The following is a 258438-nucleotide window of genomic DNA, read 5'->3' as shown; positions in this document are numbered from 1 at the left end:
CTCAATAAACATGGAAATGATCAAACCTGTCATTCTCCTCCCCTCCCCCTCCTTCCTGTTCCCCTCCCCCTCCCCCTCCTTCCTGCTCCCATCCCCCTCCTCCTCCTCCTCCCCTCCCCTCCCCATCCCCTGTGGTCAGTTTCACCTATCCTAAGCATGATTGCAGGGGAGTAAATCCCACTGAACTCAATAAGCATGCCAATGATCAATCCATTCTCAGCAAGCTTACAAAGGATCCCATTTTTACCTCCAATTAAAAAGCAGAGAAATTCACTAATAGGCAAAAAACCTTGCAGTTTAAGAATGTACCTATAGCCAACAGATATTTCTGTCAAACATTAAAAAGCAGGGAAATTGGGCAGCTATAGTGAATCCACCAGGGGAGCAGGAGACCTGAACTCCTCTCTGAGATATTGTACTACCCTACACATTTGTCAAAATGCAAACACCATTTGGGTTGGTCTTTCACAGTCTAATCCACTTGCTGTGTAGCTTGGAAGAATTTTGTAACATGTGCCTCTGAGCATATGGTGAGTAGTAGCAACACCTGCAATCAGCCCAAATAATAGAAACAAGACATGTGTTGTGCTGATCTTGTTTTAGCAGGGAGGAAGCAACATTATAAACGTTGTTGTTGTTGTTATCTTTATTTATACCCTGCCCTTTTTCCAAACTGGAACTCAAGGCGGCTTCCAGATAAAAATTACACATAATTAAGAACATACAAAAATCTGCATTAAAATATAATTAAACAATTGAAATATTAGTTGACATAGTTGACATAGTTCAGATAGTCACTTTAAATATGTCTGATTTACTTTGCAATTTTAGTTTCCTATAGGAAATCATTTTCATTTGGTTCTATTTCTGTGAATTTGTGAAGTAGAGCAACACTTTGCAAAATTAACACTAAAAAAAAGTCCAAAAATACGTGTGGAGTAATGGCACTGACTATTCTGCAGAATAGCCTCCAGTGGACATCAGGAGTGTCTCAGTTGAAGGTGAAATACATTCTAGCAAAATTCTAGGTGTGCTCTATGTTTTTAATTGACTGTGCCCACCTTGCCTTAAATGAAGTGGTTTAAACATGCATCTTGGGCAGGCTAAAATTGTTTTTTCCCAACAGCTAGGGTCATTGCTGAAGTAGCAACATATTGTAATCAGTCTGATTTTACATCAAACTGCAGTTTCAGATTCAACTGTTAATGCACTCAAAATAGAAATAGAACATAACCAACAATTTGAAACACAAAAGGCTGTCTTCACCATCATATGACATTGACCAATAAAAAGACTTTGAAATTAATAAAAATAAATTTGACACTGATTTCTAGGATGAATAAGGAGGGAAATAAAATTTTCTAGTTTAGATTCTCTGTAGAAACATTAGTAACACAGGAAAGAAGCAAAGTAAGAACACCAACAAACATACAAAACTATAACTCTCCATCTTTGGAGGTGGCAGGTATTGCTACCGCTCACCATATGCTCAGAGGCACGTGTTACCAAATTCTTCCAAGCTACACAGGAAGTGGATTGGACTGTGAAAGACCAACCCAAATGGTGTTTGCTTTTTGACAAATTTAGGGCAGTCCAATATCTCAGAGATGAGATCATGTCTACACTGACTGGCAGGGGCTTTCCAAGGTTTCAGGCAGGGGATATTCCAGCCCTCCCTGGAGATGCCAGGGACTGAACCTGGGATCTTCTGCACGCAAAGGGGCTGCTCTGCCACTGAGCTACAGCCTTTCTCCAACTCTAATATACTGAAATATAACTGAAATATACATATGCAATCTGATGATCTCCCCTCAGGAAAATATTGTGTTAAGTAGTCTCCCTCCTTCGGTCAAGTTACGATTTGTGTCTTGAAGTCTTCTGTGCTGGATGTTACTGCTGTGCAGTGCGCTTTATTTTAATGTAGAAGTTCAAGTGTGGGTTTTTTGCTTAGTGTTGATATACTAGACTGCCCTCTACTGTTCAGATTATGGAGAAGATTTTTTATCTGCTGCAATTGATTGAACAAAAGACTTATATTTTAGGAGGCTGATAAAAACTGTAAAAAGACTTTCTCCACTGCAAACAGATCAGAAAGGGAAAACATTGTCCCATGTAGGATTTAGACTGGAATTGGATTCAGTCCAAAGGGTCGCCCTGTTGAAGAATTAAAGCTGAGAGCTGTATTTATAGACATCACTGTATTTCAAGATTTTAAAAAATCATTCTAATTCCCTCTTCAAATACACACAGACATGCTCACTTCTTAAGGTAAGTGGGAGAGTACACATTGTAAATAACATATTTTTCCTGGTAAGCTCGAAATCATCCCAAAGACCTGAGACTGAGCAAATATTTGCATTTTGATAAATGCAATTGTACCAGGGCAATAATAAAAAATATATCTGGGGCTGTGCAGAATAAGGACACAGCAGAATAAAGGAATGCATTGGGAAGTTGCTATATATTGTTTCTCAATGGTTTTGAACTTTGGGGAAGACTAATAGCTTCTCAGTAGGCTTATCAAAGTTTGAGTTTGCACACTTCTTACCCACTAACAGATCAGGATGTGACACAAACTATCAAACACAGCAAATGTTATAATACGGCTGCGCACACTAGGGTTGCCAGGCTCAGGGCCTGAGACTGATCCTGTATCTTTAGGAGAAGAGAAAGTCAGCCAAGTGCAGGTGTTCTTGCAACACTGTAATGGGAAAAACCACAAGGTAGAATTCTCCCTTCCCCTGCACAACTTTTAAAGACACAGAAGTCCTCTTTGTTGCCAGGCCCGGCCTCCAAGCTCCAGCGAGGGAGTCTGATCAAGCGAAAAGAAGAGGAGGAGATCAGCTGTGGCACTCTACAGCTAATCTTCCCCTCCTCCATCGAGATCAGCTGGAGCACAGGGTAGCTCCAGCCCCCCCTTCAGCTGATTACCCAGCTGGCGCCTTATTAACGGAACGCCAAAAAGTGGGGTGCCAAGAAGCGGGGCGCTAGTGTATGTCCTCACCATGAAGAATGTGGGGGGTTTCTGAATCCAGCTTTTGCAATCTTCCTTTAAATAAAGAGCCGGAGCTTCTTCTTACTCCAAATGTTAAACCCTTTAATTTTTCAGCTTGAGTGATTTCAGTTGCTAAGTCTGTCTCTGCTTGTAACGTCCCTTCTGATGTTTCATAAGTTTCAAGTCTTCTGATGTTTCATAAGTTTCAAGACGCCATCAACAGTCCAATTGAGGACGCCGGTATGAGTGCTAATTACTTCCTTTTTCTTGCCTTCATTTATTGAAGGAAAATAAGATGAAATCTTTGCTTGTTGTTTCCTTTTCCTTTGAGGAGGTTCAAGGACAGGGAAGGGGAGAACCCCCAGGCTCTTACACCCCGCCTTGTGAAAAACATTCTGGTATATCCAGTCCCAAAGCTTAGTTAATTGAGTGAAACGGAGACAGTTGGAGACTTTCCTAGAGAGCTCCTATCAAATAAGCATAATAAGGAGCTTCACAAGTATATGACTGCAGATCCAGATAACAACTGCTGGCGAAGATGCCCGTTTGCTCTATTAGTAAAAATTGCAGCTCTTGGGAAGGAATTGAAAATTTTTACTTTAGCCCAAAGTAATCTTGCTGTTTGCTTACAGTTCCCTTGCTGGTTTTTGAAATATTTTCTAGCTTAGATATTTTAATAAGTCTACAACAGAGACAGTGGCTAAGTTCCTCTTCTCTGCCCAAAAGAGTCGCAAGAGGATTCTTCTTTCTTAACTGTTATTTTTTATGTTGTACTTTTATATTCCTGTATCTCAACTATTCTGATGTTTTATTGACTATTTTATTTGAATGGGTCTGTGACTGTATATTAATAATAAAACAAAATAAACACTAAGAGTCTATAAGATAATCTCTCTTTGTCACTCAAAGGCATTTTATTTTCTCTTTGTCACTGCATTTAGATCCAAAAACACACACCTCAATTTGACAGCCAACCCAATTCCATTGTGTAATAACTGACAGAGAGAAAACACACATGGGTTGGTCTACCTGCACAGGCAATAGATTGGGAACAACAGCAATTGCAGTCACACTTCCCACTATGTGAATTCTCTTTTATCATTATTGGATGAGAAACAAACTATCATGCAAATAACAAGGTGCATCATCAATGGGTTTAAGGGGGTTGAGCCGAGCGCATGGAACCACTGTTGTTTCTTCTGTGGATGTAAGCGAGTAAGGTCAGAGATCAATGAAATACAAACAGAGAAAGGGAAAAAAAGACAGTGATTATTTCCTAAATGCAATACCATACCAACCACAAGATTCTTATGAGTAAGGCAGAAAACTCAGCATCCCAAAACTAGGCAGGGTTCCTAACCAAAACTAAAAAAATCCTTGCAGCCAGTCTGCCAAATCATAGAAATCCCCATGCAGCACAACCTGAACCAGGGGCTGCAGTTAGTGCAGAATGCTGTGGCACGATTGCTGACGTGAGTGAGACCCTATCAGCACATAACACCTTTGCTCTGAAATCTGTACTGGTTGCTGATTTGCTACCAGACCAAGTTCAAGGTGTGGTTTCCATGTTACAGCTGCCACATAGTACTTGTTCTGCTCTGGTAAGAAATCAATCCTTTAGTGAGGCAGCACCTACACTTTGGAACTCCCTGCTTATTGACATTAGGCAGGCTCCTTCACTGTATGCTTTTCAGCAGCTGCTAAAAACATTTTTCTTTAGGCAAGCCTACCCAGGCATGTAGAAGCTACTATTTTTGTATCTGTTTTTAACTCATTGTTGGTTTTATTATTTTGAATGTTTTTAATTACCTGTCTGTAACTATTTTTGCCAATAATTTCATTGTTTTAATTCCTTCTGTAAAATGCATTGAGATTTTTTTTACAGTAAAATAGTATATAAATGTCACAGACCTTGGCTCTCTTTCCACTTTTAGGAACAAAGGAATATGCCTTATACTGAATCAGGCCATTTGGTACCATCTAGCTCAGTACTAGACATGGACAAGCATTGGCTCTCCAGGATTCCAGGCAATAGCCTTTTCCAGAGATTGGATTTTGAACCTTTGCATACAAAGCATGTGCCCTACCACTGAGCTACAGCTCTTCCCCTGTTTGAAAAAGTATCTTTTAAAATTGTTCTTTTCATTTCACTAATGAATGCACAGCATACCTAGAGCAGTTCCACACCATTAATTTAAAGCACATCCAATGCACACATGAAGAACCACAGATCATGGGAACTGTAGGTTGTTAAGGGTGGTGAGATCTATAACTGTGAGTGGGAAACTACACTTCCCAGGATTCTTTAGGGGAAGGCATGCACTTTAAATGCAAGTAGGACATGCTTGAAATGTATTGTGTAGATCTACTTCATAAAGTTTGCCTGCATGTAAATCATTTAAATTGTTTTTTTAATGGAAATCAGCTACAAAGTTTACTGGGTGACCATGGGCTACTCACCATTTCTCAGCCTAATCTGCCCCTCAGAGTGGGAAAAAACAGAGGGGACCATGGCCACCCCAAGGAAGAAGGACTCACATAAAATGTATAGGAAATAATAATGTACAACCATAGTGTGAAATCAGATACTTGTTGGGACATAGTATGAAAAATATTTAGGTAAGCATGACTGTCAAAGATGTTTATTTACACATCCTGTAAAAATATTTATAGTGCAATCCTATGCATATTTACTCAGAACCAAGTTCCAATGTATTCAATGGGTCTTATTCAAACAGGGAAGCATGCACAGAACTGCAGCCTCAAATGATAAGGAACTGCACTCACCCAACCCAAAATTCAGAATCATGCCACTTTAAGCTGTTTTGCAACTGTTTTATATTTGTTTTATGGTTATTGGATTTTAAAGGGATTTATTTCTTGTTGTGAGCTGCCTTAGTTTCCAACCCTATTTCACAGGGTTGTTGGAAAGAGTCCATATATACACACACTGGAGATGTAAAAGTACATACACCCCATATAATAGTTTATTTCCAAAACTAGTTGGTCATTGCTGAACTTTTTTAAAAAAAAATCAGTAAGTTTCCTACAAAATAAAAGCAGTGACACCTAAGTAAGCCCCGCCTAATGGTTTTAAAAATAGGATTGGAGGGAGAGAAAGATTTACAACACAACACAATCCTTTGCTGTGTTGCACTCAAAAGTCCCATTGATTTACAGCACAATCCTAACCATGTCTACTCAAAAGTAAATCCTATAGAATTCAATGGAGTTTACTTCCGGTATGTGGGATTATCATTGCAGGTTTCCAAGAAAAGTGAATACTGGAGTAAACCTTCATATTTGGAAGATTTTCAAAACAGGCTATGAATTAGAAAAATAAACTGCCCTCTTCAACAGCCCAGAAAAATTTAAACTTGTTTGACATCCCATAATTAGATGTATACTTCTTTTAAATTTCTGTTTGAAAAATTATTTGAAAGATGAAATGTATAATATGCTATTTTTGCAAGTAATTTAAAAAACATTGCATGTACTTATAAACATAACTGAAATTGTTTACAGTAAACAATTGCCTACCAAGTTCCTGCTGTGATTTTCCTACCCAGATCCTGCTACGATTGTTCTACATCTTCTGACCTGTACACATCCCGTGCAGGGACTTTTGCTACTACTGAAAGCTATAAACTTATTCAGTTTATGAGGTTTACAGACAAGCAGGAAAAGACAACAGTTTTCTGGTCTTGCAATGGGTTCTAGCTATTGTTTGGAGGTCAACAAATCCCTTGCCAACCACATCCCTGACTTCACTTATTGGCTACAAGCCTGAAATGGCAGGGTTAGAGCAGCCAGCTATGGACTCATTTAACAGAAGTTGTGGGGGCAGTGGCTGACATTTTGGTGTATATCTCTTGAACCAGAGCACCTAGAAACTTAATTGTTTTTTTTAATGAAAGCTGAGAGTATTGAGATTGGGGTGACTCACCCAGAGACCCAGAGACAACCCCAAAAATCCAGAGACTCCAGGCAAAAACCAGAGCCATGGCAACCCTAGAATGTAGCCTTTTGTACAAAGGTAAGGCTGACATCTATTGCTTTGCCCACTTTTGCCTCTGCCCCTCCCGCTATACATGCCCCAGAACGTTGTCCACAAGGGTCAAAAAAGTTTCCTACCTTGATCTAAAGGACCAAGTTGCTATGGCACAGTACAGAGAGTGACTTCCCTGAATCCATTGGGTGGATATTCTGTGCTTAAAATGAGACAAACAGCTTCAGCCATCTTAAAATTAACACAAGGCTGCTCTTGGTTTTCTTTAAAATGTGTGAGGCTTTTAAAAAAAAATTAGCCTTAAATGACTGATGTTTCGATAATGATGGTCTAAAGGCAACGGAAATACCTGAAGGAAGGCACAGATGCATCTCCAAGACTGGGAATACAACAAATGATATCCCTTAGGCAAAAGAGACTTTGTGTTAGAAAAACAAGGAAAAACCCAAATGGCAAATAAGTGGCAGAATGACAACCTGCTTATAATACTGCCATTGGGTCTGCCAAACAGAACATCTTTTGCATGTCACTCAAGGAGGAAGAACCTCTCGAAATCTCAGAGCTTCAAAACTTCTCATCCCATTGATATCAGCAGGAGGTTCCCAGCCCACTGAAATTGATTGGACGCTCAAGCTAGGCATTAAGGACTTACTCATTTTGAGATATACAATTAAACTGAATGTATCTTTCTGATACAATAATTTATATACTGAAAATATTGAGATGTTGCTGAGAAAGAGATTGCCCCTGAAAAATGCTTCTTGTGAAACTGGTTTCATTCTAAAAATCTCATTGCAAATTAATTCTGCACTAGGCTAGAATGTGTCCATTTGAAAACAGATGTCAGCAGTCCTGGAAATAGGGGGGTGTATCCATACCTGCCCAATGATGTTGTGAGTGGGCATATACCAAGATTGCAATTACCTTTTCTTCATTCACCTGGAGCACGTACAGGTGTTTGTAGAAACCTCTGCCTTTTGCAAGTTAGGAATGTAGCCTACCGTACAAAGGTAAGGCTCACATTTATTGCTCTGCCCACTTTTGCATCTGGCCCCATCCACCACTGGTATACAGGCCCCGGAATACATTCCCCTATGAGGGAATGCAGCTCTCAGGCTGAAAAGGATTCCCCACTCCAATCTAAAGGATCCTGGGCAGTTGCTACAGCACCACACAGAGAGTGGTTTCCCTGAATCCATTAGGTGGATTAACTAATCAAGGGAAGGATTTTCAAACGAGTATCAAGTAACCATATCCACCCCTGTGGACAGCAGGATCTAGAATCTATCTAGATTGAAAGCAGCATGTTGAGGATGGGCATGAATGATTTCAGACTGAGCAAAGCTACATTTTTGTGCTACAAACAGGTTGGTATGTAGGCAGCCAAAACATATTAGAAGTAGGAAGTGCAGCTCTTCAATTTATTCTTTCTTTTACCAACTGCTATTTTTCTGACAGCAAACAATTCAGTTGCCAAAGACTGAGGGATCAGAATCCCGTTCCGTGCCTGGTACTGCCAGGCAAAGGGGTGAGTTTGCGGCTGCAGCCGAAGCACAGGCCGCCATCAGGGGTGTGTGTGTGTGTGTACGCAGCGCACCGGCGCGCCGGCGTGACATGCAGAAAGGAGGCGGGGCGGCTGTAGGCCATTTAAGGCCACTCCACCAGCCTATGTCAACGGTCACTTGTGGCAAAGAAGTGCGGGAAAAGGTTTAAAGGGAAAGGGCAGCTAGGTGACACCTTTAGGCACTTTTGGGGGCGATTGGCGGTCCGGGGACCTGCAGCTCAGGGCTATACGGCCCGGAGGGCAGAACACGGGCCGCCTTTGGGGCCAACGTGCCTCATCCGCTCGGAGTTTCAGGGCTCTGGGGGGGGGCGGTGATGCGGGTTGGACCCCCTACACATCTTCAGGGTGTGGCCTGAGCTGGGGTCTGGCACAGGGCAGCCCCGGGCTCAGGCAAGGTTTAGTCGCCCTATGGCTGCAAGCAGGCTTTGCCTGGATCATCAGAATGCTCCCGCACTTGATTTCCCCTCTGCAGGTTTATTATTCTAATTGATTCCGTTTAATAAAGTGGCCCATGATTTAACCCAATGAATGGTGTTTGTGTTTTATTTCGGCAATAGGCCGCAAAGAATGGCTCTAGCAATTGGGTCTTCTTTCACTTGTGTAGATTTGGTAGTTGTATTTTGAACCAGCTTTATTCCCTCTCCAAGTGGGTCAATATGTGAATTGTTTGGAGGGAATGTTGTTTAGTGCCTGGCATTTTGTTACCCACAGAGGTGCTGGTAAGAATGTGACAAGGAAGAGCAGTAACGGCATTTCATTTGAGGCAATAAAATAAAAAGAAGGAACTAACTCCTGCAGAGAACATTTGCTTTGACCTTCAGTAAAGAGTCTTGGCATTTGAAGGAAGAATTAGCACTCCACTCAGGATGATTTTCAGTTTCAGAATGTTAACTCTAGGAATGTTGACTGTCAAGTCTGGCTTCAGGGGTCGACAGTGCTGGGTAGTTGTCATTTGCCTGAGCTGACAATGTCTGGCAACAGTCATGCTTGATTGCAAGGTAATCTTTTCTAGCTTCTGCTGTGCCCACCTGCCTCTGCCCAAGTAGGGTAAGAGGGTGCCACCACTGCCAAGTCCTCTACAAACATGCCAGCGGTTCTATTAATTAGCTCCAGGCTCCTAATCCCTGTGTCACTGTGATAGTAATTGACAGGTAGGACTGACCATCCAGTAGTGTCATCTAGGAACTGGGGGTATAATCTTCTAAGACAAGAAAGAATGTGGAGGGCCCAGAAAAAAATAGCATACTCTTGAGTAAACTGACCGCATTGTACTAGAATAAGGCAGATGGAGACCCTTTGCCCTGGTTGAAGGCCTATGGTCAAAATGCATTGGACATTCTTCATGAATAAATTTCTGCTTTCTAGTACCAATCCTCTTATTGATGTGAGCTTGCAGAAACGGCCTGGTGAAAACAGAGCTCTTATGGCACCTGGAAGCAACAACATCTTTCATCTTACTGAGGTATGGCAGTTTCAGTGCTCATTCGTTATCTAGTTGAGGTTATCAATAGGGGTGTAAGAGAATTCACAAGAAGCCAAACAGGGCTGAAATAATGATGGTTGCCAAGGACAGATAGAATTCAGATGGACTCTACAGGAAAATGTTCCTGATGACTGATTTACAATACAGATACAGGATGGGAAGGAGCAAGTGTTTCCCATTACATGCATGTTGCAGTGCATGCACTGAAACCCTACAACAGGAGTAGCCAGTGTGGTGCCCTTGGCATGTTGTTGGACTACAACTGGCCCAGCCAACATGGCCAATGGTCAGGGATGACGGGAGCTGTAGTCCAACATCTGGAGGGTACCACCTTGACTGTTCTAAAGCATGGAACATGGATATATTTTTTATTTACAAAATCCAGCCATTTCCATTAATTGTGAGAATCTCTCTTCTCCTTCCACTTAGGGTGACAGCAGAATTTTGCAAGTAGGCTAGGATTAGGCAACAGGGTGACTTGTACAAAAGCATGAATTGTAAGCAAGTGCCAGAATCTGAATTTTAAAAATTAAACACTACATCGAGAACTCTGTGTGTCACAGTTCTCCAACAGTGGGATGATCATCTTGTGCTACACTGTCACTGATCTCTGACAGCTACTGTATGTAGGGCAGAAATGAACCAACATGGATTGAACACACACACACCATTTTTGCTGGAAGACTATATCTGATGCCCTAAATTAGAGGTATATAGATGGGCCGTCATGAGGCCACAAATATATGCTTCATCCATGATAGATTGCCCATCATTTATTCAGAGCTGAGCATCAAGAAAGGTGGCACAATTTGTCCATGCTTGCTTCTTTTGTAGAATTCAGCAACAAAGCCAACACATTACTTCAATAGACTGAGATATTTACCCTGGTTTTCAGCAAAGAAATGAAATTAAAAACCTGTTGTTGTTTTTTAAAAAAAGCAAGCACCATGGTTTAAAGATTTTCCCGACAGAGAGCCTTCATATCAGTTTTTTGGCAGTCAGTGGCATTCCACAACAGTCCCATCTGTTAAGAGATTGTTGTGCCAGCTCTGTAAGGTGATCACGCAGATGGTGCTCTACCAACCATAAGGCATGTGTGAAATGTGCAAGTCACATCTTTCTAACAAACACTAGTTTTATAGTCATGTGATCAATCTCAAATAGTTGTCATAATGACAGATTAAAAATTCAAACAGATCAGGTCATACTTAGCCGTCATAAAATACTTTTCATAAACACCAAATCCAAACATTGTCATTGTTGGCCTAAAGGGACACAACTGGTTTGGAACAAAGTAGTCATGGGGAAAGCTGGTGCATGATGGGATTTCATGGCAGGGCCGGCCCTGTCATTAGATAGGGTAGGATTTTGGAAGTCATGAAAGGGCAGCAAATTGCAAATTATTTAATATAAACAGTGTTGTATATTTTTACTTCTAGGGCAGGGGAAAAGTTCTTGTAGGACTTTTTTTTTTTTGCCTCAAAATAACTTCAGAAGAGACCTGCTGAATCAGACCAAAGGCCTATTTAGTCCAGGATTCTGTTCCCATGGTGGCCAGTAAGTTGCCTCTGGGAAGCCCACATGCAGCACATGAGAGCAATGGCACTTGTGTTCTCCAGAAACTGGCATTCAGTGGCATACTGCCTCCAATACAGGACGTAACTTCCCTGGCTTTGGGTGCTATATAGCTTGCCTTTATAAGAGGAGTGGGGAACCTGTGGCCCTCCCAATGTTGCTAACCTACAGCTCCCATCATCCCTGATCCTTGTCCATGTTGTCTGGGGCTGATGGGGATTGGGAGTCCAATACCATCTGAAGAGACACAGATTCCCCATCTCAGATTTAGAAGGAGAGGGCAACAAATGTCTTGGGGCCATTTTGGCCATGAGCACCCACCATCACGTGCAGGAGGCAGCTTTCAGCATACACCAAGAAGCACCGACATGTATAGAACCAGACTCCTGAATGCAGACACAGCTGCACACGACAGGATTGGCTGGAGGATATTATATCCAGTCTTTCCAAGTGAGGACTGTACAACAGATGGGCATGTGAATAAGTACTGAGAAATAAGTTTGACCATTTGGTGAGAAATGACCCAGTAACAAATTCAAGTCAGTCTTATGATGCTGCCTGTAGCTCCACAAGCTGCAGTGAAATCAATCACCTTTGCTGTTCAGTAATCAAGGGAAGACGGGATAATGCAACATGTCCTTCCCATTTCCCCCTGGAATGAGTTGCTTAGGAAGTTGGTATAAAATCCTCAGTAGACATCTCAGACTTGAAAGCAGAGAGCATAATCTCAAAAAGTCCCCAAATCGTTTTAAGTAGCCCCCTGAGGAAAGTACAAAATTGGAAGCTTTCTGAAGTTACACACAATTTTAGCAGCAGTTGATGTGCCTAATGAACTTACTATATTAGTCTCTCAGGCATTTGCTCTGTGCTTGTGTTCATTTATCTCTAGTTCTGTTTCAAGAGCCAACACAGCAGAGGTCACCAACGTGGGCCCTGCTAGTGTGCCTATCAGTACCTCCTAGAGTGCTCACAAAAGGTCTCGATAAATACCCCCTCAAAAAGCCAATGTATGAGAGATTGCTCTTCTTATTCAGTTCCTGTTTGCACTGGCTCAAACTCTCGTACACTGAGCATGCCTTCTCAGACATGCCCACATTTCATTGGATGCCAAGACTGGCTACCCGCCGCACTTCTGTTCTGAACAGAGAAGAGGTACAAAGAGCTTCTCTCTCTGTGAGCGAGCACAGTAGTGGCTGAAGTCAGTGCATTTTTATTCCATTGATGGGGGAGTAGGGAACTTGCCTGAACCTCTTTGTGGTCCTTTTTCTGCTCTTTTAGAAGCAACAACCACTTTATGTTATACCACAACCTCACAGAAGTAATTTTGTGTTATGCCATACTGGCCATGGCACTTACTCATGTGACCAAATGTGCCCACTGGCCACAAAAGGTAGGTGTTATGATTCCCCACCTCATTCCCATTGATAAAGGTCCCAAGGATCTTATACCCCAAATGGTCTCCAGTTCAGAGACATCCTGGTGGGCCCCTTACTCAGGGAGCTTGAATGCTCATGTCATCATTGGACCCTTTTATATGTTTGTGTCATTTTCTCCCTCACACTCCACTCGCTGCTTCTCCTCACCACTCTTCAAGTTTGCCTCTGGAGCTAACAGCCCCAGACCTTTTCCTGTTTCCAATCCTTTTGTCTTTCCCTCAGCCTGTTTCCTTTGGGACAATGCAACCCCCTCCTGGGTCCTCCCTATTCCCCCATCCCTGCATTCTGTTTTCTTCTGCTTTCCCCCCACTTGCTCCATTCACCCCTCTATGCTCTGCCTCCCAGCCCAGGATCCATAAGCAGTAGTGTAGTGTCAAATGCAGAAGTGCAGGGCCCCTTTATGAGTCACACACACCCTCACAACCATGCCCTTTCCCACTTTCTGTCATCTCCCTTTCATCTTGTGAATCCAGACTCCACTACACAAGATGTCCCTAGGAGCCAATGAAAAGGAAGGCTGTGCTGGCTACTGAGAAGAGTCTTCTCAGTAGCTGACTCACCTCCTTTCACTCTGATTGACTACAATCAGCATGAAAGGACAAGAAATTTTTTTCAATGGCTAACATGCTCTCTTCATGCTGATTGGCTCACACATAGGGACCTGACTGGGACCCTGTTCCCAAAGAAGTCCCAGGTCTGCAAGACCCCTGGCCACAAGAGGTAGTGATGGCCACTAGTTTGGATTGCTTTAACAGAGGGTTAAACAAATCCATGGAGGATAAAGCTATAAATGGCTACTAGCCATGATGGCTATGCTCTGCCTCCACAGTCGGAGGCAGTATGTTTCTGAATACCAGTTGCTGGAAGCCTCAGGAAGTAAGAGTGCTTCTGATTGGCCACTATGAGAACAGGATGCTCAGCTGGATGGGCCATTGGCCTTATCCAGCAGGCTTAACTTATGTTCTTATGACCCAGCAAGGATGCTTCCCCAGTAGGGTTGCCAGGTTCAATCCCTGAGACTGAGGGCTCATCCAGATGACTGTAAAATGTGTGACATGATCGCTTTGTGTTTTCATTATTTTTCGGTCGTCCATATGATGCTGCGCGCTTTTGCACATTTTCACGCGGTTAAATCTGCTCCTGCAATACTGCAAATCATGCGATTTGCTTTTTTAAACCGGGAATCATCCGTTGTACCTTCAGGCGCTCGGATGCAATACAGCGGACTTTACAGCTGTGGGCGTTTGATGGGCGGTTCTTGGGCGGTTCCCCATATCCCTTCCCTCATTCTCAGCCAATCATGTATTTCCACTGTTGCGCATGTGCGCGAATGTCCAAGGAAAGCCTGGGAAAAAGGAACCTATCAGAGCAATGGTGTGGTGTGTGTGGGGCCCCTTCAACTTCTACTGCGCAGATACAAAAAAGCGCATTTGCGCAGAAGCAGCAACAGCGGTTAATTTTTAGCCAGCCTGCAAACTGGGCAGCCGCTCAGGGTGAGATCTGCAATTGTGGTTGTTTGTAAACTTTCTCAAGGGAGAAAATATTTATCTTTGCCTAACCTCCACCTCCCACCCCTCACCCCCCCGCATCAAATGCCCTTCTTGAACGCATTGGTCTTTGTTTCCAGGCATCCAGAGTTGATGGGGGGGGGAGAAGAGAAATAGAGGCTTTCCTCTTGGATTACAGACACTCACGCACCCTTAGTCAATTTCGCTTTCCTGCCTGCAAGGCTACTCTCTTTGAGTCTTGTCAATTTCAACCACAGCCTGCAGGTTCCCCCAGCCCAGCTGAGCTGAAAAGCATACAGTCGCTTTTGCAAAATATCGCAAATACAAGCAAAAAAAACCCCACAGGAATTATAGGCATATAAGTGGTTTGCATGTTTCTTTTATCAGAGGGAACACTGCAAAGCCTGTGCTGGTCACTTCAGCGCTAATTGCCTGCATTCCCTGCCTGAGCCAAGAGCGGCCACCCATGGGGGGGCTGTTTGCTTCCCTCAGGGGCAGCATTCCTGCAGCCGAGCCGCATAGTGGTCCAGGGCTGAACCCTGCAGTGAATGAGCCCAAGGATTATGGGGGGATTCACCCGGCGATTACAAGCGCTGATCCCTTGCACTGCCCACAATCCCCCTGGATGGTCAGGGGCACCTGGAGACACACACCCCGTCCAGCACTGTTCCAGAGTGATGAGCAACAAGGAACTCCATTACAGCCACTACTACCAAACCATCAGGAAATTCAAACTTTCACGCTCGTACGTTCAAGCGCATGCACCTTGTTGTGCTTTGTTGCAAAGGGGGAGAGGAGCATACGTCATATTTTTGTGGACCAATTGGCTGATAGGGGGGAGTGTTATGGGTGGAGCTGGGAAAAAGCGAGAAGAAGTACGGATCCTCTCACTGCGAGTGTGGGCACAAAAAAAGCGGTTTTTTTATTGGGAAAGAGCGAACTAACACGCAAAGTGAGGACTGTCAGTTGACAAACTGGATATGGAAAACATGGATTATCCCGCTCCGTTTGGATGAGTCCTCAGACTGTATCTTTAGGAGAAGAGTCAGCCAAGTGCAGGTGTTCTTGCAACCCTGTAATGGACAAAACCACAAGGTGGAATTATCCCTTCCCTCTGCACAACTTTTAAACATACAAAAGACCTCTTGGAGGCTGGGCCTGGCAACCAAGAGGTCTTTTGTATCTTTAAAAGTTGTGCAGGGGGAAAGGAGGATTCCACCTTGTGGTTTTTCCTGTTACAGTGTTGCAAGAACACCTGCACTTGGCTGACTTTCTCTTCTCCTAAAGATACAGGATCTTTCTCAGGGATTGAACCTGGCAACCCTATTCCCCAGCCAGTTTTTTATACTGCCTGTGGCAGCATCATGAGGCTTCAAACACTGTAGTATCTCCCAGCAGCTTCATTTCTGACTCTGCATTGGGTTTGACAGTCCAGGAAGCTGCACTCTCCACAAGCTCCCAAACAGTTGGCAACCCCTGCACTACAGGGTCTTATGTTGTGCAGATAGGTATTGTATTGAGAGCAGAACGACATGTGAGGCGCAACATAGGGCTGCTGCCAAAATGGTATCTCCTTGTAAAGATCTCCCCCATGCATCCCCATCCTTGTGACTCCTCCCCCATCAGGGTTTATGGAAGGAAATGAAACCCTTTTACTCCTTTCACAAAAAGCCTCTGGATCTATTTGCTTGCAATTCGGCAGGCTTAAGGTTCCACATTATAGTGAGCTGAATTATAGATCAAAGCAGAATGTGCAGTGCAACTCAGAAATTCAGAAGAGAGCAACCAGAAGAGGGCAACCAGAATGATCAAGGGGATGGAGCAACTCCCTTATGAGGAAAGGTTGCAGCATTTGGGGCTTTTTAGTTTAGAGAAAAGGCGGGTCAGAGGAGACATGATAGAAGTGTATAAAATTATGCATGGCATTCAGAAAGTGGATAAAGAAAAGTTTTTCTCCCCCTCTCATAATACTAGAACTCGTGGGCATTCAAAGAAGCTGAATGTTGGAAGATTCAGGACAGACAAAAGGAAGTACTTCTTTACTCAGCGCATAGTTAAACTATGGAATTTGCTCCCACAAGATGCAGTAATGGCCACCAGCTTGGATGGCTTTAAAAGATTAGACAAATTCATGGAGGACAGGGCTATCAATGGCTATTAGCCATGATGGCTGTGCTCTGCCACCCTAGTCAGAGGCAGCATGCTTCTGAAAACCAGTTGCCGGAAGCCTCAGGAGGGGAGAGTGTTCTTGCACTCGGGTCCTGCTTGCGGGCTTCCCCCAGGCACCTAGTTGGCCACTGTGAGAACAGGATGCTGGACTAGATGGGCCACTGGCCTGATCCAGCAGGCTCTTCTTATGTTCTTATGTTCTTAAATAGATTGGAATTATTTAAAAATGCAAAGATACAGACAGAAACTGTGGATTTTGGGGGCCGCTCACACCCCATTAACTTTTAAGGCAGGGGTGGGGCAGCTGTGGCTCTTTAGATGTTGATGGATTCCAATGTCCATCAGGCCCAGGTAGCATGGCCAACGGTCAGTGATGATGGGAGCTGCAATCCAGCAACATCTAGAGAGCATCAGGTTCCCCATCACTATTGGTCAGGATGTCTGAGTAAGAAGTGTAAGTGTATTTTCCCTTTCCTTTTTTTTTGGTGGAGGAGGCGTGGAGAGAATATATTCACATGATTCTTCTCTTTGCCTTTGGACCACTAAACATGATTAAATTTTAACTAACGTCAAGGTACTTGGGAAACCAATTCAAAAAAGATAAATGATTAAGTGAGCTGTTTTTCAGAGCTGAAGCAGAAAAACCAGACAAGATATGGACGAATACAGAGAGCTCTTTGGGTCTTTTACCTCCTTTCTTCAAGAAAAACAGAGAAAAATCGTAAAACAGCCTTGTATCCACCATCTTGTTTGTGTGTTACACGTGCAGCAGTATGACAAATTATGTTGACACTACCATGAGATTTTAGACATTAGATATTTGATGTGACCAAATGATCCAAGAGCTATGCATATATCAGTACTTACATATGCAAGACCATTTTAGAGGAAATGACTAAACTGGGCCACAATGTGACTTGGAAAAGTAATACTAGTAACCATGAGCGGATGGAGTAGTGGAGCATTGTCCCTTTGGTCACTGGACTTTTGGTTGAATGCATCACTGCTGCTTACTGGGAGGTACAGGGGGAGGGGAAAAGCAGTGGTGAGGTTGGCGTAGTGAATATGCACCTGCAGAAACACCAGATTGGCTCCACCAGTGTGCTTGCACCATGCTGCCACTTTGCCCCTCCCCCTCTACCTCCCGGTAAGCAGCACTGTGACTGACTGACCAGAGATCTGTTGAGTGGCGATGCTCTACCACACCATCCACTACCGGTTACTAGTGTGCAAAGGACAATTTCTTCTCTAAGCCAAACCAAATAATGCTTGTTTTTCAAGCAGCTAGACAATATACTTCTCACTACTGCCTATATAGATCATCCGTAGATTTTCTGATATGCAAAGAGACGATTTCCAAGGATACCACAATTTGTGATACATTTGAATGTTTGTGTATTAGATTTCATGTAATAAAATGGCAACAACAGTGACCTTTGTTGATGATTTGTACATTATAACATTATTTGGAAGACAGGAGGGGAAGTAATGTGATTTGAAGTGCATGTGTGCACTCATCCACCAAGCACTGAATGTGCAACCATAACCCTTTAAATCAGTGTATTGGGTGGGTTTACTGTATAGTACTGTTTTTTAACCTTGGGTCCCCCTATGTTGTTGGACTAGAACTCCCTTCATCCTTGGCCATTTGCTAAGCTGGCTGGGTTTGATGGGAGTTATAGTCTGCAGGTCTGCAGTTTGGGAGTTCTTCTGGATCCTGCCCTGCTGCTGGAATATCAGGTGGCTGCGGTAGCCAGGAGTGCTTTTGGCCATCTCAAAATGGTCTACCAGCTGCATCCATTCCTGGAAGCAGCTGACTTGGTCACAGTGACACATACATTGGTGACATCGAGGCTTGGTTGCTGTAACACACTATGTGGGGCTGTCTTTCAAAATGATTTGGAAACTACAGTTGGTCCAAAATGCAGCAGCCAGAATGTTAACGGGAGCACGGCGCAGGGAGCATATCACCCCTTTGCTTTATCAACTCCACTGGCTCCCAATTTCTTTCTGAGCCCAATTCAAAGTGCTGGTTTTGACCTTTAAAGCCTTAAACAGCTTTGGACTAGTGTACTTAAGGGACCGTTTACATCCATATGTTCTTACTCTGGATTTAAGATAATCTGCTTCTTGTCTCCTCTGAGTACCTGGAGTGAAAGAAGTTAGATTGACAGGCATGAGGGAGAGAGCCTTTTCAATCGTGGCTCCCGGACTTTGGAATTCCCTGCCCCAAGAAGCCCACTTTGCTCCCTCCCTGATGGTCTTCCGGAAACTTGTAAAAACTATTTTGTTCTGGAGAGCCTTTGGTTGGACTGATGGGTCAGCCTGACACTGTTTAAAGTTTTTTATCTTTTATTTTGATCTTTTAAGTTCTTTTTTTCTCACTCTCTTATATGTGTATGCACATATATACATATATGTATGTATGTGTGTGTATGCATAATGCATTTTATGTATTTTAATTGTATGTTATGCATTTTAATTTAGTGTAATGTTGTGTTTTTATTGTGTATTTTATTATGTATGTGTGCTGTTTTATTGTAGCCGCCCTGAGTGCCCTACTGTAGGGCAGAAGGGCGGGATAGAAATATTTTAAATAAAATAAAATAAATAAATAAATAGTCCAATAACATCTGGGGACCCAAGGTTGAAGAACGCTGCTGTATAGCATGTTCAAAATAGAAGTGTAGGCCAAATTAGTGGAAGGGGGAATTGTAGATTCACTTATCCACAGAGAAAGTCTTTCTTTCTAGCCCAGTGACATGATTTCTGTGTGCTGATAAAACTCAAACATTGGTGCAGTTTATTCTATGTTAAGTATAAATGGTGCTATGAAAAAAGGAAAGTTATGCAGTGCTGTAATGCAAATTCACATAACACAAGAGTAGCCCAATGTGGTGCCCTCCAGATGATGTGGACTACAATTCCCATTATCCCTGACCATTAGCCACGCGGGCTGGGGCTGATGGAAGTTGCAGTACAACAATATGTTCAGGGCATATGTCGGTGACCACTGACATAACAAATACTGATTCTGTGGGTCAGTGTTTGGGGTGTTCATTATCCTGACCAAATGCAAGTGTAGAGGTGGCATGGTGCACATACTTCTATCATAGTTGCTTTTTCAGTATGATTACAAGCCACTGAAGAATTTGGTTTGACTAATCCTCAAACCACTAATTTCTTCTAAATGTTCACATTTCCTTTAAATCAATAAAGTCTGATAATTATGAGCTGCAATAAGGGTTAATACCCCCTGTACATATTTAAGAGGATGCTACCCACGAGGCACTGCTGCTACTTTCAATAGGGCTGGCCCAAAAACTTCAATGAAGGCCTTTTAAAATTAACTAGATGACTGTGATATATGAGTAGCTTAAAAGCTCATCATAATGCAGTTTTGAAATGCTGTGTGCAGAAGTAGATTCATCTGTTAATCAACAGCTTCAGTCTAGAGTCCTAAATCCTGGCACCCTTCTCCCTGATTTCTTTCATCTCTTTAAATAATCAAAATTCTTATATTCTTCAATGACTTTCTTTCTCACTTTCATTACATTTCCCTTATTAGTATTATTTTGCTAACGAACACCCAACTATTGTAGTTGAAATCCTTCCAGAAGCAATTTGATATTTGCCATTTTCCTGTTGGGGATAGATCTTCCTTCCCTTTCTCCTCTCAAGCACTTGACTATGGCACTTCCTTGTTTTTCTTTAGCTCTGTCTCCAGTAGCCCTGATCATCTCTGCCATCCTCGCCTCTGGGGGCAGATCTGCATTTTAAATAGTCCTGGAATCAACTTCCTTCCCATATTTTCAAAGGGAATATACCTTGTCCATGGAAGAAAGGAGATAAAGAATAAATGTGGTAGCTGGAAAGTTTAGAATCATGGAAGGAGGGAAGGACCCTGCCATTCTGATGCAATATTAAAGCACGGCTACAATATCTATTTGCAGGACACGATATGGATGCTGTTAGTCTATCCAGTTTTTCTCAATGCTTTCCCCACATTCAAACTCTATCATGAGAAAGAGAAATATTTGTCTGAGTGAAATCTACCTTTCCTTCACCAGGCTTTTACAGCCCTGGTTTTCCAGACAACAAAATCCAGTTTCTTGGAAGGGAGAACTAAGATGATCCCTAGATGATCCTCTGCATCAGTGGCAGCCAGTGGATAGAAAGCACCATACATTTATTTTATACTGTAAATTGTATGAAACACCTAGGCAAAAATACTTCGAGAAACATTTAGGGATGGTTCCTAATCTCAATTATATGGATAAGATCAAATACTTGCTGTCCAGTGTGGACAAATTTGTAATGTATTATACGGTCAATTGTGCAGAGAAGGCTGACCAACTTAGACAAGTAAAGAATTCTAACAGCCCAGGTATTTGCTTTGTGTACCAACTGAACTGAGCTCATACTCCTTCTAATCTAATCCTGGTTACTCCGGACTCCATTTCAGCAATATAATTCAGGGCAGGGTGGTGGTGGAGGAGAATCAGGTTGTGGGTGCTATTGTTAAAGAATTGGGAGTCAGAAATGAAATTCTTGCTAATTCCTGCAAATCATCTAGAGATCTGCTTTCTGTTCTACTTTACAAGCCTATTTCTGCTGAAATGCTCATAATTCCAGGAATAATTCTTTATGTTGCCTAATTATCCATCCAGCCAAGGTCCCCACAAACATATCTGCAACTTTCTTGTTTAGCAATCATTCACAATATTTGAGAAAGACTGCCTTACTATCCCACTAGAATGTTTATTCCATTTTTTTTAGAAAATGCAGATAAGATATTTGCTATTGTGTTAGACACAGCAAATCATTTTATATACATTTTTGTATTTCGGATGTCAGATCATCTTTTAAGTGGTTCTCACTGTTAAAAAAGGACTGTTTTTTATTTTCAGTAAATACACATTTATATGCACTGCATTCTTTCTTTTTTTGCAAACCAAGTCATAAAGGGAGAATCCACTTCATATAGGGATAATATACTACCTCAAATGAAATCAATTTAAAACCACAGAGCACAAAGAACCATCACTATCTGCTTTTGATGTGTGCTGCCTGCATCTCATCCAGGACATTTCTGATGGATTCTACACAAACTTCTCCTCTGTGATCTTTCAGGCAGGCCTGCCTCCACACTTCATCAAAACTTTCATCCGAAAGGCTCACGCCAATGTTGCGCAAAATGCGTGCAATCTATGAAAAAATATGCAATGTGATTGATATAATTAATCTCCAGCTGAAATAGATAGAAGGAGCAAACACATGTGTAGAACTTATAACTATCTTCAGATAAATTCTTTATTGCAGATTTGTGAGATTTCAGACAACGGACTAAATAGGCCACTAAAGATGGGGATATTAACTAAATCTGGAGTAAGCCAGCCTCCTCCAACCTGGTGCCCTCCAGATGTTTGCTGGATTACAACTCCCATCAGCCCCAGCTAGCATGGGCAATTGTCAGGGATGCTGGGAGCTGATGTTCATTTGGAAGGCACCAACTTGGGGAAGGCTGGAGTAAGCCCATCAGGTTTACAGTCAGACTTGACTGTGGGCCCTGCAGTTGCCAGTGTCACAGTCCTACTCTACTTCCTCCCTTTAATTTCTTCACTAAATTTCAAATTTGTCAGCTGGTAGATGGGTGTACATTGTGCATTTATTAAGAAAAAGAATTAGGCCCACAATTCTGGAAGGCAGGAGCAGGTATTATAAGGAATGTACAAAATTAGAACCAGGACAATGCAGAAACTTCACTTCTCATGAAAGTTGGCAAGGCTGAGATCTGTGAGCCCCTAGCTTAAGTAATGTGAGCAAATGACTCCAGGAAGAGAGAAAAGCCCAAGGACAGGTCAACAATTCTAAACATCCAGAGTCCAGTCCCTAGAACAGTTCCTTCTTCCATAACACATTAATCACATTTTCCATGTGGATAATACACTATCCTAACAGACGTGGGGACCACAAGAAAAGGGTGATGTGTATTTTCACCCCCTAACAGGAGTCTCTGGCTTAGGGCTCCAGCCTGCCCCAAACAGGAGTGCTGTAGCTCTGCTTGGGGCTTGTGTGTACGTAGGGAGGTTTGGGCAAGAAGGATAGGAAAGTTTACATCTTTTTTTCTTTCCCACCCTCCTAAAACCTCCCACTGAGTTACAGAGCCTCCTTTTTTAAAATTTCCACATGGGGAAAAAAGGTTTTTTAACCACATTTCATGCTTTTCCTTAACCCTAATTCCCTGTTAGGTGCTTACGCTAGTGAATTCTACACACACACACTCAGTTTCCTATTTTCCTCATTATGACCTCAAAATTTTGTGGCTCAAGTGCCCTAAACATTCTGTAGGTCCTGGAACCCACTGAGCATAAGTGCTCATCTGGTCTATACGTTTCGTTTTTAAAACTTATCTTTCAATTTACAAACTAATATACTTCTATGCACCTGGGGAATCCCTAAAGTTTGCAGAAACTGATGGCTTAGGAGGGGGGCAGTGCTGGAGGAATCATCTCAATTTGCTTCTCAACCAATAGGCATGGGATAACCTGACAGTGAAGATCATATGGGAAGCACACTCTGGCTTCTGCCATCAGCCAACAGACTAAGGGCTACTGGAAGTTTGCCCCTCCTGCCTCTCAGGAAAATGCATCACAGCAGGGGGACGACTATCCTAGTTCTATTCATCAGCCACAGCAGAAGCATATGCAGGGAGTTTATTCTCACCCCTTCCTCTTGCCAGAAAGAACACTTTGCTCCAACTGTCAGTTGCCCTGAAGGTGCTAAAGGAAGCACCTTCTGGTCTTTGCCATTAGTGAGGGAACCAAGGGTCACTGGCAGGCTGTATCCCTGCCTCCCACGAAAAACATACTGGCAAGGGGAAGACCAATCTGACCCCATCAATTAGCCAGAGAAGTATCAGTTGTTCTACTGCTTAATTTCATTTTCCTTCCCCATACATTTTTCCTTTTGTATTATGTCTCAGCAGCTTATGACTCTATGTGCAGGGACTGCCTTATCATTTAATCTGTCTATCACTTAGAAAAGGTTAGACACCTATTTGGATTTGGTACCGAATTTTCCATTAATTTGCTTAGTCTCTATCATTGTGGATCGGATTTTTATATACGATTTTTTGTAGCTATTTTTGAAAACAGATTTTTTTAAAAAAAATCTGCCTCTAAAATATTAAGTTAATTTTATTGACATTTCCTTTCTGTTATCTATATTTCCTTTCAAAATATCAATATCTCCTTTCAAAACAGCGATATTAATAGCAATACTTTTTGCAAGGAAAAAAACAGATTGGTAAAAGCAGTGGCTAACAGTCAAATTGATACTGGACTGTCAGGTCGAGAGAATACTTTCGAACTGGCACTAGCCAACAGATCCCATCCCTAATCACCACCCAAAGTTAGTATTAAAGAGAATGATGATGATTTCTCCCAGCGTTCAAGTGCATGCCAGATCATTTGCTTCGCTGACCCATTCCACAGATATGAATGAATGCTCAGGACACAAGCATCTAAATTAATGCACTCTACCTCTTCTTTTGATCTTATCTTGAAGAAGTCTTTCTCATACACTCCTTTATTACTATAGATAGAGGGGTATAACAGTGCATAAGTAGAGGCTTGATCGCCATAATTGGTGTTGTCACTGATGCGGCGAAATCGAGGGGCAGGAATGTCTGCACGAACACTTGGAACACCAAATAGTGGGTAATCTGTGGGAAAGCAGAAGGCAAAGAAAGAAAACAAGGAAAGTAATATGTTGGAAAAGTAGGTCACATAGAACTGGGTCACACCATATACCCAATACCAACATGTTCTTTTAAAACGCTGAGTTTCCGACCCAAAGTCTTCCTTTCAAAACTCCATACAATCATCTGTTCTCTTAACACATCTGAGTTTTATGCTACTATGTTAAGCCTCAACTGGGGGCACAAATACAGAAGATGTAGTGAAAAGAGACATTTCTCTTACTCTGGGCTCAATCCAGCCAAAATTAAACACTTTTTATTGATGTCTAGGGATAAAAGTGAAACTCTTGCTTAATTTTCCTATTAAAATCAAGACTTAAAAGCTCTTAACGTTGCCTGGATCCTGAGCTAAATTTGCAACCCAGCCACAATCAGACTTATATGAATACTATCTGTATTTCTGGAGATTTGTATAGGATGTGCGTAACCAAAGATGAACTAAGAATTCTTTAGGATGGCATTTGGCTTGATGCACTGAAAGGACACCTACAGAACTCTGACTCAAGAGTATCAAGATGCTGGTTTTGCATATCTGGTCCCTACAGAGAACATATACAGGATGTTTTAACCTCCTATCTACATAAGGCTTATGGAAAAGTCTGTGAGACTATTTGCAAGATATGCAAGTTGCTTAACAAATTGAACATGGGGATGTTGCAGGGGGTATATATCTTTTCATATAATGCTTTCCACACACCCAGTTGCAAACTACAATGCCCCAACTGGAAGCATAAACAACCACTGTCTGGAATACCTTTATGGAGAATATGCTTAATGACTAATTTGGCAGGGGCATCTGCCAACATTTTAAATAATGTGGCAAAGAAAATTACATCTCCTTGCACGTACATGCTGAGGGAATGCCTCCTACAACTGCATTATATTGAGAAGAGGTTGTGCGGTAGTCAGAAAATACACGATCTGTTTGTCTTGAAAGTGTTCTGGGTGTCTTTTCTGTGCTTCCCGGTTCCTTTAGTACTATGTCTTGCTTCTTCAGCACAGCCTCTTCATCCGCTTTGGCTTCTGCACCTTCTGGTGGAATGAGGTCAAAGGGACCTAGCCTTTTACCTGTAAAAAAGAAATGAAACCAAATGGAAAGTATTTTTTACTTCCACAGTGAGTGGCAAAATGCTAAGCCAGGTGTAACCATTCTGGTTCTTTCAGGTGCTGTTGGGCTACAACTCCAATCAGCCTCAGCCAGCGTGGCTAATGGTCAGGAATTATGGGAGTTGTAGTCCAGTAACATCTGGAGATTGGCTGTCTCTGCCTTAAGCAACATTTCAAGCCCAAAGCAATGTCTCAAGAAAAAAGGGCCACAACAAAAATAGATATATCTCCAACACAGAAATTGCTTCTGTGAGATCAGCAGCTTTAGGGAATTTCCACACCAGCTATTTGGAGTCGAATTGCCACTCTTTCTTCAATCACTTTTTACATGGCATCTTGTGGTTTGGCATGTGTGATGAAGCTCTCTTATCACAACTCTTTGCTTCTATTCTGGCCACACTTTTAGTGTTACCTTTCTAGCTAGCACCATTGTCGTTGTATATTTTTTAAAAAATTACATTTGCACAAAAAATGCCTTTCCACTTAAAAAAAAAAAAAAGCAATAGGGCTTCATTGTAATTGATCTGTTGTTACATGTGCAAAATAATTTTTTAAAAGATAAAAAAATACTGAGATTAAGTGAAGGAAACAAGCAATTAAAGGGTGGGCAGGTAGAGGAAGCCATTTCAGTAAATGATTAAGTAAGGGCCAATTTAAGTCATATTGTTTTTTTTTTTTTTACAATAATTTTTATTCAAATTTTCATAAAACATAGAAAACAAAATCATAAAACATTCAAAGACAAAAAACAAAACAAAACAAAAATAATTAAACAAAAAAATAAAATATTGACTTCCCATTTGTCACAGATCAAATCAGTTATAGGTCTACAATATATAACAATCCTGTCTCTTAAATCATATTATAAAATCACTTTCCTCCAGTAGTTATCTTAATTAATCATCAAATCTCATAAACATTACTTTATTCTTTCCACAAAAAGTCAAAGAGAGGTTTCAATTCTTTAAGAAATATATCTATCAATTTTTCTCCAAATAAACATGTCAATTAATCCATCTCGTTAATAATTATAATAATCTTATTGTCATAACCATAGTCCAAATAAACATTTCGATTAATCCATCTCATCAAAATCTGTTAGGTTCAATAATTTCAATAGCCATTATTCCATTATCCCTATTAGTTCCATCTTCCATCTTCAATAGTCCTGTTAAGTCCAGTAATTTCAGTGTCCAATCTTCCATTATCAGTATTCCATAATAATCTTGCTGTCGTAGCCATAGTCATATAATAAGAGTCTGATGGGAATTTCCTCTATCCCAAATATTTTCTTGCCATCCATTCTGAATAAGTTGCTGAAATACTGTTGTAAAGTCATATCTCTGTTCTTCTTTTTTACAAAATGCACTGGCTCATCTCTTGAGAGTTTTTCCATTGTCACATGGCTGCAGTTAATTCCATAGATTTTCTCTATATCAAACTCCATCACGTCATTCCAGTCCAGAAGATTATCCAAGCCATTGATAACTTTATCTCTAATATCTTCATTAATTTCTTCAGAGATAACGTTAAATTCCAAACAGTAGATTTTATTTCTAAAATCCATAAACTCCAGATCTTTTTCCAATTCCACATTTGTTCCAATCTCCAGGGCTTGTATCTTCCCTTTATTTTTTCTTTTCTCATCTCTGATCTCATTCTCCTCTCTCACAGGATCCCCTATTTCTTTAAGCTCCTGCGTCATTTTGCTCAGTTCAATTTTCAGCTCCTTACTACCCTGTCGCAGGGTTTGTTTCGTTATCTCAATCTCATCCATTATTTTCTGAAACATAGTTACTTCCAGATTCTCAGCCACTTTCTTGATTGCCATTTTTAAAACCACGAAAACAAAGCAAAACAAAAATAAAGAAGAACCACTTCTTATTTCAGCAACAATTGGGTTAATATTCCAGGCTTGATGACATCACAGTATAAACAGAGCAGCCTGCCTTATCTCTCTATGTTCAAGAATGCAAAACAAATTTAGTTCCCAGCATCAAAACAGCTAGTGGCGTCGTGAAGAAGCAGATTCGTCAAAATAAAATAGACCAAAAAGAGAATAGTCCCAGACAATATAATATTCCTCGGAATAGAAATCAGGAATAGAAATCCCTCTTCTGTTTATATCTTTAGAATGCACTTCCAGGACAGCTTTTTGCGACAGAAACAGAGATAAGCTGTTAATTTCGTGAATAACAGAGAAGAGTTATAGCTCACCCAGGAGTTGTCCAAAGCCGATCAATCTGACAAATCTCCTTTGGCTGCAACAATTTAAACCAAGTAAAAAAAATAATAGAAAGAAGGGTGCTTGCCTGTTAGTCCGTTCTCTCTTTAAAGAAAAGATAAACGTATCGCTTAAACAGATAGAGCTTGTTCGGAAGTCCGTCCGGCATTGTTGGCTGGACCTTATCTCATAAATTAATGAAATCCAGTCCTCCCAACAAAAACAGGCTTTTGAGGTTGATCTCTACGTTTCTCCCTGCCCGGGAGAAATTTCATCAGTCAAAAAAAAAATGTTCTGACTGATTTATATCTGAATAAGCTTCTTTTGAGGCGGGAGCCCGTCCCAAAAGCAGGCACAAGCGAAGTCACCCTTCCCGGAAGTCCAATTTAAGTCATATTGGAAGAAGCAGGAGCCACATTAAACTGCAGGTGGATACAACTGAAATTGTATCAAAAAGAGAAAATGGCTATTCAGCTTAACCACTGATTCCAAATCCTCAATATACATTAGGCAACACTTGCTGAATCAAATAACATGTTCAAATCAGGCCTACGGTTTAAATCCTAACTAACTCTTTGCCACATACCTTTTGTGATTATTTTTTCTTCATACTCTCGAACAGACATTTTGTCTTTCCAGTTAAGGAAGTTCACAAACTCCAGATAGTTTATAAAACCATCTTTATCCAAATCACAGTAATTAAATAAAGCATCCAGGAGCTCTTCATCCAAGTCCAGATTAAACTGAAAGCAGGCCTTTTTCAAGTCATCTCTGCTTATTTTCCGATCACCATCCTAGTTAAATAGCACAATGTGTTTAATAAAAATGTGGACAGCCTGTTCTAATTGAACTATGAACCTTGTACCCAAGCCCAGCCCTGTCAATAGGCACAATGGCAGATGCTGGGAGGCAGCAGAAGCAGCCCCCTGACCATTCCTCCTGAGCTATCCAGCCATTCCCCATTTGGAGGAAAGAGCTGTGTATGCCACATGGCCTGTCCTGAACCCCCTAACCTGGCCTACTGCCTCAGATGGTTGTGGAAGATGTTATCCTATCACTAGCGTTGAAGCAAGATTTAGCTATCATTCTGGTTGGCTTTTATAATGAAATAGGGAGGATGTACAATCTCTGCAACAGACAACAAAATATCTTGGGCCGGCCCTCTTTGTACCCCCATTTTTCTAGATGTTGCCAAACATTTTAAAAAGATTGTTATAAAGAGCTAATGCACTTTGTACAGACAGCAGTGCAGTAAAAAAACAGGTGACAAAGGGAAATGACTTGTTTCAGATGAGGCAATAACAGAGGAACCATTGCATATCAATTTAAAGATGCACAAAATTATTACTGATATTCAGTGTAGGCAAGGATTTGTATTTGTGGGTGGAATTCGTAACCACAAATCTCTAATCATAGTATCACACAGTGATATAAAACAAAAGCTGTGCCCTGTTCTTCATATAGAAGAACTTATGTATAGCTGCAATATTTGTATTATTCAAGTACAACACTGACAACCGAGAATAAATATTTCATACAGCTTTCACCTGACATCTTGGCACAATGCTAACCTTATCATAATGCCTGAATGCTTGCAATAATGTGTCAAAGTTGTGGTAATTAGCTTTCTTCAAATGCTGACGAATTGCAGTGAAGACGGCCCGCTCTCTGTCTTTACCACGGAGGAATTCACTAGGAAGTCTATAGTGAAGAAGGTCCCCAGCACCTGCACAAGAAAGAAAGTCAACCAAAGCTTGGCATGGCCATATTTTAGCTGTTGCGTAATACTTCTTCAATCCTCTTCTCAACCCCAACTGCACCACAGCCCTGTAGGCAACAGAGGCAGAGGATACGCCAGCTGCTAAGGATAGCTATGCTGTGGAGTTTCTGTTTGTTTATTCTAAACATTTATACACCACTTTCCCATCATTGGATGCCCAAGGAAACTTATGTAAAAACTGAACCAGTTATAACAGTACATTTACAGAGGTCTTGAGTTTTTTAAAAAATAATAATAGCAGATAGAAATAGCAGAAATAAAAACACAGCTTCAGCATGAAAAAAGAAAACATACAACTCGGCCTAAAACCTTAACAGATAAACCCTTTAAACACGTGGGAAAATAAAAACGTCCTTGCCTGGTGCAGAAAATACATCAGAATAGAGGCAAGGCAAGCCTCCCAGGAAGGCACAATCAGGGGGTGGGGGGTGGGGGGCCATTTGGCCTGGTCTCAAGCTCAAAGTGGGCCTAAAATTTAGATACTTGCAAATGTTCTGGCATTTCAGAAGTTTTGCAACTTGCTTTTATGTACATCAGACCACAACATGACACACCCTCTCAGCTTAGAGGTGCACATTTCAGCAATAAGAGATGAAATTCCGTAAAATAATTTTAAGTTATATAGATTTTATCATATTAAAGAGTTAAGGTTTTCATAAATATTATTAAAAATATATTGGTTCTGATGGCACAAAACTAGACAGTTATGAATGTGTTCTCTCAGATCAGCTGATTATATAAACAAACCACTCCCTCTTTTTTTGGTGCCTCGTTTTGTTTTCATGTATTGTCATTTTTTATTTTTATGAATGGCTAGAGGTCTCAAAAGCTGGACGTGGCCTGGGCCTCTCTGGACCTCTGAGAGAGCCAAGGTCATCACTGTCCAAAAGGCCTTCTCCCTGGTTGTGTCCTGATTAAACTCTGGAGGCAGGGACTGAGAGAAGAAACTCATGGTGAACTTAACTTGTGAGCAAGTCCAGGTGGAGGTAGGCACCCCTTCAAGGCTTTACAGGTAAGTACCTGCAACCAATGGCTTTGCTCTATGACTGGTAAGATCAGTTCCCGCTGTCTACTCCCAGTTGGCAATATTGCAGCTGTGTTATGGACCAACTGAATTTCCAAACAATTTTTCAAAGCAGCCTCATGTATAGAGCAGCCTCTATACAATGTACATACATTGTATGTATAGAGCAGCCTCTTTTCAAGGGAGCCTCATGTATAAAGCATTACCATAGATTAATCTGGAGGTTACAAGAGTGGATAACTGAGGCCAGGTTGTCCCTTTTATAATTTAAATTGGCTAGATGTATCAATCTAGCACAGGAGGGAAGCAGGGAGAGAGGCTGTAAGACGGGAGTGCGGAATAAAATGTTGTCAGATGTGGGAGGGAAAAAACAGGGAGGCCACATAAACTTGCCGTATTCTTCAGGACGAACAAGCACTCCAAATGTATGGTCTGGAGGAACATTGAGAGTATCTGCTATGCTACAAATGAAAAGAATCTGTTAGATAAATGTTTGATTTTTTCACCCAAGCATAATCTTTGCTTTAGACATGAAAGATATATCTGTCTGTCAGTTCACCTTTTGTACTGTAAGTAAAGGTTAAAGACAACTGATGAAGACATTTGGTAAGAGTTCACCTGAAATGTGTTCACTGGGGCTTTCCTACATGAATCAAAGCCACTACCACTGATAATCCTTTTTCTTTTACAACCTCTTTCCTTTTAGCACAAAGTAATAACTGTCAAAAATATTTGCACAGTAGGTGATAAATATATTTGATCTTGCTGCATATATTTCTTGAGAAAGCAAGAGGGACCCGACAGTCTAAATAAGCTATTTTCTTATTTAACAGATATAAATGTGTGTATGGAGTCTTTTTCATGTATCTGTCAGAAAAAGAAAAAAGGGGTTTTATAGCACACTAAACAAATATGGCAGCTTAAAAGAATCGGATGTAAAAAAAAAAAGCTAGAAATGCAATAGAAAGGTTTTCAGATTATGGCTTTGTTTGAGCTACTTGTCTGAATGAATGCTTTCATTTCTACAATCACTGGAAAAAAACAAACAATTAACATTTACGCCTGTCATGTTGTTTGGGGTTTTTTAAAACATCAGAATCTCCTTGGACTAGCTGAAAAAGATTGCGTTACCCAATTCAGCCCTAAATTAATCTGCACAAATCCCTTTCCTTATTTTCCTGATTCAAGTCCAAACTATATATTACCATGAGCCCATGGCTGGTGCCTCCCATGTCTCCTCCTGAATACCTTTGGTAACATTTAAAGAAGGTGCGTGGTATTGCACCATCACACTCTGTGTTCTCTGCTGACAAAATAATGGAGGGGAGAAAGGAAACACTGAGTACGATGATGTCCTATCATACATCTTATTTATGTAAGCAGGGATGGATAACCTCAGCTCTTGGACCCAAATGCAGCCTTCTAGGCTTCTCTGTCTGGCCCTCAGGACTCAATCCAGGCCACGCTCCTTCCCCAGTCACATTCCCTCTCCCCAGGCCACACCCCTTCATTGTCCTGCTTTGCACTCTCCTTGGCTGGAATGTGTCCTTTAAATTGGATCATTCTTCTGGCTTGCCTGGATGGAGGATAGAGAGAGTTGCGCAAGTATGTGTAGAAACTAGCCTACTGTACAAATGTAAAATTCACATTCGTTGCTCTGCCCACTTTTGCCTCTGGCCCTGCATACCACTGGCATGTGGGCCTGGGAAGGTTGCCCACAAGGAAATGAGGCCCTCGGGCTGAAAAAGATTCCCCACCTCTGGACTAAAGAATAAGATGTGAGGTGACAACATCTAGTCTGGGTCTCTGGCTTTCAGACTCAACTAGGACAAATATCATCTGGCTTGCTTTTTTTAAGCAATCATATGGCCAATGTTGAAACTTATTTCTCCAACTACAGATTCTGCAGCTATAGGGCAGCCTCTTAGTGGTTGCATTTGTAGGAAGAAAATAAAATTTTAAATCATCTCATGTTCTCCCTGCAGGATTTATTTACTCTATGAAATTGGGTATTTGGGGTCTTCAATGCTCCTATGTTCTACTTCGTTCCAGATTCTCCTACACTGGCAGAACACCATCGCTGCTCAGTTGACTCGCAGACACAGTAGCAGTGGTGGAATATATTCTTAGGGCAAGTTTTCACATTGTATTAATCACACAGAAACTGTAGAAGTAATCTGAAACAGCTAGATCAGTCACTTTGTGGCAAAGCTTCATAGAGTTCTGACAGCTATTATCTCAGCCTCTTAGTGCCTGAGGGAATATCTCAAAATGGCAGCCAAGGCATTATGAGGGTTTGTGGGTTATTACATGATAACAGATGCTAGTAATCTGGATTTGCCAAGTCATTCACAGCCCCCAGACGAGAAGACACAGGAAAGGAACCTTGATCACACACAAGCAACTAAATTCTCATGGAGGGTCCATTGTGAAGGCTGCCTCTTAATTCACTTACGGATCAAGGACTTTTCCAAGCTGGGGCTGAAATTTTTCCTTGAAATCATCACTGATCTTAGACACTATTTTTGCTGATTTCTTCCTAAACCAAAACAATAATTGCAAAATATCTAACTTACAACAGCATATTATTCATACAATATTATTTATCATCTCCATTTCTAAACCACCCATCATCATTTAAGATCCCAGAGTGGTTTACAACATACACATTAAAACCATAACATTCAATAAAACATTAAAACAATAATTAAAATCCAAATTATATCAATAGATGGACCTCACCAATTATGCCTGGCTTCATGAAATCAGTTTCTAGTCTAATCTAAGAAGATTAAAAGTCTTTCATAAAACTAAATTCTAAAAATGCAAGTAATAATGTGGTAATGTAGTATAAACTACTGCTAGGCCTTTTAAAGCCAAATAAAACATTTATTATTAAGATTAGTTAAAGTTCATTTTCAGATTCTTTGCCCATTGAGTCATACTACACTCAATGTGTACAAACAGAATTGATTTAAAGTAGTACTGACAGGATACTCCTAGAGGACAGCCCTAGTAGACTGAATTAACAATCCATCGCCACAGAGAACCTGAGAGCTCCATTAAGCACTGTTTTTAGTGAGCTGGAGAATAGCGTTCCATTCATGTTAGGTTACTCTGATCTGGGAACTTCTTACTGAAAAGCATGTGCTCATTTTCAATGCATTGAGCTTTATAATTCACTGCCAGCTAAACACGATGATTGTCCATTCATCATCACAAGACCTTATCCCTTTTCAAGTGTTATACAAATCCAGAAATACAACACACAAGTAGGGAGAGTGGAATTGAGTGTGCTAGTTCTGTCTCCTGTCACCCTCCATGCGCTCAAGGGCAACTGTTTGATGCAGGGATTTTGCTTCTACTTGTGCAGGCTCCCTGTCTGATACAGGACCCTGATTTTCATCTTGTGGAGGATGGCAGGGACAGTGACAGGGAAGCAGAGCTAGTGTGCTCATCCCTATTCACATGTTGCATTTCAGGATTTGTATAACACTTGAATAAGGGTATATACATGCAATGGAATATGCAGGGGGGAAATTAAAATATGGATAGCCTGCTCAGCATGGGGATTGTTATATGATGTGCAGCTCAACATTAGAGCCTTGACATGGCATCTTACTCACTGTGCCACCAAGAAGGCACTAAGGACATTCTAGACTGCAGGCAAAAGTCTCTGGGTAGAATCATTCTAGCTAGAGAGTCAGATGATCAAGAGGAATCAGTTATTATATTGAAATCACATCACTTTCCAACATATTCCGCTCTCAGAGAACACATCACATAAAAGGGATGACAACCGGATGGTACAAGAGAAGATATCAACTCTCATAGCGGCAATACCCTAACGATGTCTCATGCATTGTCATCTTGAAATATTATTGGAATGTATACCTATCACATTCAACATGATGACTTGTGTGTCTTATGGGGCAACATCATCACAGACATCTGATGTCTACTATTTGAGAGAAAATGTGTCATCAGAAAGCAGTAACTGGAAAACCCAAGCATCATCAGCCGGTATCACAACTCACATCTGTAGATCATGGAGCCAGCGTAAAGTTCTAGCTACATTTCGTCCATCATTGAAGTGTGGTGTTTCCTTTCCATAAAGATTTAATCTGCTGAATGTAGATGGGTTATATTTTCTATTCATTGGCTCCCCTGTGGGGGGAAAAGCGGGTCTTCATTTATTATGTACAATTATGCATTAACAAAAGCAAGTATCAATACTATGACTTCTAGCTTCTGGGCATTATGAGACATATCTAGGATCATCTCAAAGTGATAGGGGAAGAGGGTGAATTGTTGCCAGGTACCAATATATGATCTTTATCGAACAGCCTATAATGGTAATATAACAGAATTCTAATTCCACTACACAGTTTTAAAGGAAAATGTCATTTTTTTGTTATATTGTGTAGCAGAATGAATACAGGTATGCAAAATGGCAATAATTTATAGTCCTTTTTATATCTTCAACTTTTACTTAATATCACTTCTCCTTTTCACTCACCAACATGATAATCATTGTGCGTTACAACATATAATTCATGTCCTTGTTCTGCATCCCTTTGGACTTCATCAAACGTCTTTGGTGGGTTTATAACCTCTCCACCAGGACCCTCTGAAAGTCAACCAATACATGTAATGAAATTACAATACATTACAATACATGCAATGAAATAATAAAACAACATTTTAAAACTCTTTACAAATGCAGACTAAATGTATTCACAGATCATTCACATATTTAATTCCAGAAACTGTTACAAGCAGGACTTGGAGGCCACATGGATGCGTAAGAGTCATTCATATATTGATATATAGATCCTATCATAAGATAGTAGGATTCAATGGTAATGTGCCATATGCCTTATTACAAACACAGGATGAGATCCAATGTAGTGCAAGTGGACATCTGCTCATACCATGGAACCTCTCCTTCCCCTCCACCTTGTGTACCTGTGCACCCCTCACATGGATTGGGGGACCCTCCAGAGTAGAATTTATTTGGGGGGAAGGGCTGGAAGGGGGAGAAGAGAAACAGAAAGTCCTGTTGCACAAGCTGATTTCCATTGCTCAACTGAGTGGACATCATTGGATGTTGCCCATAGTACTTGAAAAATTATAAAACATTATGTTTTTTAAATGTATAAAATAAACTCCTATGCACTTGTTATGGAATCCCCAATGCAATTAACAATGTGTTTTAGTACTATTTTTTCTACCTCTGAGGGTTGTTACTCCAAATCGAGTGTTAGTCACATCCAGGCCTTTGGGTAATCTTAATGACTGATCATGGGATCTCCCAAGAGGTATTTCACGAGTGCTTAAGTAAATAGATTCTTTCTTCTCTTTAAGTTTCTGCTGAAAGCAGGTTTTCGGAGGTGGATTTGCCAGGGATGCTACCTGTAGAAATTTCACACCACATGAATTGATCAGTTTGGCACTTCTGAATGATCTCTTACTACATTATTTAATTAATGTTATGGGATATTAAGACTTATTAATTTAATTTAAAAACAAATCTTATGCTTAATGCCACCTTTCTGGAACCTAACATTACAAAGTTGCTTATACATTCTCATCACTTAACTGTTATTTCTAAAAGTGCATCATTCCGAATGTACATCTGACATACGTTGGTATGTACAATTCAACCACTGAGGGACTTTAATAACCAAAATGTAATTGGCATGCTAACTATAGCTGTAATGTTTGTTTTTTTAAATTCGGCAACAAATAAAATTATACAAAAGAAAAATACATACCCAATAACCCACACAAACACAATTTCTTATAATAAAGTAAACAAAATTTGTTGATGCACATTGTCTTTAAATTTGTTGTTCCAGTACATCAAGAAGATAGTCCATCGCTCCCTAAACCAATTTGCCTATCCATGTTGCTCTTTCTTATAGTAAGGCCACATTCACACCACACATTTATTCCACTTTAAACAGCCATGGCTTCCCCCATAGAATCTAGGGAAGTATAATTTATGAAGGGTGCTGAGAGCTGTTCAGAGACTGCTTTTCCCCTCACAGAGCTACAGTTCTTAGAGTTCTCTGGGAAGAGGGACTGATTGTTAAACTACTTGGGGAACTGTAGCTCTGTAAGGAGAATAGAAGTCTCCTAACAACTCTCAGGACCCTTCATAAATGACACTTCCCAGGATTCTTTTGGGGAAGCCATGCCTGTTTAAAGTGAAATAATAGTGGAATAAATATATGGTGTGAATGTGGCCTAAGTCAACTTAGTGTAACAATGTTCCAGACCCTCTCATCCCTCTCAAAGATGGGAAGCAATGTTTTCTGTTTTCACGATTTTGCAATGTTTATTTGGGCAGCAGTCAAAAGCTATAATGTTTCTAGTGAAAGTAATCTTATTAACATTTTTATTCATCACAGTCGAGTGATGAAAATAATCTACAAGCCCACCCACATCCCACCCTTTTAAGAAAATGGTCTGGGGAAAGTATAAGTCCCTGAATTCACCAAAATGTCATTTCCCGACGCAGAGGATACAATCTAACCGATTTACATCCAGCCTTTCAGATTTTTTTTTCTTTCCTAACAGGTTGTTAAGAAGAAAGAATCCTTCCCATCCATTGATGGCAGATGCTCTAAGCAGGATCCGTGTGGAAGCCATGAACAAGTGATGAGTGATAAGCGAGGGAGTGGGTGGAGAGGAAAGAGATGACCCAGCCCAGCTTATTTTTCATCCTGCTTCTTTGCTTATTTTCTTTCCTTGCTGCTTTTCATGGTGCCTAAAGGGAGCAACCCTTCCATAGGCAAATACAGCAGACAAGGTCTACAGAAATCTATTCTTGCCACTATTTCAAATAGCTTAGATCAGAGTCACCAGCATGGCACCCACAGGCACCAATGTGCTTGCCAGTACCTCCTATGGCTCCCCTGAAAGGTCTCAGTAAATATCCCCTCAATAATGCACAATTCACAAGAGAGCGTTTGCTCTCCCTACTCACTTCCTGTTTGTATGGGCTCCGCCTCTCCTACAGGGAAGCCATTATGTCCTACCCCATGACAGCCATTTTCTGTCATGCCACACCCCCACAGCAGGCATTTTGTGATATGTCTTTGCCTCCATGGAAGTCATTTTGTGATATGCCATGCTCCCACAGCAGCCATTTTGTGATTGGCGTCCATAGCTCTTCCTCAAAATTCCAGATGTGTCCATTAGTTCAAAAAGATTACAAGCTGGGACCTGGATCACTAGACATATATTGTATAACTATAAACGGTAATGGGGGAGGCAAATCCCTGTTTCTGTCAATCAAATGCCAATCAGGATTGTGTTTCACCTCCATAAAAATGGACACACACACAAAAGATTTAAAATTATTACAGAGTGTGACTTGATGGATTTTATCCCATGTGTCAAATGTGATACAATATCAGGATCATTTGCTCGGCCATAAAATATTCTTTCCCCACCAGTAGGAGGATTGCTGGTGTCTCGAAACTTTTTTACAACAAGTGGAGTAATTGGCTGTAAGACAAAATGAAAACAGTGTTAGAATACATATTCTTGCAGATATCATCTTCATCATACATAGCTGTGTTGGTCCATAAGGAAAATCAAATCCCATATCTCCAGAAAGGTAAGTAACACCTTCATTCAGATCAACAAAAAGTCACAAATTCATGAGCAAGTTTTCAAGTACTCCAAAACTCTTCCTTGGGCTGAATGTTGAGCAAACCTGAGAAGGTAACTGGGAAATTACTGGCATGAAGTTGTTGCCTCAGAGTCTGCAATGTATTACAGTCTTAAGATGTGATACAGGTATGCCTCACTGGGTGCCAGACAGATATTAGATTGCACATAGGTTACTGGGACAGAAAAAGGAACTGAAGAAAAATGGCTCCCCCCTCCATATTTTTTAAAATTATACAGCCACGAGAATGGCTGTATAATATAGTCAGCATGGATTTTTCGCATTCCGCAATGTTAAATCAAAAATACACCCCCATGCCATTCTGATGCTTCCCATAAGCTCATTTCAAAACAAAGCCTTACAAAACGTATACTCCTGAACTCAGAAATGCTTCCTTAAAAACCCTCTAGATTGTCATGGAAATACACAAAACAGTCAGAGAGAATCGAGAGTTCAGTGTAAAAACAGGAAAAACCCAGACCTCTTTTGGACTTTTTTCTATAAGAGTTCTCATAATCTGTTGAAATTAATTAAAAATCAGCCATGTTCACAGAGAAGCTGTAATCCTATTACTGACCTTGCCCCATACTATGGCCTTCATCTTCTGCAGTTTAAAAGTTTTTTTAAAGAAATGCCTGGCTGATTTTTAATTAATTTAAATTTTTTGCATTGAACTGAATGATAGTGTCGGGCATGCTCAGTAAGAACCAACTGTCAGTGTTCTAAAAGCCAGACTCACAGCTGCTTGCCTTGACTAATCAGGGGGCCACACCCACACCAGACTTTGATTTCACATGAGATAGACCTGGCTTCCTGCAAAGAATCCTGGGAAGTGTAGTTTGTGAAGGGTGCTGAGGGGAGACTCCTATTCCTCTGACAGAGCTCCAGCGGCCAGAGTGGTTGAACAACAGCAACTCTGATTGAAGCTCTGTGAGGGGAACAGGGCATCTCGTAGCAACTCTCAGCACCCTTCACTAACTACACTTCCCAGGATTCTTTGGGAGTAGCCATGACTGTCCAAAGTGAAATAAAGGCCTGGTGTGGATGTGGCCAGGGACAGCTTTGGTTTCAATTTGGGTGGGAGGCTGCATGTGCCTGCTGTAGAATAAAAAGGTGGGGGAAACCCTGAAAAAGAATGATACTGTTCACAGTGTTTTCCTTTTGGAAAGGAAAGGGTCTTCCCTTCTGCCCAGTGCCCACACACCCAATCTCCTCGCCTCCCCTCCTCTTCCTGCCCTCCTCCTCCCCCTCCCTCTCCCAGGTCTGTTTCACCTATCCTAAGCATGATTGCACAGGAATAAATCCCACTGAACTCAAAAAGCATGCAAATTATCAAACCTGTCCTCCCCTCCTCCTCCCTTCTATCCCCTCCCTCTTGCCCCTTCCCTCCCCTCCCCCTTCCTTCCTCCCTCCATCCTCCTCACCCATCTCATTCCCCTCCTATATGGTGAACATATGGTGAGTGGTGGCAACACCTGCAATCAGCCCAAATAACAGAAATAAGACATATGTTATGCTGATCTTGTTTTAACAGGGAGGAAGCAACAATATTAAAACAGTTGATATCGTTCAGATAGTCACTTTAAATATGTTTGCAATTTTAGTGGAGTTTCCTATAGTAAATCACTGTCTTTTGCTACTGTTTCTGTGAATATGTGAAGTACAGTAACCCTCTGCAACACTAAAAAAAAGCTCCAAAACAATTGTGGAATAATAGCACTGACTGCTCTGCAGAATAGTTTCCAATAGACATGAGGAGTGTCTCAGTTTGCACAAGATAAAACAGTGGGAGGTGAAATATAGTCTAGCAAAATTCTAGGTGTGCTCTATGTTTTTAATTGACCATGCCCACCTTTCCTTAAGTGGAGTAGTTTAAACATAGCAGGCTGAAAACATGCATCTTGGGTAGGCCAAGTTTGTTTTTTCCAACAGCTACAGTCATTGCTGAAGTAGTAACATATTGTAATCAGTCTGATTTTACATCAAACTGCAGTTTCAGATTCAACTGTTAATGCACCCAAAATAGAAATAGAACATAACCTCCAATTTGAAACACAAAAGGCTGTCTTCACCGTCATATGACACTGACCAAACAAAGGCTTTGAAATTAATAAAAATAAATTTGACACAGATTTCTAGGATGAATAATGAGGGAAATAAAATTTTCTAGGTTAGATTCTCTGTAGAAACAATAGTAACACAGAAAAGAAGCAAAGTAAGAACACCAACAAACATACAAAAATGTAATTCTCCATCTTTGGAGATGGCAGATATTGCCACCACTCACCATATGCTCAGAGGCACATGTTACCAAATTCATTGAAGCTACACAGGAAGTGGATTGGACTGTGAAAGACCAACCCAAATGGTGTTTGCATTTTGACAAATTTGTAGGGCAGTCCAATATCTCAGAGAGGAGGTCAGGTCTCCTGCTCCCCTGATGCATTCACTATAGCTGCCCAATTTCCCTGCTTTTTAAAGTTTGATAGAAATATCTGTTGGCTATAGGTACGTTCTTAAACAGTAAGTGTTTTTGCCTGTTAGTGAATATAAAATCTAGTTACAGGTTCAACAAGCTTTTTAGAAACAAACATAATGGTCTTTATATTAGCAAAATCAGAGTCAATAGAAACCAGTTTGCAGTCAACAGAAACCAGTCACTAGCATTTGTATGGGAGCAATCCATCTGCTGGGCAGCCGGCGGAGTAGGGGCCAGTGGAAAGCTCTGTAGGGGCCAGTGGAAAGCTCTGTAGGATCCTCCTCCCATTCGGGAGCCGCTGCTCTGGCTTAATGCCAGCTCCATCGGGACAGATGGACAGATAAAAGAAATAGAGCACTTACCCGATAAGTTTCAGTGAGACAACCACCAACTGTTTCTCCAACTGATATCAGCTTTCCAGCCTGCAAACACAAACCAACATAGTAAGAGGCCATACGAAAGAAAAGGCTCACATCACAGATAGGTGTCTGTCTATGTACATGAGTGATTTTTATTTTGCATTTGCACATATCTTTTAAGGTCCATGGCAAAAGTTTTTTTAAGCTATAACATAATCAGAATGTTCACCATTCCTCCTTCTATCCAGATCTCCCTATCATTTCTTTAACTTCAACTCTTCAATCCAATAAACACAGAACGTCCTAGAGAAGCTGTGAAGCTCAGATGCAGAATCCATCACAGCTTGGACTTGGCAAATTAAGTGCATCTGAAATGCACAGAATGCTTTTTCTTCTTTGCTATACCCTCACACAGTAGCAGCACAAGAAAAAAAATTTCAGGGGGCAGAGACAGAAGGGGCAAATTATATTCCTAGACGGGCAAAATATACTAGGGAGGGGAGCTCCTTTTTTGGTGGTGTGCCTGCCCCCTTTGGTGCAGCCCCCGCTCACACATTTAGAATTAGTGATTTAGAGCAAAAAGAGCAGGCAATGAAGCCACCACAGCCCACTACAGCTTGACTGCCATTTCCCCTTCCTTTCATTTCAGTGCCAACTACCATCAACTATCCTGTGGGAAGGGTCCCAGGAAAGGAAGGGAGGGAGGCAAAGAAGACACCAAGAGCCTGCTCTTGTTCCAACTGGACTGTCCTTCTCACCCCCCAAAGGACCAGCTGTCACCAGCTGTCCTGTGAGAAGGATCCTGGTGACATCATATGTTGCTTTGTTTACTGAGTTTTTTTTTAAAGTGCATGGAAGTTACTTGTAAGCCACCTTGAAACGATTTGCATCCTGAAAGGCAGGATAGAGACAATTTGAATAGTAGTCATTAAGTTCATCATCACCATTATTTTTTTCAATTTCTTCTTCTTCTTCCTTTGAGGTTAGGGTCTGATATTTCCTCTACTATATGTGTGCACTCCAGAACAAATGAAGCTGCCTTACACCAGGTCAGATTATTGGTCCGTCTTGCCGATACTATCTACTCTGTGTTGGATCCTTACCTCAGAGTAAGCTCCACTGAATTCAATAGGACTTCCTTCCGAATCAGGCTTGCACAGTTCAGCTGCAACCTTAACCCCACTTCCCTGGGAATAAATCCCATTGAATTCGATAGGACTTACTTCTGAGCACGCATATTTAGGATTACACATGACTAAGCCTTCTGACCAGCAGTAGTTCGCCAAGGTTTCACAGAGTGCTACCCAAACGAGCCGTCCTTGTCCATGCCGGCGTCTGGAGTTGTTTGAGGAATCGGAGGAAAGGCAGTGGAAGGGACGAGCGACTGTCAATGAGGCATCTTTATAAAGCGTAGTGGGTGTGGGGAAGAGGGAGAGATGGCAAGTTTTGTGTGCGCTAAGAAAACTCACTGTCGGGAGCTCGGGAAATCGGTCGACAAACTTTCCCGGATAAGCTTGCCTGACGATCCCCTTGGCTGGGATCCCTCCCACCATCCTGGCGGGAGGGACCCGCTGGCGAAGGAAGGTAGCGGAGAGGTCAGCCGCTTCAGGAAAGTGGATGTTTTCGCGGGTAGCCTAGCAACGGGGAAGGAATGGCCACTCAAGGTTTCCCCCCCTCCAGGCCGAGATCGGGAAAAGCAGCCTCCTCGCCGCCCTTATAAATAGAGCGGCTCACTTGTCGGCTCGCTCGATAACTCCGAGGGGTTAAAGTAGAAAGAGATGCTGGCCGCGGAACTTACCTTAAATCAGGGATGGGGAACCTGTGACCCTCCAGATGGTGTTGGACTACAACTTCCCCCAGCTCTGACCATTGGCCATGCGGGCTAGGGCTGATGGGAACTGGAGTCCAACAACACCAGGAAGGCCACAGACGACCCATCCCTGCCTTAAGTACAGCATACACCCGGAGCATAGGTGACTTGCGGCGGGAGAAGGGGGCGGGGAGAAGGAGTGAGGAGGGGGCAGAAACAGTGAAAAGGGGGCAGGAAGAAAAAGGGAATAGCCCTGTTTACTTCAGGGTTTATTCTTAGTTTTTTCCCCTACTGCACAAGCAGGCAGCATACTGCTTCTCCCCAAACTAGTCAAGTAATTAGTCCAATAATAAACTATTAATATAAAGTTATGAAGATTTTAAAGGAACCAATTATTTGTCTTCATTTTAGATTTTTTATCTTTTCTCATTGATGCTTATTATATCTCATATGCCCGACTGCACAAGAACTTATTTCATACTGCACACATTTTTGACACTGCACCCAGTGTGTCTAACTGCACATTGGAATAAACCCTGATCTCCTTTGGACTCCAGCTCTGCCCACCTCTGGCTTTGTCCTCACTCACCACTGGCAAGTGGCCCTTGACAGATTAATCTGGAGGGAATGTGGATCTCAACTGCCCTTCAAAACCAATTAACTGACTCATTGCGTGGATAGCATCATTATGTACTTCAATCATTAGATGGCATTAGTCTTAGTTGTATCTGGGCAGAGCCAGGTGTTTCTTGCTGTTCCTGTTCTTCTTGGAGAGAGACAATAAAGTGCTGCCTAGCTTCCTGTCCTCCAAGCCTTTCATGGTAGTAATCGCTTGTCCCATTGATCTGAGGCTAATGTATGAAGCACTTCCTCTAGATCAGTGTTCTTCAACTTTGAGCTCCCAGATGTTGATGGGCGACAGCTCCCATCATCCCTGACCATTGATCATGCTGTCTGGGATGATGGGAGTTGTAGTCCCAACAACATCTAGGGACCCAGGGTTGAAGAACAGTGCTCTAGATTTAACCCAGTGCATTCCCATCATTCTGTTATCAGTTGAGCCACAGAGTAGCAGAGGTGGAGGACATATTTTTTACACAACTCAACAGTATATCTATATGCAATCCCTTCCTTTTCCCCATGGGAGTAAAACTATGTCATTTATGGGAGAGTGCTGGTGAGGTGGCGACTATATGTTCTAGATCTAAATCAGATCAGGAAACCTGTAATCCTCTACATGTTGTTGGACTACAATTCCTTCCATCTCTGACCATTGGATATGCTGGCTGGGGCCAATTGGAAATGGAGCACCAAAACACCTGGAGTGCCACAGATTCCCCATCCCTGCTGTAAGTTGTGGTTGCAGTCTCCAGCTCAGAAGTCAGGAATCAAACCTGGAATTTCTAAATGTAAATGTACTGCCTTCAAGTCGATTCCGACTTATGGAGGCCCTATGAATAGGGTTTTCATGAGGTTGAGAGGCAGTGACTGGCCCAAGGTCACCCAGTGAGCTTCATGGCTATGTGGAGATTCGAACCCTGGTCTCCCAGGTCATAGTCCAACACCTTAACCACTACACCACACTGGCTCTCACCTGGAATTTCTAGATCAAGACTATCATTTCAGCTTTTATTTTTCCCACTAGAGGGCCTCCTGTCCTGCAGACCTGCCATGATGAAGTTCAAGTGGAAAGAAATGCTGAAATAAACAGAAATAAATCAGTGTGTTGAAGGGGAGGTTCTGGTTGGGACTATGGATATGAACTGGACAAGACAATTAAAGTATAAGGCACTCCTGGTTTAATTTTTAGAATGGAATTTAACAGATACCAACTTGATCATAGTTGGCATAACCCCAAATAATTCATGTTCTATTCAGTTCTGCATGGCTCTTACTCTATTTTGCTACATTGTCCTAATAGCATAAAAATAAATAAAACAATAAAACAATAAGATTATTAAGATAGTGCTACAAATCTTTGCGATCATTCTGTGATATTTTCAGTCTTGTTACCATTTACAAAATTCCTTCCCAACAACTTCAGGACCTGCCTTTTCCTCTCTGTGCCTGTCACTAAGTGCCAAATTACATGTGGTAGCTACTGGCCCATGTTCTGAAATTCAGGTTTGCTCAGGTCATGTGCAAAACAATAGGTGGGGTATAGTTTGAAATGCAAAAGGGATGCTAACCCTTTCCATAGCCCATATTACAGCCCCCAGGAGTCCATTCCTCTACATAATTTTCCTCCAACAGGCTCTGACATTGGGTATGAGTATAACTGGGAGAAACGCTACACGGGTGGGGAAGTGGTGGCTATGGGAAAGCTACAGAATCTCATCTCTTCAGAGCAGCCTTTCTGTGCTTTGAATTATGCAACCCTGTTGATTTTCCTGAACCTCTACATAGTACACCAGTTTTGATTCCATCAGTCATGGTATCCTTCAGGGCCACAAGTCTGGGCTGGGGAGGGTGTGACGCCCTTCCCTGGCTGTCCCTGTCAGGTTCCTACCTGCTCGTGGTTACTGCCTGTCACTAGGCACCACCAGGGACTCCACCAGTCCGGACTGTCCTTTTTTATGGTTTCTCACCCCGCTCTAGCACAGATCTCAACAGATCCCCCTGCTAGGCAGCACCACCAGTCACGTCCTATAACCAGTAGTCCCAGAGACTCTGCCTGAGTCTCTCTATCTGGTTACCTCTGTGACTGAGTGCTAAAGCTGTCCCAATCCCTTTGATTTACTCAGACTGCTTATAATTCTGGTTTGCTCTGAATACTTGTGGTGTTATATTCTTCCCTTCACCCGCTGCCACCATTTGCTACAGTTCAGCCTTGGTATTTACCTTACCCTCCCTTCTGGTCTGTGAAACCCCAGCCAAGGATCAGGCCTTTGGTAAACCAAATTAAGTATTTATTGAATAACAAAGATAACAAAGATAACAAGATTACTTCATAAGGCACATAAGCATATGGTTTTATCTAATACTAATCCGAACTCCACCCCCCTCCTTCTCCACGCTCTCCTGACAAACCACTCTCTCAAACCCACCAAAACAACCCACTCACTTTCATCAGCCCCCAGATTCCACTGTCATTCTTCCTTTTATACTGTCAGCCATTTTAAACATTCAGCCAATCATCCAGCATTCTACTGCCCATTCACTCCCCCTTCCTCTTTCATTCTACTTACCATGTATCTCCTATACAAACAGCACTTACCCTATTTACACTAATACAGGAACATCACTGAGGGATGCACAGTGCTCCTTTGCTCTACTCCTGTCTGGCTAGTAGGCTCCCAGAAATGGTGCTGGGGGATATTAGCTCCTCACCATGGCATCTACTTTGAAGCACTGCAAATAATAGCTGTTGTCCCCCATGCTATTTAGCCTCCACATGAAATGTGGGGCAGGGGTGAAACAGTTTGGAGATGTGGAATGAAGGGTCATCAGCATGCCAACAGCATTCAGAAGTCTCCATCTGATTCAGATGGTGCAGGTGAAGTGCTAAACAGGGACCTGGAGTCTGTAATGGGCAGGATGAAGGCTAATAAACTCATGTTTACTCCAGCAAGATGGAGGTGCTGTTGACGGTTCGTTTAACTGATCAAGGTGGTGGGGATGTATCCTTGAGGATCCCGTTTACAGTTTGGAGACACTATTTGATCTGTGTTTTTCACTTAATAATCCTCTGAAGGTGTATGTTGCTTGTGGCAACTTCAATCAACTTAGGTTAGTATGTCAGCTATGGCCTCTTCTGGAAAGAGCTGTCCATGTCCTGACCACATTTATCCATGCCCAGCCTCCAAGTTAAATTGTGGTGATGTCTTATGTTGGGCTGGCTTTTAAAACTATTCAGAAACTTCAGCTAGTTCAGACTACAGCAGCCAGATTGTTAACTAGGCCTTGTTGATTTGAACATATTTTATTAGTACCAAAAGATCTTAACTGGCTTTGTTTTGGGGCATAATTTCAAAATACTGATTTTGATCCACAGAGGGCTTGCAACCAAGGTGTCTGAAAGACTGCCTTCTCTCATATGAACCTGTCCTATTGGGAAGGACCCTAGCTCAATGGTAAAGCATTTGATTTGCATGCAGAAGGTCTCAGGTTCAATTCCCAGCATCTCCAATTAAAGTTAGGAATGTATCCTGGCTGAGACCCTAGAGAGCCACTGCCAGTCAGTGTCAACAATACTTAGCTGGATGGAATAGTCTGACTCATTTGTTCCTGTGTTCCCTTCCTTACAATCTAAAGCCCTGCTCCATGTTCTGCCTTCAGAAATCAGACAGATCATGACCAGAGAAAGGGCTTTTTATGTGGAGGTGCCTTGTTTGTGGCACACCTTCCCCAAAACACTCCCTGGGGAGCACCAACTCTGTTATCCTTTGACACTGGCTAGACTTAAACCTGTTTTTCACCTGAGTATTTTATAGTTTATGTTGGTACTATTTTAGTTGGCTTGGGGGCGAGGTATTTATCTTTTGAAATGACTTGTTTCCTATTTTGTGATGCTGTGAGCTGCCTTGGATAGTGGAAACAATAAAATAGGAAACAGTACATTAAAAAAAGGCACACCCATTATTTAACTCTCCTGTTGGAACAGTCCCTGCCTCTGTTGTCCTCACACTGGATCCCCGCCATGCTTTGCCTGAACTGCCAGCTTTTTCTTTTAAGGCTGTCTAACTGCCTGTCTCTCTCCCTCAACTATATTTCCACCCTCACTTTTGTGGTCCCTTCCATTCCAAATGAGCTCATTTAATATGCTACTCACCTGTTCCTTCTGCAGTCTCTATTTATTTATTTATTTATTTATTTATTTATTTATTAAACTTGTATACCATCCCATAGCCGAAGCTCTCTGGGTGGTTTACAATAACTAAAAACAAATACAATTTAAAATACATCTTTTAAAAAACAATTTAAAACACAATTTAAAAATTTAAAACAATATAGAACACATGCTAAAATGCCTGGGAGAAAAGTCTTGACCTGGCGCCGAAAAGATAACAGTGTTGGCACCAGGCACACCTCCTCAGGGAGACCATTCCATAATTTGGGGGCCACCACTGTGAAGGCCCTTTCCCTTGTTGCCATTCTCCAAGCTTCCTTTGGAATAGGCACCCGGAGGAGGGCCTTTGATCTTGAACGTAGTATACGGGTGGGTTCGTATTGGGAGAGGCGTTCCATCAGGTATTTTGGTCCCAAGCCATGTAAGGCTTTAAAGGTCAATACCAGCACCTTGAATCGAGCTCGGAAACATAAAGGCAGCCAGTGCAAGCGGGCCAGAATTGGTTTTATATATACGGACCGTCTGGTCCCTGTTACCAATCTGGCTGCTGCATTTTGCACAAGCTGCAGTTTCCGAACCGTCTTCAAAGGCAGCCCCACGTAGAGTGCATTGCAGTAATCTAATTTAGAGGTTACCAGAGCATGGACAACTGAAGCCAGGTTATCCCTGTCCAGATAGGGATGTAGTTGGGCCACCAACCGAAGTTGGTAGAAGGCACTCCGTGTCACTGAGGCTACCTGAGCCTCAAGTGGCAGAGATGGTTCTGGAGAACCCCCAAGCTACGAACCTGCTCCTTCAGGAGGAGTGCAACCCCATCCAGGACAGGTTGGACATCCACCATCCGGTCTGAAGAACCACCCACTAGCAGCATCTCAGTCTTGTCTGGATTGAGCCTCAGTTTATTAGCCCTCATCCAGTCCATTGTCGCAGCCAGGCACCGGTTCAGCACATTGACAGCCTCACCTGAAGAAGATGAAAAGGAGAAATAGAGCTGCGTGTCATCAGCATACTGATGGCAACGCACTCCAAAGCTCCGGATGACCGCACCCAACGGTTTCATGTAGATGTTGAACAGCATGGGGGACAGAACTGACCCCTGTGGAACCCCATACTGAAGAATCCAGGGTGCCGAACTATCCTCACAGAACATAAGAAGAGCCTGCTGGATCAGGCCAGTGGCCCATCTAGTCCAGCATCCTGTTCTCACAGTGGCCAACCCGATGCCCATGGGAAGCCTGCAAGCAGGACCTGAGTGCATGAGCACTCTTCCCTCCTGCAATTTCCAGCAACTGGTATTCAGAAGCATACTGCCTCTGACTATGGAGGCAGAGCATAGCCATCGTGGCTAGTAGCTAATGATAGCCTTATCCTCATGAATTTGTCTAATCCCCTTTTGAAGCCATCCATGTTGGTGGCCACCACTCATGTCTGATCTCTCTTCTTTGCCAGCTGACTATTCCTTATCCATCCCATACTTACCACTCTGTGATGAACCATGCACCATGTCTTGTCCTCTGCACATGAACCATGATTGTCCTGGGTTCTGTGTAGAGCGTATTTTTTAATTATTGAAGAATACTTATATCCTGCTTTATAGCTCTGAGATGCTGACAAAGAGGCTTAGAAAAGATTTTCACAATAAAAATTGCATTCAGGTCTGGAATTCGAAAAAGGAATAAATTGTATCCCTACCAATAGTGCTGCTAGCCATGGTGGCTATTTATTACCAGTTTCAGAGGCAGTATGAAAACCAGTTGCTAGGAATTGCAAGACAAGTGCTGTTGCACACATGACTTGCCTGCAGGCTTCTCATGGCCATCTGGTTGGCCAACGTGAGGACAGGATGCTGGACAAGATGGTCTGACTCAACAGAGCTCTTTGTATGTTCTTATAGTTCCAGGATTATTCAGGTGGCTTTCCCTGCCCTCACCCTAGATCTACTCTGGTGTTCTTCTTCAGCCTCTCCTAGTCAACAATTCCCACTGATGTCCTCTAAGAGGATGGAGGCAAGTGCTATTGGTACTAAATAACAACAAAATATATGGTAATATATTCTCAAGTACAATTTTTAAAGGTTTGAGAACAGCATTGTCTCATCAAGTAACTGTGATGCCAATAGCTTTCTTCATAGCTTACTTTATGAGCAAAATGTGTTTTTTTAATGTTTTTAACCCTTTTTTAAAAGATGTTTTTAAAGCTTTTTAAAAAAAATGTTTTTAACGTTTTAATGTATTTTAAGATATGTTTTTATGATGTTTTAAAGTGTTTTTAGCATTTCTGTTTGCTGCCCTGGGCTCCTGCTGGGAGAAAAGGCGGGATATAAATCAAATAAATAAATAACTTCTGCTTCTTCCTGTTTGCTCTCTCCATTGTTTCCATTCATATTAAAATGCTTAAAAACGTCACTCCACAGTGTCAAGCATGTCACTCTTGTTTCTCTTAGAGTCCTACTCCCACAACCTTTGCCAGTTTCTGGTCTATTGTTCAGGTCATTATCTCTTGCACTTAATTGTTAGCTTTTCCTTCCGTCTTGATACATCTTGATTAATATATCTGCATTCGCTTCAGTGCCAAACTGGTATAAAGTCACCTTCAGTTAAGAGACTTAAAATGTTAATATGTTAATATTAAGCTTCACTTGAGAGTCTTAAAATGTTGATAGGTGTATTTTTGTATTATCATTATATCAATATTATTGCTATTATTTTAGAAATATACATAGGGTGAATTCCAAACTACAGTTATTACAGGCTACCTGTCACTGTGTCACTATTAACTGCTTACAGGAAGTGTTTAATTATGGCTTGTAGATTACATGTTTGTTTCATTTCTTCATCTCCAGTAGAGCCAGTTTTGTACATTTATTATGTTGACTTTAACTAAACGCTACAGATGCTAGCTTGTTGAATGAATATTTAAAACCAAGAACACATTTGTTATCAGAAAACATTATGGGTATATTTTTTGAGAGACAATACAAATGGTTTTATAGGGAAATAATGCTTTTAGAGATAAAATAGTTGCAATTAAGATGATATTAGACTGGATGGAAGATTGCATTGAAGAAAAAAAAAGATTTTTGGTGTATAAATTCCACTAAATTGAATGAATTCTTTTTCTTCTTGAAGCCTAAAACCACCTTCTCACAAGAGTGATTTATACTGAAATACTCAAAAGACGGTGCAACTTTTCAAAAGCAAAGGAAGATTAGGGTAGCTTTACAAATGTCAATGCAAGGGTGTGCTGTCCATAATCACAGAGTCAACAGTGTCTAGATTCAGAATGCTTTCACATCACATGGTACCAGTATTCTATTGAATATTGCAATACTGCAAATATTGACATTTTTTTTGCCCTGTCTCTATACTTATAGGGACAGGGAATACGGGGAGCATAGAATTTGCATTACTGTTACACAGTATAACTTGATATTTTAAATGTTCCATGGATTTGTCCAATCTTTTTCCAAACTCATGGCTGATATGACATTCAGTGCTCGATATTTCCACTGGTCAGGAAAGTACTTTCCCTTGTTTGTTTGAAACCTATTGCATTGTTGGGTGTTCCCTGTTCAAACTCCTTTAAAAAATGTAATTTCTCTTGCTTTTTTCTAGTCAGATAATGATTGTCTTATTTAAGTGATATCAGCTTAGCAGTCATTTTAAGCAGTTTTTTCCCCCTAACCTTATATTAAGGGGTTGGGGGCCTTCCCTGGCCCAAGGGCCAGATCCTTATTTCCCTACCTCTGGAGGACTACATTTGACCAGTGAGTGAGCCCTGTCAGATAACACTGCACTTTAAAGTCCCGACTGTTGGGACTTCAAAGCACAGAATGAGGCTGTTTGAAACACCTTTTGCAATGTACACAGCCAACACATAATCAAATCCCACCCACCCCCGCTAACATCATCCCCCATTGGAGTAATGTCAGATGATTGGCATGGTCTCATAGGCCAAATCTGACTCTCTGGTTCATGGGCCAGAGGTTCTCCACACATTATAAAGCATAGAGTTTGTATCCTGCTAAGTCATACTCAGAGTAGATCACTTGAAATCAATAGACACAATATTTTAGTCCCTGTTAATCCATTATCTCCTTGTGTGAGAAGTTTACTGTAGGATGTACTAGATGTACTATAGGATGTCTAGAACTGGTCACATGGCTGAGCCATACAATAATGTAGCATACAGTGTAATCCTCTGCATAGTAATATTACTAAATTCTGTGATATTTACTCAAAAAAACCCCGTATATACGATTGCAGTCATAGAAGTTTGTAATCAATCTAGTCACTGCGGCCTTGCTGGGACTTTTATTTTTTTGTAGTGTAAAAAGAGGATACTACATACATTTTCTGAATCTATAACCATTTTAGGAAGGCACAACTGGAACAGTACAGCAACACAACATTACTTGCAGTTTTAATCTTGCTTTTTTATATTGCTTTTGTTGTTTCTGTGGCTTTTAGCTTATTATATTTCAAGAGATATTTACATTTTAATTGTTTACTTTTTCCTTCTAATCTGCTCTGGGAATATGACTGAAGAGTGGTATAAAAATGCTTATAAAAATAAGGTATACATTCCCAACTTATAATTACAAAGTATTGCTCATGAAACTAGGGCTGTACAAACACTTCTAAAAGTAGTTTGACAACTTATCCAATTTTACATTCAGCTGGAAATGTGGCAAGAAGAACTATATTCTTTTAGTTGGAGTGACGTTTTGCAATATGTTTAGTAGGTGTTCTGGTATGACCTGGATCCTGACAAGGAGCTACATCATTTCTATCTCAATGAAACTTTTCTACTCATCTACACAGGGAACGCCATCTTTCAACTAAGCTGGGGGTTATGTGTATGAGTGCATTCTTCAACTAAACATTTACTGACCAGTCTTTATGAACACAATTTTGTGGTTCTCCCAGCTGTATGGTACAGCTCTCCCTGTTGAATTTCTGCCTTTCATACAAGAACCTCTACCAGAAAATAAGATGGCAACCTTATAGTATAGCTTTCATACTTCACATAAAGCTTTTCAATTCATTCTAAAAGACAAAATGACAACTCACCTTTTATCTGTTCCTATTATCTCACCGTATGTACCATGTATGGTAAACTATATACAATTTTCTTTTAAATTTTTTAATTCAGCTGGTAACCATTTTAGTTTATATTATGTATTGATCTTCACACACACCACTTGCTAAAACTATAATGAAAATTCAAAAACCTGTACATTCAGATTTTTTAATTTTTTTTGGTTATTTTCCAGAAACCACCTAAACTTTAGGTTCTAAACGTATTGGCTCCAAAACGTAGAGAGAGAAAGTTACGTGGAGTGTATGTTCCAATTCTTAGCCCATCCCCCACCCCCAAACAATCATGCAACTACAGACAGGACGCTTTGTACCACTAGCATTTTGCTTGCATTAAAAGCTATGCAAATTGGTGTGATTACGTTTACGTTGAAAGGCGGAAGAGTAAAGTCTCCTTAATGTCAACCAGCAGCATACACGCTCTTAACGCACGGTAGTTTAGGTAGGGTATTCGGGCTCTTTAAGTAAGGACTGGCTCGGAAAAGTCCATGGGGGTAGGGGAGAAGGAAAGGCCCGAGGTTCAAACACACACCAGCTTCATAAGTCACGTGCATTGCTTTCACAGAACTGTAGTTAGAGCAAGAATCGGTTGCTCAATGGTCCTCCCCTGTATCGCCCACAATCCCTAGCGCGAGGCGGATGCTCCGCAGAGAAAGCCCTTAGCTAAGACCTTCTTCGGCAACAACAGCCCGGCAGCCACGTGACAGCGCAAAGCGGAAGTGATATAAGGGTGGGCGTGGTGACGTGGCAAGAGGCGGTGGCAGCGGCGCGGGAAGTTGCGTATTTGTGTTTTGGTCCAGGAGGAGGAGGAGGGAAAGACGGAAGTTGGAGGCCGCTTCCCCCCTCCCCCCGACCGTGCGACACGGCAGAATCCCAAACCCTCACGACCCCCCTGTACCCCAACCGGTAGCAACAGGCGCGTGCCGGCTTTCTTTCAGTCACACGCTCGCGGAAGTGGCGAAGAGGCCGCAACTTCCCGTCAAAGCCAGGTAACGACTCAGGGCCCGGGTGGGGGAGGGGAGTCGGCTGGGTCCTTCGCGAAACGGGCAGGCGCGCGCCTCGAGCTTCCTCCTCTCCTCCCCTCCCCAGTGGCGTCCGCGGTGCCTCGAATCCGGCAGTGGGGCGGGAGACACGGCGGGGTTCAAATCAGCCGGATTCTCCTTTCCACCCTCAAAATGGCGCCCCCAATTCTCCCACTTCCTCTTATTCCCGTGTCAACGAGTGTGGCGGGGCCGCTGGAAGAGTTGGTTGGAGGAATGTATGGAGAGAACGGATAGTTCGTGGAACTACTGAAAGGTTGGATTTCGCAGTACATCATCCAGAAGGGAACCAAACGTGGAAGGAAGGGGAAAGGTTAATGGTTTCTTTAGAAAAGAGTGAAAGGGGGCTATATTTCTGTCTACAGAGTGATCAAGGGGGAGAGTATTGTATGGCTTTCAGGTTTCTTGAATTTGCGGCGGGATAAATGAAGTAAGCAGGGTGTTATGCAAAGGAATATAGGTGGAGGTGGAAGGAGAAGGTCGTTAATTTTATATTGTCATACACGTTACAATCTTGCTGTTCTAGTTATCCTGTAATGGCAATGTGAGGATCGGTATGAAAAGCTAATAAGATGTTTTTAAACAAAATAAATAAAATTAAACCCCAACAATTTCTCACTGACAAATTCCAGATGTACCTTAGGAACATTTAAACTCTTCTTAAGATATGTAGATAGAGAATTGTAGGTATTAGATTGGCTTCTTTATCTTTCAAAACAATTTTTAAGATTTAAGGCCCAAACAATTGAATTTACACGTAATCAGTTAAAATACAATTATTTCCGTTTCAAATCACTTGTTGCTTGTTATCTATCAGTTATTGGTTGAGTTAGAGGCCATTCATTAAACTCAAGCATTTCAGCATTAGCGTTTGTCATCCACTTTTTCAGTTTATTGTGGTTGATCCATTAAAAACCTGAAGGTAGTGCTGTTGAAAACAGTTCACTTGGAAATCCCCTTATTTTAAATTGTTTCAAATAACTTATGCTGTTAATCTGTTAACTTGTGCCTGTGTAATAAGGATGTTATTGAAAATGTGTAATGTGAATAGTCAGCTGACAAACGTATAATATATTTATGCAAAAGTATTGAGTAGTTGATTGTTTTGCTATCAGACTTTGGTTTGCTATACAAATTTATTTTGTAAGAATGGAGTAAAATTTACCAGAAATAATGAAATGAGGGACTACTTCATTTAATAAAGTACAGCATTTCTTTGAGAGTTAAAATATTGAGAAATAAATTGGTGCATATGCAAAGCATGGAAATTACCAAATTACAGCTTCGTATCTCACTGTACCATTCCATATATCAAACTACAAAAGATATGCTCCCAAACTTCCAAAAGCAGCACATTTCTTAAAACTAATATCTGAATAAAAATACATAAGATTGGGTTGCACACCATCAGTGTTCAGCAATTTTGGAGTTACAGCATTTTTTTCCTCATCTCCAACCAGTTTATAGGTTTATATCCTGTTTATATCTCTTCTCTTACACATACAAACCCCATTGTTCTTCATCCCTTGCTGAAATGAGATATTCTCCTCTTAGTATTTTATGACATAGTTTATTGGTTGATTGGTGTTAAAAGTTGCAAAGAATTAAGGAGTATTCATTCTGTATTAAAGTTAAAGGTGATTATCTTAAGAGTTACAGCAGCTTTGTATTTAACTACTTTTGAGATACTCCATTCAGAGTGAGTGGACTGATAGAGGTGGGATGGTCTGTTCTATCCTTCCTCTGCTATTTGCTTGGTCTCCATGCTGGCCCTGAAGAAAGTGCCTTCCTCCCTAGCTAGCACGGAACAGGCTAGTGGAGAAGGGACAGGGATTGCCATGTCCCTTATTTGCCAGCTCGCTTGGCTTCCATGTTAGTTGAGGAAGAAGTGAATTCTCTTCCTCCCCTTGTAGCACAGAAACTGAGTGAGCAGGTAAAAGTATGACCGTTACCCATTCCTCCTCCGCCAGTCCTCCACATGTCCAGCATGGAAATGATGAGGGCTGGTGAAGGAGGCCGGGAGCATTCTAAAACTGCCAAAGATTTTACTAGCCTCATTCTTTTCACCCATAAGAAAGGTTTGTACAGGAGAGAGTGCTCCATCCTCCACCAGCCTCTCATGAATAAATAAGCAGATGAGTAGAAAATCTATAGAATACAACAATCAATACATCTGACAATTGTATTGTAATTGTTTTGTTCCTAAATGATCATGATAAAATTAGAAAAATAACTTACCTTCCTAAAATGTAGAGAAAGTTTTGCATTCATAATTTATGAGTGCCAAGTTTTATATTTTGTCACTTTTTGTGACATTAGTATCCTAGACAATTAGCATAAATTATGAAGTTAAAATATATTGCTGTATATTTAATGACAGTATAGTAGGGCCCCACTCATACGGCGGGTTACGTTCCAGACCCCCGCCTAAAAGCAAAACCTGCCGAAAAGTGGTACTCCAATAAAATTGTGCCTGACGCCCGAAAAATGCCATAAAAGCAGAACAAGTGCCGTATGAGTGGGGCCTTACTCTAATTTTAGCCGCTGTATTAGCGGAACACCGAAAAGCGGGGCCCTACTATACTGTACAGACTATATGAGCAATCTTTTTCTTTGACTTTTAGATTCTCAGCATTACTTTAAAGTAGATTTACATTGTTGTGAACAGGAATGAAACATCAGATGTGGAACTGGGATATTTAATAATGGGATTTGAATAATTCTAAGTGGTTGTTCAGTGATTTGATGAAACTGCAGTATTTTATAACATGGTGTAATGTTTGTAAAGATATACTAAGATTAGGCAGCTACTTTATCAGGAACGTCCAGAAATACCTGTAGTTGTAATAAACAAATGAGAAGTTGGCACACTTTTTCTTGGTTGACATTTTGCCTTCAGGAGTTGAAAAATAGAGAGAGCAAGAGGTTTACCCATTGTTTAATATTTATCTTATGTCTACTTTAGGACTTAAATATTTTTCTTAGAGGAGCCACATAAAGGAAAGTAAGCATATATACAGTCTTATTAAAGTTAGAGCAATATATAATTTAGATACACAAATTTACTTAGCACTTTTAATTTTATTAATATTAGGAGTTAAAATATTTAACATTTTGGAGCTACTTGTACAGATGAAAAAAACATAATTATTTCTTTGTGAGAAGTGCCTAATAGACTCTTATAACAGATTGAAATAGCATACCAAACCCCTCATTTAAATGTAATAAATGGTCTGGGAGCCAAAGAGCTGATCACATACTGCCTTTGCAGTTCCCCTCAGTTTTAAAAGCTACTTGTCATGTGACATTGTAGGTGGGGTCTGGTCTAAAGTCCTACTAGGCTCACTAGCTGCATGATTCTTTGTATCCTAATAATGGTTTACACCCAAAGAGGCTTGAAGTGAAGCAACAATTTTATGGAAACAGTTGTTAGCAAGAAATTGTCAAATATTTAGAATAGTAAATGTTATCTTTTAAAATGTTTCAAAAATAACCAGTCACCAGATTAAACAGTTTTATAGGGGATCCAGAATATGTGCAAACCTGAGCTTTGGAGCTTGGGTCAAAGGTTTCCATTTACTGTGAATGATACCGGTGTGTACTATTCTGAATAGTTTTCTGGATGTTGTGCTTAAGCTAAGTTTGTGATCAGGCAAAGGGGAGAAGGGAGTCTTCAGGAGAGTTAGGATTCAAGCATTTTAAAAAAAAATCAGAACAAGCACCTTGAATTGTGTCTAGAACATATGATAGGTGTGTGTGCAGATGATTAACTATGGGGTAATTTACCCTCATCAATTTGTTTTACAGTATCTGAATAGTCTAAGGACAGTGTTATGTAAAACATGCTACTGTGGTCAATCCCCAAGGTTATAAAGACATTATAACATTTTAATTTCAGCTTCTCACAAGGAGCTTATGGTGGCATACGTGGTTGCCATTCTCGCCCCTTATATCTTCTAATTTACCCAATTTAAGTTCATGTGGTGGTGACTGAAACAAAGTTTTCTCGGTGCTAGTCCAATATTAGGAACATAGGAAGCTATTTTATACTGAATTAGACCATTGGTTCATATTGCTCAGTATAGCCTACACTGACTGGCAGCAGCTTTCCAGGATTTCAGGCAGGGAATCTTTCCCAGCTGTACCTGGAATGCTGGGGATTGAATCTGGGACCTTCTGCATGCAAGGCAGATGTGCAACCACTGAGCTGTGGCTGTTCTCCAGCCTTGAGGATTGACCACCGTAGCATGTTCTAATGAAACTGCCCTCAAAGACTCTATCCACTACACCAGATTAGTCACAGATGAATTGTTAGCTAGTCCAGGTGTGGGAAACATTTGGCCCTCCAGATGTTGCTGAACTGATAGGAGTTGTAGTTCAGCAACATCTAGAGGGCCAAAGGTTCCCTACACCTGGGCTGGTCCATATCTTAGACAGGCAATCGCAGTCATCTCCAAGCAGATTTGGTAAAAGTCTGTCTGTGCAGTCTGGATATCGTGGTGTATTGATGGATCCCAGAACATTCACAGCTGACAAACTATGTAACTAGAAGGACCGAATGCAATCAGTTATAAATGTTGTTCCTTAAGTTGAAGTACTTGCTGATCATTACTTTTGCCAAGTACAGTAGGGCCCCACTCATACGGCGGGTTATGTTCCAGACCCCTGCCGAAAAGTGGAACTCATTCAATATAATGGTGCCCAATGCCCGAAAAATGCTGTAAAAGCGGAACAAGCGCCGTATGAGTGGGGCCTTACTCTAATTGAAAGCTGCCATATTAGCAGAATGCTGCAAAGCAGGCCGCCGAAAAGCAGGGCCCTACTGTATGTTTTGAGCATTTGGAAAGAAGGAATGAATCCGTCAACACAAATCGTTAGGTGTAACACCTGCAACAATCTTAATTAAAATCCATAAGCGCAAGCAACGTATCTTTAGAGCAGTAGTTTTTAACCTTTTTTGGATCACGGACCCCTTTGAGAATCTGATGAAACCTATGGACCCCATAAATAAATAAATACAAATTATTTTATTGCATTGAAAAATGATTTTGTTTATGCCCAGTTCACAGACCCACTGAAGCCCATCCATGGACCCCGTAGGACCACAGGTTAAGAACCTCTTGAGGGGTTGCCAGAGGTTTTTCTAGTCCTGTTCCCAGTGTTGGAGTAGTTAACTATCTCTAGCAGTTCTTGAAATTATTATTAGCACTAGCAAGCACTAGCATAGACATTTGTACTATGATCAGACTGTAGAATAAAAACCAGATGGAAAAATGCCTAGCTATCAATACTGTTACTGGGAAACTTCTATTATGTAGGAATTGAATAGATACTTCTCAGGTTACGTGGGTTTTTGTTAACCTGCTCAACAAGGATGAAGCTATATAAAGGAAAATGTTGTTTGGGGTGAGGAAACCATTTCATTCTTCCAGAGTTACAAGTAGCCTTACGATAAGTGGAGAACCAATCAGACTCTTATTATACCTGTGCTTGCAGTATAGTATCAATTTCATTTTTGCCCAGGATGTAGAAAGGTGGTGCTGAGCTGAGTAAGAACTGATTAATCCTGAACAGGATATGAAATAGTTGATGATCCAGTGAAATAATTCTGAGGAAATTCTGACTCTTAAGCAGCTAAACAGGATTTGCTATGCAATATATATGTCAACTCGGAAATAGGTCGCACTGTGTTAAAAACGTAAAAGGTAAATGTGTCTTTTAAATGGTAAATTTGCCACCAGAGGCTGTGGGAAACAGCAGCAGCAGCCCCATGAGGTAACCCTGGTTGTGATGGCCCTAACATCTGGTTACTTAGGTAGCCACTTCTGGACCAAGAATATTTCCTAGGAGACCAGTTGTGGCCCAGAGTTTCAGCAACAGAGTAGCAATTAGAACATCTGAGGACTGCAGGATGCTTGTAACACTTTTTGTCTCTTGCGCGTCATGCATTTACCACCAGAGACAAGCTGTGCGAGACAGAAGCAGGAGTCCTATGATGAAGCTCTGGCTATGAGAGGCTTAATACCTGCCTGCTTCAGCAGCCAGGAGATTCAGCCAACAGAGCGACAGTTGGAACATAAGAGAACTGGAGAGAAACTTACATACACCTTTGCCTCACCCTAGTCCCTCTTGTTTCTTTTATTTTAAATATGTTGTAAGTTATTTAAAGAACTTTAGTTAGTAAGCAGGATTTAAATACCCCACATAAATAAATAAATAAATGGGGCATCCTCATTAGTAAGTACGTTTAGAATTTTAAATCCACACATTGCATTAAATTTTGACCACCGTTTTATCTATGTTTTTTAAAAGGTAGCCAGAGGGTGACGAGTCTATGTGCCAGAACATACCACAGTCCAAATGAAAAATAGGGCAAATAGTAGCTGGGGGTGGAGAAAGATGATGACAGTGCAATAAGGAAGGGTTAATCTTTCATGGTCTTGATGCTGGTCAGCACACCCCATGGTTGCTATTTTCAAAAATGGCAAAGACATTAAATGTGATCATTTTCTCTCTTCCGAATGATACTAAAGTATAACCCTATGTAGTAGTGTTCTCATGCAGTCAAGGAGCTTTAATCATAGCTAGCTTCACCACCTCTTTTTCATATCCCTGTTGCCCTCCACATGTTGGAGGACAAATGTCTGCAGCAGGCATTCTTCTCTAGTTGTAGGACTCCCCACACAACTTAGAACCTTGACCTGGATTATGTTCTGACTGCTATGCAGGGTTGCTATACCTACATGACATCTAGTATGCTTTCCATCACATCAGTGGTAGCCCCACACAGTTCATGTTGCCACCACTCCCCATATGCTCAAAGGCATGTTACTAAATTGTTTCAAGCTACACAGGAAGTTGATTGGACTGTGAAAGACCAACCCAAATTGTGTTTGCATTTTTACAAATTTGTAGGGGAGTGCAATATCTCAAAGAGGAGATCAGGTCTCCTGCTCCACTTGTGCATTCACTGTTGCTGCCTAATTTCCCTCCTTTTTTAAGCTTGATAGAAATATATGTTGGCTATAGGTACGTTCTGAAACCGCAAGGGTTCCCCCCCCCTCCTCTTAGTGAATTTCTCTGCTTTTTTAATCCAGGAGGTAAGAAATGGGATCCTGGGAAAGAGAATGGATTGCATGCTTGAATTCAATGGGATTTACTCCCCTGCAGTCATGTTTAGGATAGGTGAAATTGAGCATGGGTAAGGAAGAGGGAGGGGAGGAGGAGGACAGGTTTGATTAATTGCATGCTTATTGAGTTCAATGGGATTTATTCTGGTGCAATCATGCTTAGGATAGGTGAGACTGACCACGGGGAGGAGGAGAAGGGGGAGAGGGGAAGGGGAGGAAGAGATGGAGGGGAAAGGCAGGTTTTTGATCACTTGCATGCTTATTGAGTTCAATGGAATTTACTCCCATGCAGTGATGCTTAGGATAGGTGAAGCTGACCTGGTGTCAGGCCCAGGATGTGACTCAGGAACCAGACCAGCAGTTGTAGTTAATTCGTGTTTTATTAGGGTAATGTCCAAACAAAGACTGCGTTTTCTCATGAAGCAATACAGGGATACAGGTCCTGCGGCATTGGGAGAAAGTTGACAGAGCAAGGGACTTCTTCCCGCCTGTTCTTTAAGAAGGGGCCAAACGGGCGCGCAATCTTTCGCTCCTCCTTAACTGCCCCTCAGGTACTGCCCACCTTCCCCCCTTCTCTCCTGTCTTTTCAGCTGTCTGCGCGTGCGCGGTGAGGGGGGAAGCATCACCCCCTCCTCTTCTGAAGTTTCCGATTCCAGGATGGGGGATAGGGGAGGGGCTGATGGTAAACTGCCTCCCCACTTTTCTGCTGTGAGCAGCCCTCCCTCTTCCCCCTCTTGCTCTGAGCCTGAAAGAGGGGGAGGCGTGAGAATGTCCAGGGAGGGCTCAGGCTCCCCGTTGCTAAGCGACCTTATCACTGGCAGTTCCTCTGTTTCATCTTCGCTCCAAAGGGGGGAAGTTCCTCCCCCTTCCCTCTGCCATCCATCCGAATACTCTTCTCCCAACTTTCCGGGATCCAGCTCCCCAGGATTGGGACCCCAGCTCTGCCTTCCGACACCTGGGGAAGGAAGGGAGGAGTGAGAAGATTGGATGGGTGGGTTGGCATTGGGCAGAGGGAAAGCCCCTTTCCAAAAGAAAGCATTGTTAACAGTATCATTATTTTTCAGGGTTTCTCCCACCTCTTTATTCTACAGCAAACACAGGTAGTCTTCCACCAAAGCTGTCCCTGGCCACATCCACACCAGAACTTTATTTCACTTTAGACACTCATGGCTTCCCCCAAAGAATCTTGAGAATTGTAGTTAGTGAAGGGTGCTGAGAGTTGCTAAGAGACACCCTATACCCCTCACAGAGCTACAGTCACCAGAATTCTCTGGGAAGAGGGGCTGACTGTTAAACCACGTTGTCCACTGTTGCTCTGTGAGGGCATTGGAGTCTTCTAACAAAACCTACACTTCCCAGGATTCTTTGGGGGAAGCCATGACTGTTTAAAGTGGAATAAATGTCTGGTGTGGGTGTGGCTCCCTGATTAGCCAAGCCAAACAGCTGTGGGTCTGGCTTTTAGAACACTGACAGTTGATTCTTGCTGAGCATACCCCTTATCATAGACTTCAGTAATAATTTTCTTAAATTATTCAGCCACAAGAGTGGCTGTATATTATACAATAGGGCCCCGCTTATACGGCGGGTTAGGGATCAGGCCCCCGCCATAAAGTGGAAATCGCCATAAAGCGGAACCCATTGACTATAATGGGTCGCTTCGCGCGAAAATGCCGCAAAATCGGCTTTAAAACGGGGGATTTCCTCTAATTGAAAGCCACCGCATCAGCGGAACGCCGTAAAGCGGAATGCTGTAAAGTGGGGCCCTACTGTAGTCAGCATGGATTTTTTGCATTCCGCAATGTTAAATCGAAAATAACCCCCATGCCATTCTGATGCTTCCCATAAGCTCATTTCAAAACAAAACCTTACAAAACTTATAGTCCTGAACTCAGAAACACTTGCTTAACAACACTCTACATTTTCATGGTGATACATAAAACAGTCAGAGAATTGACAGTTCACAGTGTAAAAAGAGAGAGAAAAAACCCAGTTCCCTTTTGGACTGTTTTCTGTCAGAGTTCTCATAATCTGTTGAAATTCATTTAAAAAATCAGCCATGTTCACAGAGTACCTGTAATCCTATAACTGACTTTGCCGTATACTCTGACCCTCATCATCTTCAGTTTAAAAGTTAAATAAATGCCTGACTGATTAATTTAAGAAATTTAGTATTGAACTGAATGATAATGTCAGGCATGCTCAGTAAGAACCAACTGTCAGTATTCTAAAAGCCAGACTCACAGCTGCTTGGCTTGCCTAATCAGGGGGCCGGGGCCACACCAGACCTTTATTTCACTTTATACAGTCATGGCTTCCCCCAAAGAATCTTGGGAAACGTAGTTTGTGAAGGGTGCTGGGAGGACGCTTCTTTTCTCCTGACAGAGCTCCAGCGGCCAGAGTAGTTTAACAGTCAGCCGCTCTGATTAAAGGTCTGTGAGGGGAACAGGGCATCTCCTAGCAGCTCTCAGCACCCTTCACTAACTACACTTCCCAGGATTCTTTGGGGGAAGCCATGACTGTGTAAAGTGAAATAAAGATCTGGTGTGGATGTGGCCAGGGACAGCTTTGGTTTAAATTTGGGTGGGAGGCTATGTGTGCCTGCTGTAGAATAAAAAGGTGGGGGAAACCCTGACAAAGAATAATACTGTTCACAAAGTTTTCCTTTTGGAAAGGAAAGGGCCTTCCCCTCTGCCCAATGCTCACCCATCCAATCTCCTCCTCTCCCCCTCCCCTCCCTGCCCTCTTCCTCCCCTCCCTGCCCCTCCCACAGGTCAGTTTCACCTATCCTAAGCATGATTGTATCAGAGTAAATCCCACTGAACTCAAAAAGCATGCAAATGATCAAACCTCCCCTCCTCCTCCCTCCTATCCCCTCCCCATCCCCCCCAATCCCCTCTTCCTCCTTCCCTTACTCAGAGGCACATGTTACCAATTTTTTCCAAGCTACACAGGAAATGGATTGGACTGTGAAAGACCAACCCAAATTGTGTTTGCATTTTGACAAATTTGTCAAAACAAGTCCTACAGGAGTCTGGATTTTTTTCTCTCGTTTCACTCTTTTAACTCTTGATTCTCTTAGTGTTTTGTGTATTGCCTTGAAAACGTAGAGGATTGTTAAGCAAGTATTTCTGAGTTCAGGGCTATAAGTTTGGTAAGATTTTTGTTTTGAAATGAGCTTATGGGAAGCAGCAGAATAGCATGAGGGATATTTTCAATTAAACATTGCAGAATGTGAAAAATTGATGATGGCTATAGTATACAGCCACTCGTGGCTGTATAATACCAGCGAGTAGGCAGTGACAGTTGATTTAGGAGAATGAGTGAGCCCAAAAATCTGTAGTGATTGCTATGTAGAGCAAGTAAAATTCAGTTGTGGTTATTGTAGAACAGCAAGTGGACACATGCAGGGGGTGGAGGAGGTGTGGTCAATGAAAGTCTTACCATTCCTCTTAACCAAAGTCTTTCCCCAGTTGTCTCCAGCAGGGCTGTCTGTGAGTAAACATAGACCCTGTGGTTGCTGTGACTGCTCAGACTGATCTCTGGAGCATAAAATTGGCTTGTCGCAGGAACGGCTAAGCCCCTGCACAAACCAGCTCTAATGGGGCAACTTGCAAGGAGAACCGACCGTTCCTGCTGCATAGCAACTAAGGTTGAGCTGTTTTTTTGGAGGGGTGGAGGGTTTATGGACAAATCATCCATTTTCTCCTGGTTCCAGCTTAAATATTATTTGTCCTCTGCAAGTATCCTGCCTTGGAATACCTCTTATACAGTTGATTTATTTGAAGTTCATGGTCAGTTGACTAAAGCCTGTCAAAAAGATGACACTACCAGACCAACTCCCAGATTCTTTGCCTCCTTGCTGAGTTCTTTTCCTAGTACATATACCTCTGTTACTGGGAAAGTTGCACTAGGTGATACTAGAACACATGTGTTAGATAAAAAGACTGTTCTTTAGCTACTGTATATACACTAGTCTCAATGGTAGGAGAGTATGTGGAATCTGCTAGATATACACCACAGCTATCCACAAAGACATCCAGGGTCTGCCTTAGTGTGCCTAAAGCTCTTATTTTTTTAATGTGAATTTAATAGTTCACTGGGTCATAAGAGTTTCCTTAGTTATGAGGTTGCTGGTTGGCACACCAAGTGTGATTATATGATGAACCTTAATTATGTCTACAACTAAGTGTACAATGTCCAGCATAATTGATAATTGAGCTAGTCTGTCTAAGCTTGGTGAAATACTCTTCTGAGGAATGCTTAAAATTGACCTTCAGTTTGTGATATTGTTACGAACACAATAGAAGTATTTAATTTAAATGGCTATATTTTATTGCACAAAAGAAGTTTAGGCTAATGAATCTGTAAGATGTAGGTTATTGTAAGTAGAAGTTAAAGCTTTTTGTTGGCAGTGGTATTTGCATGAAGGGCTGACAAACACAAGGACCAAAAACAAATGCCCACATTATCTTTTCAGCTGTAGAGCTGAAAAGGGTGGTCTACTTTGGCCATTGTCTTCTTGTGACACCTGGAACAGTCTGGTAATGTAGGGCCAAACTAACATGCTCCATCATCCTTTCCAGCTTCTGACCTTGCATAGATGTACAGTGGGGCATCAGGACAAGAGGAGGAGTAAGATCATGGTGACCATATGCTGGTTGGTCTTGTTACTTTAGCCAGCCCAAAAATCGTGGGCTCCTGACTGCAAGTGTTATGACTAGAAATGTTAAAAGGTCTTCACAATGCAGTCTTGTGAAATAAATTAATACATGGCAGGTAAATTATTTGACAGAGGGAAGGAGATGCTATAGCAATGTAGGTGATGGCTGCTGAAACAAGAGGAAAGGGGGCTTACATAGGTCCTTCAGTTCTATATCTGAATCACTGTTTAAACAAAGACATTTTCAAATGCTTCTGTTTGCTTTCCATTGTTAATGCCACCACTTTTATAGCGGAAAGCCAACATAACCAGATTATGGTCAGAAGGCATACCTGCTATGTATGTGGCGTTATTGTACAGACATGACACCTAGTATCTGCTGTGGAATGTGGCAGTATTACAATCGCTAGTGCTCATTGTTTGGGGAAGTACATAGAAATGAGGAATTTCAGTGCCCTTTGTAGGTCTTGGACCCTATCCCATAGATGAACTAGGAGGACTTGCTCCAGTTCTGTTCCATGAATACTTTATAGGCCTGACTCAAGCTCTTAGCAAAGCTGTGATGTGATCAGAGACTGATAGTCTAAGAAATAACATGTTCTGAGTGCCTCAAACTATTCTTTTAATTGGGTCCAAGGTTTCCAGTTAAGCATCCGTACAGTGAAAACTAGGTACTGATACTCTAAATCAGTGGTTCCCAACCTTTATGAGCACAGGACCCCCTTTATAAGCTGATTTTTTTTGGTGACCCCCTCCCCCCAGGGAGGCAGGCTGACTGCCAGGAAGGAAGGGGCAAAGCAGCCTTGCTTTGCAGCCTTTCTTCTTTTTGCTTCACAAAAAACCCTCTCCTCTCATTCTAAGTAAGGGTGTTGTCAGTAGCGGCAGTGCAAAGAGACAGGAATCAGTGATAGTAATCCCCTCTTCTTCCTGGTAGCTCCATCCTCAGCCTCCTTTGGCATCTGCCATGTATTTTATAGGCAGATGCCTGCCCTTAGTGCGCCTGAAAGACGCTCTGGCGCTTCAGCAAAAGGCCTCCCCTCTCGTTTGGAGCAAGGGGGAGGTGTCATCTGCAGCGCCAGTGGAAAGCAGACAGTGTCGAGGGAGTGAAGTTTTTTTTTTTAAAAAAAAATAATTCATTTCTTTACTGTTCACGGCCCCCTCTGGATTACTTCGCGGCCCCCCTGGGGGTCCCAGCCCCCAGGTTGGGAACCACTGCTCTAAATCCTTAAAGCCCTGTGGAAATGACAATTCAGTTAAATAACAATATGAGATTATACAGATGTGTACTTATATTATCGTGTACAATATGTACACTGAGCATAGAAATAGGTATGGACTTTTGAAAACCAGCTCTAGTAAATAAAGATAACTCTTTTTTTAAAAAAAATAGCATATCCTGCCTCTAATTCCTGAATACTATTTTGTGAAACAGGTTCTTTGAGCTGAAGGCACATCGGGATTCATATCCTGGAATCTTCTTTTTAAGAATCTGGAAAAAAAGGACTCCTTTCTTGTTTGGACATGGCCAACCGAGGAGCAACTAGACCCAATGGGCCCAATGCTGGAAATAAAATATGTCAATTCAAGTTAGTTCTTCTGGGGGAATCTGCAGTTGGCAAATCAAGTCTGGTGCTTCGTTTTGTAAAAGGCCAGTTTCATGAGTTTCAAGAGAGTACAATTGGAGGTGAGAAAATGTTATGTCTATGAATGCTGCTATGTATTTATAAGTTATTGCTGTCAGTACAAATTTCATTGGGCAATAACCAATGTCACACAAGCAAACTTCTCTTTCTATGGTGGAAATTCACCTTCTCGCCCATCTAGATCCCCCCACCCCACTAAATCTCTTGAAAGTCTACCAAGCCTCCAAAGTAGATTTAAGGGGGAAGGACTCTCTTCCACCAATGGTATCTGTTTTGCTGGTGGGTGGACCCGTTAGATTTTATCCATTGGGTTTATTTTTATTTTTTGAATTTGTATCATATTTTTGTTAAGCTTGGAATATTGCATATTCTTTTATGTTTCTGTTGATTATGTACTGCTTATAAAAAGACAGATGACAAATTTTAATTTTATTTAAGCTTCTGCCATAAGCTTGAATTGAATTGAAGACCGTAGCTATTTAGTGCAATCTGTGACTTTTCTTTGATTCAAAATATTGATATTGTCCTGAACGTTGCAATTTTGTTGGTAAACAAGTTTTTGTTTGTTTTCCCCTGCAAATACTAAATTGCAAAAATAAAAAGTTGAAATGTTACTCCTTGACTAATCTCTATATCTTATGTATCAATTCAGCTTGCTTTTCAGGATTGAGAAACAGCCTGGGCATTTCACTTGCAAATTAAATGTTGTTATAAACTTGAAATAAATGCAGGATGTAACATTGAATTTGAATGGAAAAGTCTAGTGATAGGTACTTATTTGCAGTTTTGGAATTATTTACCATTCCATCAAGCTGGCCTCAAAGCAGACTCTTGCTTCCTTTTTAATAAAAAGGATATAGTTCCCTTTCTACCTTCACTTTATATAATACATCTTTAACACTGAATTGTTCCATTTTCTCATCATCTGAGTGACTAACAGTTAGTTCTCACTCTTCATAACTGATTACCAAGGAATTACATTCCTGAGTGAGAAAGCTAGTGATATCTTTATTGCCCAGCCTTAGCAATGCATGTCTGGTTTCCGTTATGCGCTGTCCACATTTAATTGATTAAATTTAATCCATTGATTTGTATATTTAAACTCACAGTGACGTTGTCAATCCCCCCCCCCATTATATCTCTGGAGTTCCATCATTTCTGGCACATCGAAAATATGACACCTGCTGGAAGGAGAAAATCAGCCTATGTGATAAGGCTTTCTGAAAAAGGTGCTGCCTATTATTGTGGATTGGATCACAATTTACGTGTCCAAAACTTGCAATTGCCTAAAACATACCAGCTGCCACCAAAAGAAATGTTTTTTATTCTAACCAGCAACGGAGTATATGGTGCAGCTTTGTGTTGGTCATTGGTGGCTTCTACAAGCTTACCAGTTTACCCTGCTATGGTTTTTGGAGCCATTGTGCAATCAGTGTTATAGACTTAGCATCCTCCATAATCCTCCCTCTGGCCACAGTGGAAGCTGAAATGGAGGGGGAACTCTGGTCACTGAAGACTAGGAGACAAGTAGGGCTGCATCTGTACAGTTGCCTCAAGTGCAGATATGAATGCTTGCTACTGCTGGGGCCTACTGCCAAACAAAGTGACAGAAGGCTCCTTTTAAGTCCTTTGTCACTGGCAAGAAGAGCCTATCCCACCCTGACATGTGACCTAGAGCAGTGGTTCTCAAACTTTTTTGGTTCGCGGCACACTGTAAAACATATAAAAGTTTTCTGGCGCACTTCGTGTACAAAATTTTAAAAATAATATCTTTTAAACTATGAATAAAAATAACAAACTATAGAAAACTATTACCCTATACAAATGGGTTTCTTCTCATTTTTAAAATATACTTTCATAATATGTGAGGCACACCTAGCCACCTCTTAGGGCCATATTTGGATTCAGACAACGCTGGCTAGGGATAAGCTGATGCATAAAGATTGTGAAAGTTGTCGAAAGATAAGAGTAAATGGTTTTTAATAGCTCACTTATAGTTGGTCAGATAGACAGTTTCCTAATAAAGCGTGGAGTGGTAGGCTGTATGCCAAATGTATTATTGTGCTCTAGCAACACTTTCTTTTAAAAGGTGTTACCCCATTAGTGAGGAACTGGAGCTCCTGCACAGTAATCTGTGCTTGCTATGGCAAAGGCGTTTGATAACACAGCTACCATAATTTATGTTCAGCGTTTAAAGTAGATCATAGAATCATAGAATAGTAGAGTTGGAAGGGGCCTACAAGGCCATCGAGTCCAACCCCCTGTTCAATGCAGGAATCCAAATCAAAGCATTCCCAACAGATGGCTGTCCAGCTGCCTCTTGAATACCTCCAGTGTCGGAGAGCCCACTACCTCTCCAGGTAATTGGTTCCATTGTCGCATGGCTCTAACAGTTAGGAAGTTTTTCCTGATGTCCAGTCGAAATCTGGCTTCCTGCAACTTGAGCCCATTATTCCGTGTCCTGCACTCTGGGATGATGGAGAAGAGATCCCGGCCCTCCTCTATGTGACAACCTTTCATGTACTTGAAGAGTGCTATCATGCTGCACAACACATATATTCACATAGTAATCACAAGGGCTAGAAACAACATGTGTATTGTATAATTGCTAGTTGGCATACTCAGCTTATGAACAGAAATCAATTTATGTAGGTCATGTGATATTTGTCTACTTAGTGGTTTCTGATAATGATTTTAGAGCAGAAGGCATTGCTGACTAAGTTTTATTTGGTACATTAAACCACTAATGCTATAGGTGTTTAATTAGTGGGAGTTGATTGTGATGATTGGAGCTGAAGGCTTTTAGCTATTTGTAAATAAATAAAATAGCTAAGTTTTGTTTTACTGTTGTGTTCATGTAACAAAGAATACTAATCTTCTACAAATAAGTGGTAGCTTTTGTTAAACTTCCCTCAAAAATCTCAAAAACGGGCATGTACCAAATGTAATTCCCAATGTAATTGATAAAATACAAATGAACTAACTCTGTGTATATGATGATGATTTAGTTGGCAGTGTGATCAAAGCCCACCAGTCACTTACTGTGTCAAGGGTTTACCCTCTGTATACTGTGGATCATGTTCCTGTAAGTCTGGAAGTCCAGTTGTGCTGGTCTATGGATATCAACCACTATATATACAACAGCATTATTTATTTATTGAATTTATATCCCGCCCTTCCTCCTGAAGGAGCTCAGGGTGTCAAACAAACAAAACAATTTAAAAAGAAGAAAATCACACTAAAAACAGTTAAAAACATTCCAAAACACAGTTACAATTAAAAGCATTCTAAAACAGCTTAAAAACATTATTTCATCAGTGATCTACAGGTTGCCAGGAACAGTCCTTTTCACCCATCAAATGCCTGGGTAAACAGGAATGTTTTCAAATACTTCCTGAAAGTTAATAGTGAAGGAGGCAGACACACCTCACCATGAAGGACATTCCACAAACAGGGAGCTATCACTGAAAAGGCCCTGTCACAGGTCAGTGCTAACTGAGCAGTGCTCAGTGATGGCACCACCAGCTAGACTTTCCTTGCCAATTGTAGGGTACTGTCCCAAGAAATATAAACCCTGCAAGAAGGACTTATCTGTTTCAAGAACCCATGGTACATCTCAGAATTAGGGCTTGTTCTGTATCATATGTGTGACTTCTCTTTCCTGGTAACACAATTGTCTTATTAGAACAACTATAGCCTCTTTGTTTGTTCTTGGTTCACTTGTTTCTAATCCTGGACTATCATGTAACCAGTTCATAGTGAAATTTTAGCTTACTGTCTTCTGCACTAACAAATCTTCTTGATTTGTAATTTGGACAGTTAACAAATTATGTAACAAAATGGGAAAATATAGCATAATTTAATTTTGGAAACCCAGTCACAGCAGTGTTTCACTTGTGAAGTATAGTTTGAACTTAAATCACCTTTCCTTTGCAATAAACGATTATTAAATAAACAAATTGCTTAACTGCCAGTTTGCCATATTTGAAATAGTCTTTGTGTGTGCTTGTCAACTATCTTAACATAGATTGAAATATTATTAAGTTTTGGGGGGATTTTCCCCAGTTGCTCTTGTTCAGCTTTTTAAATGTTATATCTGTAATACATTTAAAGGGGGAGAAATTAGATGTTACTAACTGTAAATCAGGAATGGGGAATTGGAGCCCTCCAGGTGGTATTGGACTCCCATTAGCACTAGCCAACATGGTCAATGTCAGGAATGATGCGAGTTACTCTGACAGCATCTGAGAGCCACAGGTTTCTACCCCTGTTTTCCCCAATTTACCCTTCCCTGCAGCCCCCAGTGCCCCCTGAAAATCTGTTCCAGAGCGTCCTGAACTGAGTTTGAGTAGCACTGATTTGGAGGAAGGGAAAATGGCGGGTGAGAATCTGTGGCTGTCCAGATGTTGCCACTACCATCCCTGACCATTGCTAATATTCACTGGAGCTGATGGTAGCTGGGAATCCAACAGCATCAGGATTCCACCCAATATATTCATCACCTGGCAGAAGATAATATTCTGAATATGAAAACATTTTATTTTGCCCAGACCTTTCTTGATGCCTAAGGTTGGATTTTCTTTATTCTTTGTACTTCTGCTGTTGTATTTTTGTTTTCTGTTTTTATGATTTGTTCAATCATAAAAGGTGTAGGTGAAGAGTATATGCAGAATCATAATTCCTGTTGCTTTCTGTTCTGTTCTCTTTAGCTGCTTTTCTAACGCAGACTGTATGTCTTGATGACACAACAGTAAAATTTGAAATTTGGGATACAGCTGGTCAAGAACGATATCACAGTTTGGCACCAATGTATTACAGAGGAGCACAGGCTGCTATAGTTGTATATGATATTACTAATGAGGTAAGTGAAATTAGTCACAATATAATAGATGGAGCCTGGGTTTAAAATGCAGCATGTTTAAAATGTATTTAATTACGAATTTTGATAAGCTGCTTATTTTCCCTTATGTGTCAGTGGAGCACAGGAAGCTCTCTGGGTTTTATGATAATTGTTCAAGGAAAAAGCTGGCTTGTATATTTCCCAGCAAATTACTATGGCACAACATAGATGCCACTCTTCTCCACTCTCCCACCCCGTGCCAAATTCTATAAGTATTATCAAGAATGTTGAAAATGTGGCACATTGAAGGAAATCAGTTTATGGGACGTATGGTGCCCACTTTTTCCATGGGCAAAAAGTTGTTGCCTTTCAGTTATGAAAACAGTTTGTGTTTATCATTTGTTCTCCTTGTTTGGCAATACAATGTGTGATTTCCCATCCCCTTTGCTGCCTATATTTCAGGATGGAGTATTAAAATGCATTCTTCTATATTGGGGGAAAGCACAAAAAGTTCCATACTACAATGTATTAAAATTGTTCCATTTTTAGTTTAAGCAATATCAAGTATATAAAAAAAATCTTAATATGCTTGCTACTAGGATGCAGTGCAAAATATTTTCTTTCAAAAAAAACCCTCTGCTTGTTAAAAATGTATTGGAACAATCTCAGTGATACTTCTACAACTTTTCTGTTTTTCCACTATTTTTTTAAGTCAGTGCAGCTGTTTTTGACTTTCGGCGCAATTCAACTTGTATTTACACTGAGCTGAGGGGAGTTGGATGTGGAGGACCCCCGGCTAAGCCCCTCGCCCCAGCTCAGCTGCAGCTTCCCCAGGACCCTGCAGGCTCAGTTGGGTCTGCCGGGGAAGCCCAGCCTGGTGGAAGCTGCGGGAAGGCCTGAAAAAGGGGCTCAAACAACAACCAAAAATTCTTAGACTAAATGTTAAGAAGAGCACTGCAGCTTGAAGAATGATGGCACATGATTGCAGATTTGCCGGGGTGTGTGGTGAGATTCCGGGAGGGCTTTAAGCAGGGCTGTGGAGTTAGAGTCGTGGAGTCGGAGTCAGAAGCAATTTTGGGTGGAGTCGGAGTCGGTAGAAATGTACCAACTCCGACTTCGGCTTCAAAATAAATTTTGATTGACACTTTTTTAAAATATAAATTCAAAATGTCAAAGAAGCTTCCCATGAAGTCGGCTGTAGTTGAGCATTTCACCATAACTCAAGATGGAAACCATTCTGTGTGTCAGTGTATGACACAGGACCCAGATGAAGACAAATGCTGTGATGCCAAGATCAGTGCATATTCAGGCAGCGATAAAAATGCTCCTATGAGAGGTTCCAATTTAAAAAGACGTTTACAGCGCTTTCCAGGGCTATGGAGACGGAGTTGGAGTCATGGAGTCGGAAGCAATTTTGGGTGGAGTCTGAGTTGGACAGTACAAAAATAGAGAAGTCGGAGTCGAAGGTTTGGCGTACCGACTCCACAGCCCTGGCTTTAAGTGCAAATAAGACACGATTAATTCAGGTGCAGTCGATACTTGAGGTGGGAGAATTGACTGGTGAATCTTGGTTAACCCTTTAACAAGAGTAGATTGAGTTAGGTCTTTTTTGAAGGGGATTGCTAGAACATTTCAAAAGCTGAAAAACTTAAAACCCTTTCTGTATCCTGAAAAATATGCAAAATCTTCAAATTCTATCATTAGTTTGTGGATAAAATACTAATATTGGCAATCAAAACTATTGGATAATAAAAAGTTGGTTTTTGGAGTTCTACAGCAAAATGTTTTTGCTGCTTAGGGGATGCTTTATGAATAATTACTCTGGTGTAATTACAGTACAGTAGTTTTGGGGGCGAATTGCATGAATGGGCTTCCACAGGATTAGCCATTCATGTAGAGGTTTTTGCTCATGTGACAGGTTTATCTGCATAGTGGGTGATGGGGTTTAGATTATTTAGAGGGTGTTCTTGGTCATAGGAACCAGTCTCTAGAAGCCCCTATGCTGCACACCCACCAACCACATTTTAGATAGCAGTGGAACGCAGAGCAAGACCTCCCTGGGAGATCAGTAGATAGGCAGTATTGTGTGGGAGCTGGCAGTCTTGACTCAAATTCCTTAGAATTCAGAAAATGAGAGTTGAGACTTTGAATTGGGTTCAAACACAGAAGCCAATAAAAATGATACAGCAATGGAGTCAGATGCTCAAAATAAAGGCCGCCATCAGCAGACTGTCAACAACATTTTATACTAGTTGCAGATTTTTGAACACTCTTCAAATGAAGCTCCACATAATCTTTGTCATAGTAACTATGGCTTGTCACTACAGGAACAAGCCTAGGGATTGCAATTTTAACATTGCATTTGTTCTTGGACAAGCCATGCTTAGTCTAAACTGTGGTCTTTTGAAACAAGCCACCTTTATAAACTAAAGTTTCAAGTTTGCATGTTTCAGTAAGCCATAGTTTAAATAACCATAATTTGGATATTGAGCGCTAAATTAAAAATGGAAGCAAAAGCTTCCAATCTCCTCTTTGTGGCCATGAAGAGGAGGAGGGGTGCTCCTGAGACTAATCTAGACTTTTAAATCTGAATGCAAGCACAGTCACATTCCTTCTCCACTTTGCTATTTTAGTGCAAGCTAAAGGTGAACTCAGTGAATTTGGCCACTTTTTCATCTTTGCATTTGTTATTGGGGCACTCATGGATTGTTTTTAAGAGGGCAAAATAATAAATAGTCCCATTTTTATGTCCTAAATTCAAGTTATGGCCAAATTCTGGCTGACTAATTTTTCTTCTTGGACCAGCTATACTTTGGGTATACCTTTCATAATATAGGTAGATTCTTTAGGAGAGTTTCATGGATTGTTCTAAAATTTGTATTTTATTTTAAATTTATGGGACAGCAGCTGACGTTCTCCATTTTGTTCCTTTAAAAATGTTAAGAATAATTCCTACTAACTTCTTAAAGAAGGGGCACACATCCAGCATTCAAGGAGTGAAGCATATACTGATGATATTTGTTTGCAAATGCTCAGTCAACAACACATGGAACCTTATGATCGGATGTATTTGGTGATCCTTAGTCGCCATATAAATTTGGCCAGTTTTACAGAAAGAGTGTTGACAAGCTCTGAAATTATAGGAAGAATATTTGTAGTTGTACATGTTCATTGAATCTCATCTTGGTTTTATATGAAGAAAAAAACCATTTTTAAAGGCTACATGATGAAGACCCAAGTCTAAATATTCATCTTCAATTTCAATGATGTGAGAAGAATTTTGTTTCAAAAAAAGACACTTAAAATTTAAGGGATTTGTGTAATAAAAGGGGCAAGGAGAGGAGGGATAACATTAGAACATCTTTTGGAGTAATGGGTGCCCAGTCATTGCCCTTTTTTATAAAGTCTTGATTATGGTATAAATGATTGAAGTTGAAAAAAGAATAAGTGAGCTTTATTTTCTCTTTAAATGATTGACAGGAATCCTTTGCGAGAGCAAAAAATTGGGTAAAAGAACTCCAGAGGCAAGCAAGTCCTAACATTGTAATAGCTTTAGCAGGAAATAAAGCTGATCTAGCTAACAAAAGGGCTGTAGATTTTCAGGTAAGTTTTGACTCTTATATTTGATCAGAAATTCGAGCTTTGCTGGCGTATTATACAGAACTTTAAAGCTCCCTCAGTTATGTTTTTTTTTTGTAGGACTTTGACATAACTGATTTTTATTTTGTAGCTTGTGTTGTGTGAACTTTGCTTTAAAACCACATTAACAAAATAAAATGAAACCTGGGGGTGCAAGACGATTAGAAAGCATGCCATCTTAAGGATTTATTCTACCAGATAATATATATGTTATGTTATAAGTAGAATTGAGCAGTTTACCCACCATCTTGACCAACATAGTCATATTACCTGCAAATGTTATCTGCAATAAAATGTGAACTTTTAGATGATATTGAGCAGCACAGCCTTCTGTCATGTGATGAAACCACCACATAATTCCACAGGCAGATCTGAAGAGTATAGTGTTCTCCTCAGACATTGCCAGAAGTGATGGCAGTAAATAAGTTGCCTGCACAGTTATGCAGCATGGTAACTTGCCTTAGTGAAGCAATGAGCAATTGTGATTTAGTGGATAAAATGTTGGATTTCTACCAGGAAGGTTTGGATTTAAGTTCCCATTCATTTGTGAAGCATACCATGACTGACCTTGGGCCAGTTTCAACCTCGCAGCCTACCTAACTAGGTTATTGCAAACATGAAATAGGGAGAAAACACATGTATGCTATCTTTTTAATATAGATATAAATGCAGTATGTTTAGTAGTAATAATAACAATAATTAAGACGGGGTCAATCAATAGCGATCAGGGGATGCAGCATCAGAGGCCCTAAAATTACTGATTGACCCCATTCTCTATTGTTATCGCTACTAAACATACTGCATTTATATCTAAAAGATAGCATATTTATATTAAAAAGATAGCATACATATCAGTAAAGCAGTCCAGTTACTCAGGAACAAATGAAGCTGCCTTATACTGAGTCAGATTATTGATCCATCTAGCTATTATATACACAATCTACAGTAGTAGTGTATAAGCTAGCTAATTGTAGCTTTCCACGGTTTCAGATGGGTCTTCCCTGGCCCTACCTGGAGATGCCAGGGATTGAACCTGGAACCTTCTGCATGCAGGGCAGATGCTCTACCACTGAGCTACAGGCCTTAATTTGGGAACTTTCAAACAGCATCTGATACAACAGGATGGGGCTAGAAGTAAAATCCAGGAAAGTCTCTCTGCACTCAAAGTACTTTTTGTGGGTGCACAGCCCTCTTTCAATCCTGTCATAAGTATTTATATTGTACTTTCTCTTAACTGGTTTATAGGAAGGATGGGCAATTTATTACCAAGGGAAGTATCAACATTAGATTGAAATATGCAAGGTGACTGCTAATTTCAATATTTGCCCAATATGTAACATCAATAACTTGTACATTTTCATTAAGTTAGCAAATGACAAACTTGCTAATAGTGAGATTGTGTTCATTCTATAATATTCTTTTCTAAAATTAGAATTATTAAAATGTAAACTTTCTGTGTTGCCAAATGTTTATATGTAGAGAACAGTTATTTTTGGCTTTGTCTCTTTCGAGGCTTTAAGTCTCCTTTCCAAACCTTATATCTGCAGCCATGATTGTTCGGAACATGACATCAGAAGACCTAAAGGCTGCATAAGTGTCTTTGGAGCTGAAGATATTCATGGCTGCTGTGTTATATTAAGCTGGTTTCTCTCACATTGTATTTCACTGAAGGCCCACTTAGCCCTCAGCAGAGTGAATTGAAAATTTAGAGATCAGTTCAGAGCCACAAAACTAACTTTAAACTAAATTATATGTGCACCTACTAATGCAATAGGACTTCTCCTTTCTCTGGAGGGTTGAGGGGGGACCCTCTGTAGCAGATTTTGGTAGTATTGGAGGGTGGAGGAGAGAAACATGAAGTTCTGTTGCACAAGTGGACTTCTATTGCGCACGCAGGCAGACATCAGAAGATGTCATCCTATACAGGCAGTACGTACTTACACCCATCTTTTAAAGTTGCTGTTGTCAGGACATGCCTTCTCCATAGTAAAAACAGTAGTGTGCAAGAGACGTACATTATGGTTTTTTACACTCATAAGAAGCTTATTTTCTGCTGCAATTTTAAGATTTCTGAAAAGCTGACATTGACCTTGATCTTACTGCATAGTTCTAGAGTCCAGCATTAAGCTGATGAGCTTTTCTGGAGGCTGAGAAAAGTTATCTTGTTAGCCAGTTTTTTAAGGTTAAACTTGTATTCTTACTTTTAGTTTCTGCAATTGCTTTCTTACTCCCTAATCCTTTTTAATTATACCAGAACCTTATAGATTTATCATTTGTAATATATTGTGCTTCTACAGATTTATGCAAGAGCCTTTTCAAACCCCAAAGAAGGCTCACTTTTTTTTGAGGAGCAGGGAAGAAGACTCATCAAATGTGGCATGTTAACATTTAGCCTTTGAAAAAACAGTAGTCCCTCAGCTGGCAGTAATAAAGTGCTGTATGATCCACAACTGCATGAAGAAAACTAAATTGGCATGCTTAACTTACAGGAAGCACAGTGTTATGCGGATGACAACAGTTTATTGTTCATGGAGACATCAGCTAAAACATCAATGAATGTAAATGAAATATTCATGGCAATTGGTAAGTAAAGCTTCAATGGAAGCTGCATTTTAAAAACAGATTTGTATCTGGCTCATTCAAGAGTGTGGAACTTAACAGCATTCAGCAAACAAGTTATCTGAAAATAGTGGTAAATGGACCAATTGCTTCTGAGCACTTATTTGTTTAGTCTGTAAGCTTTTGCCATTCTAAATCAATGATTGGTTGCACTTTTACAATGAACAAATGAGAACTGACATTGTTGAGCAAAATTGGAATATTGCCCATGTGTGTGCAAATCTATCAATTCTTGGTTAATAGTATCTGTGGAATGCAGAATATTAAAAAGAAATGTAGATTAACAAAGATTACGGACCTCAGGGGTATGACTTCATTTGTCTCTGCTCCTTAACTCCTTTGATTCTCTCAGAAAACAATAGATTTTATATTATCTACATAATGAAGTATATGTTTAATTGTCATATTGTGAATCTTGTGCTAAACTATGGCTTGGATCCAATTTGCCCCTTGTATGTGGAAGGTATCTCTGTTTTTGCATTTGGGATGGAAGGTGCTAATTTTCCCTTACATGGTTACAGCTACCTAGGCTACATTGAGTGCTTGTTTTGTGGGTTCTCCAGACCCTCATGAATAGCTTTTTATGGAACACTTAGGGCTGCTTTGGAAAGTGGGGTGAGAAAGCCTATTTCATGGGTGAGACATCACACATTTTTCTTTAGAGCCAAACTTATATACATTTAGTGATAAGCACCGTGTTCGTTTATTGGGACTGAGTGTTTGAACACAAGTTTCATTTAAAATAGAATCAAAGAACTGTATCCAACATTCTGTGTCAGCTAGTTCAAGGGCTCCTGTGCAGATGCATTTTAATGTTGTGCAACAGAGGAATCCAATGCAACAGGTGCACTAGTGGAAACTTCTTGAACAACAGATTTTGCAATCTTTTACACCAGTGGAACAAGTATACTGCTAAATGATATTAACTTAGTACTACATGGGTTACAATCCCAAAATTGCGTTGTCAGCATTGGGGTAATAAGCCAGGAGTACGGGTTGTGTTTTTTTTGCCAATTGGAGTTTGTGAATGCCGGTCACCTAAATCCTGTTTTCAATTTTACTCTGTCCTCATTTTCTTTGATTCCTTCAAGTAGGCGGGTCTCTTGATACAAAGTATAGTAGCAAAGTGCTTCCTTTAAAATTAAATACATTGCTAAAATCTGTTGCTCTTACTACTGTTTAAGTTCTGGTTGAAAGCAAAGCATGGAAAGCAGTCTCACTTAATCTTTGCATTGGGATTTAAGGAAGAGAGCATGAGCTCATAGCGCAGCCTTTTCTGAAGGTCAAAAAAGAGAAGTATGGAATGGACATAATGTTATGTGCCAGTTAGCACTATTTTCAATTGAACAGGTTAAATCGAACATAAATTTGTCTTACGATGACCTATCCTTTTTATTGCTATTAGCACTGTTTTATTGCATTTTTATGCCATCATTCTTCTAAGTTGCTTAGAGCCGTTTACAGTCCTCTCCATCCATTTTATCTCCTGTGAAGTACGCTAGACCCAAGCCCATTCAGTCATATCTATGGCTGAGTAGGGATTTCTGGTTTTGGTTCATTGCTCTAAACCAGCCTTTTTCAACTAGTGGGCCACCAGATGTTGTTGGACCACAATTCCCATATTTCCTGACCATTGGCAATGCTGGCTGAGGCTGATGGGAGTTGTGGTCCAACAACACCTGTTGGCCCACTAGTTGGGAAAGGCTGTTCTAAACACTGCAGTGCACCACTTGCCTTTTGTTAATTACTGTAAGTATTTTCTATTAGTGTTTTCTGAAGAGATCCATTCTGATGAGAACCCAATTAATACAGCATATTCTTGAGGACTATTCTGTGGACCACATAACCAGGCTATTCAATCCTACAAATTGTAGGGCCTGAGAGACTAAACGTGGGAAGATTAGCCAGAAGAATGAGAAAAATCAGTCTGAGTGTGCACTGACCGGGAAGTTCAGTTCAGATACCAATTCAACACTTTAGAAAACAACCAGTTCTATTCAGACTGATTCCGAGGCTAGTCAGTTCTGTTTGGGCCCAAATCAGGATCCCTATTCAGGAAACATGACTTCCCATTCATTACCGAAGGGAAATGGCTATAACTTTCTTTTTGAGACAACTGGCTGAAATTTGCAGATAATGTACCGGTAAATGTTTTTATCTTACATGGATAAAACCTGATAAATTTCAGAACCATAGCTGTAAAGGTTTTCCTGGAAGGACTAATTTTATAGTAAAAGGATTTGCTTAATTTCCCCTATTTTGTGAGCAATTTGTATGAAAATAGCAGGCATCAGAGAGGTGTCCCTACATAAAGAAATCTGCCACATTTCAGAAGAATGGATGCAGAAGGTTTTGTGCTAGGGATCTTTAAAGTTGACCTTGTTGGAGGAGGTGAGCATGCTTCCCTCCCTGTGGTTTTGTGGTTAACAATTCATTTTAGTATGAAAAATGGTATATAACATAAAGGTGCCCCTCAGAAAGTAACGTGCAAATAGGTGCAGGAATTAGAGAGTTATGGTAGATTGTGTTCTGGTCAATTAGCACCAAAAGTAACATAAATGAAGTGCAAACCTGATTTTACAGGTGTGGATTTGGGCATATTGCATGGAGGCAGAAGAACCTGAATCTCTAGAATTTTCTAAGCAAGCACTACTAGCAGAACTAGCAAAGAGTATAGAAAAGACAAGAGCAAGATCATATTACATCCCTCCCCCAAACCCCTGGTAAAATCATTCCCTCTGATGAGAAGCTACACTTGTCAATCGCAAAAGACCTCTCCCTCACACCACATGGTGTTTTCCTTACATGGCAAGGTTTGAGAGAAATGGGTTGTGTTTGATTTCTCTTTTCCCCCACGTCCCCAAATTCTGCTCCAGAGGGTCCCCCAGATGTTGAGGTTGCATTGGGGAGGGCTGCAGGGAAAGGAGAGGAAGGGGAAGTTTCATTGGGCAAGTGGAATGTGTACATTTTGTACATCACCCCAATTTTTCAATTTTTGCAGTTTTTAAACTTCAGGTGACTTCTGGTCCCTGATCAGTTTGGGGTGATTCAGAGGGGTCCTGCTACAAATCTTTCCAAATTGGTGTGATCTTGCTTGGGATCCAATGCATACCATTGGTAATATGTATAAAAGTGTGTGATCTGTTAGCTGTGAATGTGCATAGGAAACACTTTCAAAAAGTTTTAATGCAAGTTTTTTAAACTACCTTTTCTTGTAGCTAAAAAGTTGCCAAAGAATGAACAACAGAATGCAGGGGCCAACTCTGTCAGAGGAAGAGGAGTAGATCTTACTGAACCAACACAACCAACTAAGAGTCAATGCTGTAGTAACTAAACCTTCAGCTGCTTTAAACTGTCTTGAATATTCTTCTGCTTCCTAACTTGTTAATAACAAAGGAATTTGGAGTGTTTAACCTGGCCCAATACAGCTTCCAAAATTGAAGAGACTTATGAAATAATCATTCTGTATTAGAAATGACTTTGTCCTAATTTTTAATAACATGCATGTATCACTGGCTGTTACGTTTCAGCAAAAGAGAGGGGAAATGGAAGTTGGATAGACTTGCTTCAGTTGAAAGGTTTATAAAGTGTATCACATCTCATTAGGGATAGACTGAACTACTCCATGGGTCTGCAGCTAACCAGTTAGTTCCTCAAGCTTTGGATATCGGTTACTGTTAGAGAATAGAATTGGGATTCTCCATTTTGTGGTGTGGGGGGAAAAAAAACCCTAACTATAACACACCTTCTGAAGATCCTATAAGCTTATTCACAGTATTTATGCAAAATGTTGTTTATGTGGGTATCTACCATTTAAATATACATTCCACATTTTCATAATGTAACTGCAAAATACATGCAGCACTAACAATTTTATGAATCCTGTGCTTGCAGAACAATCGGTTTTTATTTGTTAAACTATATGTAAATGTGTTGACCCAGTTTAAAGTAAAAAAATCAAGTTTAATTCATTTTTTTCCTGCTTATACAATGACACAACCAGTGAATTCAACCTCTAATGCAAAATTTCCCTCTTTACCAAACTATTGAGACCTGTCCAGCAAAAACTAGGTACCTGATTTTGGTTTTAATCACTGTTGACCATTACACAGTTATCTTTCCCCTAAGGATAAAATCAGTCAGTGCACTAACAATTATGTACATTCAACTTGATTTTAAATTGGGATATTAATGTACTGTAAATAGGGTACTGCATTGTAGTCTACATCTGTTTAATACTCTGTACTATTTAAGAGTTGCTTAAAAGTATACAATTTGTACAGTTACTTTCAAGAGCTAACATTTCTTTTCCCCATATATCAAGGGGATTAAGTTCTTCCTTAATGGCTAGAACAGTAATAAATGATGCTCCTGTACCTGTAACATAAGTACTACTGTCTGTCTGTAATGAAATCTGCAACTTTGTTTTCCAAAGTCCATTTTATTTTGATCTGTCCAGTATATTGCACTAATTCTTTAGTTATTTTCATTATATGAAATCTACCAAGTGTCAGAAAAGATGATTTAATCTATTTAAATGTTGAACTGCTAGCAGAAACTTACATGTGCAGATTGTAAATTTGCAGTAATTTGGGCTTAGCAAGGAAATGACAGTTCACCAGTGTTTAGTTTTATATTGAGGTGCTCAGGTTTGAATAAAGTGGTATAAAAAAGGACATAATTGTCATCAATTTTTTAACATAGTGTTAATTTTTGTTTATTATGACACAGTTTCTTTTATCTTTTATCATAAAATGGATTCACTGTAGCAGCAGTTTTCTACCTTCAGAAGGACACTATTCATGCTAAATATAAGTGGGTATTTTATCACATCCATTTAAGAGTGCTACCAAAACAGTAATATTATCTCTAGAACCTGCTTTTAGTGCCGCTTTTACAAGGTGCTTACTAATATACTTAGCTGCAAGGGTATAAAATGTCCTAGAATTCATTTCTGAATAGTCTGATGTTTGTGAAGATTCAGGACTTCCAGGTACAGTTTCTTCTGCATTTTTCTCACACACTTGACTTTTCTTTTGATCTTCTTGGGTGGGAGATCCTAGTGGGGGAGTTTCTCTGTCTTCATAAGATGTATCGTCACTAAACTCCCATGATCCAGGAACTTCTAAAGAGCTTTCTGATTCTTCCTCTGATGAGCCTGACTGAATTATCTCTTCCTCTTTTATGCCACTATTTCTTGAGGACCTTAAATTGTTTAAGTCTGTCTCTGTAAAAAGTTCTAGATTTAAATACCATGAATAGAATTCATCTTCCAAATTGCCCAAAGGTAACTTTGAACATTTGGACATGCAGCTTTTCTTCAGCTGGGCATGTTGATACTTTTGCAAATAAGCAGAAAACATAATTAATGTTAATCGTACTACTTCACTTTTATCCAGAACTTCCCAGAGTCCATTAGAAGCTAAAATAAGAAATTGACATGAATCATCAACAGGAAGGGAGATTGTATGTGGTACAGGAATAACGGTATTTTTCAAGTTTGGATTTCCATGGTGGCCAAGGCCACGAGTACTTTTGATAAGTCCTTCTATCAGTCCTTTGGGCTCATTACTGCTGATACATCCACCATTCTGAATAACACGCATTCTTTCTTCTCTACAGTAAGTGCTGTGTTCTTTAGTAAGCCAATAGCTTTTCCCATTTTTGCATAAAACAGCATGGACGTTACCTACAATTTAAAAAAAATCACTGTATCATGTAACTGGAATTGTCTCATTTGCAAACACTTTGTCCTAGCAGACTTAAACTTCAACCATTGCTTTTCCTTCTAGTAGTTATGTTGCCTAATTTTGCAGATTCTATGACAATAGCCTTTTGCACAATTCATATTATTTTTCATAATTCGTGGAGATAGCAATTAAGGTGTATATCTATCTGATGCTAAACTTTTGTGCTCTGTATAGCTTACTTATCCTTCTCCCACAATTCCAAGTCGTGCTCCTTTCTACATGCCTAGTAATGTGCTTTCCATAGGTTGAAACTAGACACTATGATAGCTACAGGGCTGCTGCTGCTGCAAATAGCAAGTCTTGGGCTATCATCCCTTCATTCTTAGCATTGCTAGTAATGGCAAACTTGGGTGGCTGAATGCCAATATGTTTGGATACAAAACAGGGCCACTAAGAAGCAATGAAGGAGGTATCAGCATGCTTGGAAGAGCCCTAAAGTATCCAGAAATGTGTCATTTTTTTACAAAACAAAACCAAGATTTGAGTATGCTCACAGAATGAGAGAGATGAATTGGAAAAGAAAAAAAAACAATGGGGGAGGAAGAGAGTGAATTTTCCTGATTGAGCCCTTTGAACAGCTTGTAGTATCCTGTAAAACATGGCTAGAACTCTGGAAAAGAGCATCTGTCTTACGGGTGACAATACACTACAACATTCTGTTGTAGGTTTCACTTGTCATGCCATAGTACAGCCTTCTCTCTTCCAGATTCTTTATGCAACAACTCCCATTTGTCCCAGGCAGTATGGCCTAATAATCAGGATGATGGGAGCTGTAGTGCACATCACCTGGAGGGCACTAGGATGGATGGGGAAGCCTGTTTTATTACAAAATATGTAATAAAATTATTACAAAATATGTTATAATTGTACTGAGATTCTCTGTCCAATGAGGTGGGACGAATGTGCAGTATAGTGACACTGCAACGTGTTTTGTATAACCAGACAGATATGGAAAAGGAGATAATTAGGGCTGCTGCTTTCAGTGTCTGCTATACAGCTGCTGTCACATATATAACTGGACACCTTCCAGATCCCGGTCATTGACAAAGAAACGTCAAATTTGTTGCACAAATACAAGTATGCATGTGAAAAATACTGAAAACCTGTTGAATCTTACAGAGCGACTCAAATGTTTCATCTCTTCAGAGCAGAGGTTATGTCAGTAAAGCATTGCAGCAGTAAATCAATAACAGCTCCAAGAGAGTGTTAGAATGCTGAGACATGAAGTGTTCCAAAGAGAGCATGGATAGGGTTAAAGTAAGCACACTCTGGGGCTCAAGGACAGAGAGCAGACCGAAGGCTGCAGGTGGCTGGGCAGGAAAGCTGCCAAGGCTATATAACGCCATAGAAACAGCTCAGGGTGTGGGGGTCGCATTTGATGTATGTGAAGGAGAGAGCTTGTGTATCTGTGTATCTGTAAGCTATTGAATCAGTAAAAGATTGATCTTCACCACTTCTAGCGTTCTGTCTCTATTCACTCTATTCATTCCTGTTATACGCAGTGGCATTGTCCTGACAGGCAAGCCGCAATTCCAACAAGGGTTATGGGCCCAGAGACAGGAAAGGAATAGAGCATAAGCAGAGTGCAGTGAAGCAAAAGAGGCAGCAGAGCTGAGCCGACGGTCGAAGGAAGCACGAACAGTGACAGGAGCCAGTGGAAGCCTGTGCCGATCGTAAAAAGAGGCCTGGAGTGTAAAGAAATCAGATACGGTGAAGCTGTAAAAAGAGAAGTTTCGTTTCTCCAAAGTGACGCAAGGAAACTGAAAAATGGCAGTTTCACTTTCGCAAGGGATGCCGCTGGAGCGTCTGAACGAAACTAATTACTTGAATTGGAGACTGAGAATGCAGGCGTTTCTAACAAAGGAAGACTTATGGACTGTTGTAACAGAGGATCCCCCATCTGATCCCCCACTGGCACAGTGGATAAGGCTGGATAAACATGCGAGATCGTATATTATCCTGGCAGTAAGTGACTCTCAATTCCTATACGTGCAGGATAAAGAAACAGCTAAATTAACTTGGCAAGCTCTGAATGAGGTCCATGTTCGGAAAACAGTGAGCAGCAGAATAAGTTTAGCCAGAAGATTGTACCAGCTCAAGTACACAGATAACGTCACAATGTCTGAACATTTGTTTAAAGTTTCAAAGCTGTTTGCTGAGTTACAAGAAAGAAATGTGATATATCCGGACTCACAACACATATATATAATCCTGGCAACATTAAATTCATCATGGGACAATCTTATTAGTTCACTCGAAGCGCTCCCTGAAGAGGATTTATCGCTCCCTTACGTGACAGGCAAGTTGATACAGTAGTGGGAGAGACGTCAGGAGGCTTCTGAACAGGAGAAGGAAAGTCGGAAGGAAAAAGTGAAAAGACTGAGATTAATGGCAGGTCGTTTGGCAGGTCGTTTGGAACAAAGGCATGCTATCGTTGTGGGTCATTAACTCATCTTCAAAGAGACTGTGAGTTGCGGCAGAGAAAACAGAGAAGGAAGTGCAGCTAGTGAAAGCTGAAGAGAAAGACAGAGACAGAGACTATAAAATTAAAGGAACCTGGACAATTGATAATCTAATAAAAGACAAGTCTATGTTCAGGACTATGGTTCCAGCGACTTCACACATGGTACTAGCTGATGGGACTCAAAAACAGGTACAAGCTATGGGTACTGTGCATTTAAGTGCTTTAAATACGATAATTACTGATGTTTTGTACGTGCCAGACATTCAATGTAACATTTTATCTGTATCTAAACTATGTGCGATGGGATTTACGGTTTCATTTAGAAACAGAACATGTGAGATAGTGAAGGGAAACAAGACATGTTTGAAAGGTTTCATTAAGCAGGCTTTGTTTCAAGTGACACTCACTGCAGTTACAGGTACTCAAGTAGTGGAGGAAAAAGTGCAAGCACTGCCACAAATAAAAGCCTCGTTAGCGTTGTGCGAGGAACGTCCCTCGTGGATTGAGGGAGGCACAAAGAGAGATCCAGGGGATATAAATGAGATTAAACAAATGTCTCCGGATGAGCAAGCCAAATGGCAAAAGGCCATGCAGGATGAATTAAGAGGCAATGGATAGCAATAAAACGTGGACATTGGAGCCATTGCCTCCTGGCAAGTCAATGATAGGGTGCAAGTGGGTATTTAAACATAAAAGAACAAACACAGGTGAAATACATAGAGCACGTCTGGTTGCCAAAGGGTTCTTACAGAAACAGGGCACAGATTATGATGTCGTCTTTGCACCGGTAATCAGACATGAGTCTGTTCGACTCCTATTGAAGGTGGCAGCTGTAAGAGGCTTAAAGGCATATCATTATGATATCAAGACTGCATTTCTCTATGGAGATTTAACAGAAGAGATCTATATGCAGCCTCCACCAGGGTGTGTAACACCACCAGGAATGGCATGCAGGTTACACAAATCTATATATGGCCTGAAACAAAGTGCACGATGTTGGAACATCAAGTTGGATGAGGTGTTAAAGGCCATGGGGTTTCAACGTTGCGTAGCAGATCCATGTGTCTATCTTAAACAAGGAAAAGAAATCTTATTGTCCTGTTTATGTAGATGATATCCTATATATGCATAACAATGAGAAGGAGGAACAGGAATTTGCCTCTGGTTTGAAACGATACATGTAAACAAAATGCTTAGGGCCCGTACAAGAGTATCTGGGTATGCATGTAATACATGATAATAATGGTGGTTTCATCCTACATCAAGGAAGCAAAATAGAGCAGCTGTTAGCTGACAGTAAGATGGCAGATTGCTATGGAACGAAAACACCCATGTCGGTGTCATTTCAAAACGAAACAGAAGGTGACTACTTTACTGACCCAGACTTGTATAGACAAATCATAGGTAAACTACAGTATTTAGCCAAAGTGACACGCCCGGATATAGCTAATGCTGTTAGCATACTGTGTCGAAAAGTAGACAAGCCCACTGAGAAAGATTGGCGTGGGGTTAAACGTGTAGTTAGATATCTCAAGGGTACAGTAAATTATGGACTCGCTCTATCTGCTGTAGCAACAGGAAATCTAGCATGTTATGTAGATGCAGACCATGCTGGAGACAAAAATAACCGTAAATCAACAGCGGGTGTGTTGATTATGTTTCATGGGTCTACAATAGACTGGTTCAGCAGAAAGCAAACGCTTGTGCCAACATCTAGTACTGAAGCAGAATACATCAGCCTGTCCATGGCATGTCACGAATTGAATTGGTATGAACTCTTAATGGAGGAAGCACAGATAGAAATCCAAAAGCCAATAAGAGTATATGAGGATAATCAGTCGTGCATACGTTTGGCTGAATCAGAAACCAACAATAGGCGCACTAAACACGTGAGTGTGCGGTTTCACCACGTTAGAGACTGTGTACAAAGCAAATTGATTGAATTGAGCTATGTGAACACTAAAGAAATGCTTGCTGATGTATTAACAAAACCATTGACTGAAGAAATGCATGACAAGTTAATAAACAAAATGGGCTTGTGTATAGTAAAAGATTAACAATGTATGAAATGTAACAATAAAGCAAGAAACAGAGAAATGGAAACTGTAAAACTGAAAATAACTGAATTGTAATTGTGACATGTGTAAGATGAAAAAAAACTGTAAAATGTAAAAAGTATGAAAGCCATGTCTGTTTGGAAGGTGGGGGCTTGTTAGAATGCTGAGACATGAAGTGTTCCAAACAGAGCATGGATAGGGTTAAAGTAAGCATACTCTGGGGCTCAAGGACAGAGAACAGACCGAAGGCTGCAGGTGGCTGGGCAGGAAAGCTGCCAAGGCTATATAACGCCATAGAAACAGCTCAGGGTGTGGGGGGCGCATTTGATGTATGTGAAGGAGAGAGCTCGTGTATCTGTAAGCTATTGAATCAGTAAAAGATTCATCTTCACCACTTCTAGCGTTCTGTCTCTATTCACTCTATTCATTCCTGTTATACGCAGTGGCATTGTCCTGACAGGCAAGCCGCAATTCCAACAGAGAGAGCCTTGACTCAGGCCAAAACCCTTGTCTAATTCAGCATCCTGTTCTCAGTGGCCAATCTAGATGCCTATGGAAAGCCCACAAGTGGAGCATAAGTGTAACAGCAGCTCTGTCTCCACATGTCCTCCCCAATAACTGATACTCAGAGGCATTCTGCTTCTGGTACTGGGAGGTAGTACACAATTGTAACAGCTAGTAGCCATCAGTCGTCTTATCCTCCATGAATTTGTTTAAACTTCTTTTAAAGCTGTCCAACTTAGGAGGCTGCAACTACGTCTTGTGGGAGTGAATTGCGTAAATTCAACTATGCACTGTGAAGAAGTACCTCCTTTTGTCAGTCCTGAATCTTTTGACATTCATCTTCAATAGATGACCCTCTCTCCACTTTCTTCACATCATGCATAACCTTATACACCTCTATCATGTCATCCCCTCCTCCCCCGCATACTTGCCTTGTCTCTAAAAAGCCCTAGCTGTTCTCTTTCCTTACTTGGGAGTTGCTTCATCTCCGTGATCATTTTAGTTGCCTGTTTTAGGTGTGACCAGAACTGTATTCAATATTCCAAGCGCAGTCTTACCACATTTGTATAATGTCCTTAAGATATTGGCAGTTTTATTTCAGTCCCTTTCCTCATGACCCCTAACATTGAATTCACTGTGTTTATAACTGCAAATTATGAACAAAGTTGTGAAGTAAAAGCAAAAGCATGAAGCAATTATGTGAAATGGACATGTTCCTAGTGGCATCTGACTTAAATGGTTTATGAGAGCTCCAAAGTACAACATTTGAGGTAGGTGCGTTGCATGTAATTTTCCTACCATAGACTTACCTCAGTATTTCTACTTAGAAGGTTTCAGCTAAGCAGGTTTCTATGCAATGCATGTGGTAGGGTTTTACCCATCTGTCTTCCCTTTTTCAACAAGTCACAACCCATTTCACGTATCACCTTGAGTCTGTGTGTTCCCCCTCTTTAGTGCCACTGTTAGAAAGGTTGGATGCTTCTGCTTTGGAGATTTAAGCCAATGGCACTGTCATGGCTATTTCTACTCCCCATATGTGAGTGGTCAGTCCTCTGGTTCCTGAACAACCTGATGATTCTATGATTGAGGCTGTTTTTGTCATGGGGAAAAAGGAAAATCTTAACAGAGGAGATGGCCTGAAGCGACATATGAGCTAACCCAGCCAATGAGCTTGTTTAGTCTGCCCAATAAACACCTTGCTTGTCCTAGGCACACATATAGACACACACATGCACACAAACTATTTTCACATACCCAATCCATAACAAGTTTGCTGCATTTGAACTAGGACCTCACTCTGTTTAGTTGGACATAATAAAGTACCAGACCTATGACAAAAATATTTGGGAGGAGAAGCCTGTTAATTAGGAGAACTAACACTGTTCCTATTTCGGTTCAGGGTCTGGGTGAGAACAAATCCCATTGAACAAAATACATATTCTAAATTAGTGTATACTATATTGAATTGCCCCCCCACGCTCTTTATTTTTTAGTGCTGAGGTACTTTCAAAAGTATTTCATCTTGAAAATTTTGGCTTGGATCCTAACTAAGGTTCCGCTGGTAGAATATTCTGAGTGGAGTTCTGCTAATGGGATGCTCCCACTAGTGGAAGGTGTCACTTTTTTTTTTAGCAATCTCCCCTCCCCTCCTGCAGTCCCTTTGGTGAAAGAGAGAAAGAGAGAGAGCTGCTCTGGAGAGCAGGGGGAAGGGGAGATCAACAAGAAAAAATGTCATCCCTGTACTCAAGCAAAATCTGCTGGATCCCTGTTTGTCTGCAAATGAAAGGAACCCTTCTGTTTATGAAGGGCTAGTTATGATCCAAGGCTCTGCAGTATTGAAATAAATTGTAGACACTTATCTCTGAAAACTGATAGGCCAAAAATTGTAAAAATGAGTAGATTAGTGGGAGATAGTACCTGCATTTCATACATACCAATATTAGCAATATGCATTAGTCCAATATTTTCTTCTGCCCGCACAGAACTATCTTTGTCAAGCTGTCCCTCTTTCTGGATCCAGTCTATGTTGTCTGCAATTATCTGCTCATTGTCTCCTGGCTCTCTGATGCCATCATTTGCTCTTTGGAGTGGCTCTCCTTGCTGCTGTTCTGTGTTTTCAAGCAGACCTTCTTCCTGGCTCCCATCTATATTATCTGCAATTATCTGCTCATTGTCTCCTGGCTCTCTGATGCCATCATTTGCTCTTTGGAGTGGCTCTCCTTGCTGCTGTTCTGTGTTTTCAAGCAGACCTTCTTCCTGGCTCCCATCTATATTATCTGCAATTATCTGCTCATCGTCTCCTGGCTCTATGATGTGATCATTTGCTCTTTCGAGTGGCCGTCCTTGCTGCTGTTCTGTGTCTTGAAGCAGATCCTCCTGAATGTCATCTTTATTATTTGCAGTCTGCTCATTGTTTTCTGGCTCTGCCGTGCTGTTTTCCTGTTTGTCATTTGTTCTTTCAAGCGGCTCCTCTGGTGGCCGTTCCATGACACTGCCTGTTTCTTTATAACCTATACGCAGAGCTGCCCCTTGTTCTGTGTCACTTCTTTTCTTTGCTCTGTTTATCCTTTCAGGCAGCTCATCCTCTTGCAGAATGTTTTCCTCTTCTTTATCAATTATCTTTTCAAGTGTTTTCTTCTTTTCTTGATACTGTGGGTTTTGCTTTTTCTGGCTTATCTTTTCTACTAAACAGGTAGCAGCTGTACAACTACTCCAGCAAACTCTGGAAACTTCATTTCTTCCAAGTCGTAAAAGCCTGTCCATTCGCCAAAAAGACATGGCATGTGCTCTGTGAATCCATTCACACTCACTTGGCCAAGATTTCTTGTTTTTGCCACCCTTATCAGTGAAAATGTCCTCCCTTGCTCTATAATCTGCCCTAAAGATGGTGCAAAATGAATCAAGCACTTTTTTTCCAGCTTCACTCATTTGGTAGGAGGGATCTCCACGAGAAAGATGATCGAGTAGTAAAAGGGGAAGTTCAGCTGAAGTTGTCTCTGCAGCTGAAATCCCATTACTTCCATCAAAGAGTCCAAGAAAGCATGTTCCTGCCCTATTTCCATAATTGTCTAATACAACAAATACATCTTCCAAGCTTGTATGCCAAACAGCATTTTTGTCTTGACAAATTGCAATGGCTTTTATCAATGGATTGGTTATTTCTTTAGCATGCACAGAACTTTGAGCAATACTGTTGATGCAAAAATAGGGAGCAATCTTCAGGCTTTCCTTAAGGAGCTCAAATGAATAACCAATCTTTTCTTTCTTTCGTTCAATGTACTTAATAGTCCTTCTCATTCTTAAAATTAGTTGCTTTCTCTGAACAGCTATTTTGTTTATATCTATTGGTTCCACCCATGGCCACTGATAATCCAGTACAGCTTGAGCCTGATGAACTTTTTTATGATAAAAAAGTTGGCTAATGTGTACCTTTTGTTGACATATGGAACAAAGTACTGTAATGTCAAGATGGTCAACTTTCTTGAAATCAATCTTGGATACCTTTGTTGAATCTCCCACACCTTTGGGCAATTTAGAGTGCTGAGATTGTGTCTCACATGTCATTCTACAAAAACAAAGCAAAGAAAAAGTCAAATGTGTTTTAATTAGCCTTGTCAAAAAAATCTAAGTGATACTTCCAAATAGCTTTGCAATTAGTTCTGTATGCCAAATGGAGCTTTAAGGCTTGTCTCTCTCTAATAGCCTTCACACCATATGGCCAACAGCTTGTGAAGAGTTCAAAGCAGTCTAATATGGCATAGGGCAGGAAAGAAATCTTTTTCAAAGAAAAAAGTAATAGAGTATTTATCTTGTCACTAGGTGATCTTGAATCTGTTGACACATTCACTCAGGCTTAAACCACCATACATGGCTGTTATAGCCCACATGTATGCCACCCTGAGCTCCTTGGAGGAAGGGTGAGTTCACCTTGTCATTCTGTGATGTTTAGGATAAATGACTGGGGAATGGTGAGGTACAATCTACTTTTGAAAAAGATACATGGACATTTTGATAAGTCTATGCTGGTATAGCACAGTGGGGAGGAGAGCCTGGCTGGGAGTCCAGAGTCTGTGAGTTCAAATCCCTGCTCGTGTCTCCTGGGTGGAAAGGGCCAGCTAAAGATCACCCCCACAATGAGGGTTACTTGCCCTGCAACCTGTGCAGCCGTGGGCAAGCTGCATAGTCCCAAGCAGCCCAGTTGCTCCCCAGCTGGCAGTTGCAGACAAGGAAGGGGCTGGCTTGTGCGGCTGTGGCAAGCTGAGCAGGCCCTAGCCAGCTGGGGAGGACTAGCCTCAGAGGGAGGCAATGGTAAACCCCCTCTGAATACCGCTTACCATGAAAACCCTATTCATAGGGTAGCCATAAATTGGAATCGACTTGAAGGCAGTCCATTTCCATTTTTCATGTAACAAAACGGTCTTCTGGTTTTAATTTTTACATCTTAGAAAGAGTTTTTAAAAACAAGCACTTTGTGTAAGCTATCAGAAGAACAGAGAGTTCTTGCTAGTAGATGAAATATCCATCTTGCCTAGTATTCTGTTTCTAACCGTAGCCAAGACACTAGTCAGATGCCTTTGGGAAGGCCACAGACAGGTCTTTCCTCACTGTTGCTCCCTCCTTAGCATCTGGTATTCAGTGATACACTACCTCTGAACCTGGTAAATCCATATGGCCATCTCGGCTAAACACTATTGAGAGATCCACACTCCATGAATTTGTGTAATCCCCCTTTACAGCCTTCTTACTTAGTTCATTATCACCATATTGGGGCTACAAATTCAATAAGTTAATTATGCATTGTGTGAAGTACATTATTTTGTCTGTCCTAAATCAACTGTCAATCAATTTCAAGTGTTTACATTCTAGTATAGTAAGAGAGGAAGCCCCGCCATCACTGTCCATATTTATAAATGTCTTTCCCCACTTAGTTAAATTTTTATAAACTTAAAAGTTCCAGACCTATCACTTTTCCTTATGAGCAGTGGGGTGATATTTTGTCTTCCTGAGATGATGATGATGATCTATATTACAAAAAATAATCTCAAACTGATTTACAATTTTTAAAAAGCACCCAGTATAAAATTTAAAATAAAGATGAAAGAACATTAGTAACTAATCATCCTACAATATCAGAAAAAGTACACATCCTACCCCACCCAGCTAAACGATGAATACCAGTTAGGAGCAAAATGTCTGGGTGAATAAAAATGTCATCACCTGGTGCCTAACACTGATAGCAATGGTGTCAGGTGCAGCTTTCTAAGGAGAGTATTCCATAGCAGGGGAGCCATTATTAAAAAGGCCTGATCTTGTGTTGCCACCCTCCGCCAACTCCCTCAGAGGGGCACACCGAGGACTTCAGATGATGAACACAGAGTCTTGGGTAGGTTCGTGTGGGGAGAAGTGGTCCCTGAGGTATTGGGGTCCTGAGTCACATAAGGCTTTATAGGTCAAAACCAGCACTTTGAATTGAGCCTGGAAAATAATTGGTAGCCAATAAAGTCGGGCCGGGATCAATGTTATATGATCAAACTTCCTATCTCCAGTCAACAATCTGGCCACTAAGTTCTGCACTTGCTGCAGTTTCCAAACTGTCTTCCAAGGCGGCCACATGTATAACACATTGCGGTAATCTAACCTAGAGATTCCCAGAGTGAAGATGACAAGCTAGGCTATCCTTGTACAGACAGGGTCACAGCCAAAGCTGATGGAAGGCATTCCACACCATCGAGGCCATTTGTGCCTCCAGTGACAATAATGGATCCAGAAGTACCCCCAAATTGCACATCTGCTCCTTTAGGAGGAGTGCAACCCCATCCAGAACTGGTTGAACCCCAGCTATCTGGTGTCTCTCCCGACAAAGGCCATCATATAAGGCAACCAAAGACAGGATAGCTTAATCACAGTTGTCCGTGCATTGGTAACCTCAAGGATGGATTACTGCAATGCACTCTATGTGGGGCTACCCATGAGGTTGATCTGGAGGCTACAGTTGGAGGAGAATGCATTGGCTAGGTTGTTTGTGGGAGTAAACTACCAGCGGCATATAACACCTTGTTTGCAGTATTTGTATTGGCTGCTGTGACAGCCCTTCCCTGGCTCTCCCTGTCAGGTTCCTACCTGCGCGTGGCTACTGCCTGTCACTAGACACCACCAGGGACTCCACCAGTCCGGACTGTCTTTTTTTATTGTTTCTCTCCCCGCTCTAGCACAGATCTCAACAAATCCCCCTGCTAGGCAACCACCAGTCACGGCCTAATACTAGCATTCCCAGAGACTCTGAATACTGGTATTGTTATTCTCTTCACCGCTGCCACCATTTGTTACAGTTCCCCTTCAGCCTTGGTCATTACCTTACCCTCCCTTCTGGTCTGTGAAACCCCAGCCAAGGATCAGGCCTTTGGTAAACCAAATTAAGTATTTATTAAAGATAACAAAGCTAACAAGATTAACAAGATTTCTTCTTAAGGCACATAAGCATATGGTTTTACTCAATACTAATCCGAACTCCACCTCCCTCCTGGCAAACAACTCTCTAAACCCCACCAAGCAACCCACTCAGTTCTCTTCTCCCCCCCAGATTCCACTCTCACTCTTCCTTTTATACATTCAGCCATTTTAAACACTCAGCCAATCATCTCGCATTCTACTGCCCATTCACTCCCCCTCTTTCACTCCACTTACCATGTATCTTCTAAACAACCAACACTTACCATATATACATTAATATAGGAACATCACATTTCCCCCCCCTTAAACAACAGCAGAGTATTATTCCTGTTCCAGGATTTATACGTCGTGTTAACAAATAAAAGTCTCTATGGGGAAAATGTCTTTCTTTGTTCCTCTGTCTTGTCACGTCACTGCAGTCCTAGCCACTTGCCTGGAAAGTCCATCGGCCAGTACATTGTCCTTGCCTTTGATGAACTGGAAGTCCACTTGATAGTCCTGTAGGGCCCAGGACCACCTCTGCAGCATAGTGTTATGGTTTTTCATAGTCTGCAACCATAACAAGGCCCGATGATCCGTAGTCACTGTGAATCTTCGTCCCCACACATATGGGCGCAACTTGTTCAGTCCCCACACGACCGCTAGGCACTCCTTCTGGACCGACGAATAGTTTTTCTCCCTCGGCGTCAGCTTGCGACTCAGGTACGCCACTGGATGTCTGGTGCCTTCTCTCTCCTGTAGCAAGACGACTCCCAGCGCGAGGTCCGACGCATCTGTAGCCACGATGAATGGTTTCTCATAGTCTGGTGCTATTAATATGGGTCCTTGGCACAAGGCTTGCTTCAACAGATCAAAAGCCTTCTGACATTCATCCGTCCATACCACATGCTCAGAACACTTCTTCTTTGTTAATTCATGCAAGGGGGTTGCTATTTCCCCAAAATTTCTCACAAACTTCCTATAAAATCCAGCCACACCCAGAAATGCCCTTACTTGTTTTTTGGTTAAGGGGATTGGCCACGCTTGTATTGCCTCCACCTTGCTCCATAAGGGGGTGATTTTCCCACTCCCCACCTTATGTCCTAAATAGATTACTTCCTTTAGTCCAAACTGGCATTTCTTAGCTTTTATTGTGAGGCCTGCTTTTCTTAAGGCCTCCAATACTTTTGTCAGGTGTTGGACATGCTCAGGCACCGACTTGCTAAAAATGGCCACGTCATCGATATAGGCCACTGCAAAATCTGACATGCCTCGCAACACAGTATTGATTAGCCTCTGAAATGAACTTGGTGAGTTCCTTAGTCCCATGGGTAACGTCACAAACTCATATAACCCATCTGGTGTACTGAAGGCAGTTTTGGCTCTGGATTGCTCGTCTAGTTCCATTTGCCAAAATCCTTTACAGAGGTCTAACGTAGAGATAATGGTTGCTGCCCCCAATAACTCTAACATTGCGTCTACCCTGGGCATAGGATACGCATCTGGGACAGTAATTTTATTGATTAGCCGATAATCAATGCAAAACCTTGTCGTTCCATCTTGTTTCGGAACCAGGACAATACTTGAGGCCCAGGGACTGATGGATTCCCTGATCACTCCTAATTCCAGCATATCTTCCACCTCCCTTTTGATCTCATTCAAAACTTTCCCATTCACACGGTACGGAACGGATCTGATTGGGGCATGATCTCCAGTATCAATGGAATGTATAACTATACTGGTTCGGCCAGGTTTGTTGCTAAAGAGATTCCTATAGGTTTTCAAAACTCTCAGAATCTCTTCTTTTACTTCCTCCTTCGCCTCCTCTGACCATTCCACTTGATCTACCCCTCCTTTGTCTTTGCTTTCCTGTAATTTGTCATGTTTCCTGGGTATGAACGCCATAACCATATCTCCCACATCATACACACGTTCCCTGGCTGTTCTGTCATACCAGTAACTTTGCTTCTGCTGAGCTTGACTGAGATTCTCTTTCACCACTTCCATCATTGATGTTAATTTATTGCGGAATTCCAATACAAAATCTACTACAGATGTTTTGTACTCTCCCAGGGTTCCTTCCCATGAATTTTTTAATAGTTCCAAAGGTCCCCTCACTTTTCTAGTGAACATGAGTTCAAAGGGACTTCTCTATATGCAAATAAGAAGCATCCCAAACGTTCATCCCAGTCTTGTGGGTGATCTTGAACATAGCTTCTTATCATGCCCTTCAAAACGCCATTGAATCTCTCTGTTAACCCATTAGTGGCGGGATGGTAAGTAGTGGTCTTTAGATGTTTTAGACCACAACATTTCCACATACATTGCATCACTTCTCCCATGAATACACTGCCTTGATCCGTCAGCACTTCATGAGGGAAACCCAGCCTCATAAAGATTTTTAATAAAGCCTCTGCCACTATAGGGGCTTCCACGGATCTTAGTGCTTCTGCGTCTGGGTACCTGGTGGCAAAATCCACCACCACCAATAGATATTTCTTGCCATGCCTTGTGGGTTTGGAAAAAGGGCCCACCAAATCTATTCCCACTCTATAAAAGGGTTGTCCAATTATAGGAAGGGGCTTTAAGGGTGCCTTAGTCTTTACTCCACTTTTTCCCACCTTTTGGCATATTCCACAAGATAGACAATGTTGTTTTACATCCTTGGAGATGTTTGGCCAAAAATAGTGTGCAGCCAATCTCCTCTTGGTCTTTTTTATTCCCAGATGTCCTGCACATGGGACATCGTGAGCTACCTCTAGCAATCTGGTTCTGTATTTGCTAGGTACTATCAATTGCTTCACTGGTTCACATTCATCCTTTCTCTCAGCAGGCATCCACAGTCTATATAAAATCCCATTTTCACACACAACTTGATTCCTCAGTTTGTCAGTGAAAGGAATCTGTTGGGTCAGAGCTTGTTCCTTTATCTGCTTCAAACTTATATCTTTTTGTAGCACTTCCCTGAATTGATCTGCCTCATCATTATCAGAGACCACTTGATACAGTTTGTCTCCTTCAGCAGGCCTGCTAGTGGTTGCTATGGTGACCTGAGGCTGGTTAACAGATTCCACCCTGTTTGTTTCAGCCCCCCTTAATATGGCTTCTTTTTCTCTGCCAATTTGCTGTCTGGTCACTACATAGATCTTTCCTTGGGCTCCCATTACATCTCTTCCCAGTATTACTGGTTCTTGTTGCTGGGCATTAATGCCTACTTTATATTGGCCCTCTCGGCCTCTCCAAGTCATATCCACCAGGGCCACAGGCAAACTTTCTGGTTGACCCCTCACTCCTTGGATAGTCACAGTTTCCTGAGGTAATATTACCTCATATTTTATTAAATCTGGCCTCAGTAATGTCTGAGCGGCACCAGTATCAAGCAATGCCCAATAATTTGCCCCTTGTACACTCACTTCCTCTCTCAGACTTGAATCAAGGTCTGTTACTTCTGTCCAGTTTATGTGGCAGAACTGAACCTTTTTCGCTGTTTCTAAAGCCTTGGGCTCTGTTTTCACTGCCCTTGTCTGAGCAGGATTACTAATGGGGTTGGCAACCTCACATTGAAAACGTAGGTGCCCTGGTCTACCACATTTGTAGCATAATTTCTCCTCACTTTTAGGGTACACAGATCCACTCTGGGGTGTCCTGTGCCCTTCAGATTTTACTGGAGGACTCACTCTCTGTGGTACCACATCCCTTCTGCCAGCGTTATATGGTCTGGGTTTAAAATCTCTTGATGTTTTCCCCACCCAGCCAGTTCTGTTGGAGGCGAAGTGATCCGCCATCTCTGCGGCCTCCTGCACCGATGTAGGGGAACGGTCTTTGACCAGGAGCCTTATTTCTGGTGGTAACTGATGGTATAATTGATCCAATATCATGAGGTTTTTCACCTCCTCCACAGACTGAGGTTTTGCACTTGTCAGCCATTTCCCAAATATGTCCATCAGTTTTGCTCCCAGTGCCACAAAAGACCTCCCTGTCTGTATCTGGCAGTTTCTGAAAAGCTTTCTAAAATAATCAGGCCCCAGTCTGAATCTTTTAAACACCGCTTCTTTGAATTCAGCATAGGTGACGGGCCTGTCTGAGGGGAAATATTGGTATACCTCAGCCAATTCCCCTTTAATCAGGTTTGATAAATACTGCATGTATTTATCTTCAGGTAGCCCCCACAACTGAGCTGCTTTTTCAAAGGTGCTGAGGTAAATTTGAGGATCTTGACCAGGCTCATAGACAGCAAAGTCCTTTGGAGTAATTTTTATTTTTGCTCCATCTCTGTCTTTCCTTGTCTCCTCAGAGTGAAATTTCTTTCTATCAAATTTTAACTTTTCTACTTGTAATTCAGCATCCAATGCTCGTTGCTTCTCCCTCTCCTCAAACCCCATTCTCAACTTCTCAGTTTCCAACTCCCTCTGTTTGTCTTTTTCCTCAGCCTCAAAGACCCACTGTTTGTCTTTTTCCTCAGCCTCCCTCCTCAATCTCTCAGTTTCCAACTCATGCTCCCATCTTAACTTCTCTCTCAAGTACTCTATATAAGCGGGATTGCTTGAGTATCCTTCTGTGGTCTCTTCCCTGACAGGTTGTTTTTGCTGGGCAGTTGCAAATCCTATAAGTGCTACCCTCAATTCATCTACCCCTTTACCCTCGTGAGGTAAATTGAATGTTATGCACTTCTCCACCAGCTCTTCTCTTTTCATTTTTATATATTCAGTCATGGTGTTTGAGTTCACTCACTCTTTGCCACACACTCTTTGCCAGTCACTCTCACAAGAAATCTTGTTTTGTTATTTCTGTTTGCCACACCACTGTTCTGGATTCTCTAGTATTCGTATCTGGATTCTCTGTTGTTCGTATCCCACCGCTACTGCCACCACATGTGACAGCCCTTCCCTGGCTCTCCCTGTCAGGTTCCTACCTGCGCGTGGCTACTGCCTGTCACTAGACACCACCAGGGACTCCACCAGTCCGGACTGTCTTTTTTTATTGTTTCTCTCCCCGCTCTAGCACAGATCTCAACAGATCCCCCTGCTAGGCAACCACCAGTCACGTCCTAATACTAGTATTCCCAGAGACTCTGAATACTGGTATTGTTATTCTCTTCACCGCTGCCACCATTTGTTACAGTTCCCCTTCAGCCTTGGTCATTACCTTACCCTCCCTTCTGGTCTGTGAAACCCCAGCCAAGGATCAGGCCTTTGGTAAACCAAATTAAGTATTTATTAAAGATAACAAAGCTAACAAGATTAACAAGATTTCTTCTTAAGGCACATAAGCATATGGTTTTACTCAATACTAATCCGAACTCCACCTCCCTCCTGGCAAACAACTCTCTAAACCCCACCAAGCAACCCACTCAGTTCTCTTCTCCCCCCCAGATTCCACTCTCACTCTTCCTTTTATACATTCAGACATTTTAAACACTCAGCCAATCATCTCGCATTCTACTGCCCATTCACTCCCCCTCTTTCACTCCACTTACCATGTATCTTCTAAACAACCAACACTTACCATATATACATTAATATAGGAACATCACAGCTGCCAAGCTCTAAGTTTTAGTATTGACAAGCCTGCACCCAAAGTTGTTGAACTGACTTTGTTGTTAGTCGTCTTTCTTGTCTGTTTATTGCATGATCACATTCTACATTGCAACAAGGAGAGGATAGTTGTGTCAACAGATCATGGATTTTTTTTTAAAAAAAGAAGTAGTACAATTTAAACACCCTAAATATATTTACTTGGAAGTGAGGCTGCAATCTATGCGGTCATGAGTCCTCCTGAATCCAATGGATATTATTTCTGAGACACAGGATTGCATGGTTAAGTCACCTGCCTTTCAGTGGACATGCTTCCAAGTAAGTTTGTTTAGGATCACAGCTTGAACTGATGCATGTTGACTCAAAAGACCCACTCTAAAGTTCAGTTAGACATATCCCATGGTAAGTATGCATAGATGCACATTACCTTTGTCTTTTCTTCCTCTTTGTAATTTTCCTAATCTCTAACAATTGCATTGTCTTTAGTGCATCTTTTGCAATGCAATCCAAGGGATATTTATTAAATTTATTAGTCACCTTTCTTCATAAAAATGAACCCACAGTGACATACAATAAAAAGATTAAAACCAATATAAAACTAACACAAACAAAAAGTTTAAAAAAGAACACAATACATGGAAAAGATGGTGGAACAACTACCCACTAAAAGAGGCTACATCAAAAGCCCTCCAAAAAATTAAGAGATGAATGCCTCGGAGAAGAAGAATGTTTTGCCTGGTGTCTAAATATAGATAATGATGGTGCAAGGTGTGTGACTCTGAGAAGAGCATACCATGAGCAGGGGGCCACCACTGAAAAGGCCCTTTCTTGTGTTGCCATCCTAGGCACTTCCCTCTGGGGAGGCACACAAAGAAGGGCCTCAGATGCTGAATGCAGGGTCCCAGTTGGTTCATGTGGGGCAAGGTGGTCCTTGTGGTACTGGGGTCCTGAGCCGTATAAGCCTTTATCGGTCAAAACCAGCACTTTGAATTGAGCCCAGACAGTAACTGGTAACCAGTGCCGTTTATTATTTATTTATTTATTATTTGATTTATATCCTGCCCTTCTTCCCAGCAGGAGCCCAGGGCGGCAAACAGAAATGCTAAAAACACTTCAAAGCATCATAAACAGACCTTAACATACATTAAAACAAAACAATGTTAAAAACATTTTTAAAAGCTTTAAAAACAGCTTTAAAAACAACAAAAAAGTTAAAAACATTATTAAAGAAAACATATTAAAAGCAATTCTAACACAGACGCAGACTGAGATAGGTCTCAACTTAAAAGACTTGCTGAAAGAGGAAAGTCTTCAAAAGGCACCAAAAAGATAGCAGAGATGGTGCCTGCCTAATATTTAAGGGGAGGGAATTCCACAGGGTAGGTGCCACCACACTAAAGTTCCGTTTCCTATATTGTGCAGAATGAACCTCCTGATAAGATGGTATCTGCAGGAGGCCCTCACCTGCAGAGCGCAGTGATCAACTGGGTATGTAAGGGGTAAGACAGTCTTTCAGGTATCCTGGTCCCAAGCTGTATAGGGCTTTGTACACCACAACTAGAACCTTGAACTTGGCCCAGTAGCAAATGGGCAGTTGTGACAGAGTTGGTGTTATGTGCTCAGACTATCTTGTCCCAGTGAGCAATCTGGCTGCTGAATTGTGCACCACAAGTCACAATTAGGATCACAGCTTCCGAACTGTCCCCCACATATAACGCATTATAGTAAGAGGTTACCAGAGAGTAGACAACAGATGTCAGGCTATTCCTGTCCAGATAGAGTTGTAACTGGGCCACCAGCTGAAGCTTATGGAAGGCACTCCTTGTCACTGAGGCCACTTGAGCCTCAAGTGAAAGTAATAGATCTAGAAGTATCCCCAAGCTACCCCCTGCTCCTTCAGAGGGAGTGTAACCCAATCAAGAGCAGGCCACATCCCCTTCATCTGGTCTAAGGAACCACCCACTAGCAGTGCCTCAGTCTCGTCTGGATTGAGCTTCAGTTTATTGGCTCTCATCCAGTCCATTACCAAGGTAAGAAATCAGTCTAGCACATCCACTGATGTACCTGGAGATTTAAAGGAGAGTTGTGGGTCATCAGCATATTGCTGACAAGGTACTCCACATCTCCAGATGACCCCACTCAGCAGTTTCATGTAGATGTTAAATAGCATGGGGGATAAAACTGAACCCTGAGGAACTCCACACTGAAGGCTCCATGGAGTTGTACAATACTCCCCAAGCACCACCCTCTCAGTGTGACCACCCAAGTAGGACTGGAACCACTGCAAAGCAGTGCCAACTACCCCCAACTTGGACAGCTGCTCCAGAAGCATACCATGGTCGATGGTGTCAAAAGCTGCCAAGAGATCAAGGAGGATTAATAGGGACACAATCCCCCTATCTCCTGACATAGGTAATCATACAGGGCGACCAAGACAGTCTCTGTGCCAAATCCAGGTCTAAACCCTGATTGAAATGGATCTAGAAAATCAGTTTCATCCAAGAGAGCCTGGATCTGGCCTGTGACAACGTGCTCCAGAACCTTGCTCAAGAAGGGAATATTAGCAACTGGATGATAATTATCCAGATTTTCTGGATCCAGGGAGGGTTTCTTAAGGAGCGATCTTACCACCACCAGGCAGGCAGGGATCACCCCCTCTCGCAAGGAGGCATTAATTACCTCCCTGCCCCAGCCAGCCATCCCTTCCTTGCTAGTTTTTATCAACCATGAAGGATAATAATATAATATAATAATAAAATTTTATTTGTTAGTCGCCTATCTGTCCGAGTTATCGGACACTCTAGGTGACTTACAACAACATATGAAAATACAATAAACAATCAAAACACAATTATCAATTAATCTAACATCAGAAAACATCCAATAATATATCAAAAAGCTAATCCACCCCACAATTCCTATAGGCCTGCCTGAATAGCCAGGTCTTAAGAGCTCGGCGAAAACCCACCAGGGAGGAGGCATGTCGGAGATCATAAGGGAGAGAGTTCCAGAGGGTGGGGGCCACAACCAAGAATGCCCTCTCCCTGGTCCGCACCAGTCTAGCTGTTTTGACCGGTGGGACCGAGAGGAGGTCCTGTGTGGCTGATCTTGTAAGGTGGCCTGATTGGTGATACTGGAGGCGGTCCTTCAGATATACTGGGCCGAAACCATATAGGGTTTTAAAGGTCAACACCAACACCTTGAATTGGGCCTGGTAAACAGCTGGTAACCAGTGTAGGTCTATTAACACCGGGGTGATGTGATCCCGGCGGCAGCTATGCTTAATTAAGCGTGCCGCCGCATTCTGTACCAGCTGCAATTTCCGGATCATTTTCAAGGGTAACCCCACGTAGAGCGCATTACAGTAGTCTAAGTGAGAAGAGACCAGGGCATGTATCACTCGTGGGAGCAGATGTGTAGGAAGGTAGGGTCGCAGTCTCTGTATCAGATGTAATTGATACCAAGCTGCCCGGCTCACTGCTGAAATTTGAGCTTCCATGGACAGCTGGGAGTCAAGAATGACTCCTAGACTGCGGACCTGGTCTTTCAGGGGTAATCTCACCCCATTAAGCACCAAGTCGATGTCTCCCAACCTTCCTTTGTCACCCACGAGCAATACCTCAGTCTTGTCGGGATTTAGTTTCAGCCTATTCTTGCCCATCCATCCACTTACAGACTCCAGGCACTTGGACATGGTCTGAATAGCCAACTCTGGTGAGGACTTAAATGAGAGATAGAGCTGAGTGTCATCCGCATATTGGTGACACTGCAGCCCCAAACTCCTGATGATAGCTCCCAGTGGCTTCATATAGATGTTAAATAGCATGGGGGAGAGGATAGAACCCTGTGGCACTCCACAATTAAGAGGCCAAGGGTCTGAAACCTCATCCCCCAATGCCACCCGTTGGTACCTGCCTGAAAGATAGGAATGGGACCACCGTAAAACAGTGCCCCCCATTCCTAATCTCTCTAGGCGAGTCAACAAGATACCGTGGTCAACAGTATCAAAAGCCGCAGAGAGATCCAGGAGGACGAGGAAGGTACATTCTCCCCTATCCAACACCCTCCTCATATCATCCACCAGAGCGACCAAGGCTGTTTCCATTCCATGCCCAGTCCTGAAGCCCGATTGGAATGGATCTAAATAATCTGCTTCCTCCAAGTGTGTCTGTAACTGTTTAGCCACCACACGCTCTATCACCTTGCCCAAAAATGGTAAATTTGAGACAGGGTGAAAGTTAGCCAACTCTTGGGGATCCAAGGAGGGCTTTTTCAAGATGGGCTTTATCACTGCCTCCTTGAGGGCTAGTGGCATTGCACCCTCTTCCAAGGATGCATTTACCACCGCCTTGATCCCTACGCCCAGTCTCTCTTTACAGCTCATAAGGAGCCAAGAAGGGCAAGGATCAAGCAGACAGGTGGTTGGCTTCACAGTCGAGAGCACCTTGTCCACGTCCTCAGCGAGGAGAGGCTGAAACTGATCCCACCGGACTGGAATGCAACTGGCCAATTCTGGCCCACTTTCTGTATCCACGGCGTACGGAATCATGCTCTTCAGACGCTCGATTTTGTCGGCAAAAGGTCAAGGGCACAAATGGTTGCCTGAACTGAGCCAAGCTCCATGTCCTTGAGCCCTACCAACTGAAACTCATCCAATACAATGAGACTAGACTGTGCTCTGGACACCTCACGAGATTCATCTCTACTAATAGTGGAATCAAGGTCCCAGTGGATGCAAACAATTTTATCTTCAAAGTGTTTTGCCAACAAGTCACAGCGACCCACCAGAGGTTCCATTCATATTCACTCAGAAGGAATTGCACTGAATTCAAGGCTTACTTCCTATTAGTAAGTGTCTTTGGATTGCAGCCTTAATGTAAATTATCTAGGCCTTCTGGTCTGGATTTAGACCTAGATTCAGGACTGAATCAGCCTAGGTCCCTCTGATGGATGACCTGTATTGGGAGAATGACAGGAGGAATATAGTAACAGAAGAAGAATCAGTGCAATCCCAGCACACAGCCATGAAGCTCACTGGGTGACCTTGGGCCACTCACTGCCTCTCAGCCTCAGAGGAAGGCAATGGTAAACCCCTCTGAATACCGTTTACCATGAAAACCATATTCATAGGGTCGCCATAAGTTGGAATCGACGTGAAGGCAGTCCATTTCCTTTTTCAATTAATTGGTCTTACTCTCAGTTAATTGCAGCCTATGGGTGGATGGAACTTACTTCAGGGTAGACATCAATTTCAAACTTAAATTCATTCCCCTTTGTGAGGAAAACATAGATAAATCTTATGCTTGCTACTCACACCATACACAGATATTTCTACAGTGTATAGTTTCCACGGTAGGAAAATTAGTAAAGATTATCAGTATTGTCAAAGAGGACCTAAATTTGAACAAAGCGAGTTACACATAATTCCATTGTCAACAAAGCTGGAAACAAGAAAGTTTTCAGTGTGTATAGATTTTTAGCAGTAGCACAATGTCAGCAGTTTTATCAGGGCCTGGTTTAGGCATAAGGTAACTGCCCAACCTTGGCAAGAGCTAGTCAGTACCTGTGCTGACAGAAAGTAAAATGTCCAGTCCTTGGGAACTGAAGACAAGACAGGAAGTTAGTTGTTTTACTGTCAGGAAAAAGAAGGCACAGGATGGTGGCAACACAGGAACTGGATTACATTCTGGTAAGGGAAAACCTAGCTATGTTTGCTAGAGCCAGGTTAGCAGTCTCATTCCCTGCCCCATACTTTTATCGACACATGCATATACAGCACATGTAGTATGATACATTTTCCATACAAGAAGGACAGCTGTTATTATTCATAGATTTTTTAAAAAGTTGGAACAGAGAGACGTTTTTGGAGAGAGTGCACTAATCCAAAAGAAATTGCCCACGAAATGGTGGGTTATTGCTGTCTTCACTGTTAAAAAATATTTTTCTTCTTATGTATCTTTATTGTTTGATAATTTGATATTGTTTGATAATTCTGTATTCTTGCATCTGTTTATTCTTGATATGTGTGTATATTTTACAGATTTCTTTGGATATCGTTATATTCAATTTTTGTTGAAGTCATATTAGCAATTCCTTTGGTTATCGCATTATATTCAATTTCTGTTCAAAGTCATATCAGTAGTATGTATATTTTATATTATATTTCCATCTTTCAAAAAAACATTTCATATTTTTATAAAAAAGACAAAAATATATTGTATTATGTATTTGTTTAATTTCAGGCCATTGAAAAAGACAACTGTCGAAATGCGTCTGGCTGGACTTTTTTAACAAAAAATATATTTCTCTTTTCTCTATAAAAGAAATGGACCATTTGAACAAAATTTGTACACGTCAGATACATTCTTCATGATGTATATTGTTTTAGTTACATACTTTTGAAAATCATAGTATCATGTTTGTCATTGTTTGACTTTTGTATGTTATACCTTTTATATTCCTTTTTATTGTATTTTTTATATGTTTTATTAAATTTACACTGAGTATTCTCATAACTATATCAACCTTAATTTCTTAGTCCTGCCTCAAGACCACCCCATACAGAATACAAATACCTGGTAGAGGCTGCTTAAAGGTATACCTGCTCTGTGCAGTGAGCTGCCTCGTGTGTATTTGCTCCTCATTTGGATAATTTCTTTGATGGCAACTTAACCTGGGACTGAGGACAGAATATGGAGCATGTACTGACCTCTGTGGTGAAACAGAAGATGGAAAATAGCTCACCTCAAGAAGAAGAAGCTCTGCAGAGGCGGTATTTTGGCAGCCTCTGCTTGGAGACTATGTTGAATAGCCTCACGTTTACTGTACCTGTTTTTGGTGTCTCAAATGGTGGCAAGTATAACAATAACTTACTCCTAAAGCAACAGTGGCAGACTGATAATCCTTGAAATATACATCTGGTAAAATAAAGTAGTAAATAAAGGCAGAAACTAGGGTTGTAACCCAGTTGACTTTGTATATATCTGCATATAAAGGGGGGAGCTATCATTTTGAAGGGGAAAAAACTTACTTTTCTTGTTCTTAGTTGATGCACGTGTACATTGCAGCAGGCTTCACCTTGGAAGACATTCTCCTGTGTCAGAAAGGAGAAGTGACTCTTTAAAATAAATATTTGTATTTAATTTCCCCCCCAAAAAATCTACTGTGGATTAACTGTGGCACTTTTAATTAATCAAAAGTTTTGTTTTTGTTTTTTTAAAAAAGATTGATTAAACAGACTAACTGATTGAACCAATTAATTGATTAAACTCTACTATCCTAGAAGAAATTATTAGCAAATTATAGGAAAGTGAACAAGAAATTAACAAAATATCAGTATGAGATGAAGATTTTTTTTAAAAAAAGAGATACCAGCACTACTTTTGAAAGGCACAAACTGTGTGTGTGCACATGCGTATGCATGCAGACACCTAAATCTCTGAGTAGTGAGAGACTTCAGGGGTGCTGGTGCTTACCTCAGGTTAAATTTCCTTGGCATGAACATCACTAAAGACTGTGGTGTCTGATATATGGTTTTGTTTACACATACTGTAATACCTCAGTTAACAAAGTAGACATTACTTTAACAGAAACTTGGTACCTGAGGTAGGAATAACATGGAAAGAATAGGGAAAGGTTTCTACACTCACTCATAGATGGTGGCGGCAGCTTCAACAAGGGCTTTAAAGGATGCCTACTCAGCATCCACCCACTCCCACTCCTTCTCCTTCTCTGAATCTTATTGGATCCTTCCCTCCCCAGTCCTGTGAGAAAGCAAGAGATCACTTTAATACAAAGCAAATACACTTTCACCCTTGTAGCTAAGCAAAGACACAGGCTTAAAAGTTTGTCCACAGCAAAGCAAACACACATGCTGGTCAGTTTCATCTTAAAGCAAAGGCATAGGCATGTCAGTTTATTGATAGTAAAGCAAAGACACAAGCTAGTCAGTTTCACCTTAAAGCAAAGACACAGGCCTGAAATCCATAGCAAAGCAAAGCTGATCAGTTTCACCTTAAAAAAAAGCTTTCCTTGAAAAGAGCTTCATTCCTGGAGGATTCATTAACTGAAGTATTACTGTATAGACAACCTGAGTAGAAGATGGAAGAGCTCATAGTATTAACAGTCCAACAGATCTTGCACCCCCATTAGGTTTCCAGAGTGTTCTGTCCCAAACCCATAGCTTTGGTTTGAGCACACAGAGCAACTCAAGCCTCTGTCTTCCCAATTCCAGATAAGACTAGCTCAGACTAGCCCCTGGCCTATTGCTTTCCTGTGTTGCCTGGCCAGGGGAGGGGAGGAGAGGGGAGGGGGAAGGCTTCTGGAGTAGGGTTGCCAGATCCATGGCCTGAGCCTGTATCTTTATGAGAAGAGAAGGTCAGCCAAGTGCAGGTGTTCTTGCAACTCTGTAATGGGAAAAACCACAAGGTGGAATTCTCCCTCCCCCTTCCACAACTTTTAAAGATACAGAAGACCTCTTGGAGGCTGGGCCTGGCAGCCAGATCGGTACACAATAAGACCAGACTCATCCATGATTTGATCATGGATGAAGGTGCCGATTTGATGTGCATTACTGAGACCGGGTGGGTGAACTAGGAGTTGATCTGACCCAGCTTTGCCCACCTGGATCCTCAGTGCAACACCAGCACAGGCTGCAGGGGAAGAGGAGTTGCTGTGGTCTCTAGAACTTCCATCTCTATCACCAGGAAATCACTCTGTCTTGGAGCTGGCTGTGAGGGCCTGCTCCTGGTGTCAGGCCAAGGAGACAGTAAACTAGGGTTGCTGCTGGTGTACCATCCGGCAGCTTCTCTGACCGAGCTGGCAGAGGCCTTCTCGTCTGTGGTATTGGAGAAGCCCAGAATGATAGTCCTTGGTGATTTCAACATCCATGCTGAGGCTGCCTCTAGTGTTCCGGCTCAGGACTTCATGGCCTCCATGATGACCATGGGGTGTCTCAAGTTATCACTGCCCTGACACATAGTGCAGGGCACACCCTCGACTTGGTTTTTGCTCCAGATGGAGGAAGGAGTGGTCTGGAGATGGGGGTCATTACCCCATTGTCATGGTCAGACCACTTCCTGGTGAAGTTTAGACTTACAGCTCCAATCCTCCTCTGCAGTGGATCCCCCCCCCCAGAAGACTAATGGAATCCACAGCATTCCTAAATGCCCTGGGGAAGTTCCCAGTAGATAGAGCAGGTGACCCTGTTGAAGCCCTTGTCATGCTGTGGAACAGTGAGGTATGTTAGGCTCTTGACATGGTTGCACCCAATGGCCTTTCCGGCATTGTGGAGCCCGATTTGCACCTTGGTACACCAGTGAGCTAAGGGCAATGAAACAGGCTGGACGATGGCTAGAGGGCAAGTGGCAAAAGATGTACTATGAGGCTGATTGGGCACAAGTGAAACATCATAACCATCCTACTGTGAGGTGGTGAGAGTGGCAAAGAAGGCCCACTTCTCTGACACCATTGCATCCTCCAGTAGCCATCCAGTGGAGCTTTTCCATATTGTCAGGGGTCTGTTGACATCAACTCCAGGAAATGGAGTTTTAGACCCTTCAGAGGTCCACTGTGAATTGTTTGCAAGGCACTTTGAAGGTAAAGTGGCTCACCTCCGTAGCAACCTTGATGTCCCATCCACATCTACGGTAGTCCCCAATGAGGTGTCCAGTGCAACATCTGCTGCAGCTTCTTGAGATTGGTGTCTGTTGATGCAGCCTGGTGATGTGGACAAGGTGCTTGCAACAATGCAGCCAGCAAAGTGTCCTCTCATCCCTTTCCCTTCTTGGCTTATTAAAGCTTGCTGAGAGGGTTTGACTGAGTGGATCCAGGGTGTGGTTAGTGCATCATTGTGGTAGGGAGTGGTTCCAGCAACCCTGAAAGAGGTGGTAATTTGACTGCTCCTGAAAAATCTTATCCTGAACCCATTGGTTTGTGACAACTACCACCTGGTCACAAATACCCCCTTTTTAGGGAAGGAGATTGAGAGGGTTGTGGCGCAGCAATTGCAAGTACTCTTGGATGAAACAAATTATCTTGACCCATTCCAGTCTAAGGTCAGGCCTGGTTATGGGACTGAATTGGCCTTGGTTGCCCTGATGGATGACCTTTATCGAGAGAAGGGCAGGGGGAGTGCAACACTGTTATTCTTACTTGATCTTTTGGTGGCTTTTGATACCATTGACCATGGCATCCTTCTGGGCTGACTTGGTGAGATGGGTTTCAGAGGCACTGTTTTACAGTGGTTTCGATCCTATCTCCAGGGTTCTTTTCAGAAAATAGCATTGGGTGATTGTCTTTTGGGCCCCTGGCAGTTGTGCTGTGGGGTGCCGCAGGGTACCATCTTGTCCCCTTAGGAGCCCTTAGGAGCGGTCATCAGGAGATTTGGGGCAAGGTGTCAGTAGTACACCAACAATACCCAGCTCTATTTCTCTGTAACATATGAATTGGTAGAGGCTGTGCAAGCCCTGGATTGCTGCCTGGACTCGGTGGTGGGCTGGATAAGGGCCAATAAACTGAGTCTGAATCCTAGCAAGACAGAGATGCTGTGGGTTAGTGGTTCCCGAATCTGGATAATTCGTCAGTTGCCTGCTTTGGATGGGGTCATACTCCCTCTGAAAGAGCATGTCCATAGGCTGGGGGTGCTCCTGGATCCATCTTTGTCACTATGGCCCAGGTGACCTCAGTGGCTAGGAGTGCCTTTTACCAGCTTTGGCTGGTAATATACCTGTGGCCATTTCTGGGCTAGGATAGGCTGACCAATGTTGTCCATGCACTGGTAACCTCCAGGCTGGATTACTGTAATGCACTGTATGTGGGGCTACCCTTGAGGTTGGTCCAGAAGCTGCAGCTGGTGCAAAATGTGGCAGTATGACTGCTCATGAGGGCCAGGTATGGCCAACATGTCACCCTGCCGCTGAAATAATTGCATTGGCTGCCCATTCACTACCGGGCCAAGTTCAAGGTGCAGGTGTTGGTGTACAAAGCTCTGTATAGCTTGGAACCAGGATACCTAAAAGATGGTCTTACCCCCTATATACCCAGTCGATCACTATGCTCTGCAGGTGAGGGCCTCCTTCAGATACCATCTTATCAGGAGGTTGGCCCAGAAGCTGCAGCTGATGCAAAATGCAGTGGCGAGACTACTTACTGGGGTAGGGTATCACCAACATGCCACCCTGCTGCTGAAAGAGTTGCACTTTAAAAAGCAGGGAAATTGCGCAGCTATAGTGAATGCACCAGGGGAGCAGGAGACCTGACCTTCTCTCTGACATATTGTACTGCCCTACAAATTTGTCAAAATGCCAACACAATTTGGGTTGGTCTTTCACAGTCCAATTCACTTCCTGTGTAGCTTGGAAGAATTTGGTAACATGTGCCTCTGAGCATATGGTGAGTGGTGCTTCAGTAGACACATGCCTTCGTCTCCCTGCCCCCCATGCATACCCTTTGCTGCTGAGGGTCCCCTTTTTGAAGCAGTTGGGGGACAGGGTGAAGGAAAGAAAGCAGAAGCCCTGTCTGCATGAGCAGAACTCTGTTGAACGCTGTTGGATGTCACCCAATCACTGCTATCAAATAACACCATGATCTTATGTTTAATGTTGTGAAGAGAAGTTTATAAAAGATACGCTATTGCAATGAAAACAAACTGTTTCATTTATTTATTTCTCACATTCATATCCCACCTTTCTTCCAAGGAATTCAGGGTGGCATACGTGAGGATTACAACAGCTTCCCAACAGCCCTATAAGGTGGTTTAACCTGAGTGTGTGTTGACCGATTCAAGATCACCTAATGAGCTTCATGGTAAATGGGCATTCAAACCCAGGTCTCCCCAATTCAAGTCTAACAGTCTTCGGAAGACCTTTGGGCAAGACTGCATGGACTCTCCACCCTTCATTGAATCTGTCTCTTTATTGCAGCAGGTCCAGTAAACTCTTGTCAGTGGGCCTCCTGATGCGATGTGGGCCCTCGGCAGATGCCTGACCCTTGATGCCAGTTCTGCCAACAATCTAACCTCTATAACAAGTCAATTTCAGTTGTCCATTTAATTATATTATGGAAGCAGCACTTTTCATCTTTCACATATAGGCCCCAAAGTTAATTCGCCCTGTGACAATACCCATAAGGTACTACTTAGTGCAATCCTATACATGTCTACTAGCGTTGCCAGGCCCAGGGCCTGAGAATGATTCTTTATCTTTAAGAGAAAATTCAGCCAAGTGCAGGTTTTCTTGCAACACTCTAATGGGAAAAACCACAAGGTGAAATTCTCCCTTCCCCCTGCACAACTTTTAAAGATACAGAAGACCTCTTGATTGCCAGGCCCAGCCTCCAAGAGATCTTCTGTATCTTTAAAAGTTGTGCAGGGGAAAGGAGAATTTCACCTTGTGGTTTTTCTCATTATAGTGTTGCAAGAAAGCCTTCACTTGGCTGAATTTTCTCTTCTCTTAAAGATACAGAATCATTCTCAGGCCCTGGGCCCGGCAACCCTAATGTCTACTCAGAAGAAAATCCCACTAAGTTCAATGGAGCCTATTCCCAGGTAAATGGGTACAGATGATTGCAGCCTTCTATACACTTACTAGGAAGCAAGTTACAATGGAAGTTGCTTTAGACTAGACATACACAAGGCTGCACTTTTAGAAGTTTAATAAAACCATTTACTTTTATAACATACAATTCAGTTCTTAATCTTGATATACAGATTTTTGGGAAATCTGAAAGCCTTTATTGTAGAAAACTAATTTCTCATGGTTCGTATTGCCTGCTGCTATTGGGATGAGCACTCTTCCTGTTGGCTTGTTTAGAGGCACTCTATTAAAGACACTGATAACATTTCCACAGTCTTCCTATTCCATATTCAATAATGATTTGTGGATCCTCATTGAGGCTTTTGTGTTAAGGTATATTCAGTACTCAGCCGAGATTCTGCTTGCTTAGCATGTGCTAAATCATAACTTTCTGCACATTCCTTATTTTTTACTCAGCAAAATTCTGCAAAAAGCATACCTTTAACTTCTAGGAAGTGATGGGTTCTTTGTGAGCCATTTCTCTCTGTTGCTGTTGGAACACTAGCATGAGATTGGTAGTGCATTTCCAGTGTTTACAGTTATTACTATAGTAACTGTATCCATAGCCACTAAGATAATGTTCTGATTGGTCAAAGAAGCAAGGTTAAAAGGTGTGGGTGGTGCAACAGAGCTTCTATAATTTCCAAGGAATGTGATAAAGAAATATCAATTCTCCCCCTAAAAACTTTTAAAACAGGTCCTGGGTCATGCTGAGTGCAGGATGATACAAAGACATTAACACCACCCAGAAGTGCAGCTGTCATCACAGTCCTCAGCATAAGTTGATTATAATAATCACCACATGATGAGGTGGCCATGTCAGTTCAGTTTCTCTGCTATATTGTACTTTTTGTTGGAACATTAATGGAACTCACATTTCCTTTCACGCTGTTAGAAGTAATGCCGCTTATGAATAATTGTATGTCAGTTTTTCCTTCTGTTTCCTACTGATTAAACCAATCACATGGATTAATTTACTATAGGTGTGAGAGTGAAGACTTCGGAAATTGCAATTGCCTCAGAGTAAGTGCTATGTTAAAAAGTGAGACTGAACATATTGTTTCAGTGCTTTAAGAACTTCAGTAGCTCTCAATCCATTCCCAAGGGCGATTTAAAATGCTGGTGCTTACTTTTAATGCCCTCTACTGGTAGCTGAAGGAATGGTTACTTATCAACCTGACCATGTATTGAGGCTCTTCTGGAGCTCCCATCATGTGAGATAAGGTGGGTCAGAGGCCGATCTGAGTTGTGGTATCCCATATATTGAATTCCTTCCCCATAGTTCATTTGGCACCATTACTATCTTTTCAGTGCCCGGCAAAGGATTTACAGTGCAATCATTAGAAGTCTATTGATTTCAATGGACTTTACTCTTATGAAAGTGTGCATGTGACTGCAGCTTTACATATTATTTTTTTTAAATTGTGATTTATTCTCTTCTGATTTTTGCATTTTATCGTGTTTTTGTAAACCATCCTGTGTACCAATGATTGCAGCAATAACAGTTATTCTAAAATGTTATGATTTATTGTCCCATTTCAATTTTTGTATTTTATCATGTTTTTGTAAACTGCCCCAGAACCATTTATTTATTTATTGGATTTCTTAGTCACCCATCTGGCTGGCTAACCAGTCACTCTGGGCGACGTCCATTGCTGAAGGGAGGTATATATTTTTAAATAAATCAGTCACAGGACACTTCACCATACTGTATTACAGCCAGTCCATCCCATTCTATGTTTATTTTGTACCAATTCATGCTCAGAGCATTGAGTATGTCTCTGTATGTACACTGGCTGGACATGTAGTTATTTTTATCAGATTTCTAGCTCCTTAACTCAGCTCATCCTACTCTGCATACTGTTTTGTCTGTGGAGATTGATTTGTGTCTTCTTAAATCCTTTTTGATTTATTCAGAATGCTACATTTCTCAAGAGATAACTGCATATATTGTTTAACATGCTTGGGCAAAATAGTTACTCCCAAATGCACCTTCTGTAACGACAAACTGCACAAAGGCACCTGGGCAGGTCTACGGCAAGAATTCCTTGGGGGGACTACTTCTAAAGAGACAGAATGGGCTCATAACAAGGGCATCATCTACACCATACACTTAAGGTAGTGTCATACTACTTTAAACAGTTGTGGGTTCCCCGAAAAGTATCCTGGAAACTGTAGTTTGTTAGGGCTGCTGAGAGTTGTTAGGAGACCCCCGTTCCCCTCACAGAGCTACAAATTATCTGGAAAGAGGGATTGAAACCACTTTGGAAACTGTACCTCTGCCCTGTCACTGGCGTGTTTATCCCTAAAAAAAAGGTGCAAGGCAGCTTTGCATTTTTTGACTGGCACCTTAAAAAAAGGTCCTGGGACTCCTGGTGGCAGGAGGAGTTTGTCTTCCCTTCTCAACATGAAGCAAATCTAATCTGTGGGCACACACTGACAGAGAAGCTTCTTGGTTACTTTTGGGAAGCCTAGTAAGTAAATTCCTCAGGGAATCACTGGCAGCCCCTTAAAACAAACAAGATTATCTGTTGGAGTGTGGCTGGTTGTCCCTGGAGCTGGGGAGGCTCATTTGACCATCAACATAAAATCAAGCCTTCAGTGTTATTGGCCCACTCCTGTGGAATACTCTTCCAAGAGATTCAGCAGACACCTCCTATATTAACCCTTTAACATTTGCTGAAAACTTTCTGGGCTGCCAGGCTTACGCAATTACGAAAAACACTTTCCATAATAGCTGGCGACCCGTTTTAATTTTTGTGTGGCTTTTGCTGTATTAAACTTGTAGTAAACAGCGCACAATTGCTTTTTAGAAATAAATTAAGACGCATGCCCGAACAAGCGTTCTGTTGCACCTTAAAGCCTAACAGATTTATTGTGGTATACACTTGTGTCGCAATAGTCTTTTAAGGTCCCAGCGGACTCCTCCCCCCCTTTCTTGAGACAACTACTTCCCCTGAGGGGCACTGAAGCGGGACAACTAATTGTTATAATAACATCCTCTGGATAGAAGTTGAATTCCCCAGCAAGCACATTCCGGCCACCAACGGAAGCCACGGCAATTGGAAATGCCCCAGGCTGCCAAATGTGGGCGACAGGGGTAATGGCGCGCTTTATGGCGGCTGTCCTCTTAGGGTAGGACTGTTGGGGACGCCACTGCGTTGCTGCTTCGCTTCTTTGGCGGGGAAGGAGGGCCAGGCCGTGTGGCCGCCGGGGTCTCTTCCTTCGCCGCTGCCTGGCAGCAACAACCAAGCCAGGCTCTCGACATCAACATGTCCGTCGTCTTTTCCTCCCTGCTGGCTTCTTAGCGGACGCCTCCTCCTTTCCCCGGCAGGACCCGCCCGCGGTGCGGCCTGTTCCCTCCCTCCTGGGGGAGCAGCCGGCGGCAGCAGAGCGGGAAAAGGGGAGGGTCCAGAGCGCTCGACGGGCGCACTAAGCCGGGCACCGAGCGAGCCTGGCGGCGGCCGCAACGTACCGAAAGAGCCTCCTGCCGGCTAGGCTGCGGCATGTCTGAGCCTGGCGCGGCCGGGCCGGGAGGCACCGCTACGTCCGCTACAGCAGCCGCAGTAGGGAGTAGCGGCGGCGCCGGAGGGCTGCAACAGGGGTCCCCGGCCGCCGGAGGCTTGGCCGCTTGCGGACCTGCCCGCGCTGTTATCGCTGCAGCCGCCGCTGCTACTGCTGACAGCCCAGCAGCAGCGGGAGGAGGAGGCGGTGGCGGTAGTGGCGGCGGGGCCCCTGGCTCGGCTCGCATCGTGGGGAAGAAAGCGCAGCTCCGCTCCGCACCCCGCGCCAAGAAGCTAGAGAAGCTGGGCGTCTACTCTGCCTGCAAGGTACCCGCCCGGTGCAGGGGTGGGGGATGAAATAATAATACAGTAATAATAATAGACTCAGCGGCGATGCCTATCCGTACTCTTAGCCCTCTTCGCTCTGGCCCCTAGAGGGCGCCCAGAGTTGCCGCTGCTGCTGTGGCGGTCAGAAGGGGTGGCGCGAGAGTGGTCGGCTGGGCTACTCCCGGCTCCTTTGGAAAGCGGAGCAAATAGGCTTGCCTTAACGTGGAACGACGGGGCTGGTGTGTGTGTATGTGCGCACGCGCAACCGGGTATTTTTTTGCCTGTCTTCCCACAGTTAGCCTGGCAACAGGTTGCTCACAAGGGAAGTAGCGATTTGCTTCATTTCTTTCTGACCTTGTCTATGTTTTTGTTGCGTGCGTTCAAGATCACTAAATTCGGATTAGTTCTCTCATAATTCCTGTCAGGATTGTTTTAAGAAATGGATTTTCCACGCTTCCAAACTGTGTTGTTGCCTTTCCCTAACTAGACCAGCGATGTGTCTAAGCCATATGGAACTAGGGGTGGTAGTTATTCTGGAGTTATTGGCTCAGAATGCAAAGTAGTATATTGTTACATACACCCCAATCTCTGAGAGACTAAAGGAGTGCTGGCACTTACCTACGGTTCAGTTTCCTTGGCATGAATGTCACTGGATACTGTATGATGTCTTTTTGATATATAGTTTTATTTAAACCTATAATTGAGTATAAGATGGAAGAGCTCACAGCATTAACACACCAATAGATCATGTTCTCCTATTAGGTTTCCAAGGAGCCCCCTCAAAGCCATAGCTGTGTGCAAGTCAAGCCTCTGGGTTGTATGCACTCAGAGTAGACTCATTGAACCTAAGTTTGCCATGTCTATTAACTTCAATGGATCTACTCTGAGTAGGACCAGCATTGAATACCACCGTCTGTCTTACCAGTTCAAGAAGACTAGTCCCTGGCCTGTTGCTCCCCTGTGCTTCCCAGCCAGGTGTGTGTGGGGGACAAGGCTTATTTCCTCATTCTAGGCACCACTAGCTAGGTATTTCTATGGCAACACATCTGTACTTGCCTAACTCTTTAGACATGTAAAATGGGTGCTTAAAAGGCTCTGCTAGGGCTATTGACTTAACAAAGAAACTGGTTTGACCACTTCTGCAGAGTCCCATTTTACATATCAAAACCACAGGCTTGGAGGGGATATCTTGGATGCTATTACCTTGGATGTTTTTATCCATATTGTAGAACAGGTTGTGGTTACTTAATGATGTATGTGTGTGTGAGCACTTTGTACATGCTTAGTGCTGCTCTGTTCTTCACTAATGTGCTGTATCTCTCAGCCTTGGCTTTAAAAACAAAGTTTAGAGCTGACTGAAATCCAATCTTTACTGTCACAAATTACCACTTCCATTCCTATATGATAATTTCTACTTGACTGCCCAATGTCACGTCCTTCCTAAAAACCCCGGCCCTTCTCAAGTTTTATCAAGAACCTGGAGAGGACTGAAGTCTTGCAAAGTGGGGGGAGGGGGAAGTGGAAGATATTCTGCTGCCATTCTCTGCACAAGGAGGAAAAGAAACAAATTTGTAAGCCATTGTAAAGCATCACAGGATTGAGACTGCATGTCAGCAAAGCAGGATGTCAGTGCATCTTTTGGAGAAAGCGATACTTAGAGAGAGTGAGGGAACAGGGAGAACATTGTGTTTTCAGAAGACAAGAAAACTCAGGCCCAGCAGGATATGCCAGCCATTGTTTTGACTATACTGTTGGTTTGGTACAATGGTACAATGGTGCTGCAGCTGCTTGTCATGTAAACACAGGATTCAGCCCTGAGACAAACTCCTTTAAGGGCCTGCTGTGTGTGTCTGTTTGAAGAGATAAACAATCTCCCCCTTTTTTTGTTTGCGCAAGAAAGCCATTCCAGCTCTCCATAGCCAGTTGTGTGCAGTGCTAGTGTACTTGAGGAAGGAGAGCACAGAAGGAGAAGCTTGGATTGGGTGCGTGGAGCTCTGACTCCTCCCCCTCTCCCCCTCCCTCTTTCGTTCTGCCTGATCTTGGCAACAGAGCCTTTATTTTGACAGGATGACAGCTGAAGGAGGCGAGGACAGTGGCTTTTTCTTTCTGCAGCCTGTAGCTGCCCCCAAAATTGGAGTATTATGTGTGAAAGTCAGAGCTTAGCAGCCAGGAAGCACATCCCAAGAATCCTTTTCTCCTTCTTACAATAAAAAGAAGCTGGATTCAGTAATTAGAACCAAGAATAATTGGAAATTATTTATATTTTTTTAATCTTGTTCTCTCTCCAGTAATCTAGTCCTTCTCCTTGCCTATTTCATCCTTATGACAACCTTGTGCAGTAGGTGCCTGGCCCCATGTCACCTTCTGTGAGTTTCATGGGTGAGGGGGCTCTCAAACACTTAGCAATGAGTACTTCACACATTAAAATGATGGGCCGCTTCACATATTATGGTTCCAGATGCACAACTAAGATTACATGTACTCCCAACCATTTAATGTGTGAGTGAAACGGGCATGTTTGGAGCAGGGCTGTGGAGTTGGAGTCGTGGAGTCGGAGTTGGGAGCAATTTTGGGTGGAGTCGGAGTTGGAGTCAGTAGAAATGTACCGACCCCGACTTCCAAATAAATTTTGATTGACAAGAAGCAATTTTGGGTCGGAGTTGGACAGTAGAAAAATAGAGGAGTCGGAGTTGGACAGTAGAAAAATAGAGGAGTTGGAGTCGGAGTCAAAGTTTTGGCGTACCGACTCCACAGCCCTGGTTTGGAGACACAGTATACAGTATATTCTTTAGAAAGAGAGAAGAATGGCAGGAGCTTCTTGCTATTTACCGCTCCAAAGTGACTCAGTCAAACTACACCAGCCTTCCCCAATTTAGTGCCTTCCAGATGTTTTGAGCTACAACTCCTATCAGCCTCAGCCAGTATGTCCAGTGGTTAATGATTATGGGAGTTGTAGTCCAACGCATCTGAAAGGCACCAGACTTGGGAAGGCTGAACTACATATTATGTTAAATATGTAGCTGTAACTAAACATGTAAATATACTGTCTTCAAGTCAATTCCAACTTATGGGAACCCTATGAATAGGGTTTTCATGAGGCTGAGATGACCCAAGGTCACCCAGAGAGCTTCATGGCTATGTGGGGATTCAAACCCTGGTCTCCCAGATCCAACACCTTAACCAGCTGTAACTAGGTTTGGTTTTTAAAATAATTAATACTAAGTGTGGCCCCATCCCCCACTGTAATCTGGAGGTGAGGTGAAAGTCTTTTATCTCTCCAGCAATCCTTATGACACTCGTCATCTAACTAGATTTTGAAAAAAAATCCCCATTGACAGCTTTTCCCCAAAAAAGATAATTACCATGGGGGAGAAAAGAATGTTGTTAAAATGTGTGTGTGTGTGGGGGGGAATGGTTTAATCTTCTCTCCCTGTCTCTTGCATTCTGGATTACAGTCAGCACCCCCGATACACACACATTTAGTATTAATTTAAATAATAACTGCACACCACATATTTAATGTATAGTTTGACCCTCAGAATTTTAAATTTATATAATGAATGCTATTTAGTGCTCTTAAGTTTCTCAAAATGTAAATGTTTATTCTTTGGCTGGAATTGTGTTTAATGCTGATAACATGCAATGTGACCTGCTTGATATAAATAGCCAAATCAGCATGAGATTAGGCAGAATTGGAAATCTACTTTCCAATGGATGCTAGCATTACAGAAAACTCCATTAGAAGTGGCTGCCTGATCAATGTGCTCTGCAAAAGAAAAGTATCAAATGAAGAGTTAATCTCTTCAAGTTTTTTTCCAAACCTGCAATATAAAGGGTAGTGATCATGACACTGAGACATTAGCAGCTATTTAAACTGGCATAATAACACCGTATAAACTGTATGTACATTTGTTTGTTTGTTTATTAGGTTTCTATCCTGCCCTTCCTCCCAGTAGGAGCCCAGGGCGTCATGCCATCAGGGTGCATTGTCTGTACATAGGACTGGTCTCTGCACCAAATAGCTTACAATCTAAAATTCCACCCAGAGGAAACAACAGAGATAGGGGTAAACAGGAAACTATTTCAGTTATACTTAGGCTTATACTTAGTTACAGGCTTAGTTACAATAGGGCATAGGAATTTAAATAATTTGGTTTTGACCTCATACATTCCAAAAGTGGAAATAATAGTTCAAAAGATGCCAGTTCCTGCTTGAACATTCCAATTGTCATTTCAATAACCTATATTATGCAATAATAGTCTGAAGGTAATAATATAACTTAATATATTTACAAAAGATGACCCAGCACTATTTGCAGTAGTCACATTCAATTAGATGGGATGTGAGACTTAGATCTAGGCTCAAATTTGTATTGTGTCATGAATTCATAGGGCAATTTTGGGCATCACAGTCTGTCATGAGAATTCACTGTCCTGTAAGAGGACAAGAATACTGAGATATCTTATTGTGTTGTTGTAAGATTGAATAAAGTAAGGTATACTGAAAACGTTATATACTTTTAACCTGATTCTAAACAATTTATGCTGAATTGACCAGGAATTTCTCTCTGCAGTGTGCACTTACAAGTAAGGGAGGGTTGGCATGGCCAGTAGTCAGGGATTATGGGAGTTGTAGTCCACAACATCTGGAGTGCACTATGTTGGCTATCTGAGCTAAAACCTTTAATGTTAGGTAGTAAATGTATTGGAGTACTGAGATGCTCCTGAATTTGGGAAACGATACCTCCAGTGACTTGATTACACAATGGAGTTCATTCCTCTTGGATTTGAGTGCTTCAATTTAAAATGTCTGTTGCTCTTGTTAATATTTTGCTCATGCTCAAGGATAAATGTCAAGTCAGAAAATCCCTTTGAACTGTAACTCTATAAGATAACAAGAAAAAGTAATGGGTGTTGTTTCTGTTTTTAAATAGCTGGTATGCATTTGTAGGTTTCCGTGTAATGCCTGCAAGAGATTTGGAAATGAAAATATCCTTCATTGGGTTGTATCTAACTTTGTCATACTCAAGAATAGATCCATTGGAACTGATGAACTTAAGTTAGTCACAACTAACTCAAGTCCATTGATTTCAGTGGGTCTACTCTTGAGAGTATAACCAAGTGGCTCCTTTTTGGACTGATTTAGAACGTTCTCAGATATGAGAGTTTATTTCATTCATGCATTAAGCATCAACCATGTTGTAAATGAAAGCAGATTGTTTTTGGGGTTACATTTGTAGTTAAACACTTGAGGGGGGGTGGCAGGGACAAGCACACTAGTCCTGCACCGTTGCTGTTCCTGTCACCCTTCAGCTCCTGGAGGGTGGCTTCCTAAAAAAGAGAGCTTCTTATTCTCATGGACCATGGTTTTTCAGGGTTCTAAAATATGTGAAGGGAGCTTCTATCCATACAGAAGGCTTCCCACGTCAGAAGATTATCTCTCACAAGTTTTAGGGCATCCAGAACTAGGACATCCAGAGTGGCAATGTCGGTGGAGCTAGCACTCTCATTCCTGCTTTCTTCCCAAGTCCCAAGTAAATGTAATGCCTGTCTGTCTATCTCTCTAACCTTGTATCTTGTGTTTGATGTCTTATTGTCCCCCTCATGTGACACAGCTTAACATGAATCTGCTTCTCTCCCTCTTGTCCACATATCTCATCCCTCTTTGTCTGACAGCAGCCATGAGGTTGAAATGTATTAGGAATTCATCTGTGTAACTTTGTAACTTGCTTACTCTCACAAGATGGAACCATCAGTTAGGACTTTGAAGAGACAGGACAATATGGGAGGAACTGGGGTAGCTGGCAAATGGTTGGAGCCTGTCCCAAGAAGTAGTGAGATCCCTCAAAGACAGAATGTTTACTTTTGGAAAGTGTTTTTAAAAACAACAAAAATCCATTCCTGATTCTGTTCTGGCTTCTCTTTAGTACATGGAAAGCGCAGAGCTTGGAAAAACACCCACAGGTGATCTTGAAAACAGGCACACACAACTTGTAACTCTTGGTTACAGCTTATAGTTTGAGAACAAACCTTGGCTACAGGGTTAAGGAGGAGCCTGGGTTTGGACAGCACACTAAGCTAAACCTTAGCTTAGCTGCCATACCACATTGAGCTAAAAGTGTTGGGGAGGAGCAAAATGCCTGCAGTCTGCTCCCTGAGAGCCTGAGCATCAGCGTGGCCAAACACAACAAAATTAGTCAGGAGTGTGTTCCTGAACAAAAAGAACTGTCTGCAAAATATGGTAAATGCAGTGTAAAAATATATTTGGCCCAGTTCATGTGGAGAATCTCACCTTCATCTTTTTCCTGATCCTGAGAAAAAATGACTCTCCTCGCAGTTTTTATGCATTAGCATTGGATGCACATTTTCATGGATATAAATCTCTGTAAACAAACAAGCAATGGGAGACTTTACTTGTCCAGGAGGCGACCAAAAAGCAAAGGCCAGTGGTTTGAATAGCACCAGAAAGGGGAGGCCAGTAGAGGAAGTGAATGGTTATGCTGGCAAACGCTAGTAAAAATCACCATGCATAACAGTACCTCAGCTGCTTTTCCCAGAGCTCTTTCTGTTAATTGTAATTGCATTCCATTAGTTTTGTAAGTACAATACAAAGAGCATTCACGAAAAGTTGACAGTTTTAATAAATATGAAAAGAATAAATGCAGCAACACTGGCATATTTACAGCGTGTTATATGGGCACCGGTCGTATACATTTGCATGAGCGTACAGATCTTTTTAATTTTGCTCAGCGTGGCATACCACAAAAGACTTCAGGCTTGGAGTGCTTGCATAGAAAAAATAGTGCTCCACAATTAACACTTAATCAAGCTTTTAATAAAAATGTAGGAGGACCCCCTCCCAACATTTCTCCACATTTGTGTTATAAGGCTATAAGACTTCTCAGAATCAAAAATTTAAATACAACAGTAATTAAGATACACAGAATAAAGCCAAATTGATTGATTTCAGTGGGTCTGCTCGGATTATGACTTAATTGGATATATCCCATAATATTTATACAGTACTTCCTTAAGTGCTAAAAACACTTGCCATATATTCAGGACTTTTTTCACACATTATGTGGTAACATGGAGGCCTAGTTCTGACAATCATGTAAGCCATTGTTTAGATTATCCTGAGTGAGCCACAGTGAGCCTCTAGCTTGCATGCTCCTCCTTGCGTCTTCATGCATGAAAGGAGGAAAGTAAAAGCTCCTTTCATTTTTTACTGAAGCACAATTTCTCATTGGCCCATTTTGCATGTAACGCTAAACCAGGGAGAGCCAACATGATATCGTCCAGGTGCTGCTGGACTACAACTCCCATTGTTTCTGACTGCTGGCTAGTTTGGCTGGGGATAATGGAGTTGTAGTCCAACAACATGTTGATGGCATCACTTTGGCCACCCCTGAGCTAAACCATGGTTTGAGCAGGAATTAACCTCAGCAAGCCTCATGCTCATGGCTTCCTCTCCTCCTGTGGTGTGCCTTTGAGGAGAATGGAAGCTTTGATTTCCACATTTACATTAACCACAATTCCCATTTATATCTGATTTTGGGAGAACTCGGGTTCCGATAACAAGCCAAAATCAAACAAGGACTAGGAAGTTAGGAAGCTGCCTTATAGGGAGTCAGAGCACTGGTCCATCTAGCGGATTGTTTGCACTGATTGACAGTGGCTTTCCAGCAGGGCTGTGGAGTCGGTACGCCAAACCTTCGACTCCGACTCCAACTCCTCTATTTTTCTACTGTCCGACTCCGACTCCACCCAAAATTGTTTCCAACTCCACAGCCCTGGAAAGGGCTGTAAATGTCTTTTTAAATTGGAAGCTCTCATAGGAGCATTTTTATCGCTGCCTGAATATGCGCTGATCTTGGCATCACAGCATTTGTCTTCATCTGGGTCCTGTGTCATACACGGACACACAAAATGTTTTCCATCTTAAGTTATGGTGAAATGCTCAACTACAGCCGACTTCATGGGAAGCTTCTTCGACATTTTGAATTTATATTTTAAAAAAATTGTCAATCAAAATTTATTTTGAAGTGGGAGCCACCCAAAATTGCTTCCTACTCCACGACTCCGACTCCACAGCCCTGCTTTCCAGGGTTTCAGCCAAGAGACTTTCCCATCCCTGCCTGGAGATGCCAGGGACTATACCTCTGTTCTTTTGCTTGTAGAACGTGTGCTCTACCACTAAGCTGCAGCTCTTCCCTGATTGTAGCTTTTAAACAAAGCATAGTTTACGAAAGAGAGTTCTCTGAGGTCAGATGTGATTAATTTTAAAAGAAGAGGAACATAAGAACTGTGGTTTCTTCTAGCTCTTCATTAAATTAAACTAGGATTAAATGTCTTTGTCATACCCTGGCTTGTTAGCCAACTATATTTAGGATAAACCACATTTCCCTGAGTTCAAATATAATGGGACATTGTGGTTTAGTGAACAGTGAAAAACTGAAGAGTTGTCTCTTACGTGCAAGGGAAGAAGAACAGGGAATAGGAGTGCTGGTGGTGGGGAAGTTCCCATTGATGCCAATGGTAGCTAATTGCAATGTGATTTTTATCAAGAACATGATAGGTGGGTAACCTCAGGCCTTGGGGCCAAATGCGACCCCTCAAGCCTCTCCATCCAGCCCTTGGGACTCTCCTTATGTCACATCCCTCTCCCCATGTCTCAGCCCTCCTCAGTCCTACTTTCAACCTTTTCCCCTGGCTGAAATACTTTCTTGAATTCTGATAATGCCCTTTGTTTGCCTGAATGGAGGACAGAGTGGACTGTGTAAGTGTGTGTAGAAACTAGCCTATTATACAAAGATAAAATTCACATTTGTTGCTCCAACCACTTTTGCCTCTGGCCCCACCCACTCCTGGTTTGTGGCCCCCAGAGTTTACCCAGAAGGCAATGTGGCTGATAAAGGTTCCCCATCCTAGGATACATGCTTCCCACCTACGCCTAGGATTCATTTGTAGTTTGGTCCTCGGATTTGAACTGGGGACTTATTGCATGTAGCTTACGAGCTTTGGTACAGGAGCTCTCAGAAGTGAAAGATAGCTATTTCATATGCCTGTTCTCTGTCTTGTTATTTGTATATCTATCCCAGTGGAAACTAAAGATCCTAGTTATCATAAATATCTGCAACATCTGGGCCTTATTCACAGACATTGGATGCTTGAAGAGAGACATCCCTTATAGAGATTGAACCTGAGAGTTCTTTTGGGGAAGCTCATTTCACCACTTAAACCTCACGTTGGTGCAGCAGCATCGACTCATTCTGAAACTCCCTTGGTTTCAAGAGCAGCCTCTCAGGTAGTAAATATAGCCCTTCTGTGCGTAAAGAACTAGATTCACAGCTCTCTGGACCAGAGCCAAAACATTATTACATTAATCATCCTAATTATTAGCACTTCATTGTTTACTATATACTAGAAGAAAGGAGAGTAGATAACATTAGATGTGTGGCAAATATATGGATTAATTACAGTGGTCTTTGAGAGTGATGTATATAATCTGCAATCTATATCTTGTGCCAAAACGTATCATTAGAAATATGTTCATCATAAAACAAATCCATAGTAATTTATTTTCCAATGTGGGCTACTCATGAGAGCCAGGACTCCTCATTGATTAGAGTTTCAGTTTAGGGAAAGTAATAATGCAAAGTTACATAGTGATCCAGAAATTAATTACTAAATTATAGAAAGCAACAACACACTCAGCCTAATACTTTGACTTGACCGCTTTTGTAGACTGAATGCTGAGGACTGAACTACATGTTACACTTCATATAGGACTGCAACTCCAAAATGGCATCCTCTTGCAGAGTTTCCTGCAACCTTGTGGGATCACTTTATCCTGTCCCGCTGTCGTGATCATGTTCTGCATTTGCCTGCCATCGGGACAGAATTTAACAACGTGATGACATCAGAGCATGATCATTGCACATGTTATGAGAGAATGGCAGGGGTTGAGGGAGCGACTTGATGCAGGGATGCCATTTTCAGCAGCAGTTCCATATTGTAATTTCCCCTTAGCTTGAGCATAGCTAATTTTACTTTGTTAAAAGTATGATGATCACTATATAATAATAAATAAAATTTTATTTAGCAGACGCCCATCTGTCTGACTGAACGGACACTCTGGGCGACGTACAATATACAATACAATATAAAATACAATCTCCTCATATACATAATCATTACATTATTAATATCATAACATCTCATCTAAAGACCATCTTGCACTAATACAGTGTAAAACCTAACCCACCCCAGAGATCCCATAGGCCTGCCTGAAGAGCCAGGTCTTCAAGGCTCGGCGAAAAGTCAACAGGGAGGGGGCATGCCGAAGGTCAAAGGGAAGTAAGTTCCAGAGGGTGGGGGCCACGATCGAAAAAGCCCTCTCCCTGGTCCGCACCAACCTAGCTGTCTTAGTCGGTGGGACCGAGAGAAGGTCCTGTGAGGCTGATCTTGTTTGGCGGCATATTTGGTGATACTGGAGGCGCTCCTTCAGATAAACTGGGCCGGAACCTTATAGGGTTTTAAAGGTTAAAACCAACACCTTGAATTGGGCCCGGTATACAACTGGCAACCAGTGTAATTCAATAAACACTGGGGTGATATGATCGCGGCGGCGGGTCTGCTTTATTAAGCGTGCCGCCGCGTTTTGTACCAGCTGGAGTTTCCGGACTGTCTTCAAGGGTAACCCCACGTAGAGCGCATTACAGTAGTCTAATCGAGAGGAGATCAGGGCATGTATCACTCGTGGGAGCAGATGTATGGGAAGATAGGGTCGCAGCCTCTGTACTAGCTGAAGTTGGTACCAAGCTGCCCGGCTCACTGCAGAAACCTGAGCCTCCATAGACAGCTGGTAGTCCAAGATGACCCCGAGACTGCGGACCTGGTCCTTCAGGGGCAAACTCACCCCATTAAGTATCAGGTCAAAATCACCCAACCTTCCCTTGTCCCCTACTAGTAATATCTCGGTCTTATCGGGGTTCAGCTTCAGCCTGTTCTCTCCCATCCATCCACTTACGGACTCCAGGCACTTGGACAAGGTATCCACAGCCAACTCTGGTGAAGATTTAAATGAGAGATAGAGCTGCATGTCATCCGCATATTGGTGAGACTGCAGCCCAAAACTCCTGATGATGGCTCCCAGCGGTTTCATATAAATGTTAAATAGCATGGGAGAGAGGATAGAACCCTGTGGCACACCACAGTTGAGGGGCCAAGGGTCTGAAACCTCATCCCCCAACACTACCCGTTGATATCTACCGGAGAGATAGGAATGGAACCACTGTAAAACAGTGCCTCCTATTCCCAGTCCCTCCAGGCGACTCAACAGGATACTGTGGTCGATGGTATCGAAAGCCGCTGAGAGGTCCAGGAGTACGAGGAAGGTATGTTCTCCCCTATCCAACGCCCTCCTCATATCATCCACCAGAGCAACCAAGGCTGTTTCAGTTCCGTGTCCAGTCCTGAAGCCCGACTGGAAAGGATCTAAATAATCTGCTTCCTCCAAGTGTGTCTGTAGCTGCTTTGCTACCACACGCTCAATCACCTTGCCCAAGAACGGTAAATTGGAGACTGGGCGAAAGTTGTTTAAATCTTGGGGATCCAAAGAGGGCTTTTTCAGAATAGGTCTTATCACTGCCTCCTTGAGGGGTAATGGCATTACACCCTCCTCCAAGGATGTATTTACCATTGCCTTGATCCCATTGCCCAGTCTCTCTTTACAGCTCATAACGAGCCATGAAGGGCAAGGATCAAGTAAGCAAGTGGTTGGTTTTACAGTAGAGAGCACCTTGTCCACTTCATCAGAGAGAAGAGGCTGAAACCGATCCCAGCAGACCGGATTGCAACTGGCCGCCTCTGGACCACTACTTGTAACCACGATGTACGGAATCTTGTCCTTTAGGTGCTCGATTTTATCGGCAAAGTGTTTAACAAATGTGTCACAGGAGGCTTTTGATTATTCCATAGGTTCCTGCGCTACTGGACCGACCAGGCTTCGGACCACTTGGAACAACCTCCTGGGACAGCACTCTGCCGACGCAATAGAGGCAGCAAAGAATTGCCTCTTTGCTGCCTTTGTTGCCTGCTGGTAGGCCGCTATTGCCGCTCTAACCAGTGTCCGATCACCTTCAGTGCACGATTTCCGCCATCGGCGCTCTAGTCGTCTCACTTCCTGTCTCAGACTGCGTAACCGTGGTGTATACCCACATTGAGTGAAGTCTGTGGAATACAAGCAACTATAAAGCAGAGGTAGCCAATGCAGTGCCCTCCAGATGTTGCTGGACCTCAGCTCTCATCAGCCCCAGACAACATGGCCAATGGTCAGAGATGATGGGAGCTGGAGTCCAGCTACATCTGCAGTGCACCACATTGGCTACCCCACTATAAAGCATCTGCGTCCTTCGTTCTTTCATCTCGTGTAATTGGTACAATGTTTTATAATGTTGGCTCATCAGAGAAACCAAATATTTTAGTTGCTTTCTCCAACTCCTTCCCAACACTCTCATGTTCTCAAAATAGGTAATTTCACGCAGTCTTTCCTATTGAAAAGCAGAGGAGTGACATTTCATTGAGTTGCATGAGAGAACTGGAGAAAACATTGCAAAACAGTCAAAAGCTACCCAACAGGGTGTAATTTAAGCTTCTTAGGAATGCTACACTCACCATTGAGGGCAAAATATTTTCACTGCTGGGGTCAAGAACAGAAGGCATATGGCTCAGCAAGAATGTTGGATCTGAATGCTATTTGCTGCCTTTGAAGATGGTTCAGAAACAAAATGCAGCTGCTTTTTTAGTAGCCACTGGGAGTATAAGAGCACCTGCGCTGAAAGACCAATACCAGTTTCCAACTTGTTTCCTAGCGCAATTCAAAGTGCTCATTTTAATTTTTAAAGCCCCTGGTGGCCTGGATACAGGATACTGTCTAGGCCCGGTGCCAATGGGCGGTCAGATTGGGCACTGGCCCAAGGGCCCAGGAGCTCACAGAGGCCTCTCACCACTGGGCCTGGTTACCTTTTCCCATCTTTGTTGCTGCAGGGGCCCGTTGGCACTGCTACCTCCTCCTCGTCAGTGCTCGTCCATCTCTTCAGTGGCAGCAGGCTCCAGGCGCCTCCACTGCTAGCCCTTCCACAGCCACTACTGCCAGAAGCACATCAGGCCCCACCCCGCAGAAGCAGCCTCCATGGCACGGGAAACATTGCCTTGTGGATACCGCTGTGTTGGAAGTTTCCTATGCCATGGAGGCCCAGCGTGTTTCTGGCAGTGGTAGCTGCGGAAGGGCTTGCAGCAGAGCACCTGCAGCCTCCAGCTGCTGAATGGATGTGCGGACACTGAGGAGGAGGAGGAGGAGGAGGAGGTGATAGCAGCGCCAGCAGGTCCCTGCAGCAACAACATGGGCTGCAGGAGGAGATGAGCAGGCCCAGCGCTGGTGGTGGCACTGCACCCAAGGGCCCCCAGAAACCTGGAACTGGCCCTGATACCATCAGAAGTGTATGAGCTTCCCCGTGTCCTGAGGCTGGCAGAGGAGGTTTTGCTCCAAATCCCTTCCTTTTCTGAACCTAAGATTGGTTGTTTAACAAGAATTAGTTAGAAATAAAGCTGAGAGTTGCAAAAATGCCTGCCATTAAAACAAAACACTTTTTCTCTGTTCCTGTAGGAGGGTTGGTATTAATTCCTGGCACTGCCGACTGCAATACTGCTACATCTGTTTGTTTGCGTCTCTGATGCTAATTATTGTGCAACACTACATTTTTGTGTAGATACTCAGGATTTTAGGCTCTGTGATAATTATGGTACAATATGCTGGAATCAAGTCCTTGTTCATATCCGGGAGAACCTTGTGTGTGTGCGTGTGTCTGGCAGATGTTTTTATGAATTAATTTTTCTGATAGTTGTGATTTGTAGATCTACAACAGTAAGCTTACTATTTACCAACATAGGCTGTAATCTTCTCCCGATGTTTTTCTTACAAATAGCAGAGCTTGGAAAAGTTACTTTTTTTAAACTACAACTCCCATCAGCCCCAGCCAGCATGGCCACTGGATTGGGCTGATGGGAGTTGTAGTTCAAAAAAGTAACTTTTCCAAGCTCTGACAAATAGGCATATTTAATGAAATAAATCAATCAATCCAATAATAATAATAATAATAATAAATTTATTGTACTAGCCAAAGGCCATGAAAAAGATTAATATATGCAAGTGTACAGAAAGTAATATTTCAAAGATTACAAAGTAATACAGGTAAATTACCATAGGCAAACCCAGCTTCAACTGAAACCCTGAACATCCAAGACAATTTATGACAATTTTGTCTAATACTCTCTTCCTGATTTTTTTTTGTTGCCACTTGATGTGTCACACAGCTGTATTTATGCCAACACAGAGTTTACACCAAGGGCAGATAAATGTGTGAACACATTGTGATGTTCAGCAAATTTGTCATGGTGCATATGCAAGGGAAAGAAAACAAACCATTGTCGGAAAGAGTTGTTTTAGCACAGTTTTCAGGTATGTTCTATTCTGGCACGTGAAAAGTTGCCGCTTTTACTGGTCCTGCTGTTAGAACTTTTAAACTGGGTGATAAGAAAAGTCGAACGTGGTGGGGCAGGGAGAGAAAACCTTGATTTCTTGAAAGATGAAAGACTGCATCATAACAGGGGTTTTTGTGGCATCTGCAGATTGCTGTAATATAAACAGTATATGCAAAAGCACATTATTCGCTGTAGCAAAATTAATGGGGAATTTTGCAGTAATGTGTCACTGACACTTTGGCATTGCGATGTGTGAATTGCTTCAGTAGCAATGCCAGGTTTTCTCAGTATGTTATGTTTGAGATACAAGGAATCATGATGGGCCTCAGAAAAAATTGTAGGGTTTAATGTTATGTTTGTGGAAGTTTGCATTAAAATGTATGGGGAATTCCCAGTAGAATTGAACAGTATTTCTGATGTGTGTAATCATTCAAAGGTAAGAAAACTTTAACACTGTAAATGAAAGGTTAGATGCATCATATCACATGCCAAGATCTGCAGCGTAGTGTTTGATTCATTAATGACTGAAGAACTAGTCTACTTTTTTTTCAGCCAATACTTTTTCCACAGCTATTGTTTATCAATCCCGTGAGAGTTGGTTGCTTTACATTTTATATATAAAATATACTGTATATAATCTTTATATAGTGGCTTGGATCCAGAGTCACTCTTTTGTGAACAGAAGGGGCTGTGATCCAGCAGAGGCTCCCCATTCATGGAAAATGGAGGGGGAGCAGTTTTCACTTAGTCTCTGTCCAGCCATGCTGTACGGAGGGCCCTCTAACTCTTCAGAGCAGATGCTCATGGGATGCCTATGACTTCAGGGGGAACTGGGGGACTATCACCCCCCTCCTCTTCCATAAGCAGAAGATAAGGTTATCAGTGGCTGATAGCATGATGGCTATGTTATCCCTCCATTGTCAGAAACAGTGTGCTGTGAATGCCGGTTGCTGGGAATCCTGCTTGTCGGCTTCCCATAGGCATTTAATCGGCTACTGTGGGCCACTTCTAGATTGCCACTATCTTCAGGTGGGATCCCCTCACATACCAGCAAATTCCTATTGTGCAATTAAAGCTGATTTGGAGCTTGCAAAATTAACCCACTTTCCCCAAAGACTGGACTTTTTGCGATAAGGCAAGTGACTGGAAAACGCAATGGAAAGTGTGGGATAACACTTGCTTTGACACAGTGTCATCTAGGCTTCCTGCAAGCAAATAAGAGTAAAGTTCATTAAATTGTCAACGCAGTCTAATCTCTCCACGAACAAATCAGAATGAATGCACAGTGAACAGATTGTCTAGAGCAACCTGTGAGAACTGGATGCTGGACTAGATGGGCCTTTGGTCTGATCCAGCAGGGCTTTTCTTGTGTTGTTAATCTGTGTTTGTGTATATACACAAGCACATCTTACAAAAAGTAAGAAAATAGCTATGTTGTAGCAACGTAAAAGCTCTCCTTAACTCTACTAGCAATATGCAAAACATTTACACTATCCAAACTCATGCGATTTCTTTGTGTTTGTGTTTGTGCCTGACTTTTTCTCCCTACCCACTGCTTTTTAAAAATTACAGGCTGAGGAATCTTGTAAATGTAATGGCTGGAAAAACCCCAATCCACCTCCCACTCCACCCAGGGCAGATCTGCAGCAGGCAGTTGTGAGTCTTATCGAACCGTGCCGTAGCTGTAATCATGCACTAGGTAGGTTTTATAGCATTTTTCTTCTGGGATTTCTTTGTATTTGTTTGAAGTTCATAGCCTGCCCAATGCCAAAGGCTCAGGGAAGGTCCCAGTAAATCAAAGCAAACAAACAGAGATAAATATACCAAATTCAAAATACGCATGTGCTTATTTTCATGATTAGCAATGCGAGTGATGTAGCCGAAAGTATGTCACAGCTGAGAACAGTATGAGAACAGAAGACAGGATGTTCAGTAATTCTGCAGGGGCCCAAAACTGTATAACAGGACATAGTTTAATTATTAGAAGCCTCCACCCTCCAATAGATATGTATCAACCTAAAGGATGATATGTTTTTCAAAACTCTCAAGTTTTGGTTCTCATTTTAGTTATAATTCATTTCTATTGTTTTTGTTATCGTATGTGTAATAATCCTATTTTTGTTCTTGTTGCACATATGTATACTTGTTAGGAAGTCATGTGTGATTCTGCAGCATATGTATATATAGCCTCCCCCCTTTATTCAGGAACATGAAATACCTGAGTCATGTAGCACTTTAAAATTCTTTGTAATAACCAAAAAAGGAAAAAAGCACTATAAAGAAGTGTATGCTATGGGTGAGTTTCCAAAGTTACTTTCAAGGCTAGAGTATGAAAGCTTAAAGCAGAAACTGCTGACTTTATTAGCCAAGAAGTCAAATCACATCTACACATATATTCATTTTTCAAGTGTAGTGGTTTCTATGGACATTTACGAGCTTTACCATGGTGAAAGCTACGTTCAGATAATAAGAGCCATTGCTGCTTGTTTTGCTACATATACCAACCTGGATTTGGGTAAGGATTTTGTGTGCATGAGATAGCCTTCCCGGATCAAGCTCTTTGAACAGCGTTTTCCTGTCATGTCACACAAATGTGAACAAAATAAATTTAAATCCAAGACATGTTCAACTGCAAAAATAAAACAGAATGATCTGAAGGCTATATACATACCTGTGTGAGTCAGCCAAGTGTGGATAACCAGAAGTAACAAAGGGAGAAGCATCACAAGATTCCAACAGAGAATATAATTTCATTCTGCTCTTGCTTGTTAGCAGGTTCTTCAGCAATTTTAGATGGACAGTTTGCACCAAAAACTGACAGCCAGAAGTACGCAAGCAAGATGCAAAAATGTACAAACCAAGCTAAAACTCAGTACTGTCATGTCTGAAACACAAATATTTTAAAATTGAAAATAGCTTGCCATGATTTGCCTGCTAATGATTGTGGAATATCTGTGTAATAAGGCATTATCTAATATTCCCTTTACTTGTGAGGAATAGAGGTAGCATTAAATACCATAGAGCTGAAGGCAGAATGGCTTTTTTTATAACAGCATAGGGCCACTGAAACAATGGATTTGGATATATTTAGTTAGATTTACAGGGACAAAAAGACCTGGAGTCTGAACAGGCTCAGAAATGTCTGACTCCTTCTTCTCCACTTTGCAGAGAATAGATAATCTATTGAGAATAGGAGTTGATGACAGAAGTGTCTTTACAGTTCAAAAGTGCTGTCATTAAAATGACAGTGTAACTAATTTCCCAATTAGCTTCCTGCTGCTAGATGGTTATAACCACCATTTATTAAGCTTTTAAGACATAAAAGCATTTGCTTTTCTTAAGTTCTCAGGAACATGTTGCTTGTAGGCTAGGAAAGAATTTTGTTCCAAGTTATTAACATATAGCACCTGTGCATTCTTAGCGCAACCTGATGATATTTGGGAGAATTAATTTGTTCCGATAAACAAAGTTGCTCCTGAGATCTTGCAAATAATCTTTTGCATATGCCTGAGATGTATATGTATCATAGGAAGAAATCAGTAAGAAATCTCAGTTTGACAATACCATTCAGGATAAGTTTAAGGGCTCCTCACATTTCTAAACTGTAGCCAAATCACATGCAGACATCTTTCACATACGAATTTGTCAGGAACATTCACACAGTAAAGATGTGGGTACAGCCTTTGTGTCATACAGTAAAAGATCAATATGTTCTCAGCTATGGAGCATTTTAATGGCACACTGTAGAGAACAGGAGAAACATCAAGGAATAAATCTGACAGTAACTGTTTTGAAGTGGAACATACTTGATTTGTTCGTGACTTTTGTTTTCTTCCCGGTGAAACCTTTGGCAAATTTTGTAGGCATATAGACTTTCTGTCTATATTTGGAAAAGATTTTTCATGGGCCAGATCTGGCTTATGTGTGTCAGTTGCCAATTCCTGAGACAGGCCAGTTTAATGACATTTAACAAAAAATGGATAAATGCTTCCATTTGCTCAAACCTTCTCTTGTAAGCTTTAGATTTACTTGTTTGTTTAGCGGCTCACGTTTCCCATTTGGAGAATGTCTCAGAAGAAGAAATGAACAGGCTGTTGGGGATTGTGCTGGATGTTGAGTATCTCTTCACCTGTGTTCACAAAGAAGAAGATGCAGACACCAAGCAAGTCTACTTCTACTTGTTCAAGGCAAGTTGTCCTTTTTGTTTGTCAAAATAAATTCAGTGCTGCAGCCTTGCATAAAACATACAAAGAAATTGTTCAGTGTTTCCCTATCAATGTATTGGTTAGTGTTTCTGTATCAATATTATCATCTAATAGTGCACTGTATTTGGCTTAGATCCAGTATAACAATAATTCTGGACTTGATCCTTCTATCGTAGAAGACATAGTGTCTTCACTGTAGATTATAGAATCTGCAGGTAATGTTGTTATAGGTTGTATCCAACGAAGTCATCCTGTTCTCACAGGGCCATCCATTTGAGCAATGGAATTTCTGCTCCCCCTGCTCATCCCTCAGGCCCCCTGGAGGAAACCACCAGAACAGATTGGTGGGATGCAGGGAGGAGAGGGAGGGGAAGTTCAATTGTGCAAATGGAAGTCCCTGCGACAACAGGATGACTTTGTTGGATGCAACTCTGTGATCCCAAATCAATCCTATTTTGCTAGCAATTTTTTTAGTACTATTCACACAGTCTTTGCAACCATAGAGATTCTTATCTTACACAGAATTGAGGAAAGCGGAAGCGTGAATAATGTGTGCTTCTGTTGTGAAGTGGGAACTCATGATTTGACCCATATGAGATCAGTCAGCCTCAGATGGCTTTCAATTTCAAAAGTGATTTTGCTGAAATGGCCCTTACTTAGTTATTTTTGTTTTCTGTGTATTCCAGTAGCCTACATAATAAACAGTGGTCGGTGTAAGAGTATTTTATATACAAAGTAATTCAGGGTAGTGTAATTGTAGTATTGGACTAGAACTGGGAAGAATTTTTTTTTAAAATTTGAAATCCAAGGCTGTATGAGCGTTTATCAAGTAAGTTGTCTTTGATGTGGAAAGTGGTTGGCTGGGATTTTGTACTGAGGGTTGTGAATGGGTGTGTAATTGTGCATTTATTGGTTGGATAGTATGATTTTTTTTAGGATTTTTTTAGAATTTGTTAACATATAGTGTTGTATTTGATTTCAGTTTTGTACCTCGCTTTGAGGTTTGTTTGAGTATTAAGCAATTAAGGAATGTTCTAAGTAAATAATATATAAAATACCCCACCCCCACCAAGAAGCTCACTGGGTGATTTCGGGCTCTCACTATCTCTCAGTCTAACCTACCTCTTTGAGTTGATGTAAGGATAAAATAGGGTGAGGGAAACCATGTAAGCCACCCTGAGCTGCTTAGAGAAACAGTGGGATAAAAATGTAATAAGCAAACTCATTTCATTGACTATCACATTTTTATTTAAAGTCATTAATCTTTTTTATTATGATTATCTTTACAAAACCCTATTTTCAACAGCTTTTGAGGAAGTGTATATTACAGATGGGAAAACCTGTTGTAGAAGGATCTTTGGAAAGCCCCCCGTTTGAGAAGCCTAGTATTGAACAGGTAAAGTACATATAGAGGCATCTCCTATCTGCTTTTATCTAGCATTTTAAAACAGAGATATTAGGGCCCCTGGCGATATAGGAATATAATAATTTCCTTATGTTGTCAGAAAATACACTTGAATATTTAATTTCTAGGAGGATGGCTATATTTGTCTGTTGTAGCAAAAACAGCAAAAAGACTTGGGGCACTGTAAACAGACTAACACATTTATTTTAGCATTAGTTTTCATGGACCATAGTGCGCTTCATCAGATGTGTGAAACGTATTCCTGAATTGGGACACATGCTTTCCAGTTCAGGATTACACTTCCTGCATCTGATGAAGTGGACTGTGGTCGTTGAAAACTAATGCTATAATAAATGCGTTGGTCTGTTTATGGTGCCACAAGACACTTTCTTGTTTATGAACGTGTTAGGTTCATATTAAAATAGTCTCCTCCTTTTTTTGTGTGCCTGTAGACATCATAGATCAGTTCATGTATTTCAGATTTCAACTTTTATTTGTAATTATTATCTTTAGTTTAAGCAGCAATCTTAGTATTCTTTTGTACATGTCTGCAGAGAGACCTTTGTTCTATAGTTCAGTGCCCCTGGCAATTGAATGGAAAAGGCATCTTCTAAATTAGAAAATCCACCATTAACAATAAAAAGAGGGTAGCAATTTGTATCACTATAAGACCCTAGGAAGGTTGCTGATATCTTTAGAAACTAAGGTCCTGAACAAGTTCTAGGAATATTGGTGTTGTTACAGATCAAGTACACAGTTGCAATTCCAGTGAAAAACAAAAAAACTAAAGTTTACAGACTAACTATGCCATGTTATTTTGACTCGCGTTAGCCTGGCTCTTGCAGATTGGATTTATGCAAAAGTGTTATTGGTTATGAACAGGGAACACTCACTTAGCTGAGCCTGCTGTGAGTAGCAGTGGTAGCCCCATGCACATATGAACTTATGGATTGCAGTTGCTGGGTGAGATACAGCCCTGCCCCCTTCCACACATTTGCGGGTGCATTTCTTCCAGTAGCAGTCCATTGTACCTTAAAGGTACTGCTTTGAATGATTTTCCTGACTTTGGGAAGATATTTTTGGGAGTTGCCAAGGATGGAGGGTAGGCTGCTGCTTCAACAGGGAAGCTTAAAACTCTGTGTACAAGCTGAGCAGCTGTGCATGCCTCTCTGAATGCCAGCCATGGTCTTCAGGTGTACTAAATCGGGTTTTATATGTGGAATTTTGACAGAGAGCCATGTGCACCACCCCTTCTGATTACATCTCTCCTCCAAGTCACTCCTGCGCCCGAACAGATAGACAGAGAGAAAGCTTGTGTGCACACACACACACTTAGCTTTTCTATAGGGTCTGAGTAAAAGTCAGATCCAGTAGAATTAAAGTAGATCATCTTGAACTGAAGTTCACATGCCCCCCTCCAATCATCAGGTTAAAGTTTGCACTGGTAGACTGCAAAGTAAAAAATAACAAATCTGGTGCTTGCCAGCACTTCAAAAACATGAATCTGAGGCATGGACCTCATAGGTTTTCATGATTTTTACATAGGTTAACAACAAAACCATCAGCAAATCACAGAACAGATTGTTGGACACAGAAGTGATCTATGATTAGATGTGGTATTGAGGGGACACCTTGTAAAAATTATGAGGCTCAATAAAGATCTGTGCTTCAGGTCCATGTTTGTGTGCCATGACAGTCCTGGAATACATTGTATCCATGGTTTTTATTGTTCATTTAATGGAGACAGATGTGATCTATGATTTAATGGTGGTGGTCAATGTGTGGTCAGTATCAATCTGAAAGGAGGCACTGCTAAGGGAATGGGAACCCTAAAAAGGACTCGTGTGCTGTAAAATGGAATGAGAGTGTGATTTGAGCCTACTGCCTTTAGAGATACTTTCAGATGCCTTAAGAATAACTGCAAAATACTGTCTATTACATGGGAATTTCCTTCCTGGTCATTGTTCTCTGATCCATTCCCTAAAATAAAAATAAAAGTAGTTAAATAGTTGTCATGGGTCAGAAATTAATTTCTAATCATAGATTGTTAGTCAAATAATCTGTGACAGCCAATGGCATGATCATTAGCCAAATGACATCTGTGGGGATGTCTGTGAGGAAAAAGTCAGTTCTTTCCTCTTCTGTAAGAGGCTGTTTTGGTCTCTCTTCTAAATATTATTGACCCAAGCCACCATGCTGCTTGGATTTCCAAAAACAAATGTAAACAAGAGCTTAGCTAGCCACTAGAGAGAACACAAATTTTAAATAGGAAATATGCATTTGGAGTCTAATCCTCTACAAATAAGACAACTAGTAAGCCAAGATAATATCTTAAATCTGTCCTCATTTTCTATCTCTTTAAGGGAGTTAATAATTTTGTGCAGTACAAATTTAGCCACCTACCATCAAAAGAGAGACAAACAATAGTAGAGCTGGCTAAAATGTTTCTAAATCGCATCAACTACTGGCACCTGGAGACACCTTCCCAGCGAAGACAGAGGTCACCTAATGATGACATTGCTAGCTATAAAGTGAACTACACAAGGTAATAAAATCTCGCTTCAGGTTTTTACTTGCCTCTTGTAGGATCAGGTCCTGTAAATAGTAGCTCTTCTTATATATATACAGTATAAAGCATTCATTTGAAATGTGGTGTTGGAGGAGAGCTTTGCGCATACTATGGACCTCGAAAAAGACAAATTGGGTGTTAGAACAAATTAAACCAGAACTATCACTAGAAGCTAAAATGATGAAACTGAGGTTATCATACTTTGGACACATAATGAGAAAACATGATTCACTAGAAAAGGCAATAATGCTGGGAAAAACAGAAGGGAGTAGAAAAAGAGGAAGACCAAACAAGAAATGGATTGATTCCATAAAGGAAGCTACAGACCTGAACTTACAAGATCTGAACAGGGTGGTTCATGACAGATGCTACTGGAGGTCGCTGATTCATAGAGTCGCCATAAGTTGTAATCGACTTGAAGGCACATAACAACAACAATAAAAGGCACATTGGAACAAACATGCTTAATTTTGTATTTATTTATTTACTGGGTTTAAAACAGATCAAGTAAATATGTGGAGAACAAGTCTGCTAGTAGGTACAAGCTGTAGTAGCCAAAAGCACAACCTATAAGTTCCAGTGCAATATACCTATGATGATCAAAAGCTAGAGAATGGCAGCAGGGCTAGGCTATTGCCATAATTCCTACCTTGTGACATTTGGTTAGTCACCATCAGAAGATGGTGGAGACCAGTAGTTTACTTTTGATCCAGTTTGGCAGTTCTGCTATGACTTGAACCTACTAGAAAGTTTCTAGGGTATATGCATCTACAGAATTTAAATTTGCCTTCTAACTGGGTTTATTGCAGTATATGATGTAAAAATTTAGGATATTTGTTAAATATACTGCTGCCAAGATGATTCAATAAATTGTTCTATTAAGTGAATCAATATAAAGCGAATAGTCAGCTGGTTTTCAAATGATACATTTTTCATACTAGTTTAGGTCAGTTGCGTGGATTTATTGTATCTTAATATTTTTCTCTTTGCAGGTGGTTGTGTTACTGCAATGTCCCCCAGTTTTGTGACAGTCTACCTCGATATGAAACCACACAGGTTTTTGGGAGAACACTGCTGCGTTCAGTCTTTACCGTCATGAGAAGGCAACTTCTAGAACATGCAAGACAGGAAAAAGACAAACTTCCTCCTGAGAAACGGACGCTAATCCTCACACATTTTCCAAAGTAATTTTTTTTTAGTTGTGAACTTCCTCATTAACTTGAAATTGACATGCTCCTCTTTAAATATGATCATTGCCAGTTATAACTGTTTCCAAGGGGAAAAAAGAGGAATACCATTGCCTCTTTTTTAGCACTAAGTCTGAAGAAAAATGTATCAGGTTTTACTTCACATGTAGGGTTGGATTCAGAGGAGTATCCAGCAGAGGTAGCCTGTCATGATCCAACTAACAGTAATTTAATCCTTTTGTCTTGCTAGGTATAAAGGGTGCAGTCCACAAATACTTGCACATGAGCACCACAAATAGCTAAGCATTTGCCAGCCCATACCTGCGGTCTGCAACTGTGCATGGTTTGGCTTAGTGTTGCATGTGAAATGGGCCATTATACATCGTTTTGTTTGCATGGACAGAAACGCAGGAAAAATGCATTGAAATAAATATTTTCAAAAACAGTGAAATCTGTCCATTAAGTGATGTTAATATATATATATAATTTATACATTATGTGATAAACATTGGCTTGGAACCTAAGTTTTGACAGGGTGGATAGAGAGAGCTTCTGTCCAAGGGGCAAAAATGTAGGATTTAAGCCAGACATTTCTGAGATGACGTGCAGTGAAAATTGATGAATTTCACAAATCAAGATAAATTCTACAATATTATGACTTGATCAAATTTTTCTGTTTCTGTTCAAGACTCAAAATGAGCTTCACGGTTCCAAAACTTCATAGGTTGACTGTAACTGGCCAGTTTTCCATGTCATATTGAACCATAGCTAAACATTTGCTGAAGATCCTCTGTGACGCAGAGTGGTAAGCGGTGGTAACGCAGCCGAAAGCTCTGCTCACGGCCGGAGTTCGATTTCAACGGAAGGAGGAAGTCGAATCTCTGGTAAAAGGGATCGAGGTCCACTCAGCCTTCCATCCATCCGTGGTCAGTAAAATGAGTACCTGGCATATGCTGGGGGGGTAAAGAAAGGCCAGGGAAGGAACTGGCAAGCCCACCCCATATACACGGTCTGCCTAGTAAACGTCTTCCCCCAGGCACCTGGTTGGCCACTGTGAGAACAGGATGCTGGACTAGATGGGCCACTGGCCTGATCCAGCAGGCTCTTCTTATGTTCTTTTGTCACCCTAAGAGTCGGAAACGACTCGCACTACAAGTGCGGGGACACCTTTACCTTTTAAACATTTGCTATGATTTAACGTATACAAAGCAAATTCACTTTAGGCTTGAACAGGCTGTATTTTGTTACATATTTTTTTTACATATTTTGTGTTTTTCAAAAGACTGCCATTTAATATAAATATTTCATATCGTATTAGTTTATGGTAGGTTTTGAGGATGGACTTTTTGTACACTAATAAGTAAAAATATTTACTGTTTCCCTTGGTTGCATTTTCACTAATTAGCAGAAGCTACTAACTAGCCTGTTCTTTTAGAGCTAATTCATATCAACATATTCCACTGTGACTTAATTGTTGTGTGTCTTGCTGTGCAGCTTGGTGGTAAAGCCATGAAGATGTCAGTTTACATAATAATTGTACTGTAATAGGAGTAATTTATTCATGACTGCTTGCATGTCAAACACATTAGTGGAACAATAGCAAAAGGTATGTAATTACTTTTTTCAACGCTGCTGGTTTAGCAAAGAAGAAATCATTCAGCAGCAAGACACTGCTTTTTAATAGTGACTGTTTCATCATGGAGAAGCATTAGCAAGATGATGTCTCTAATGAGACAAGTTAAATGCGTAATGTTGCAAGCTTCCACACACTTGGGTCTTTCAGAGAGAAAAGGGATAAGGATAAAACAGATGTTGATGCCTGTGTATCTGGGGTTGCATGAGAATGAAGCAAACTCAGAATCATCATTATTAGTACAGCCCTTTGTCACTGTTGATGAGATAGAAAAAAATAGCTATCTCATGGAACAGTTTCTTCCATTTTCAGAATTTGTTCATATTCCACTTGTCCTTTTTCTTGAGCTGACAAAACCTATTTGCAAAAGCCACTCGCTGCTGTCACCATGCCCTGTTGTGTGTGCATGTGTATATGCTTGAAAAGCTGGTTTTCTCCTTAGTATGAGATGGGGATAGACTTCCCCAACCTGGTGCCCTCCAGATGTTTTGGTCTACAGCTCCCACCATCTGTGACCATTGGCCTTGCTGGCTGGAACAGATGGGAGTTAGAGTCCAAATCATCTGGGGGGCACAAGTTTGGGGATGGCTGGACTAGGGGCTGATCAGGATACACCTGAGTCTGAGCACAGTGACATAATCACAGCAAATGTCATCTGTCTATCCCACTGAAGGCAATTATAAGACTAACACATCTTGAAGTATGCTACAAATCAACCTGATTGAGAGTGTCATAATGTTGTTTTAGGCAGGCTGTTAATATATTGGTGTGTCAATCCTTACTAATGAATAATCCATTTTTGTTGTTTTGCATGAAAGAGAAATTCACTCAATCAATCACTGAAGGTTTCATAAACCATGGTTTATGAAGCTGCAAATGAGCATCGGGGCCAAGCATACCTCCCCTGCTGGCTTTGGTATGGAGAGCCTGACTTGTGTTAAGCTAGAGTTGCCTGTTGCATCTGAACCATGTGATCCTGGCTTATTTTCCTCTCTTTTTAAAAAAAATCAAAATTTGTCCAGAGTTCTCTAACCCAGGTGTAATGAGAAACTCTAAACATAAGAGCTGTACTGGATCAGATCAAAGACCTATTTTTGTTCAGCATCCACAATTGCCAACCAGATGCCTATGGGAAGGCCACAGGTAGGACTTGAGGTAAATAGCATTCTCCCACTGTCATTCCCAGGATCTTTTCACGGTAGTCAATATGCAATGGGAGAAGCCCTTGGCCCCGATGATTGTTCTTGGCTTCATAAACCATGGTTTACTTTACTATAATTTTATACAATGTCTAATTAGAAATAAGTCCCATTGAGTTTGATGGGGCTTACTCCTAGGGAAATGCCTGTTGGATTGTAGCCTTACACAAAGCCTTACCATTTTTGATATTCATCCTTGCTGTGAGCAATGTTTTCATTCTGTAGCCATAGCCTATTAACCAAATGTCTGACTCAGCTGGTCAAACTGCAGTTTAGAATTCTGAGTGGGTTCTTTTTTTTTCAAAGCAGGATTCTCAACAGACTTCAAGGAAAGGTTTAAGCAGGCGTATCTTAAATAGTATGAAGGTTTCCTTCTATTGCTTTATTGTTATCTTAATGTATATCCTGGTCAAATATTTTGATATTTCAAAGGAAGCCCTGTGGTGTTATTCCCAAAATGTGATTGGTTGCCTGACAGGACCTATAATATCAGTATAAATATGTTGTCAGTGCTTGTTTACATTTCTTAGAGATAAGAATGTTGTATTACAGGGTTAAATAGTAAAAGCTTTCCAGTGTTTGTTAACATGTGTTGCTAGGGAGTTTAGTTGTTTGCTTGTTACCTTCCAGGCAACAGCTCTATGTAGGAAGGGTCCCAGGCTGTGGAGAAGGACAAAACAGGAGATAAAAGTCACCCTTAATAGTTCTAAACCAGGGATGAGAAACTGGTGGCCCTTCAGGGGCTGCTGGACTATAGTTCCTACCATCCTTGAGTATTTATTATTAATTATTACATTTATATCCCAATTTTCTTCCTCACAGCTACCCTGTGAGGTAGGTTAGGCTTGGAGACAGTGATTGGCCCAAAGTCACCCAATGAACTTCATGGCTGAGTGTGGATTTGAACCCTGTTCTCCCTGTTCACAGTCCAACACTGTAACCACTAAACACTGGCCATGCTGGCTGAGGCTAATGGGAGTTGTAGTCCAACATCACCTGGAGAGCCAGATTCTTCATTCTTGGTATAGGAAATAGGCCAGAACTGAGCTGCTAAGGCTATAGTCCCACTTACCTGGGAGTCAGCCTTATTGAACTTACAGGGACTTACTTCTGAGTAGACATGTATAGGATCGTACCATAAATGACTTTATACAATGCAGAGAAGGGGAAAAAACAAGAATAGTGGTGACAAATATCGCTGGCAGTTGTGATGAGTAACAATGACTGGAGTAACTCCAAAAATTTTATAAGCGTTTAAGAAATGCATTAAAACACCTAAGCAAATTATTTCACACCAGTACTATAATTTTTCTGTCACTTGTTTTTATGTGTCATCATAAATTTGGAATGGGCCATTTTGCTAATAGTGTTTTATGTTGCTGAATTTGTTCCTGTTTCTGAAATTATTGCTATGATGAAACAAGATGTGTTTTCTTGGTAGAGATTACCAAGAATATATTCATATATTAATTTTGCTTCAACTTCTGTGTTAAGGTTCCTATCCATGCTTGAGGAAGAGGTGTATAGTCAAAGTTCTCCTATCTGGGATTCAGATTTCATAACCACCTCTTCTCGAAGTGGCCAGCTAGGCATCGAGACAGGTAAATGTAACATCATGTAGGGCAGGATAAGGGTCAGACTAGACATGAATGCACTTAACATATGGGGAAAGCCTGAGCAGCCTTGAGAATGTGTGGGTTAGGGCGGGAAATTTAACTCTTTCTCTTCCAGACAACCCCCCCCCCCCCTGAAGCTGCTATTTGCATTTTCAGGAAAGCTCCCATTAGCACAAATGGAGGATTCCCTGAAAATGCAAATAACTTCAAAGAGGGGATTTTGACAGGAATCTGTTAGGGTAAGAAAGACTTAAACCTCCCCCCTCCATAGCACCCCCCTTTCCATAACAAACAACAAAGCGTCTGTTAATCATGTCTAGTTGACCCTAATAGTAGAGATGAGTGGACTGGGTTGCACCACAGATAAGCACAGTTTCTTAAATACAGGTGATTATTATTTATCCAGGCCATTCCAGTTGTGATTCTTGTAGTGCTGTTACTTCAATATACTTACTACAATGCTGTAGTAAGTTTACTGTTTCTTGATCAGGAAATCCCCATTCGGAAGAATGTGTAGTGATTGCAGCTGCCAGTCAGAGAGTAGCGGGCTAGATGGACCAGGGGAAGGGAAGGGGAAGGGCCAGAGCTCAGGGATGGAGCATCTGCCTCACATGCAGAAGGTCCTTGGTTCAATCCCCAGTATCTCCAGGTAGGGCTTGGAGAGACTCCTGCCTGAAACCCTGGAGAGCCACTGTAGGCAGTACTAAGCTAGATGAAACATTGGTCTGACCTTATAAGGCGTTTCGTGTCCCTTTCTGTGGGTGGGTAGGCACAACAACGTTTGGGTTAAGACAGCCTCTTATCTCATATGATTGTTGTAATAGTAAGTCTTTGAAATAGAGCTGATTTCTCAGAAGGTATTTTTCTGAGAAATTTCCTGAGATTGCTCCAGCCAGCCAGCAGAAATATTTCTGGACTGATCTATGCGCACAATTGACAGAGGGGTAGTTGGTCCCATGGACCACTTGAAAATTGTTTGTGGTCTTGGTGAGTCACTTAAAAATGGTTTCTGCCTGTTGTAATAATTGTAATGCACTGTGGTAGATGGCTGTATGAAAGATCCTCCGTGGCGCAGAGTGGTATGCGGTGATAACGCAGCCGAAGCTCTTCTCACGGACGGAGTTCGATTCCAACGAAAGGAGGAAGTCGAATCTCCGGTAAAAGGGGTCGAGGTCCACTCAGCCTTCCATCCATCCGTGGTCGGTAAAATGAGTGCCCGGCATATGTTGGGGAGGGGTAAAGAAAGGCCGGGGAAGGAACTGGCAATCCCACCCCATATATATGGTCTGCCTAGTAAACGTCGCAAGACGTCACCCTAAGAGTCGGAAACGACTCGCACTACAAGTGCGGGGACACCTTTACCTTTTTTAGATGGCTGTATGATTTTAATTGTATTGTTATTGCTTAAAATACAATATAAGAAATAAAAGAAGCAATAAAAATACAATTAAAAATCAGTATGGATATTTAATGTGTTGTAGACCACCTGAATGAAGCTTGCGAACCACAGTTTGAGAACCCCTGCCCTAGAAAAAGGCCACTTTTGTAGAGTTTTCTTCACCCTTTCTTTATGGTGACCAACGTTCCTCCTCCCTCACTGGGGCATTGTGGAGAATGCAAAATGGTGACCAGGATGTCAACACAGTTGCTGCTGCTGCTGCTGGCACCTCCACTTGCAGTGGCAGCAACAACAACAAAAGCAGGAAAAAATAAAACCTCTGCTACTGCCACTGGATGAGCCCTGAGAAATTATTGGAGAATGTTTCCTTTTCCTGGAGAAATTTGGTGAAATGCCCCCCCCCCCAGTTCCTGTCCACAAATAGAGTAGAGAATTTCAAAAGGTCGTTTGTTCACAGTTCTACTTTGAGTGCACTTAGTGCCGATCATTAATACGTTGTTTTCTTTCTGTCTGATTGTAGCTATTAGCCGTCCTCCTGTGGTAAGGTCTGTTTCATGTAGTGCAAGCCCCTCATCTCTAGAGCAATCCAGTGTTGGAAGTATGAGTCCTGCTTGCAAGACTGCTTCTGGACTGGACCCAAACCTAGGTAACATAATCAGCAATAGACTTTTAGCTATTTTCTGCATGGAATTCCTTCTGAGCAAGTTCCACTAAAGTGAATGAGAGTTCAGAAAGAGTAGAGCTGTGAATGATGTCCCCATGTAGATATGTTATGCCACAAAAAAGGTTCTGGTCATTGTACTGCAGTATTAATGGCTGTTGTTCATTAGTTTTGCTTCAAGTTATTTAGAGCGCTTGATTTCAACCAGGGTTGATCAGAATCCAGTCCTGGAATGCATTTTCTATTACCAGAGCTCAGCCCTCAAACATATGAAGCAACGAAGTGAGTGTGTGCATAGCTACTTTCCCTCAGCAGAGATAAACCACAATCAGCCCCCATACCTTTGGAATACATGTTGGAGATAAGAGACAGAGGAGGCCCTTCCCAGCCCAAGCACATTTGAGGCCTACAATCTCTAATGACATTCTTAAGAAGGCTTCCTATGAGGTAGTCCATTGAACTTTGTGAAACAAGGATTGGGCTATAGGAATTCAACTGGCATTGCCTTCAGGGAGCAGGGGATACCTAATGCTTCCCAAAATTATCTGACTACACAAGCACATGTTTCAAGCGCAGAGATGTGAAGGCCCAGGAAAAAAAAGTTTCCCCCCCAGTTTTTCCCCAAAGCCTTTTTATGTTTTCCCCCCCAGAGCGTTTGGGCTATGACATGTAAAAGGGTATAGAAGCTTATTTCAAGCTAGGTAAACCTTCAGTTTTTCAAAGTCCATGATAAATAGGATGACCAATATGAAGAAGCTCAGAAAATGAGACTAATTAAATTTCATGTAATATTCATTGAGTCTTGTTTCTCCCCCGCTTTTTCTCAGCTCTTTCTATGGAAATGGATGATTTATGTCTGCTTGATGCTGTGGAGGACTGGAGGAGACATAATAATTTTCAGAATACACAATCTCTTTTTTTAGTGTAATCTTGATGGTTTCTCCTGTTTTTATTGTTTTTCGCCTGCTCCTCCTAAATTGACAAAATGAAAAAGATGCTAGGTTTCCTTCAGTTCAGCTGCTTGTAGCTCCAAATGTAACAAATATTTTAAAAAGTAAATTAAATTTGTAATTATTGTCTCAATAACCTGTACTTTTAATATACCAAACATGATAATATAATAGCAAACCAACTTTTGTACAGTACATTTTGTGTTCCCAAAGTAACAACATGACTTTTGATGCCAGAAAAAATTATTGCATATTTTTAATTTCCTTCAAAGCTTCTAATTTCCCCCCCCCAAAATTCCCCTCAATTCCATCCCCATGGCTTCAAAATTTCCAGAAAACTTACATCTCTGTTCATGTGCCACCAATAAGTAGTGATCCATGTTAAAACCCCAGTACAGAGAAGGCCATACATCTACATTTTCTTTGACTCACAGACACTAAGCCACCTAAAGGAAGAACAGACCCTGATATGAGTGTTTCACCTCCCCCTACTGCACCACTTCTTAACTGAAGCCCAGGTTTTGTTCAAGTGCAACTATGGAAATTCGACCTAGTCTGAAATCTTCTATTCTGAGCTGATAAAGTATTTTCCCTCTCAAGTTATCTGATTCTACAACATCCCCCTGCCCAGCAGTTAATGAAGTGAAAATATGACTGTTTTTAGCTGATCTTGGCCCTAAAGTGCCAAGCTGTTTCCTTGCAGCTTTAAATGCCATATGTGCAAAATGTTCTACAATGAAAGCTTCCCTTCCATATTTGTTGATTCATGAGCCAGAAAAGGCATCTATCTTATCTATTCTTAACATAGTCTTAGTATCTTTTCCCCAGAATGGATAAATACAGCTGCAAGGAGATAGAGTCATTTTCAGTGAGAAAGCAGTGCAAGGGGATAGGGGTTCAGGAGTTTTTCTTCCCCCACACTCGTCTTCCATCTCAGCAGCTTTCCTGTATGCGGGGGAGGGGACTAAAAAAGAATTGGAGAACCACACACAGTTCTGCTTGTAGTTTTCTGATGTCACAGAGGATCAAGGCATCAGAATGCTAAGATGGGCTTTGGAGACAAGCAACTGTTGTTAAATTGAAACAAATGGGAATTGTCTGCACAAACCTTGGGACAAGCACTTAGCTTGTGCACATTAGTTGAATGGTTTTGAGCATTTTGAAGTAAAGCTGGTGATCGCAGACACTTTCTGCTCACAGCCATGTGAACATTGTTGTATAACATAATGTTTATATATCATTAAAAAGCAAAACTATCATTTGTTTATATTTACTGTATTAGTGTTATATTCCACTTTGAATGATTCTCAAGGCAGCTTACAATAGATTGTAATAATGCACACACATATATGCAAACCCCAAACCCACACAATGTAGCAACTCTTAATCCCCTTGTTGAATGGGGCCAGAATTCCTTTCCCTTGCTTCTGCAATCCAGGGCAACTGGCAGTTAGAGCTGAACGCTCTTTTGGTGTGTGCAGGGGGAGCAAACTCCTTCTTTGGTTAGTGGATCTGGCCAGGCTGGTCTTCCCACTGCCAAGATGTTCTTCTTGGTATCATAACCTGATACCAAGTTTATGGTATCATAAACCATTTTTATTTCCATGGTTTGGGCTTCTTTCAAAGCTTTTTCATGTATAATCCAAGACATCATTAAAGTATTTATAGGTTATAGAGATAATCCTGCCTCTGGATTTTAGGACCCAACCAGAGCCTTTTGCTTTCCCATTTGTCGAACTACTGGCTTGTTTCCACTTGGGCATTGGAGTGTGCACCTGGAATTTTGAGACATGACCTGGGGAAAGGCAAGGCGGATGCTTTCCCCGCTCATTGTGGAAACTCAGCCATACAGCTTGCATGGCCTTTGCTGGTCTTGAGCCAGTCCCTTTTGATGCAGATTTATGGGAAAGCTGCAGGGGCTGACATGCTTTGCCCATTTCAGCTGGAGGACCAGTAGCCCTTGGAAACAACACAGCTTGTGGCCAGAGTTGTAAGCATCTGCATCTACGCTCTGCACAGCATAATTCAAATCCTAATGTCTGTTGTGTAGTAAATCATTTAGCTGGTATCTGCCTTCTGTTATATAGCTGATCTGAACAGTGTTGCTTTTGCAAGAGTCTCTCTCTCAGTCAGGAGACAGCTCTCTCACTCCTACCTTAGGGTCATTTTCTCATGGTATGAAGCAGCTGGCTTAAATTTCTAGGCTACACCTAAAAGAAGCCTTTTGTCTCCACGTGAGAGACCATTCACATTTATTAGTCGATTGTCTGAAGGACTGTTCTGCACCATGCAAGATGCCTTCAAAAATGTTTGATGGTGGATTGGAGACAAATCATATGGTTAGGGCTGATCTGTGACAAGGTGGTACACACATCTGGCTCCCTGAAAAAGGCACTATCAGAGCAGGCCTTTGGGGCAGAAATCAAGCAAACAACTCAGAATGAGCAGGAAGTAATGCACGTTGCCATCTAAAGAGAGGGCCCCTGTCAGACCGTTAAGTTCAGGGCCTAAATTTTAGACTCTAAATTAATCTAACTGCTCCATAGGGAGGGCAACAGCCACATGACAGTCCTCCTGATGAAGCTATATCATAAGAAGCATCTGCTGGATGGAATCCGGTTGCTATTTAAATTCATAGTGTGCACTTGTGTTGAGTTGTGTTGCTCAACAACTACCAGTTATTCACAGCTATGAGTAACATAATTTGATATTTTCCATTCTGATAACTTTGAACGTCTGCCTTTTGACAGAATGTCTGTTTTTGTCATGACAGCTTCTTTAATTGTTAAAGTAATTATTTCATTTGCTGCGGCTATATTACCCAGGAGAGAAGAGAAAAATCAATGAGCCCTATTCTGTGGAGGATGCTAAGAAGCCAAAAGTTGTAGGAGACATTCCTATTGAACTAATCAATGAAGTGATGTCAACCATTACTGATCCAGCTGCAATGCTTGGTCCAGAGGTGAGAAATGTAGCTGTGGCAGAATAATTCATGCCAATTTTGAACACAGATAATCTGTGACAATTAAGAAATGCTTTAAGTTAGAAGATTTCTGTTACAGAATAGGTGGTGTGACAACAGTGTATTTCCTATGGTAAAACCTTTAAGTGTAAATTCAAATCTTAATTAGGGCTTATTAAAAAAAACTTGCTAATACTTAGAAAGGGAGCTAATTTGTCCACCTTTATTCAAATTGCTCTTTTTATTCAAGAGAATACACTGGATGACACCATGTCTCCAATCACATGGAGAAAGATCTGGTAAAAATGAGTCCCATTGCAATCAAATTCTGTTGCTTTTCAGTGGAATGTAGAATGTTTACTAGGCTGTGCCTGTCTTTTGGCTCATAGAGTAGATTTGCCAATGGGCCAGATAGCGGATTCATAGTGGATACCAAATTATGTCCTCCACCTCCTCAATATGGCCTGTGGAGCTTTTCCCCTCGTCTCCATCTTAATTCATTCTTCTTCTGTTCACCTCAACTCATCATGTTTTGTTCACTTCCATTTCTGGTTGCCCCACTGATTGTTGCTGAAAGCCAGCTGTATAATTGTGGATTATAGAGGAAGAAGAGAAATGTGAAGATATGTAGAGACAATGGCTGGATACTTTTCTACTGCTTCTAGGCAAGCAGGAAGAAGCAGGAAAAAGATGAGGCCACTTGTCTCTGCCTTCCCTTCCATACTTCCATTTACCAGTTGCTAAATCTCTAAGCTCCAAGTGGCCTGCAAGCAGTAGCAGCAAGACAAACTGAGTTGGAAGAAAAGAACTTTGCAGGTTTGGCACTTTGGCCTGAGGGCTGCCAGCTGACAGCTGAGTTGTCAAACAAAACACAGTGTGGATTGCACTGCTCCGTCTTTCCACGTTTCGATCCTTTGCATCCTGTGGTAATAATTGTGACATGATTCATAGTTCCTGGAAACCAAGCAGCCAGTTGTTCTGGAAAGCAAACAGTGCATAGGAAAGAGAAACATTTGATGCATGCCTATGTAATACTCACTAAAGTTGTACATTTGAGGAGATTGCACACACCTAAAATTTTGAATTCAGCCCTTTGTTTGCTTTCTGAATGAATATGAAATATGGCTGTCATATCTTGACTTTGTGCCATGTGACTGTGGGTGTCTTTCTTATTGAGGCTTTAAAAAAAGAAATGTACAGAAACATTCCTCCTATAGCAACAGTTCACAATGGCTTCTCTTGGTCTCTCACAATCTTTTTTATATAGTAAAAACCTAGCTAAATGCTAAAAATTTGGTCAGATTCTAAAATGTTTTTTCAAAGCACATAGTCTTACCCAGTTGATAGCCATGTTCACCGCCCAGAGAGCTATTGCTAGTCGGGCGGTATATAAATTTAATAAATAAAATAAATAAATAAATAACAGCAGTCCTAATCACACTTAGAAATGTGTTCCATCGAAACAAATGGGACAGACTTCCAAGTATACAGTATGTTTGACTGTATGTGAAAACAAAGTAGCAAAGCCTCTCAGATGTATACTAAACTGATTTTTGCTCCTTCCTTTCATGAAGCAGACTAATTTTCTATCAGCACACTCAGCCCGGGATGAAGCAGCAAGGCTGGAAGAGCGCAGGGGAGTGATTGAATTTCACGTAGTTGGAAATTCCCTAAATCAAAAGCCAAATAAGAAAATTATGATGTGGCTGGTTGGCTTACAGAACGTATTCTCACATCAGCTACCCAGAATGCCAAAAGAGTATATCACACGTCTAGTTTTTGATCCGTAAGTATTTTCTTCCTCTCCATGGAAAAATTAGAAGAAAGATGGTATCTTTTATTGGATGAATAGGTTTCTGTAAATTGAAAGCACGCTTTCAGACTTTACATGGTGGATAGATTCAGTATTTAGAGTTAAAAAAAAAACAGAAAAAGATGAACAATAAAAGCAAACCAAGCAGTTCTCAACTTGGCAAAGCGCTGTTTTAGGTCTCAGTCATCCATTTTGATTTATGATATAATGAAATATGTAGGAAGTGAGCAAAGAAAGCTTCATGTATCAGCTGGCTGCTGCCAATATAAAGATTGAAGAAACCTGTGGCAAAGTGGGCCAATCCCACAAAGCTTGGCTAGATTGAAAGGTGAAGCTTAAGCACCAGTATTTACACTTAATTGGCTGTGTTTGCATGTAACACTAAGCCATAGTTTGTTTTAACCATGGTTTGTTCAGCAAACCATGAGTAATCCCATAAAGCTTGGTTTGTTTTCTAGCTGCTCTTGCCTTATGCCTCTGTAGCTTGGAGACTGCCTGGGGTGAGGTAGCCAGACAAACCATGGTTAAACAAGACTGTTTGGTTCAGGCATAATGCCAAACCATAGTACAAAGAATCCACGGTTCATAAGCCAACAGTAAACCATGGCTCCACACTGTAGATGCAAAAACAAAAAAAGAAAACATTTTGGATTAGGTGCAGACATTCAGACATACCACACTTTGGCTAGAAAAACCATCTCTAGCATTATGTGCAAACTAGGCCATTGATTCAAAGAATTAAATCTGTGTCTGTTTTAGAGATTACTGCATTCTAAATAATGGTTCTCCAACATGATCAGCCAATAAAAATGTATCCTGAGCTGTTCTTAGAAAGCTTCTTTCCACCCTGTTAATGGCATCTGTATTTGTTTATTACTTTTGGAATTAAATATTTTCATCAAACTTTGGTGCCAAAGAACCAGCTCATTGCTAATTTTTTAATGAAAACATTCTTTAAAAAAAAAAAATGAGACAAACCCCCTCAATTCCTTTGTAGTTTAGACAACGATGAGGAGTTCTGCACATAGCTATCTGCTAATAACTGCATAGAGCAAAGAAACCAAGCAAATGTTTGCCTCTCATGTTTCAAAAGCTTTGCTAACTGAAACATGTTAAGCAACAATTACCTATGCAGTTACGAAAAATTAATATTTTTTCCCATTGATTTCTCTCTGGAAGAGTATGCTTGTTTTTATGTGTGCATCGGTGGTCTTACATGTAATAAGATAGCGTAGTATTGGAAACTGAAAGATATTCCCCATTTTGAAAACAAGTAATTCTTCAATATAATCTAGAAAACATGATGGGATATTTAGTACTCATTTGGGAGGGGGTTGGAAAACGCAGTAAGAACATCTTGCGTTAAAAAGTTGACCAAATTTTCTGGGCACCTTCACTTTTTTAATGAATCAGAAGCATTATTAATCTCTGATATAGTATCTTGCTAAAACCTTGTATTTACTGTCTGTGCAGAGCATGAACTTGACATCAGATCCTTGCGTAAAATGTAATTATTACTGCTATAGCTACGGATGTAATATATGTTAGTGTATATATCAATCATGTGATCTCTATATACTAACTGTGAAATAAGACTGATATAAATGTATATAACTACAGGAAACACAAGACCCTTGCATTAATAAAAGATGGCCGTGTGATTGGTGGCATCTGTTTCCGGATGTTCCCGTCTCAAGGATTCACAGAAATAGTTTTCTGTGCTGTGACTTCTAATGAACAAGTCAAGGTAAACACAGTGTTAATGGCAATGAAAGGCATGAATTCATTATATAATATGCAAGCATAATTGGATTCTGTAGAGCCACATCCCACTTCATTAGAGCAAAGCCTTTCCCCTGCCTTTGAGCCAACAGAAACAACAGCACATCCTGCCAAAATGCAGCGAGCATGCTTCCACAGCAAGCTCACCACAACAGTTGCCTGGATGTAGAACTGAATGCCAGCTGTTGCAGTTGTAGACAGATTGTCAAATTAAAAAGTCTGAAAATGTTGCTTGTTAAAAAGAAAATGTGTTGCATTTTTGTTGCCACCATTATGCCATTCTCCGAAATGCAGCCTGGTTTTCATAAAAGAGCTGAAACCATAAATCAACACCTACCTAAGAGATGTTCACTTGTGCCTCTTATCACATAAAATGAACAACGCAGGAGGAAGTCAAAGCTCACTTTTTCTGGAAAGCCTTTGAATTATTCCCCTAGTTAGTCCTCATTGTAACTAAGCCTCGTCTCCATTTTCTTCTTCATCTGATATTTACTTGTGTATATTTTAGAATGCAAGCCCCTTTGGGCAGGGACTGTTCATACCTGTTTTGTGAAGTGCTGTGTACATAGATGGTGTTATAGAAGTAAATAAATAACTTTCCATGTTAGTCACTAGATAGTATAGCATCTGTGGAAATATATATCCTATTTCTAGCTCAGTCATTGTGCGGATTACATGGGGAGTGGTGGTGTGTGTTTTTGTATGTTTGTTATTAGGCAGGAAAATAACATGCACAATTAGAATGATTTGTTTCTTGGTTACTTTTAGCTGAGATATACCCAAAGCACTGGAAGTGTTCAATATACATCCCAATTCCAAAAAAAGGGGATCCCAGGGAATGCAGTAATTATTGAACTATTGCCTTAATATCCCATGCAAGTAAAGTAATGCTTAAGATTCTACAACAAAGGCTCTTATGGAGCGAGAAATGCCAGATGTCCAAGCTGGATTTAGAAAGGGAAGAGACACAAGAGATCATATCACAAACATACGTTGGATAATGGAACGGACCAAGGAATTTCAGAAGAAAATCACCCTGTGATTTATAGATTACAGTAAAGCCTTTGATTGTGTAGATCATGAAAGACTATGGAATGCTTTAAAAGAAATGGGGGTGCCACAGCATCTGATTGTCCTGATGTGCAACCTATACTCTGCACAAGAGGCTACTGTAAGGACAGAATATGGAGAAACCGATTGGTTCCCCATCGGAAAGGGTGTGAGACGGGTGTATTTTATCACCCTGTTTATTTAATCTATATGCAGAACATATCATACAGAAAGCGGGACTGGACCAAGATGAAGGAGGTGTGAAAACTGGAGGGAGAAATATCTATAATTTAAGATATGCAGACGATACCATACTACTAGCAGAAACCAATAATGATTTGAAATGAATGCTGATGAAAGTTAAAGAGGAAAGCACAAAAGCAGGACTACAGCTGAACGTTAAGAAGACTAAAGTAATGACATCAGAAGATTTATTTAACTTCAAAATTGACGAGGACATGGAACTTGTCAAGGATTATCAATACTTTGGCACAGTCATTAACCAAAATGGAGACATAGTCAAGAAATTAGAAGAAGGCTAGGACTGGGGAGGGCAGCTATGAGAGAACTAGAAAAGGTCCTGAAATGCAAAGATGTATCACTGAACACTAAAGTCAGGATCATTCAGGCCATGGTATTCCTGATCTCTATGTATGAATGTGAAAGTTGGACAGTGAAAAACGGATAAGAGAAAAATAAACTCATTTGAATTGGGGCATTGTAGGAGAACTTTGTGCATACCACGGACTGTGAAAAAGACATAGAATTGGGTGTTGGAACAAATTAAACGAGAACTGTCATTAGAAGCTAAAGTGATGAAATTGAGGTTATCATACTTTGGACACATAATGAGAAGCCATGATTCACTTGAAAAGACAATAATGCTGGGAAAAACAGAAGGGAGTAGAAAAAGAGGAAGGCCAAACAAGAGATGGATTGATTCCATAAAGGAAGCCACAGACCTAAACTTACAAGATCTGAACAGGGTGGTTCATGACAGATGCTCTTGGAGGTCACTGATTCATAGGGTCGCCATAAGTCGTAATCGACTTGAAGGCACATAACAACAACAATACCCAAAGTCACAAACCCCTTTAAATAGGACATATTTTACTGAGAATTATGTTGCCAGAGGGAGAGACTCCATAATAGTATAAGCTGCAAAGCTGGAAAATCCATAGCTGAAACCTCACTTCAGTCATGAAATCACTGTTCTGTCAGTCTCAGCCTCTACCTGTAATATGGGGCTACTAAAGCTGCTTTTTTTTATCTAAGATGTTGAAATGATCATGGAAATATATGCAGTGTACTTTGAACACTTAGGGAAAGTGCTATACAATTAGTCTGAGACCCAAAGGACCATGTGCAGACTGCAGACTTGTGAACACAGTGGATTTTTTCTAGCTCCCCTTCCTACTGCAGGCCCTGATATCCTCCATTCCAAAGCTGCTTTGAAGGCTGATCTCTGGAACAGAATTCAATGTGGCATGTGCAGTTGCAAAAGGGACACCGTCATCCTCTCTCTGCCTCTGAGCAGATGCATTTTATGCTCTGTGACACAGCTTTCCTGGTGTCCTAGACTGTTCCTTTGATTAAAGTTATTTTCTTACCCAGTTCTAAAATATCAGCTTCAAGCTTTTAATATGTTACATTTCTCAGAAGATAAATTGTCAAAATAATTTCTTTACAGGGATATGGAACTCACCTAATGAATCATCTGAAAGAGTATCATATTAAGCATAATATTCTCAACTTCCTTACATATGCGGATGAATATGCAATTGGCTACTTCAAGAAACAAGTGAGTAGTCTTAAGACGATGCTTTAAAGACTCTTCATGGAACCAATTTTTTTAAAATGGTTAGCTAATGTGGGGATGAATTTTAGGTGGTTGCTGAGCAGAGGGCTGAGCAGAAAACGGTATTATCCCTTGAATCTGAAGAGCACTGTATGTAAGTCCATGGTCTCTCTGCTTCCTTGTGGTGACATTTCACTCCTGTGCTGTATTGTATTGTCTAGTGGTTATCATGTGACTCCTCTGCATTGGATGAAGTTGTCTCACCAGCCCTATACTCCCAGCAGGATATCAACCACTGGTAGGAAGCAGTCAGAGCTTGGAAAAGTTACTTTTTTGAACTACAACTCCCATCAGCCCAATCCAGTGGCCATGTTGGCTGGGGCTGATGGGAGTTGTAGTTCAAAAAAGTAACTTTTCCAAGCTCTGGAAGCAGTCATATAGTAACCAGTACTAAGACAGCAGAGCGGGATGGAAGTGGAAAGTCATCACAAAGAAATCACTAGTGTGGAGGTAGTGTCATGGGTGGAGCGGCCTTACAGTTTTCTCCAACAGCCAAACCTAGGATTGGGTTGCCCTCTCTAGGGAAGTTATCTGCCTTCAAGAAGTATGCATTCACCTGCTTGTGACAAGATAACTGAAAGGAAGAAATTCTTGTTCCCCCATGTATTTGGGAGTTAACTGGAGATTTTACCATTGCTTTTGCATAGTTAAACATTTAGCATTTTATACTGTTTTAATTGGATCATTTTATTCTTGTTTTTAATATTTTGTAAATCATCTTGTAAACATTTTTGTCAAAAGTCGGAATAGAATTTTTGTTAATAAATTTTCCTAGGAATGACAGAAACAGTAGCTTTATTCATAGTGTACTATATTTTGAAGCAAATTTCCAATAAAACTTTGACTTACAATCCTATTCATATCTACTTAGAAGTAAATTCCATTGTGTTCAATGGAACTGACTCCCAGGTAAGTATGTACAGGATTCTAGCATTTGACCAAAATTACTAACAAGCAGACTCCACCTCCCCATTTGTGGGCTTTTTACATTTTTAAAATTGATTTTATACTCCCACGTTTGCAATGGGTGACCTGTCACCAAACCGAACTTTCCTGTGGAAATGGCACCCTATTTTGAAAAAATGTGTTGTGTGATCACTCTCCTTCCTCTGAATAGGGAGTGGCTACATGCTCTTAATTCTTCAAAGCAGCAATGCTACTTTCAAGAATATGCACATGAGAGCAGCAGTAAATGCAATTAATTTCAAAAGATCAAGGAGGGTAGCTGAGCCACTGGTGGAGCTGCCTCTCTGCTTTTTGGTGTTGAACCTACTTGCCCATCCCTTCCTAGTAGAACTGACCCATACTATTGAAGCTTCATGGGAGGTTTCTTCCTTTAATTTCATTGACATTTTTTTAAAAAAATATTTACATGCCATTGGGGTTTTGTTGTTGCTTTTGTTTGGGTCTTTACTTTTTGAGGTCTCACTAACAGTTGTGCATCAGTAGGAACTCTACTGAGTACCTATGTAGATTGGAGGGTGACTTTGAAAACAGGATTTAGATAATGAACTGTATCTAAAAGAGGTATATAGTATGACTGTAGGTACGTGTGTAATTCAGTAGTATGTAGGTTGATGAATTATACATCAGTCTGTGCTAATCTGACTGCAGAATTGTTGCCTGAAAGCACATGAGGCAAAAGGTCACTGTGCTTTCAGGAAAAACCACAGTGACTCCAGAAAGCTGCTGGAAAGCAAGCAAGCAAAGTACATTGACCTTTCTTTCCTTAGGGATTTTCTAAAGATATAAAAGTACCCAAAGCAAAATATGTTGGCTATATCAAGGATTACGAAGGAGCAACTTTAATGGGATGTGAATTAAATCCAAGGATTCCTTACACTGAATTCTCAGTCATCATTAAGAAGCAGAAAGAGGTAAAAAGTGATCTTTTATGTTAATCAAAAATATTTTTTTAAAAAACCCAAAGCACTGGAACCTGCAAATATTTCTCAGGGATAAGGTTTATTGCACAACTCTGACAGAATAGCTTGTTCTGAGTAGCTTTGGACATTTCCCCCCTTTTCTTCCAGCCACACAGTATTGGTATATGGAACAATTTCTGTTATAAATAGAAAGCAGTGAAATATTAATTTGTCAGTTTGATACACAAAGATATAAGGAGGGTGGGAGGTTCCATTGTATTACAAGCTAAACTTACTTGTCAGATCTGCAATTTTTGGTAGTAAATATTTACTAAGAAGACTATATAAACCACACCTCCATTCAAAAGTGGATTTCAGGGTGATACGTGTCAGGATAAAAATTCACGATACAATATTAAAACAAAATAGCTCAAGTATACAAAAATACAGCAAATTTATTTCTTAAATTATAACCCATCCTTCCTCCCTGAAGAGTGCCCAACACCTTGAAATGAACCCAGGAGCTCACTGTCAGCCAGCCAATGCAGCGGTCTCAAAACTGGAGTGATGAAATATGAAAGGAGTAAACTATTCAGCCAGATAAAAATAGTGATTCAAAATTCATGGACAGATAAAAAGGTTTTAACAGAATTTTTGACACTGATACCACAACAGCAGGTGAAGAGTTGCTATTTAAGGCTGCAATCCTATGTACCCTTTCCTGGGAGTCAGTTCCATTGAGCACAGTGGGACTTAATGTCTGAGTAAACATGCATAGGATTGCTTTGCCTCTGTATAGCATATAATGTAGTGCAGGGCTGGCTGGCCTTTCTGGGCATTGTCTTCTGGTGATCTCTCGGCCATATACCAGTGACCCAAGAAGTATGTGTGGCAAAAAAGTGTCTACTTATACTCTGGCAAGTGTATACACACACAGTGATGGGGTAGGTGGGATTTGAACCCATGGCCCCCAAAAATATCAGGACAATTTTCCATGACTGTACACAATTTCTCCACATCCTCTTCCTTGCCCCCCCCTTTATAAACCTTTGGCAGGTACTCCATCACATGACAGCAGAGCCCCAGTGCTCTGTGTGTGCATGTTTTCGGCCAATGCTGATACCAAATGCTCAAGAATCTTGGGGTGGGGGTCATAAGAAATTGCTTGTGAGGCCAGAGGGTAGCTACCTCTGATATTAGAGGCTCCAAGCACCAAGTTACCCTAAAACCAAGGGCTGCCTCGGCTCTCTCAGCAATAAATCAAAAGCAACTTTTTAAATAAAAAGTAAAACATTCTGCTGTGTTTTTATCCAAGAAAACAACCTGTTTTTACAGTGAAGGAAAGTACAAAATTCTCTAATGCCATAGTTCCAGAGCATGGTCTGAGGGCACAGATGCAGCAACCTTGCTGAAGCTCAGCAGGTGTGGGGCTGGGCAGTTCCTGGATGGGAGGCAATCTGGGAACTTCATGCATGCCACCTTGAGTTCATGATGGAAGAAAGTCAATATATAAAAATGTAATTAAAATAAATAGTCCATCTTTAGTTATAGGCAACTGATCTTGGTGGTCCCGAGCATCACCGCTCAGATATGTTGCATTCAGCAGAGCTCGGATAAGCATCACACTGCTGATGGTGATATGATTAAAATCTGCTTTTGTGTGTGGAGGTCGTTTACATGCATGGATATCTTAGGCACCTGTCATGCCCTTACTCATATGTCTGGAGACTCAGTATCTACTTTCCTTTACTCTAAAATTCTAATCTCTGTGCTACTTTTGTTGCAGATTATTAAAAAGTTGATTGAAAGGAAGCAAGCTCAAATTCGGAAAGTTTATCCTGGCCTTTCTTGCTTCAAAGATGGTGTACGGCAAATTCCCATAGAAAGCATTCCTGGAATTAGTATGTACCATTGTTTATCAATTATTGTTTGATTATTTTTAAAAAATATAAGGTTACTATAACTTTTGAGTATATTTTTGGTTAATTTAACTTTAAGAGCACTGGATTTTCTTCTATTGATGTGCTTCTAGTTATTATAAATGTACAATTTTATACCACTTTTAAAATAATGCATGAAGCAGTTAATTATATTTCAGTTTGAGGCTCTGCAATACTATATGCATACATTGATTTATTGTTATAACCACAGGAGGTTTTTATGCTTTCCTGTACAATCGGTGCCTTCTCTGACAGATGTATTGTGCTTTATTGGGTACATAGATTTTAAATGCAATCTTAAACATGTTTACGTAGACATAAGTCCCAAAGAGTGCAGTTCAACTTAGTAAAGAAAATATCCATGGGATTGTTGCCAAGTATCCAAAGTTACACAAGGAGAGTTCTGCTTGTGCAGTGAGGCAGGCAGTTCCTCTCCTCTGCAGTCCTGTATACTCCCCCACAAACCTCTCCTGAAGGTTGAGAAAGCCTCAGGAAAGATCTAGAAATAGGCCCAGGGGTTGCAAGAGGAGCAAAATCATCAAAATTGGGGAGCGGGGAGGGCTGCCTTATGCAAGTGTAAGGGACTTTGTGACTGTGCAAAACACCAGTGGATGCTCTCCTGTGGGATTTGCTTCTGAATGAATTAGTGCAATGAAGCTCACTCACATATATTTGCGTAGGATTACAGCCTTAGTCTTGTTAAGCATAAACATTTGAGCCCTCAAAACACTGTGCCAGTGTTTTCTTCTTTGAACAGCAGAACTCTATGCCATACCCCAAACTGTATTTGAAAGTCCTGTTTCAAAAGTAGTTTGTCACATAGCCTGGGAAGGGGCAAACTTGGGATGTAGATTAGGGGATGATTTTTAGTAAGGTAGGGCGAGTAGATAAATAAGTTGCATTTTAAGTTTTCATTGTTTATTCTGTTTAGAAGTACTGGGCCATATAATTGTGTATTGGGAGTGTTGTATAAAGCAAACTAGATGGACTTGAAATGACTAGCTATTTTTTATTGGTCTTTAGAAAGGATGCAATATAATTTTAAGATAGGTTCATATTAACTCAGTTACTTTTTATCTTAATGTACTTCCTTCTTAAATGCTTTACTTTTGTTTGCTATATAGGAGAGACTGGTTGGAAACCAAGCAGTAAAGAGAAAGGGTAAGTGTTTGGCCAAGGGAATGAGGAACCCGTTCTAGGCTGCCTGTGAAATATTTATATTTGTTGCACAACTGATAAGTAACCAAAGTGCATTTTAAATTTCTGGGCTGTTGCTTTTTATTTCACAGCATTACAAAAAGAAACATATAATACATTTTGATTTTGTCTATTTTTTTTTTCAAGTAAAGAACCCAAAGATCCAGATCAGCTTTACAGCACACTAAAAAACATTCTGCAGCAGGTCAAGGTGAGTATTAATTTTCAGTAAATATTTTGAAACCTTTTCTGCTTTGAAGAATTGATTCATGCTTATATGCTTTCTTTACCAAGAGCCATCAAAGCGCTTGGCCATTCATGGAACCAGTGAAGAGAACAGAAGCTCCAGGATACTATGAAGTTATAAGGTTTCCAATGGGTAATGCCATTAACTTTTTAAAAAGTAGAAATGTAAATGAATCACAAAGGGTCTTTAAATTAAATACATAGACTTTGATCCCTCTCACCATGAGTAGAAGGAAAAATGTATTAATACTGCTCCATGAAGTCTTGCACACATACCTGCAGCGGGTAACTTCTTGCAACACACTGCAGCAGATCTTGAATTATAGTTGTGCCGAGTCTTGTGGAAGAGTTTGCACAAACAGAAGATAATCTCCAGATTTGGGGTCACTTTTCTCCCACAACACTCTTATGCTAGAATGATTGGAAATAGCCCTTTTGGATTTTCCACTTGCAGGAAGGTGCTTTTAAATCTGGTTATAATTACCTATATTAACAGGACCTTTGGCAGAAAAGTGCTTTACATAGTGCTACAATTCCACACCACCACAGGACAAAATACAGGTTTGGCCTATTGAGATATTTTCATCCCCCCCCCCTCAATATAATTTTAGGGGATGTGAAGGCCAACACAGCACCAGCCACCCTGTTTCCCCATCTCTCATAATTCATGTTTCCTGGGCTACTAACTGAAATCTAGTCACCACCTTGAAACAGGAACTTTTCACTAAGGTGCAGGGGACAACATGTCAAACCCAGGATATATTAATACTATAGGACTAAGATTCTATTTGTGTTCTTAAACAGATCTGAAAACTATGAGTGAGCGACTTAAGAACAGGTACTACGTGTCTAAGAAGTTATTCATGGCAGATTTGCAGCGAGTCTTTACTAACTGCAGAGAGTACAACCCTCCTGAAAGTGAATACTACAAGTGTGCCAATATACTGGAGAAATTCTTCTACACAAAAATTAAGGAAGCTGGGTTAATTGACAAGTAATCAGTCTTTCTGTCATGCAATCAAGATGCCTAATTTAAGAGCAGAATATGCAGTTGATCTTTCAATGAAATTGGAACATGTGTTTTATTTTTTTTATTTACTAGCACTTTTAAATCATGTAATATAGAAGAGTTTATTTTATTAAAGTCTTTTTAAATGTACACTTGCATGCCCTTTTGCAGTGTATTCAATAATACATTTTTATTAGAGGTATTGCACAAACTGTTTGGAGATTTAGAAAGGGAAATTTTCCGAGCAGTGAATGTTTAAGCTTAATGTAATGCAGTATAAAATTGTAAAATAGCTTTTTATTTTTTACAACAGATGCTAATGAAGGGGAAAATGAGTTTTATATATATTTTAATGAAACACTCAACTAAGAAGGTGCTATGAAAGGATGAGAAAGAACTTCTCTAAGCTATGAAAATACCTAAATAGGTTCAAACTTCCTCTATGAATTTGGTTTTTAATATAAGTATTTGCAAAGAAAATCTGACTAAATATGTAGCATCATCTGACTTTTTCTATGTAGGTCATGTTTCCAAAATACCTGTGGTAGTCACAGACCATTCTTTTTAGTCTTTTGTAGAACCAACCAAAACATACTTCAAATGAACCATCATCTTTTCTACCATTACTCCCCAATCCAAAAATTGCATTGTCTGCTTAAGGTTTTTATCTACCATTATCCCTGAAAAGCCACTCTGCCCTCAAAGTCACACTTGGTGCTGCAATGCGTGGGTGAAAAGGATCCGTCCCACTTTTCACATACATAGGCTAGCATGAGATGGCATAAGTAACATGATTGATACACATCTGAAACAAATGCGCATGCAATTTACATGTGCATTTAACCAGCACATATGACCTTTTACTGTCCCTACACAATGGTAATTCCTCTCCAGGTGCTAGTACAAACAACTTTCTTCTGAGTGATCATTTTTTGTGGTGTGCAGCACTCTCTGGATCAGAACTGTAGGTGATACCTGCAAAGGTTTTATGAAACTTCATAAAAGTAGTGTTGAGCACACCCTTCTCTCTGTGTGTTAAATAGGGACTTCTGTTTTATACACTATTACATTAAACTAGATTTTCATCCAAAGTTTTGTAACAAAAACACTTATTGGAACATTACTAATCATTACATCCGTATTTCGGCTCCTTACACTATACATTGGGAGTTACACTTTCACTCATGTAAGTGGTGGTAGATGTGAGGGGAAGAAAATGCTCACCAGCCACTCAGTTCTGTTATAACATGAGCTGGCAGCAACTATCTTACAACACAGGGAAGAAGAAGAAAATGTTTTAATATTTTATTTCTTTCCCCTAATTTATTCAGTGGCATTAGAGAACTAGTTTCATTGTTTTTATATGTGCTGAAATATATCACTAGTAAAACTGATGTAGAAAAACAGCAAACGGAATTACAACAAATTAATTTTCTTCCCAAAATAGTGTTTGTTCTAAGATTAGATTATCCTTGGTAGAAGGTAATGGTACAAAAGATAGTCAGAATGGTAACATAGAAATGCCTTAGTGCTTTAATATAAAAATCTGATTTATTTAGCTTTGTATTTAAGGTACAATGATGCAACTGTGTGTTAGAGTATTTAAGTAGTAATTTTCAAGTATTTTGTAAACTGGGCCAACAGAATCACCTCTTAAGCTTGATATCCTGTGAAAGTGTTATTTTCAAAGATTCTTATTGTCTTGAAATTAGAGTCTCTTCTATACTGAGAACATTTGGTTTCTAATTTAAAGATTATTTTCATAGATATTGTGCAATAAAGCTATATAGTACGACGTGTTTTAAAAATACTTTAAATGAAATTCTACATTTGTAAAATTATTTATTGTTCTGGTATAAAATAGTTTTAAATTATATGTATAAAATTAATCTTGTGTGCTATTTCGTACTTTGCATATAAAAAAACCCTGAAATATTATTTTGTGTGAGCAGACTTTCATATTACTTTTGGATATATTACATAATCTGGCAATTGTACCATCACCTTCAGATGGTAAGAAGTGGTATTCACCACCAAAAAAACACTATGCAATTTCATGTGGTCAGTCCGTTTTCCTGTGGGCTATGATGTCTCTGTAGGGTTTGTATAATATTTATGGCAAGTGCTGGTTTTGTAGGTTAAATATGGTAAGTAGAGTGAATTGGAAGTGGGGAGTACATGTGATGGAATGAGGGATGTTGTGTTGTGAGCGTCTGGGTGGTTGAATGTATATATGGGAGAATGACAGTTGGTCAGGGGTTTGGTTCCGGTTTGGGGTTGAAGAGAGGGGTGGATGTGTATTTAGACGGTAGTGAGGCAGGTTTAGGAAAAGTATAATGAAGTAAGAGAAACTATAATATGTTGAAGATCATTTATATGTAACTACATGCATGACAACTGAATTTGGAACCAGTATCTATGGTGGCAGTGGTGAATGGTTAGTGCATCGGCAGGAATCCAAAGGCAACCCAGGGCTATAGTCTTTAAAGACAGAAAGATACAGGGGGGTTGTGGCCTGAAAGTGTACCTAGACACTTAATAGCAATCTGTTAAAGGAGGAGACTAAGACAAAGTCTCAAGGCAGCATTGCTCTCCAGTGTGTCAGGTAGTGATGCCTAGTGGTGGGATCGTAAGAGATCTGTGCCAGGGCCAGCGCAAGGAGTCTGATGGGCCAATTCAGTTTTTTAGAATTGATCTGAATGATGAAAAGGAATGCAACTATTCCCACAAGAAACCAGCTTCTACATACATGAAGTGGACAAATAAAAATGTTTCCAATTCACCCCTCAGAACCTATGTCAAGATGGAATGAGGATAGCTTTACAGGGCAAGCTTTTAACCCAGAAAAGAAGTCCTGCTGTGTTCAGTAACCACGCATACAAATGCACCTAAGAATATTTATAAGAGCTGTGCTATAGTCCTTATGCAACTAGACTGAAACATCAGAACTGCAAATGGAGTCATGATGGAATAGTACTAGGTAACAAACTAAAACAATTACCTTTTTCAAAATTATTAAAACATTTTATTTCAATATATGTAGTCATTTAGAAAACTACAAAGATGTTCAACAGTTACATATGTAATTGGATAATCTACTATTAAAATGATCTGTGTTTGGCAATAAGTAGGATTCCATAAAACCTAATTTGAAACAAAAAATATCCCTATTGATAAGAAATGAGACAAAGCCGCTATATATGCCTACCAATTCAAAGTGTTAATGTTCACAATTTTTAATCTATAATCTGGAAGTTACATAGAATGTAATTGTATGGGTGTCGTGGCAGGTCAGGATGTGTGTGTGTGGCTAAATATTAAAATCTAAACACTAACTAAACAGCTGAATGTACAAATATACAGTTAAAATTTTCCAGCAACATAATGTTGGCAAATACACTTACGGCATTAAGAATACTGAAATTTACAAGTCAAGTTAATGGTTTTGCTTGAAAAATCTGTTCCAAGACAACCAATACAACTCATTGTATCTGGACAGTTATTTCTTTTCAACAGACTTGCGCTTGCTGCTCTTTTTCTGTTTAAAAATGGGAGAATTCAGAAAACCAGTATCTGTAAAACGGTCTCCTCTTCTGAGCTTCCTATCGAAACAAAATATTAACATTATTAATATTTGAAAGTATTGCCTTACCTCATAATTAAATTAATGAAAAATGTTAAAGTTGATTTTATCTTCAAAATTAAATTTCTAAACCAAATTACACAACCAATTTATGAAAGAAATTGGGGTACAATCCCTTAAAAACAGATACTAACACACTGATACTTGGTTCCTTATAGCTCACACAAAGAGTACATCTGCGTTTCTGCTGAGACATATCTTTTGCTTTGTCACTGATCAGCGGGTGAGAAACTCTAGTTTGGGTGGAGGTGGAGGTTGATGCAAAGTTGGTAATATCACCAAGGCAGGGACGACCTTTTTCAAGAGTCCCAAATGCGTTATCTGCTTGAAAAAAAAAGTTTAATTGGTATTGAGAGCAATAAATAAGCTTTAAACAACCTCCATTCCATTGCTGCAGACAGTACCTTAATATTAGTAAAGTTCTATACATAAATTCAGCAGAAGTGAAAATTATTTAGTTTTTTAAAGCTAAGATGACAAAACTTGGCTCTTTCTAGAAAACAATCACTGCCATAGTTAGGCAACAAAATGTGCAGCAAACTTTTAACACATGGCTCTGTCTTGCCTAAATCTATCCTTTGTGTCAGTACCAAGATCTGCTTAAAAATAGGATTGGACTATAACAATTTGGCCCAGGATGCCATTTTCACCAAACCATACCCGCCTATTCCATCCCAGCTGTCATATGTGATGTCACGTGTGGGACAGGTAAGGATGCAGCTATAAAGTAACAATGGGAAACTTAGTGAGCTCCCCATTGTTACTGTGAGCCCCAGATGTACACAATTTAAGCGTACTTTCTTTTAGTCATTTTTAGGTTATGAGGAACAAATCAATCAATCTGGAAAACACAAGACTGGCTGCACTTTCTCCCTCTGGAAGGGTCCAAGAAAGAAAACATGGAGTTCCAGCTGTCTCAACCCTCAAAAATTGTAGAGGAGAAATGGCGGCACAGTGGAACCCATAAGCGAAAGGCAAAAGGATGTCCACTACCACATATCTCCCACAGTGAAAGAGTGCTCTTTATTGGGAGACAAAATGTAAGGACATCAGCAAATCTGTATCTAGTCAGCCCCCTTCTTGGCAATTCTGGAGTAAGACTTAAAAAAACCCAATGGGGAATATTCAACTGCGGGGTCCCTCTTGTGCAAATGTCCTGCAGCAGAGGGAAGGGAAATCCTATCATGCCTGCTGGAATTTAATTTGTAATATTCTACAAGTTAGTTGTAGATACCCGTTTATTCATATACAGATAGCATTTTTCAAAATGTAGTAACTTACTTGCCACAGTTTCCTTATCTGTAGAATTCTCAGTTTTAGTACTCCTGTTTCCCCCCTCAGTATTTCTATCATGTTGTTCATACACAGCCTTCTTTGATTGAGGTCTTGTATGTACTGGGCTTACATCAGTCCTGCATCCCAAGCTTTTCCTAGATTTCGATTTTTTGATGTAAGGTATGTACAGACTATCGTCAGAGTCCTCGGAAACAAATGATTCACTGCTAGATGTTTCTGCTTCTATGTAATTTTTATCACTGATGTTATTCTCTTCATCCTTGTTTTGTCGAAAAGGTGTAATATGGACACTCTCCTCAAAAGTAAAATCATAAGCATCACTGGAACCAAGTGATGTATCTGTTTTTTCTTTGGCACAGCGCTGTTTATTATAGTTTCTTTCTTTTTTGGATCTTGTTCTGGAGGAATTTTTTATTGTTTCCAGTTTTCTTTTTTGGCCTCGCTCTTTTAGCATTTGAGAACCTCCAATGGTATTAAAATCAGTTTGTTCTGAGATTACTGCTAAGATATTTGATTCAGTTAACATATTAGATTGTCCCAAAGTTTTATCTGTGTTGATGTCATGTTTGTACCCTTGAGAAACATATGTTTCTTCCTGTTCTTTATCGTTTTTCTCTAAACATGACTCAGGTCCATATTCATCTTGCTGGCAACATTCTTTTATCTGCTCAATTACTTCTGGATTGCTACCTTCAGATACACACTGTTCATTCTGGGTTTTGAGCCTACGGTAGCGACAACGGGTAGATACCGTTTTTGGTAAGGAATTACCAAATTGCCTATCTTCTTCATTTCTGCTTTCATGCCATACATGATCTTCACAGGAACTACTTTGCAAGCCTGATAATTTACAATAATATGCATCAATGCCCACTAGTATTGGACCTAAAGGGAACTAATTTGACAGTCATTTCTGTAGAGAAGCTAAAAAATGCACACCACGTTTCCAAAAACATACATTTCCACAATTATTCATAAGAGTTACTAGAATACCACAGAAAAAATATTAGGAGATGATAAATATGATTAATAAGTTCTGACACAATGGTCCATCAGAAAGCAGTTATAATGAACAAAATACTGATACAGAAAAAATAAATACAATTCACCAACAATGCCTGTGCATAGAGAATTCCACAAGAGATCAATCAACCCTGTTTTCTCAGCTTGTTCCATTTCCACAAGCATAAGCAATTGTATCAAGTCATTTTTACCTCAATATAACCTCGCGTTGCATGGGTTGTGCAAGTGCACAATCCTAAGCTGTGGAAGGTGGGAAAGAGAACAGGGCTGACTGAGCCCTATGAGAACCTTCTGTGTAAGGATTATGCCCAGTACAATGTAACAGCTTTTACATTTGTACGTACAATGTATTTACATTTGTGTCCAGCCATCTGTGCCTGAGCAGTCAAAGCAGCAAGTTTGACTTAAAAGGAGATTTAATAAAAAAAATCTTATGGTAGTTAGCCAGTTGGTGGCTCTCTCGTGACAGAAGAATCTTAGATCCAGCAGAGACTTCTGTCAGCCCAACAAGTATTGAGGCAATCTTCAATTAATCTCTTCTTGCAACTCCCCCAAATCTGCTCTGTAGGGAAGGGGAACCCTTCAGTTTGGGGTGGGGGCTGCAGGAGGAAATCACAGAAAAATGCCTTGATCCTTGTTTCAGACAGAAGGCTTTGCTGGGTTAGTGAGCCTTCTGTCATCAGAGGGCCACCAACTCGATATAAACCTTTGTAAAAACAACTGCAGGTATGGCAAGGCACAAGGAAATGGCCTTGCATATGTAGATTATGATTCGGTTTGAGAAACAGAAACTCAAAGCCTAAGACTGCAGTTCTATATCCACTTATCTGGGAACTAGCATCTCTAAACTCTATGGGCTATATTTCTGAGAAAACAGGCACAATATTGCAATAAAAGGTATGCAGAATCAGCTGAAGTTCTTTTGATCCCAGTCAATGTTCTTCAATAGTTAAATTTTTCATCCAAGCATTCGAATGTTAAATGTGGAATTACCTACCTATATTTATCTGTGGTGGTGTGGCTGATGATGTATTTTCAACACCTTGCCTGCAATCAGATACAAAATATCCATATTATCCTTTATTTCAGTTATAAATGTTTTATCTTGCTTACTTAAATCTACAGCAAGGAAATGCCTTAGATGTGCCCTAAGAAAAAAAATGGTAATGCATTGAAATATTTTAAGAGTGAAGATTCTCTGACAGCCATTTTGATATACATACCCCAAATTAAGGCTGTTTCCATATTTTTCAAATCTTGTTTCCTAAATTAAAATTGAATGAGCACTTCAACTCATGTTAACAAAGTTATCAATCAGGAATTTGCCTTTAAGAGAATGAAATACAAAGCAACTTGGTAATTAGTTCATTCTCAACTTCAGTTTGTTTTTGGATAGGAAAAGAACTATTAATTAAAAACTGTATGAGAACATGCTTTTTAAAAGACATTCCCAAGTTCAAGTGTTATGTACAGTTGTAAAGTACGTGTCGTTCCCAGGAACCAATTGATAGACTTCTTGCACTACTGTCAGGAACTGCTGTCGACTGCCTAATGTGAGATTTATAATTGCATCTTCTGGAACTAGACTGGCTTTACTCGCATAGGCTGGCCACTGGTTCTTTCTGGGCAGGAAGGACTTCCTGTCTCAGTGGTGCTTTGTTTGAGAGTATCTCGTGTTTCTGGTCTTGCTCTTCAATCCTGCCTCCTGGCTTTCCTCCAATTGCTCTGGTCCTGAGTCACTCAAGACTCCTGTTCACAGACCAGCCCTGATAATTACTTCGGGAGAAAAATACGATTTCAGTATATAGTCAGATTCATTGCATTTCCTCAAATTATAATTTCAGATCTATGAGAATATTTTTGAGCTTGGCATTGTTAAATTGTTACTTGGTAGATTCTAATAATTCTATTTCAATATTGGAAGTCTAAGGGAGAACTTTTTACACGTCCTTCTTTCACCTCTTTTGTGGTTGGCACCATCACCCTTTTTGAGTCAGTGCTCTAATATAATGGACTATAATTCTTAGTACATATATTCATGGTATAGTTTCCATGAACTAAGAATATAGCTTGTTAAGAGAAGGAATCTTGAAATTTAATAAGAACTACCAGTCAACATGAAAATACCATTTTTCTATCCTGCACTCCCGTTTCGGGGGGTGTTAACAGTAACCACTTTCAGTCATATGCCTACTTCTAAATACAGGTATTATAATATAAAATGTATTTTATCTATATAAGTTTCTTGATTTTTGTTTGAGAGGAAAAAACAACAGGCTAGAGAAAAATGTAAATATATTAAGTACACTTACAGAGAATCTTGTTTTCTTAAACTACTAGAATCACATTCTTCAATGTCTGAGGCACACAGAGTCTGGTTCTGTAGAAATGAAAGATATCAAGCTGAAAATCTTATCGAATGCACCTAACATGAAGTACACAATGAAATCAGGTGTCTGAAAATGTTGTTCCCAGAGGCAGCTCACGAGGCCGTTTGTTGGAAGGTAACAGTCTCCTACAGATGAGCTGTTGTCAAGGGGTAACTCAATGCCCTTACTGGAGAACTTTGTAAGGCAGCAGTATGGAAGATGCCAGCTAACCAACATGTAGGTGCACAGTTAAGGGAGGGGCTTAGTTGACTGTCTTAAGGGTGGTGGTTCACCCCCTGCTTAAGAGGCCCTCCCCAGTCCCTGAGTTATTGGACTACTACTACCAGGCTGGAATGTCCCTTTTTGGGGCAAGGTGATTGAAAGGGTAATGCCAGTCAGCTCCAGGTGTACCTGGAGGAACTGGATTATCAGTGGTTGCCAACTCAGTGCCTGCAGGTACCAAGGCCTTCAGTGTTGCCCCCAGGCAGGGCCTCCACATTCTGTGGAAGTAATCAGACTGGCTGCTCCTACCTATCAGCCAATGAGCAAAGTCAGAGATGTAATTGATAAGTAAGTTGTTTGGACACCAGATAATAGGAATCTCTGGGGTCCTATAGAGCTGCTGTTTTATCCTCCCCATTAGTGCTACTTTCCTATTTTCTATTTGCTTCTGTCTTATTTTCTAGAAGTCCCTGGAATCTCCATAGTTTGCCTTTCTTTTTTCCTATCCACCAGGATGCATCTTTCCTATGGTGAGTTTGTCTGAGATAACGTAGTCCCTATAAGTTATTTTTTAAAAATACTACTACACAATAAGTGCAGGTGGATGTTAAAAGAACTGCCTCCCTAAAAAGCAAATGCAACATATGAAAACTTTGCAAAGAGGCTTAAGCATGTCTCCTGCTGTGCAGAAGCTAAAGATGAGGCACTCGTTAAGAATTCACTGTATAGTCAACTTATTGATTGATATCCCACCCTTCCTCTCAGCAGGAGCCCATGGCGGCAAACAAAAGCACTAAAAACTTTAAAACATCATAAACTTTAAAACACATTAAAACAAAACATATTTAAAAACGTTTCTTAAAAAAGCTTTCAAAACATCTAAGATTAAAAACATTTTTTATAAGGTTTAAGAACATATTAAAAAGCAATTCCAACACAGATGCAGACTTACAGTACAAAGGTATGTCTACTCAAAAGTCTCTTTGTGCTTAATGGGGCTTATTTCCAGGTAAGTGAGTACAGGATAGCAGCTTATGCTTTGGTTTAGGATTGGCATTGGGGAAAAAAGGTTCTTGCGCCTTTGATAGCTGTATCTCCATAATTGGAACCAGCAGCACATAGATGACTTCCCATAGTAAGCATGAGGTTGTCTAGGAGCGAGTGGGAGCAGCAATGACTCTATACTCTCTCATTTTGTGTTATGCCATGTCCCCATTTTGTGACTGATGCTGTCCCCCCCAAAAAGATTGCTCAAAATTCATTTGTGTCCACTGGTCCAAAAAGGTTGGCAACCTGATGTAGACCCATTTCGAGATGGCTTCAGGCCTGGTTTTGGCATTGAAACAATCTTGGTCATTCCAATTTATAACCTTTATTGGGAATCAGGGGGAGTCCAACCTGCTGATTCTCCTCACTCTTATGGCATACTTCTGGAACTCCTCTGTGAATTGAGAGTTGGTGGTGTGGTGTTATGGTGGCTCCACTCCTATCTGCAGGAGTGATACCAGACAGTAGCACTGGGTATCTTCTGCTTAGCCCCTTGACAGTTACACTGAAGGTTCCCACCAGGTTCCATTCTTTTCACAATGCTATTTAACATCTATATGAAGCCACTGAGAAAAGTCATCCAGGCATTTGGAATATGGTGCTATCATAAGTTTTTAAAACTGCTTAGAGGTTTCTACAATCAATATAAATTTTGGTAAATAAAAATAAATAAATATGCAACATGACACCCAGTTTTCTTTCTTCATCCCATCTGAATCAGGCAAAGCTGTTCAGATGTTGAACCAGCATTAATGGGCTGGATGAGGGCCAAATAACTGAAGCTGAATCCTGACAAGATGGAGGCACTGATGGTGGCAGTCCCCAGGTTTGTGAGTAGGTGACCTGTTCTAGATGGAATTACACATCACCTGAAAGAGCAGGTTTGTAGTCTGGAAATGGTCCTTGAATCAACACTATCATTTGAGGGGCAAATAGCCTTGATGATGAGGGATACTCCAGCTACAGCTTGCAACAGAATAGCCTTACAACAGTAGTACATGCTCTGGTAACCTTCTGTTTAGCCTATTCCAATGTGATCTATGTGGAGTTGCCCTTGAAGGCAGTCCAGCAATTGCAGTTGGTGCAAAACACAGGTGGCAAAGCTAGGTGGGACCATGTCACATAGCTCATGAAAGTATTGTACCGACTGTCTATTTGCAAACAGGCCCAATTTAAGGTAACTTGCCTTGATATTAAGCCTCATACAACTTGCAACCTCTTGCATTGCTTCCTAACCCATGCCTTAAGATCTGTTGGAGAGGCCCTGGTGATATGGCACTGGCTTTCCCATCTCCTTGATATTACCTTCCTGCATACCATCTCACAATCCACCACTAGTAGTTCCTTTTTTTTAATCTTAACACCCTGTTCTGAAACTTATATATGATGTTGTGACATTAGACAGTGAAAGATATGCAAAATAGACCCTATATAATCAGAATCTACTGTTAGTAAAAACACTTGGGTTATGCAGATAACAAAGATGGTGTAGATAGAATCATGAGAGAGGATGGCAGAAAAAGATTTCTGCTTAGGGTCCAACAGGATTTAAGCAATTTCTAAGTAAAACAACATTTTGTTTTGGGCAACAACTGACTTGACTATTAATAAAATATTTACATGGATGCAGAGCTGATACAGTCTACAATCACAAATGAAAATACAAATACATGGAAGGGGGAAAAAACTTACAAAAACAGTGGTATGCAGATCTTTTTCAGGACCAAGAAGATTTGTCACATTGAGTAGGTTTTGAACAACTTTAGAAATAATCTTCAAGGCAATTAGTCTAGTCTAACCAAAACAAAAAGTTAATTGTAGCTACAATACAACACAGCAACACAACTCATTCCACTAACATTCTTACATTCAGTGGACTTGCTCAGATATAAAAGCAAACAGGAAATAGCAGTTTCTGTTTCTTGTTTACTGTATAACATATTTGCTACTGCAGGTCACATTCTCAAGAACCACCCTTCCCCATACGAACCTAAGTGGACCATAAGGCCCCTCCAAAAGATGTTCCTAGGCTGGCAACAAGAGAACAGGTCTTTTCTGCGACAGTCCCCCAATTATGGAAAGCTCTCCTCAGGGAAGCTTGCCTGGTACTAACAGTCATATTTTCAGTGCCAGACAAAGACTTTTTATTTTTCCAGGCATCTGGACAGCACTAATGATCCAGCTTTTAGTGTTTTTGTGTATTCGTTTGTGTGTTCAGCAGAAGTGGATATTTTGTGTTTTTAGGTGATTTTTTGGATGAACAATCTGTATTGTTTTAAGGGATATATATTGTATTTTCTTGTTCTTGTAAGTCGCATCAGAACTCCTTCTGGTTGTCTAAAGCGAGAAATAAATCTAACCAACTAAGATAAAATTTTGCCAACTATTATTGTCTACTTTACAGCTTACTGGAAAATCTGAAGGGAATACATCATGCATCTTAGAAACCAACTACTTGCTTTAACACCTGTAACAGTCATTCCGTTGAAGAAACTATTGGGAACTCATGTGTTGTTTCTATAAGACTTAACTCCTGAAAAGAATTACAAATAGCATTACAAGACAAATTGTGCAATCCTATACATAGCTACTCAGACGTAAGTTTCACTTAGTTTATTGGGACTTATTCCCAGCTCAGTGTGTATAGGACTGCACCCTTAATCAACAGATCAGTCAACTAGAGCATTCCCAATTTTGCATCTCTAGATGCTGGGGAAGGCTATACAAAAGCTTTAAGAAATTAATTTACTACTCAATCTAAAGCTTTAAGTAGATTTAATCGGTAAACACCAATTTCACTGGCAGGGATAGACCCGGACCTGCTTGTTTACTTTTTGAGGTTACCATGGTATTGTGTTTACAATAGATCAGATAATCTCCCAGTGTTCTTTTCTGAAACATCTTCCAGGGTTTCAATCAGTAGCCATTCCTATTTTGTATAGTATATAAGGGAGTTCATTGGAAAAGATCATACTGAAGAATGTTGCTAGCTATTACCAATATGACAACAATACAAAATAGCCTCCTTTTCATCTCGAACAGGTCATACAATCTCTCTGCTTATTCAGTGTCTCACCTTAGTTTGAGATTGGCAAAAACCAAGTTTAATGACTTCATCACAAAGCTTCTCAATTGGGATACTATCATGTGTGCTTGGTTTTTCTGCAATGAAATTTAACTATATTATAATAGAACATGCATATATTTAAATGAAATGTTAAAAGAAATACCTCAGCATGTTCTTTTCCTTGTTGTGACACCAGCTTTCTTTGCAAAGCAAACATCTGAAATTTCAGACACTGATATTCTTTCTTTAAATTAAGAATTGTATCTTGTGCTTCTCTCATTTTGCTCTTCTCCTCTTCTAAAGCAAGAGCTAATGCTCGATTGTTTGCCTGGAAGCTTTTCATCTGTGTAAAAGAGTTGTCTGGAAGAAATTGGAGATATTCAATTCCTAAAATTTCTATTTCTAGAAAAGCTTGAGTACAATATTTTTTAAAAATTACCTGCAATTTTGCCCTTGACAGATAAGACTTGGTTGCTTTTGCCCAACTTTGCCCATTTTTTATTTTTCTTTTCTTTCATTCGTTCTTTTATATCTTCCAGACTGTCCTTAAATGACTTCTTCAAGCATCTTTCTTTAGCCATATTCCACCTTAAAAAATACAACTGATTATGGTTCATCATATATTCATGTAAAAGTCTTTCTTACCGCTGCAAAAATGAACTCTTTGTCACACATTCTATTACAAAAATAAAATTTACAGCTACTTGAGAAACATTTTGGCATCATAAAATGGTACTGAAAAGATAAACAATTAATTAATTAATGTAACAGACTCCTACTGAAAGTTATAATTTGAAGGAAGATGCTTAGTTAATTTGAACCAGTAGTCTTAAGACGCCAACTACAGCTTATTAAAGCTGCTGGTGAAAACAAGATAGTCAAAATAAGGCTTTCTACTTTATTTATTAATAAAATCTCTTATCCACCCTTCACCATAAGGTCCAAGGGGAGGTTTCAACAATGTAATATACACTTATAAAAACAGATTAAAACAATTCCAGTATTGGAACCAACATGATGAATATATCCATTTCAGGTTGGTAAACGGATGTTAGCTTTAAGTGTGAGACACCAATCTCACCACCATCAGAGTGTAGGTTAAATACAGTAGTGTTGTCTCTCCATTTTGTTTTTTGAATGCACATGTCTATCCCACATTTTCCCTTCTATTATTTTTGAGATGTGATTTGTTAATTATTGTATGTTAAACAATGATTACATGTTAAAACTTATATATTATAGGCACGTGAAAAACATGAAAATAAGTGAGTTCCAACAACAAGCATACAATAGGGTTGTTCAAGCAATATAGAAAGCTACTTTTAAATATGTGTTTTTTAATCTATATGGCTCTTTCCTTTTGTTTACAAATTCAAAACCTAGTTTTAGATATTTTTCCTACACATATCATTCATATCTGCTATTGAATCTATCAAGCTAAAATTCATTAGATGCAGGCATAAATGCAAAAGCATGTAAAGCACCAAACCCTAAGTTTGGTGATTATAGTCATGAGAGCTATATTTTGAATATGATATACCTCCTAGTTGATGGCATTCAGCTTATATGAGATAAATGAAAACACACATAGTTATCATCCCCCAAAGTAACAGAAACTTTCTTGCAAAAAGGTTTACTAATTGTATGAATGTTTCAACTGCACTGTGGCTGGCTACAAGGGACGGTAGGTGTGGGAGCACATCACTACAACAGAACTAGGTAGAGTGCTATAAACCCTGTGCCTTCAGGGTCTCTTGCATGCAAAACCTTTAGAGGTTTGCTTTCACCAGGGCTGTGGAGTTGGTATGTCAAACCTTCGACTCCGACTCCTCTATTTTTCTACTTTCCGACTCCTCTATTTTTCTACGTCCAACTCAGATTCTTTCATAAATGGCAAATGGTATATTAATGTATCAATATTAATAAATTAATATTAATATTAAAATATTAATTTTATTTTGAAGTCGGAGTCAGTACATTTCTACCGACTCCACCCAAAATTGCTTCCGACTCCAACTCCACCCAAAATTGCTTCCTACTCCTATTCTATACCCTGGCTTTCACTGTTTTAAAAAATAAAACACGCCTTTGAATAATGCAAGCTCTAAAGCTTCAAGGCACTGAAGTCAATCCCAAAGGAAGGTCCCCAGCATTTCTACAACTGATTCATATTTAACTCCCAAGTGGGATTTTGATCTCAGGTATCTGTTTCACATTTACCAATGGGTCTAACATAAGACAGGGTGTACATTCTGAGCTGCATTTATTTAAAACTAATTTCCTACTTTGGACATAGCAGGGAATTCTTATTTAAAACAAACTAGGATTTCTGTGCCAAAGCTAGTGCATGAGGTAAGGAAAAAATACACTCTTCATAAACCATGGAATGTACATCAATTCTTTTACAAGTTGCAGTGTTTTCTTTTGAATTTTGGGGCAGCAGTTGATGATGGTCTAGCATGTCAATCTCCAAAACATATCTTCATTCTACAGCTTTTTAATAAACATAATAGTATTATTAAATTATTATTATTAAATTTTATTTGTTAGTCGCCTATCTGTCCGAGTTAACGGACACTCTAGGTGACTTACAGCAAACATAATAAAACAATATACACTCAAAAAAGGCACAGGTAATCTAAAACATCCATTAATACATTACAAAAACTCATCCACCCCGAGGCTTCTGTAGGCCTGCCTGAATAGCCAGGTTTTTAAGGCTCGGTGAAAACCCAACAGGGAGAAGGCATGTCGGAGATCCAAAGGGAGAGAATTCCAGAGAGTGGGGGCCACCACCGAAAAAGCCCTCTCTCTGGTCCGCACCAGCCTAGCTGTTTTGACTGGTGGGACCGAGAGAAGGTCCTGTGTGGCTGATCTTGTTAGGCGGCCTACTTGGTGATGCTGGAGGCGTTCCTTCAGATAGACTGGGCCGAAACTGTATAGGGTTTTAAAGGTCAAGACCAACACCTTGAATTGGGCCTGGTAAGCAACTGGTATCCAGTGTAGATCTCTTAACACTGGGGTGATATGATCCCAGCGGCGACAGTGTGCAATCAAACGTGCCACCACATTCTGTACCAGTTGCAACTTCCGGACCGTTTTCATGGGTAACCCCACATAGAGCGCATTACAGTAGTCTAAGCGAGAGGAAACCAGGGCAGGTATCACTCGTGGGAGCAGATGCACAGGAAGGTAGGGTTGCAGCCTCCATATCAGATGCAATTGATACCAAGCTGCCCGGCTCACTGCCGAAACCTGAGCCTCCATGGACAGCTGGGAGTCAAATGACCCCTAGGCTGCGGACCTGGTCCTTCAGGGGTAATCTCACCCCATCCAGCACCAGGTCGATATCTCCCAACCTTCTTTTGTCACCCACGAGCAACACCTCGGTCTTATCCAGGTTCAGCTTCAGTCTGTTCTCGCCCATCCATCCACTCACGGCCTCCAGGCACTTGGACATGGTGTTCACAGCCAACTCTGGTGAGGACTTAAATGAGAGATAGAGCTGAGTGTCATCCGTGTACTGGTGGCACTGCAGCCCAAAACTCCTGATGTTGGCACCCAGCGGCTTCATTATAATATAATGATAATATAAAACATTATAATATAAAAAATAAAGAAGTTCATATCATCTATCCTTTTATAATACCCTCCTCCCTCGTATTAATAAAATAATTAAGGGAGGGTGTAAAGAAGTAGATCCAAAGCGTTCATGCATAAATTCTGTACAAATACTTAAGAAATAGTTCATATTTACACATGCTTCAGTTGCCACCATCTCCTCTGGCTTTCCAACCCTCCTTCCCCCATAAAATGTCAAAAATGTTCTTACCCTTCATAAGCCCCCATTTAGCCTTTGAAGGTATTAGAATTTTAGTATCCAGAACATCTTTGATCAAAAATTCAAATAAATTAGATTAATAACCAAATCAGACAAACACAATAAACAAACAGCAGGGAAAGATTAACCCCCAAAATTAATTTAATTAGGCAGCAGTAGAAATCACAAAAGATTTCTTTTTCTTTTTCCATCACAGAAGATGGAGAAGTTCTATACTTTCTGCAAAAACAAGAGCAGGATCATGAACAGGTCGTATAAAAAATCAGAGTAAAGCTAAAGAAGAACAAAGCAATCATAACGCCAAAATACAATTTAAAAAAACATCCCAGAAGAATATAAAGGTCAAATAAAGAACAGTTTTGAGGCTTTAAACTTAGTTGACAGAGAACCAGAAGAACTATGGAGTGAACTCAGAGACATTATCAGAGAAGAATGCAAAAAGACAATACCTTCTAGTTAAAAAGAGAGAAAGACCTCAAATGGATGGCTAAAGAAATTCTTAAAGTGGTTAAAGAGAAAAGGAAAGCAAAAGGAGATAGAAACACAGTTAGAACCCTAAATGCAACTATACAGCGACCGGTACGTCGGAACAAAGAGAACTATTGCAATAGTTATTGTACAGAAATAGAAGAGGACAACAAAAAGGGTAGAACAAGAGCCCTATCCCAAAAGATTTAGAAAAATGAAAGGGAAATTTAAAGCAAGAGTAAGGATGTTGAATAAACCACAGGGAAACACACTGACTGACCAAGATGAAATAAAAGAAAGATGGAAGCAATACACTGAAGAACTCTATAAAAGAGATGCCAGGATGGCAGATTCATTCACGGAGGAACCATATGATGAAGAACAAGAAATTTTAGAATGCGAGATGAAAGCTGCTCTTAAAATATTTGGAAGAAACAAATCACCAGGAACAGATGGCATACCAAGAGTTGCTACAAGCTACTGAGACTGAATCTGTCCAAATTTTGAGTAAAATCTGTCAAGAAATATGGAACACTAAACAATGGCCCACAGACTGGAAGCGTTCCATATACATCCCAATTCCAAAGAAAGGGGATCCCAGGGAATGCAGTAATTATCGAACGATTGCCTTAATATCCCATGCAAGTAAAGTAATGCTCAAGATTCTACAACAAAGGCTCTTGCCATATATGGAGCGAGAAATACCAGACATTCAAGCTGGATGTAGAAAGGGAAGAGGTACCAGAGATCATATCGCAAACATACTTTGGATAATGGAATGGAGCAAGGAATTTCAGAAGAAAATCACCCTGTGATTTATAGATTACAGCAAAGCCCTTGACTGTGTAGATCACGAAAAACTATGGAATGCTTTAAAAGAAATGGGGGTGCCACAGCATCTGATTGTCCTGATGTGCAACCTATACTCTGCACAAGAGGCTACTGTAAGGACAGAATATGGAGAAACCGATTGGTTCCCAATCGGAAAGGGTGTGAGACAGGGGTGTATTTTATCACCCTGTTTATTTAATCTGTACGCAGAACATATCATATGGAAAGCAGGATTGGACCAAGGTGAAGCAGGTGTGAAAATTGGAGGGAGAGATATCAATAATTTCAGATATGCAGAAATTCTTAAGGTGGTTAAAGACAGAAGGAAAGCAAAAGGAACCCTAAATGCAACTATACAGCGACTGGTACGTCGGAACAAAGAACTATTGCATTAGTTATTGTACAGAAATAGAAGAGGACAACATAAAGGGTAGAACAAGTGCCCTATCCCAAAAGATTAGAGAAATTAAAGGGAAATTTAAACCGAGAGTTGGGATGCTGAATAATCGGAAAACAGAGATAAATTAAAGATGGAAGCAATAAACTGAAGAACACTATAAATGCAATGCAAGGATGACAGATTTATTGACGGAGGGACCGTATGATGAAGAACCATACATTTTAGAATGCGAAGTGAAAGCTGCTCTTAAAATACTTGGAAGAAACAAATCACCAGGAACAGAGGGCATACCAGTAGAGTTGCTACAAGCTACTGAGACAGAATCTGTCCACATTTTGACAAAAATCTGTCAACAAATATGGAAAAGAAAACAATGGCCCATAGACTGGAAGCATTCAATATATATCCCAATTCCAAACAAAGGGGATCCCAGGGAATGCAGTAATTATCAAACTATTGCCTTAATATCCCATACAAGTGAAGTATAATAGGGTCCCGCTGTACAGCGCTTTGCTAATACAGCGGTCTCAATTAGACGCAATTAGACTAAAGCCCCACTCATACGGTGCTTGTTCTGCTTTTACGGCAGTTTTCGGGCATCGCATGCCATTCTATTCAATGGGTTCCGCTTTACAGTGAGGGTCCAGAACGTAACGCGCCATATGAGTGGGGCCCTACTGTAATGCTCAAGATTCTACAACAAAGGCATTTACCATAAATGGAGTGAGAAATGCCAGATGTCCAAGCTGGATTTAGAAAGGGAAGAGACACCAGAGATCATATTGCAAACATACCTTGGATAATGGAACGGACCAAGAAATTTCAGAAGAAAATCACCCTGTGCTTTATAGATTACAGCAAAGCCTTTGACTGTGTAGATCATGAAAAACTATGGAATGTATGGGGGTGTCACAGCATCTGATTGTCCTGATATGCAACCTATACTCTGGAAAAGAGGCTACTGTAAGGACAGAATATGGAGAAACCAATTGGTTCCCCATCGGAAAGGGTGTGAGGCGGGTGTATTTTATCACCCTATTAGTTTAATTTATATGCAGAACGTATCATAAGAAAACTGGGATTGGACCAAGATGAAGGAGGTGTGAAAATTGGAGGGAGAAATATCAATAATTTAAGATATGCAGACAATACCTACTAGCAGAAACCAGTAAAGATCTGAAACGAATGCTGATGAAAGTTAGAGGAAAGAACAAAAGTAGGACTACAGCTGAACATCAAAGACTAAAGTAATGACAACAGAAGATTTATGTAACTTTAAAATTGACAACGAGGACATTGAACTTGTCAACAATTATCAATACCTTGGCACAGTCCTTAACCAAAATGGAGACAATAGCCAGAAATCAGAACACGGCTATTATTTATTCAGCTTATATCCCGCCCGACTAGCAAACAGCTCTCTGGGCGGTAAACATAGAAACATATACAATAATAAAATTACAGGATCAATATAACAAATATAAAAAGTACACCTTCTAAAATAAAAATTACAACATTTACTTAAATAACTTAGATTAAAATGCCTCAGAGAAGAGAAAGGTTTTAACCTGGCGCCGAAAAGATAATAGTGTCGGCGCCAAGCGTACCTCCTCGGGGAGACTATTCCACAATTCGGGGGCCACCACTGAGAAGGCTCTAGATCTTGTTACTACCCTCCGGGCCTCCCTATGGGTCGGGACCTGGAGGAGGGCCTTCGTAGTAGACCGTAGTGTACGAGCCGGTTCGTATCGGGAGAGGCGTTTCTGCAGGTATCGTGGTCCCGCGCCGTATAAGGCTTTATAGGTTAGTACCAACACTTTGAATCTGGCCTGGTAGCATATTGGAAGCCAGTGCAGGCGAGCCAGAACAGGTGTTATATGCTCAGACCGCTTAGTTCTTGTTAGCAGTCTGGCCGCCGTATTTTGCACTAGCTGTAGCTTCCGAACCGTCTTCAGAGGTAGCCCTATGTAGAGCGCGTTGCAGTAGTCCAAACGTGAGGTTACCAGAGCATGAGCCACTGATGTAAGGTCCTCCTTACTCAGATAGGGACGTAGCTGGGCTACCAACCAAAGTTGGTAGAACACATTCCGTGCCATCGAGGCTACATGGGCCTCAAGTTATAGGGAAGAGTCTAAAACGACTTCCAAACTACGAACCTGCTCCTTTAGGGGGAGTGTAACCCCGTCCAGGACAGGGTATGTATCCACCATCTGACCAGAGAAACCATCCACCAGCAGCATCTCAGTCTTATCAGGATTGAGTCTCAGTTTGTTAGTTCTCATCCAGTCCATTGTCGCTTCCAGACAACGGTTCAGCACATCGACCGCCTCACCTGAGGAAGATGAGAAGGAGAAATAGAGCTGCGTGTCATCAGCATACTGATGACAACGCACTCCAAAACTCCGGATGACCGCACCCAATGGCTTCATATAGGTGTTAAAAAGCATGGGAGACAAGACCGAACCCTGCGGGACCCCATATTGGAGAACACACGGGGTCGAGCAATGTTCCCCAAGTATTATCTTCTGGAGATGGCCCGCCAAGTAGGAGCGGAACCACTGCCAAGCAGTCCCTCCAACACCCAACTCCGCAAGCCTCTCCAGAAGGATACCATGGTCGATGGTATCAAAAGCCGCTGAGAGATCAAGGAGAATCAACAGAGTTACACTCCCTCTGTCTCTCTCCCGCTAGGCCTGGGGAGGGCAGCTATGAGAGAACTAGAAAAGGTCCTGAAATGCAAAGATGTATCACTGAACACTAAAGTCAGGATCATTCAGACCATGGTATTCCCAATCTCTATGTATGGATGTGAAAGTCAGTCAGTGAAAAAGCAGGTAAGAGAAAAATCAACTCATACGAAATGTGGTGTTGGAGGAGAGCTTTGCGGATACCATGGACTGCGAAAAAGACAAATAATTGGGTATTAGAACAAATTAAACCAGAACTATCACTAGAAGCTAAAATGATGAAACTGATGTTAGCATACTTTGGACACATAATGAGAAGACATGATTAACTGGAAAAGATAGTAATGGTGGAAAACCAGAAGGGAGAAGAAAAAGAGGAAGACCAAACAAGAGATGGATTGATTCCATAAAGGAAGCCACAGACCTGAACCTACAAGATGTGAACAGGGTGGTTCATGACAGATGCTATTGGTGGTCACTGATTCATAGGGCATATAACAAGAAGGCATATAACAAGAAATCACAAACTGCACAGCAAAATTGTTGTTGTTATGTGCCTTCAAGTCGATTACGACTTATGGCGACCCTATGAATCAGTGACCTCCAAGAGCATCTGTCATGAATCACCCTATTCAGATCTTGCAAGTTCAGGTCTGTGGCTTCCTTTATGGAATCAATCCATCTCTTGTTTGGCCTTCCTCTTTTTCTACTCCTTTCTGTTTTTCCCAGCATTATTGTCTTTTTTAGTGAATCAGGTCATTCCCCTCAAATTGTGCTATTATGTTCAACGTTCAGCCCCAACCCAGGAATTATATTTCTGAGTGGGGCATTAATACCTCCTATATGCAATATAGAGTGCATATGCATCTTAACTCATGTACATGCAGCCCCACTCTGCAGCTGCTGGGTTGTATCTCTCAGTGTTGATAGTATACTGTCGAGTAACTGCGTTCCGTAGATATTCGACCCAAATATCATATTGGGTTTTATGGAAGAGCAACAGGGTGGGGGGACGGCACGACAGAAGGTCAAAGGAGACAAGAAACCTGAGCGCAAGGGAAGCATCAAATTTCAACCTGACCAGTTACTCAAGGAAAAGCAATCTATAACGGTGTTGAGGAGGCCATGGGCAGCAATTCTATGGGATGAGAATGTGGATATATTTGTGTAACATTCCTAATTTTCATCTGAGAAGAGTGAGCCGCATTGGGTTGGATCCAGAGGATTCCAGACTTACGCCACATTTAAAGTAACCCTAGCGAAACAAATACACCACTAATTCCAATAGGTCTTCTCTAAGTATGGATAAACCTGGATCCAACCCATTCCTTTTATTTGTAGGTCGGCTGTGGGGTCAGAGGCCCGCCGTCCTTGAAAAAAGTGCTTCACAGCGCAATCCCAAACATATATAGCCTTAGCGATAGACGGTTTCTGAGGAAACACGGGGCGGTTTATTTCAAACCCCCTTTTCTGGGAACATGGCGGAATCCTCCGCTGTTTTGTGTCTCTCCCTTTCCTCCAAACCTGCGACGAACGGAGAAGGCAAACACAGCCCTCAGCCGCCTCCCACCCACAAGCGACGGGGGACTCACCGCAGCCGCCGTTAAAGATAAATAAATGCAATCGAACCTGGCTAAATAACTCTTTGTGGCGCGCGCTAATACTTCTCGTTTCTCAGCTGGCTTTTCCACCCTTTTCACTCCAGGTTCGCCAACGCGAGGGAGCGCGCGGGTACGCGCGACGATGCCAGAACCCCACAGCCGTTGGTGCTTGATGTTTTTTGTTTTCCCCGCCTCACGAAGTAACCTTTGCTTGTTCGAAATTCTCCGCTGCGTTTCCCGATTGGCTGTCTGTGCCACCAGAGGCTGCACTACGTCACCACGCTTTCGGATAGCGGGCGCGCGCTCTCCTTCTTCCCGTCTTGGTTTCCTGACCTAAAGGTTGAATCCTGGCACTTCTTCCTTCCTCTCCTCCTTTGTACTCGGCTGTCTTTTGTTTCCTCTGACATTCCGTCTTCACCTCGGGGGGGGGGGGGACGCTCACACCCTAATTTGTATCTTTAATTGTACTCGACGACACTGGTAATAATGGTTGTGGGTTGTAGTCAGAGCCCTCTTCCTAGGGTATTAAGTATCGCGAGATTTGTAGGTTCTGGGGTAGTTCTTTTCGGCAGTAACTTCTATGTCTTGTATTAGTGGTTGTCGAATGACGAGTGCAAATTAGAAAAGGGCCCTTCAGCTCCGCCGTAGCAAAGATAATCACACACAGAGCAGATATTTTTTAAAATTGCATTAGCAAGACAGAATTCTCTTATACCCCTTCCCATTTCCAACATTTGGTTTTGAGACATCAGTTGATAAGAGCAAACTCCAAAGTTATCTCAGAGTACCTTGGGCAACAGACTTCTTTTAAATCTTACTCTGTTTGGGGCTACTGGTTGCCATTCTCCTGACGGGCAAAGGGGCGGGGGACTTTCACTGTTACACATGAAACTGGTGCAAGAACAATCTATATAGTTTTCTCACCATTTGTGAATGTGTAAGAGATGGTGACCCTGATTCAAGTCTAGTTGTACTTAATGAATACAGTACACAGCTCTTATTTCTCCATAACATCTGAATCAGGAGTGGCTGTACAGGCTCTGGACCAGTGTATAAGCTCCAGTGTGGGCTGGATAAAGGCCAATAAGCTGAGTTTATTGCTATTGGAGGTTGCTGATTCATAGGGTCGCCATAAGTCATAATCGACTTGAAGGCATATAACAACAAACCCTGGCAAGACAGAGGCCCTATGCGTGAGCGGTTCCCATGTCTGGGAGATAAATCACTTACTTGTTCTGGATGGGGTTGCCCTCCCAGTCTAAACAAACAAGTACTTGGTCTGAGGGTGCTCCTGGATCCCTTTGTTGGTGGCTAGAAGTGCCTTTTGCCAGGTTGAGTTAGTGAGACAGCTGTAGCCGTTCCTTGACTGAAATAGCTTGGCCACTGTGATCTTGGCACTGGTAACCTCAAGACAGGTAACACTCTCTGTGGGACTTCTCTTGGGCAGCTAGATCGTTGATTGCTTGTTGATATATAACACCTCTTCTAAGGGAACTGCACTAGCTATCAACATAACTGCACTAGCTATCAACGTGCTACAGAGTATAGTTCAAAATTTTGCTTTTAGCATTTAAAGCCCTAACAACTTTCGGGCTATCTTTAGGATAAAGAATTCAGAGGACTGAATTACAAATGGTACATTGTAATTTCGGCCAATGGTAAGGTAATTGTGTCCTTGATAGGGCAATTTCTTTCGTTGGTGTAAACTGGGAGCTTCCACAGCACAGGGGTTGAAATGCAAGCAACATGTTTCAGTTTTTTAGGTTTCTTACAAACATTTCCCAACATAAAACCAATGTCACCTTACAATAATTTATTTTGAGTTTCAGTGTTTCAAAATAAAATATACAGAACGAAATTACAATGTACCATTTGTAATTCAGTAATATGAGAGCATTGGTCAGGGGTCTGATTACTTCTGCAAGGCACTATATCTAGGGTCTGTCTGGCCCAATATATCCCTGCATGGCAACTGTGCTCCTCAGATAGGGCACTGCAGAGTATACCATATGCCCTGGAGATGTGTTTAGCCTGTACTATAAACTGGTATTTTAGTGTTGCAGCTCCTACTCTCTTGATCAGTTACCAGCCAAAATCAGACAAGCACCTAGTGTGGTGATGTGTAAGCAGTTACATCTTTGTTTAGGAAAGTTTTCCTTGGGCTGTAAGCCAGTCATTTATGGAATATAAATTTCATAACTGATTAAATTGTTTTGTTGTTTTTGGAGTTTGTATGGATGGTTTTAGAGTTTGGTAAATTGATTTTATTGGTTTTTATTATTATTTATTGTTTATATTTATTAGCTGCTTTTTTCAAAAATGAGCTCAAGTGACTTCCAAACATTAATTTTTTTTATAACTTATGTTTGTGTATTTTATTGTATTTTTATCATGTCCACCACTTCAGTGGCTTTATGCTGTGAAGCGATCTATGCATTTGTATAATAATACTGCTAACTTGTTCAAGGTTTAATTTTGGGTGGTTCCAAAGCATTTTAGGTGTTGAACATTCATTCTGATTTGTTTGCAGGATGGTTAAATGAGGTTGCATCAAAGTAAGTGTTATTCCACACTTTCAGTATGTTTTCCCATCTCTTGCCTTATCGCCAAAAGTCCAGTCTTTTGGGGAAAATGGATTGTTGCACAAGACTCCCCAATCACACAACCTGAATTTGCCAGTATGTGATTGAATCCCACCCGAAAATGGCAGCAACATGGAAGCACTCCTGTTCATTAATACAGTTGGCAGTTGCCAGGCAGTGGTTTCCACTGATGTCCTCTGGTGCAACTGAATGGGGCTGAGCAACTAGATATCACTTAGGGCACAATCCAGCTGACCTTTCCACCAGGCTGGGGGGAAGTGGATGCTGGAGGGAGGTGGATGCCACAGACTGCTGGCCTCTGCCGGCAGTAGCTGAGCCACGGCGCCACCAGGAACAACCAGCCTGGTGGACGGAGGGCCAACGGAAGCCCGGAAAACAGGCCAGTCTGGGGGCATGGTGGGGTAGAGCCGTGGGGGGACTTACACAAGATCCTCCTCATGTTGAGAGCCCTCTCCCAGGTCCCAATCTGCCCGGAAACTGCCGGCCAAAAGGCTAGCACAGTAAAAAAAAATGTAATGGCCATCTACAGGGAGTGCTTACTTACTTTAGGAGGCCAGTTTGTGGGTGCTGGCTTCTTCATTCCCACTTGTGCATGCAGGTCCCATAGAGCTGGCACACAGCTGGGGTGATGGCTCCCGAGTGGGAAGTGGATGCTGCAAAGCTTTCCGAGAGCTCTTCCTCTGCCACCACCTCCCCCTTCTTCTACCAGCTTCTCACCATTTGGATTGCTCTGTTAGTTCATAATGGAAGCTAGTCTTATCTACAACAACACAAATATTTTCATAATACTAAAACCAATACAAAATGTAGAAAATTAAATGTGAAAATACTGTCTTTCTCCTTAGTGCACACAACTCTTTCTTTATAATCTAGCTAATGTGGAAATCTAATGAGTAAAAAGGTCTTTGTGACTGCAATGCTATACACACTTATCTGGGAATAAGCCCTAGTTAACGCAATGAGACTTAATTCTGAGTAGGCAAGTGTAAGATTGCACTCGAAGTCAGTAAAATGTGTGTATTCTTTCTCACTTTAATTTAGCTAATTTCCCAGCTGAATATATATCTTGGATTTCATTCAACTGTCATCTGCCAAATAGCTAGACTCCTGAGCATTTCCATTATGCAGCATCAAAAAAATTGCAGCTAGAAGCTAAAGTGTTACTTATGTAAGGAACTAAAGAGATCAGAAAGGAGTTCCAAGAAGATCTGCTGCAGTGACAGCACACAAAGAGCCCAGTTCCAGGAGTCTTTGGGTAAGCATGAAGTATTGTAAGTACTAATGAGCACAAATACTGGTGTGCCAGTAATGTGAGGTGACAAACCTTACTGCCATTGCTATGACAAATCACTATTGTCAGTTGTGGCAAGCAACACTTTTACATGGCAAAGAAGTGGGGTAGAGCTGGGATGGCTGGGCAAGGACTTGGTATCACTTACAAACTTCCAAAGAGCTTTTTTGGCTATAGCAAGTCAGTGCACTGTTCTGGACAAGATGAAAAAAATTCTGGGAACTTTGAAGTCAAGGGGGGAAAAAAAGTTTTTACCTTTTTTTTTTAAGAAATGGGAATTTTAGGGAAATTGAAATATATGCTACACACTTCCTTATCAAACTTACATTGTAATTTAGTTAGCATATACAATTGTAGTATTTGGCATATTGAAATTTACTGAGCAATCCTACACATGTTTTTTTGAAACTAAGGCCTACTCTGTGTCTTTTGGAATAAGTGCATAGAGGACTGCAGCCTCAAAAATATACATGCCTTAGTTTTGCAGTGTGCCTATATCACAATCATTTGAAGTAACAAATGAAAGTGTTGACCGTGAAAGAAGGGTAGATCAAAACAACACCAGATACAGGATCCTGGCTAGATTAAAGGTAATCAGAAGAAGGCAAGTAGCAATTCATAAGCAATGAAGACCACATACTTTCCTCTCTTGGAGATGGTGGTGCCTAACTTAATAGGATTTTTTTTTTAAATCAGAGAAATCCCCCTAATAACGTGATAATTTCTTGCTCATTAGAAATGTTTCTCAACATGACAATAGGGGACACACATGTGGTTGCAATTATTTTTCAAAATGTTGGAGAGGCCTCTGGAGTCCTAATTCACATCTTACAGCAAAAACAGCAAAGCAAGAGAGCCCATGTGGTATAGTGGTTACAGTGTTGGAGTGGGACCTGGGAGATCAAGATTCAAATTGCCATTGAGCCATAAAGCTCACTTGGGTGATCTGCCAATCACCATCCTAGCATAACCTACCTTACAAAGTTTGAGCTCCTTGGAGGAAAGGTAGGGATACAAATGTAATAAAAATACATTGACTTTCCCCGCTGTGTAACATTTGACCCATCCCTGAGTCGGCCTAAAAATCATGCTTATGGTTCCAAGGTGATGAGGATAAAAAGATACAGGGTGGTATCCACGTAATTCATGCTCTGAGTAGACCAGCTGAAATCAAGGGACTTAAGTCTATTGATTTCAGCTGGTGTATTCTGAGTACGACTACTGATGAATATCATCTTTATTATGAAATATTGGTACTGTTTTATCATGTTAACTTCAAATTTTCTATCATTATGCCTTAGTTCCCTGTCCTACAGATTCAAGAATGTGTAAAAGCAAAATGATAAATGATTAGAGATGTAGAGCAGACTCTTAGAGTTAAGATTTGTTCTGAAAGCGTAAGAATTTAAGTGTGCAGCATTAACATTGCCCCCAAAACATAGTTCAATCTCTGATGGGTGAGGACATATTAACTATTTCACACCTTTACAAAGGATGCATGCTCATTATTCTAGAAATGGATGAGGAAAATGTATCTAAGAAGACCTTCATCTTTCAACAAGCCTTTTAGGTAGAGACCTTATCCCAATCTGTGTCTGTGCTGGACTTACTTTTTTAGATGGTTTTAAAGCTTTTTTAGATATTTAAAACCTGCTTTGTTTTAATATGTTTTTAAAGATGTTTTGTTTAGATATGTTTTAAAGTCCTTTGTTTTTAAAATGTTTTAGTGTTTTTGTTTGCTGCCCTGGGCTCTTTCTAGGAGGAAGGGCAGGATATAAATTTAATTAATAAATAATAAAATCTAAAAAGAGTGAACAGTGCAGTTTTAATTCAGAAACAAATGCTTGGGAAATAGAACATATCCAAGGTCAAAACATATTGGGATCACATAGTTTGATGTGTTCCTGGGAATGCTAGTGGGACAGGTAAGGCCTGAGGCCATGTAGATGATTATATAGTGAATGTTAATATGAATTTTGAGTTGTATCTATATATTGTGGATGTAGGACATTGAACAGAGACCTGGATTTAACAGTAGCAGGCTTAGGTTCAAAGTCCATCTCTGTTATGGACTGAAAGCAGTGTTGGGCTTTGTCAGGATTTCTCAACCTTTGACTTCCCTCCGTATAAAAAAGGAGAATAATGATGGTTTCCACATCAGTATTGCAAATGTGAACAGAATAAAGATGGCAAAGCAGTTAGGAAGTGCAATGGGAATTATATATAGCAATAATATGAGAACAATTCTTGTTCTTAAAAAATTCTATGCCACTATGACCTGAGTCTACAGGGCAGCATGCATTGAAATTGCTGCCTGCAATCTTTTTTCCCTCTCGGACTGCTGAAACCCAAGGCTGAAGTGTAAAAAATGATCAGCTTGAGGATTTGCAGTTGAGATATATTTTAAAAGACACACAATAAGCAGCAGACAAAGGCAATGAATGAGGGAAAGTCTGGTCTATTCAAATTCACAGCCTTGGTTTAGGGAGAAAAGGGTAACAGCCATGCTGAAGTTCCATTGCTGCAGTTAGCATCAAAATGCCTGGGTCACAGTTGACTGCTTTTGAAAGGTTTGATCTCAGTGAGCATGGTACAAAGTCAGATGAAATTGACAGAAGCAGTCATTTTGTCATTCTCCACAGGTGTTTGGTTCAAGTACCTTTTTAATAGCTTGGGTTTTACAACAGAAAAATTATAGCTAGAAGGTAAGAGACTTTCTGAGGGCAGGGGAAGGGACAAAAGAAAAACATTCGCAAACGTCTTGAAGCCTGACTAATCCAGCCATGTGGATCAATGTGAAGGCCTTGGTGGCTTCCCCCCCCCTTCCTTCACTGACATCCCTGCCCAAAATGTGATGTAGGTAGGCCTGGAAATACAAACTTTACAAACAGTTGCAATGTTCTTTAAAGTCATTACATGGAAAGAAAAGGGGTGCAACACAGGAAGGGATGAGTCTAGAGATGGGCATACTGTTTTGTTGCTGCCTTTCCCCCCAGCCCCCTTAACACTTTTTTCTTTCGCTGCTGCTTTAGCAGAGGCAGCAGCTTCAAAGCCTTCCACCTCCCTCCCTCCTTCCCTTGCTCTAAGAAAGGCGCCACAGGAAGCTACATTATACTAAGTCAGACCATTGGTCTATCCAGCTCAGTATAATCCACACTCACTGGCAGTGGTTTCACATAGGAGCCTTTTCCAGCCTTACCTGGAATTGGCAGGGAGTAAACCTGGGACCTTCTGCATGCAAAACAGATACTCTACTCTGGAGCCTCAATGTGTGGGTCGGAGGGCCCAGCCAGGCAGCAGAACTGCCAGCCGTGGCCATCAGGTGTGAGGCTGCCAAAGGGCAGGGCCCGGGATGGTCATCCCAATTCTCCTCCCTCTTCTCCATTAGGTACAGCCCTAATGGAAAGTGAGGTGTAGTGCTAGCCTTTGGAATTGGAAGCAAAGAAGTCAACATTGCCCCAGGGCGGGATTATCCATTAGTCTTAGTAGGCTGAAGCCTAGGGGCCCAGAGCTCTTGGGGGCCCCTGCATAAGCTAAAAAAAATTATACTTACCCATTTCTCGGCTTTTTTTGCAGTTTGCCATCAATCAAGATGGCGGCCAAGGTTTCCCTAAGGGGCTGAAGCCTCTGCCACCATCTTGGTTGATGGCACGCATGCGTGCTACACGTGTGCATTGCTGCCATCAACCAAGATGGCGGCAGAAGCTTCAGCCCCTTAGGGAAACCTTGGCCGCCATCTTGATTGATGACAAACTTGTGCATGCAGCCACAAAAAAAGCAGAAAGGTAGGTGAAGCGGGGGGGATGGGATGGAACGGGATGGCGGGTGGCTCAGAAGCTCCTGTCCTGCGATCCCTCCTGCGGCTGTTTCCATGGATCGCGGAAGGGGAGAGGAGGAGCCCAGGGCACGCTGGTGCCCAAGGGCCCCATCATGCCTGGAGCCAGACCTGAGAAAAATATTGCCTAAGAGGAGAAGGGGGGCCCAAACACCAATCAGCCTAGGGGCCCTCCTCAGCTTAATCCGGCCCTGCATTGCCCCTCTTGCTTTCTATTATAGATAACACTTCTTATGATACACAAAGATGATGAATGGAGGCATGGTGCCCCCTCTGGAATCTATCACCCAAAGCAACTGCAGCATATTATGCGCTAGGTCAGACCTTGTGGTTTATAAGATGTACTGAAAATGTTACTTGTATCATAGATGTAGGGCAGTCATATATACTTTAAAGGGCAAGTTATTTGTGATTTTTCTACCATAACTACTAATTCACCTGAATTAGTCTTTGGATTAGCATATGAAACTGCTGGGAACAGTCCTTGGTAGGAAGGTGATGACTTAAAAAAACCCAATACCTTCATGGCATAAATGGGTTTTTTAAAAAAACTGAATCCAACTGCCAATATCGCTCTTTCTTTGTTTGAATGACTGAAGAAAAATTGAGTGTAGTTATAAGTTCTAGGCAGCTTGGCAATTGGCAAAGATATATTAAAAGTAATAACTGAACTCTGGTAGATGTCAAGTTCTTTTATGACAAGATTTTTGAGTGACAGACAAGCTGGACACTGGCAGATATTTCCTTGTGTATTTTCTTCTTTTTTATCACCTTGCAGCAGAGCTCTGGGAACATTTTCTTAGGACAGAGTACGTTTTACTATATTCATTGTGGCAGCTTGGCAGCTCAGTCCTATGCACAAATATTTGGAAATAAGCCCTACAGAATCCAGTGGGATGTACTTCTGAGTAGGGATGAGAGAAAAAATTGATTGAGGTTGCATTTAAAGCCTAGTTTATCAAATGTGAACTTTCTGGAACAATATGAGATCGAAAACACAGCCATCCTTCAAAATTCCCACTTATCCAAATGTTGCAGTGCAGTTCTCCAACTAAACAATGCTTACAAAAACGCATCTATTAGAGGAAAATGTGTATAAAAAATGTATATATCAGTGAACATAACATAGAAAAATGCATTAGGAGAAATTGCTTGCAAAAATGTGTACATTAGTCAAAACTGAAAACAAAATGTGTTTATTAGGAGAAATTCACACTCAAATGCTAAATAATTTTCATGAGGATTTTTTTAAAAATCACAGATTGCTGCAGAAACCGGGAGAACCTGGAGAATTTAAGGTTGTAAAAATTAGACACTGAGAGAGAAAGAACTGACAGATCCTTCTATCCCTACTTCTGAGTAAACATGCATAGGATTGTGCTGTAAGTCTGATAAAGTTCTGATAATTCTGTTATCTTAGTTTCCAAATGTAATCAGTTTGAGCCACTGCCCTTCATTTTCTTAGCAATGCCACTTGCTTTTCTTATCACATATACCTCAAAAGGTTTTCCACACAAGTCATGATTTGCATTATAAAATATAAGTATGGAATGGAATGATGCAATCCTTTCTCTGCGGTGCTTATTGTTATTTGGCTATATATTTTTTATTAACTTGTACTAAGATCATCAGAAGAAGCTGTTCACCATGTTCCATCTTTAGGAGAAGTGCATTACATATTGTTGCATTCCACCCCAATCTCCGAGCGGTGAGATTTCCAGGGGTCCCTGCGCTCGCACAGGGTTTAGTTTCCTTGGGAAGAAGGTCAGCGGAGACTGTGGTGTCTTTATAAAATATGGTTTGTTTATTTACACACATTCCAACCTGAGCTTAGGATGGAGGGATTCAAGGCACCAGCAGTCCAATATCCAGCTTTTCCATGAGGGTTACAGGAGGCACCCTAAAGCCGTGGTGCAGAGAGCCAGTCTCTCGGCCTGCCTCCAGTTCCTAGCCTTTCTCAGACTCACTAAAAACACAAGCGTCTCCTCGGCCCCAGGAGGGGGGGATGCTCTCCTGAAGCGTTTCAATGACAAAAGGATCTCCCTGGCCCATTCACCAGCTGATGGGCACCTGATAGACCCATTAATCCACCTGGCCACTTTATTAGATTAACAAAAGAAACTCATCTGACCAGCAGAGTGGGTTTCTCACCTCCAGGTGCAAGGATTCCAAATCAGAGGCTGGAAAAGGGACTCATAGAAATCTTCTGTCTTGACCCCAAACCCATAACACTACCCCCTTCCCTGACATAGGTCTGTCCCAGACCTGCAAACAACCAACAGAATAACAGCTTTTCCTACAAAGAAATAACAGATACAGGTTAGTAAGAGATTGAAATATACATAATCAAAAGCATAGTCATATTACAGTCTCATTTCCACACAAGTACAAAAACAGTCCATCCCTTTCAGCACGTTTTCAATTAATTACTCTCTCTTAGGCTTCCTCTTCTTTCTTGGAGCTCCCAGTCATAGTTCTGCATCCATACCGCTTACCCAGTCCTCATACTTGGCAGTGGCCAAGATAGTGAGTTCCCAACATGTTTAAGCCATATAGGCATACCCCGCTTAACGTTGCTTCACTTAACGTTGCCTCGCTATAACGTACATGCTCCATACGTCCCCATACCCCGTTTAATGTTCGTGCGCTTTGCAATAACGTACATTTTATTGGCATGACGCTGCTGCCATCTAGTGGTGATTGCGTGCAGTACAAGTGAAGACAATTGCTTCACTTAAAGCAGATTTTCACTTAAAGTATACTCTCCGGTCCCATTGCGAACGTTAAAGTGGGATATGCCTGTATTACAGCCTCTGTACTGGAGCTCCTTTGTCCTGCCTTGTGCCACTGCAGCACAGCAGCCCTCAACCACATGAACATTTTCCTCTTGGTCCCCCAAACAGTTGTACACTCACCCACAATCTAACAAACACAGAATAGTAAATCTTAAACATTAAAACCTTATTGCAAAAACCTATCAGCATAATTAAAAACACATTAAACAGTTTACACCCCCACAAACCTGCAAACAGCACAAATCAATATCAAAAAAATACTGAAATTACAGCAAATCAGTACACAGTCCCACAAGCTCAACCCCCACCCCCACACCATGTGGTTGCCCACATGGCCCTTTGTCTTGGGGCTTCATGGAGTTCCCAGTCCAAGCTGATCCCTGCTGCTGCCTGCAGGATCTTGGGACTGTAGCCATTTTCTTCCCACTCTTTGCTCTGGGAAAAGTCTTTAAGTCAGTCCACTTCATCTCCTGCCCCAAACCCCAAATCAAAGTCCTGTCACAAGTCTTTATCTGGGGCATATTCTTCAGGATTAGCTGGCCTATCACACCCAGGTTGACAGAAAGAAATCTCTGTTCTCCCTCACCATCTCCAGTGTGAATCATGGGCCCAAACAGAGGCAGGTAACCCTCCCAGTTTCTCTTGCCCTCCAAACTCACAGGGTGCTGGGTGCCTCTCACTGCTGGAATTTGCTCAGGGACTGCACCCCATCATAGGAGCTGCATCTCACCCTATATAACCATTATGGGGCACCCAAGGGGCAAAGTCACTTGAGGATTTTATCTCACCCATCTCTCCTGGCGTTGGGAGCTCCTCTTGGGCTTGCACTCCCACCTCAAGCTTCTCCTCCTGCACTTTTTCTTGCACAGCCATTTCTCCAGGCACTGGCAGCTCCTCTCACACACACGCCTCCAACTTTTCCTCCTGCACTTTCTGTTCCATAGCTGGCACACTCGGGGTGAAGAAATCTATCAACAGCTGCTCTTCTCCAGCCTCTAGTTCACCTTCGTCCAAGTCTTCTCTTCCTCCTGCATTACTTCTTTACAGAGCTTGGAAGTAACTTGTTACAAGTAATGAGTTACTTGTAATTTATTACTTTTTAAAGTAATGAGTGGGTAACTTCATTACATTTTGCTAGTAATAGAACGACTAGTAATTTCATTACTTTTCAGCAGCAACGGTAATGTTTCCAGCGTTACTTTGGGGCGTTACTGGGGGGGGGGAGCAGGGGAAGTCTGTTGAACCACTCTGTCTTCTGTGTTCCTCACAGAAAGAGAGACAGGAGAGAAAAAGAAAAACCTGCAGTAAAGGGGTTAAAAACTACTGGAGCGGTTGCCAGGCTTACCAAGGTCGACAGCTGGTTGACAAGGGCAACCATCTAGATAAAAAGCAGAGCACTCAGTCAGTGGGTGTGGGGGGTTTAGTATGGTGAAAGACTTGTGTATGACTTTCTTAATGTCAGTAAAGACTCTGAAAGAATCTGTTGCCTTGTCTGGCTCATTCGCGGTTGACCCTGTATCAGAATCTTCAAGTAAACCACGCACACACACTCGCAACGGGTTATGGGCCCAGGATCCGGTTTACTTTGAGGTGCTGGTGCTGGTGCTGGTGCTAACCCGAAACAGCGGAGCTGCGAAGCTGGGTGAGTCGATACATCGGAAGGCACAGCGGTAAGCGAAAGCAGAGACAGAATCGCGATAAATCTGTCAGCCGGGATGCCGATGGAAAGATTGACTGAAGTGAATTATAGCAGTTGGAAATTGAGGATGAAAGCAGTTCTAGTCAGAGAAGATTTATATGAAGTAGTTGAAACCGCCCCACCGGCTGCTCCGTCAGCGGCTTGGACGAAAAGAGATGAAAAGGCGAAAGCATTCATTACGTTGGGACTGTCTGATAATCAGCTGTTGCATGTGAGGGATTAGCCAACTGCACATCAGATGTGGGAAACTCTGAAAGCAGCTCACATTCAACAAACAGCGGGGAGCAGGCTATGTTTAGCCAGACAGTTGTATAAACTTCGTTTCACAGACAATGGAAACATGACAGAGCATCTTGCTGAGTTTCGACGTCTATTCGCTGAATTACAGGACCGGGGTGTGGAACACAGTAACCTGCAGAAATCCTATATTGTGTTGTCATCACTCAGTGAGAAATGGGATAATTTAGTGACAGCCATGGAAGGATTACCAGATGGCAGTTTAAATTTGGATTTCATCGAACAGAAACTGCAGCAGGAATGGAGCAGGAGACAAGAATACAAAAAGACTGAGACCAAAGAAGCCATCACAATGAAACAATTTAACTCCAGAGAAAGACATGGACTTAAAACATGCTATTTATGTGGATCTTGAGGACACATACAGAGAAACTGTGTAAACAAATGGAAAATTAGAGACAATGGATGGAAAAACCCGAGTGTGAACTTTATTATGAAAGAGAAGAATGAAACAAATGACTGTAAATGGCTTATTGACAGTGGAGCGTCAAATTGCCTAATTACCGAAGCAAGCCTGTTTCACACATCAAAGGCTGTGAAAGAGTTTATTTGTTTAGCTGATGGATCGCAACGCGTCATCGCTAGGGGAACTTTAAGGCTAAGTAAACTTAAAACTATTCTAACTGATGTTCTGTTAGTCCCTAATTTACAATGTAACGTGCTTTCATTTAAGAAATTAACAGAAATTGGTTTTAATGTGGTATTTGAAAGAGGTAAACGTATTATAAAAAGAGGCAATGAAATATATATGACAGGAAGATTGCAGAATTCTGTGTTTGTGATACAAAACAATCACAACGAACCAGAATGTGCTTGGTTGAGCTTAAATAAACAAGTGCATGAAAATTGCATTCATGAATGGCATAGAAAACTGGGTCATGCCAACTTTGAAAAGATTAAAAACACTCCAATACACAGCAAGGACTTAAAACTAAAAGGCTGTGAGTATGCATATGATTGTGATGCTTGCTATAAGATGAAAACAACGGTAGCACCTGTTAATAAAAGAGCTGAATGCACAACCACTGAGCCATATCAGCTAATTCATATTGACTTATCTGGACCCCTGCAATGTTCAAAGGGAGGAGCGAGATTTTTCATGGTGATAGTGGATGATTTTACAAGGTTTACTCACGTATACTTGCTAAAAAGGAAAAGTGAGGCAGAAGACAAATTACGTTTATTTGTAAAGAAAATAGAGACTCAACATGGGGTCACTATACGGAAAATCCGCTCAGATCAGGGGGGGGAGAGTTCAGTAGTCATGCGCTGCATGAATTTCTTGAAAAGAAGGGAATAGTCCAGAATTTTACTGCCCCATTTACTCCATCTGCTAATGGAGTGGCAGAGAGGAGAAACAGGTCTCTGCAAGAATGTATGAGAGCCATGCTTGCAGATGCAGAGTTAAATAATACATTTTGGGGTGAATGTATTCTTTATGCAGTGTACATACAGAATAGATTACTGCATAGGATGATAGGAATGTCTCCTTATGAAAAACTAACAGGGAGAAAGCCAACAGTAAAACACATTGAACGCTTTGGAGCCAAATGTTGGGTTCATATTCCCAAGACTAAAAGACGTGGCAAAATAGCTCCAAGAGCCAAGGAAGGACGTGTATTGGGTTTTCAAAATGCCTATTATAGGATCTGGAATCCTGAGTTGCAACAAGTAATACTCAGTCGTAGTATCAAAATTGCGGATCCAACATGGAAACAAAGTCAAACAATTGATCTAGGTGAAGCACACAAACCTCAATTGATAAAAGAGGAGCAAAGACATCCAGGGCGTAGCGAAGGGGAGATATTGCAAATGCCTTTGAAAGACGCTGTAAAAGAACAAGGTTATGAAAAACGTAACATTAAGAGACTTAGCATTGAAGACACAGAAACACCAGGGACAAGTACAGAAATAAGTGTAGACAGAGATGTTGACACAGAAACCATGCGCGGCAGTCTAAGACGCTCTGAAAGAGCTAATAAAGGACAACCTCCTCAAAGGTACACAGTGGGTATAATTCAACATGTTAACAGTGAAATAGAACAGGCAAATCAAACAGAATGGGAGAAAGAAGGGCCTATAGAGTCAGAAACATTGGATTTACTGTGGAAATACTGTGAGGATGAAAATATCTAAATCTGGTGAACATGCTTGGTGTATGTAACATAATTCATTTTGATGTCAAATAAAGATAACAAATGATTTGTAAGTGAAAGAAAAACAAAAACATTGTATCAAACTGGCAACTGAAGTAATAATGTAATGTATGTCAAAATACTCTGTATATGAAAAGCAAATGTAAACAATGATGTAAAAAGGTTTCTAATTTCTGTGAGAAACAGGTGGGGGCTGTTGAACCACTCTGTCTTCTGTGTTCCTCACAGAAAGAGAGACAGGAGAGAAAAAGAAAAACCTGCAGTAAAGGGGTTAAAAACTACTGGAGCGGTTGCCAGGCTTACCAAGGTCGACAGCTGGTTGACAAGGGCAACCATCTAGATAAAAAGCAGAGCACTCAGTCAGTGGGTGTGGGGGGTTTAGTATGGTGAAAGACTTGTGTATGACTTTCTTAATGTCAGTAAAGACTCTGAAAAAATCTGTTGCCTTGTCTGGCTCATTTGCGGTTGACCCTGTATCAGAATCTTCAAGTAAACCACGCACACGCACACGCACACACTCACAATAAAGTCTTCTGCTCCTCTGATTGGAGGACGAAATACATGTGCCTCAAACTGGGCTTCTGCGCAGCATCGCTCTTCCCTCATGGTCTGTGTTAGGAGGCATGAGGGAGGAAGTGGAGAGCCAGACAGTCGTGGAGCGGGCAGAGAGAAAAAATGGACAGTAGAGGGAGAAAGCCGGAGGGCAAGGATGAAGGAGGAGAAGGCAGCAGCAGAGTGGATGTAAAGAGCTGTGGAGGTGAGTGACTATGATGTGTGTGTTACCCTTTCTGGCATGTGTGTGTTACTCCCACCTGCCAGTCTGCCCGCCCGCTCACTTACTCCCTCACTCGCTCTACCGCCCGCCCCCCCACTCTGCCTTGTCCTGCAGTTAGGGGAATCTCATGCTCGGGGAGGGGGGGAGAAGAGAGGGTGAGGGAGGACAGAGGTGGTGCCCTTCTGTGGTCATTTGTGCGGTATGTGCCCCATCCTGGCTGTGGTCATCAAGGGGGGAGGGAGAGGGTGTATGTGGAGAAGGATCACTCTCGCCTCCATTACTGTTCTCCTGGGGTGAGACAGTGGACAGGCAGCCTGCCTTGGCCTGGCCTAGTCTGACTGGCTGAAGCACAAACAAGCACGTGGAGACGAGATGGGTCTGGGCAGCCTCTGCCTCCCTTTCTGCCTGTCTCCATATAAGCTTCAGGTGTGTTGGGGAAGAGGCGATGCAAAGCAGTCAGACTGAAATGTAAGTCTCCCATGATTTTGGGGGTTGGGAGGGCTGGGAGAAGGAAAGAGAAGAAATAAGACCCATTGTGTGGTGGAGGGCCCTACCTGAGGCAGACGCTGTGTTTGGACAGGGCTTGGAGGGTGTAGGTTGTGGCAGGAAGGTTTATAGTCTCTTCACACTCTGTTGTTTGTCTAAGAGGCAAGACCGACTAAATCAGTTTTGAAAGGACTTGATGCTTCTTGATAAAAGGCTTCTCCCGTCCCGTGGAGTCTAGTAGGGCTGTGCTCGCCAGGCTGCTTGCCTGCCCTTTATATCCCCATCCTACACAAGTTTCCTCTGAAACAGTTGGGCTTGCTGGGATTTACTCCTAGATAAGCATGTAGAGGATGCCTGGCCCCCATCCCCGCTCTCTCGCCCCCCCCGCTTGCTCACTTGCCTTGCTGTCTCCCCCCACCTCACACACGAGCAAGCATCATGTTATATTTGATACTGGTGTACTGATCCTTGACTTGGTGAAGAATGGATTTGTTGAGATCTGATGTGATATATTATCATGCTGCTTATTATTTTGGTAGGTCCTTAAGAACTCTAACTGAATATGTGTGTGGCATCCTAGAAATACTAACAAGTCTACAGAATATGGGCATTAAAAGTACAATATTACACCTACAATCCTGTGTTCTACAATCCTAAGTTCTACATTTGTAACTGATATCGACTTAAATCGGACTTTTATATGAGAATAAGATTGGGCTTGATTCAGAACACTGCAAGGGCCACTAAAACAGCTCCTCTTGGCTTGCAGGAAGGACCAGCATGGTGAGGCTGAAAAGTCTCTGAGCCATAGGGATGGCACTTGTTTGCTGTGGCTTCTGCATGGCACCCTGCAGTTCTGCTCTGTGCAGCCGCATTGTGGATCCGGCTTTAAATCTACTAGTAAATACATTTAAATACCTCCAAAGTGTGCAGCAGTCAAGTACACTTTTGGATAACATTTGACTTTCTGCTTGTATTACAGTTATCTAAAAGTCATGTTTTAAATTCAGTTCTCATCTATTAAGTACAATCTACCTAATGCTGCTGTTTATTCTCTGATTATTTCAATGAGGTTTGTGCAAGAAGCACAGCCTTATCAACATGAGTTAATACTGTGTATTAGCACTGCTGGGTAGATTGCACCCTTCATTGGTAATTTATCCATCCTGTTATATCTTTGCAGCTTTCATTCAAATCTGTTTGTGCTGGCAGCACAAGAATATGATTTGTACACAGAAAAGGCATCCACAGCATTTGTTCACACTCTCCACTTTCACTTTGCTTAAAAATATTTTTAATTTTTTTTATTAATACTGACAGCATGTTTAAACTATGCAGGCTTATGCATACAAGTAGATTTGGAATTTAACTGTACAGTAAGCTTTGACTGTAAATATTGTTGATCCTTAACAGAAAAATAATGGGTCCCCCCCCCCATCAAAGTCTTGAATTGAGCAAACATATTCCAGTGTCCTGACAGGAGATATATATTTTTTAAAGTAGTATAATCACGTAATATAATCTTAGAACTGATTTGCAGTTCTACTTTGATGAATTTTAATGTTATTTTTTATTATGTATTGAAATTTATTTCTCACATGGGACACCACAAGTTGTCTTCCCCTCCCTTTTTTCTCTCTCAATACAGTAGAATTGAGAATATTAGGGAGGATGGTAAAATTATTTCAAGATGTATATCAATCTTGTATTTAAATGCTCACTTGGTCACCTTTAGTGAACAGGAATTCCAGATAGGTGAGTGGAATTTCTTCCAGGCAAGTGAGTGGGCTGGAAAGGAGGGGCGGTGCTTTCCCAGCCCATAAGAGAGAGATTCTAGTTCCTGAGGCTTGTGCTTGTAATGACAGAGCAAGCAATAAAGAGGTACTGCAGCAACCCACCTGGAATGGAGTGCCTGACTTGGTTTTCCAAGCTTGGCATGGAATGCTTCTCATACAGAATTAATTTGAAATGCTGCATATTTATTATCATAATCATCATCTTCAAATCCTACCTCAATTCATTGTACAAGGCTCTCCCTCCCGCCTTCATTTTATTCTTACAACAACCCTGTGAGCTAGTAGGTTAGACAGGTCCAGGCAGGGTTACTCAGTGAGCAAAAATTATTCAAATAGGATCTGTTTTAATTGTGCTATCACCCTGCTTACTTCCACTCTGACTGGGGGGATCTTGCAGGATGGGGAAGAGATGGGGTTACACTTCACATGGCATCACAGCTGAAGTTCATCCATATAGGAGCATTATCTATTATTTATTACAGACAAGCCTGATGCAGTTGTTGCTGCTGAGAGCAACAGTCAGTTGGTGCAGCCACTTGAGTCACAGCTTGTTGATCCTGAGGAGGCAAAACTAGAAAGTGAAGTTCAGAAAGGAGGCCCTGTGCATGAGGAGGAGGGGGGCATGAAGCAGTGCCAGTTGCCAACAGCCACATCTGCAGAACAGCAAGTACCACGGTTTGGGTTTGAGAAAGCTTGTACGAGGCAATTACTGCCTTCCAAGGATCAAAACTCTGAGATCAGCTGTTTCCTCCACATCTAAAGTAAAGAAACATTTCGAGGTGAGCCTTTGTCATGCTACTCCTCAAAGAGTGTCCATTGTCTATTTATGTTTAAATTGTGAAGTGCCTCTTCCATTTTTTCTGGGATTCATGCTTTGTTCTTCTTCCTCAGAGGGCACACCCTGAGAAGGTGAGAGCAATTGAAGAAGCAATAAAGGCAAGGAGACGTGGCCATCCTGAACCAATGTATGATGCCCCTCCTTCCAAAATGCTGAAGCAGCAGCAGACAACCCTTGAGACGGGGGCGGGATGCGCTCCTGAAGAGTTTCAATGACAAAAGGATCTCCCTGGCCCATTCACCAGTTGATGGGCACCTGATAGACCCATTAACCCGCCTGGCCACTCTATTAGATTAACAAAAGAAACTCATCTGACCAGCAGAGTGGGTTTCTCATCCCCAGGCGCAAGGATTCCAAATCAGAGGCTGGAAGGGGACTCACAGAAATCATCTATCTCGACCCCAGACCCATAACAATATGTACAAAAGAGACAGCCTTCTCTGTAGTGGCTCCCCAATTGGGGAATGCCCCCTGCAGGGAGGTATGCCAGGCACTGACACTGCATTATTTTCAGCACCAGGCTAAACTCTTATTATTTGCCTATTTAAATTGTGATAATTTTGGCTGGATGAATAATTTTATCCCTCTTGATCTTATTTTAGTGTTGGTTTGTGTTGTAGTGTTTCTGTAGTTTTAAATTTTAAATGTGAAACACCAGTTTAAAACCACCTTGAAATTCATTTTTGTAAATGTTGCTTTATACATTAAAATATAATAAATTAATACAAACATGCCGGTTTTGTCATACTGATTTATTATCTTGTGGGTGCCTTGAGTGGCCATTTTGCCTTGAAAGACAGGATTTATATATATATAAATAAAACACGAAAATGACACAGGGTAATATTTAACTAAGTCAGACACAGAGTAGACCCACTGAAATCAAAGGATTTAAGTTACATAGGTCTATTGATTTCAGAGGGTCTGCTCTGAATATGACTTAGCTGGCTATCACATGATTACATGCTGACCATGTTGCAGATGTAAAGCAGTATGGGTTGCATCCAAGTATGTTAACTCAGAGTAGACCCACTGAACTTAATGAACCTAAATTAAAATGTCCATTCATTTGTATCTGTTTACTCTGAGTAGGACTAATGTTGGATACAACCCTATGTTCTGACTACCACACCAAGGATGCAATTCTTAAAGACATTTACTAATAAATAAGCTCTGTTGAATACAGTGGGACTTCCCCTGAGTAAATATTATTAGGATTGTGCTGTATGAAAGCAGGAGATTAGAAGAAACAATAATATGGGTTTTTGGGAAATATTTTCAGCATGTACATCAACTGGAATCTGATTTACATGTTTGACTTACTTGGTTTTGTTCACTACACGGAAGTACACCCTGTTAATTTTGCATGCTGTGCATACAAGTTGTTCCTTGAACTCCAGCAAGGGCTCTATTTTTCCTTGGAAATTAGAAATGTAATTATTGTTGCTTATTTCCTTATTTGAACAAAACATCATACCGTTATGAAAAAGCTTGCAGTTTAATTATGGTCCATTTAAGGGTTTGTTTTTGTTTCATTTTGTTTAGAAATTAAGGAACACAAACTTCTTCCACATAAAATCAGGTCCATTTTTTATCAGATCTGTGAGGGAGATAACATTGCATTTGACAGGTTTTAAAATGTCAAAATTTACATTAGTTTGATCCTGGCTACAAAATAGCAGTTGCAAAAAGAATCACTTGGTGGAGCTAGATTATTTTACAAACTGAATGTGTTTGCCAGAGAGCCCAGCTGACAGGCTAGTGTGGAGACTTTCACAGAGCTTCTCAAAGGCTGTTTGAGAAGTCACCCAATGACAGGAGGGCTAGGCTGGTCTTCCCTTTGCCCTAATGTTCTTCTTCAGAGGCAGAGGAGTGCAACCTTCCAGGGAGCATTCCTCTGGGACTGAAGGGAAGCACAGTCTGTCCCCCATCCAAGGGCTGCTGGGAGTTGTATCTGGAGGAGGGAGGGGTATTTTATGTATTTGCAGTGGATTCTAAGTCAACTTGAGGATCTTCCAATAAAAAAGCAGGGTATAAATAGTCTAAATAAATAAATAAATATAGGGGGAAGTATTTAGAATGGGGAATTTGAATAAACATTTTGGAAGAATCAGAGTTTAAAGCATTTCTAATGACCTTACTTTACTTTCCACTGCTGGTTAGGCAGAACTCCTTTTCCAGTTGATGAGTAGAAAAGCTACAGAGAGTGCTTCTGTGTCAATATGATTGATGGTGAGCTCTTTCCGTCTGGGCTTCCTGTCTGTCACACTATCTCCTGCTTTGCTATTGCCTCTTGTATGGTTTGCGGCAGATCTGAGATTGCCATTCATAATCACTGCATGCTTTTAGTCACTGTGCTATACCTGCTTAACCTTAATGCCAAGCGTAATTATTTTAAGCAGTAGAAATTATCCTACTTGACACCCAATGTTAAGGTCTATAGGCTGAAAGTATAGGGTACAGCAACTCTGCTAAAACTCAGCAGGTTGGGTCTGGTTAGTGCCTGGATGGAAAACATTTGAGAAACCATGAGAGAAAGCTGTTTATATAAATAAATAACTTATTTTCACAGCAGTTTTTCTTTAATTCAGAGCCAGAGCTGTGTAAATTGAAGTTCCTTCTCTATCACCCTTCCACCATATGAGGGCAACTTGATCAATAGCTTGTTAATGAACTTTTGGAACAGGCATCATCAGCATAGGGGGGTTCATTGGAGACCATCTGGACATATGATATGGGGTGGTTCAAATGCTATGGCAGAGTAAAGACCTCTTTAAATCCATCCTTGGTTTATTTTGGATTCCTCAGTTTTAAACCCTTCAAGATGGAACGTTTCTTTAACAAAAACAAAGGGTCCAACAAAGTTTCCTGTAAGCACAAGGACTTCTGCCCATGCAATACAGCTTCCTCTCCCTGCATGCCCCGCAACCCATGAAACCAAATTTGCTATGGAGGGTTGGAGGAAACTCCAGAACAGATTGGGGGGCATGCAGAAGTCCTTGCAGTAAGAGGATAACCTATAATCTAGATGTTCATACTTAAAGTATATGGACCCAGCCCCTGTGGTTCTTTTTGCATATTTTCCTGTTCATGTTATTTAGATTTCATTGTAGCACTTTTGCTGCATGTTTTCCCTCCCTGTTTCATGTCACCTGAACAATTGTAACCACCTGGGAGATAATCAGGTTCAATTGTTGTTAGCTAGAGGGTTTTAAAAGTGAATAGGTTTTATTTATTCTGCTTCTACAAGGAGCAATTGTTTGGCTATTGGAATATTAATATGTGTTTGTTTTATCTCTTTTATTTTATAAAACCATTTGTCTTTAATAATAGTACTCTAACAGGGGTATCTGCAAGTCTTTATTTCATCTGACACTTTAATTGACTTCTGAGCATGAGGAATCAAGTTCTCGCTCTTGCTCTTCCCTTTTATTCTGCCCTCCACAGATTTTTATCATATACAAATGTCACCTGTTCAAGCATGCCTCTTTTTTTTCCAGGCTAAAAGGCAGAGACAGTTAATCAGTCAGAAAATCCCTTGCCTCTGTATGTTCAGTCAGATCCAGATGCAGCTCAATTAAACTTGGCACTTGAGTACTTCACAAGAGAACATTCATGCATGCACTAATTAATTTTGAAAATCATTTGGAAGAGTTTTAGCTTGCAGTCCTTTACGCAGTCCTATATGCAGAACTCAGTTGGACTTCTGGGTAGACATGCATAGGACTGTACTGTTAAAGTATAACACACACAAAAAACATAATCAGAAATTAAGTATACTGTAGTTTTTGGTGGGAGCATATGAACGTTGTGTAATAATTATTACTATACAAGTGCGACTGCAACAAAATGTTGCAGAATAGAATGCTGTTCAGGATGCCAGCCAACCATGTTCTCTTCCGGGATACACCATTCAAGTCTTCCTCCCCTAGTTTTCTGATTTTCTTTTAACAACACTCAGCATCCTATGACCACTTAGCACATTCAGTCCTCATTGGTTTGTTTTGGGGTGGGTTCATCCCCCCTTACTTTTTTTCCTTTTAAGCTTTTTGTTCTTCTGAAACCTTCAGGGTCCCCCTGAACATGCTGACACCTCTTTCTTCTTAGTGATCCTGTTCTGGCTACGATCCTGTCAGCACTCACCATCTGAGTTTGTCTTTAGAGGGAATGAAAAAACACACATTTTGGTGCACATGATCTCTGCCATCAACTAAGATGGCGGCAGGGACTTCAGTACCTTAGGGAAACTGCGGCCACCATCTTCGTTAAGGGCAATGGTAAAAGACAGCAGGCAGGTAGGTGGGGAGGCACAGATCATGGAAGGGGAGCGGAGTGGCGGCTGAGGGGCCCCCTGTAGCTCCAGGGGCTGTTGGCCTCACTTTAGAACTGGCCTCCCTTTAGAACTGGCCCTGCACACATGCACCTGCGCATGTGCGCACACACATACTGAGATCAAGGATTCTTATGACAACTAAAACTGGAAGTTGTGAGTGAAGTCCTTGTGAAAGAATGAATTTCATTTTCTTCACCTTCCATTTGAATTATTTCAAGCTATGGTGAGTTAGCTGATGCTTCTCACTGCAGCACAGCCTGTGATTGTGAAGAGGTATGGTCTCAGTTTCTGCCTCCATTTGACCTCCCTGCACACCCTTACCAGCTGCAGCACCACTTTTTGTTCCTGCTAGAAGGTAGATGTTAATTGCTAATTTGGTCTATTCCCCATTTTTATAGCTACTATGCTTTTTTTGAAAAGGGAACAAAAAATTAGAGGAAATTTGTAATTAACATATCTGTGCACACACACAAACACCAAAAAAGCTAGGAAGAAACCAACAAAAAGGAATAGGAACATTGTAAATAGGATTTTTTTAAAAATTCAAGGCACAGGAGTTCTGAAAGCCTCAGTTACATCTTGTAAGTCCACTCCAGTCAGCTTGGGGCTGTAATTGCATTTTATTATCAAACCCTCACAAACTAGTGGCAGAGACACACTTACTGTTGTGCTGGTTCTAGTGAATCTCCACCTCTCTTTTCTGAATATGGGGGCACACAATGCTAGTCAAACTCCGCCCTTTTCACTCTAAATCCTGGTCACATCAGCCCAAGTGTTTTGTTTTGTTTTTTTTAAAAAAAATCACCTTCAGGCAGATTTTGCAACTGATTGGTAGATCGACCCATTGGTCTTCCCCTTTGTGGCCAAGGGATACACTGTGCTGCAGGCTCAGGCAAAGACAGTGATTGGCCCAATGCTTTGCTGTGGGCAGTCCTGAAAGGTCTGAAGGGAGCAGTGGAGACCGGAGATGTGCCCAGCAGAGGGCAGTGTCTCTTCAGAACACAGTAGGAAAACCGTTCTGGCTGCTTTTGAAGTGACTAGTGTGCCCGCAGCCTCAGTCTGAAATAAATACTGATTGTCAGCCAAAAAATGTATCGGGATTCTCTATGAAAAGTAAAGAAAGATGGCAATCCCAGAAGAAAAAGGGCTGATATGGAAGCAACCTCTGTGTGTGTGCCTTTGAGGTGGGGAAGGGAACTGGACCAGGAAGTCAAGTGTTCATCTGCCCAGTCCTTGCTGTCTAATTACATGTAGCTGGGTTTTCCACTTAACCCATTATCAGTGATTAGGGGCCATAAGTTTCGAATCACTGTTCTAGAAACAAATCCTGAACCTCTAGGCTTGCAGTGGAAATCTATCTTGTGTAAAATTTATATTTATTGTTCTTATTTGTGGCAGCTATTCCACTCCAATCACAGTCTGTAACTGCTGGTCTTACTGATATCAGCAAATCCCAACACAATAATTTACTGCACAATGCACCTGTGCTCTCAAAAGCTAAGCAAGTGGCCAAAGACCTTGAGAAACCAGCTTTCCAGACTCCTCAGCAACCTACCATTTCCCCTCTCTCCCCCAGTTCACCAGTCCTTCCTGTACGCCCTCTTTTGGTGGGCCCAGACTTTAACAACTAGTATTTCTCATGGGCTTTTTGTACATATACAACAAGCCATCCACTATTCCCCTCCCAATCCAATTCACAAAAATAAATTGAAAATGATTGTTAAAAAAAAGATCTTCATTATAGAAAGAGATTCACACTATGTCCATGGTTGGTTGGCTACTTGTTTGCTCTCTCTCTCTTTAGCAAGGTTACAAAACAAATACCAAACACACAAAACTCCTCAAAGTAGGAAACACTTCATGTTGCTTCTCCGTTTACCAGAACATGCTAAAAGTTTTGAGAACTGGGCTTCAAGGAAACAGCTCTAAGCATGCTCAGAATAGATGTGTTATTCTGATAGATTACCACATGGTGCAGGTCTATTCTTTCAAGGCTTTCAAGCAATCCTCTTCAATCTGATATAGTAGGTGCTACATGGCTCTTATGAGGGGGAGTGGCAGTCTGCCCAGGGGGTTTGAAAGTTCAGCATTTGAGATTCGAATGTCAGTCACATGGTTTTCATGCCCAGAGACACATGGAATTGTCAGCCATACCAATATTTTTATTAGGATTGGCTAAGTAGTGCAGATTGGCCAGAGAACTGGGCATTGACAGAAATGCCTCCACAAGCCTCTGTAAGTTCATAGATGGAAGTATAAAATGTGTTTGGGCTAGGAAAGAGTGTATGGCTTTGAGATTTGTGGGGAATTTTAAAAATTGCTTGTCATTCTCATTGGGAGTACTGTGTCCTGCAGCCCTTCCCAAAGAGCCCAGACTAGTTACACTATCTAATTATTGTTTTATAAAGGCAAGTCAGTTCAGTCTAATTAAACTGAGGCTCCAATAAACATCCGAATTTCACAAAATTACATTCATGCAATTTATTAATCGATAGTAAATTTGAGATAAACATCATTTTGAAAAGATTTCATACATTTAAAGATGATTTTCATATTTATTTCATTATCAAAAAAATCAAAATTACCCACATGGGGTTAATAAAACCATTATTCACTGTTTATAATGGTTTCAGTAATTACATGTAGGTAATTTTGATTTTTTTGATAATGAAATAAATATGAAAATTATCTTTGAGGGTGTGAAATTCATGCTATTATAATGTTTTTAAGCTACACTGCATCAGCAGTGACCAGTCTTGCACCTAGTGCTGGGACACCAGTTGAACCACCCTGAACCACCCTAGTTATGCTACTGGCCACAGGGCTTGACACCATAATACTGCTCCTGTGTGATTGCCATTAGAAAAATGCAACCTCTTTGCAGGACTGCTGTATAAAGAAATATCTGTTTGAACAAAAATGACATTGAGATGCAAAAGCACGTCTTCCTTAGCAAATAGGCATACAAGCTTAATGTGGCTATGAAGATTGTCTTCTTTTTATATGTCTGGCAACGGTCAGCAGATGTTTTCTGCAAAGAAAAAAATGCTGATGATCGTTTGCAGAATTATCCATGTTGTACACAGACTTAAATTCAGTCATTGTATTGAGTGATTACAAAAGTACTTGTAAGTTGTTACATAGGTGGACCTTTAACTGCATCGGACAGTTTACGAAGAGAGGAAGGTAAAGATGAAAATACACAGCTGTGATGAACAAAGAAAATATAAAAAGAAAATGAGAGCAGTAGACGTTACAACAATTGATGTCCTTTCTTCCCGTAATACTTTTTAACAATTACCCTGTAGTTAATAGTTCTTGAGATTCTACCAGTCAAATAACTGCTTATCTGTAAAGCCCGAAGATGGAGATTTAACCGCCAAGATCATTAGCTTTCATATCATTGCTTTCCAGATTAGATTTAGAGGCATTGACCATCAAGTCTCAGGAGGTCATGAGTAGATGAGAGTACTTTCAACTCAAACACTGCTACAATTAATTTACTCCTGCAAATCTGTAAGCCAGCTCTATAGGCCAATAAAATGTTTCAAGCAACCATAAGAACATTAGTTAGTCTTAATGAGAACATTATTGACTGCCAACACACTAATACATTAAGACTTTGATTTTGTAACAATCTTTTGCTTGCAAGGATATTGAAAACAGGGCAGATAATGCAAGAGGCCAAGCACTATGAACCCATACTTGACTTGCTTGAAGACCTCAGAATCAAAGTCTGCACTAGATTTGCTCCATCAGTTGGACAATGAGCTTTACATCTAATGCTATAATCCAGCCAGTTTGAAATTGTTCCAGTCAAGGTCAGTTAGCTGAGCCTGATAGGCAATTAAGATTGTAACTTGCATACGTGGATGGGGTGCTGTCACCTCCTCTGTTCCTAACCAGACTCAAACAGAGGCTTTTAGTGAACAAAGAATGGTGCTCATGACTTCTCAACAGAATGAACCATACTGTTACCATATCCCTGCAGGAACACTGGTCCTGGCTCTTGGGCCAGCTATGTTGGACATGAAATATCCTACATCTGAATAACTAATTGTTGACCATAAGATTTTCATGCAATGATCTTATCAGGGACAAGTCCATATGGGATATATTAAGTTAGGTCAAGCAGCTATGCACAGATGGAGCTAGAAGAAGAGGCAGGAAGCCTTATTTTTGAACTCTTTGGTGCTTCCAAAAATAGAGGGTCTACACGTTTAGCATCAAACAAGCCATTATTGCTACCTCAGCCTCTTGGATGCCACCCGCTTTGGTGGCTCCCACCATCAATATGCTGGATTTGTTTTACTAATGTTGTTTCCATTGAGGCGTTGCTGTCTCCGGATCTTAATTTCTTTTAGGGATCTTCAAGCATTGTGTTTGTTTCAACATTTGATTCATTTTCATTACTGAAAGGCCTATTTGTTTCATATTGTTAAAAATTGTGTTTGCTTAGTTTCAGGAGTGTAGGCCCAAGAAATGAATGTGGCCCTCTAGGAGTTCTGTCTGGCCCTTGGGACTCTCCTTTTACCACACCCCTCTTTTGTGCCCTCCTTGCTTGTCTGGAATGTGTCCTTCAATAAACCTCTTACTTTTGTGTAGATGGAAGTTATTACGACATATGTCTATGGGGCCTGAGTGTGTGTGAATCTACCACCCACGTGTCCCATTAAACACACCTCCTTGAGAGGAGGGGAATCTTTTGCTAGGGATAAAACAAGCGGTTTTCCCTGAAATGTGCCTTAATAGTGTATGTATAACCCAAAAATGCAGGTCCAAACCAGACTAAAGCAAAACTTTCTTTTATTGAGAGGAAAGAGAAGAATAGCATTACAAAATTACTGGTTGCGTGACAGCATTAATCATTAATATACTAACCCATTCATAACTTTAAACTAAAGAGATCAAAGGTCCCTATTGCTATAATGAATGACAGGCTGGAGATACTACCTATCCTAGGCCCAGGAGTGAGTAGTGGAACACAGTTGAAGTGATGTGAGGGAGCTCTGACCAAAAAGCAGGAAGGAATCTCTTTGCCTAAAGCTTTGCACCAAGACCCAGACTCTCTTCCTGATCTGTGGCATGTAGTCCTGCACTGCATTCCTTGAGAGTGTAGTTACACATGTTGGAGCTCAGATCACCACCTCAGCTCCCCTAGGTCTCCAGCCCCGCTTTTAAGTACACTTTCCCTCTTACAAATCAGTGTGAACAAGGAGGGGTCTGGGTATGAGATATCTCATGGGGTGTGTGTGTTTCTTGCTGACACTCAGAAAATCTCAGGCTACTTTCTAATGCTTTCTTTAAATAATGGGATCGTTCTGCCGAGCTTGAGGAAAACCTACTAAGGAAGAAGATAACATTTAATTCAGGGTCTTCACATTCCTCCGAAAGTGCCAAAAGATGGTCCTTGCTTCTTGTCCTCATTTCACAGTACTTAAGAAGGCACAACGAGTCAGAAAACAGGGGTCTGGGGTGGGAAATGTAGTCCAGAATACTCCAGGACCTTGCCACTCCTTTGACTCCAAATGAACCAAAGTGGTGGTTAGCTTGAGCACTCGTAACAACTCCTCCCATTGAAAAACATTTGAATATACTTTTGCAGATGTTTTTCACATCTTATGCCACTCTGTTCTGCACTGGGCCCTTATGCTTTCTTCCATCTGATGTAACTGTTCCATTTGGGACATTGTCCATTCATCTTACCATGGCAATCATAATGATAACAGCCAATGTGAAATATCAGAACCATCACAATGGGATGCATTATAGTTGAGATAACCCCTATGGCATTTTCACTCCAGCTGAGCAGAGGTCCCACAATTTATGAGTGCCTATATTTCTAATCATAGCTGCAACGTTGCTGATATTGTGGAGTATATTTTTTAATTATGGATGCTCATATTTTTATGTTTAGATGGCATTGTTTTATTGTGTATTTTTATTACAAATGTTTGTATTTTATTATTGTGCAGTAGGTTTTTATACTTTGTAAACTGCTTAAAAACCTTGGCATTAAGCAGTACATGAAAATAATAAATTATTATCATCATCATCATCAATAACAATAATAACAATAATAATAAGACAACCTTAATTAAAAGTGCCCTCCTTCAAGTGTACATAAAAAAGTCATTCGGAATATATAGTGAATATATGGCTTTTAGTTTACAATTTAATGGAACTGACTTTATCTATGCCCTAATGATGATTGAGCATTGGCCTATGGTAAGAGCAGAAATGTTCAGCCCAGCAGCATTTGTCAAAGAAAGTTCTGTAGCACTAAAACTGTAAGGGCTGAATGGGAATAAGAATGTTACTTTAGTGATGACGGTCAGTGTTTGCATTCCAAAGCAGCTTGAATGACAGACTCAGGTGAACAGTAGTACAAGATTCCAATTTGAAAATTAATAGACTGTCAAGTACTTTTTATGCATGATGAACTGTAATTGCAAGGGAAGGCCCAATGCGAACAGAAAAATGTGCCCTAAAAAGGCGATTCATACCATGATTATTTAGTTGGCTATTCAGCTGTCTTCTCGAAGCTGCAAAAGCCGACGTGAAAATGTGTTAGGTATGGCAATGCCACTAAACTCGACACAACTCCAGCAAACTGAAAATGGCAGGCATATTATATTTGAATAAGGCAAGTGAAACTTAAAAGGTATGCTTTTCAACTGAATTCTGCAATGTGGATTCACATGATGGCGGAACCTGAAATATGCCACCAGCATGCCAGATATTCTGGTGAACTCCCCCAATATGCCAGTCGAATACTGCTGTCAGTGTTTTTGTTTATGGCTTGTATTATTGGGTGTCCTGACCCCTCCCCTTGGCTGCTTGGCAAAAGAGCATTTTCTCTCCTTGGGTGGATCTTGAACTCTTGCCCCAAAAGGGTTGTGTATGCTCTGTGCAGGCCTCTTCCCCAGGGAGCGACAAAGGTGCTGTGTTGTATGTCTTCTTTCTTTATGTGTGTTGTGTTCCAAAACAATGGTTGTTGTGAAAAGCATAACAGGGATTGGCATTATGGGAGTTGTTGCTAGCTGTGCCATTTAGGCTAATGGAGTGGGTTGCTCTGGTGCTGTCTTGGGTCTTGGGTCTGTGGTGAGGCACGGGTATGTGTGGAGGCGTCTGCCTATTGTGATGAGTTCCTTGGCTGCCTCTGTGTGGGAGCACATGGGGTCATCATTGCCGGCACAGTCCCTGATTGGTGGGCTGTGAGAGTGTTTCCACAGATGCTGGAATTCCAGGGATGGTGACATATTTGTAATTTTTGCACTGTTTTTATGTTTTGGTGGTGTATTTTTTCTTCCCTGCCAGGCTGAGGTCTTAGTGGATTGGGCACCATATCTCTAGTCCCAGTGTAATGTAAATAAAGTGTTGCTAAATATCTAATAGTGACACTGTACAGTTTATTCTGTGCACAGCCTCTTGGTTCCCTGCACAAGTGCAAAATTTAGAATCTCGCACAGAATTTGGCAACTTAAAATCTCTGGCTGGTACTGCTTATAGGGTTAGAAATAGGGTTGCCAGGTCAGAAGCATCCCAAACCCTGAGATTTCAGGGGAGGCCCTAGTGATGTCATAGGGGTGGCCCCTAGTGATGTCATTAAGCATGATACATTAAGCATCAACCACAGTTGCTTGGCGCACACAATTCATACAAAAACATTTCTCTGATTGGAAATTAAGATAGAAATCGTAGCTAAAAGATGGAGCCTGGGTAGGAAACATTTAATCTGGCCAATTCACTTCTGGCAAAAAGGGTTCAAGTGCCCTCAGGCCAGGCCAGGCCAGTCACCAAAAGGCCATTGTAGGAAGAAAGAAGCCTAGTGTTGTGGAGATGTTAGATGGGAGCACTCAGGAGTAAAGATGGATAGAAGCTGCCATTCTAAACACACTTACTAATGGACTAAGCCCCATAGAACTCAATAGGACTTCTCAGTAGATATGGTTTGGATTGTGTTGTTGGTAAAGCTTGACTAGGGATCCTCTGCAAAGATATCCATATCCAAGTAGGGTTGGTAACCCCCTGCCTGGAATGCCCTGCCCCTACCTTTTAACATCCAAATTTCTTTACAGATTTGACCCTTCACTTAAGAAAGAGGTCTGAGTAATGAGTAAAAAGATTCTCTACCTTTTTCTGTCTCACCTGTGGGCTGCTATAAACTCACTTCATCAGCCAACTCAATTCCACTGAATATAATTGACAGAGAGAAAGCACACATGATTTGGTCTACCTTCATAGGCAGCAGCTTGGGAACAACAACAGTTGCAGCCATGCTGCCCAGTATGTGAATTCTCTTTTACCACTATTGGACAAGAAACAAACAACAAGGTGCATCATCAGTGGGTTTAACAAGGTTGAGTGGAGTGCATGGAACCACTGTTTTACCTTTACCTGTGATGCTCTGACTGACTTCCTTCTGTTGCTAGACTGTTACATCTTTAGGGAGGCTTACCTGCCCCTCCTCCTTCTGCCCTTTCCACTCATAAGAACATAAGAAGAGCCTGCTGGATCAGGCCAGTGGCCCATCTAGTCCAGCATCCTGTTCTCACAGTGGCCAACCAGGTGCCTGGGGGAAGCCCGCAAGCAGGACCTGAGTGCAAGAACACTCTCCCCTCCTGAGGCATCCGCCAACTGGTTTTCAGAAACATACTGCCTCTGACTAGGGTGGCAGAGCACAGCCATCATGGCTTGTAGCCATTGATAGCCCTGTCCTCCACGAATTTGTCTTATCTTCTTTTAAAGCCATCCAAGCTGGTGGCTATTACTGAGTCTTGTGGGAGCAAATTCCATAGTTTAACTACGTGCTGAGTCAGAGCTTGGAAGATTGCTTTTAAAAAGTAATAAATTAGTTACAGTTACATGGCCCCCAAAAAGTAGTAATTACCGTTACAATTGCAATTGCTCTGAAAGTAACTGATTACTTTATTTTTCCTCAAAAGTAATTGCTACAATTACATTTTAGTTACTTAAAAAAATTGCCTACAAGGTGCTGGCCTTGGCTGCTGCACATCTAAGTAGCCTAAAACAACATTAAAAATAAGTACACACACACAGAGGGTAGTAGAATTTTTTTTTTATCCGTAAGATTAACAGAATGGCATAACAGAATCTCACATCCCCTCACCCCACCCCCCAGCAATGATGATACCCCAACACACATATTTTTGTATATATTTATTGCCTCCAGCTCTTTTCTCCTTCCACTCCTGTCAATTTTTAAACAATTGTTTTCTCCACGCCATCTTGCTCTCCACCTCCTCCCTCGTTGCCTCCTAAGCACCCATAGAGCATGACGGAACAACAATGCCGCACAGAAGCCCAATTTGAAGCACATGATCTTTATTCACAAATCAGAGGAGCAGAAGACTTCCCCTGCTCCCCCCCAAGTAATGCACAAAAGTAATGCTAGAAACATTACAATCACTCCTCAAAAGTAATGAAGTTACTACTCGTTCTATTACCAGCAAAATGTAATGAAGTTACCCACTCGTTCCTCAAAAAAGTAATAAATTACAAGTAATTCATTACTTATAACTAGTTACTTCCAAGCTCTGCGCTGAGTAAAGAAGTACTTCCTTTTGTCTGTCCTGAATCTTCCAACATTCAGCTTCTTTGTGCACATCCTGCACATCCTGCAGTTTACTTGAAATCAATGAAACATCCTGAGAGGCAAAGCCGACGGCTTGGGCTAGTTCTTGTGCTAAATTTAAGGGACCCTCTTCCTCTTTCAACATCAGATACGAAGAATTAGAAATTGTCCAGTCATGTCCAGAAGGAGGAGCTATCAGCTCAGAGTTTGGAGTCGTAGCAGAATTTGAATCCACCTTGGGATGGCAGAAGTTTGTTATTTTCGTCTGCCTTGTCGACCTCGTTGAAGTTGTAGTTAGATTTACGTCACTAACTGGTATAAGACCCAAGTCTCTCTAACTCTTTCTGGTAAGAACCATATTTGTATAATATTTATAGGTCTTTATAGAGTCTTTATTCAGTCTTATTGGGATCTTGCACATGGTTCCAATGGCTCTAGATAATAATGGACGTTGCTCAAAGGAAGTTTTCCAGAGTGATATCTGGAAATAAGGCTTCCCTGGTTTTCGTTTTGTCTAGGGTTTAAAGACTCCAGTAAAAGTCCCCAACAGTCCCCAATTAGCAATAGTAGTGGTAGAAATATTATTTCCGTATAGAGAATTTTAATCCTTAGGTCTGAAGTCTGAAGTATAGGAACAAACAGGGAGCAAACTTACTGGAGTCAGCTTGTTGCGGCCATCTTTTTTCTCTCCAAAAACTGCTGACTATAATTCATTACTTATAACTAGTTACTTCCAAGCTCTGCGCTGAGTAAAGAAGTACTTCCTTTTGTCTGTCCTGAATCTTCCAACATTCAGCTTCTTTGAATGCCCACGAGTTCTAGTATTATGAGAGAGGGAGAAAAACTTTTCCCTATCCACTTTCTCAATGCCATGCATAATTTTATACACTTCTATCGTGTCTGCTCTGACCCGCCTTTTCTCTAAACTAAAAAGCCCGAAATGCTGCAACCTTTGCTCATAAGGCAATCGCTCCATCCCCTTGATCATTCTGGTTGCCCTCTTCTGAACCTTTTCCAACTCTAAAATATCCTTTTTGAGATGAGGCAACCAGAACTGTACACAGTATTCCAAATGTGGTCACACCATAGATTTATACAACGGCATTATGGTATCGGCTGTTTTATTTTCAATACCTTTCCTAATTATCCCTAGCATGGAATTTGCCTTTTTCACAGCTGACGCACACTGGGTCGACATTTTCATCGTGCTGTCCACTACAACCCGAGGTCTCTCTCCTGGTTGGGCACCGCCAGTTCAGACCCCATGAGCGTATATGTGAAATTAAGATTTTTTGCTCCAATATGCATAATTTTACACTTGTTTATATTGAATTGCATTTGCCATTTTTCCGCCCGTTCACTCAGTTTGCAGAGGTCTTTTTGGAGCTCTTCGCAATCCCTTTTTGTTTTAACAACCCTGAACAATTTAGTGTCGTCAGCAAACTTGGCCACTTCACTGCTCACTCCTAATTCTAGGTCATTAATGAACAAGTTGAAAAGTACAGGTCCCAATACCAATCCTTGAGAGACTCCACTTTCTACAGCCCTCCATTGGGAGAACTGAAGACACCTAGGCACATATTATTAATTGCTTTGAAGAAACTAGGCCTAGGAAGCAATATTATATATCTTGTAGCTATTAAACGTTTGTATGGTGGAAATAATATTTTACTAGGTCTGAAATCAGGTAATTCTGAAATAGAGTTGATTTATATGAGTGGACCTTGAATGATTTATTGATACACACTGAATCTCTTCCCTTCCTCCATGCCTCTAAATTTATTCCATGGTATTTCTGTATTCTCCAGTATGATTATAAACCATGTTTATGGCATTATAAGTGGCTATTGAAACTATGTAAGTTAAAAAAAAAACATTCTCTGGCAACCCAACTTATATGTTGGGAATTGTTTTTTGCTGCGGGTAATAAAAAAACAAAACAATATTGTACAATTAATATATCTTTCAAGTTAAAATGTTACTTTTTAATGTGACAAATATGTTTTTAGGTATTGTGTTGTATTTATAAAATGTTTGCAATGCTTCCATCTAATGCATTTGTTATAGATTACTGATAAAAATACTATTTTGTTTTAGAAATTGTGATTATTATTTTTATAGCCCAATCCTTCTTCAAGAGTAAACTACAAATGGCCTTAATATGTATTTGCCTTTATTTCTTCACTTATTTTGAATATTTCTACACATACCAATAAAAGTATACCAAAGATAAATATATTAGGGCTGCAAACCTATACACCCTTAGCTGGGAGTAAGTCCCAAAATCAATGGAGCTCATTTCTGAGTAGACATGTATAGGATTGTGCTGTAAAAAATTAAAGTATTAATATTAGTAGCAAATTAACAAAAGTAGAGGCAGCAGTAAAATTTCAAAACGATAAAGCAGAAGAAACGTCACTGTTGATATTTGTAAGCTTCTGTGAGAGCCTTTTTTCAGCAGAAGAGTGAGTAAACATGGTTTAAACATGGGTAATGCCTGGGCAAATAGAACTCTTTTAACCCGGGACCAAAAGGATTGTAATGTCAATGCAGGTGGGTTTTTCTGGGGAGGTTTTAACATTTCATTTAAAAAAAGGAAAACAGCATTTGTGTGTGTGTAGGGTGCTGACAATTAATGGGATTAAAGCAGGCATGGATGGAGGGAAATCCCTCTTCTGAAGTTATTTATTTTGAAGGGAATCCCCCATTGGTATCACTAACTTCAGAAACAGGATTAAATTCGACCCAGAGAGCCTCCCAAGTAAATACATAATGTGTGCAGTTTGGCCCTGAGTAAACCTCAAAACTAGCACTAGCAGGTAGAAGCCTGGGAAGCTCCATTGCCACTCCCTAGCACCCTTTGCTGCTTCCTATGCCTTCTTAGAGAGGAGATGTGGGAGTCAGCTGTGACTTATCTAACCTAGTGAGAAGATCCTGGTCCCAAATTCCAAAGCTGAGATGGGCAGAAATTCAATTTAGTTTGCATTTCAGAGCTTTTAATCTTGCAGTTAATAACAATAACAACAACAATGTTCCACTTCACATGTTCTCAAGTGTTAATAGCACTTAACATGCTCTATCTAGATGTAATCTTTCCAAGAAAAAGTTAGTCAATATTATTATCTTTCATATTGCAGATGGGAGCATTGAGGTACAGACATAATGGGTCCCCTAAGGTCACCTGAGGAGTTCATGGTAAAGGCAAAATTCAAACCAGGGATTTCCTGATTTATAACTCAGTCTTTTAGCCACAGTTGAAGTACTGGATCTGTAAGTCCAAAGTATGTATGTGGGAGACTGGAATTGTGTGGAAACAGTTGTGTAGAGTGCGGCTGCATACACATGACATTTTATTCTAGAATCAATGGAGACTGAGTACTAGGGGTTTTGTTTTACATAGTCCACACACAATCTAGATCTCTTGCATGTTTTTGCCCCTGAAAAGCATTTCTTGAGAAATTGGTTTCACTTTCATTACAAGGGTAAAAGAGCATTGCACTGCAGATTGATTCTGCATTACTCCACAGTGTGTGCATTTGAAAATAGATGAAAGCAGATGTAGGCGGTCCTGGCAATGGGGTGTGTGTATCCATACCTGCCCAATGAAGCTGTGGGTGGGTGTATACCAAGATCGCAATCCCTGCTTCCTTCTTCATTTACCTGAGGCATGTGCAAGGAGTAAAAGCTGTGGATAACCTAATCAAGGGGAGGTTTGCCAAATGCTTAAGCATACCCACTCTTGTGACAGCAGGATCTAAGACCATAAGAAGAACCTGTTGGATCAGGCCAATGACCCATCTAGTCCAGCATCCTGTTCTCTTAGCGGCCAACTAGATGCCCATGAGAAGCCTGCAAGCAGGACCTGAGTACAACAGTGCTCTCCCTTCCTGCAGTTTCTGGCAACTGCTTTCCGAAGCATACTGACTATGGAGGTAGATCACACCCATCATGGCTAGTAGTCATTGATAGCCTTATCCTCCATGATTTTATCTAATTCTCTTTTAAAGCCATCTGAGTTGGTGGCCATCACTGCCTCTTGTGGGAGTGAATTCCACAGTTTAATTATGTACTGAGTGAAGAAGTACTTTCTTTTAGTTGTCCTGAATCTTCCAAACTTCATTGGATGTCCACAAATTCTAGTGTTATGAGAGAGGGAGAATTTTTTTTATCTATCCACTTTTCCCATGCCATGTATAATTTTAAACACTTCAATCGTGACGCCTCTGACTCAACTTTTCTCAAAACTAAAGCGCTCAAAATGTTGCAGTCTTTTCTCATATCATTCCATCCCCTTGATAATTCTGATTGCCCTTTTCTAAACCTTTTCCAACTCTACAACATCCTTTTTGAGGTGAGGCGACCAGAACTGTACACAGTATTCCAAATGCAGCTGCACCATAGATTTATACAACAGCATTATGGTATCAACAGTTTTCTTTTCAATACCTTTCCTAATGATCCCTAGCATAAAATTTGCCTTTTTCACAGCTGCCGCACACTGGGTCGATATCTTGATTGAGCTATCCAATATGACCCCAAGGTCTCATTCCTGGTAAGCCACTGCTAGTTCAGACCCCGTGAGTGTATATGTGAAATTAAGATTTTTTGCTCCAATATGCATAACTTTACACTTGTTTACAATGAATTGCATTTGCCATCACTGCCCATTTACTCAGTTTGGAGAGGTCCTTGTGGAGCTTTTCTCAATCCCTTTTTGTTTTAACAACCCTGAACAATTAAGCATCATCAGCAAACTTGGTGAGCACGCTGCTCACCCCTTACTCTAGATCATTTATGAACACATTGAAAAGCATAGGTCCCAATACCAATCCTTTGGGGACTTCACTTTCTACAGCCCTCCATTGGAAGAACAGTTCATTTATTCTTACTCTCTGCTTCCTGCTAGTTAACCTATTCCTGATTCACAAGAGGACCTCTCCTGTTATTCCGTGACTGCTAAGCTTACTCAGGAATCTTTGGTGAGGTAACTTGTAAAAAGTTTTTTGAAAGTCCAAGTACACTATGCCCACTGGATCTTCTCTATCTGTATGCTTGTTGACACTCTCAGAGAATTATAATACGTTAGTGAGACAGAACCTTCCCTTGCAGAAGCTATGCTGGCTCTGCTTCAGCAAGGCTTGTTGTTCTGTATGCTTGGTTAATTTGTCTTTAATAATACCTTCTACCAATTTTTCTGGGACAGACCTTAAGCTAATTGGCCTGTAACTTCCAGGACCCCCTTGGATCCCTGTTTAAAGCTTGGTGTTACAATGGCCATTTTCCACTCCTCAGGTATGGAGGTAGATCTGAGGGACAAGTTACATATTTTTATTAGAAGATCAGCAATTTCACATTTGAGTTCTTTGAGAACTCTCGGGTGGATGCCATCTGGACCTGGCGATTTGACCATTTTTATTTTGTCTATTAAGCCTAGAACTTCATATCTCGTCACCCCTGTTTGCCTCAGTTCCTTAGACTCCATTCCTGCAAATGTTAGTTCAGGTCAGGGATCAGAATCAATCTACATTGAAAGCTGCATTTTGAGGATAAACATGAACAATTCCAGATTGAGAAAAACTAGAACAGGTTAGTGTGTATTCAGCAGGTATGAGTCACATCTTCTTTGCCTAACTTTCTCTTCAGTATTTTCTTCTTCAGTAGATGCTGGCTGTTATGAATCAAACTCTGAAAGACAAAATTTCCAATGATCCACAAAGGAAATGTGAAGGAATAGCTGCTAACCTGAAAGGCAATGTAGAAATATGTTTAAAATTTCACAGCAGTTTTGAAATCCAATCAGATTTCTGGTTGAAATATGGGCCAGCCTGGATGAGAAAGATCACAATCACAGTCCTCCCCCCCCCCACATTATCAGCAGAGAGATTACTTGTACAGCTGCATGTAGATGATTATGTGACATCTTTACTGAGGCAAACAAATAAATGTCTTCATTTTTCACTCCTTTCATTGTCCGGGAAGGAACGGAATTGTGAACCAGACTCCCAGTTAGGCAAAAGAAGGTTGTTTCACATTTTGATATGTTTAGACTTAATCTACTGGTAGCTCTGATAAGAAAGAAGGGGCAAACTTTCTACCCTTAATCAAAGTAATTTAACAATGCAATCCTGTACATGCATACTCAGAAGTAAGTCCTATTGAGTTCAATGGGACTTACTCCTAGGTAAGTGTGTATAGGATTGCAACCTAATTGTTCTGAAGACTAGTGGCCTAAAAGATCTGAATTTTAATTCCTTTTTGTTTCTGTTTTTTTAAAAATTGGGAGATACAAAGCATTCTCTTATAGAAACCTATTTATGATGCATATCCTGCTGAGCGTAGAGAAAGAATCAACCAAAAGTCTTTTCCATGGTAAGATTTTCAGACATACAGACACCTAGAACTTGGGTTCATACAATAAAATTGATTATGTGTACATGTAGGTTGAAGAAAAGGTACAGTACTTATGGAAGTAATTGTCACATGTGTCCTGGTGGCAACACATATTTTATGCCTCTTTTTGAAAGGACCAGACAAAGTCACTGTCAAGATTGAGCCAAGGCATCTATCAGACATGAGCCAATGGTTAGGGGTCTGGAGTTAAGGCAGGGGGAACACCCATTGAAACCAACAGGTCATACATTTGCTAGACCCATTGATTTTAATGGATCTCCTCTAAGCATGACTAAGCTGCAATACAATACGTGTCTACTCAGATGGAAGCTCTGTTGGGTTCAATGGGACTTAATCCCGGGTAAGTGTGTATTGGATTGCAGCCTAAGTCTGTCTCCATCACAATGTCATTTTCTGTGTCATGTGATGACATAAAGATAGGATGTGATAGCCCAACAAGCAGGGTTGTATTCAATGCTAGTCCTACCCATAGCAGGCACACTGAAACATTTGAGTGAAGGGCAGGTAATAAATGATGATGATAATAATAGCAATGAACCCAAGTTAGTCATGTCCATTAATTTCAGTGCCTACTCAAGTATGATTAGCATTGAATACCATCCATCATCTAAATCATTGAAGGATATTATGATGCTGGAAGACAGCATGGACAACCAGAACAGTACACCTGTCTTGGAATAAATTTGGAAGCACTAAAACAAATATTAAGGTCTTAATTTTCTGTCAGCTGCACAGTAAAATATGATTTAGACAGAGTTAAATGACAACTCCTACCATTTTGTTTTCAAGTCAGTGAGCCAAGCAATGGATGGAACAATAGAACAAAGATTAAGAATAATGGTAATTCAGCTGGTTATGAGCGCCTAATCTCTGTAAGTTATGTACAAGAGGAAACCTTCACTTATGAAGCATATATTGATTCTGCCAAGCTGTTACAATGCAAATAATTAATCAACATGTACTTAATGTTTACACTCCATTAAGTGTAGCAAAAGTCAGTGCTTTTATTTCATGGAGACCCTGACGTATCTCTTGATTGAAGTGTAAATGTCCCTCTGTATAGAGCTCTTTGCTTTTTCCCTTTTCTAGTTCTAAGCTGAATTTCAAGTGAATAAATTAGTGAATTTATCATTTTCCCTCTAATGGTGTCATACAGACAGTTTGATGAAATAGCTCATTATGGTCAATGAAGTGAAATATGAGTTCCATCAGCACATTTTCATTAAAGAGGGCTACCGGAATTAGTTTTCTGTTATCAAGGACCATGGGATACAAAAATAAAATTAAGCAGGCTATTAGCAGATAAATTCAGAGAATGTCCCAACAGAGTCAGAGTGCAATCCACTAAACTGTACAACTATTCTTGTCTCTGTTAAATGAATGAAGGCTGCACAGGAATAGTGCCTGGTGGATTGTGTCCTCAGAAAACAACTGCCATGCTGAAACACAAAAGGCCTATTGTGAGATAAAATGAATTGGGAGCAGCACTATTAATAGATTAGAGTGAAGTGATTAAATTTAGTTCAGATTCCCAAAACACATGGGTATGCTTAAATGCTGCATACTTCTCTTGCAGTGCAACTTGACTATTGTTATGAGAAAAATGAGCCCGTTCCTCGCTCTGGTCAAAATGAAGATGCTGGATGACAGTTCAGAAGAAAATCTTAAAAATATTAATTAATAAGGCACTCACACAAGCAGCAAACAGTGTGGGTGCAGTCGACACCCAACTGCCTTTGTGTTCTGGTTTTTATACCCCTAGGTAAACAACTTACAGGAAGAACTCCATATAAGGTAATACTATAGTATTTCAATTCTGGTTGGCTATCATCCAGCTTACAACAACACAGCAGACCTGGCACACTTCTGGTCATTCGCTGATCACTCCCTGATCATTCCCTGAGTACGTGACCAGCTTAGATTGCTGAGATGGCGGATACAGGACATCCGTTGTAAACATGGAGGTGCTAAGTCATAAAGGAAATAACCCTCAGGGAGGTGCTATTTCATCACAGAAAATAACTTCCAACACTATCATAAGTAGCTGCTACTCCACTATGATCCTTGGACTTTGAAATTAAAAATCAATTCTGTGTATCTGTCTCAATACCTTCATTGCTAAGGCTTCATTACTTTCAATAAGTCCTGCACTGTGACTGAGATGATGATGGTTGCACCATCTATGTACAGTTATGGAAGAACTGTATCCCAAAGGGGTTTACAATCTAAAATAAACAGAGGGAAACAACAGAGGAAGGGGAAATGGAGGTATGGATAGCGGGGGGGCGGGAAGGTATGATTATTTCAATTACATGTATTTCACATGTATTTTAGAAATAGTAAGATATAGGCAGAGCTTGGAAGTAATTCGTTACAAGTAACTTGTTACTTGTAATTCATTACGTTTTTGAGGAACGGGTGGGTAATTCTCTTACATTTTGATTGTAATAGAAGTAGGAGTAATTTTATTACTTTTGTGGAGTAATTGTAATGTTTCCACCATTACTTTTGGGCATACGTGGTGGGGGGAGCAGGGGAAGTCTTCTGCTCCTCTGATTTGTGGATGAAAATCGTGTGCCTCAAACTGGGCTTCTGTGCAGCATCGCTCTTCCCTCATGCTCTGTGGGTGGGTAGGAGGTGACAAGAGAGGAGGTGGAGAGTGAGATGGGGTGGAGTGGAGAAAACAATTGTTTAAAAAAATGGATGGTGGTGGTAAAGAATGGAGTGGAGAGAAAAAGGAGTCGGAGGGCAAGAACATGGTTAAAGGAGAAGGAGACAGCAGCAGAATGGAGATAAAGAACTGTGGAGGTGAAAGATGACATAATGTGTGTGTGTGTGAATACTGTGTTTGCACGTGGCACACAAAGTGGCCTCCACCACCGTCTGTGGCTACTGTGCTGCATTTGTGCTGCGTTTCAATCCGGTTTTAGGCCTGGTTTTGGCACTGAAACAGCCTTGGTCGCCCTGTATGATGACCTTTGTCGGGAGAGGGACAGAGGGAGTGTGACTCTGTTGATTCTCCTTGATCTCAGCAGCGTTTGATACCATCGACCATGGTATCCTTCTGGGGAGACTCGCGGAGTTGGGAGTTGGAGGCACTGCTTGGCAGTGGTTCCGCTCCTACTTGGCGGATCGTCACCAGAGGGTAGTACTTGGGGAACATTGCTCGACTCCTTGGACTCTCCATTGTGGAGTCCCTCAGGGGTCGGTTTTGTCCCCCATGCTTTTTAACATCTACATGCAGCCTCTGGGTGCGGTCATCAGGAGTTTTGGAGTGCGTTGCCACCAGTACGCTGATGACACGCAGCTCTATTTCTCCTTTTCATCTTCTACAGGTGAGTCTGTGGATGTGCTGAATCACTGCCTGACCGCGATAATGGACTGGATGAGAGCTAATAAACTGAGACTCAATCCAGACAAGACTGAGACACTGTTGGTGAATGCCTTCCCTGCCCAGATGGTGGATGCTTACCCTGTTCTAGATGGGGTTACACTCCCCTTGAAGGAACAGGTTCGTAGTCTTGGGGTTCTTTTCGATCCTTCCTTGTCTCTGGAGGCGCAAGTGGCCATGGTGGCAAGGAATGCATTCTACCACCTTCGGTTGGTAGCCCAGCTACGCCCCTATCTGGACAGGGATGACCTCGCCTCAGTTGTTCATACTCTGGTAACTTCTAGGTTGGATTACTGTAATGCGCTGTACGTAGGGCTGCCCTTGAAGACAGTTCGGAAGCTTCAGCTAGTGCAAAACGCAGCAGCCAGACTGCTGACGAGGACCAGCCGGTCAGCGCATATAACACCTGTTCTGGCCCGTTTGCACTGGCTACCTATTTGCTTCCGAGCCAGATTCAAGGTGCTGGTTTTGACCTATAAAGCCTTACACGGCATGGGACTGCAGTATCTTGTGGAACGCCTCTCCCGCTATGAACCGACCCGGTCACTTCGCTCAGCGTCTAAGGCCCTCCTCCGGGTACCAACCCATCGGGAAGCCCGGAGGACAGTTACTCGATCTAGGGCCTTTTCTGTAGTGGCCCCCGAATTGTGGAATAGCCTCCCCGAAGAAATACGCCTGGCGCCGACGCTTCTATCTTTTCGGCGCCAGGTTAAGACCTGGCTATGCTCCCAGGCATTTTAATGCGTTTAATGTTACAATTTTAAATCTCTTTGTTTCAGTTTATTTATTGTGATATTTTGTATTTCTGTACTTTTAATCTTTTGTACACCGCCCAGAGAGCTATTCGCTATGGGCGGTTTAAAAATGAAATAAAATAAATAAAATAAATAAATAAATTTGCAGTATTTTAAATTTTGAATCTCTGGGGGAAATGTTTGCTTCTGTGAGGGTTCCTTAGTTGGTGGCAAGGCAGGGTCCGGGAGGTGGTTAAGTGAGAGAGATTATGCTTGCTGGCTGAGTGGGGGAGGGGGTGCATTTGGTATGACATGCAAAGATCTGAGTAGTGGCCTCTGCCTCCCTCCCTCCCTCCCTTACCAGCAGAGAGACCACCACTGTTGTCTTATGGATAAAAAGAATTATTCTATTACCTCTGTATGTGTGTGTTTATTTTTAATGTTATTTTAGGCTATTTAGCTCTGCAGCAGCCAAGGCTTGTAGGCATTTTTTTTGTCATTAATTTTTTTATTCAAATTTTCAAAGACAAAGAACAAAACAAAACAAAAATAATTAAACAATAAAATAAAATATTGACTTCCAATTTGTCGCAGATCAGCTATAAGTCTACAATATATAACAATCCTGTCTCTAAAATTATATTATAAAATCACTTTCCTCCAGTAGTTATCTTAATTAATCATCAAATCTCATAAACATTATTTTATACTTTCCACAAAAAGTCAAAGAGAGGTTTCAATTCCTTGAGAGAGATATCTTTCAATTTTTCTCCAAATAAACATGTCGCTTAATCCATCTAATTCAAATCTGTTAGGTCCAATAATTTCAATAGCCATTCTTCCATTATCAATATTAATTCCATCTTCCATCTTCAATAATCCTGTTAAGTCCAGTAATTTCAGTAGCCGTTCTTCCATTATCAGTATCCCATAATAATCTTGTTGTCATAGCCATAGTCCAAGTAAACATATCGATTAGTCCATCTCATCAAATCTATTAGATCCAATAATTTCCATAACCATTCTTCCATTATCAGTATTAATTCCATCGTCCATCTTCAATAGTCCTGTTAAGTCCAGTAGTTTCAGTATCCATTCATCCATTATCAGTATCCCATGATAATCTTGCTGTCATAGCCATAGTCATATAATAAGAGTCTGATGGGAATTTCTTTTATCACAAATATTTCCTCGCCATCAATTTTGAATATGTTGTTGAAGTATTGTTGTAAAGTCATATCTCTGTTCTTCTTTTTTACAAAATGCACTGGCTCATCTCTTAAGAATTTTTCCATTGTCACATATCTGTAGTTATTTCCATAGATTTTTTCTATGTCAAGTTCCATCACATCATTCCAGTCCAGAAAATTATCCAAGACATTGATAACTTTATCACTAATATCTTCATTAATTTCTTCAGAGACAACGTTGAATTCCAAACAGTCAACTTTATTTCTAACATCCGTAAACTCCAAATCTTTTTCCAAATTCACATTTGTCCCAGTCTCCAGGGTTTGTATCTTCCCTTTAATTTTTCTTTTCTCATCTCTAATCCCATCAAACTCCTCTCTCACAGAATCTCCTATTTCTTTAAGCTCCTGCGTCATTTTGCTAACTTCAATTTTCATCTCCTGTCTACCCTGTCTCAGGGTTTGTTTCGTTATCTCAATCTCACCCATTATTTTCTGAAACATAATTTCTTCCATGGTCTCAATCACTTTCCTGGTTGCCATTCTTAAAACCACAAAAACAAAAATTATTTCAGCCACAATTGGGTTAATATTCCAGGCTTGCTGACATCAGTGTAGACAGTACAGCCTGCCTTATCTCTTATATGTTCAGGAATACAAAACAATTTTAGTTCCCAGCATCAAAATAATTAGTGGCGTCGTGAACAAGCAGATTCGTCAAAATGAAATAGACCAAAAAGAAAATAGTCCCGGACATTTAATACTCCAAAGTTCGTAAATCAAATTTATTTGTTTTTCCCTCCTCGAAATAGAAATCTCTCTTCCGTTAGTATATTTAGAATGCACTTCCAGGCCAGCCTTTTGCAATAAAAACAAAAATAAGCTTTTTCGATTTCTTTCCTCCTTAATTTTGTGAGTAAAAGAGAAAATTTATATCTCACCCAGAAGTTCTTTATAGCTGATTCGTTGACAAATCTCTTTTTGGTGCAACAATTTAAACCAAGTGAAAAAAAAATAGAAAGAAGGATGCTTGCCTGTTATGGTCCGTTTTTCTTTGAAGAAAAGATAAACGTGTCGCTTAATCAGCTAGAGCTTGATGGAAGTCCGTCCGCATTGCTGGCTGAACTTTCTCTCATAAATTAATGAAATCCAGTCCTCCCAACAAAAACAGGCTTTGTGGTTAATCTCTGCGTTTCTCCCTGCCCGGGAGAAAATCTTTACCAGTCAAAAAGAACATTCTGACTGATTTAAAGCTGAAAAAGCTTCTTCTGAGACGAGAGCTCATCTCAAAAAGCAAGCACAGGCGAAGCCACCCTTCCCGGAAGTCTGTAGGCATTTTTTAAAAAGTAACTGAAATGTAATTGTAGTGATTACTTTTGAGAAAAGGCAAAGTAATCCATTACTTTCAGAGCAATTGTATTTCTAACGGTAATTACTACTTTTTTGGGTCATGTAATTGTAACTGTAATTTATTACTTTTTAAAAGTAATCTTCCAAGCTCTGGATATAGGGATGAGGCAGATGAAGGAGATAGGTGCAAACTACAATAGCCTGCAGGAAATAGACAGAGTGTTCGGCTTGGACTAGGAATACCAGGGTGTGAATGCAGGCGTATCCATAAAGGTCTGTTACGACTGCTGTTACGACTGCTCGGCTAACCCCATTTTGGTTCAAGTGGATCCAAGGAGGTGCAAGGCCCTGGAACCTGCTGGACCATAACTTCCACCCTACACCCCCTTGTATTGCTGGTTATGCGTTAACTGAGGTACTGCGTAAAGGACAACAAGGTCATCCTGGGAGTAACAAACATAACCAAGAGAAACTGAAATAATTGTTATCTTCTTCCTTGGCAGACTTTCCTCATGCCTAGCGGAATCATCCCATTGTTCAAAGAAAGCTTTAGGAAAGTAGCCTGAGTTTCTCAGGGTCAGCAAGAAACACACACACACACACACACACACACAGAGAGAGATCCCTCCTTTTCAGGGGAGGAGAGAGAGAAAAAGTGTATTTTAAAGAAGAGAGGCTTGAGTTCTGGGACGGGGGGGTAATGGCAATCTGAGCTCCAACACATGTAGCTACACTCTCAAAGAACTCAATGAGGGACAGCAGGGCAGAACCAGGAAGGCATTCTGTGTCTCGGCACATGCCTTGAGGCAAACAGATTCCTTCCTGATTTTGGGTCAGAGCTCTTCCACACCACTTCAGCTGCATTCTACTGCTCACTCCTGGGCCTTGGATAGGTAATCTCTCCTACCTGTCACTCCTTATAGTAATAGGGCCCTTTGATCTCTTTAGTTTAAAGTCATGAATGGGTTAGGATATTAATGATTAATGCTGCCACGCACTCAGTAATTTTGCAATGCTATTCTTCTCTTTTCTCTCAATAAAAGAAAGCTTTGCTTTAGTCTGGTTTGGACCTGCATTTCTTGGGTTATACATGCACCATTCAGGCACACTTCAGGGCAAAGAGTTTGTTCTATCCCTAGCAAAAGATCCCCCTCCTCTCAAGGAGGTGTGTTTCATGGGACATGTGGGTGGCAGGTTCACACACTCATGTTCCCAAGGACACGTGTCGTAACAGGTCACAGTGTCCTTGGGACACACTCTTTTTCATCCTTATCCTACCTCCAAAGGCTGTTGTATAGATAACAGCAAAACAGGAAACACCCATGCATTTATTTATTCAGCATACTTATATCCCACATTATCATAATCATCATAATTGTTTTGTTGTTATGAATGTCTGGTTTGAAGGGCACCATGTTGGGGATGGCTATCATTCTATTATACTATTGGTTGAAGAAAATGTGCTGCTACCAGTGCTGTTCCTTTTCTTTTTGAAAAATGAGTTCCTTTAATCACTTTCCACTGCAGTGCCAGCTGCTAATTATTGCTGTGATGCTTGATCAGTATATATGTTTGTCTGCAGTCAATAATGATGAGTAAAGCAGTCACATTTATCACCAGAGTTACTGACCGGTAAGTACTGAATCTGCATGACTGTGGGGTGGGGATTGCTGAGGCCCCCCCCCCATGCTCAGTTTTGAGGCTGGGCAATTTTAAAATGTGTTTGTATTAAGTCATTCGATGTTTGCAAACAGCAGGAAGAGTTATCAGCCACAAGTGTTACTGCTTTGAGGAAATGGTTTATACGACATAATCAAGACAAAAATGAAAGTATAGGTTCTATTTTATTTTGAATCTGGCCATGGTAGACTTTATAGTCATGGCCTGTGTGTGATAAAACTGAAAGTTAATGGTCATTCCCCACAGTTTTATTCTCTTTCCTTTTTTTATTGGAACAAAGGGGGGCTGGTGAGGGCTAGTTCTCATTAGAACGGTCGTAATGTGGAAGCTGGTTTACTAGAAGCTGGATGAAACTAAATTCATGGCAGCCTGATAACTGAGCTTTAGTTTCAACATGGGTAGGATTTCAGCTGGAGGTAAAAGCGACCTTATGTTCAATTTCCATGCACTATTCTGCCAGCCTCTTTATCGTGTACATGTCCATGGCGCTGAAATATCAAGGAATGTCACAGGATTTTGCATTGCTGACAGCATTATGAGATTATTCCTGTTCCATTATAAAACTGTCTTTGTAGGAAATTTGAAGCTTTTCCAAATCTTTAATCTAAAATAAAGTTAGTCAGTCTTATCTTGCCAGCTCATTTGGAAGTTGATGAAACTTCAGAGAGGGAAGTGCAGTAATGCCTGGATTTCCCCCCAAGAATTCATTGGTTATTTAGAAGGTAATCTTGGTTTGTTCAGATTATACATAAAATATTAGTGCTGATGGCCAAATCTCACTGAGTAAATCACAGCAAATTTTAATACTTGAGAAATTAACTATAATAGATATCCTTGCTTTTCATTCCATGTGGATGTTTTACAAAGCGAAAACCAAACAATACACTCAGCAAATTATGTGGAAGTATGTTCCCTGGAAATCAGTTGTGTGCATCTTTGTAGGGCTACCTAAAGACAATTTACTACCTGAGGCAGAGAAGCAAATAACGCCCCCCCCAGCTGCCCCCATCCAAGGTGCACTGTAACAAAGGCTGGTTAAATTATTTTGACACCTCACAAAGAAAATTAGGGCTGTGCACCAGATCTTCTCAAAGCCTGGATCTCGAACTAAATTGGCCTGATTTGGGCTAATGTAGACTTTAGCTGGATTGGGTAGAGACAGCCTCAGATTGCCCCAGGCCAGGTAAGCCTACCTGGAGCAATCCGGGGCTGTGAAAAGGTGGGACAGTCAGGCGGCTTGGGGGGGGGAGAGTAGAGGCATGCATGCATTCTTACTAGAAAGTAAGCTGTCTTTATCTCACTGGGCCTTCCTTTCAAGTAAGAATGCATAGGATCTGTCTGAACAGCAGCATGTGCAAACAGAAATACCCGCCCCCCAAGAAGCAAGTTCCATTGAGTTCAGTGGGGCTTACTCTCTAGTATAGGGTTTCTCAAGTTGTAATGGCAGACAAGCATGCACAATGTGTGATTGCCATTGAGTTGCAGCCATGGGGATTAAATGCGCTACTCAAGGATTTGGCCTGGGAATCACTTTTCAAGGGTTAAATCAGTAGTGCAGGATCTGGCTTCCCGGTGCCACCTGTCACTACTGGTTACCAAGAAAGGGTGCAATGTGGGTGCAGCAATGGAGCCAATATGGCACTCTTGCCACTCCCCACTGCCTCTCCCCCCCTCCTGTTCACCAGTAGCCATGTAAAGTTGGGAGGCCAGATAATGCCCTGCCTGCAACGTCATTACTGCCCACCCCCCAACCATATGCTTAATTAGGGTTTTAAACCCCTGATTAAATATGTGGTTGGGAGGGGGGAAGTAAACACAGTGTCTCCTACTCCCCCTCCCCATCCTAACCACATCTTTAAATAGGGATAGGGATCAATTCAGACCCAGATCCAGGTGAGGTTGGGTCAGCCCTGGATTGGATTGCCCGATCAGAGCCTGGATCAGCTATGGGAGGCGTACACAGCCCTACAGAAGACCCCACAACCACTTGTCTCTCTCCCTGGCAATAAAAATACAACAATAATGCATTGAATAACTAACAATTTGCTGTCCTTTTTATGATACCACAAATCAGCTACCTGTGGTGGCTGCCTCACTCTGTCTAATGGGAGGGCCAGCCCTTGGTAATTTCTCCTAGGCAATTCTGTGTGGCTGCCACTATTGCTGCGTGTGGCTCATCTGTTGAAACACAGCATAGTAGCACTCCTGTACTTTGTCTCTCTTGGGAGAAGAGGGAGGGAGACAGAAAACAAATTCATGCAGTGACCTGCTGTGTTTTGTTGACCAAGGAGATGCAGCAGACCAATGTGGTGTTATTGGCATGGTTTTGCTTTCTTCTGGCAGTTTTGTTTGGCCTTATGTTGCCTACTCCTGGGGGTAATGGATTGTAGCAAATGGCTGTGTCCCAATGAGGCAATCCAGATGTGTAAGTCGGCCTTCACCATTTTCCAGTTGTGGAAGCCCATGCACGCATAAAGCTCTCTCACCATAGCTTGTACTGAAGCATGTGTGTGTGGAAGTCTCTGCAGCATAGCCAACATACATGAAACAGGTGTACGAGTGTGCAACAGGTGAAACAGGTGTATGAGAACGCAAGACCTGAATATAGATGTGTCAAGGGCACACAAAACATATCAATAGGAGCCATTTTTCAGCATAACTCTTCATAAAAATAAAGACCCAATACAAGAAAAATGTTTTACGTAACCTTAGTATTACAGAATATTTGGGTATATCAGGATGTATACCTGTCCTGGTACATAAAGAGATTGTCATGCTAGGGATCAAGATTAATACGATTTTTTGTGTAGATAATAATAGTCAGAGTTTGGTAGATTTTTTAAAAAAGTAATAAATTACAATTACTGTTACGTGGCCCCAAAAAGCAGTAACTATGGTTACAATTACAATTACTCTGAAAGTAACTGATTACTTTACTTTTTTCCAAAAGTAATCACTACAATTACATTTCAGTTACTTTTAAAAAAAAAATTGCCTGCAAGGTGCTGGCCTTGGCTGCTGCACATCTAAGTAGCCTAAAACAATGTTAAAAATACACACACACACAGCGTAGTAGAATAATTTCCAAGATTAACAGAATGGCATAACAAAATCTCACATCCCCCCCACCAATGATGATACCCCAACACTTGAAATCAAATTTTACACTTGAAATGATGCTTTTACAATACATTTCTCTTATGTCTCAAAAGAACAAGATACTAAAAGAGCATGTCAGACAAGGAATGCCTTTTTACAGGCATTATGTTGCCACCGGTACTGAACAGGCGTTCTACTGTGGCATTTGAAGGCATGCCTGTGTTGTGTTGCAAAAAACACCATGGCACACATGGAAAGCCATGGAGTGATGACAGTTCCCTGCTGGGAGACCTCAGGTACCTTAACAATTCCTCATCAGCAGTGTCCACTGCTGACTTCTTGCTCTGGGGCTGAATGCTAAAGAAGTCATTTTCCAAATTATCTCCTTCCTGGTCTTTGTCTGAAGACTGATCACTGTCCTCATTAAGTGCACCCATCTTTATTTCAGCTTTCAACAAGGCTTCCATTGTGTATCTAAGAAAGAGAGAGGATATGTTAACACATATATGTTAGGAAACCACCATCTGCTCTTGATTTCCTGATGCTTGTCATGTCCCCTGATTCAGGATCCAACTGTCAGCCTGAGCCTGTGGATGATGGCATGGAAGTTGGAAGGTGACCAAGTCACCACACTCATGGGCCCATAAGGATTACCTGCAGCACTCAAGGTTGTGATGAGGAGCCCCAGGGAAAAAAAGCCCAGCCCCTGCTTACCACCTTAAGCCCTCTGATGCCTCCCTTGAGACAACACTTGCCTTGGAGTAATCCACCCAAAGGGCTTCCCTAATGTTCTTACTTGTTGGTATGGGTGGTTGCCTGGCACTATTCCAGCCACTCTAGTTTGAAGCAAGGGTGTAGGGCAGGCCACCAGAAGAAGCCTCTTGTCCTCCCAGATAGCTGCAAACCACTTTCTTAGGGCTTCGCACACACCTCTCAGCAGCTGAAAACAGTATGTGTACCTCTCAGGTTTGTCTTCCAGCCCTTCTGACTTGCAGTCCAGATTGTAGAGTGTTGGTAGCAAATACCCCATAAAAGTGCCATTCTCCCGTTGCAGGATATCTAGGGACTGGGCTAGTGGCCCCATAATCTCTGTATATTCCTGCACCACTACAGTCTCAGCAGCTGTGATCCTGGACAAGGAGCACTGGTCCATTATGGCCTTCATTTTTAGTGGCACAGTTAACAGGAGCTCATGTAGTTGCTTCAACGCATCAAAGGTGGAATTCCACCTGGCCTTGTTCGGTACCTTTAGATACACACCACATTGTGCATGGATGTACCCAGCAATATGTGCTGACTGGTTCTCCTGGGACCTCAACTTGCTGCACATTCCCATCAAGGAATGAAAATGTTTCTTGAAAGAACCAAGAAGATTACTTCTGGAGGAGTCAGAAAGCATGGCCTCTATGTCTTGTGTTGCCACCAGGTTGAGGGTGTGGCTAATATATCTCTGGTGTGGTGGAAAAACAAAATCACCTGAGTCTGCAGCTTCTTCCTCTGCCTCAGGTCCTGTATCCAGGATCTCATAGATGGGCACAAACTTCACCTCAGCCTCAGGGGGGGAGGGAGACAGAGGCCATCACTCAGCTGCTTCCTGCGCTCAGTGCAAGCACAGAATTAACACAAACTCTCAGCTAGCAAGCATCATCTCTCACACGCACCCAAGCAAACATTTTACCCTGCAAGCAAAAAGGTTCAAGCATTTCAGATGGAGCAAAGTAACCACGAAGGGTGGCGGAAACAGTTTCCCATGCTCAGTGCAAGCACAGAATTAACCCACATACACTCTCTCAGCCAGCAAGCATAGTCTCTCTCATGATTCAACCAGCTCCCAGACCTTGCCATATCATAAAATAAGGCACATGCACCTAAGTTAAGTGCAAATAAAGTATTCACACACATGCACACACACACACACACACATCATAGTCTCTTACCTCCACAGTTCATCTCCATACTGCTGCTGCCTTTTTCTCCTCCTTCATCCATGTGTTTGCTCTCCAGCTTTCTCCCTCCACTCCATTCTTCACCACCGTCCATTTTTGAAACAATTTTTATTTTTCTCTTCACTCCACTACTGTCTCGCTCTCCATGTTCTCCCTCGCCTCCTAATATCCACAGAGCAGGAGGGAAGAGCGATGCTGCACAGAAGCCCATTATGAGGCACATGACTTTCTTCCATGAATCAGAGGAACAGAAGACTTCCCCTGCTTCCCCCCCAAGTAACTCCCACAAGTAATGCTGGAAACGTTAAAGTTACAGCTCAAAAGTAATGAAATTACTCCTTGTTCTATTACAAGCAAAATGTAACGAAGTTACCCACTCGTTACTCAAAAAAGTAATTAATTACAAGTAATTCATTTTTCCTAACGAATTACTTCCAAGCTCTGATAATAGTGATGGTATGATGTGGGGAGAAGTATTCTTTCAATTTAGCAATCAGTAGCCTACTCATAGGTATATTTATTTATGCTCTGGAAAAGCTTGATACAGGCACAATGCCTCATTTTTAGGGATATAAGAGACATTCTCATAAACTTTCCATAAAGGCATCATTGCTTTAACCTCTATTTATGAGAACTCCAGTTGTTAGACAGATCTTCCTGCAAGCACATCACAAGTGTGACAAGTGACTTTGGCCTCATGCCATTCGCGTCAATTCATATTAGGCAACTTGGGTGACAGACATGAGTGATATAAAATGTCAAACGAAATGCTTGATGGAATGTAACATTTCTGTTGAAATTCAGTTACAGAAGCTGTAGTTTAAGGACAACATAGAGGATTTTTCTCAAGGTGACTAGGAAAGATGTGCCTCTCCAGTTGTAAGCTAATGAGAATTTTGCCATAGATTGCATAGGAACTGGTAATTATCTAAGAGTTTTTGGACTCTATAAGACTAGTGGAATTAAGTATATTCACCCCACTCAGGACTTTGCTATAAAGATCTATTAGCTGAAATGTGCATGCAGTTAGGGGTGTCCCTAACAAGATCTTCACCTGGACAAGTGCATGTGATCCCATATCAAGGCACTTGTGCCGAGCTTTTGAAATCTTCTTAGAATACCTAAACTCTCCAAACATAAATATCTTTCTGTCAAGAAATTGTGTTTCTTTGGACTAAGAAAATGGCTCTGCCACGTAGAATTGTGCATAAAATCTTATTGCTGTGAGGCAGCCTGTTCTCATTAGGGGAGAAATGAGTTCATCCTGTAGCCACCTGTGTTACTTAGTGAGTGCGGTGCTCAAGTTTTCTTGTTCTGTTTTTGTTTCATAATTCTCTGTGATGGTGTTTTGTATCTGAAACTTTTAGGGGTGTTCTTGGGTTCATTGATGCTGTTATCAATTAGTCACTGTTAATAAAATTGCCTTATATTTACCTGTGTGTGTTCTTTCAAGTGAACCTTGGTACTCAGTCCAGCATCTTGGCTTTCTTGACTAATAGCTACTGAATAGTCTGTTTGGCCTGGAGCTCCAGGAAGGAGAGACTTTAGTCTTTAGCTCTTGCTTATTTGGAATCCTAGGGACATCTGTAACTTCAGGTTTGGGAGTCTCCAAACTGGTGAACAGAAGGAGTTAGGGTTGCCAGGTTCTTGGCCTGAGACTGATCCTGTATCTTTAGGAGAAGAGAAAGTCAGCCAAGTGCAGGTGTTCTTGCAACTCTGTAATGAGAAAAACCACAAGGTGGAATTCTCCCCCCTGCCCAACTTTTAAAGATACAGAATACCTCTTGGTTGCCAGGCCCGGCCTCCAAGAGTTCTTTTGTATCTTTAAAAGTTGTGGAGGGGGGAGGGAGAATTCCATCGTGTGGTTTTTCCCATTACAGAGTTGCAAGAACACCTGCACTTGTCTGACCTTCTCTTCTCCTAAGGATACAGGATCAGTCTCAGGCCATGGACCTGGCAACCCTAGGAGTGGTAGTAGCATTCTACCTTACAGGATTGGTTTTGTTTTTGTTTTCCAACACTGATAAAGTTGGCAGCTGCTGGGTGCCTTACAAGAGTTGGTTTCCAGGATTTTGGGACCCAGTGATCTTGACACTTTATAGTTGTATAGATATGTTTGAAGAACTGATAGGAAAAAGACATAAAAATCAAGAAAGAAAAGAAAATTTAAACCAAATTTGTTATTTTTGTCCAGATTTTCATTATTTTATTTATATCAATATTTGTCAGGGGTAGAATGATGTCTTACTGCCAGAAAGGTAATAATTGTAAGGATGTACACTGGATTTAGATAAATCCCGAATCCTGAGGTGAAGTGGGATGCCTTGGAGGCATTTTGGGTTTGTCAGAAGTGAAGTAAGATCCCTTTGAAGCAGCACAAACTGAAGCACTTTGTGGCACCTCAGTGATCCAGACATCAAAAGAATGCTGTGAGCAGGCATCTGCTTAAAACAAAAGTAATGTTTCTAAGTTCACCATAATGCCATAATGTGAGGATGGTCTAATGGAGGAGGGAAGAGCAAACCCCAGAGTGGGGAGAAGGTGTTGGATTTTTATATATATTGCAGTAGAGTACAGAAATAACTGGCCTCTGAAGATGGGTAGTTGAAAGAATAAAGAAACATAAGGTTTATTATGACAAAGAAGATCATACATGTTGTTGTAGCCATTGTGGAACCATGAGACTTGCATTCACAGGCACTCTCTCTGACTGACTAGACAGGAAGAGAAGGATGGAAGTAAAGCTGAGAAAAACAAACAACTAGTTTAAAGAGGGAATCAGTGAGGGAGGAATAGGTTGCCTTTCTGCCTATTCCCCCCCCATTTCAGGTTACTTGTTACATATGTTGGTACTTTACACTCAACAGAAGACACAAAGGGAGAGCTCTGTTGTGACTAAGAGGTCTAGCTTATAATAGTTAATTATTTTACCGGGGCTCTTCAATCCCAATGGTTTGGGGGAGGGAGCAGCTTTGCAGGAGTGAAACTTATATCTCTGCGCTTAAGAAATATGCCAGGATGGGGGAAGAGAAAGGGCACAGAGGCAGGTGACTGGCAAGTCAAGTTACTAATCAGACAGAATGATTTTACCCACTGGCGTCACTAGGGTTGGTGTCACCTGGTGCAGTAACTCATGGTGTCACCCCCATGGACCTCCTTCCGTACCAGACCATACAGAATCCTTAGTAATGTTTTTTGTACTAATGTTACTCGTAAATTGTAATTCCCGTATATCACTGAATGTAATGGCAATAGTAGTGACATAAACAACTAGCAAAATTAAAATTACACCTTTAAATTACAATATCATACGCACAGCCCAAATTCTTGCTCTTATCACTAATGGGAGTTAATTATCTTGCAAATGCCCATAGTAAATTTTCAGATACTTTCAGACCCTCAGCAATTTTCAAGTGGTCTATGTAGAAGGAAAGTTTGGGAAACCCTGGTATAAGACATCTGCTTATGTCCCTATGCTGCTCTCACCCCTCATTTCGGTGCCTGGGATGCATGCATGTGGACACACCTCCTTACAATTATGGAAAGTGATTCTTAATAATAAGTCTCCAGACACAAAGTTACATAGGTATTTATCAGTTGTTTAGTAGAAAATTCAGAGCTGCAGAGTCTTTTCATGATAGTTACAGCCACATACACCCTTTTTTGCTCCTGGATTAAGAATGAGATCTTTGTTAATGCATTCTCTCACAACAACAAACATTTCTAGGAGCCAATCAGCATGTAAGTGGAGAGTGTTAGCAATTGAGAAGAGTCTTCTCAGTGGCTGACTCACCTCCTTTCACTCTGATTGGCTCCAATCAGCAGGAAAGGCAAGGAAGCCTATTAGAAGACTCTTCTCAGTGACTAACACACTCCCTTTTCATGCTGACTGTAGGATGCTTGGAGAAATAGGGACCCTGCTCCCAAACAACCAGAGGGACTAAGATCCCCTGGGCGACTACCCTCCTGGTGCTTATGGACATGACCGTAATATATTTTGTTACGTGCAGGTTCAATATTATTTATTAAGTGTGTTTAGGATTACACTGATGGCGGGACTTCCCGGAAGGAGTGCTCTGCTGGTGGTTCCCTCTGAGTGAGCTCTGTCTCAGAGGAAGCTTTTTTCAGTTAAAAACCAGTCAAGAGGAATTTTTGACTGGCGTAAATGTTCTCCAAGACAAAGGTGAACCGAAGAGATTATCCACGGAACTTAGTTGAGCTGTAGATAGCTGGAATTGATCAGGAATCTCCTGAGATAAGAAGGCTTATCTAGCAGCGGAAGACGAAGTCAGGACTTCCAGCAAGCTGTGCTGAAAAAAAGCGATACTTTTTTTTCTTAAAAACGTTCTATAACGAGCGAACTTCCTTCTGTCTAAATCTTATCATTTGGTTTAAATTACTACAGTAAAAGAGACTTGTTTACGAATCAGCAATTGAGAAACCTGGGTGAGTCACACTTTTTTCCTTTTATACAAAATTAAAGAAGAAAGAAAATTTAAAGAACTTAATTTATAGCTTAATGACAAAAAGCTGGCTTAAAATTGGAATTATAAAGATTAAAACGGATGAGAGGCAACTTATCCGATAAGATGATTTGATTATTTGAAGGAAATATATCTGGAACTATTTTTTTTCTTTTTTTTGGACTATTCTCTTTGGACGAATCTGCTGTTCGTGTATGTTACTGACGGCTGGGTGCTGTGAACCAAACTTGTTTTACATTCCTGGATGTGCAGGAGATAAGAACTGTGCTGGCTAAGATCATATTAACAGGCCTGGAATATTAACTCTTTTGTTGTTGGGGAAAAAAAGAAACAGACTGCCTCTAGGTTTGGGAACATTGGTTAATAGCAGAAACTAAAGGTTTTTTTTCAAGAATGACAACTAGGAAAGCAGCTAAGGCCCTGGAGCGAAGAGGTTCAACTGATGCACAGGAAGGAGCTGTCTCCCCAGACATGTTCCAGAAAATAATGGATGGGATTAATGATCTTAAACAAGATCTCAAACAAGAGATGAAACAGGATAGACAGGAAATTAAAGATGAATTTGGCAAAATGAAGATGGAATTGAAAGATATAAAAGATCATATCAAAATAGAAGTGGATGAGATTAAAGGCACAATTGGGCAAGTAACACAGGAGGTAAAAAATGTTAAAGGAAAGGTGCAAACCTTGGAGAATAGAACAGATATATTAAATATGGAATTGGAAAAAAATTGGACTATATCGCTGTGATGGAATTGAGAGATAAAGAATATTGTTTGAGATTTCGTGCAATTCCTGAAGAAACAGGTGAAGATATCAGAGATAAAATGATTAATGCTCTGGTAAAATTTTTGGATTGGAATGAAGACCTGATGGAATTTGAAATAGATAAAGTTTATAGAATTAATTCAAGATATGCAACAATGAAAAAAATCCCAAGAGATGTGCTTGTGCATTTTGTAAAAAAGAGGACCAGAGATATGGTATTACAACAACACTTCAATAATATCTTGAAAATCGATGGCAAGGAAATACTGGTGATGAAAGAAATCCCTATTAGACTTTTACGCAAGAGAAAAGAATATGCTTTCTTTACAGAAAAACTTAAACAATGTAAAATTCAATTTAGGTGGGATGTTCCAGAAGGAGTGATTTTTACATTCAGACAACAAAAATATCGATTGAATACTGTTCAAAAAGCAAGGGACTTTTTGAAAAAAGCTTCAAAAGACATGGAAGAAGACAAACTCAAAGACATGGATATAATTCCTGGGAAACAAAGTCAACAGGAACATGCAGAGGAGGGAAAGGAAGATGATGGATTAAAGGGAGCATCAGGTACTTTTTAAAATACATGCTTAAAGATGGATTACAAATATCTAACTTGGAATATAAATGGAGCCAATACGTCGCAGAAGAGAAAGAAAGTGTTTCATTATCTGAAAAAATTAATATTGGATATAATTTGTTTACAAGAAACTCATATCAAGAAGAAAGATTCCAAATATTTGATTTGTAAAAATTTGGGTGAAGAATTTATTTCGGCTGCATCAAAAAAAAAATGGTGTTGTTCTTTATATTAACCCACAATTGTTTCCTAAATTGATATTATTGGACGATAGTGGTAGATTTGTGGGGGTTGAAATTACTTTACAGGGTACAAAAATTTTGATAGTGGGCATTTATGCCCCCAATGAAGATAAAACAAGGTTTTACACAGGACTTATGGAAAAATTGTCAGAGTTTTCATATGATCATTGGTGTGTTATGGGTGATTGGAATGGAGTAATTTTACCAAAAATGGACAGACTTTCTGAGAAAAATATTAAAGAGACACAGGGTAAATTACTGAAGATTTGTTTTGAATTGATGGAAAATCTAGAATTGGTGGATGCTTGGAGACATATAAATGACAATGCAAAGGAATTTACTTATTTTTCAGAAAGACATAAAACATTCTCGAGGATAGATATGATTTGGATGTCTAAAAACCTAGTGAAAGACATTTCCAAAATGGATATATTACCAAAAACCTTTTCGGATCACAATCCAGTGATATTGACTTTCAAAAAAAAAAAATCTTGGATTTAGATGGAGACTAAATGAATCTTTATTACAGAATGATAAAATAGTGCAAGAATGTAAGAAGAAATTAAAAGAGTTTTTTGAACACAATTTACATAAAGGAACAGATGAAAATATTGTTTGGGATACAAGTAAAGCATTTATGAGGGGATATTTTATTAAATGTAACTCTGAATTAAAAAAGAAGAAACAACAGAAAATGCAATTAATCCTGAAAGAAATAAAACAAAAAGAGGAAGAATTGAAAAAGAATCCAACTAAAGTTTCTATTGTAAATCACATTAAAATGTTACAGAAACAAGTGTCAATGCTGACAGTTAAGAGAAATTGAAAGGAAATTAAATTTTGCTAAACAAAGGACCTTTGAATTTGCAAATAAACCGGGGAAATGGTTGGCATATAAATTAAGAAAAGAATGACAAAAAAATCTTATTTTAAAGATACAAGAAGGAGATGAGATGTTGACAGATAATGTAAAAATCCAAAGGGTTTTTCATCAATATTATTCAACTTTGTACAAGTGTCAGGAAATTCCCTCTGAAAAAATAGAAGAGTATATATCTAAACAGAATTTGCCTAAAATTACAGATTTTCAGAGACAAGCTATCAATGGTCCTATTATGTCAAGAGAAATATCTGAAGCTATAAGTAAAATTAAATTAGGAAAGGCGCCAGGACCGGATGGACTATCAGCAGTGTATTATAAATGTTTGGAGGAGGAACTCTTATTACCTTTACAGTATACAATGAATTCTATTTTGCAAGAGGGGAAGAAGAGTTGGAAAAATGCCAATATAACATTAATACCTAAAGAGGAGCAGGACCTAACCAAAACAAAAAATTACCGGCCGATATCTTTATTGAATAATGACTATAAAATTTTTACAATGATTTTGGCAGAAAGAATGAAAATAATATTGCAACAATTTATTCAGGAAGATCAAGCGAGGTTTCTACCTAAAAGACAATTACGTGACAATGTCAGGAACGTTTTGAATGTGTTGGAATACTTAGAACAACGAAATGATAAACAAGCAGCTTTGATCTTTTTAGATGCTGAGAAAGCATTTGACAATTTGAATTGGAAATTTCTGTTTAAGGTCTTGGAACAAATGGATTTTGGAGATAATTTTATAAAATGGATCAGATCTATTTATACATCTCAGAAGGCAAAGATAATTGTTAATGGGGGGTTAACGGACTCATGTGAAATACAAAAGGGTACAAGACAGGGATGTCCATTATCTCCTCTTTTATTTATCTTGGTCTTGGAAGTGCTGCTTAGAGATATAAGGCAAGATAAAAGGATCTCGGGAATAAAGATAAAAAAGAGGAATATAAATTGAGAGCATTTGCTGATGATTAGATAATTGTATTAGAAAACCCTTTGGAAGGAATTAATGTTTTGATGGACAAATTAAAAGAATTTGGACCGTTAGCAGGATTTAAGATCAACAATCAAAAAACAAAGATGTTGGTGAAAAATTTATCTTCAAGGGAACAAAAAGAGTTGATGGACAAGACAGATTTTAAAATAGAGGAAAAGTTGAAATATTTAGGTATTATTATGACAAATAAAAATTCAAAGTTGTTTCATAATAATTATGAAAAACTATGGACAGAGATTAAGAAAAACTTGCTAAAATGGGATAAATTACAATTGTCATTAATGGGCAGAATATCCGTGATAAAAATGAATGTATTGCCGAGAATGATGTTTTTGTTTCAAACAATACCTGTAATATCCTCTGATTTACCTTTTAAACAATGGCAAAAAGATATTTCTAAATTTGTTTGGCAGGGGAAAAAACCAAGAGTTAAATTTAAATTATTACAAGACGCCAAAGAAAGAGGAGGGCTGGGATTACCAAATTTGAGGCTTTATTATGCTGCCTGTTGTTTAGTCTGGATAAAGGAATGGTTATTACTGAGGAATAAAAGACTATTGGATTTGGAGGGCCATAACCTGAAATGGGGATGGCATGGATATTTATGGTATGATAAAGTAAAAGTTAATGTGGATTTTAATAATCATTTTATAAGACGTCCTCTGTTGAAAATATGGAATAGATATAAACCAAGGTTTTACTCGAAAATACCATTATGTGTCTCAAGTCAAGAAGCATTTTATAGAAGAGAAATGGCTGGAAAAGAGAAATGGTTAACTTATCAAGAACTTTTAGGAAATGTATATGGAGAATATATAATGAAAGAGAGAGAACAACTGATAAAGGAAGGATATAGTTCTCAATGGTTTGCCTATTTACAATTGTTAGAGAGATATAAAATGGATAAGAAAATGTATGGGTTTGAAATAAGTAAATCTGATTTTGAAATACGTTTGTGTACAAATGATGAAAATACAATTGCGAAAATGTATAAACTCTTGCTGAAAATGGATATGGAAGAAGAACAAGTAAAAGAATGTATGGTAAAGTGGGCAAAAATTTTTGGTTATAATATACAAATGGATCAATGGGAAAATATGTGGAAAAAAGCCTTGAGATTTACATTATGCTATAAACTTAAAGAAAATTTCTATAAAATGATGTATCGTTGGTACATGACTCCAGAAAAGTTGTCAAAAATGTATAGTAATGTTTCTAATGTTTGTTGGAAATGTAAACAACAAGAAGGATCATTTTATCATATGTGGTGGTTATGTAAACAGGCAAAATTATTTTGGGCACAGATAGGTAGGATGATGCAAAAAATTCTAAAGATAAATATTCAGTCAAAACCAGAATTTTTTTTATTGGGTTTTATGGATAAGCAAATAGAAAAGAAATATGGAAGAATATTATATATGATTACGGCAGCAAGATTATTATATGCACAAAAGTGGAAAATGGAATCAACACCAACAACGGAAGAATGGCTATTGAAATTAATGGACTTAGTAGAGATGGATAAATTGACATGTTTACTTAGAGAAAAATCGACAGATACATTTCTTAAGGAATGGAAGCCTCTCTTAGACTTTTTGTTGAAAGATAAAAATGAAATGATGATAATGGAATTTGACGATTAATTAAGATAGACTATGGAGAAAAGTGATTTTGTATGTATTAAGGGACAGGTTTGAAATATATTATATATTTATAGCTGATCTGTGACAAATCGGAAGTCAATTTTTTTATTTTTATTGTGTTATGTTTTTTGATTTTGTTATGTCTGTTTTATGAAAATTTGAATAAAAATTATTGTAAAAAAAAAAGGATTACACTGATGGCATTCCCAAATATGTACTTCCACACAGACTTTGGTTTTCCATAACACAATGTTTGTCCAAGCCTCCACACTTGGGGGGGGCACTACTTGCACAGCCCTTCCATAAGCACATCAAAGTTAGATACACACCTGAACCAAGACCCAGACAAAAGGGCACTCAAAACAAAAAGGTAATTACAGTGGCTGAGTAGATCTTCTACAGTGGTTATACTGACTGGGCAGCCACTGTCCTTCATATTTTACAAAATACTTTTTCCTATACAAAGATTAAATTTCTGTGTATGAAAAAGTAATATATGAAGTGGTCTCAATAGTGAGAAAAGTAAACAAGTGAATGGTGATCCAAATGTTTTTCATTCTCACGTTATGAAGCTAGCTGCCAGATGATGTATCACCTTCCCTACGCATGCAGCGTAGACTGAAAAAACAGCACCCAAGCCACCATTCAATACGTGCACGTGTTCTTTCCAACATGAATCTACAGGTCTCAAAAAGTAATGTGTGACAAAGTCCTCAAACACCTTATAACATGCCTCAAACATGGCCTCTTGTTCTACCAGCATGCCTTCACACCATCACTTTGCCAAAACATAAGGATAGGTAAATTGCTTTTAGGGAGGTTCACAATTATGATTTCCTATTTATTTAATCTAAAAATATTTAAAATACATAAAAACAGCCAGGGGAAGATATTGGAGAAATATAAAATAAATACAAAGAAAAAAGGGGAGGAGGTGAAGAGACCTTGAATGTGCTACTCACCATCTCTCAGCCTATCCTCCCCTCAGGATGAAAACAATGGAGAACCATGACCACCCCCAGGAAGAAGGGCACACATAAAATGTAGAGGAAAAAATCATAGTGTGAAATCAAATACTTATTGGGACACAGTATGAAGAAATATTTATATAAACATGACTCTCAAATATGTTTATGAATTACACAATCTGTAAATATATTTATAGTGCAATCCGATGTTTGTTTACTCAGAAGCAAGTCCCAATGTATTCAATGGGGCTTACTCAAACTGGGAAGTGTGCAGAGAACTACAGCCTCAAGTGATAAGGAACTTGTTCTTTCAACTTGTTCTTTTAAGTTGAGACCTTATCCCAGTCTGAGTCTGTGTTGGAATTGCTTTTTAATGTTTTTAAGCCTTTTCTTTTTTTAAAAAAAATTTTTTTAAAGCTTTTAAAAAATATTTTCAAAGATATTTTAATATATTTTAAAGTCTATCTTTATGATGTTTTAAAGTACTTTTAGTGCTTTTGTTTGCCGCCCTGGGCTCCTACTGGGAGGAAGGGCAGCATATAAATCAAATAATAAATAAATAAACTTCATTCACCCAACCCAAAATTCAGAATCATGCCTCTTTAGGCTGTTTTCCAACTGTTTATTCTTGCTTTATGGTTCTTGGATTTTAAATGGCTTTATTTCTTGTTGTGAGCTGCCTTGGTTTCCAACCCTACCTCACAGGGTTGTTGGAAAGACTACACACAAACACTGCAGATGTATAAATACATACAGCCCATATAATAGTTTATTGTCAAACCAATTGGTCATTGCAGAAAAATCAGTATTAGTTTTAAAAAAATCAGTATTAGTTTCCTACAGAATAAAAACTGTAATACCTAAGTAAGCCCTGCCTTCTTGCTTTAAAACAGGACTGGAGGAGGGGGCAGAAAGAGAACACAAACACAATTCTTTTTTACATTCACTCCAAAGTCCCATTGATTTTCAGCACATTCATAACCACATCTACTCAAAAGTAAATCCTATTGAATTCAATGGGATTTACTCTGGAGATATGGGATTAGCAATGCTTTTACCCCCACAAAAGCAAGTATTGGGAAGGTTTTGAAAACACTGCCCAGGATCTGACTCCTACACACAAGAGGGGAAAAAACTGAAATGTATATACTTACCCAATTTATGAGATGTTCAGATAAACGGGGGGGAAACCACCATTTTCTGGCCTTGCAATGAGGTTTACTAGACACTGCCACAGGTCAAACAAACACTTCACTGATTGGCTGCAATCCTGAACGGGCGGGGTTAAAGCTACGAAGTGCTATACAGTAGTTTAAAAAAAGATTTAACGGGGGCGGCTGACGTTTTTATGTATATCTCGAGAACCGGACCACCTAGAAACTTAATTTTTTTAAAATTAAAGCTGAGAATCACCCCTCTCTGATGGTGTCACCTGGTGCGGTCCACACACCCCACACCCCCTTAGTGATGCCACTGATTTTACCTGGAAAGTGAATGCCTTTTACTTCTTTCTACTCCCAAAGATGCCTAGCAGAAGAGCCCTAGGATTGCAATCTGCAGGCAATTTGGCAGGTTTCTTACCCAGAGACACATCTCTCCTGTCCACAGTTTTCAGACAAATTGACCAAAAACACTATAGGAGATAAGACTCCCACCTTAAAACTATCCTGAAATGTGGCAGGATCCATGCCCTCAGAAGGGGTGACCTTGCCTGCAATATCATCCAATTCTGCTCAAAAATAATAAATTCTAGATGTGACTTTTTTTAAAAAAATCATTTTTAGAGGGGTCCAGCAGAAAAGCCCCTGGAACGATCTGCTTGAAATGTGGCAGGTTCTATCTACTCAGGATGAGATACTATGCTTGAAAATTTCAACCACTTCTGTCATAAGGGGAAAAAGTTAGATCTATTTTTACATTTCCCAATAGTGAATGGAGGTAGGGGAAATAAAGTGGACTCAGACTCCAGAAGAGCATTGGGCAACCTCCAGATTGGTTCATGCCTAATTGGGCTATTTTTCAAAGCACTGAATTAGGGTCCAAACCAAAATTGCTGAGGGTCTTGGTGGACCATGCGATGATTTTTCTGCCCATTGTAGCAACTGTAATGTGTTGTGCTACAAACTGTCTGATTTTTAACTGTCTTTGTAGAGACCCAGATTTCAGTTTGGGAACCCCTGGTTTAGGGGCGGCAGGGGAAGCCATGTGGCATACACAGCCCTATCCTCAGCCCCTCAGCATCTGCCTAATGGAAGGGCCGGCTTTGGTAACTTTAGGCTAGTCACTATCTCTGAGTTGTGCTGTAAAGAAAGATACTATAGACATTATGATGCTGATTATTAACAACAAAAAGAAGAGTAAAAAAAGGATTCTTGGTCTGTACTAGAAGATTTATATGTTCCTGGGTATTGCTAGTAAAGATTAAAATAGCTTCATCTTTCCTACTTCAGTAATATTCCACTTTATAAGCCTTTCTGCAGGTCAGGATTTGTAGAACCTAGCCTGCTATTTGTACAGGATTTATACATTGCCGACAAGAAGTATGAAAATAACATACATATTTCTCCTTTTTTATTACTTCCTAAATGCAATCCTAGCCATAACATAATGGCTGCAGCCACCAGGATATAAAGTGGTATATGAATGACACATTCCAACTCTGGGAAGATTGATTGCCGATTTTCTGTTGCGTGACATGAGCGCTCGCCTTATATATTTTATTTAGGTTGTTACACTTGCTGGCTCAGCTGGGGCTGGCAAAGTACTGAAGCACACAATGCCATGTTTCCTTTTAAAATCTTGTTTCCCTAGCAGGGGAAGGAGAATGAAAAGGCAAAGTGGAAATAATGACAGCCAGAATGGTACAAAAGAAAACGGAGCTAGATTGAGGAGCTGGTGATCTTCTTCCATTTGAAAAGATATGACAGAATTATGAATCCTTACCTAAAACTGAGTAATTTCCTGGAATGACGGAGGGGGAAGGGTGGGCATGTGTCCAAACTATTCGCACCACTTTTGCACACAGACCCCTCGCCTGAGGCAAAGTCACTTCTGAGTTATTAGAGTGAAATGGGAAAATAATTTTATGGCAATGTTTGTTGCTAGTCTGCGACTTGGATGTAGCAGTCCATGCCATCCTATGGTCCCTGGGTTGAACTGACATGTGGACAATTGTGTCTGTGATTGGTAGTGACAATGCTGTGATTGGTAGGAGCCAGCATGGGTTTGTCAAGAAAAAATCCTGTCAAACTAATCTCATCTCTTTTTTTGATCGGGTCACTAGCTTAGTAGATGGTGGAAATGCTGTAGATGTCATCTATCTAGATTTCAGCAAAGCGTTTGACAAAGTCCCCCACAACCTTTTGATTAGCAAACTGGTCAAATGCGGATTAGATGGAAATACTGTCAGGTGGATTCACAACTGGTTGGTAAACCGTACTCAAAGAGTGGTCGTCAGTGGCGCTGCTTCGGACTGGAAGGAGGTTTCGAGTGGAGTGCCACAGGGCTCTGTCCTGGGGCCGATACTCTTCAACATTTTTATCAATGACTTAGATGACGGGGTGGAGGGAAGCCTTATAAAGTTTGCGGATAATACGAAACTGGGAGGGATAGCTAACACAATGGAAGACAGGAATGAAATCCAAAGGATAGACTAGAAAATTGGGCTAAAATTAATAAAATGAAATTCAATAAAGACAAATGCAAGATTCTGCATTTAGGCCACAAAAACAAAATGCACGGGTACAGGATGGGAAATACCTGGCTTAGCAGTAGTGCGTGTGAGAAGGACCTTGGAATTGTAGTGGATCGCAAGTTGAACATGACCCAGCAGTGTGATGCTGCGGCAAAAAAGGCAAACGCGGTTTTGGGCTGCATAAACAGAGCTATAGTTTCCAGGTCGAGGGAAGTAATAGTCCCACTATATTCTGCATTAGTCAGGCCTCATCTGGAATACTGCGTTCAGTTCTGGGCGCCTCATTTTAAGAAAGATATAGACAAGTTAGAGCAGGTTCAGAAGAGGGCGACGAGGATGATAGCCGGTATGGAGAACAAGTCTTATGAGGAAAGGTTGAAGGAACTTGGCATGTTCAGTCTGGTGAAGAGAAGGCTGAGGGGTGACATGATTGCACTCTTTAAGTACCTGAAGGGCTGTCACATAGAGGAGGGTACAGATTTGTTCTCTGCTGCCCCAGAGGGTAGGACTAGGTCTAATGGTTTTAAGTTGCAGGAGCGTAGATTCAGATTGGACATTAGAAGGAACTTCTTGACAGTAAGGGCAGTTCGGCAATGGAACCGACTGCTTAGGGAGGTGTTGGGATCCCCTTCACTGGATGTCTTCAAGTACAGGATGTACAGCTATCTGTGGGAGATGCTCTAGCTGTGGATTTCCTGCTGTGAGCAGGGGGTTTGACTCGATGGTCTACAAGGCCCCTTCCAACTCTATGATTCTATGATTCTATGACATAATAATGTAGCAGTCCATGCCATCCTATGGTCCCTGGGTTGAACTGACATGTGGACAATTGTGTCTGGTGCAGTAATTAATTTCGATTCATGGCCAGCTCCTTTTTGTACCATATGCAATGTTCTCACAAAGGGCAATTGCCACATACTTGGAAGTAAGACTGGGCAGCCCCAAAGCCACAGAGGAAAATGTCTTATACCCAGTGAGACCATTGGCCCATCTAGCTGACTGGCAGTGGCTCTCCAGGGCTTCAGACAGGGTAATTTCCAACCCTATCTGAAGATGCCAGGGATTGAACCTGGGTGTTTTTCTGCATGCAAAGCAAGTACTCTACCACTGAGCCATTGCAATGAATCATAGAGTTGGAAGGGACCTATAAAGCCATCGAGTCCAACCCCCTGCAGATCAATGTAGCAGATCAATTATTGACTTGGGACATTACTCAGTCCATATATTCAGCCAGGGGTAGTTCTACAGTACGTGGGTGGTGCAAACCTCTCTCTTTCATGCTCGGTCTGTCCAGATTTGTAAAATGGGCCCTCTGAATAAGCATCTTGTCGTGGAAAGGCCTGGTTCATGTGATTCTGCCATGTTTAAAAAAATGGCAGGGATCAAATGAGCTGAGCCTCTGTATTGTTGATTTCTTGTTCAGTCCATAGCGGAAGGGAGAACTTGCTCCATTTCCCCATCATGCTAATACAAAAATCACCCCAGCTGATTGTATAAACCAGTGTCATTCCAGGAAGTGGTGGGCTGTGCAGATGGCGGCACAAGCCCTCCATCTGTGTACAAGGGTACAGGTACATACTCCTTTTTTTTTCTTTTTTAAGTGGAACACCTGTTTCAAAATTCAGAGTCAGGGTAGAAAAGCATGTTCACTAATCAGGGCCGGCCCTACCATTAGGCAGAGTGAGGCAGTAGATGCTGAGGAGCAGACAGAGGATGTGGCATGTAGCATATCCTGCACCCCTTAGGCTAGCCTTTTGCCCTCTGGTGTAGGGAAGGACTCTGTCTCACCTCCAGTGTCGAAGTAGGATTCAGCTGTTAGTCTGCTAGTCTAGTCCCCTTATGTATACGGAAAGGGAGAAGGGGTGGGGAGCACCATCTTGTCCTTAACATAATGCAGCAAAACCTCTTGGGCTGTCCCTGTTGCTAATCCAACATTAGCCTACCTGGTAAAGAAAATGTCCAATCTGAAGCAAGAACAATTCAGTCTCTCACTTTGGGGTGACTGTTGTTTTCAGTAATAAATTTAGCTCTGCAGAATTCTAGTATTAAACATGCCAATGCTTCTCAATTTCGACCAGCCTTGACTGTGATTCATATCACAAATCAGTTACGAAATAAGACGTGGTAATCTAGGGGGCTCAGCATTGCAAAAGAGCTCTTGCCCAGTGCCACTGTTTCCTCCACTCCTTAGGTGGCTTTGCCTTAAATGTGAACTAAATCTCATTTCTCTCTGAGCCTTAGTGGGGCCAGAAGCAAAGTGGGTGGGCCAACACAGGCAAGAAAAAAAATTCTTATATTTGATGAAAATAGCAGAAGGATTCACTTTGTGTGGCCTCCGCCTCTCCTTCATCTGCCTCTATCCTCCAATCACAATGTCTTTCTAGTGTAAGGGTTGCATCCTCTTTTCCTTTGTGAGCCTTACCAAGTGTGCATGCACTGTTGTGGATGCCACTCTCCACTGCCTCTCTGTCAGTCTGGTATGACTGGCCTGGGTGAACTCTGAAAGCAATGCTTCACAGCAGTAGGTTGTCCCAAACAGAGACACTACTCTTTGTGCATGTCTCCCAAAACGTTATTTATTTGTTACGATTTATATCCCACCCTTCCTCCCAACAGGAGCCCAGGAGACATGCATAGTTTATAGAATTCCAAGATAATCATTATAGTGTTTTTCCCCACACAGCTCACTGTTACCTTGCAGTTCTCATGCTGAATTTCTTGAGGTGTATCTTCTACTTTCAAACTGAAAGGTTTCTCAGAAAGGTCTGATTGCTGTTCCTGCACTCTTAAGTCTATATATAATTTATTTATTTCCTAAATAAAAAGAGCATGGGGGGGAAGGGGGTCTTAGGAAGTAAATTCTTTTTTTTTCCTGAGATGCTACCTGGAATTGATTTTTTACACCCTGACGTTAATTTTGCAGTGGTATCAGTAAATGCCAAGAAGACAAAGCGGTTGCATCTAGGACAAGGGACAATAGATAAAGCACTGAAATGGAGCAGTCACGAAGTGATGGTGCAAATAAAACCTTAGATATAGTTCAGAATTTGATCAGTGCCAATAGTCCCAGCAATGATCTCCCACAATCAGCTCTGCTTCTTAGAAATAGATTAAATGGATTGCCTGATAAAGGTTTGCCTGGTACCAAGGTGGAAATGCATCAGACTAATGTATTGCCATTAGTCTTAAGAGCATCACTTTGTCTGGGACCTGGGACCCACAGCACTGAATGCAAAGCCTATCCAAAGATGGAGAAAAGGTGATTGTGTGGATTGTTTTCAGCCCCAATAGCAGTTTTGATGGTCTCCCACTCAGTAGTAGATGCCATAGTGGGCTGTACCACTCACCTGACTTTTTCTGGCTATGTTGGCATGGTGCAAATGCACCAGCAGGCATACCGGATTAACTTTGCTGGCACATTGGCAACGTGCCAACTATCTTGCCCCTCCCCCTCTCTATACTGGTATGCTGCATCGACTAAACCAGCGGGAGGGTCAGGTGACCAGCGCAGTCCCACAGTGCCATCAGCTATTGCTCCCATTACAATCACAATCATGGATTTGCTTACTTCGATTTCATTGTCATTTAGATTCATGTCTTCTGGCTAACCCTGTTTTTTAACTCACCCACATTTTCACATTGGAATTCTTCAGGTGTGTTTCAAGTGGTCATGCAGAATAACAGCCCTCCTAACAACATGCACCACTCATTTCAGTAAATTACAGTCAGAGCTGTGGGTGTGTATGTCATCAGATTTATTTATCCTTTTTGCCTCTTTTACCTGATGGATGTAAATTTTGTCCCAATATGTTTATCTCTGCACATGCGAGTGTGAGTTTTACAAAAGTGCTAAAGCAAATCTGTATCTCTGATTACTGCCTTAACCTCAGTACACACACAACTTGAGAAGTTTGCTATTAATATATACAAAACGGAGACCAACTGTAACAAAAAGTTACAGCATGGAGTGCTCCTGTGCAGTGCAGGTATGGAAAAATCTGTCGGTTTCAGTTCTCTCTCTTTCTAATTTTTCAAATCTTAAATTTGGTTCTTCACATTTCTGCAGCAATTTGTGAATTTTTATTTTAAAAATCCTCATGAAAATTCTTCAGCATTTTCATGCAAATTTCTCCTTCTAAATACATGTTTGCATGCAGTTTTAAGAACATAAGAACATAAGAAGAGCCTGCTGGATCAGGCCAGTGGCCCATCTAGTCCAGCATCCTGTTCTCACAGTGGCCAACCAGGTGCCTGGGGAAGCCCGCAAGCAGGACCCGAGTGCAAGAACACTCTCCCCTCCTGAGGCTTCCGGCAACTGGTTTTCAGAAGCATGCTGCCTCTGACTAGGGTGGCACAGCATAGCCATCATGGCTAGTAGCCATTGATAGCCCTGTCCTCCATGAATTTGTCTAATCTTCTTTTAAAGCCATCCAAGCTGGTGGCCATTACTGCATCTTGTGGGAGCAAATTCCATAGTTGAACTATGCGCTGAGTAAAGAAGTACTTCCTTTTGTCTGTCCTGAATCTTCCAACATTCAGCTTCTTTGAATGTCCACGAGTTCTAGTATTATGAGAGAGGGAGAAGAACTTTTCTCTATCCACTTTCTCAATGCCATGCATAATTTTATACACTTCTATCATGTCTCCTCTGACCCGCCTTTTCTCTAAACTAAAAAGCCCCAAATGCTGCAACCTTTCCTCGTAAGGGAGTCGCTCCATCC

General features: G+C 41.0%; 5 protein-coding genes and 1 long non-coding RNA gene across 17 annotated transcripts; 3 read left to right on the top strand and 3 right to left on the bottom strand.

Moving 5' to 3' along the window:
- Window positions 1-21591: 21591 nt before the first annotated feature.
- EFHB (EF-hand domain family member B) lies at window positions 21592-49335 on the bottom strand. 4 transcript variants are annotated; one of them, XM_061586144.1, is made up of 13 exons: window positions 49237-49335; window positions 41162-41221; window positions 38011-38154; window positions 35871-36051; window positions 35156-35266; window positions 34674-34803; window positions 33092-33175; window positions 31030-31097; window positions 29404-29558; window positions 28419-28626; window positions 25351-25569; window positions 24284-24465; window positions 21592-21947 (listed from the first exon to the last, which is right to left on the bottom strand). In XM_061586144.1, the coding sequence occupies exons 1-13, from the start codon at window positions 49252-49254 to the stop codon at window positions 21786-21788; spliced, it is 1722 nt and encodes a 573-aa protein (XP_061442128.1). In that variant the 5' UTR covers window positions 49255-49335; the 3' UTR covers window positions 21592-21785. The 4 variants fall into 4 exon arrangements, with proteins under 4 accessions (XP_061442128.1, XP_061442125.1, XP_061442127.1 ...); XM_061586141.1 differs by lacking the exon at window positions 49237-49335 and adding an exon at window positions 42382-42825; XM_061586143.1 differs by lacking the exon at window positions 49237-49335 and adding an exon at window positions 42628-42825.
- Window positions 49336-53514: 4179 nt separating this feature from the next.
- Window positions 53515-83102, top strand: RAB5A (RAB5A, member RAS oncogene family). Of its 2 annotated transcripts, none has more exons than XM_061585879.1 (6): window positions 53515-53845; window positions 67119-67370; window positions 72039-72190; window positions 75650-75772; window positions 78298-78391; window positions 81646-83102. In XM_061585879.1, the coding sequence occupies exons 2-6, from the start codon at window positions 67208-67210 to the stop codon at window positions 81759-81761; spliced, it is 648 nt and encodes a 215-aa protein (XP_061441863.1). In that variant the 5' UTR covers window positions 53515-53845; window positions 67119-67207; the 3' UTR covers window positions 81762-83102. The 2 variants fall into 2 exon arrangements, with proteins under 2 accessions (XP_061441863.1, XP_061441864.1); XM_061585880.1 differs by lacking the exon at window positions 53515-53845 and adding an exon at window positions 54002-54152.
- A 16-nt stretch (window positions 83103-83118) lies between these two features.
- On the bottom strand, window positions 83119-114234 carry PP2D1 (protein phosphatase 2C like domain containing 1). 5 transcript variants are annotated; one of them, XM_061585877.1, is made up of 6 exons: window positions 109179-109481; window positions 108815-108928; window positions 108196-108258; window positions 101137-101269; window positions 91137-92767; window positions 83119-84116 (listed from the first exon to the last, which is right to left on the bottom strand). In XM_061585877.1, the coding sequence occupies exons 5-6, from the start codon at window positions 92764-92766 to the stop codon at window positions 83233-83235; spliced, it is 2514 nt and encodes an 837-aa protein (XP_061441861.1). In that variant the 5' UTR covers window position 92767; window positions 101137-101269; window positions 108196-108258; window positions 108815-108928; window positions 109179-109481; the 3' UTR covers window positions 83119-83232. The 5 variants fall into 5 exon arrangements, with proteins under 5 accessions (XP_061441861.1, XP_061441860.1, XP_061441858.1 ...); XM_061585876.1 differs by lacking the exons at window positions 101137-101269; window positions 109179-109481 and adding an exon at window positions 114177-114234; XM_061585874.1 differs by lacking the exon at window positions 101137-101269.
- A 2501-nt stretch (window positions 114235-116735) lies between these two features.
- Window positions 116736-166572, top strand: KAT2B (lysine acetyltransferase 2B). 3 transcript variants are annotated; one of them, XM_061586977.1, is made up of 18 exons: window positions 116736-117567; window positions 133684-133810; window positions 136153-136298; window positions 137623-137712; window positions 140085-140266; window positions 141283-141474; window positions 145804-145910; window positions 147845-147970; window positions 151761-151897; window positions 153472-153683; window positions 155331-155457; window positions 158233-158343; window positions 160134-160277; window positions 162052-162166; window positions 163330-163366; window positions 163555-163613; window positions 163697-163781; window positions 164453-164540. In XM_061586977.1, the coding sequence occupies exons 1-17, from the start codon at window positions 117244-117246 to the stop codon at window positions 163759-163761; spliced, it is 2301 nt and encodes a 766-aa protein (XP_061442961.1). In that variant the 5' UTR covers window positions 116736-117243; the 3' UTR covers window positions 163762-163781; window positions 164453-164540. The 3 variants fall into 3 exon arrangements, with proteins under 3 accessions (XP_061442961.1, XP_061442958.1, XP_061442959.1); XM_061586974.1 differs by having other exon boundaries at window positions 116738-117567; window positions 163550-163613; window positions 164453-166572; XM_061586975.1 differs by having other exon boundaries at window positions 116739-117567; window positions 153475-153683; window positions 163550-163613; window positions 164453-166572.
- Window positions 166573-167706: 1134 nt separating this feature from the next.
- Window positions 167707-187663, bottom strand: SGO1 (shugoshin 1). Its single transcript, XM_061587201.1, has 9 exons — window positions 187181-187663; window positions 177764-177912; window positions 177488-177684; window positions 175950-176051; window positions 172932-172999; window positions 171617-171666; window positions 169582-170436; window positions 168435-168624; window positions 167707-168259 (listed from the first exon to the last, which is right to left on the bottom strand). The coding sequence occupies exons 2-9, from the start codon at window positions 177903-177905 to the stop codon at window positions 168157-168159; spliced, it is 1707 nt and encodes a 568-aa protein (XP_061443185.1). The 5' UTR covers window positions 177906-177912; window positions 187181-187663; the 3' UTR covers window positions 167707-168156.
- On the top strand, window positions 187405-206456 carry LOC133365384 (uncharacterized). 2 transcript variants are annotated; one of them, XR_009758192.1, is made up of 4 exons: window positions 187409-187491; window positions 190797-191010; window positions 205368-205664; window positions 205777-206456. It is a non-coding gene; the product is annotated as an uncharacterized LOC133365384 (long non-coding RNA). The 2 variants fall into 2 exon arrangements; XR_009758191.1 differs by lacking the exon at window positions 190797-191010 and having other exon boundaries at window positions 187405-187491.
- Window positions 206457-258438: the final 51982 nt, after the last annotated feature.

The sequence above is a fragment of the Rhineura floridana genome, chromosome 10 (assembly GCF_030035675.1).
Source record: "Rhineura floridana isolate rRhiFlo1 chromosome 10, rRhiFlo1.hap2, whole genome shotgun sequence".
Classification (NCBI taxonomy): Eukaryota; Metazoa; Chordata; class Lepidosauria; order Squamata; family Rhineuridae; genus Rhineura; species Rhineura floridana.
The sequence above is the reverse complement of the archived record's forward strand: the minus strand, read 5'-3'. Positions and strand labels throughout refer to the sequence as shown.

Coding starts and splice junctions, on each gene's coding strand:
- RAB5A (XM_061585879.1), top strand. CDS start 67,208: ATGGCCAACCGAGGAGCAACTAGACCCAATGGGCCCAATGCTGGAAAT. Junction 72,191..75,649: donor TATATGATATTACTAATGAG/GTAAGTGAAATT, acceptor AATGATTGACAG/GAATCCTTTGCGAGAGCAAA. Junction 78,392..81,645: donor TGAAATATTCATGGCAATTG/GTAAGTAAAGCT, acceptor CTTTTCTTGTAG/CTAAAAAGTTGCCAAAGAAT.
- KAT2B (XM_061586974.1), top strand. CDS start 117,244: ATGTCTGAGCCTGGCGCGGCCGGGCCGGGAGGCACCGCTACGTCCGCT. Junction 140,267..141,282: donor TATAAAGTGAACTACACAAG/GTAATAAAATCT, acceptor TTCTCTTTGCAG/GTGGTTGTGTTACTGCAATG. Junction 163,367..163,549: donor CCAAGCAGTAAAGAGAAAGG/GTAAGTGTTTGG, acceptor TTTTTTTTCAAG/TAAAGAACCCAAAGATCCAG.
- EFHB (XM_061586141.1), bottom strand. CDS start 42,711: ATGGTGGGAGGGATCCCAGCCAAGGGGATCGTCAGGCAAGCTTATCCG. Junction 41,222..42,381: donor CTAAATATGCGTGCTCAGAA/GTAAGTCCTATC, acceptor TTGTGTTTGCAG/GCTGGAAAGCTGATATCAGT. Junction 36,052..38,010: donor AATCCATCAAGTCACACTCT/GTAATAATTTTA, acceptor AAATTTCTACAG/GTAGCATCCCTGGCAAATCC.
- SGO1 (XM_061587201.1), bottom strand. CDS start 177,905: ATGGCTAAAGAAAGATGCTTGAAGAAGTCATTTAAGGACAGTCTGGAA. Junction 173,000..175,949: donor ATCTGCATACCACTGTTTTT/GTAAGTTTTTTC, acceptor TCATTTCTACAG/AACCAGACTCTGTGTGCCTC. Junction 168,260..168,434: donor AAGGAACCAAGTATCAGTGT/GTTAGTATCTGT, acceptor TTGTTTCGATAG/GAAGCTCAGAAGAGGAGACC.
- PP2D1 (XM_061585876.1), bottom strand. CDS start 92,766: ATGACATGTGAGACACAATCTCAGCACTCTAAATTGCCCAAAGGTGTG. Junction 84,117..91,136: donor AATGCATATTGCTAATATTG/GTATGTATGAAA, acceptor TTTAAATTGTAG/GTAACGTCCATGCTGTTTTA.